The following is a 288,358-nucleotide window of genomic DNA, read 5'->3' on the forward strand; positions in this document are numbered from 1 at the left end:
TAACGTAACAACATTTTGGAAAAAATCAAGGGGTCTGAATACTTTCCGAAGACACTGTATGTGTGCTGTGGCCTGTGTGTATGATTGTTTGTCTATGAGTGGTCTACTCTCCACTTGCCTCTTTCTATGTGTCTGAAACGCTTTGTCTCTCCAGATGCAGTTGCTATTGGACACTGCACGCAGAGGCCCTGGTGGTCATGTTGGAGCCTTCACCCCCGCCTTCGCCCCCGCTCTTTCCCTCTCCAGCCTCCAGCTAGAGCCTGGCCTTGGGGGGGGCGGGGGGGAGCTCCACATCAGCCCACTGAACCAACCTACTCAGCCAGTGCAGGTTTACTGATGCCTGGAAACACACACACACACACACACACACACACACACACACACACACACACACACACACACACACACACACACACACACACACACACACACACACACACACACACACACACACACACACACACACACACACAGAACAGAAATACAGACACATGTGTACACATGGACAGGCACACGCAGAGAACAGACACACAGAACAGGCACACACACAGAATGCACTTGCACGCACACACAGCCCTTGGACCAGGGGAGCCCCCCCAAGCTAGCAGATGTCCTGTCTCTCTCTCTCTCGCTCTCTGTTTCTCTTTTCCCTCTCTTTCTGATTTTTTTTCTCTTTTTTATTTTTTCACCTCTTGATTCCTCTATCTCTCACTGTTTTGTTCTTATCCCATTCTCTCTCTCTCTTTCTGCTCCGATGTCACTCACTTTTCCTCCTCTTCTCTTCCCCTCTCTGTATTTTTTCTTTCTTTCTCTGCAGGTCTTTGCCTTGCCTCCCTCTCTCTCCCTTTTTACTTACTGAAAACAAATTACATCGTCAGAACATAAGTAGAAGATTGGTCAAATCACGTAGCATTCAGGTCTTGTGTTTAAATTGCAAGGACATTTCAAGTACGTCTTTCAATATTCCTTGGGAGAAATATTGAAGTGGTATGGACTAAAAGAAGGTATGTATGCATACACTGAGTGTACATAACATTAAGAACACCTGCTCTTTCCATGACATAGACTGACCAAGTGAATCCAAGTTAAAGCTATGATCCCTTATTGATGTCACTTGTTAAATCAACTTCAATCAGTGTAGATGAAGGGGAGTAGACAGGCAATAGAAGGATTTTTAAGCCTTGAGACAATTGAGACATGGATTGTGTACGTGTGTCATTCAGAGGGTGAATGGACAAGACCAAAGATTTAAGTACCCTTGAACGGGGTATGGGAGTAGGCGCACTGGTTTGTTTCAAGAACTGCAACACTGCTGAGTTTTTCATGCTCAACAGTTTCCTGTGTGTACTGAATCAAGAATGGTCCACCACCCAAAGGACAACCAGCCAACTTGACACAACTGTGGGAAGCATTGCAGTTAACATGGGCCAGCATCCCTGTGGAACGCTTGTGAAACCTTGTAGAGTCCATGCCCTGACGAATTGAGGCTGGTCTGAGGGCAAAAGGGGCAGGTGCAAATCAATATTAGGAAGGTGTCCTCAATGTTTTGTACACTCAGCGTATATGATTACTATAGGCAATAACAGATGTACATACAGAAATAAATATACCTATACTTACACTCTAACAACTCACTAGGTAGAGCACTACCGTTCAAAAGTTTGGGGTCACTTAGAAATGTCCATGTTTTTGAAAGAAAAGCATATTTTTTGTCCATTACAATAACATCAAATTGATCAGAAATACAGTGTAGACATTGTGAATGTTGTAAATGACTATTGTAGCTGGAAACGACAGATCGTTTATGGAATATCCACATAGGCGTACAGAGGTCCATTATCAGCAACCATCAGCGCTGTCCAGTGTCTTGTGTTCTTTTGCCCATCTTTTATTTTTATTGGCCAGTCTGAGATATGGCTTTTTCTTTGCAACTCTGCCTTGAAGGCCAGAATGCCGGAGTTGCCTCTTCACTGTTGACGTTGAGACTGGTGCTTTACGGGTACTGTCACGTTCCTGACCTGTTTTCTCTTGTTTTGTATGTCTTTATTGGTCAGGGCGTGAGTGTTGGGTGGGCAGTCTATGTTTTCTATTTCTATGTTGGGTTTTGTGTTCGGCCTGGTATGATTCTCAATTAGAGACAGGTGTGTATCGTTTGTCTCTGATTGAGAGTCATACTAAGGCAGCCAGGGTTTCACTGGTGTTTTGTGGGTGTTTGTTTCCTGTGTTAGCGTTTGGGCCACACAGGACTGTTGCAGGTTAGTCACGTTTGTTGTTTTGTTAAATTGTTAGTGTTTGTTGGTTTGTCATTAAAATCATGAATACCTCCTACTCCGCATCTTGGTCCGATCCATGCTCCTCCTCGTCTGAGGAGGAGAACGACATTGACAGCCGTTACAGAAACACCCACCAAACCAGGACCAAGCGGATTGGAGAAGGACGGCAAGAACCAAAGCAATGGAGAGAAGAGGAATGGACTTGGGAGGAGATCCTAGACGGTAAAGGACCCTGGGCACAGCCAGTGGAGTGTCGCCGCCCCAAAGCGGAGCTGGAGGCAGCGAAAGCGGAGAGGCGGCATTATGAGGCGCTTGCAAGGCAGAGTGGCTGGAAACCCGAGAGGCTCACCCAAAAATTTCTTGGGGGGGGGGCTAAAGGGGAGTGTGGCGAAGCCGGGTTGGATACCTGAGCCAACTCCCCGGGCTTACCGTGGAGTGAGAGGGCGTCGTACTGGTCAGACACCGTGTTATGCGGTAAAGCGCACGGTGTCCCCAGTACGCGTGCTTAGCCCAGTGCGGGCTATTCCACCTTGCCGCACTGGGAGGGCTAGGTTGGGCATCGAGCCGGATGTCATGAAGCCGGCCCAACGTATCTGGCCTCCAGTACGTCTCCTCGGGCCGGCGTACATGGCACCAGCCTTACAGGTGGTGTCCCCGGTTCGCCTGCATAGCCCAGTGCGGGCTATTCCACCTCGCCGCACTGGCAGGGCTACGGGGACCATTCAACCTGGTAAGGTTGGAGAGGCTCGGTGCTCAAGAGCGCGTGTCCTCCTTCACGGTCCGGCATATCCGGCGCCACCTTCCCGCCCCAGCCCAGTACCACCAGTGCCTACACCACGCACCAGGCTTCCAGTGCATCTCCAGAGCCCTGTTCCTCCTCCCCGCACTCGCCCTGAGGTGCGTGCCCTCAGCCCGGTACCTCCAGTTCCGGCACCACGCATCAGGCCTATTGTGCGTCTCAGCCGGCCAGAGTCTGCCGTCTGCCCAGCGGTGCCTGAACTGCCCGTCTGCCCAGCGGTGCCTGAACTGCCCGTCTGCCCAGCGGTGCCTGAACTGCCCGGCTGCCCAACGCCGTCTGAGCCATCTGTCTGCCCAGCGCCGTCTGAGCCATCTGTCTGCCCAGCGCCGTCTGAGCCATCTGTCTGCCCAGCGCCGTCTGAGCCATCTGTCTGCCCAGCGCCGTCTGAGCCATCTGTCTGCCCAGCGCCGTCTGAGCCATCCGTCTGGCCAGCGCCGTCTGAGCCATCCGTCTGCCCAACGCCGTCTGAGCCATCCGTCTGCCCAACGCCGTCTGAGCCATCCGTCTGCCCAACGCCGTCTGAGCCATCCGTCTGCCCAACGCCGTCTGAGCCATCCGTCTGCCCAACGCCGTCTGAGCCATCCGTCTGCCCAACGCCGTCTGAGCCATCCGTCTGCCCAACGCCGTCTGAGCCATCCGTCTGCCCAACGCCGTCTGAGCCATCCGTCTGCCCAACGCCGTCTGAGCCATCCGTCTGCCCAACGCCGTCTGAGCCATCCGTCTGCCCAGCGCCGTCTGAGCCATCCGTCTGCCCAGCGCCGTCTGAGCCATCCGTCTGCCCAGCGCCGTCTGAGCCATCCGTCTGCCAAGCGCCATCTGAGCCGTCCGTCTGCCACGAGCCATTAGAGCCGCCCGTCTGTCCCGAGCCGTTAGAGCCGTCCGTCAGTCAGGAGCCGCTAGAGCCGTCCGTCAGTCAGGAGCTGCCAGAGCCGCCAGCCAGTCAGGAGCTGCCAGAGACGCCAGCCAGTCAGGAGCTGCCAGAGACGCCAGCCAGGAGCTGCCAGAGACGCCAGACAGTCATGAGCTGCCCTCCAGTCATGAGCTGCCCTCCAGTCATGAGCTGCCCTCCAGTCATGAGCTGCCCTCCAGTCATGAGCTGCCCTCCAGTCATGAGCTGCCCTACAGTCATGAGCTGCCCTCCAGTCATGAGCTGCCCTCCAGTCATGAGCTGCCCTCCAGTCATGAGCTGCCCTACAGTCATGAGCTGCCCTACAGTCATGAGCTGCCCTACAGTCATGAGCTGCCCTACAGTCCGGAGCTGCCCCTCAGTCCGGAGCTGCCCCTCAGTCCGGAGCTGCCACTCAGTCCGGAGCTGCCACTCAGTCCGGAGCTGCCACTCAGTCCGGAGCTGCCGCCCCTTATCCCGGAGCTGCCGCCCCTTATCCCGGAGCTGCCGCCCCTTATCCCGGAGCTGCCGCCCCTTATCCCGGAGCTGCCGCCCCTTATCCCGGAGCTGCCGCCCCTTATCCCGGTGCTGGCCCTTCATTTAGGTGGGTTGAGTTGGAGGGTGGTCATTGGGAGGGGGATACGGAAGCGGGGAGTGACTATGGTGGGGTGGGGACCTCGCCCAGAGCCTGAGCCACCACCGTGGTCAGATGCCCACCCAGACCCTCCCCTAGACTTTGTGCTGGTGCGCCCGGAGTTCGCACCTTAAGGGGGGGGTTATGTCACGTTCCTTACCTGTTTTCTCTTGTTTTGTATGTCTTTATTGGTCAGGGCGTGAGTGTTGGGTGGGCAGTCTATGTTTTCTATTTCTATGTTGGGTTTTGTGTTCGGCCTGGTATGATTCTCAATTAGAGACAGGTGTGTATCGTTTGTCTCTGATTGAGAGTCATACTAAGGCAGCCAGGGTTTCACTGGTGTTTTGTGGGTGTTTGTTTCCTGTGTTAGCGTTTGGGCCACACAGGACTGTTGCAGGTTAGTCACGTTTGTTGTTTTGTTAAATTGTTAGTGTTTGTTGGTTTGTCATTAAAATCATGAATACCTCCTACTCCGCATCTTGGTCTGATCCATGCTCCTCCTCGTCTGAGGAGGAGAACGACATTGACAGCCGTTACAGGTACTATTTAATAAAGCTGCCAGTTGAGGACTTGTGAGGCGAGGCGTCGGTTTCTCAAACTAGACACTCTAATGTACTTGTCCTCTTGCTCAGTTGTGCACCGGGGCCTCCCACTCCTCTTTGTATTCTGGTTAGGGCCAGTTTGCGCTGTTCTGTGAAGGGAATAGTACGCAGCGTTGTACGAGATCTTCAGTTTCTTGGCAATTCTCACATGGAATAGCCTCAATTTCTCAGAACAAGAATAGACTGACGAGTGTCAGTAGAAAGTTCTTTGTTTGTAGCCATTTTGAGCCTGTAATCGAACCCACAAATGCTGATGCTCCAGATACTCAACTTGTCTAAAGAAAGCCAGTTGAATTGCTTCTTTCATCAGAACAACAGTTTTCAGCTATACTAACATAATTGCAAAAACATTTTCTAATTATCAATTATCCTTTTAAAATTATAAACTTGGATTAGCTAACATAATGTGCCATTGGGACACATGAGTGATGGTTGTTGATGCTGTACGCCTATGTAGATATTCCATTAAAAATCAGCTGTTTCCAGCTACAATAGTCATTTATAACATTAACAATGTCTACACTGTATTTCTGATCAAGTTTATGTTTTTTTAAGGGACAAAAAATGTGCTTTTCTTTCAAAAACAAGTACATTTCTAAATGACCCCAAACTTTTGAACGGTAGTGTACATCTGATAACCTGCCTAAAATATGTAATTATAGTCCCAATAGAGTTATAGACACAAACCTTGAATAAGGAACGACATAGGGATACAACCAGCATAGAGCCAGATGATTCACTCATCTTAGGCCTGGACCAATCAATGAGCCTCAAGTACATAAATCTGGTCCATTGAAGTTCCAGACACAAACCTTGGATAAGTAATGGGTGTAAACAAAGAAGAGCCCTCCAGAAGGTGTACCAAAAATTGAAGGGCCATTTTCTCAAAAGTGGGGTTTCAAGTTAATTAACTTTCAAAGCAGAATTACTTTCCATCTGCAGTGTATGATATATTATTTTCTAGCTTTACCTTTCTAAACTTTTATCCAATGTAAAAAACACAATTTAAAATGTTGCTAAATAAGACTGAATCGAGGTGGCTCACATATGATTTCGTAAATCTTTGAAACAATTTCGACGACAGTTGCTACATTAGGGCACGGACATGAAGAACATGACAACCGAGACAAGATATTACTCAACATTTTTTATTTAAATGTAATAGATCCACTGAGTAATAGGGTGATTATTTAGTTAAAATTCATCATATCTTTACACAAAACAATGCTGATAAATGTTGTAGCCTCACACAGTTTTGGTGAGCCTCAACCATGTAAAGTATATATTCTATTTCTCTTTAGTTGAAGCTGATCCTGTGGAATGATTCTTTATATGATGCAATGATCTCAAATTCTAACCAATGAAATATATTTCACATGAGCATTTAGGGGGATCAATATAGAGAATGATGACCCTCTCTGGAGTGTAGAGAAGACCCGAGGAAGTCCCCTGAGTTAATTAAGGGATATGACTGGCCAGGGATGTGCTAATCATTTCACTCCATGCTGAGTGTATCTCTATGTGGTTACCTTCTTACGGCTGAGATCCCGTTAACGGGATCGATATGACAACAGCCAGTGAAAGTGCAGGGCGCCAAATTCAAAACAACAGAAATCTCATAATTAAAATTCCTCAGACATACAAGTATTTTACACCATTTTAAAGATACACTTCTTGTTAATCCCACCACAGTGTCTGATTTCAAATAGGCTTTTTGGCGAAAGCACCACAAACGATTATGTTAGGTCAGCACCTATTCACAGAAAAACACAGCCATTTTTCCAGCCAAAGAGAGGAGTCACAAAAATCAGAAATAGAGATAGAATTAATCGCTAACCTTTGATGATCTTCATCAGATGACACTCATAGGACTTCATGTTACACAATACATGTATGTTTTGTTCGGTAAAGTTCATATTTATATAAAATAATCTCAGTTTACTTTGGCGCGTTATGTTCAGTAATGTTTTGCCTCCAAAACATCCGGTGATTTTGCAGAGAGCCACATCAATTTACAGAAATACTCATAATAAACATTGATAAAAGATACAAGTATAAACATGGAACTTTAGATAAACTTCTCCTTAATGCAACTGCTGTGTCAGATTTCAAAAAAACTTTATCGGAAAAAGCACACCATGCAATAATCTGAGTACAGCGCTCAGAGCCCAAATAAGCCATAAAGATATCCGCCATATTTGGAGTCAACAGAAGTTTTTTTTATTTTTTTATTTCACCTTTATTTAACCAGGTAGGCTAGTTGAGAACAAGTTCTCATTTGCAACTGCGACCTGGCCAAGATAAAGCATAGCAGTGTGAACAGACAACAACACAGTTACACATGGAGTAAACAATAAACAAGTCAATAACATGGTAGAAAAAAAGAGAATCTATATACAATGTGTGCAAAAGGCATGAGGAGGTAGGCAATAAATCGAATAATTACAATTTAGCAGATTAACACTGGAGTGATAAATCATCAGATGATCATGTGCAAGTAGAGATACTGGTGTGCAAAAGAGCAGAAAAGTAAATAAATAAAAGCAGTATGGGGGGTGAGGTAGGTAAATTGGGTGAGCTATATACCGATGGACTATGTACAGCTGCAGCGATCGGTTAGCTGCTCGGATAGCAGATGTTTAACTTCTTCTGGCTGCAAGCCCGACGCCGGTACACTTATGACAACAGCCAGCTCAAGTGCAGGGCGCGAAATTCAAAATATATTTTTTCGAAATATTTAACTTTCACACATTAACAAGTCCAATACAGCATTTGAAAGATAAACATCTTGTGAATCCAGCCAACATGTCCGATTTTTTAAATGTTTTACAGCGAAAACACCACGTATATTTATGTTAGCTCACCACCAAATACAAAAAAGGACAGACATTTTTCACAGCACAGGTAGCATGCACAAAACCAACATAACTAACCAAGATCCAACCAAACTAACCAAGAAACAACTTCATCAGATGACAGTCCTATAACATGTTACACAATAAATCTATGTTTTGTTCGAAAAATTTGCATATTTGAGCTGTAAATCAGTTTTACATTGCTGCTACCATCACAGCTACCGTCAGAAATAGCACCGAAGCAGCCAGAGTAATTACAGACACCAACGTGAAATACCTAAATACTCATCATAAAACATTTCTGAAAAATACATGGTGTACAGCAAATGAAAGACAGGCATCTTGTGATTCCAGCCAATATTTCCGATTTCTTAAGTGTTTTACAGCGAAAACACAATATAGAATTATATTAGCTTACCACAATAGCCAGAAACACAAGCCATTTCCCAGCAGCAAAAGTTAGCGATCGTAACAAACCAGCAAAAGATATATAATTTTTGACTAACCTTGATAAGCTTCATCAGATGACAGTCATATAACATCAGGTTATACATACACTTATGTTTTGTTCGAAAATGTGCATATTTAGAGCTGAAATCAGTGGTTATACATTGTGCTAACGTAGCATCTTTTTCCCACAACGTTCGGATATTTATCTGACACTCACATATTCTGACCAAATAACTATTTATAAACATGACTAAAAAATACATGTTGTATAGGAAATGATAGATACAGTAGTTCTTAATGCAATCGCAGTGTTAGAATTCTAAAAATAACTTCATTACGATATAAGGCTTATGTTATGGCGAGATAGTGCCCAAAACCTGGGCGCAAAACTAATAGTACACAGTTCGACAGATATATGAAATAGCATCATAAAATGGGTTCTACTTTTGATGAGCTTCCATCAGAATGTTGTACAAGGGGTCCTTTGTCCAGAACAATCGTTGTTTGGATTTAGAACGTTCTCTTCTCCAGTCAATTAGCACAGAAAGCTAGCAAAGTGGCGCGAAGCTCTCCTTCCTGAACATACGCAGACAAAGCAACACGCCTAACGTCCCGAAAAAAATTCAATAATCTAATAAAACTATATTGAAAAAACATACTTTACGATGATATTGTCACATGTATCAAATAAAATCAAAGCCGGAGATAGTAGTCGCCTATCCGGATCGCATGAAATACAATAGATGGCCGTAATCACCCCAAGACACACCTGTCTAACTTGATGGGTCTTGTAATCATCTGGTGAAGTATAGTCTTTTGTTTAGACATGTAGAAGTAACCTAATGTTGCTATAAAGACAACCGAGAACTCGGACAAATACAAGTTTACGACACTTTGATATCTGTAACTTGCAGCTGTTTAGGCTATGTCTAGCACAAATTAGATTGAGCAATGAAGCCCCACTTGTGGTTTTCTTAAATTTTTTCGTTTTTGATAGTATGGTACACATTACCATGGAAGGATTTAGAAGGGAAGAACTCCCTCAGACTTGTATTCCAGAGTCTGGGATCCGCACTATATTCAGCTGTTGCAACAGCTAATTTTTCAATGGCTGTCCGCTGGTCACAAATACAAAAGGCAGCTTAAACATCTTCAATTAAACCGTTACTGCGTTAAAGTACACATATACATTTGTGAACAACCACAATCCGTAAGGGTCAAATATACAATGAGAGAGCATCAGTGTGATTCACATCAATGCGCTATGTAGATACTGTATCAATAATAAGTGATATCCATATCACCTGTAGGCTACACCAATGCTGTCGTCCTTACCTCCAAGTGTTTATTCCAGTCGAATAATCTTTGGATGCCGCCAGCAGTCGCACCATTGGAAGAAATACGTAGCTTGGCGTACAAAAGCCTATTCCTGCGATCAATCAAATCAAAACACTTGGTCAATGACTTGTGGTCAGACTCACTCAGACAGAACACATTTAAACTTGTGCCGAATGCCATTGAGAAAACAGAAAGATGTCAAATCATTTTTGCACAATTTTAAAGTAATTCTAGAAGTGTTCATCTAATCACAACATTTTTGCTGGTAACAACAGATCACAGTTGCAGATGTTTTTGTAATCAGTTAAATGTAATAGATGAAATCCCTTACTCCCCAACCCTGATTGGTACAGTAGATTTGATGTTGTAAACGAGGAAATACTTTATTTATATTATATGGAATGCTTGTGAAATAGACTAATCGCCCTTAGTCTGGTCATAAAGGACTAAATTGTTCCGATGATAATACCAACCAGAAGGCGAACATATCTTGAAAGACTGGTTGCAAGCATCACTAAGGTAACACCGACATCATCTTTTAGGGGGCAGTAATGAGGCGACCAATAATGGCTGCAATTGAGTTTGGCTGTGCGGTTGAATTTAGTACTTATTGATGGTTTAATGAGACATCAACTGGTGATAATCTAGTGCCATCGATGGTCGCAATAGGGTCTGAAAGGTTTGGCCTAGAAAACTACTATGACCCCTTTATGGAAAGATTAGACTCTCATAAACACTATAGTTTTCTCAGTTTGTTTTGCTTTACGACCACCACATGCGTCTTTGGACTCGTCTGAAGTTGGTAAAGCCGATCTGCCAACTTATGTCTGTAGCGTCCAATGGCAGTCAATTAGTTGTTTAAAACCTGAAAAATAAGAGACATTTAGGTTAATTGCTAAGCACTACTAGTCACTTATTCATCTTCATGTAATATCTAATCATTAGGTGTAGTCATTACTCTTGTCACCGTCTCCATGTATTTGAAGTGTTGTTGTAGGATACATGTTGTAGGCTACATTTATCCAAGCAGCCCATGCAGCAGTAAATGCCTGTAAATATAACCCATTACAATTAACATGACTCACAGAAAGCATCCTACCATCCCCTCTCCCTCCGTCTGTCACCTCCTTCTATCCATCCCTTGACATCTCTCCTTGCAACTCTATCCATCCATCTATAAATCTCTTCCCTCTTTCAATCCATCCAGCGTTTCCCTCCATCCAGCCTCATCCTTTCATCCATCCCCCATCCCTCCTTTTCAGCCATTATTCCCCTCCTTCCATTCGCTGTATCCATCCATTCCCTCTATTCATGTGGAGATCATTATTCCATGACGAAGAGAGTGTTAAGTGAAAAGACCAGATATCTACAGTAAAACAGGGGGGATATTAAATACGGAGCAGGTGGGCCAAGCTCACTACACTACTACATTACAATCATCTCTCTCTCTCACTACAGTGTATAATAATCTGTGTGTGTATGTGTGTGTGTGTGTGTGCAAGTGTATTTGTGAATCAGTGTGTGTGTATGAGTGTGTCTGTGTGTCTATGTTTGTGTCTGTGTGCGTGTTTGTGAATCATCAGGGTAGTCTGTGATCCTATAGTGCTAGCTAGCTCCAGGGTCTATCAGCCATGCAAATGAGCCCTGGTTCCTTTACCTTAATTAACAGTCCCAGGGGACAGTGTGGTGAATAACATGAGCTCTCCTCTCCTCCGCTCTCCACTTTCCAGTCTCCAGTGAAAGGCATTGCAGAGCACAACACAACACAATGTTTCATTAAGACTGACAATTGTGGGGAGAAAACAGAGATGGGTATGTGGTGGTGGTTTTTGATAGTGGGTACCGATATGCAGGGATGTGGATCAGCGGATGGGCCAAATAACATTATGAGCATCAGAAAAATAATAAAAAATAAATAAAAATACAAGGAAATACAATGATGTGTATTGGGTTAATTACTCCTGCAAATTTTCACAAAAATATCATCAGTATCCTACAACTACCTGTTATTGGTAGCTCGGGAGCATAATTTCTACTTTGATTAATGAATTTTATTCCACATTTCCTGTAATATATCTCTTTTTGAATTTTGCCTATTCTCTTTTCCTTTTGAATGGGGTAGGAGGTCTCCAGTGTTCTTCCCCAACCATGAGAGGCAGAGAGAGAGAGAGAGAGAGAGAGAGAGAAACAAATAAACCAAAATAAAAGCAAAGTCTTCTCATGCTTTGCTGATAAAAACAAAGCTTTGACTCAATTTGTTATCAGGGTCTGCTATATAAATTTATGAAAGCACCAGAACAGTCTGCAGCACCTGGTCTCACCCTACTAAAATCTGAAGTCAAATGTCTACTGTTTGCTGATGATCTGGTGCTTCTGTCCCCAACCAAGGTAGGCATATAGCAGCACCTATATCTTCTGCACAGATTCTGTCAGACCTGGGCCCTGACAGTGAAACTCAGTGAAACAAAAATAATCCAAAAAAGGTCCAGCTGCAAGGACCACAAATACAAATTCCATGTAGACTCTGTTGCTCAAGAGCACACAACAAACTATACCTACCTCGGCCTAAGGATCAGCACCACAGGTAACTTCCACAAAGCTGTGAACAATATGAGAGACAAAGCAAGAAGGGCCTTCTATGCCATCAAAAATGCCATCAAAAGGAACATAAAATTCGACATCCCAATTAGGATCTGGCTAAAAATACTTGAATTAGTTATAGAACCCTATGGTTGTGGTCTGGGGTCCGCTCACCAACCAAGAATTCACACCAAATTGAGACTCTACATGCAGAATTTTGCAAAAACATCCTCCGTGTACAACGTAAAACACGAAATAATGCATGCAGAGACGAATTAGGACGACACCCGCTAATGATCAAAATCCAGGAAAGAGCCATTAAATTCTACAACCACCTAAAATGAAGTGATTCCTAAACTTTCCATAACAAAGTCATCAGCTACAGAGCAATGAGCCTAGAGAAGAGTCCCCTCAGTAATGGGGCTCTGTTCACAAACACAATCAGACTCCACAGAGCCCCAGGACAGCAACACTGTTAGATCAAACCGAATCATGAGGGGAAAAAAAGATAATTACTTGACACATTTGAAAGAATTAACCTAAAATACTGAGCAAACTGGAATGCTATTTGACCCTTAACAGAGGGTACACAATGGCAGAATAGCTGACCACTGTGACTGACAGAAAAAAAACTTTGACTTTGAGTATGAGTATGTCGAGACTCAGTGAGCATAGCCTTGCTATGAATAGAGGCCGCTGTAGGCAGACCTGACACTCGACAGAAAACAGGATATGTGCACACTGCCCACAAAATAAGGTGGTAACTGAGCTGCACTTCCTAACCCCGAGCCAAATGTATGACCATAATAGAGACACATACAGTGTATTCAGAAAGTATTCAGACCCCTTGAATTTTTGTTACGTTACAGCCTTAAGTCTAAAATGTATTTTTTTTTACTCATCAATCTACACACAATACCCCATAATGACAACGCAAAAACAAGTTTTTATACATTTTTGCAAATGTATAAAAAAATAAATGTTAAAATCACATTTACATAAGTATTCTGACCGTTTACTCAGTACTTTGTTGAAGCACTTTTGGCAGCGATTACAGCCTTGAGTTTTCTTTGGTTTGACGCTACAAGCTTGGCATACCTGTATTTGGGGAGTTTCTCCCATTCTTCTCTTCAGATCCTCTCAAGCTCTGTCAGGTTGGATGGGGAGCGTTGCTGCACAGCTTTTTTCAAGTGGGCTATCATGTGCCTTTTACTGGGGAGTGGCTTCCGTCTAGCATAAAGGCCTGATTGGTGGAGTGCTGCAGAGATGGTTGTCCTTCTGGAAGGTTCTCCCATCTCCACAGAGAAACTATGGAGCTCTGTTAGAGTGACCATCGATTTCTTAGTCACCTCCATGACCAAGGCCCTTCTCCCCCAATTGCTCAGTTTGGCTGGGCAGCCAGCTCTAGGAAGAGTTTTGGTGGTTCCAAACTTTTTCCATTTAAGAATGATGGAGGCCACTGTGTTCTTGGGCACTTTCAATGCTGCAGAAATGTTTAGGTACCCTTCCCCAGATCTGTACCTCGACACAATCCTGTCTCAGAGCTCTATGGACAATTCCGTCGATCTAATGGCTTGGTTTTTGCTCTGACACCCACTGTCAACTGTGGGACCTTATATAGACATATATGTCCAATCAATTGAATATACCAAAGTTGGACTCCAATCAAGTTGTATAAACATCTCAAGGATGATCAATGGAAACCGGATGCACCTGAGCTTAATTTTATACTCATAGCAAAGGGTCTGAATTACATAAATAAGCTATTTCTGATTTTTATTTGTAATACATTTGCAAAAATGTCTTAAAACCTGCTTTCATTTTTTCATTTTGGGATATTGTGTGTAGCTGTGATGAGGAAAACAATTCCTTTAATCCATTTTAGAATAACAAAATGTGGAAAAAGCGAAGGGGTCAGAATACTTTCTGAATGCACTGTTTCCTCAGATTACACAGACCCACAAAGAATTTGAAAACAAATCCAATTTTGATAAACTCCCATATCTATTAGGTGACATCCCACAGTGTGCCATCACATTACCAAGATGTGTGACCTGTTGCAACAAGAAAAGGACAACCAGTGAAGCACAAACGCCATTGTAAATACAAACCATATTTATTATTTATTCATTTTCCCTTTTGTACTTCAACTATTTGCACATTTTTACAACACTGTCCATAGCCATAATATCAACCAACTCTCACTGCAGAATTCATCAATGTTCTCCAAATGTCAAATTTCAAAGTGTTTTTGTTGCTCCTGCTGTTCTGTATGGTTCATCCTACTGCACTTTCACATTCTATTTCTCTAAACGTCAAATTGAGAAAGTTAAGAGTTACATTTAGACAATCATTCCAAAAGGTAAAGCTTAAAGTTTGGGAAAGGGTTAAAATATTACGTTTAGTCACTCATTCCGAATGGTTAAGGTATGGGTTAAGTTTGGGGATAGGGTTAAAACACTAAGTTTAGACACTCATTCCAAATGGTTAAGGTTTGGGATAGGGTTACAACAAAAAATACAAAACCAGTGTCCACGACTGGGATTGAAAACACAACCTTCTGATCCAGAGTCATGGGATTACCCAAGCCTACTTGATGGTAAAAGCACTCCCTGTTTCCCCTAGTGGCAGGTTTTTGAAGACATTTCCCGATGTCCTCTGGACATCAATAGATGTCCAATTCCGACGTCAATCTTGAACGATCTCCCTGATTAATATAACATTTGAATTGTCTCTATTCTTTTGAAACGTTTGTGAGTGTACTGTGTAATTATAATTTCTGATAGTTTATTTCACATTTCTTTAGTATCTATTTCACTTGCTTTGGAAATGTAAACATATGTTTCCAATGCCAATAAAGCCATTTCAATGGCATTAAATTGAGAGAGAGAACGCTGCCTGCCTGGCTGCCTGAGTGGACCACGGAAGCGTTGGAAACCTCCCACGAGGGGCCTTGTGTAATTCGATGCATGCTGTTCAAGCTTAGAGTATATTGTCTTCCCATTGCTTATGAAGCCTCCACCCACTGGCCCACCCTACATTTAGCTGATCACGTGACATGGGCGGGCAGGCTAAGTCATTTGCAAGTACAACAGTTCTCTGTGCAGCTCCCCATTCATTTCCTGAGAACTGCGAGAGCTCAGCAGCTGAGCGACAGAAGGGGAGGGAGCTGTGCACACAGAGAGGGAGAGAGAGAGAGAGAGAGAGAGAGAGAGAGAGAGAGAGAGAGAGAGAGAGAGAGAGAGAGAGAGAGAGAGAGAGAGAGAGAGAGAGAGAGAGAGAGAGAGAGAGAGAGAGAGAGAGAGAGAGAGAGAGAGAGAGAGAGAGAGAGGGGAACGAGAGAGCGAGAGAGAGGACTGGAGAAGAGAACTGTTTCCTACGGCTCTGCAGCTTCTGACAAGGTCTGTGCAAATTTTTCCTCCTGTTCTTCTCATGCTGTGGTTCTCATTTGTCATGTTTGTGGGATTGTGCCTAAGTGTGCGTGTGTGTGGGGGGGTGTGTGTGTGTGTGTGTGTCTGGTTCAGCTGTCATAGCTGAACCACGTATGACAACTCCTTGTTACCTAGGTACCTACCGCACACTGGCTGGCTGGCAGACCATGCATGCCATTGTGTCGGGTTGCTGTCAGAAGGAAACTGAATCAGTGTAGCACTGGACTCACTGCTCGGGACTGGACTTGTAACACCTATTTTCGATGTGAACGCACAAGCGGTGAGATGATTTTAATGAGGAGTGACTGTAGACATCACTATAGCCATAGGTTGTGATGCCTTTAAATCCTGCTTCCACCTCTGTCATGTGTTCTTGGCAGTGCTTTAGCTTGTTTTAACGCAGGAGTGGTGTATAGTTTGAAGTCATTGTTTTTTCTTCTGTGTTTGAGAAACAGTTTTTACTAAATTAGCTGGTGAAGATTTGGGTGAGAGTACAGTATAGTAGGAGTCTGTCAGGAGAAATAGTGCAGGATCCAAACTCCTTAGGAATTGCAGAAAAAGTTTGCTGGTTGTCACAGCTGTTTGTGCATGTGATAGCTGCTTGTGTGTTTCTGTGAGTAAGTGTGTTTGTGTGTGTGTATGACAGCCTTGTTTGCCTCCTGTAAAGAAGCAGCAGAACCACAGAGAGAGACAGGGCTGTTAGCAATGGGTTAAACATTCAGAAGCTCGGGTAGCAGAGGAAGGACATTGAGGGGGAGGTGTGTGTGTGCGTTTAGTATGTGTGTGTGTGTGTACGTGTGTGTGTATATGCGTTGGGCGGGTGTTGCATGGCTGGTGTCTTGGATGTCATCGGCAGTGGCTCTGACTTCTAGAGGGGTAATAATCATTGGTATTGATGGGTGTCTGTCACTGGGCTCAGAGGCTCAACTCAATCCAGGCAGGGGTATGGGAGGGTGGCTGAGTGGGGGCTGTGTGGTGGGGTGGCTGGGGGCTGGCCCTGGCCTGTTTTTTTCAATTACAGAGGACTGTGCCAGAGCTGTCAGCAAAGGCATTTGTACACTGGGGGTTGGGGGTCGGGGAGAGGCAAGGAGGGGAGGGGCCCCCCAGGGGACTGGGGAGAGAGGGAGTTGGAGACTCTGGCCCCTGTTCCTGGGTCTGATGTGGAAACTGAGTACTGACCTGCGTGACTTTACCCCTGTGCTGGAGAGAGACCCCGTCCCTGCCTTCAACACTGTGACAGCCACGGGGTGTGTGTGTGTATGTGTGTGCTGCTCAAGGGTATTCATGGAGCCAGATTAGTGCTCATTTCAACTCTCACTTTAAATCCATTTACCATGGGCCCCTTTCACTCAGCAATGTACTTCACATAGGTTACTGAATTTTATGGAACAAAGACATACTGTAGATCACGTTCAATGATTTGGAGAAAACATAATAGAATACAAATTGAAGATGATGAGAATAGGTTGAAATTAGGTTTCTGACCATTTGACCAAGCGTGTAATCCCGCCACCGCTATCAAACTATTACTTTCAGTATATTTCGATTTCCTTTCTAGGCTGCTATTCGTAGTTCCACACCAAATAGATATATATAGAGATCAGCCTAGATAGTCAATTAAAAATGACCAATCCGCAAGAAACACAGTCTATCTGTCCAATCACCAGTGGACCTAGTCTATCTGTCTAATCAATTAAAAAGCACCTATCAGCAATTGACACAGCCACATCTAATCAATCAGCAGTCTACTTGTCCAATCAGTAACAGACATTTCTGAGTTCACGTGCTATCAGAGTTATCGAAAGCTCTTACTTCCCAGTGGGACAATTTACTACAATGACCCTCCAAAGTCAGAATTACAAGTGGGAAACTCTTGAGTACATTTTGATACCCAAATTGCAGAGTTGGAATGTTTCACCACTGACCTTTCACATTTTAAATATTTTTTTAAATGACAACCTTATCAATATGGATAACGTAGCGAGTCTGTTCGTATTGTCAACGTTAAGCAAGCTAGCTAACGTTATAATTAACAATGTTAGCATGCTTATCGAGCTAGCTAAAAATGTTATTGGTTGAAGAATTGTTCCAACTTCAAAAGCACTTGAACACAATCATATCAGACTTACCAGTTCCCAGTGTCCTGTGTCCCACTAGCACACGAAGCCAGCAACCGTGTACCGGTCTACAGGGTTCATCCCAGTCCAATTATAATTGCTCTACAGGATCCTGCCACCTATGGCATCATCTGCCTGACACAGTGTAATAACAGTGACACAAATTGGAACCGTTGTTGACAGATGTAATCTTATGGAATGCTACACGTACAGTATTCTAAGACAACACACTCTGAAATAAAATAAAAACATCACAAGTAAAGTGTTGGTCACATGTTTCATGAGCTGAAATATAAGATCATAGAAATTTTACATACGCACACAACACTTATTGCTCTGAAATGTTGTGCACAAATTTGCTTACATCCCTGTTAGCCAGCATTTCTCCTTTGCCAAGAAAATCCGTCCACCTGACAGGTGTGGCATATCAAGAAGCTGATACAATGCCACAGATGTCTCAAGTTTTGAGGGAGCATGCAATTGACATGCTGACTGCAGGAATATCCTCCATGTTGCCAGACAACTGAATTTTCATTTCTCTACCATAAGCTGCCTCCAACATTGTTTTAGAGCATTTGGCATTACGTCCAACCGGCCACACAACCACAGACCATGTGTAACCACGTCAGCCCAGGACCTCCACATTCGGCTTCTTCGCCTGCGGGATCATCTGAGACCAGCCTGCTAAAACTGTGGGTTGGCACCACCAAATTATTTCTGAACAAACTGTCAGAAACTGTCTCAGGGAAGCGTATCTACGTGCTCGTCATCCTCACCAGGGTCTTCACCTGACTGCAGTTTGGCATCGTAACCGACTTTAGTGGGCAAAATGCTCACCTTCGATGGCCACTAGCACGCTGGAGAACTGTGCTCTTCATGGATGAATCCTGGTTTCAACTGTACTGGGCAGATGACAGTGTGTATGGAGTCGTGTGGGCATGGGGTTTTGCTGATGTCAACTTTGTAAACAGAGTGCCCCATGGTGATGGTGGGGTTATGGTATGGGCAGGCATAAGCTACGGACAAAAAAAACAAAAACAATTTATTTTTATCGATGTCAATTTGAATGCACAGAGATACCGTGATGGGATCCTGAGAACCATTGTCGTGCCATTCATCTGCCACCATCACCTCATGTTCCAGCATGATAATGCACAGCCCCATGTCGCAAGGATCTGTACACAATTCCTGGAAGCTGAAAATGTCCCAGTTCTTCCAGGGCCTGCATACTCACCACATATGTCACCCATTGAGCATGTGTGGGATGCTCTGGATTGACGTGTAAGATAACGTGTTTCAGTTCCCGCCAATATCCAGCAACTTCGCACAGCCATTGAAGAGGAGTGGGAAAATATTCCACAGGCCACAATCAACAGTCTGATCAACTCTACGCAAAGGAGATGTGTCGCGCTGCATGAGGCAAATGGTGGTCACACCAGATATTGACTGTTTTTTGTATCCTACGCCCCTACTTTTTTTTAAGGTAAATATTTGACCAAGTCATGTAAAATACATAAATAAGGGCCTAATGAATGTAATTCAATATACTGATTTCCTTATATGAACTGTACCTCAGTAAAATGTTTGACATTGTTGCATGTTGCATTTATATTATTGTTCTGTGTACATTGTCATAATAGGTTGGACAGATTAAGTTTTTAACAAAGCTTTTTTCTGATAAATAACTTCATTGCATCCGCCATGGAGTTCTGTTTTATAATAGTGACATGTGTTCCAGCTGCTTGCCGTAGTTTTGAAGTAATAGTGTAAAAACAGGCCTTATTTTAGGCAGTTTTCACCCTGTGGGCTCCTATTAGTTCTATTGAGCACCTTCTCTCCTTCCGAACGTTCTATTCCCAGCCCATTGTTCTGTATCACAATGCAAGCTTCACTGGTGTTAGCAATGAGCTAGCGTTACCTCAGGTAACTTGATATTAACAAGGTTATGGCTACTTGGTGAGCACCTCCTATGTGCGTGCACGCTTGTGGGGTCACAATTTGTTTTAATGGGTGTAATAGTAAAGACCATAGGCAGCTCGTGAGTTTCAAGTTTGGGGAAGCTTACAGTTTAACATACAATTTAAACTGATATGCATGCCAGTTATGCTTATTTTTGCACATTTTCATGGAACAGATTCATTTCAATAATAACATTTATGTTTTTCAAAAACATTATTTTGTTCTTTCTAAATGGCTGCTGGGTATTTTGATACATGTGACCTCTGTTCATTTTGTATGCTATGAACTGAGCATATGTTGCACAGGTTCACTGAGTTGCAAACCACATAAATGGGTCTAGCTCATTGCTTAGCAGCTAATGGTGATTTGTAGATCTGACGCAGTTGCTATCCCAGATTATGAGCCCAGCAAGGTATGTAGTACCCACAGATGGCCACAGCGAGGCTTAAAAGGGCAGGAGAGCTATAAACCTACTCCTGAGGTTTATAGCTCCTGAATAGACAGTAAAAGGGGTTAACTAACCTCATCCAATAGCAGACACCTGTCAATGAATGTAATCTGGATTAATTCATGTTTGTATACTGTTTGTATACTGTAGAGCACAGTATGTCGTAGATTATCTCATCTGGTGGATGCAAGAATCCGGCTACGTTGAGCGAAGGGCAGAGGCGTAAGGGGAGAGGCAAGAGGGGAGTGCTCCCCCCTCACGTAGTGTGCATTGTGGGATGGCCCTGGCCTGTTTCCATCTGTGTATGTGATGGCCCCTGAGCACAGAGGGCGTTGTATGTGTCTAAAATATACTTATGTACCAAAAGTTAAAGTTAAAGTATAAATAATTTCAAATTCCTTGTATTAAGCAAAGCAGGCGGCACCATTTTCTTGTTTAAAAGATTTATGGATAGCCAGGGGCACACTCCAACACTCAGACATCATTTACAAAAGATAATTTGTGTTTAGTGAGTCCACTAGATCAGAGGCAGAAGGGATGACAATGTGTTGTCTTGATAAGTGTGTGAATTGGATAATTTTCCTGCCCTGCTAAGTATTCAAATTGTAACCAGTACTTTTGGGGTGTCATGTAACATGTATGGAATAAAAAGTAAAAACAATTCTTTAGGAATGTAGTAAAGTAAAAGTTGTCAAACATATACATAATCAAGTGAAGTACAGATACCCTAAAACCTACTTACGTAGTACTTTAAAGTATTTTTACTTAAGTACTTTACACCACTGTGTGTGTGTGTGTGTGTGGGGGGGGGGGGGTGTAGTAGAGGAAGGGGAGAAAGTAGAGGGCCTGGCTATATTTGTTGACACAGGCAGAAACATTAGCGTCATCCTCAGATTCTCTTGTCAAATAAGTGTGAAATCCTCTAATTTTCTGGGCCAGTGTGGTTAGCTATGGACTGGACTGAGGAAGAGTGAGAGTGCTAGCCCACTTTTTGTGCAATCAGACATAGACAAGCCTGTCTTTCTTGAGGAAAGACAGAAAATGCATTTTGGGACTCTGCAACAGATAGCAGCAAAGTGACAAGCAAGGACAAACAACAGAGCATACATTGAGCGACAGTGCAAACATTGTTACGTCACAGTCTAGCCATGGTGCATGGAATAAAAAGAAAACAACTTCTACAAAAGATACTCAGCCACCCTCTGAGAAAAACTGAATGACATTAAAAAAGGACTGAGGAACTATATAAAACAACATATTTACACATCAAAAAAACTGGGTGAAAAACATTACGTTCTCATTAATTCCCCCAAAATCCTCATTGTTTGGGTTTAAAAGTTAGGGGCTTACTGGTTAATACGATCCTCGGCCTGGCTTGGGCCCAGTTTCCCAACACGTTTTCCCAAATTTAGCCTGAAGATGCTTTTGGGAAACCTGTCCCTGAGTGATAACATGAGGTGACTCACTAGAAATGATGACACCCACAGTTCCTATACTGTGGAAGTAATCACAGATCTGACATGACTATATTGGTCAAAATTATATTAATGGATCTCTTCCTTTTTTCCCATATTTCATGATATCCAATTATGATCTTGTCTCATCGCTGCAACTCCCCAAAGGGCTCAGGAGAGGCAAAGGTCAATTCACCAGCCCGCCAGTTACACAAATGTGTCAGAGGAAACACCATTCAGCCTGCAGGCGCCCAGCCCGCCACAGGGTAGAGCACGATGAGCCAAGTAAAGCCCCCTCGGCCAAACCCGGATGATGCTGCTACAATTGTTCGCCACCCTATGGGACTCCCAGTCACAGCCAGTTGTGACACAGCCTGGGATCGAACCCCAGGCTGTAGTGACGCTACAACACTGCGATGCATTGCCTTAGACCGCTGAACCACTTGGGAGGCCACGACTTCCCTTTACTAATCAGACTCTGTAAAACTGACGATTAAGTGAGGAAGTTAGGGAGGGAGGAAGGAAGGAAGGGGAAGAAAGGAAAAAGAAAGAAAGAGAGCAAGAGAAAGAGAGATAGAAAAATAAAGAATGAGAGAGAGAAAAAGAGAGAAAGAAAGAAAGACACCATTTTGAAGATTAATCAAACAGGTCCAAGGTGTTACCTGCCTAGTTATCCATGTTCATTCTACGAGACTGCTTGTCACTCTGTTGAATATTTCAGAAAACCAGCTACGTACATACTGCAGGATGCCGTACAGATCAGTGAGAACTTTCATTCCAGTTGTAGGTCAAGTGTTACGGGGGGGGAATTATGCAAACAACATGTGGAATCCATTTGAAGAGCCTTTGGCATTCCAGAGCTTGTGTACATCCCAAATGGTACCCTATTCCCTATATGGTGCACTGTAACATGTAGTGCACTATAAAGGGAATAGGGTACCATTGGGACGTAGCCCTGGTTTAGTTTTAACAAGGCCACAGCCATGTTAATGTATGTTCACGTTATGGACCATAACTCCTTCAATTAAGTCGCTAAACCACAGAGACCGTATTAGCTGAAAATGAAATGAGAATAACAGCGGTTTAAGAGAAACTGTGCATGTGTGTTGTGTGTGGAGGGACGAGGGAGAGAGGGAATAGGGCTTTACTTGGCGAGCGAGCGAGAAAGAGAGAGTGATATAATGAGAGAGAGAAAGAGTACATAAGTAACTGAAGTAAACACAGCTGCTAGTTTTCTTAAGTGAAGTATGATTACTGGAATGAGTCAAACTTAGGGGAAGTGATTTTCCCCCCTTTTTAAAAATAGGCATAGTAAGATTTCATATAATGAGAGTCAGTGATTAGGAATGTTTTCCTTGGTACGGTATTGTCTGTTTTCATGCAGTCAGTCAGTGTGTGTGTGTGTTTGTGTGTGTGTGTGTGTGTGTGTGTTGGAGTGAATGTGCTAACTTGAGTAAGCGTTTGAGTGTATAAGTCTGGTGGCATGTGTGTATACAGTACCAGTCAAAACTTTGGACAAAACCTACTCATTCAAGGTTTTTCTTTATTTTTACTATTTTCTACATTGTAGTGAAGACATCAAAACAATGAAATAACACATATGGAATAATGTAGTAACCAAAAAAGTGTCAAACAAATCCAAATAAATGTTATATTTGAGATTCTTCAAAGTAGCCACCCTTTGCCTTGATGACAGCTTTGCACACTCTTGCCATTCTCTCAACCAGCTTCATGAGGTAGTCACCTGGAATGTATTTCAATTAAAAGGTGTGCCTTGTTAAGTTTATTTGTGGAATTTTATCCTTCTTAATGTGTTTGTGTTGTGACAAAGTAGGGGTGGTATACAGAAGATAACCCTATTTGGTAAAAGACGCCCAAAGCCTCCTTCGCACCAAAGCCTCCTTCGCTCATGCTGCCAAACATACCTTCGTAAAACTGACTATCCTACCGATCCTTGACTTTGGCGATGTCATTTACAAAATAGCCTCCAACACTCTACTCAGCAAATTGTATGATAGTCTATCACAGTGCCATCCGTTTTGTCACCAAAGCCCCATATACTACCCGCCACTGCGATCTGTATGCTCTCGTTGGCTGGCCCTCGCTACATATTCATCGCCAAACCCACTGGCTCCAGGTCATCTACAAGTCTCTGCTAGGTAAAGCCCCGCCTTATCTCAGCTCACTGATCACCATATCAACACTCACCCATAGCACTCGCTCCAGCAGGTATATTTCACTTGTGATCCCCAAAGCCAACACCTTCTTTGGCCGCCTTTCCTTCCAATTCTCTGCTGCCAATGACTGGAACGAATTGCAAAAATCACTCTAGCTGGAGACTTATCTCCCTCACTAAATGTAAGCATCAGCTGTCAGAGCAGCTTACCGATCACTGCACCGTACACAGCCCATCTGTATATAGCCCACCCAACTCCCTCATCCCTATATTGTTATTTGTTTTTCTTGCTCTTTTGCACCCCAGTATCTATACTTGCACATCATCATCTGCACATCTATCACTCCAGTGTTAATGCTAAATTGTAATTTTTTCTCCACTATGGCCTATTTATTGCCTTATCTCCCTAATCGAACTACATTTGCACACACTGTATATATATTTGTATTTTGTGTTATTGACTGTACGTTTGTCTATCCCATGTGTAACTGTGTTGTTGTTTTTGTCGCACTGCTTTGCTTTATCTTGGCCATGTTGCAGTTTTAAATTAGAACTTGTTCTTGCCTGGCCTAACTGGTTAAATCAAGGTGAAAAAAAATAAAAATAAGTGACCAGGCCTACCACTGTTGTGTCATCGGCAAACTTGATGATGGTGTTGGAGTCGTGCCTGGCCATGCAGTCATGAGTGAACAGGGAGTAGAGGAGGGGACTGAGCATGCACGTGAGGGGCCCCCCATGTTGATGACCAGCGTGTCGGATGTGTTGTTTCCTACCCTCACCACCTGGGGGCGGCCTGTCAGGAAGTCCAGGATCCAGTTGCAGAGGGAGATGGTCAGTCCCAGGTTACTGATCTTAGTGATGAGCTTGGAGGGCACTAAGATGTTGAGCTAAAGTAAATGAACAGCATTCTCATGAAGGTGTTCATCTTGTCCAGGTGGGAGAAGGCAGTTTTTGGAGTGCAATTGCATAATCTGTTTGTGTGGTCGGCAAATTGGAGTGGGTCCAGGACCAGCCTTTCAAACCATTTCATGGCTGTTTCCTGTAATCCATGGCTTCTGTGGGGACAAAACAGTCTCACTTCATCGGACCACTTCCGTATTGAACACGTCACCAGTACTTCCTGTTTGAGTTGTTGCATGTAAGCAGGAATCATGAGGATAGAGTTATGGTCAGATTTGCCAAATTGAGGGCAAAATTGAGAGCTTTGTATGCGTTTCTGTGTGTGGAGTAAAGGTGATCAGAGTTTTGGTTACTCTAGCTGCACAGGTGACATGCTGGTAGAAATGAGTTAAGACGGAGTTCAGTTGCCCTGCATTAAAATCACCGGCCACTAGTAGTGCCGCCTCTAGGTGAGCATTTTCTTGTTTCCTTATGGCCCAGTACCCTAAGTGTCAGGTAGCCTAGCAGTTAAAAGCTTTGGGTCGGTAACTGAAAAATCGCTAGTTCGAATCCCCGAGCCGACTAGGTGAAAAATCTGAGGATGGCTCATAATAATGGCTAGAATGGAGCCAATGGAATGGCATCAAGCACATGGATACCATTCCACTAATTCCGCTCCAGCCCTTACCACGAGCCCATTCTCCCCAGTTGAACTGCCACCAACCTCAGTTTTCTTCACAATCGTGTTAAATAGTATGTTCCACAGCTTATCATGAGGTATACTAACTCAGGTGAGCAGAACCTCGAGACTTCCTTAACATTAGAGATCACGCACCAGCTGTTGTTAATTAACAAAGAAACACACCTCCTCCCTTGATCTTACCCGACGCTGCCGTTTGACCCTGCCGATGGGTAGATAAATCAGCTAGATGTATATTATCCTTGTTCGGCCACGTCTCCATGAAACATATAATATTACAATCCTTCAGGCCCCGTTGATAGGTTAGTTTCAGATGATGCTCGTCCAGTTTGTTCTCCAGTGATTGTATGTTCCCCAATGTAACGGAGAGTAGAGGCGGATTATTTGTTCTGATTATTTTATCGGCCTCTCTTGCGCAGTCTTTAACTTTTAGTAGTCTCTGGGATTAGGGCCTGATCCGGGGTGAGCAGTATGTCCTGCGTCACCGACTCGTTGAAGTAGAAATCTTCATCCAAATTGAGGTTAGTGATCGCTGTTCTGATGTCCAGAAGCTCTTTTCGGTCATAGGAAATCTACAGAAAAAGTTGAGATCAGCACAAAAAACACACAAAATAGCAATAGAGACAGGACGCCATTGGAAAACATGGAAGGTCAGAGAAGAAAGTCTATGTAAGCACTGTGGGTCGGGTGAAGTAGAGAATGAGCAACACTTCCTACTACTAATTTTAAGAAAGAATTGCATTATGTGGAGAGAAAATCTTCATTTTATTAGCAGAAAACCTACAGAAAGTAGATATTGCTGCAGATGATGTCCTGGCCTACCGTAATATAAGAGAGACAATAGCTCCCGCCATGTCATACACGTGAGTACATTTAGATGTCATTTCTCAATTGTTGCTGTTTGTTTACTTTTTTGTGTCTTATTTTCCATGTATCCTTGTTTTTGTTGATATATATAATTGTTGCTCAAACATATTGTTCATTTATATAATACTTCATATACATTGCTTTGGCAACAGTGGCAACCACTCATTCGTGCCAATAAAGCATTTTTTGAATTGAAGAGAGAGAGAGACAGAGAGCAACTGAGTAATTTTTTTATAGATTTTTTTAACACAGCTGCTGACACCACTGCACGTTTATGTGGGGGGAAGGGTGTGTGCCTGTGTGTGTGTGTGTGTGTGTATGTGTGTGTGTGTGTGTGTGTGTGTGTGTGTGTGTGTGTGTGTGTGTGTGTGTGTGTGTGTGTGTGTGTGTGTGTGTGTGTGTGTGTGTGTGTGTGTGTGTGTGTGTGTGTGTGTGTGTGTGTGTGTGTGTGTGTCTGCGTGTCTGTGTTGGGGGGTTCCACAGAGGCCATCCTATTCTGTTTTTCAACATGTCCGACCATTCAGTCGTGGTTAAGGATTGAAACGGAACTCCATGCTTTCTATGGAACTGAAACCTGTGAGCTGTGCACATCTCATCTACAATCATGACAACTCAAATCGGTAGTCTTTCAAAATCACTTCAATACTTCTTTGACTGCGTCTGTGAATCTTACGTATGCTTTTTCCAATGGTGAACACTTAAAACGGCACTGCCATGAGCACAGTTTGTTTTGCCTCCAGATCTGAGGCACATGATGCAATCAGACATCAGGCTGCAACCTCTTTCAGGAGTGCTGTGTGTGTGTGTCTGTGTGTTGAGAGTATTCACTTAGTGGTTTAAACAGGGGTTTCCCTTGGTGCTACTTGGTGTGTGTGTGTGTACAGCATATGTGCGTGTGTGTGTATGTGTGTGTTAAGTGTAGTGTACATTGTTCTACTCACCCAGGGAACTCTGATGTCTAGAGACAGCAGCATGCATGTATGTGTATGAGTGCAGCGCAGCACAGGGCAGGGTGGGTGCAGGCAGAGGTCACAGGAGTGTGTGTATACTGTAGCAGACAGATTTAGACGGGGAACTGAAGAGTGGGGCCCAGGAAGCCAGACTGACTTAACAAGAAGTGGGTAAACCTACAACACATACATCTAGATGTGACAGCAAACGCACGCACGCGCACGCACGCGCACGCACACACACACACACACACACACACACACACACACACACACACACACACACACACACACACACACACACACACACACACACACACACACACACACACACACACACACACACACACACACACACACACACACACACACAGGACAGAAAAACACTTGACTCCTACTTTCACTCTGACTTTGTTGGGTTGTTCTATGAAATAGGTGCCCTTTGATATTCTAAGTAGTCTAAGTTATGAACCAATATTTATTTTAAAAGCCTGTTATATTAAATGAAGTGCACTTTCATATATACCACATGGAGCATCAATAAATCAGATTTTTAATATGAATAAAGGCTTGCTAAAGTGCCAAAATTCAGCATTTTGTCTTGTCCCTCCATCAACCCCATGTCACTTCTAGGAAGATTTCAACCCACTTAAAAAAAAGAATCTAAGTTTCACCATCATTGTGAAGGCCTAGTTATTTTGCTGCATTTATTATTTATATTCATGTGATTAGTGAGACATTTAAATCTGTCCCTCATGTTAAGGTCACCTCTTGGCGCACAGATCCCTTTAGCGGGATAATTTTCGTAAACATCCGCTGAATTGCAGAGCGCCAAATTCCCCAAAAATTACAAAAAATATTTAATTTCATGAAATCACAAGTGCAATATACCAAAACACAGCTTAGCTTGTTGTTAATCCACCTGTCGTGTCAGATTTTGATAATATGCTTTACAGCGAAAGCAATCCAAGCGTTTGTGAGTTTATCGATCACTAGACAAAACATTACGAACAGCTAGCAGCAATGTAGATTTGTCACGAAAGTCAGAAAAGCAATAAAATTAATCGCTTACCTTTGATGATCTTCGGATATTTGCACTCACCAGACTCCCAGTTACACAATAAATGTTCCTTTTGTTCGATAAAGATAATTTTTATATCCAAAAACCTCCTTTTCGTTGGCGCGTTATGTTCAGAAATCCACACGCTCGAGTGGTCATGAAGGGCAGATGAAAATTACAAATAGTATCCGTAAAGTTCGTAGAAACATGTCAAACATTCTTTATAATCAATCCCCAGGTTGTTTTTAACATAAATAATCGATAATATTTCAACCGGACGGTAAACTATTCAATACAAGAGATAAAGAAAATGTCGAGCTACCACTTTCGCTCGCAGGAACTAATCAAAGGACATCTGGCTATCCACTGACGCGATTTGATAAATCTCGCTCAATTTTCAGAATAAAAGCTTGAAACTATGTCTAAAGACTGTTCACAACCTGTGGAAGTAGAATCTGGTTGATATACATTTAAATGGAGGAAAGGCAGGCAATGGAACAGGGATTTTTCAAAATAAGAGGCACTTCCGAGATGGATTTCCTCAGGTTTTCGCCTGCAAAATCAGTTCTGTTATACTCACAGACAATATTTTGACAGTTTTGGAAACTTTAGAGAGTTTTCTATCCTAATCTGTCAATTATATGCATATTCTAGCATCTGGGCCTGAGAAATAGGCAGCTTACATTGGGAAGCTGTTTTTCCAAACAAAAAAATTCTGCCCCCTAGCTTCAAGAGGTTTTAAGGTCAACCCTGTTATGCAAACAATTTACCTCTTTCAAATGAATGTACCATTCCCCAAGTTAAATGATTCACGGCAGGTGACATTGTTTGGGTCTTTTGCAAATCTTTAACTGAGGTTGTTGAGCTCGACACGTCATCCCTGTTCGCTCAATTCATCTTAGGAACACTTGAATTTGATTAAACTTTCATTATGTGTGGAACTAATTATGTATAATTCCTAATTTCATGAACACCATGTGGTCCAATGCTCTTCACCACATGAGGAGTAATGGCCGATCTTCACTTAAAACCTCAACCCTGTTAGCGTCAACCGTGTTAGAGGCCCAATGGGCCCAAACTTGATCTGTTTGATATTATACAGTATGTGTGTTTATTTGTACAAGGGATACTTAAACAACGAGAAAATGTTGTATTTTTCTCAAACATGCTTTTAAATAACAGTTACGAATGGTTAACCCTAACCCTAACCTTAACCCTAAACATATCCTCCATGCAATTGAATGTTGAAAGTCGATTTCTCCAAAAGTTTGCATGTCCAAAAGGCATTCATTTCGTGGAACGACCCTGTTACCCTCAAATCTGAAGAGGAGTTCTCTAATTCCAACCGTCTAACAAGACATGAGAGGCAGAGGTGGTTAGATATCCATAGGCTGTTGTAAAGGCTGCACTGCTACTAAACAGTCTGACCTTTGAAAGTGAAAGAGAATTGGTGTTATTCTATTCTTACCAGGCACGTAAGCGTTTTGATGCATGGATACCTTATGTTGCAGACAGTAAAGGACAGAATATGGCTGAAAATACAGCGGCTGTTTGTGGTGTTGTGAGTAGTAGCATACAATGAAAAGGCAATCAACATTTAAAAACAGCTAGATAATGCGTTGTTACATTGTGATGACAACGTTACTACACTTGTATAACAATGGCAACAGCAGACCCTTGGCTTGAATTTACAGTATGTGAGTTATGTTTAGAAGCATGTGTATGTGTGTGTGCTTGTGTGTGCCTGCATGTGTGTGGTTGTGTGTCTGTCTGTATGAACACTCATTTGACTTGAGCTGCATCCGGCGACCTCATCAACCCCATCCTGGCAGCATTACTGACACAGGATCCCCTTTGCAGAAATAGACCAGGCACTAAGGAGCGTTGAGGACATGAGTTTCTCACTGTGTGTGTGTGTGTGTGTGTGTGTGTGTGTGTGTGTGTGTGTGTGTGTGTGTGTGTGTGTGTGTGTGTGTGTGTGTGTGTGTGTGTGTGTGTGTGTGTGTGTGTGTGTGTGTGTGTGTGTGTGTGTGTGTGTGTGAGAGCACATGTTTTTAGCATGCATATGTGTATGTCTGTCTCTGTGTGTGTGTGTGTGTGCATGTGTTTTTGTATGTACAGTACCAGTCAAAAGGTTGGACACACCTACTCATTGAAGGGTTTTTCTTTATTCGTGACCGACTGGTTCAAATCATTCTTATGTAGCAAACATTTTAAATTGTGTTTTTTACATTTGATAAAAGTAAAGACTCAGAGCTACAAAATGGTATACCATACACTACAGTTGAAGAACAATGGGAAAGTTATTTTGCTTTGAAAGTTGATTAACTTTTAAACTTTGAATGTTTTGGTAGTACTGGAGAGCAATCACAATTCCAGTGGGTCAGAAGTTTACATACACTAAGTTGACTGTGGCTTTAAACAGCTTGGAAAATTCCAGAAAATGATCATGGCTTTTGAAGTTTCTGATAGGCTAATAGACATTTTTTGAGTCAATTGGAGGTGTACCTGTGGATGTATTTCAAGGCCTACCTTCAAACTCAGTGCCTCTTTGCTTGATATCATGGGAAAATCAAAAGAAATCAGCCAAGACCTCAGAAAAACAATTGTGTAGACTTCCAACAAAAATGTAGACCTCCACAAGTCTGGTCCATCCTTGGGAGCAATTTCCAAACACCTGAAGGTACCACGTACATCTGTACAAACAATAGTATGCAAGTATAAACACCATGGGACCACGCAGCCATCATACCGCTCAGGAAGGAGACGCATTCTGTCTCCTAGAGATGAACATACTTTGGTGCGAGAAGTGAAAATCTAAATTCAAAATGACCTTTTACTTGCCTTTCTAAGATGATGGTCTCTCAATAAAAAAATATCCTGGTTGTTTTTTCTTTGGATTTTCTCCTACCATATCTATTGTGTTATATTCTCCTACATTATCTTAACATTTCTACAAACGTCAATGTGTTTTCTTTCCAATGTTACCAATTATATGCATATCCTGGCTTCAAGGCCTGAGCAACAGGCAGTTTACTTTGGGCATTTCATTCAGGCGGAAATTGAGAAAAAAGGAGCCTTAAATAAAGGTTAAATAAAAATGAATAAATACAAATAATGTTCTAGACACGTTTCATGGGATGTTGCAAGAACATTAATTTGTCCAGTATTCTGCGGATTTGGAGAATAATCCATCAACGTCACACCAAACATAGACAGAACATGGTTGCCATGTTCTCAGAATATTAGATATTAATGTTCTAGACGCCTTTCATTGTCAGAATTTCTGTTTCCAAGAATGTTTAAAACATGTCATGGTCTCCTGGAGGTTGTTGTGTAGCTTGTTCCGGGATGTCCCTAAAGACGTTTTTAGGATGTCTGCTGATGATCCTAAATAAACGTTCTCCAAAAAACTAAAACTTGTTTCATTACACATCACACGTTGTTACTGTTGCCAAGCCCATCAAGGCCTTAATCGATGAACCACTGATCCATTCACAGCTCTTTGTGTTGGCAAAGTTAGGGACACCCACACACAGTGCTTTAAACTTATATATCTGACACACTTTGACATACATTATTACATTGTGCGTGTTCATTTATACAGTAATATTATTAAATCTGACCTCCCTCACAACCTCTTGGTTTATGGCATTCCTATCTTGTCGCTACACCACCATGTCTGTGGCAGCGTAGGGCTGTGGCAGTCATGACATTTTGTCAGACGGTTATTGTCATCTTTTTTTCCGGTCTCATGGTAATTGAATGGTAATTAACATAAACGTGTTTAGCATCTCCAGGTCTCCACAAAAACAATCTGCTGATGTGTGCCTTGGAACATTTAAATTTTAAAAGTCACACATCTATTTAATATACACCATCACAATGAATTAATGATGTAATTTAGTCAGGTCTAAAGAAATATTATGATATGAAGAAAATGTATTTCGGAAGAACAGAATATGAGTTAGCCTACTGTATCTGGCTATCTGGCTATGCTCCATGCCATAGGCTGTATGCTTGTTCATTTAGCTGACAATATATGCTTATAAGTCCCGTGCCATTATTTTATAGTGAGAAGATTATAACTGAACTTAGCTGAATAAATTAGAGAGGATATTTTTCCCATTCCGGAGCGAGTGTGCATATGAAGTGACTAGGTTAATGTGCTGTACTTTCACTTCAAGTGTCATCCTGACTTACCCAGCCTCCAATCAGCAAAGAAGCATATCAGAAACATTCTTCACACCTATGTCCTCCTCTGGTATGTGAGAGAGCTTTTACCAATAATGAACAACAACTCAGGTAAAGCAGACACTTGGACCAAGGGGAGACATAAAGGCCAATGGTGAGAGTAGTGGCGGCCGCTGATTGGCTAAAACCCAGGGGCGTAAGGTGGTTGGAGTTGTCAACAAAAGCAGCATGTAGTTTGAGAGGATATATAAAGGGATGTGCACATTTGAATGTCAGCATAAATACACCTTTCACTTTTGCGTGTCAAAAAACCGAATGACCACCGCTGCACATGCTGCCACTGTTTTGAACAGATTAGATTATACCATTGAGAATAAACAGCCAGCTCACAAATCAGAGTGAGAGAACTATCTAACTGGGGATACCTAGCTAATATAATGTCATGAAGCATGATGTGATAGCCAGTTGACTTTCATTCTGAAATAACTTAATATTTCCGTGTTAGTCAGAATGACTTGAAATTGGCATGGGAGTTAACTTGCTGGCAAGCTACCAGCTAGCTATAGCTACAGTAGATAGCTGCTTATCAAAGGTAGATAACTGGTTAATTTGACCCAAAAAATCGACCAAATAATTTCTCAATGTTTCTTCATCCTTTTTTGTACTACCTGATCCGCGATGAGAAGGTTGTAGCTAGTGTATCCCTCTTGTTGGATGTAGACATCCGGTTTATCAGATCCCAGGCTCTCATAACTGTTATGATAATTTATTTACTAGTTAATTACAATTTGCCTTTTGCTCTAGCACAATCTGTACCTGATAGAGTAGACCTAGTCTCACATGCAGAAGTAAGCCAGCCGTATGGCGAGAGAGACATATTGGGAGGGAGACTAGAGCAAACCCAGAAGTTCTAACTGAATGCACATTTGAGTGCCCCAGGTTGGTTATTTTCCTATGTGCTGTTATTATGTATGCTATGAAATCACTGAGATTTCATTGGGGCAGTTCCCCTCATAGCAAATAGCTGGCAAAACAATCAAAGCAATGTTCCCATGGCCTATGCGCCCGTGGAGGCAGAGCTGCTGCCAGTCAATGAGGGGCAGAGTAGTAAGTAACTGAACAGCTTGTTTAAAAATATATATTTTTTGACAGGATCATTTACAAATTTACCACACTTTTATGAGCATTTAAAACATAACTCATTAATTTTATAATATCTTTTATTTGTGTAATATTATGTTTTTGTAGACATCACAAGTGTTTTTTTTACCAATCTAAAGTGGGTCCTAATGGGTGAGAGGAACAAACATTAACATACAGTATAGCTCAATACTCAGTCTCCATTTGAAGCCTGTGACGATCACTTTTATTGTTTTACTCAGTGTACAATTCCACAAATGATAACCAGCCAATTGTGATATCATCTATTGAAAGACGTACACTAGGAGAGAAAATATGTCATGTATTGATACCTGGTGATCCATAACAGTTGTAAGTACTATGTGTATACCATTATTGTATTATGTATCGTGGATGTTATTCAATTCATTACTATGGAATAAGAACTATGCATTGTAAATTGGGACTGTTGTTTTCTGCTCCTGACAATTGCTTTCATAGCATCAAGAAAAATGCTGCTTGTGCTCCTGAAATGGTAAAAAAATCGAATAAATGCTGCTGGGCATTGAGGCAGCAGCACTCTACTTTTTTGAGTCCAGTTCAAAAATGTCCCAGAAGCATCCAAAAGACTTTGCCGGCCGCGCCTGCCAAGGAAAATACGCCTTATGAAATGGAAATTCTGAGGCCATTCACGGAGTGCCAAAAAATATTACCCCCGCCCCCCCCTCCCCCCTACTCCAAAAAAAACTTTTCTTCTGAGTACATCCAGGCCTGAGGAAAGAGTCCACACACACACACACAGGTTGTTGGGAGTTCAGTTTTTTTGCCAGTGTGAGAATGGAAGATAGATAGAGAGAGCTTTTCGACAGCCATTTTTGGTGATGATGTACTCCTGGAATATGATCATCGACAGGGTGCTTGTTAGATGGACACTTTAGGCTGGAATAAGAACCAGGTGGGATTGATTAAGTAATCGCATAGACACAGAACTATGACAGAGGAAGGCTCCAAAAATTGTCACCCAAGTCATAGACTGTTCTCTCTGCTACCGCACGGCTACTATTAGGAGCTCCAAGTCTAGGTCCAAAAGGTTCATTCACAGCTTCTACCCCCAAGCCATAAGAATGCTAAATAATTAATGAAATGGCCACCCGCATTTGTTTTTTACACTTCTTCTACTCGCTGTTTATTATCTATGCATAGTCACTTTACCCCTACCTACATGTACAAATTGCCTCGACTGAACTGTACCCCCGCACATTGACTCGGTACCAGTACCCCTTGTAAATAACCTTGTTGTTGTTCATTTATTGTGTTACTTTTTCTTACATTTTTTTACTTTAGTTTATTTAGTAAATATTTTCTTAACTCTATTTCTTGAACTGAATTGTTGGTTAAGGGCTTGTAAGTAAGAATTTCATGGGAAGGTCTACACCTGTTTTTACATGTGACAAACACGATTTGATTTGAGACAGGACTTGTCTGGATATCCATACTTGCATAGTAAATAGATGAGTTCGCTTTAATTGCAAACCAGTAGACTTCGCTGCAAACTATTGAGAAAGAGAATCATTTTTACAGACCCACGTGTGTTTGTCAACAGCTGATAATCAGGTATGGGGCCGGCTGACCCAAATTGAATGAACGGCTGGGAACAAGCGTGATTGCACATTAGAAGACAGCTTCTCAGAATGGATGAGTCTAGTATGTTGATATTTTTCGCTTAGTGCATATGTTTTTACTAAATAGTATGTTCTAAAAGGTTTGTATTACAATTAGTACAGAGTTGTAGTTTTACAAAGTAGTAGGCAAGCCATTTTTCGGACGTGGCCATACTTCCATTTAACAGGTCTTCCATTTCGTCATACAACTTTATGGTTCGTGTTAGTCAGTTGAAGGGCTAATGTCTTGTCTGGTGGTGGAGTGTCTGACTGTCTGTTTCCTATCTGCCAGTCCGTCCGCCCGTCCGTCACCCATCCGTCCGTATGTCTGTTCCTTCGTCTGTCTGTCTGAGCTTGTGGTGGCTGACTTGTCACACTGGTCTGTTTGAGAAAAGGGAACTAAACGCAGGGTGAAGAACAAACAGCGACATGATAGGAGCAGAGCACAAGAAGCCCTCTATCTCTCTCTACTCACATATCACAATGTGCTACTGTTACATTCTCACATCAGAACACTTTTTTTATATACAGTATATACTTTCTGTTATTTTGTCATGATCACACATCAAATGTGGTTTCAACTCATTTAACACATAAGAATCATTATTTTTGATACAGAAAAATGTATAATCAAGCACAGTTCGGGCCAGGTTTTGCATTTTCATTGGAACTATTAGCTAATGTGCTTCAATTTTCCACTTAGCACTGATTCATAATCAAGCTCATTTGTCTTTTATTTTACACAGTGGATGTAATAGCTGGGGTTTTAAGCATGACACAATAGTAGCTGAAATCTTTTGATACCGTAGATGTTGAAATACTGTTTATGTCGAGTGTGTTATTTTTACTATGGTAGCTGTCTCGTAGCAGTCTCTCTCTTTCCCTCTCTTCCCCCCCTGTGGCTGTGGTGGTGGAGGGTCTATTGGCATGCTTCTTCTCTGTGCTCTGAGCTTGGCTGGCGCATTGGCTTCAATCTACCATCCTCTCTCCTCATTCACCCTCCTCTCTCCTACTCCACTTCTCCACTGTGCTTTCCCAACCACCCCCCTAGCAAACAGCTCTTCTGTTCTTTCCCTTATTCAAACTTCTGTCACCCTCCCTCACCCCCTTGTCTCTCTCTCTCTCTCTCTCTCTCTCTCTCTCTCTCTCTCTCTCTCTCTCTCTCTCTCTCTCTCTCTCTCTCTCTCTCACGGACACACGCATGCGCTCACGCACAAGCACACACACAGTTGCTTTGGGCGCGCTCAACATGGGAACAAAGCATTGGTGATGTTGTTTTTCTTTTTCTTTTTTTTTTCTTTGGCAATATAAACACATGTTTCCCATACCAATGAAGCCACTTTGAATTGAATTGAGAGATAGAGAGAGAGTGAGCAAGCGAGAGAGAGTGTGTGTTTACTCCTCTTCTGAAAATACTGTATAAGCAGATAACCAAAGAGAGCATAGGAGAAAATGTTCCATATCCTTTCTGGTTTAAGATATCATCCTATTCTAGATCCAAAACTACTGAATAGTTGAGGTCCAATATACATCATTCCAGATCTACTAGGTGCCAGAGCTCCCATTGTTCAAGTCTAAGTTGCTACATTTTCCTGTATTGTGATCTTGGAAAATATTTCCAATCGGACTATGATGCACACACATGCACACGCTCACCCACCAGCCAGGTCACCTGTGATACAAGTCTGTATTAAACGTCCATCCATGTGTCATGACTGACCACGATAATCCAAAACCGAAATCTGGGGCACCACGAGAGTGGTTCTTTAAAGTTACCATCTCCCGAAATAAACTCCAGAAAGGTCTTTACCTATCACATCTTTAAACAGTCAACTTATTCATCATAACATTGTATCATATCACCATTCTGAACAGTCGTAACCTCCTTGCATCTGAAAAAAACAGAGCCTTACTTATGGTTCAGTAGTACACAAAATGGTTTAATTATTTATTTAGTAGCTACTTCAATGGGAACACAGGATAAACACAAACACACTCTCCACTGGTTATTGACTGGATACTTAATATACTGAAAACAGGTTACTAGCAAGATGACAACTACATGGATGCTTGTTAATTAGCTAGATATTTTTTTGCATTGGATGCGTCTCAATCTACCGCATCCACCAGTGTCGCACTTCAGCATATGCGGTGAAAGGTGGCAGAATTAGAGTAGTGTTTGTCAGACCATGAGATATCCTGAAAATCGGTCTTCTCAGGTAAACGTCTGTAGCATCTGAATGGCCCACTACTATGACCGCTCTAAGGAAAGGGGAGACACCCTCGAACATGCTGGTGTTCTCCGTTTTGCTCTACGACCCCCACAAGTGTCAGGAGACTTGTCCAAAGTCGGTACTGTCGACGTGCCAAATTCTGTTTTGTAAACGTCTGTTGCGTCCGAATGGTTTGGCTCACTTCTATGACCCCTCTTTGGAAAGGGGAGATTCTCACGAACACAATGGTGTCACGGGACTCGCCTGAAGGTAACCGGTACAGGTTAAAAAAAAACGAATGGAGTAGGAAGGTAGTTTTGCATCTACTCCAAAAAGGGGTTAAATATGTGTAATTTAAAAAAAAAATATTTCCAGAGTTTTTTTAATATCGCCTATATTTAGGGCAGAAACTTCAAATCCTTGTTTCTTAAGAGTTATTTCTATGGGCGTCAATATTTATTTTTATTTCGATATCTAAAGGGGTCCTAAAACTCAAAATCAAATAACTGAATGAATGTGTGACCATTTAAAACAATTCCATATGTCAGCTTAGAACCCCCCCCCCCCCCCCCACACACACTTCCCTAACATGTTAGATTCTAAAGAATTACATACAAAAAAAGAGTTTCAGTTGCACAATGACTGGACTGGACCGGACCGGACCGGACGTGTGTGTGTGTGTGTGTGTGTGTGTGTGTGTGTGTGTGTGTGTGTGTGTGTGTGTGTGTGTGTGTGTGTGTGTGTGTGTGTGTGTGTGTGTGTGTGTGTGTGTGTGTGTGTGTGTGTGTGTGTGTGTGTGTGTGTGTGTGTGTGTGTGAATATGGGGTCACCATGAGTCCCTGAAGTTCAGTGTTTTCTTCGGAGGCCTGTCACTTCCTATTGATCCGTTAGTCATTCTGTCTGGCTGTGCCTGGTTGGGCCTTATCCCTTTACACCAGCTGATTGGCCCAGTCACCATAGAGCTGATAGCCATCAGAGAGTTAGGAGGGGAGATGGAAGATGGAAGGGGAAGAGGAGGAGGGAGGAGGGTGGTGGATGGAAGTTGGACACACACACACAAAATAGTAAAACATACACAGTCATGCAAACATGCACGCATGCACGAGCACACACACACACACACTTTCTCTGTCTGACACACACACACACTCTGACATACATTTGTCCCCACCCCCTTCATTTTTGTAGGGTAGACTTGGCCTTATTCTAGCCTGGTTCCTCTCTGGGGATTAAGTGTGGGTCAGTGGAGGGAGAGAAGGGGGAGGGAGAGAAGGGGGAGGGGGTTGTAAATGCCTCAATACTCCACAGTCCACAGCCCACTTCAACCCCCACCCAGTCTCCCTCACACCTGGGATGATCATTTCATTTTGGAGCAGAGCAAATGGAAAGATGATCTTAATCTCCTCTCCTTTATCTCTCCCTATCTTTCCATCTCTCCCACACACAGAGTTGTATATTGCTGATGGACTACAACAGCACTGGCTTACCTAGTCTGGAGATAGTAGCAAAAGCCATGGCCTGTTTTCCTTGTTTCCATCACTCAGACGGGGGCAGTATAGGAGCATCATGGCAAAAACTGTTAGACTGGCCAATAGCTTCTACCCCCAGACCATTAGGCTGCTGAATAGCCACCACTGCTGCACCACTCAGGGGCTCCTGAGTGGTGCAGCAGTCTAAGGCACTGCATCTCAGTGCTAGAGGCGTCACTACACACCCTGGTTTGATCCCGGGGTGTGCGCGCAATTGACCCAGCATTGTCCGGGTGAGGGGAGGGTTCTGCCCGGGGTAGGCCGTCACTGTAAATAAGAATTTGTTCTTAACTGACTTGCCTAGTTAAATAAAGGTTAAATAAATGTTTTTTTTAAGTAAAAACCTGGCCCCCCCCCCCCCCCCCAGATGCTGCTCCCCCTATGGACATTTCCCCCCCACACTTCAATTGACTTTTTACCCTGCTCCCACCCCGATGGACCTTTATCATTGCCACATTTGTTAATAATATGTGCATATTATTATTTATATTTTTACATTGTCTATTTTTATTATATTTGTATTGTTTTATTTCACATTGTCCTGCAGTTTTTACCCCCAAGCCATAAGACTCCTGAACAGGTACCCGGACTATTTGCATTGTGTGCCCCCCCCCCCCCCCCCCCAACCCCTCTTTTACGCTGCTGCTACTCTCTGTTTATCTTATATGCATAGTCACTTTAACTATACGTTCATGTACATACTACCTCAATTGGCCCGAACAACCAGTGCTCCCGCACATTGGCTAACCGGGCTATCTGCATTGTGTCCCACCACCCGCCAACCCCTCTTTTTACACTACTGCTACTCTCTGTTAATCATATATGCATAGTCACTTTAACCATACCTACATGTACATACTAACTCAATAAGCCTGACTAACCGGTTTCTGTATATTGCCTTGCTACTCTTATTTTCAAATGTCTTTTTACTGTTGTTTTATTTCTTTACTTACCTACACACACACACTTACACATACATTTTTTTTGCACTATTGGTTAGAGCCTGTAAGTAAGCATTTCACTGTTGTATTCGGCGCACGTGACAAATAAACTTTGATTTGATTGTTGGAGCTCGGAGCTCATGAATGCCATTGTACCCTGTAATTACATCTGTAACCCTGTACATGTGACTATTAAACTCTGTAATCTAATTATTTTGTCACATTTTGCGACCCTTCGTTGCATGCTGCAAATTCTAGCTGGTCACTTCAATCCAAACATTCTATTATTGGGTGTGGTTAAAACCATGATTTTTTACCTTGAGGTAAAGTGATATGATAGTTTACGTTTACGTTATGGCAGTCGATATGTTCCATCATCTTATGTTGCATTCTGTCATTCGATCACACATAGGGAAAGCTACAAGTCTTTCAAAAGAAAAGAGCGGAATCAATCAACACAATTAAATCCAGTTAAAGTTTTCCAATGTGACCTCCTTTAGAGAGATAGTCACTTCATTACTCAGTGTTAACTCTCCCTCTCTGCTGTTATCTGGGTGGTCATTACATAGACCACCATTGCCCTGCTCTGCCAATTGATTTCCTATGGGGAAGCTGCTCTCGGACAGTTCATTAAAACTTCTTTGGGATCGGTGTCCCTTCCATGGGACGGTTGAGCTAATCTAGGCTAATGCGATTAACATGAGGTTGTAAGTAACAAGAACATTTCCCAGGACATAGACATTTCTGATATTGGCAGAAAGCTTAAATTCTTGTTAATCTAAACGCACTGTCCAATTTACTGTAGCTATTACAGTGAAATAATACTGTGCTATTGTTTGTGGAGAGTGCACAATTTTGAACATGAAAAGTTATTAATAAACAAATTAGGCACATTTGGTCAGTCTTGATACAACATTTTGAACAGAAATGCAATGGTTCATTGGATCAGTCTAAAGCTTTGCACATACACTGCTACCATCTAGTGGCCAAAATCTAAATTGCACCTGGGCTGGAATAATACATTATGGCCTTTCTCTTGCATTTCAAAGATGATTTTTTTTAAATACAAAAGAACAGTTGTTTTTTTCTTTGTATTATCTTTTACCAGATCTATTGTTATCCTACATTCTTTTCACATTTCCACAAACGTCAAAGTGTTTCCTTTCAAATGGTACCAAGAATATGCATATCCTTGCCTCAGGGCCTGAGCTAAAGGCAGTTAGATTTGGGTGTGTCATTTTAGGCGAAAATTGTTGCTGCTCTGAGTCTACTGGATTAGCTTAATTAAATACTGTCACTGTAAAAAAGCTACTGTAATTCTGGAAAAACTCCAGGGATGGCAAACCAGTGGAGGTACACCAAACTTTGTTTTATATACTCAGAGGGCCGGTATTAGCATGTTTTAACCACTCCTATATAAATTATATATTATCGGATACTCAACAAGAAGATCTGATTTCGTTATTTCTCAAAAAGGATCCAAGTGGTATACAAAAAGGTCCTGTCCATTTAAAAAATTGGAGGCCTCTCACACTTCTAGCTAAATGCTTAGTGCATAGAATTAAAAAGGTTTTGTCATATATTATTCATCCTAATCAGACAGGTTTTTTACATGGACGATACATTGGAATTAACATTAGACAAGTACTGGAAACAATAGAACACTATGACATATCTAGGAAACCAGACCTGGTATTCGTAGCTGACTTTGAAAGGCCTTTGATAAAGTATGACTGTATATAAATACCTGTAATATTTCAATTTTGGAGAATCTCTTATAAAATGGGTTAAAATTATGTATAGTAACCCTAGGTGTAAAATAGTAAATAATGGGCACATCTCAGAAAGTTTTAAATTGTTAAGAGGAATAAAACAAGGTTGTCCACTATCGGCATATCTATTTATTATTGCCATCGAAATGTTAGCTGTTAAAATCATAACCTACAATAGTATTAAGGGATTATAAATCCAGGGATTTAAAACAAAGGTGTCATTGTACGCTGATTCATGTTGTCTTTTAAATCCACAATTAGAATCCCTCCACAGCCTCATAGAGGATATAGATATTTTTTCTAACCTTTCTGGATTAAATCCAAATTATGATAAATACGTATTACGTGTTGGATATTACGTATTGGATCACTCAAAATACAACTTTTACATTACTATGTAGTTTACCAATAAAATGGTTTGACGGTGATGTGGACATACTCGGTATACATATCCCGAAAGAAAGAAATGTCCTCAATCCAATACATTTTAATAGAAAGTTAGGAAAAATTGATTTGATCTTGCTACCATGGAAAGGAATATACCTGTCTATTTGTGGATTTTTTTACCTTTTATTTAACTAGGCAAGTCAGTTAAGAACACATATTTGTTTTCAATGAAGGCCTAGGAACAGTGGGTTAACTGCCTTGTTCAGGGGCAGAATGACAGATTTTTACCTTGTCAGCTCAGATATTTGATCTTGCAACCTTCCGTTACTAGTCCAATGCTCTAGGGTACCTGCCACACTAATTAAATCACCCTTATTATCTCTTTAGTAATATCACAGTTTACCTATTTTCTTATTGTTTTGCCTACACCTAGTGAACTGTTTTATTAAAAATAAAAATAATAATAATAAAATAATTATATTTTATTTGGAATGGCAAGCCAGAGAAATTTTTAAGGGCCTATTTATATAATGAAAATGAATTCGGAGGGCAGAAATTATTAAATATTAAAGCATTAGACATCTCAAAAAAGGCATCCCACCCCATGTTCAAGAATGGCCTTTTTCCCTTTATTCAGATCACAACCGCTCACATTTGGATAATTGAAGGTAAAAATAAAATCTCCAAAATATCGTTATTTTTTAAACAAGCCATAGAAAGTTGGTTGCAATTTCATTTTAATCCACCTGAAAAGACAGAACAAAAAATACAAAAAATATTGTGGTTAAACTCAAATAAACTAATTGATGGTGGGGGAAAAAAATTGACTAAATGTTTTTTAAAAAGTATAGTCTTTGTAAATTATATCATAAATATGACTGGTGGAGTTATGTCACACATGCAGCTAACACAGATATACAGTGCCTTGCAAAAGTATTCATCCCACTTGGCCTTTTTCCTATTTTGTTACATTACAAACTGTAATTGAAATAGATTTTTATTTGGATTTCATCTAAGGGACATACACAGAATAGTCCAAATTGGTGAAGTGAATGAATTTTTTTTTTTTTTTTTTTTTTTTATTAAAAATTAAAAACGGAAAAGTGGTTCGTGCATACAGTGGCTTGCGAAAGTATTCACCCCTCTTGGCATTTTTCCAATTGTGTTGCCTTACAACCTGGAATAAAAATAGATTTTTGGAGGGGTTGTATAATTTGATTTACACAACATGCCTACCACTTTGAAGATGCAAAATATTTTTTGTGAAAAAAAACAAGAAATAAGACAAAACAAACGTGCATAACTATTCAACCCCCCAAAGTAAATACTTTGTAGAGACACCTTTTGCAGCAATTACAGCTGCAAGTCTCTAGGGGTATGTCTCTATAAGCTTGGCACATCTAGCCACTGGGATTTTTGCTTGTTTGATGCTTCTACTGTGAAGAATGAGGGAAGGAGAGCTCTTTGAGTCAGGTGTCTGGCATGAGCTGAACATGTGTGCTCATGTGAGAGCGACCTGCTTTCCATTGCATTCCTGAAGACAAAGGAATTCTCCGGTTGAATCATTATTGAAGATTTATGTTAAAAACATCCTAAAGATTGATTCTATACATCGTTTGACATGTTTCTACGAACTGTAATGGAATTGTTTGTAACGGTTTTCTTCCTGGGATGAAGGAGAGGACCAAAACGCAGCGCGGCTAGTGTTCAACATGTTTAATAAAGAGAATAACGTGAACACAACAAACTACAAAACAATAAATGTGAAAACCGAAAACAGTCCTATCTGGTGCAGAACACAAAGACAGAAAACAATCACCCACAAACCAACAGTGCAAACAGGCTACCTTAATATGGTTCCCAATCAGAGACAATGACAAACACCTGCCTCTGATTGAGAACCATATTAGGCCAAACAACAAACCCAACATAGAAACACAAAACATAGAATGCCCACCCAGCTCACATCCTGACCAACTAAACAAAGACTAAACAAAGGAAATAAGGTCAGGAACGTGACATTGTTTGACTTTTCGTCTGAACTGCGCGTCATGAATTTGGATTACTGGACTGAACGCGTGAACAAAATTGAGATTTTTGGACATAAATGAAGGACTATATCGAACAAACAAACATTTAGAACCTTTGGAACCACTAGAACCTTTGGGCCTCGCGGGACCACTCTTCAAGCTGACGAGGAGTCATTCTGATTGCAACATTCTAATTGTTTAACATTTCTAATAGTTCTAATAGTTTCATCAGCTGAAATAAAAGATCCCAGCAATTTTCCATATGCACAGAAATTATTTCAAATTTAGTGCACATTTGTTTTGAATAAAATAAAAAAATCTCAATATGGACCTCGAGACAATTATTTAGGGGATTCAATTGTTACACTCAGTACATATCTGGTCCTGTATATCTGTTTTATTTTCCATACACACAAAAATTATTTAAAATTTTGTGCACAAATTTGTTTTGAATTTAAAAAAAAAATCTCTATGGACCTCGAGACAATTATTTAGGGGATTCAATTGTTACACTCAGTACATATATATATGTACTGTATATCTGTATATTTGTATATATACAGATATATACCTGTATATCTGTTTTTTTACACATTGCAAAAATATTAATTTGGTGAAGGCCTTGTGTAACAGAATACATTTTTATTTGATTTCAAATTACACAATAGCATTTTCATTAGTTTGTTACTCTAGGTTATATGTAAAAACAAAAATCACCAAAAACAAATATTCAAGTGTTCAATCAAGTTTATTCGTGGGGTGCCTTTGATACAACTATGAAACAGAAAGCATATGTGTTGGAACAAGGTAACAGCTTATTTTTTATGACAAAATACAACCACCAAGATGCATGGTCATCAAGACGCGTGGTCAAATGATAAAAACATTAGAAACCAGTTGACACAAACCTTCGTAACTTTCACTTGCTTGACACACTTTAGCATACCTTTGTTTGGTTGCAGTGCGAAATAGTCTCCAGTTCTCTCTTTATTGGTAAAACACACCAAGAAAGTCGTGAAGAGGGCACGACAACACCTTATCCCCCCCTGGAGAATGAAAAGATTTGGCATGGGTCCCCAGATCCAACATCCTGACGTGTTGCATCTTGACCTCACCGCCTGGTATGGCAACTGCTCAGCATTCGACCGTAAGGCACTACAGAGGGCAGTGAGTACAGCCCAGTACATCACTGGGGCCAAGCTTCCTGTCATCCAGGGCCTAGTGTTGAAGTAGGAAGTTTACATACACCTCAGCCAAATACATTTAAACTCAGTTATTCACAATTCCTGACATTTAATCCTTGTAAAAATTCCCTGTCTTAGGTCAGTTAGGATCACCACTTTATTTTAAGAATGTGAAATATCAGAATAATAGTAGAGAGAATGATATATTTTACAGCTTTTATATCTTTCATCACATTCCCAGTGGGTCAGAAGTTTACATACACTCAAGTCGTATTTGGTAGCATTGCCTTTAAATTGTTTAACTTGGGTTAACGTTTCAGGTAGCCTTCCACAAGCTTCCCACAATAAGTTGGGTGAATTTTGGCACATTCATCCTGACACATCTGGTGTAACTGAGTCAGGTTTGTAGGCCTCCATGCCCACACTGCTTTTTCAGGTCTGCCCACATATTTTCTATGGGATTGAGGTCAGGGCTTTGTGATGGACACTCCAATACCTTGACTTTGTTGTCCTTAAGCCATTTTGCAACAACTTTGAAAGTATGCTCGGGGTCATTGTCCATTTGGAAGGCCCATTTGCGACCAAGCTTTAACTTCCTGACTGATGTCTTGAGATGTTGCTTCAAAATATCCATATATTTTCCATTCCTCATGATGCCATCTATTTTGTGAAGTGCACCAGTCCCTCCTGCAGCAAAGCACCCCCACTACATGATGCTGCCACCCCCTTGCTTCACGGTTGGGATGGTGTTCTTCAGCTTGCAAGCCTCCCTCTTTTTCTCCAAACATAACGATGGTCATTATGGCCAAACAGTTCTATGTTTGTTTCATCATACCAGAGGAAATTTCTCCAAAAAGTACAAGCTTTGTCCCCATGTGCAGTTGCAAACCGTAGTCTGGCTTTTTTATGGCGGTTTTGGAGCAGTGGTTTCCTCCTTGCTGAGCGGCCTTTCAGGTTATGTCGATATAGGACTCGTTTTACTGTAGAAATAGATACCTGTTTCCTCCAGCATCTTCACAAGGTCCTTTGCTGTTGTTCTGGGATTGATTCGCACTTTTCGCACAAAAGTACGTTAATCTCTAGGTGACAGAACGCATCTCCTTCCTGAGCGGTATGACGGCTGCGTGGTCCCATGGTTTTTATATTTGCGTACTTTTGTTTGTACAGATGAACGTGGTACCTTCAGGCATTAGCAAATTTCTCCCAAGAATGAACTAGACTTGTGGAGGTCTACAATATTTTTTCTGAGGTCTTGGATGATTTCTTTTGATTTTCCTACAATGTCAAGCAAAGAGGCACTGAGTTTGAAGGTAGGCCTTGAAATACATCCACAGGTACACCTCCAATTGACTCAAACAAAGCCTATCAGAAGCTTCTAACGCCATGACATCATTTTCTGGATCTTTCCAAGCTGTTTAAAGGCACAGTCAACGTAGTGTATATAAACTTCTGACCCACTGGATTTGTAATACAGTGAATTATAAGTGAAATAATCTGTCTGTAAACAATTGTTGGAAAAATGACTTGTGTCATGCACAAAGTAGATGTCGTAACCCACTTGCCAAAACTATAGTTTGTTATTAATAAGAAATTTGTGGAGTGGTTGAAAAATTTGTTTTAATGACTCCAACCTAAGTGTATGTAAACGTGTGACTTCAACTGTATGTACTAGGCTGTGTCAGAAGAAGGCGCTAAAAATCGTCAAAGACTCCAGTCACCCAAATCATAGACTGTTCTCTCTGCTACAGTACCAGAGTGCCAAGTCTAGGTCCAAAAGGATCCTTAACAGCTCCTACCCCCAAGCCATAAGCCTGCTTGACAATTAATCAAATGGCCACCTGGAAAATTTGCATTGACACCCCCACCCCCCCGCACCCCTCGCACTTTGTTTTTATACTTCTGCTACTCACTGTTTATTATCTATGCAGAGTCACTTTACCCCTACCTACATGTACAAAATTACCTCGACTAACCTGTACCCCCGCACATTGACCCATCTATATAGCCTCATTATTGTTATTTATTTATTTAATATTTAGTAAATATTTTCTTAACTCTATTTTCTTAAAACTGCATTTTTTTGTTCAAGGGCTTGTAAGTAAGCATTTCATGGTAAGGTCTACATCTGTTGCATTCGGCGCATGTAACAGATAGAATTTCATTCGATTTTATCGTGTCCTTGTCATCTTGTCATTCTTCAGAACCGTTGTGGAGTACAACGGCTGTGCAGGTGCCTTATTTTGCGCAGAGGGAGGGATCTCCCGTCTCACTTTGTTCATGGTGCCGGCCAATTACAGTGAAGTGAAGAAATTGTCCGTGGTGACATTTCTCCCCTTGCCATTGTAAGGTTCCACAAGCCTCATTACCACATGTTCTGACACTCGCTCACCTGTTGCCTGATGTGGATATTTTCCCAGATATTGAAAGCCGTTCAGCGGGTACAATTATGCGCACTCAGAGTAGACTGATAAGACTGTTTTGGATTTGGTGGACTGATATAGGGTACATACCATTTTGAGATAATCAATAGAACAGATCAATACAGATCAAAACAGGGCCCGCCCTGTTCTTTAATCACGATCGGTGATTACATAATTATGCATCATTCACTTCCTGTCGCTCATCAACTCAACCATTCACCTACTTTCTCCCCATCATACTTTACTTAATTTATTTACTTATCTGTTGTTATATGTGTCAAATGAATTTCTGTATAGTTAGGTTCAGTTTCGAGGCAGTTATTAGTGTGATTGGGAGGAGGGGGCAGTTATTAGTGTGATTGGGAGGAGGGGGCAGTTATTAGTGTGATTGGGAGGAGGGTGCAACAGGGGAAAACCATTAACAGGGGAAAACCTTCAACTGGTTAGAACTCCAGTTCTGTTTGTGATATTAGGATTCTAACACTGACAGTGTTATATAGACTTATTTAGGAAAAGTCAAGAACGGAGGGGGGCATGACTTTAAAAATGTAGTAATACATGTTTGTTTTATTCATGAGCAGTCAAAATGACTGCTTTAGCAGCTGTAGAGTTAAACATGGTGTATGTCTGTGAGGTGATCAATTGAAAGGAGAGAAAAAACCTCTCTCATGGTACATTTCCACTAGGACAGCCCCTCACACTAGGGTGTCGCCAGTGTTTTATGTTAATGTCAGCTCTAGTGTTATTGTGTTTCCATCAGGATCATTACAGTTCACAGTTGGCCATTGAAACAGTATGTAAATGGAGGCTGAAAAGTACCAGTGGCCTGGGCTTGGCCCCAAGTTAGAGCAGGTCCACCGAAGCCATGGCCCAGTACAGTAGACGGAAACAGAAAAGTCTGAGCCTTTAGGCTATCAGCCTGAATACCCGGATAACCACATGCACGCATGTATGTGCACACACACAAACCACACGGAAACACGCTTCATACGTGATGAGTAACCTTGCATGAGACATGACGACGTGTGTGTGTGTGTGTGTGTGTGTGTGTGTGTGTGTGTGTGTGTGTGTGTGTGTGTGTGTGTGTGTGTGTGTGTGTGTGTGTGTGTGTGTGTGTGTGTGTGTGTGTGTGTGTGTGTGTGTGTGTGTGTGTGTGTGTGTGTGTGTGTGTGTGTGTGTGTGTGTCTGAATCCCCTAAGTAGTCCTGGCTTTGGAGCTATTGTATTGTTGTCCAGGATGTCCTTCGGCTTTAGGTCTTGGGCCTAGATAGCGTTGCTATGGCAATCATGGGTGGAGCCTCACTCCAGCCTCTAGCAATGTGAGGAGGAGGAGAGGGGAGCAAAATAGAGCGCTGATGGCGCATTGCCACAAGCAATTTACCCTGGTGTTTTACACACATGTACACACACACACACACACACACACACACACACACACACACACACACACACACACACACACACACACACACACACACACACACACACACACACACACACACACACAGACACACAGACACACACGTCTCCATACTACAGCTAATGCTGAGGAGCTGCCCACATTATTGGATGAGTGTGCTTTGTGTATCTGTTATTGTGAGAGGTTTCTGTGGGGCAGAGGGATGGCTGATTGGTGATATGGATGTATGGTGTGTGTGTTTGTACTGTATGCTTACGTGACTGTGAAGGATATAGTACGATTCCGATTTAGTAACACATACATAGTACTTTCTTGTTTCAAATATGCTTTAGGGAGTGAACATTATTTATAATAAGGGTTACATGGAGAAAATCAGACCTCTCTGAAATATAAATGGATGGTCCTCCCTTTAGCAAAATATATTTTACCTAAACTCTCCCTGAATGCAAAAATAAAAAATAAAACCCTATGCACAAAAAAGTGGATAGCAGAGAACATGTCTACTGTTTACTCTCACTTCTTGGACAGACCAGAGCCCTTTAAATATGCCGTTTTTAGAAACTGTTCGTCTTGTAAGCATTACATGGTAATGCCAGAATTCTGATAGAGCACAGGACTACGGGCCAGAAGTTTGTGGGTTCGCAGACCACCATGGACAAGAGTAGGGGTGGAAAGATCTCCTTTATGTTAAAAGCATTGCATGAACGTACCATCGTATTTGCATGTCAGAGAAAAAAATTGCCTTTTATAAAAAGCTGATGTGAGTTAGACCTTTAAACAGGTCAACATTCACAAGCCGGCAGGGCCTGACGGACTACCAGGACGTGTACTCTGAGCATGCGCTGACCATCTGCCAATTGTCTTCACTGACATTTTCAACCTGTCCCTGACCGAGGTAACCTGCCTAAATGATTACCAACCCGTAGCACTCACGTCGGTAGCCATGAAGTGCAACGGCTGGTCATGGCTCACATCAACACCATTATCCTAGAAACCCTAGACCCACTCCAATTTGCATACCGAACCAACAGATCCACAGATGATGCAATCTCTATTGCACTGCAGACTGCCCTTTCCCACCTGGACAAAATTAACACCTACGTGAGAATGTTATTCATTGACTACAGCTCAGCGTTCAACACCATAGTGCCGTGAAATATCATCACTAACCTAAGTACCCTGGGACTAAACACCTCCCTCTGCAACTGAATCCTGGACTTCCTGATGGGCCGCCCCCAGGTGGTAAGGGTAGGTAACAACACAACTGCCACGCTGATCCTCAACACAGGGGCCCCTCAGGGGTGCGTGCTCAGTCCCCTCCTGTACTCCGTGGTCACCCATGACTGCACGGCCAAGCACGACTCCAACACCATCATTAAGTATTGCCGACGACACACCAGTGGTATGCCTGATTACCGACAATGATGAGACAGCCTATAGGGAGGAGGTCAGAGACCTGGCAGTGTGGTGCCAGGATACCAACCTCTCCCTCAACGTGACCAAGACAAAGGAGATGATTGTGGACTACAGGAAAGGAGGACCGAGCGAACCCCCAATCTCATCGACAGGGCTGTAGTGGATCAGGTTGAGAGCTTCAAGTTCCTTGGTGTCCACATCACCAACAAACTATCATGGTCCAAACACACCAAGACAGTTGTGAAGAGGGCACGACAAAGCCTATTCCCCCTCAGGAGACTGAAAAGATTTGGCAAGATCCTCAAAAAGACCCCCCTCTTTTACGCTGCTGGTACTCTCTGTGTATTGTCTATGCATAGTCACTTAAACTCCACCTACATGTACATATTACCTCAATTACCTCGACTAACCTGTGCCCCGGCACATTGACTCTGTACCGGTACCCCCTGTATGTAGCCTCGCTATTGTTATTTTACTGCTGCTCTTTAATTTTTTGTTATTTGTTATAAAAAAAAATGTGTTGTCTATTTTTTACTTAACACTTATTTTTCTTAAAACTGCATTGTTGGTTAAGGGCTTGTAAGTAAGCATTTCACTGTAAGCTTGTTACGTTCCCCAGTTTTCTGTGTTGTGGTATGTATTTGAGTGTGTGTTTCAGGAGATAGCTTCCTGAGTTCTCCATGGCTAATTGATAATTGGAGAGCTGACCACGCCCCCTCGTCAAGAAGCAGCTGACACTAATTACCTTTGCCACCTGAGGAATATAAAAGCCAGTGTTCTGTTCAGGAAAAGAGATCATAACTGGGAGATCATTGCTGAGAGAGGAGGCTGAGGGTGATATACTGTATTGGTTGTTCTCAGAGGGAGATGATTAGTGTGACCTGTATTGGTTGATTGGTTATGTCTTTTGTGTGTCAATAGGACGCAGTGTTTTGATTATTGAAATTGTTTGGATTGTTCTGTTTCATTTGTTCCCAGGGGGGAAGGAGAAGGCACTTTGGGAGTGCTTAGGCAAGAGGCCCGCGGGCATACATATACCCGTAGTATATTCATTGTCTAGGCACACTAGGTAAGACCTGGGCGGACCACCCCCTGTATTTTGGTTAGGGCACCAGGTGGTGCTAAGATAGGTAAGTAGTGGGTAGGCAGGTTAGATAGGAAAGGGGGAAGTTTTGATATTTACTTTCTTTGCTTTGGTTCCGTCCAGCCCCTTTTCCCCATATTACCGTAAGGAAATAAATCCTAGTAACGGTAAAATCTGCCTTTGTCGTCCTTACTCACGCCTACAGTCCATACCTCTTGCACTTCACAGAGAGTTGAGTTGTAGCAGGGAGTTGCGTTCCCTCTTCTCAGAGGCGTACGTAACAAAGCTCTACCTGTTGTATTCGACTCATGTGACTCATGTGAAAATGTTGTATTTATTATGGATCCCCAGCTTGGGGTCCAGCAAAATGAAGGTAGTTACATGTATATACAATTAAAAACATTACATTACATTACATTTCACAACACATTAAGTGTGTGCCCTCAGGCCACTACTCTACTACCACATACAACACAAAATCCATGTGTACATGTGTGTATATTGCTTATGTCTGCGCCTGTGTGTACGTCTCTCCACAATCCCTCTTTTGTGTAGGTGTATTTTTATTTATTTAAAAAAATCTGATTTTACTGCTTGCATGAATTACGTAGAGTCCAGACGAATTGAGGATGTTCTGAGGACAAAAGGGCTGCAATTCAATATTAGGAAGGTGTTCCTAATGTTTTGTACACTCACTGTATATTGCTCTAGTCAAAAGTAGTGCACTATTTATGGGATATGGTGTTATTTGGAATGCATTCATATTGTATGGTTGTGCCAATATAAATTAACAGGATCTCCATGGTTGTGCTATTGTGTATGAGTTTTATGGGAATATAGATATGGTCACTATACTGTATGTCTATTACAAATGGATTATTTGTAAACATACCGGAACAATCATGCAGACAAGTGATGTCAGTGAACACAGTAGTTACAAACAGAAAGCTGTGGCTTGTTCAGACAGAGAGAGAGAGTGGACTGTGTCTGTGTTCTTATATGTGACTGTTTCTTTGTATATGTCGCTGTGCTTACGTTTATGTTTGTCAGTGCACATACAGGATGTACAGCACAATGCCTGGCTATTTATCAAATTGTAAGCATTTAAGCCCTAAGCATGTGTACGCGTGCCATTTCCTTTATTTTTACACAGTTTACTGTTCTTTTAGTCAGCACCGTACGTCAGCTCATGCTTTTTACTGTATTTCTATGTGTGTCAAACTAAGATGCTTAGTCATGGTCAAACTCAGCGTCTGTCTTACACCTCCTCCCCCTTCCTCTATTTCTCCACAGACGGCCCGAGAACAGGATGTTAATGCTTGACGGAATGCCTGCAGTCCGAGTCAAAGCCGAGCCCCTGGAATCGGAACAAGGGGTAAGCGAGCAGTTGTTTTCCAGACAATTCCCTTTTTTCCTTTCTCCTTTTCTTTTCTTTCCCCCTCCCTGCAATAGCCCTATAATTACTCTCAGGCTTGAGAGGGAGAGAGAGGGAGAGACAGAGAGGGAGGGAGGGAGAGAGAGAGAGGGAGAGTGAGATTGAGTGACAGAAAGAGGGAGGGAAGTAGAGAAAGAGAACGAGGGGAGGGAGAGAGAAAAAGGGAAGAGAGTGCAAGGACTTGGAGGAGTGGTTGGAGAGTGTGGTGGTGAGGAGGAGAGGGCCAAAGCAGCTGGGGTAGGAATGTATAGAAGACTTGCTGTGAGGTTGCTGTAGCCATCAGGGAGTCCATGTTGGCAGGGGGGCAGAGGGAAGATTTCAATTGCATACTCCTCACGTCTTCTGTCCTCTCTCATCGTCTCTCAAAACCCATTGGATGAGAAGGCCAGACATCCCTCCCCTCTGACCTTCTCCTCCAATGGGTTTTGAGAAGGAGGCAAGGGGAGAGGAGAGAGGACGCAACGAATATGCAATTTAAGATTCTCCCAGAGTCACTGCTTCAGGGAGAGACACAAGGAAAACTCCTAAAACTATGTACATAGTTTTGCTCTCTCTTGCTCTCTCTTTCTCCCTCCAATTGAAAATCAAAACACACACATGCACGCATACACACACACACACCACAGTCTCAGCACTTGTGTACTAAAATCCCTGCAACCCCACATAGCCCACGGGCTCCGGTTGCTGTAAAACTGCAACATTTTCTCTCAGCCTCATGGAAAAATGTGTAGATTAACATGAAACTAGCTTTGAAATTGCCAAACTCTCTCAGCCTCAATGCAAAATGTGTAGAATTGCATGAGATTAGCTATACAACTGCACATTTTCTCTCTGCCCCATGGCAATATGTGTAGAATTGCAGGAAGTTAGCTTTAAAAAAGCAGCATTTTCTCTCAGCCTCTGGCAAAACATGTAGAATAGTATGAGATTAGCTATTAAACTTCACATTTTTCTCTTTGCCTTATGGCAAAACCACAAAACTTCAGTGTGCCACTTGAGTCTGTCTCTCCTTAATTTGCTGTATGCTGGAATATGTATCTTTCTCAGCCCTATGCCTAAAACCAACCAACTGTCTTTCCCCTATACAAACACACTGTCATCCCTCCATCTCTCTGTCCATCTCTCACACGCCTACATACAGTCTCTCTCATCCTTCTTTCTCTCCCACCCTGTCTCTCACTGTACCCCTCAGACAGACCTTCAGTTTCAAACCTCTCTCACTTAAGTTCAATTCAAGTAAATGTCGATATATAGTCAGAACAAATTGCAACAATTGCTTCAACAATTCCGTTATACTGTAAGTACGTAACGATATGAGTCCTAGCAGAATAAGAAGTGAAAAACAAAGAAGACTCTCTCCCTCTCTCTCTGTCTCGATTATCCTAATACACTTCCTGTTACATGATGCTCTTGCCACCTGAGCATACCTTCCCTCCAAACTGTGTGACCACAGTATGCAAAAAATGGACACTTTTCATGGCCGTTAAGTTCGTTTCATCCTTTGCTTTTCCGTTAATTTGCATAATTAGTTACCTTTTTATTTAACCTTTATTTTGTCAGGGAGTCAATGCTGAATCCAAGGTCTCTTTTCCAGATGACACCTGTATAGCACAACAATACACATTAAAGTACAACAAACACATTCAACTACACATTCATGTACACATTAAAATACACATTATTATGCACAACAATATGCGGAAAGCAAAACACAATCATAAAAAAACAGACACATTCTTTAGTAAAAAGGTCCCTAACAACCATCTGAAATGCCCTAGAGGCACCACTTCCTCCAGTTTTAAAGTGCATTGTAGATCATTCCACACGTAAGGTGCTGAAAAACCAAAAGAAGATCTAACATGCCCTTTGACGGGCTGCATGCTGTAGTGCAGTAAGTGAAGTGTAGGTCTTGTGCCATTCCTCTTTGCATCAGGTATAGCAGTTTTGTCATTGCAATTCGCTTTGACCGCTGGGTCAAGTCTTTGTGTACTACTACAGGAGTCCAACGTTATGTTATATTATTGTTTTTGCCCAAACAAAAGTTAAATTCTCTTTTGTCTAAAAATGAGTCCGCTAAAGTAGAGACATGAATTGGTCTTCTGCTGTGCAGAAGCTGTTGCTAGGTTACAACAGGGCTTTGTGTAGTGGTTACAGCTGTGTGTATGTGCATAAGAGTCCGGCCCATGTTTTATTTTTAGTGATGGCTGTCGTCAGTATATCCAGCTATGATTTGTTTTCGTTCATGTGTTGTCAATAACTTGTTGATTCTAATACATTTTGTAATAGCAGACATAATGTCCGTGATAAGCTTGGGGGTCAATTCTGAATTAGGTTGGGAATTGGTCTTTAATTCCAATTCAATTCATGAATTTGAATTGGCCACACCCCACAGGAAGCAGAATTGGAATTGACTTTCAATTCAAGGAAGTAGAAATTGATGAAATGAAATTAATTGACATTCAAATGGCTAATTTATTCCATACATCATCATGCACCTGTCTATGGTTATGTTTAACCTCTACGGGATCGATGTCCCTCCACCGGGAAGGTTGAGCTAACGTGCGCTAATGTGATTAGCATGAAATTGTAAGTAACAAGAACATTTACCCAGACATAGACATGTCTTATATGGGCAGAACGATTAAATTCTTCTGATTCTAACTGCACTGTCCAGTTTACAGTAGCTATTACAGTGAAAAAAGACCATGCTATTGTTTGAGGAGAGTGTGCAAAATCAAAAACTTTTATCACGGCAACTGGTTTGATACATTGACCTCTGAAGATAAATAATGTACTTACATTCAGTAATCTTGCTCTGATTTGTCATCCATCCGTGTCCCAGAGATACATATAGTTTTGTTTGATAAAATACATTTTTATGTTCAAATGTAGGAACTGGGTTCTACAGTTTGAACCCCTGCTGTGTCTGGCTCCACACCCACCCCGCCCAGCCATCTAGATGTGTGAAAGTTAGTGTATAAGCTAATGATCCATCATGTTTGACATTCCTGGCAGTGTGTAAACTTAAATTTTGTATTACCAGATAATATGTTTTCTATAGTTATGTACTTGAAAATGTATCAATTGACCAATCCGCCACATTTGGGCAGACTTGATACAAAATATTGTCCCGTTTTGAAATGCTTCACTCGATCAATCTGAAACGTTGCACACACACTGCTGCCGTCTAGCGGCCAAAATCTAAATTGCGCCTTAACTGCAATAATACATTATGCAGTTATACAAATCCAAAAGATGCATTATGTTTTGTTTGTATTATCTTTTACCCGATCTAATGTGTGATATTCTCCGACATTAATTTCAAGTGTTTCCTTTCAAATGGTATCAAGAAGCTGCATGTCCTTGCTTCAGGTCCTGAGCTACAGGCAGTTAGATTTGGGTATGTCATTTTAGGTGAAAGCTGAAAAAAAGGGTCAGATCCTTCCATGTTTTGAAAATGTTAATTTAAAAAAATGAATCCTCCTAAACATAGTTTTAAATAATGACAGTCGTCTGGAAATACTGCAAGATTATTTCGTATTTTGTCTATAATCATTTATAATTCGCTTACATGTAATTAAATATGATGAAAAAATTTATTTCCCAGAAAGCATTATATCAAACACTCCAGAATGGATGGGAACAACCTAACATATTATGACAAACGTGCACACAAAATACTGTTTGACATATTTGAAATCTTATCTGGATTCGTTAGAAAGATGTGGTGGATGCTTTAGTCAAAAATATTTATCAAAAGAATGAGACTCATGTTTAATGTCTCAGTTGAATTTCTATGAAATGGTTAAATGCTACTTACTTTGATTCAAATTCAATTCAAATTCTGGTGTGGCCAGTGGTGGAAAAAGTAGTGAATTGTCATACATGATTAAAAGTAAAGATACCTTGATAGAAAATGACTCAAGTGAAAGTCACCCAGTAAAATACTACTTGAGTAAAAGTCTAAAAGTATTTGGTTTTAAATGTACTTAAGTATCAAAAGTAAAAGTATAAACCACTTCAAATTCCGTATATTAAGCAAACCAGATGGCACAATTTTCTTATTTCTGGGGGGAGGGACAGATAGCCAGGGGCGCATTCCAACTTTCAGACATAATTTACAAACAAAGCATTTGTGTTTAGTGCGTCCGCCAGATTAGAGGCAGTAGGGATGACCAGGGATGTTCTGTTGATAAGTGTGTGAATTTGACCATTTTCCTGTCAAAATGTAACGAGTTCTTTTGGGTGTCAGGGAAAATGTACATTATTTTCTTTAGGAATGTAGTGAAGTAAAAGTTGGCAAAAATATAAATAGTAAAGTAAATTACAGATACCCCAAAAATCTACTTAAGTGGTACTTTAACTTACTTAAGTACTTTACACCACTGGGCATGGCCAATTGAATTAAATTCAGAAATTCCGAATTGACTCAAACCCTGGTGTGTGATATATAAACTGTAGATTTTAAGGATTACTTCTTAGAAATTTACAGTAAGAAGAAACACGTTTTTATTTACCTGTCTAAAGCATTCTACACTGTGGACTACTCATTAATTATTCAGAGGCTTTCATCAATTGGTCTTTGTCACTCCTGTCATTTGCCAAAGAGAAGGGCCTTTCGGCAATCTTCAAATATGAACATTCTATCATTAATGAGATTGAGGAGATCAGATTATATAATCCTGATTCGATAACCCTCACAGCTATCATCCAATCACAATGTGGATGTAAATTAAACTGATAGGAAAACATTCTAACTTAATTCATGAATTTGATTGGAAACATTCTAACATTGTGCATTTTGACGTGAAACATTTCATTGTAAACATAAACATTGAGTGTGGGAGAACAGGATTTCCGTTTGTATTGCATTTTTATCAGATCACACTAGATAAGCTCTCACCAAACTTCCCCGCCAGTTCCTTGCGAAACCTATAGATTATTTTATATAGTGCATTCAAGAGCAAGCTGCTTCCTTCCTCGAATATATATGCTGAAGAAAAATATAAATTCAACATGCAACAATGGGTGAGTTAGTTAATATAAGGAAATCAGTCAATTGAAATAAATTCATTAGGCCCTAATCTATGGATTTCACATGACAGCGCAAGGGCTCAGCCATGGGTGGGCCTGGGAGGGCATAGGCCCACTCACTGGGAAGCCAGGCCCAGACAATCAGAAAGAGTTTTTCCCCACAAAAGGGTTTTATTACAGACATAAATACTCCTCAGTTTCATCAGCTGTCTGGGTGGCTGGTCTCAGACGATCCCGCAGGTGAAGAAACCAGATGTGGAGGTCCTGGGCTGGTGTGGCTACACGTGGTCTGCGGCTGTGAGGCTGGTTGAACATACTGCCATATTCTCTAAAATGACATTGGAGCTGGAGAGAAATAAACATTAAATTCTCTGGCAACAGCTCTGGTGGACATTCCTGACAACTGCACATTTTAGAGTGGCATTTTGTTGTCCCCAGCACAAGGTGCACCTGTGTAATGACCATGCTCTTTAATCAGCTTCTTGATGTGCCACACCTGTCAGGTGGATGGGTTATCTTGGCAGAGGAGAAATGCTCACTGGCAGGGATGTAAGCAAATTTGTGCACAAAATTGGAGAGAAATAAGCTTTTTGTGCATATGGAACTTTTCTGCGATTTATATTTCACTTCATGAAACATGGGACCAACACTTTACATGTTGTGTTCATATTTTAATTCAGTATATATTTTTAATTGCTCAAAATAAGTGACCAAGCTATATTGCTACTTCTGGGACACACATTGGGCTAGGCTACTGGTTCAAGAGCTATAAGAGGAATACAGAGAGGATGGAAGGGAGAGAGGCCAGTCTAGATTCCAGCAGAGATGCAAGAAGGAAACAGTTGTGCAAGAAGGGAATTGCACAAGAAGGGAACAGTGAAGACAGAGATGTGTGAGTTAGAAGTTAATTAATAGGCTGGGATATTAATCCATAATTCGTATGCTGGCCTATATATTAGGCCTAGCCTACTACAGTGAATTAGGCGACCACTAAGCAAGCCAGAGACAAACCATTTGTTTTGTCTGATGCACATCTTGTGCCAATGAATTGAAGTTGAACATTGCCAAATGGTCAGATGGATTAAATGTGCAACAAAAAAGTATAGAGCCTAGGTCTATTTAATGAAACCTTGGCTGTTGATGTTGGCAACAGATCACAAAGCAGGGAATCCCCGATTCCCCACTGAGGTCCTTCTTGGAAATGGCAAGTTCACTTTATCATCAATAAACGCATATCAAGTGCAAGTGCGCTGTCCAGCAGCTCACAGCAGGATGGGGTTGTCTTTTCAATTAGGAGGGACGCCTAAAGTGGATCGCACAAAACACTATGATCACATTTCCTCAATTTACATTTTAGACCTACCGTACGGGGACACCGATACATTTGGCAGCCAAGCATGAGTGATCATTGTCGCATTTTATCGTCGAGACATGATGTTGAAATACCTTCAATCTTAGTGTGAATGCTAATGCTGTGCATATCTTCCTCTGGAATAAGGCATTTGCTGGGACAATAATTACATAACCAACTTCTCGAGTAATATTATAGCTGTCTCTCTCTCCCCCCCTTTAAACCTTCCTGGTCAATTAATTTGATAGGCTACATTATTTTAGCATTATGCTATAATGTAGCCTAGGCCTACTTTCTGATGGACTACGGCCAAGATTTGAAGGTGTGTCTCAGTTTTAAATAGGAGAAATGTGTTTTGTGTGTGTCTGAGGTGCGGTGGTGGCTTTGATTGATGGGCCTTTTTAGGCTTTGTGTGTGTGTTGGTGTTTGTGTGTGTGTTTGTGTGTGTGAGAGAGTTTGCTTATTCTCTATGTCCATGCAGAAAGTTTCCTAAAGTAGCCTGTCTGGACTCCATCCCTTAAAACTCCTTAAGAGTCTATTGAAGCACCTGTGCGTCAATCTAAATAACGTGATAAAAAAACTATCCCAATCTACATCCATCAGTTTATAGCGGCGTCTCAATCCACCACATCTGCCTATGTCTTCTGCATCTGCGGTGGAAAGTGGCAGAGCTACAGTGCTGTTTGTCAGACCAGGAGACATCCGAAAATCCTTATTCTCACGAAAATGTCTGTAGAATCCTAACAGTTTGGCCAACTAACCACTCAATGGAAAGGGGATACTCTCAAAAACAGGATGGTGTTATACGTTTTGCTTTACGACCCCCGCAAGTGTCACGGGACGTGTCTGAAGCTAACCAATACAAATGTATGTAAGTATCGAGGTAGTTTTGTGCCAACAAAAAAAGGGGTTAAATGTGTCCAAAAAACACATATTTCTTGAGCTTTCTTATATCTCCTAGATATAGGACAGACGCATCAAAAACGTATTCCTTATGAAGTATTATTTGACTGTCTTTTTTTGCCATTCATGAATGTGTTATTCAGTGCATATCTGTGGGATAAAAAGTAAAGGCCAAATATGAAACTATTAGAGATTAATAAGAGAGGATGGACAAATAATATAACTGAAATGTAAATGTAAAAATGTAAGCAAGACATGACGATCAGCATGTGTGTAAGGAATTACGACAGGTGGCCGTTTTGCTTTTCTTTCCTCTCCTTACTTGGATGCAACTGAAACAAACTCAATTGAATCTTGTAGGCTAATATTTTCCACATCATTATTTCTCTCATTATAGAGTCCTCTCTACCCACTTTGAACAATATGATCTTGCATTGACATTGCCTTTTCACAAGGAAATTACCGCAACAGGTCCTAACTGTATTGTTTGTTTTTGTTCTTATAATTCTGTATTGAACCAAATTTGCAAAAACACACCATGTTCCATAAAGTTGTCATGGAAAATATGAATGTTTTTCCAAATACCATTCAGCAACTGAGCAGTAAATCCGGCTGCATATTGAACGTTGAGATTGCCCGAAAGACCAGTCTCTTTGGCAAATGACAGGAGTGGCAAGGAGTGGAATGCTAGCCAAAAAGGCATGTACTCAGACTATGCTGCGTGTAGCTGGTTTAAAAAATCTGGAAAAAACAAAAGGTGTCCCACAGGGATCGATTCTTGATCTGGTTCTTTTCCCTATTTACATGAACAACATTGGTTTTCCTTTAAAAAATATTAACTTATCGATGCATTGCACTATTTTTGTAAAATAAGCCCTCTTGCATAAACTTCCATCTTACCTCATTGTTAACCTTCATATGTATAAGTTACCAGACCTGGACTCAGGGATGGCTAACCCTGGAGATCCCTTCAATCTCTAAAACTCCTTAAATTTGGTAGAGTTGGTATCACCAGGCCTTTTTAATGGAGAATGTGTTTCATATGTTTGTGTTTTGCTTTTCCTGTTTTGTGTTTGCTTTTCATGTATTGTGTGATTGATGTCTATATAGATATGTATAGTGTAGTTGTTGTTTGTTGATGTGTTCTGCAAAATAAACCATGGTCTCAGGATGACCCCCTGGCTAAATAAAGGTTAAATAAAAACAATTGAAAAAATGAGCATAGCTAAAATATTGTCCCAACATAACCTCCAATCCCCTATAGCCATTGTGGCTTTATATAGATCTGAACAGATTCGATAAGTGAGGCGAACAATCCAGCTAGCCAGGATGTGAAGTGAAGCTATAACCATAGTTGCATACACCTGTCCAGTCCATCACAATTGAGAGGAAATACATAAAGGAAAGGGCTTTAGTAGAGGCTTTGGGAAGATCTCAATGTAATAGTCCTCACGTCCTCTCTCCTCTCCCCACACATTGGATGAGAAATCCAGAGATCCCTCCCTTCTGACCTTCTCCTCCAATGGGATTTGAGAAGGAGACGAGAGAGGAGAGAGGATGTGAGGAATATGCAATTGTGACTCAGATCACTTGGTTTTACCTAAGTGATCTGAGTGAGTTACAGTGCATTTGGAAAGTTTTCAGACCCCTTCCCTTTTTCCACATTTTGTTACTTTACAGCCATATTCTAAAGTGAAATAATCAATTTTCCTCATTAATCTAAACACAATACCCCATAATGACAAAGCGAAAACAGGTACAAAAATAACTTTTGTTCATAAGTATACAGACCCTTTGTTATTAGACTCAAAATTGAGCTCAGGTGCATCCTGTTTCCATTGATCATCCTTGTTTTGTTTCTACAACTTGATTGGAGTCCACCTGTGGTAAATTCAATTGATTGGACTTGATTTGGAAAGGCACACACCTGTCTATTTAAGGTCCCACAGTTGACAGTGCATATCAGAGCAAAAAACCAGGGATGTGAACAACCCACACTGGCTTTGAAATGTTCTGATATCTCGCCCTAACTGACTGAGCTTCCCTTTTAACACACAAACTCAATCATTCAGGCATATGCATACAAGGCCGCACGCACACATGTAAACACACACACACAATCCAACACAGGCAGACAGGCAGGCAGGCAGGCAGGCAGGCAGATCATTTAGACTGCAGAAACATGGTCTTGATTTGGGTGGCGTGGGGCCAAGGCTTTGCTGGAAATGGTCTGCCTCGTCAGAGAATTCACCCGCAAGGGGCAGGAAAATCAGCCCAGCCTAACCAGTATCCCCCATAAAGACAATGAGATTAGGACAGAGCAGGTGGGTCCTGGAGGAGTCTTTTTGTGTGTGTGTGTGTGTGTGTGTGTGTGTGTGTGTGTGTGTGTGTGTGTGTGTGTGTGTGTGTGTGTGTGCGTGTGCGTGTGTACGCATGCATGCGTTTGTGTGTGCGTGCGTGTGCGACTATGCGTGCGTGTGTTGAACGATGTGTGTTTTTGTGAGAGAAACTGGGGGTGGCTGAGGTTTTCAAACATTTTCCATCTCAGATGGGTTGGGTTGAGATCCATACAAAAGCCTACATCAATATTTCAGTTTCTGTTTTTCACTTCTGTGAAACCTTATCCACTCTGTTATTTTGACCTTTTAAACCACAGCAATGTTTCCCCTTCTCTGAGTAATAATGAAGGAACCCCTGTCATTGCCTTTTGACTGTAGCAACTATTGGTTTTCAGAACTCCAATGCAGACCTGGCTTCAAATACTATTTACAATCTTTTAAATTCTTTCAGCGTTTGATTTAGTCTGCCTGGATTGACAGATTTGGTTTGCAGTTTTGCAAATATTCTATAGGTTCTATCCATTGTGCCAGGCAACCTCAATCAATCCCATCTAAAGTAATGATTTTAAATAGTATTTCAACCCAGATCTGATTTTCAGTGCTCCAATGTGTATAAAGTACATTGTTCTGAAAGTAGTAAAGTACATTGCTTTGACAGTTTAATGATAATGATTATTCAAACCAAAACACGTCCTATTCATTTGAAATAGAATATCTTTGGCTATCTCACATTTTCATTTTGTCCGGCCACTCGTAGGAAATATGGTAATATTGAAAGGAACAAATGCTTACAGTAGCCATCCAAAGCTGAATTAGCTTGCATTGGGAAAGAGAGGAGAGACAAGATTTCAAGGTCCGATGCCTCAGGGTACTTTGGCGCTTCTGTCATTCAGAAAACACACAACAATAGCCCGAGGGGCTATACAGTGCATTTGGAAGGGGGGGTTACTTGGATGGGATCCGTCTCCATCCACTGAATCTGCTTATACCTGCTATAAGCTGCTGCGGTGAAAGGAGGTTGAGGTACAGTGTTTTTTTTAAGACGAGGAAGAATTTTTTGAGCACTTGTTCTTATGAATTTGGCTATAAAGTCTGAATGGTGTGCGCTGAAAGCTATTATGACCCCATTTAGAAAAGCTAAGTCTCTCCTGAACACGCACAATTCCCTGTTTCCCTCACAGGCCGTGCAGGACTCGTTAGAAGGGAAGGTTGGCACCGGGCTCAAATTTGCACAAGGTGGCTGTCTGATAAAATTAATGGAACGCAATAGAAAAAATTAGACACAATTATTGCCTAATGTTCAGGGAAACACAAGGAAGGATCCTCTCAATACCTTTCTAAAGCATTTCATACTTCAAACCAAAAGTACTTCAAATTGAAATGTAGTCTACCTGATTTGCAGAATTTGTGTGTTATTTAGTGTGTAGATGTCACGATCGTTATAAGGAGTGGACCAAGATGCAGCGTGGTATGTTTCCATCCTTTTATTTTGGAAGAGAAACTCAAAGAAAAAACATTAAAGAGGAAAAAATCGAAACGTGAAGCTCAAAGTAGTGTTCGCAAGCAACTATACCTAGACAAGATCCCACAAAGCACAATGGGGAAATGGCTGCCTAAATATGATCCCCAATCAGAGACAACGATAAACAGCTGCCTCTGATTGGGAACCATACCAGGCCAACATAGATAATGAATCACCTAGATAACTCACCCTAGTCACTGTCACGCCCCAACCAACATAGAGAATAAACAGCTCTCTATGGTCAGAGCGTGACAGTTAAGTTTGGCATTAACCTGTTATGGCTGCAGCCCGTCGCCGGTACACCTATGACAACATCCAGCTCAAGTGCAGGGCGCGAAATTCAAAATCTATTTTTTTTTAAATATTTAACTTTCACACATTAACAAGTCCAATACAGCATTTGAAAGATAAACATCTTGTCAATCCAGCCAACATGTCCGATTTTTTTAATGTTTTACAGAGAAAACACCACATATATTTATGTTAGCTCACCACCAAATAAAAAAGGAGGACAGACATTTTTCACAGCACAAGTAGGATGCAAGTAGCATGCACAAGCCAACCTAACTAACCTAGAACCAACCTAAATAACCTAGAAAAAACTACCTCAGATGACAGTCCTATAACATGTTACACAATAAATCTATGTTTTGTTCAAAAAATGTGCATATTTTAGCTATAAATCAGTTTTACATTACTGCTACCATCATAGCTACAGTCAGAAATCGCACGGGAGTAGCCAGAGAAAATACAGACACCAACGTCAACTACTAATTACAGATCATAAAACATTTCAGAACAATATATGGTGGATAGCTAATGAAAGACAAAGATCTTGTGAATAGAGCCAATATTTCCGATTTTTGAAGTGTTTTACAGCGAAAACACAATATATTGTTATATTAGCTTACTACAATAGCTAGCACACAGCAGCATTGATTCTAGTCAAACGGTAGCATAGCACAGTTCGACAGATATATGAAAAAGCATCCCAAATTGGGTCCTTATCTTTGTTGATCTTCCATCAGAATGTTCTCCAAGGGGTCCTTTGTTCAGAAACGTCTTTATTTCGATCCAGAACGAACGATTTCCCTCTTGAATTAGCAAGCACACTGGCAGTGCGGCGCTAACCTCTCCATCTTGACAAAATTCTTGCGTCGCATCACGTCTAAAGTCCAGAATAAATTTCAATAATATAATTAAACTATATTGAAAAAACATACTTTAGGATGATATTGTGACATGTATCAAATAAAATCGAAGCCAGAGATCATATTCACCTTTAACGAGTGTTTTCCAGGAGCCGAGTCCAGGTCCTACTTCGCGCCCAGAAAAAGAAATAAAGTGCGCACGTCTCACTCCAAGAGGTTGTGTTCAATCCCAGGACGAGATAATCAAGTCATTTCTGCTCTCACTTCCGCATGACACCCAGAGGAAGGCGTATGACATGTTTCTACAGTCCTAAGTGACATGCCCTTTTATAGACAAGGTCTTGAAGAGCGACATCGATTTTGGAAATCTCACTTCCGGATAGGAAATGGGCTGTAAAAATAGTTCTGTTCCACTTAGAGAAATAATTAAAACGGTTTTAGAAACTAGAGACTGTTTTCTATCCAATAGTAATAATAATATGCATATTGTAAGAGCAAAAATTGATTAAGAGGCCGTTTGAAAATTGGCACATATTTTCCAGTTTTTCAATACGCCCCCTGCAGCCATAACAAGTTTTAAGGCCAAATTCAAAGGTTTCAGTTTAATTTCAAAGTTTCAGAAAATACTAAATTTCTCAGAGGCCTTCAAAAAAAGAAGCCAAACAACTGAAATTGTTAGTAGAAATATAATTGGCTATTCTAGGCACTAAGGTTAAAAAATTGCATATGAATATTGTTTCCAGAGAAAAGTGATATTGTCAAGGCACAAGGCGAGACCCAATTACAGACACAGGAGACAGATGGTTGGAGTCTTACCATGTTTATTAATCCAAAGGGGTAGGCAAGAGAATGGTCATGGACAGGCAAAAAGGTCAAAACCAGATCAGAGTCCAGGAGGTACAAAGTTGCAGACAGGCTCGTGGTCAAGGCAGGCAGAATGGTCAGGCAGGCAGGTAAAAGTCCAGAAACAGGCAAGGGTCAAAACCGGGAGGACTAGAAAAAGGAGAATGCAAAATGCAGGAGAACGGGAAAAACGCTGGTTGAAACACAGGGATAAATACACTGGGGAAAATGTCTACTTCCTGTCAGGTGAACTGTTGTGTCCTCACCTTTGATCTGATCATTTCACAATTTCTTCTGTTAGGGCCAAATTTGAATGTTTCTATGTGGCCAATTTTCACAAGTGTAAAGGGTTAAAAAGCCATATACACTACCTGTCAAATCTTTTAGAACACCTACTAATTTGAGGGTTTTTCTTCATGTTTACTTTAGAATAATAGCGAAGACATCAAAACTATGATATAACACATATGGAATCATGTAGTAACCAAAAAAGTGTTAAACAAATCTAAATATATCTGGAGGTGTGTTGGGTCATTGTCCTTTTGAAAAACAAATGATAGTCCCACTAAGCGCAAACCAGATGGGATGGCGTATCGCTGCAGAATGCTGTGGGAGCCATGCTGGTTTAGTGTGCCTTCAATTCTAAATACATCACTGACAGTATCAACAGCAAAGCACCCCCACACCATCATACCTCCTCCTCCATGCTTTACGGTGGGAACCACACATGAGGAGATCATCGGTACATCTTCTCTGCATCTCACAAAGACACGGAGTTTGGAACCAAATATCTCAAATTTAGACTCAACAGACCATAGGACAGATTTCCATTGCTCCTGTTTCTTGGCCCAAGCAAGTCTGTTCTTCTTATTGGTTTCCTTCAGTAGTGGTTTCTTTGCAGAACTTTGAGCATGAAGGCCTTATTCACACAGTCTCCTATGAATAGTTGATGTTGAGATGTGCCTGTTACTTGAACTCTGTGAAGCATTTATTTGGGCTGCAATTTCTGAGGCTGGTAACTCTAATAAATGTATTCTCTGCAGCAGAGGTAACTCTGGGTCTTCCTTTCCTGTGGTGGTCTTCATGAGAGCCAGTTTCATCATTGCGCTTGATGTTTTTGCAACTGCACTTGAAGAAACTTGAAACGTTCTTGAAATGTTCCGGACTGACTGACCTTCATGTCTTAAAGTAATGATGGACTGTTGTGTTTCTTTGCTTATTTGACCTGTTCTTGCCATAACTTGGACTTGGTCTTTTACCAAATAGGGCTATCTTCTGTATACCACCCCTACCTTGTCACAACACAACTAATTAGCTAAAACGCATTAAGAAGGAAAGAAATTCCACAAATTAACATTTAACAAGGCACACCTGTTAATTGAAATGCATTCCAGGTGACTATCTCATCAAGCTTGTTGAGAGAATGCCAAGAGTGTGCAAAGATATCATCAAGGTAAATGGTGGCTACTTTGAACAATCTAAAATCTAAAATATATATTTTTTTGTTTAACACTTTTTTGGTTACTACATGTTTCCATATGTGTTATTACATAGTTTTGATGTATTCGCTATTACTCTACAATGAAATAGTAAAAATAAAGAAAAACCCTGGAATGAGTAGGTGTGTCTGTGTATATATATATATATATATATATATATATATATATATATATATATATATATATATAGTGCTTTCGGAAAGTATTCAGACCCCTTGACTTTTTCCAGATTTTGTGACATTTCAGCCTTATTCAAAAAAGGATTTAAATAATTCCCTCACCAGCTTACACACAATACCCCATAATGACAAAGTGAAAACAGGTGTTTAGAAATTTTTGCAAATGTATTAAAAATTAAAAACAGAAATACCTTATTTACATAATTATTCAGACCCTTTGTTATGAGACTCGAAATTTAGCTCAAGTGCATCCTGTTTCCATTGATTGGAGTCCACCTGTGGTAAATTCAATTGACTGGACATGCTTTGGAAAGGCACACACCTGTCTGTATATTTTCCCCCAGTTGACAATGGATGTCAGAGCAAAAACCAAGCCATGAGCTTGAAGGAAATGTCCGTAGAGCTCCGAAACAGGATTGTGTCAAGGCACAGATCTGGGGAAGCATACCAAAACATTTCTGCAGCATTGAAGGTCCCCAAGAACACAGTGGCCTCGATCATTCTGAAATGGGATAAGTTTCGAACCACCAAGACTCTTCCTAGAGTTTGCCGCCCGGCCAAACTGAGCAATCAGGGGACAAGGGTCTTGGTCAGGGAGGTGAGAGTTCCTCTGTAGAGATGGGAAAACCTTTCAGAAGGACAACCATCTCTGCAGCACTCCACCAAACAGGCCTTTATGGTAGAGTGGCCAGAAGTAAGCCACTCCTTAGTAAAAAGCACAGGAAGAGCCACTGGGAGTTTGCTAAAATGCACCTGAAGACTATCAAAGCATGAGAAACAAGATTCTCTGGTCTGATGAAACCAAGATTGAACTCTTGGCCTGAATGAAAAAGCGTCAAGTCTGGAGGAAACCTGGCACCATCCCTACAGTGAAGCATGGTGGTGGCAGCATCATGCTGTGGGACTGGGAGACTAGTCAATATTGAGGGAAAGATGAACAGAGCAAAGTACAGAGAGATCATTGATAAAAGCCTGCTCCAGAGCACTCAGGATCTTACACTGTGGCGATGGTTCACCTTCCAACAGGACAATGACCCTAAGCACACAGCCAAGACAATGCAGTAGTAGCTTCGGGACAAGTCTCTGAATGTCCTTGAGTGGCCCAGCAAGAAGCCCGGACTTGAACCTGATCGAACATCTCTGGAGAGACCTGAAAATAACTGTTCTGCGACGCTCCCCATCCAACCTGTCAGAGCTTGAGAGGATCTGCAGAGAAGTATGGGAGAAACTCCCCAAAAACAGGCGTGCCAAGCTTTCTCTCGTACCACCAGTTCTGGTTATACCGCACGTGCACAGACCCATAGAGATGTATAGAGGTCAATAACTTGTTACTAGATGGTGAAGCCCTCTATTGGCTTCGCTACCACAGAAGCGTTCAATGGCAGAGATCAGTGGTGCGCCCTCTAACCATTTTTATGGACAGCAGCTGTCATGACATTTCTCTAAACAGCCTTTCTCTGCTCACTCGACAACTAAATGAGGAGACAAGTCGAGATTGGATCGTGGAAACAGGCGCCCGGTAGAGACATGATTCTGAAAGTAACGCGCGCGTTACTTGACAAAGTAACTATATATTACATTAAATTACCCAGTTTTAAAAAGTAATGTGTTATATTACTAATTACTCATGAAAAGTTATCTGATTGTGTAACACGTTACTTTTGTAACTCGTTACCCCCCGCACTACATAGGAGGCAATGAGGAAAATTTGAATTTATTTGGAATTTCTGTTTACTTTCTGAATTGACTGAATTTAAAAGGAATTGACCCCAACCCTGATGGCTGTATTAGATATACCTGTATTTTTTATTCTATCAAGGAAGAGAAAGGTGAGCCTAATGTTCCACAGTCATCAGTTTAATTCATGTTTGACCCGCAGATATCTTTTTGTTATCCTCGTAATCATATTCATAGAGTAAGATAATTTGTCAACTATAATCATAGTTAACTCCCTCTGTTAATTGGAAATTGCAATACATCGACTTTGTCTTGTGGTGTAGGCAATATTCATGTCATGATTCACGCAAGGTCAAGAACTTCCTGATATGAATTGATGCATCGACGTCAGTACGTGATGTAATGCATTGTTTACAACTGGTTATCGACGTTAAACTGTCATGCTCCCTATTACACATGGACGTACACATTCCTTTCCGAGTTGCTTGGTAGACGTTATGGTAATACACCAATACGTGTAGTCATCTGGCCCTGAACAGTTGAACTCTGACCTTACACTCCTGACCCCCAGCTGACCCCTGCCAGAGTTGAGAGGTCAGAGGTCAGTGTATCTCATGGCTCGGGGGAGGGCTGCTGTCTGACCCCAAGCTGAGTTCCACGTGGAGAAGCTCCTCTCTGCTGCTGATTTACTAGGTTGTAACATTTCCTGTCGGGCTGGAAATGATTGTACTTAGTCTGGATTAAAAACATTACCACCTCCCCTCCCAACAGTAATTCACTATAGATCCACAACATTACAGGTAGTGAAAGAAGTGCAGCGCAGAGGAGCAACTCTTCCCTCAGACTTAATGATCTGTTTCTTCATGATTAGTAGAGCGTGTCCAGCAGTTCCCTCTCCCCCTGATGGATTGGCTGAGTCCCAGCCAGAGACTCCTGAACACGATACAATTAGCTACCAGAGAGACTGGCTCTGTTGTTGTGTATACTATATAGGACTCTGGTTGGTGTGTATGTTGCATAGACAAGCTACAGTATACTTACACACTACAGTAACACTATACATAAGTACTGTATTTAAGTATACAATACAAGTTTAATCATAACTGTCATGAATATGCATTAATGCACAACAAATTATATGAATTATAATACAGGTCATTAACCCATTTAATCCAATCGGTCACAAAAGTGAAAAAGAATTTATGTTGTACTTTGTATTAGTATTTTTTAGGCATCCTGCCAAAGCAGCAGCTACTATTCCAGGGGTCCAAACATATTAAAGCACTTACATTACATATAAAACAAAAGATAAAACAGTGCATCATATAACATTAACATTATTACACCACTACTGTACATATCTACATTACAAAATGTTTACAAAGCCTTGCAAAAGTATTCGTCCCCCTTGGTGTTTTTCTTTTTTGTTGCATTACCACCTGTAATTTAAATGTATTTTATTTTGGGATTTCATGTAATGGACAAATTGGTGAAGTGAAATAACTTGTTTCCCAAAAAATGTAAACGGAAAAGTGGTGCGTGCATTTGTATTCACCCCCTTTGCTATGAAGCCCCTAAATAAGATCTGGTGCAACCAATTACCTTCAGAAGTCACATAATTAGTTAAATAAAGTCCAACTGTGTGCAATGTAAGTGTCACATGATCTGTCACATGATCTCAGTGTATACCTGTTCTGAAAGGCCCAAGAGTCTGCAACACCACAAAGCAAGGGGCACCACCAAGCAAGCGGCACCATGAGACCAAGGAGCTCTCCAAACAGGTCAGGTACAACGTTGTAGAGAAGTACAGATCAGGGTTGGGTTATAAAAAAATATCTGAAACTTTGAACATCCCACAGAGCACCATTAAATCCATTATAAAAAAAGTCAAAGAATATGGCACCACAGCAAACCTGCCAAGAGAGGGCCGCTCACCAAAACTCATGGACCAGGCAAGGAGGGCATTAATCAGAGAGGCAACATATGTTGTAAGGCAACAAAATAGGAAAAATGCCAAGGGGGGTGAATACAATTTTTATTTATTTTGTATCAATATTGGCTTAGACTTGCAGGTGTACACCTGGTCTGTAAGAATATTTCGCTGAAGTACAAGTGTAGCTGAAGCACAAACCTGGTTTGTCTGAATTCTGAGGCTTGGGCACTGGGATTGTTTTATATGAGTATGGTCATGGATTTACCTTGGTTAAATGAGTAATGGAGAGTGGGTGCACAAGACTCATACAGGTAAAAGGGTCCTAGATGGATGTATATTGCCAATTAAATTCCTTCCTGGCAAGTTTGTGGTAGGAACAAAAATGAATGGGTCTGGGGCACATGTGTTATACTACTGTACTATGAGTTTATCTATGAAAGTATTAGTGTACACAGGCCAGAGGTCACAGGACTAAGATAAGCAATTAACAGGGTTGGGGTGTGCAGCGAATAGCTGGAAATAGGATACTGTTGGTGACTTGAGGGATACAGGACTAAGGAAATCAGGACTGAGATAGGCAAGGAACTTGGATGAGGTCTATTGGCAAAGGAATAGGGGATTTAGGGTTAGGATATGAGTGCACTGGTTCTTCGTTTTATCAATATTAGGGTGTGGGTGTTAAGGTTAGGGCATGGGGGTAACAGGGCTGGGGTATGTGGGTAATTGGGTGTACATGTGTAAGTGGGCACATAGATATTGGGGCTGAGGAATAGGAATGTCTGTTAATTTTATTATAGGCAGAGCACTGTATGCTCACCGGTCACAATTGTGACTGTAAATAAAACATACTTTTTTACATAATCTTTTATATTTTTTAAAAAGTAATAGGGATTACATGTTAGGGTTACTAATGGCATGAGATTTGCATAGTGGCATGTCCGGGAAAAATTCCGTGAACAAATTGATTAATTATGAACATAATGAAATAGCATTTATAATAGCTTGTTCATTAAAGTTATTATACAGTGTAACCAAGTATACTTCTATACCAGTGTATGTTATCCACACAAAGCCTAATTTATGAGGTCATTTTTTACTGTTGGTGTCCTATGTTTGCATTCATAAAGCCTTTTTAACACCTGCATAATTTGCCGTTGATCATAATTATTAATAACTTTAAATGACGAATGTTATAATGTGTTATATAGCTGTTATAAAGGTTCTATGAATGCTTAAGGGAAAGGGGTCAGTTGAACATCTGAATGCCTTCAACTGAAATGTGTCTCACGCATTTAACCCAACTTCTCTGAATCAGAGAGGTGCGGGAGGCTGCCTTAATCGACATCCACGTCAGCTCGGGGATTCAATCCAGCAACGTTTTGGTTACTGTTACAGTAAAGTGTAACCTTATTGGTAACAGGTGACTGATAATTACAATGGATATTGTAATTATCAAAATTATCCATGCACATGTTTTTTTGGTAGATTTACTTTTCTACAAGTTATGGATCCAAGAGTGCCTTTCATGCAGCCAAGTTCAGAGAGTCTTGTCTATTGACAGCAGCAGGCGACAGTGGAGATGGATAGTTACGTTAAGATAAACAGTGTTATGAAATGCTTCTGGACCAACAGAACAGCCTGGGATGTGTTAAGTATGGGGTGCGTGGAGGGACACACTGAACCATTGGCCTTAAGAGGGCTGGGACAGAGGGAAAGAGGGAGAGCGAGAGCAGGAAATTAGGCCCATATGTTGTTTTTCCACCATCACAAAAGGAGCTTTAGGAGAGATATGATAGGAACTAATAGAGCTGTGTTGCTGTGGGAGGTATAGAAACCAGGAGGGAGAGAGACAAATGCTAGGTGAGAGGGAAAGGTGGAGGAAGAGGGGGAGAGAATGGGGGGTTGGAAATAGTCAGGAGAAAGAGGGTCCAGAAGAACGAATGAGAGATAATCACAATAAGAGACGATAAGAGCCAGGGCAGAGAGAGAAAGTAACAAATGCCAGTAAAGAGAGAGAAGAGACATCTCTGTCTATGACATCATATTTACGGCAAATTAATCATTTGGGGAGTTGACGGCTTCCATGAGCCAGAGGATATTACTATGTTAATAGCGGATCTATAGCGGACAACTTCCGGTGAAATTACAGAGCGCCAAATTCTAATTAAATTACTATAAATATTAAACTTTCATGAAATTACAAGTGCAATACATCAAAATAAAGCATAACTTGTTGTTAATCCAGACGCCATGTCAGATTTCAAGAAGGATTTACGGCGAAAGCAAACCATGCGATTTATCTGAGGACAGCGCCCAGCACACAAATGCATAACAAATCATTTTCAACCAGGGAGTTGCGACACGAAAGTCAGAAATAGTGTTATAATATATGCCTTACCTTTGAAGATCTTCTTCTGTTGGCACTCCAAAAGGTCCCAGTTACATTACAAATGGTCCTTTTGTTCGATAATGTCCTTCTTTATATCCATAAAAACTCAGTTTAGCTGGCGCGCTTCAGTCAATAATCCACTCGATTTCCCTCCTTCAAAATGCATACAAAATGAATCCCAGACGTTACCAATAAACTTATCCAAACAAGTCAATCAACATTTATAATCAAACCTTAGGTACCCTAATACGCAAATTTAAGACGGAGAATCGTTATTGTCTTTACCGGAGAAAAATACCAAAGAACGCGCTCTCATTCACGCGCTTGGAAACACTACAGCCAAAATGGGAGCCACCTAGAAAAACTACAATTTCTGGCTCATTTTTCCAAAAACCAGCCTCTTTCTAAAGACTGTTGACATCTAGTGGAAGCCCTAGGAACTGCAATCGGGCACGATTTCGCCCTATTATAAAAGTGCCAGCCATTGAAATCAGAGGAAGGATGAAAAAAACATTTTTTGGGATGGTTTGTCCCCAAGGTTTTGCCTGCCATTTCAGTTAGGTTTTATCCACAGACATTATTTTAACAGTTTTAGAAACTGTAGAGTGTTTGCTATCCAAATTTACCAATTATATTCAAATCCTAGCTTCTGAGCCTGAGTAGCAGGCAGTTTACAATGGGCACGCTTTTCATCCGGATGTCAAAATACCGCCCCCAATCCCAAAGAAGTTAACAAACTATAGTTTGGGCAAGTCGGTTAGGACATCTACTTTGTGCATGACACAAGTAATTTTTCCAACAATTGTTTATAGACAGATTATTTCACTTATGATTCACTGTATCACAATTCCAGTGGGTCAGAAGTTTACATACACTAAGTTGACTCTGCCTTTAAACAGCTTGGAAAATTCCAGAAAATGATGTCTAGGCTTTAGAAGCTTCTGATAGGCTAATTGACATAATTTGAGTCAATTGGAGGTGTACCTGTGGATGTATTTCAAGGCCTACCTTCAAAATCAGTGCCTCTTTGCTTGACATCATGGGAAAATCAAAATAAATCAGCTAAGACCTCAGAAAAAAATGGTAGACCTCCACAAGCCTGGTTCATCCTTGGGAGCAATTTCCAAATGCCTGAAGGTACCACGCTCATCTGTACAAGCAATAGTACGCATGTGTAAACACCATGGGACCACGCAGCCGTCATACCGCTCAGGAAGGATACGAGTTCTGTCTCCTAGAGATGAACGTACTTTGGTGCGAAAAGGGCAAATCAATCCCAGAACAACAGCAAAGGACCTTGTGAAGATACTGGAGGAAACAGATACAAAAGTATCTATACCCACAGTAAAACAAGTTCTATATCGACATAACCTGAAAGGCCACTCAGCAAGGAAGAAGGCACTGCTCCAAAACCGCCATAAAAAAGCCCGACTACAGTTTGCAACTGCATATGGGGACAAAGATCATACGTTTTGGAGAAATGTCCTCTTGTCTGATGAAACAAAAATAGAACTGTTTGGCCATAATGACTATCGTTATGTTTGGAGGAAAAAGGGTGAGGTGTCACGCCCTGACCTTAGTATTCTTTGTTTTCTTTATTTATTTTGGTTAGGTCAGTGTGTGACATGGGTGATTTATATGTTTTTATCCTGTCTAGGGTTTTTGTATGTTTATGGGGTTGTTACCAGTCTTGGGGTTTTGTATGTCTATGGTTGCCTAGATTGGTTCTCAATTAGAGGCAGATGTTTATCGTTGTCTCTGATTGGGAACCTTATTTAGGCAGCCATATTCCTTGAGTATTTCGTGGGTGATTATCTATGTCTATGTTTAGTTGCTTGTGACAGCACTATGATTATATAGCTTCACGTTCGTTTTGTTGTTTTTGTATTGTTCATTCCGTGTTCTTTCTTTATTAAAAGAAGATGCATTCAAATCACGCTGCGCTTTGGTCTCATCGCTATAACGAACGTGACAGGAGGCTTGCATCCCAACCGTGAAGCACTGTAGTGGAAGCATCATTTTGTGGGGGTGCTTTGCTGCAGGAGGGACTGGTGTACTATGTTAGTCACATTACACCTAACCTCATTTCCAGACACTTCTGCCCAAATATGCTGATAGTCTGGTGGCCCAACGCATCAAACTTGGCCTTCATTAGTTAGGGTTAGGTTTCAAATGACATTTGAAGAAGATACATTTTGAAAATGGTTAGGGGTTATCCATAATTATGACTTTTTCGCTGTGTTAAGTAGTGATGATGACAAATACTTTACTCTGTAAGGTCCCTCCTATAGACTATATGGTCACTCCCACTAAGGCCAACTTGAATGGTTGATATCCCAGGCTTATACGTATGTACTGTGAGTGCAATAGCCTAAGGACGACGTTACGCCAAGAAACACTTACCTTGATGAAAGACCCCAACCAAAAGATATTGAAAGTGTATTTTTTCTGGAACCAAGTTACATGTTCCTCAGAACACAAACACGAATACAACAAAAACTAGCCTTACCGCGCGGTGCTCTGCCCAGTCAGGTCTTTGACACATTCACCCACTCCATCGCTGAAAGATCAAGAAAAATGATGGCACCATTGTAACAGGTTGTAATCAAGCCCTGGTCTCCAGCATGGAAACAGAAGAGGAATACCTGGTGCGGTAGTCTCAGGTTGGACTACTCCAAATCAACTTGATTCTGACCCACACGCACGCACGCACGCACACGCACACGCACACGCGCGCACACACACACACACACACACACACGCACACGCACACGCACACGCACACGCACACGCACACACACGCACACACACAAAAGCAAGCTTTGCAGGTCCATCAATCCATTTAAATACCTCGCACACCCTACAGTAACCTGCGAATCATGAGAGAACCTTCATCAATCAACAGGTTATTAACGTTCTATGTATTGACACTTCATGTAGTGTCCTGTAATATTAAGTTTGATGTGAGACACTTTCGGTCATTCATAACACATCCATAAAGACTTTATATCACATGACGCTGTACTTAATTTAAAGTCAGACCCCTTTGGTCATTTAAAATAAAATGTTATTAGTCGCATACACAAACTCAGCAAAAAAAGAAACGTCCTCTCACTGTCAACTGCATTTATGTTCAGCAAACTTAATATCTGTAAGTATTTGTATGAACAGAACATGAACATAACAAGATTCAACAACTGATACATAAACTGAACAAGTTCCACAGACATGTGACTAACAGAAATGGAATAATGTGTCTCTGAACAAAGGGGGGGTCAAAATTAAAAGTAACAGTCAGTATCTGGTGTGGCCACCAGCTGCATTAATTACTGCAGTGCATCTCCTCGTGGACTGCACCAGATTTGCCAGTTCTTGCTGTGAAATGTTACCCCACTCTTCCACCAAGGCACCTGCAAGTTCCCGGACATTTCTGGGGGGAATGACCCTAGCTCTCATCCTCCAATCCAATAGGTTCCAGACATGCTCAATGGGATTTAGATCCGGGCTCTTCGCTGGCCACGGCAGAACGGCAGAACATTCCTGCCTTGCAGGAAATCACGCACAGAACGAGCAGTATGGCTGGTGGCATTGTCATGCTGGAGGGTCATGTCAGGATGAGTCTGCAGTAAGGGTACCACATGAAGGAGGAGGATGTCTTCCCTGTAATGCACAACATTGAGATTGCCTGCAATGACAACAAGCTCAATAAGGTGATGCTGTGACACACCGCCCCAGACCATGACGGACCCTCCACCTCCAAATCAATCCCGCTCCAGAGTACAGGCGTCGGTGTAACGCTCATTCCTTCGACGATAAACGCGAATCCGACCATCACCCCTGGTGAGACAAAACCGCGACTCGTCAGTGAAGAGCACTTTTTGCCAGTCCTGTCTGGCCCAGCGATGGTGGGTTTGTGCCCATAGGCGGTGTTGTTGCCGGTGATGTCTGGTGAGGACCTGCCTCACAACAGGCCCTCAGTCCAGCTTCTCTCAGCCTATTGCGGACAGTCTGAGTGCTGATGGAGGGATTGTGCGTTCATGTAACTCGGGCAGTTGTTGTTCCCATCCTGTACCTGTCCCGCAGGTGTGATGTTCGGATGTTCCGATCCCATGCAGGTGTTTTTACACGTGGTCTGCCACTGCGAGGACAATCAGCTGTCCGTCCTGTCTCCCTGTAGCGCTGTCTTAGGCGTCTCATAGTACGGACATTGCAATTTATTGCCCTGGCCACATCTGCAGTCCTCATGCCTCCTTGCAGCATGCCTAAGGCACATTCACGCAGATGAGCAGGGACCCTGGGCATCTTTCTTTTGGTGTTTTTCAGAGTCAGTAGAAAGGCCTCTAGTGTCCTAAGTTTTCATAATTGTGACCTTAATTGCCTACCGTCTGTAAGCTGTTAGTGTCTTAACGACCGTTCCACAGGTGCATGTTCATTAATTGTCTATGGTTCATTGAACAAGCATGGGAAACAGGGTTTAAACCCTTTTCAATGAAGATCAGTGAAGTAATTTGGATTTTTACGAAATATCTTTGAAAGACAGCATCCTGAAAAAGGGACGTCTCTTTTGTTGCTGAGTTTATTTAGGAGATGTTGTTGCGGGTGTAGCGAACTGCTTGTAACACATACACTATATACGTATAAAAGTGTTTGTGGACACTGCTATTTCAGCCACACCCGTTGCTGACAGTTGTATAAAATCAAGCGCACAGCCAGGCGATCTCCATAGCCAAACATTGACAGTAGAATGGTCTTACCGAAGAGCTCAGTGACTTCCAACAGGGAAACATCATAGGATGCCACCTTTCCAATAAGTCAGTCCGTAAAGTTTCTGACCTGCTAGAGTTGCCCCGGTCAACTGTAAGTGCTGTTATTGTGAAGTGGAACCATCTAGGAGCAACAACGGCTGAGACAAGAAGCAGTAGGCCACACAAGCTCACAGAACGGGACCACCGAGTTCTGGAGCGCAAAAGGGGTAGAAATCGTCTGTCCTCAGTTTCATCACTCACTAAGAGTTCCAAACTGCCTCTGGAAGCAATGTCAGCACAATAACTGTTCATTGGGAGCATGGGTTCCATGGCCGAGCAGCAGCACACAAGCCTAAGATCACCATGCGGAATGCCAAGCGTCGGCTGGAGTGGTGTAAATCTCACCGCCATTGGACTCTGGAGCAGTGGAAACGCATTCTCTGGAGTGATGAATCACGCTTCACAATTTTGCAGTCCGACGGACGAATCTGGGTTTGGCGGGCCTAATCGCCCAACATCACTGCCCGACCTCACTAATGCTCTTGTGGCTGAATGGAGCAAACCCCAAAGCAATGTCCCAACATCTAGTGGAAAGCTCAGAAGAGTGGAACTTGTTATAGCAGGAAAGGGGGGACCAACACCATATGTGACCGACCGCCTTGATTTGGTCTTATGTAGAAACATCTGCAATTATATTTTTTTACTTTGGATAAAAGCAGACACAAAGAGTTACAAAATAGTATATCATATGCTGCATTTGAGGAAGAAAAGGAAAGTAATTCTGCTTTGAAAGTTGATCAACTTGTAACATCACTTTTGAGAAAAGGGCCTTTGAATGTTTTGGTACCTACTGGAGAGCTCTTCTTTCTCTACACCCATTCAGCATCATTCACACACACTTAAGCTTTAGCCCCCACCTAAACTCTGACCATTTTACTCACCCTAGCAGAGCTGGTTAGGCAGTTTTCATGTTATCCAGGGCATTGGTGACTGAAACTGTGCTGCTAGCAACAATTGAATTACTATTTTTTACTGACACTGGCCATATTCAACGGGTGTTGAGCGTTCATAAGTTCATCCATTGTTCTGCGCTCCGGCACACTCAGGCAAGAGTGCTCTGAAATCGGAGTAGATGGCCAGATTGAATTTACGAACACACCCCAAATGGTTACTTGCATAGTGGAGTCTTTTGTTAACTTCTCTGCGCTACGGATCCCTTTTACGGGATCATTTTCCTAAACAACCGCTGAATTGCAGGGCGCAAAATATTATTACAAATATTTATAATCAAGCAATCACAAGTGAAATATATCAAAACACAGCTTAGCTTGTTGTTAATCCACCTATTGTGTCAGATTTTGAAAATATGCTTTACAGCGAAAGAAATCCCACATTTTGTGAGTGTATCAATCAATGCTAGAACAGCTAGCCCCAAATTAGCATGGTCACGAAAGTCAGAAAAGCAATAAAATTAATCGCTTACCTTTGATAATCTTCGGATGTTTGCACTCACGAGACTCCCAGTTACACAACAAATGTTATTTTTGTTCGATAAATATTACTTTTATAACAAAAAACGCCATTTGGGTTGCGCGTTATGTTCAGAAAACCAAGCATCGTTCCGTTCGACGAAAATTCCAAAAATATCCGTAATGGTCGTAGAAACATGTCAAATGTGTTTTATAATCAATCCTCAGGTTGTTTTTAACAAACATAATCGATAATATTTCAACCGGACCGTAACCTATTCAATAAGAGAGAAAAAGAAAATGGAGAGCTACCTCTCTCGCGCGCAGGAATTAATCAGAGGACACCTGACTAGTTTTGAAAAATCTCGCTCATTTTTCAAAATAAAAGCCTGAAACTATGTCTAAAGCCTGGTCACAGCCTGAGGAAGCCATTGGAAAAGGAATCTGGTTGATACCCCTTTAAATGGAAGAAAGACGGGCCAGGAAACACAGATACAAAAAATTTAAAATCACTTAGATTTTCTCAGGTTTTCGCCTGCAGAATCAGTTTTGTTATACTCAGACAATATTTTGACAGTTTTGGAAACTTTGAAGTGTTTTCTATCCCAATCTGTAAATTATATGCATATTCTACGATCTGGACCTGAGAAATAGTCTGTTTACCTTGGGAACGTTATTTAAAAAAAAAAAAGCGTCAAGAGGTTAAAACATATTGAACCCGGGTTCACAATGAACCATTATCCCAACTCATGATGTTACTACCCTGCATGAATCTGCAGGTAGCTAACCAACCAGGTTCAATATTAGCTAGCTAACATTAGGCCATAGCTAGCCAAGCAAATGGCTCTGATATACAAATAATAAGATCAGACACGTAACGTTAGCTAGCGAGCCAACCAGCTAACGTTAGCTAGCTACCAGTACACTTTCACTTGAAATGAAACCACTTTCTGTCAAAATTAGAAACGTGTCATGTCTGAAAATGTAGCTAGATAGATTATCTTACCCTATACATCATAGATGCACGCGTCTCCTGTTACGGATGCCATGGTTGCCCTTAGTTTGAAGATGTAATCCGGAGACAGGTGTTTTCTCCATCTCCTTAGCTATCGTACTTGAATTCTACTTATTTCAAAACTTGGTCCTCTACTGGAAAGCAACATGTGTGCAGTTTTACTACACAATACATTAAAAAAGCAGCATTAGACAGGATTACCTACACATACTGACCAGCTACACATTCTGACCAACTTAAAAAAAAGTTTACATTCAAACTTCTCCTGTGAAGTAGTGACCCACGACATACGCCTAGTTTCCTGAAATGGGTCACATATTAATGTCCATGAGTTTAAAATGAGATGTTCAATGAGCAGGTTTTTTTATTTTTATTTATCTATCTTTAAAAAATATATATATTTAACCTTTATTTAACCAGGTAGGCCAGTTGAGAACAAGTTCTCATTTACAACTGTGACCTGACCAAGATAAAGCAAAGCAGTGTGACAAAAACAACAACACAGAATTACACATAAACAAACATACAATAATGTCAATAATATAGTAGAAAAAGTCTATATACAGTGTGTGCAAATGAGGTAGGATAAGGGAGGTAAGGCAATAAATATGCCAGGGTGGCGAAGTAATTGCAATATGGCAATTTAACACAGGAATGGTAGATGTGCAGAATATGAATATGCAAGTAGAGATACTGGTGTGCAAAGGAGCAAGATAAATTAATAAATACAGTATAGGGATGAGGTAATTGGATGGGCTATTTACAGATGGGCTATGTACAGGTCCAGTGATCTGTGAGCTGCTGTGACAGCTGGTGCTTAAAGCTAGTGAAGGAGATATGAGTCTCCAGCTTCAGTGATTTTTGAAGTTCGTTCCAGTCATTGGCAGCAGAGAACTGGAAGGAAATGCGGCCAAACGAAGAATTGGCTTTGGGGGTGACCAGTGAGATATACCTGCTTGAGCGCGTGCTACGGGTGGGTGCTGCTATGGTGACCAGTGAGCTGAGATAAGGCGGGGCTTTACCTAGCAGAGACTTGTAGATGACCTGGAGCCAGTGGGTTTGGCGACTCTCGACATCGTCGAAGTAGAGGATCGGTAGGATAGTCAGTTTTACGAGGGTATATTTGGCAGCATGAGTGAAGGAGGCTTTGTTGCGAAATAGGAAGCCGATTCTAGATTTCATTTTGGATTGAAGATGTTTAATGTGAGTCTGGAAGGAGAATTTACAGTCTAACCAGACAGTTGTCCACATATTCTAATTCAGAACCGTCCAGAGTAGTGATGGACGGGCGGGAGGGTGCAGGCAGCGATCTGTTGATGAGCATGAATTTAGTTTTACTTGCATTTAGAGCAATTGGAGGCCATGGAAGGAGAGTTGTATGGCATTGAAGCTCGTCTGGAGGTTTGTTAACACAGTGTTCAAAGAAGGGCCAGAGGTATACAGAATGGTGCCGTCTGCGTAGAGGTGGATCAGAGAATCACCAGCAGCAAGAGCAACATCACTGATGAATACAGAGAAGAGAGTCGACCCGAGAATTGAACCCTGTGGCACCCCCATAGAGACCGCCAGAGGTCCGGACAACAGGCCCTCCGATTTGACACACTGAACTCTGTCAGAGAAGTAGTTGGTGAACCAGGCGAGGCAATCATTTGAGAAACCAAGGCTGTTTATTCTGCCGATAAGAATGTGGTGATTGACAGAGTCGAAAGCCTTGGCCAGGTCGATGAATATGGCTGCACAGTAATGTCTCTTATCGATGGCGGTTATGATATCGTTTAGGACCTTGAGCGCTGCTCGGGTGCACCCATGACCAGCTCTGAAACCAGATTGCATAGCGGAGAAGGTACAGTGGGATTAAAAATGTTCAGTAATCTGTTAATTAACTTTGTTTTCGAAGACCTTAGAAAGGCAGGGTAGGATAGATATAGGTCTGTAGCAGTTTGGGTCTAGAGTGTCTCCCCCTTTGAAGAGGGGGATGACCGCGGCAGCTTTCCAATCTTTGGGGATCTCAGATAATACGAAAGAGGTTGAACAAGCTAGTAATAGGGGTTGCAACAATTTCGGCAGATATTTTTAGAAAGAGAGGGATCCAGATTGTCTTGCCAGGCTGATTTGTAGGGGTCCAGATGTTGCAGCTCTTTCAGAACATCATCTATCTGGATTTGGGTGAAGGAAAAATGGGTGAGGCATGGGTGAGTTGCTGTGGGGAGTGCAGGTCTGTTGATCGGGGTAGTGGTAGCCAGGTGGAAAGCATGGCCAGACGTAGAAAAATGCTTATTGAAATTCTCAATTATAGTGGATTTATCGGTGGTGACAGTGTTTCCTAGCCTCAGTGCAGTGGGCAGCTGGGAGGAGGTGCTCTTATTCTCCATGGACTTTACAGTGTCCCAGAACCTTTTTGAGTTTGTGTTACAGGATGCAAATTTCTGCTTGAAAAAGCTAGCCTTAGCTTTCCTAGCTGCCTCTGTATATTGGTTCCTAACGTCCCTGAAAAGTTGCATATCATGGAGGCTATTCGATGCTAATGCAGAATGCTACAGGATGTTTTTGGTCTGGTCAAGGGCAGTCAGGTCTGGTGAGAACCAAGGGCTATATCTGCTCCTGGTTCATTTTTTTTGAATGGGGCATGCTTCTTTAAGATGGTGAGGAAGGCACTTTTAAAGAATAACCAGGCATCCTCTACTGACGGGATGAGGTCAATATCCTTCCAGGATACCCAGGCCAGGTCGATTAGAAAGGCCTGCTCGCTGAAGTGGTCCTTTGACCGCAGACCCATTACGGATGCAGGAAATGAGGCAGTGATCACTGAGATATTGGTTGAAAACAGCAGAGGTGTATTTGGAGAGCAAGTTGGTTAGGATGATATCTATGAGGGTGCCCGTGTTTACGGATTTGGGGTTGTACCTGGTGGGTTCATTGATAATTTGTGTGAGATTGAGGGCATCAAGCTTAGATTGTAGGATGGCCGGGGTGTTAAGCATATCCCAGTTTAGGTCACCTAGCAGCACGAGCTCTGAAGATAGATGGGGGGGCAATCATTTCACATATGATGTCCAAGGCACAGCTGGGGCATAGGATGGTTTATAGCAAGCGGCAACGGTGAGAGACTTGTTTCTGGAAAGGTGTATTTTTTAAAGTAGAAGCTCGAATTGTTTGAGTACAGACCTGCATAGTAAGACAGAACTCTGCAGGCTATCTCTGCAGTAGATTGCAACACCGCCCCATTTGGCAGTTCTATCTTGTCATAAAATGTTGTAGTTAGGAATGGAAATGTCAGGGTTTTTGGTGGTCTTCCTAAGCCAGGATTCAGACACAGCTAGGACATCCGGGTTGGCAGAGTGTGCTAAAGCAGTGAATAAAACAAACTTAGGGAATTTGGCTAAGATGTATGTAAACTTCTGACTTCAACTGTAGGTACACACAGGGCCTGAGTTCGAGGCTGGGGCTGACAGATTAACAAAAAGAGGTGCAGTGTTAATGAACAGTCCAGCAGGCATCAGCTGTGTAGGCGAGGGATCATAGGGCCCAATGAGCAGCAATAGGTGAGTGAGGGAGCCGTTTTGTAGTTGCTACTACACTAGGCCAGCGGGAGAGATGGACCTTCGTCGTCATTGCAACGGAAAGGCCTATTGAAACCACATCGTACGATTATGTCGGACGATTACATCGGACAATGACATCCCTCAGAAACACACAACTCTAGTAGACCAGACTCAAGCTCCTAACATGGCAATGATGAGCTGGCTCTGCTAACAAAATTGCTGGGTAAGAAATCATCACAACATGTAAAGAGGGTCCTCTCAGTGCACCTCAACGACCCAAGTGCAGCCCTGAAAAAGGCCTGGGACAGAGTGAAGCAGTGTTATGGCTCATCAGTATTCATAAAAATGGCACTCTTCAAGAAGTTGGAAAGCCTCTCCAGAATTTCTAGCAAAGACTATTCTAGCAAAGACTACAAGCTAATAGAATGCCTGCAAAAGAAGATGGAGACTTACCTGCTCTAACTTACCTGGACACCGCACATGATATTAGCTCTCTTCAGGATAGATGGATTTCCCATGGTTCAAGGTACAAAAATGAAAACAACCAGTGTATTCCTCCATTCTTCTTCTTCACATAGTTCATATGCGATGAAGCAGGAACTATAAACGACCCGAGCTTTGCCCTTTCTAATAGTGGTGGCAGTGGATCTGTGAGAAGCGAATACCCAGCCATGAGGAACACGAGAACCTCTATATCGACCAGAGCAACCGCTCATTGGCAATATCAGACTTCTTCAATCTGCTCAGTATTCTGGGTAACCCATCTACCAAATCTCAGAGGACCTACGCTGGAGTCATGGAAACTGCAGGAAGAAAGGCGGGCGGCTTCCAGATCGAGGCAGTGAATGAAGGCGCAAGCCTTTCTTTCACTCATCGAATGCAATGAGATCCTCAATAACAGATCAGAAATACCAACCCCAGAGGCAGCCCTTCACCACCCCCACCTCAAATTCTGTGGCCACCCACATTCCAGAGCTTGATCAAAGTGCCCAGATCCTTCTTTTGCTTGGGAGAGACATCGTCAGAGATGACAAATCAATGGACTCGACTCGACTGGGTCCTAGTGGGTGAATACGCCTGGGAAACGCACACAAGCCAATCGTGAACAGCTTCAAAATGAATGTGTTGGAGAACAGACGGCCCTCACTCTGTGTCAGAGCTACATTCATCTAAAAGAAAAGGTGAGCTACATTGAAGATCAACAGGATGGTTTCTCCCATACATTCAAGAAAAGCCCTATTCATAAAGCATCTGAAGACAAACTTTGACTCACAGTGTTTGACAGGACAGAGAAATACATTGAGGACACAGTCTTTTTAAAGACTATGGACAAAGAGTTATACAAATACAAGACTCACAGCTGGGTAGCTCGTCTCCCGTTCAGAGTACCCAGGCCACCTCTCTCGAACAACCCCACACAGGCGCTCACCCGTCTCACCTCTGTACGCCATAGCCTGGAAAAGAAGCCATAGATGAAAGAGCAGTTTGTCACCTTCATGGAGAAGATATTCGTAAACAACCATGCAGAGTCAGCACCTCCACTGAAAGGGGTCTACCATCCACAAAAGACAGGTCAGATCATGGTGGTTTTCGACTTCAGTGCGCAGCAGTATGGTCTCTCCCTCAACAACGTGTTGCTCACAGGCCCAGAACTAAACATCAGTCCTCTGGGAGTTCTCATCCACTTTAGAATAGAAGCTGTAGCAATAATGGCAGATATCCAACAGATGATTCATTGTTTCGTTGTGAGTGAAGATCACAGAATCTACCTGAGATTATATGGTACAGAGACAATGACGTCACAAAATACGTAATCGTTACAGGATGAAGCTCCACATCTTCGGCAACATCCCCGTCTTCGGCAACATTCCATCTCCTGCCGTCGCCATCTACAGGCTCAGGTGAGCTGCTCAAGAAGGTGAGCAAGACCACGTAGAAGACACTCGACAGTTCGTGGAGAGACATTTCTATGTGGATGATGGGCTCAAGTCTCTGCCCATCGACTTGCTACGGAGAACACAAGCATCACTCACGTAGTCAAACCTACAACTGCACAACATTTTATCAAACAGTGTGACTGTAATGGAGGCATTTCCCCCAGAAGACCACGCCAAGGGCGTAAAATATTTAGGCCTCGGAGGAGAAACCACACCCTTGCAACGCAGTCTTGATTTATGCTGGGAAATAGCAATAGACACCTTCACATTTGAGGTATCAGTGAGCAACAAACCATTCACACAGCGTGGAGTCCTGTCAAAGGTAAACAGCCTCTTCGACCCTCTCGGCCTGGGCAGGGCAAAGCCATACTGCGGGAACTCTCCTCAGACACTTGTGATTTGGATTCCCCAAAGAAAAGCTGAAAGAATGGGAAGCATGGAGGGACTCACTACAGGATCTGAAGCAGCATTTTCCACGCACCTACACTAAGAACTCCCTCTCAATGTGCGTGTTTTCAGATCCAACAAAGCCATCGGTGTAGTGGCGTACATCAGAGCCGCTGATGAAGATGTACAAAGTGAAGTGGAATTTGTTTTGGGAAAAGCCAAGTTAACCCCTCAATCTGAGCACCCTAATCCGCCTCTAACTATGTGGAGAAGTGTTGGCAGAGCTCATCCTCGAAGAAATAGACCTCTAACCAAACATTGTTAACTTCTGCGACAGTAAATTAGTCTTGGGATACAGATACAATGAGACTAAACACTTCTATGTGTATGTGCACAACATAGTCTGTCAATCAACACACCCGGAGCAGTGGCACTACATGCCCACAGAATACAATCCCACCGACCACGCCTCACCAGTACATCATGGTTCACGGGAGCAGCGTTCCTGGACAGAGCTAACCTAGCTCACCAGAGACACAAGTTTCCCTCAAGCTGGTCAGTCCAGACTTGGATGTTGAAATCCGCCCCCAGGTGTCATGCTACATCACTCAAGTCAAAGACAAACCACTCACCTCAGAGCCCTTCAAGCTCTTCTCCACCTGGAAATCCCTACTGAGAGCTGTTGCATTCTTCATTCATGTTGCTCGCTCTCTCAAGCCAGACACGATGGGCCAGCTGAACAAATGCAGAGGTTGGCATCAGTTCAGGTGCGCAAAGTGGAACTCAAGATTACTGCTCAGGGGACCACCAAGAAGTTCCTGAGATCCGTCTCAGAGGTCATACTCCTTTTAGCCAAAGAAGACTGGGGGTTTGCTAGGCTTTGAGTTATGTGTGTAACGTTCATCAATAGTGGCCTCTTTCCGACGCCAGACGGGGAGAATTCTGCCTTCTGGTGACATACAGTGGCTGTTTTGTGTGGCTGCAGCTAACGTGTGCTATGCTGTGCTACTGCTTTGCTGGTGGTAAAACAGGAAATTATGCAGTTCAGTCTTCTTTGTTGGAAACCTCTTGTTAAGCCTTCGTAAAGCATTGCCTGTAAGTACAAATCATTTCTAAGATGTTCATCTTTTAGTATTGTAAGTCTTTTCTGCAGGTCATGTTTTTCATGTTCCCTCGCTAGCCTAGCCTGCCTGTTAAGTGCTGTTTTGGAGCTAGCTTCTCTCTACATGTGATTTCTCTTCACACTTAAGTTAGCGTACATGTTATTTCGATACTAATCCTGTTTGGATCTATATTCAAGCAGGATACGTATGTTTTCTATGTACAGTGTTGGTCAGGTATTGTATTGTTCACTATGTGACTATGAAACATTGGTTAAGTTGTGCATTTATATTGCCTTTCAGTCTGTGCTGCTCCAATAATTTCATTTTTCTGTATTGTTACAGTTTTACACCATTTCAACTATGAACTGGAGATTTATGGAAAGCATATCCCTGACTCTGGTTCTTGATTGGAGTTTGGCTGGCTGTCAAATTATGGGTTCACACACCGTAAGGAGTGTTTTACCTTCAAATAATGAGGCATGTCTTACCTTGCTTTGAAGTAGTCTTGCGAAAATCTATCTGTAGAGACATGGAGGCAATTATTTGATAAAACTTCCTCATGCCATTAACCAGCATTTCTCTCCTGTTCTATTGGTTTTCATATCAACTTTCTTTTGTTGTCCGCAAGCCAAATGCACAATCTTCATTATAGTCGCCACCCATCATAGTTGTTGGTATTAGATTCCCCCTCTTTCTAAATTTCGAACAGAGATTTCTAATCTTTGTCACAGCTGCTCGCATTAGGTTTATAATGGTGTTTTCCGCGAATTGCATTTCGGCGAATGTTTGAAAATTATGTTTTATTAGCTGCTTCATATCAGGAGTAGCATGTTCAATAATAGGCTGTAGACTTTAGAACTGTAAGACGATAGGCGTGCTATTGTTGCAGGTTTCCATTAAGCGCTTCATGAAAAATGTCCGGTGCATGCATTGTATCAGAGAGGAGTAGGCAAAGCGAGAGGTTTCACTCTCACCAAAATCTGTCCAAAATGAGCTCAATACATTTCTATGGGCATATTGTGGGACTAAGCTTGCCTCCTGCCTTCCTGCCTTGGGCGGGCAGAAAAATAAGCATTGTGACATTATATACAGATCTCTAATAGTATTTTCTGTTGGCCACTTCATTTTACTGTTTGGAAAAGATGTAACCATTTGTTGACCGGTAAATGAGGGTTGGTTTCATCGGGAGCAAAATTTACTGAAATGTGCGTTCCTAAACACAACAAAATGCGGAATAAGTCCGTGGGGATGAATACCTTCTGAAGGCAGTGTATTGCTGCATATACAAATCCAAATAATGATATGTATATCATAGAGAACATGGATGTTTTGACAGGTTTCTTTTCCTCCTTCAATCCCCCAAAGATCAAAAGTGTGTCTCTTGGCAGAGTTTTATGGTATGCACGCCAAAGACAAGGACATCACCTGACTAATATAGACGTTGAATAATTGATCTGATTTGTGTCTCTCTTCTCCTCTCTAGTCCCCCAAAGTACACCGCTACCCCACGATGGACGCCGTCCCCCTCCTCCTGAGCAAAGTCAAATCTGAACCTCCTGAGGACCTGCTCTCCCACGACCCCCACTTCCAGACGCAGACCGAGCCCGTCGACCTGTCAATCAACAAGCCGCGCCCCTCCCCCCCGTCCGTCACCTCCACCGCTTCTCCTGTCACTTCCGCTTTCTCTCCGTCCTCCATGTCTTCTTTATCATCATCCTCCTCCTCTCCGTCTGTCATCACATCTGCCTCATCTGTGCTCACACCCGGGCCCCTGGTGGCCCCTGGAGCCGGTGTCCAGGGTCATCATCATCATCATCATCATCATCATCAGCAGCAGTTTTTGCACATCCTGCACCCTGTGCCGCCGCCACCCTCCAGCCCCTTGAACCTGGGAGGGGTACAGGGCATAGGAGGAGGAGTAGGGGGAAAGATGGGGGGCCACCACCTGCATCGTATCCCTGTAGTGGTACAGTCACTGCCCCTTATGTACACCACGGCCGTGCGCTCACCCTCCAGCCTCCACAACAATGCCATCATGCTACCTCTGCTGGACAATCATAAGAGCCACCATAGCAAAGGTGAGACAAAAAGCAGGCTGCGTCTGTCTGTGTCTTTTCCTCTTTTCTCTCTCTCTCTTTATATACTGCATACACTGAACACAATTATGAACGCAACATGCAAAAATGTCAAAGACTACTGAGTTACAGTTCCTATAAGGAAATCAGTCAATTGAAATGAATTCATTAGGCCCTAATCTATGGATATCACATGGCTGGGAATGTAGATATGCATCTGTTGCTCACAGATTACTTTTTTTTTAAAGTAGGGGCGTGAATAAAAAAAAGCAGCCAGTATCTGTTGTGACCACCATTTGCCTCATGCAACGCGGCACATCTCCTTCACAAAGAGTTGATCAGGCTGTTGATTGTGGCCTTTGGAATGTTCTCCCACACCTCTTCAATGGCTGTGTGAAAGTTGCTGGATATTGTCGGGAACTGCATCACGATGTTGTACACATCCAGAGCATTCCAAACATGCTCAATGGGTGACATGTCTGGTGAGTATGCAGGCCATGGGAAAACTGGCATATTTTCAGCTTTCAGGACTTGTGTATAGATCCATGGGACATGGGGCCGTGCATTATCATGCTGAAACATGAGGTGATGGCGGCGGATGAATGGCACGACAATGGGCCTCAGGACCTCGTCACGGTATCTCTGTGCATTCAAATTGCAATTGATAAAATGCAATTGTGTTCGTTGTCCGTAGCTTATGCCTGCCCATACAATAAACCCACCACCACTATGGGTCACTGTTCACAACGTTGACATCAGCAAACAGCCATACACGCTGTGCCAGTGACCATCGGAGGTGAGCATTTGCCAACTGAAGTGGGTTACGACGCTGAACAGCAGTCAGGTCAAGACCCTGGTGAGGATGACGAGCACTTCTCAAAGATGGTTTCTGAGAGTTTGTGCAGAAATTCTTTAGGTTGTGCAAACCAAAGAATGGTGGCTGGTCTCACACCACCCAGCAGGTGAAGAAGACGGATATGGAGGTCCTTGCCTGGCGTGGTTACACGGGGTCTACGGTTGTGAGCCCGGTTGGACGTACTGCCAAATTCTCTAAAACAACGTTGGAGGCAGCTTATTGTAGAGCAAGTAACATGCAATTCTCTGACAACAGCTCTGGTGGACATTCCTGCAGTCAGCATGCATATTGCATGCTCCCTCAAAACTTGAGATATCTGTGGCATTGTGTTTTTGAGTGTCAGCTTCTTGAGCTTCTTGATATGCCACACCTGTCAGGTGGATGAATTATCTTGGCAAAGGAGAAATGCTCACTAACAGGGATGTAATCAAATGTGTGCACAGAATTTGAGGGAAATGAGCTTCTTGTGCATATGGACAATTCCTGGGATATTTTATTTCTGCTAATGAAACATGGGACCAACACTTTAGATGTTGCGTTTATATTTTTGTTCAGTGATGAAAAATCCAAATACAGTACCAGTCAAAAGTTTGGACACACCTACTCATTCAAGGGTTCTTGTTTATTTTTTACTCTTTTCTACATTGTAGAATACTAGTGAAGACATCAAAACAATACATATGGAGTCATGTAGTAACCAAGAAAGTGTTAAACAAATCAACATATGTTTTAGATTCTTCAATGTAGCCACTCTTTCCACGATTGTGGAGGCCAGGTCATCTAATGCAGCACTCAATCACTCTCCTTCTTGGATAATTAGCCCTAACACAGCATGGAGGTGTTTTGGGTCATTGTTCTGTTGAAAAACAAATGATAGTCCCACTAAGCCCAAACCAGATGGGATGGCATATCGTTGTAGAAGCCATGCTGGTTAAGTGTGCCTTAAATTCGGGTTAAGTGTGCCTTGAGTCACCAGAAAAGCACCTCCCCGCCATCACACTTCCTCCTCCATGCTTCAGGGTGGGAACTACACATACAGCAATCATCCGTTCACCTACTCTGCGTCTCACAAAGACACGGCGGATGGAAAAAAAATCTCACATTTGGACTCATCAGACCAAAGGACAGATTTCCGCCAGTCTAATGCCCATTGCTCGTGTTTCTTGCAAAGCTGTCATCAAAGCAAAGGGTGGCTACTTTTAAGAATCTCAAAAATAAAATATATTTTGATTTGTTTAACACTTTTTTAGTAACTACATGATTCCGTCTGTTATTTCATAGTTTTGATAGTAAAATAGTAAAAATAAAGAGATCCCTTGAATGAGTAGGTGTGTCCAAAAGTTTGACTGGCACCCTATATATACTTGTGAATATAAACATATAAACATATATAAACATATATATATGTCAAGAGGTCTGAATACTTTCCGAAGGCACTGTATATATATATATATATATATACAGTATATATACACATATATACAGTGCCTTCGGTAAGGATTCAGACCTCTTGACTTTTTCCACTTTTTATTACATTACACCCTTATTCTAAAATGGATTATATCGTTTTTCCCCCCTGATCAATCTACACACAATACCCCATATTAAATATTTTAGCAAATGTATAAAGAAAACTACAGAAATATCACATTTACATAAGTATTCAGACCCTTTACTCAGTACTTTGTTGAAGCACCTTTGGCAGCGATTACAGCCTCGAGTCTTCATGGGTATGACGCTAGAAGCTTGGTACACCTGTATTTGGGGAATTTGTCCCATTCCTCTCTGCAGATCCTTTCATGCTCTGTCAGATTGAATGGGGAGCGTTGCTGCACAGATGTTTTCAGGTCTCTCCAGAGATGTTTGATCAGGTTCAAGTCCAGGCTCTGGCTGGGCCACTCAAGAACATTCAGAGACTTGTCCCGAAGCCACTCCTGCGTTGTCTTGACTGTGTACTTAGGGTCGTTGACCTGTTGGAAGATGAGACTTCACCCCAGTCTGAGGTCCTGAGTGTTCTTGGCAGGTTTTCATCAAGGATCTCTCTGTACTTTGCTCTGTTAATCTTTGCCTCGATCCTGACTATTATCCCAGTCCCTGCCTCTGAAAAACATCAGATGCTGCCACCACCATGCTTCACCGTAGGGATGGTGCCAGGTTTCCTACAGACGTGTAGCTTGGCATTCAGAGAGTTCAATCTTGGTTTCATCAGACCAGATAATCTTGTTTCTCATGGTCTGAGTCCTTTAGGTGCCTTTTGGCAAATTCCAAGCAGGCTGTCATGTGCCTTTTACTGAGGGGTGGCTTCCTTCTGGCCACTCTACCATAAAGGCTTGATTATTGGAGTGATGCAGAGATGGTTGTCCTTCTTCAAGGTTCTCCCATCTCCACAGAAGAACTATAGAGCTCTGTCAGAGTGACCATCGGGTTCTTGGTCACCTCCCTGATCAAGGCCCTTCTCCCCCCATTGCTCAGTTTGGCCCGGGTGGCCAGCTGGTTCCAAGACTGCCAAATGCCTATGTAGACCCAATCCAATACTCTTCAAAATAAGTTAATAAATATAGTCCAGTTTGTAACATTCTTCATGAAATTGGCTTTTAAAATAAGTGTAATTTAAATTAATGTAGGCTTTGAAATTATGTATGTCCATTTTAAAGTGGTTAAGTTTTACACGTTTATGTTTACTTTTTTTAAATTGCTAATTTTAATGAGCAAAAATACCAACAAATCTCGGAATGTATAGGTAGATGCAAAAATATGATTTTGGCCTTAAGAGCACATGAGTTATGGGCTATGGGAGTGATACCCAGAGAGAGAAACAGGATATACAATGTAATAGTACGGGACAGAAGGAAAATAAATGAGACCAAGGTTTACATATTCCTTACACTAGGATTCCCCTCTTAGTACTAAGAACAGCTACACCACAAATGGCGACGAGGATTTTGTGGATTTAGTTTGAACCCTTACATTGTTTTTCATGAGTTTATTCTGACAAATTATGGAAATGTCAGTTTGCCACAAACTTTTCCAGCTAGCTATCAAGCTAATAACATATTAGCCACAAACTGGGAGAAGTGGCTGAAACATTAAGAAAATGTCCTGTTAGCATTGAACATCAAATAAAATGCATGGGAACGTGCCATGCTACTCCGCTATTGTGGGGAGCAACTTTTCTATATTTGTTCTACACTTCCAGACACAGGAGATGATAAGTCTGACAAATCTAAAACTGTGCTGACTCAATGTTTTTCACCAATGATACATTTATATTTTTAGGTCTACAAATTCAGACAAACTGTTCAATCCAAGACTGAAATTATTGGTGAATGACTCAGAAATTAGAAGGCAGATTGTTCAAAGTTTCTAATCCAACAAACTGAGGAGACATGCTCTCACAGACCATAAAATTACTCTCACAAAGCTCCTGGAAATAGCTTGAATAAATGAAGTATCGGAAATACAAGCACCGGAAATGGAAAAACATCCTGGTACTACCCAGAATAGATCGCAAGGGCCAGCAAGCTCAACAATCCAGGGCTGCACCCACTACTGCACGTCGGTGCACATGTATTTAACTGTGGCGGTTCATTCCCTCACCAAGGAGAGTGGCCTGCAAATGGCCACACATGCTACAACTGTGTAAAAAATTTTTTTTTTGCAAAAGTAGATCGCACCACAGACAAACTGCACATTCACTTGTGCCTGAAGATACCAAGAACCCTGATGATGAAAGCCCAACTATCTATTTACACTGGTGGATCCAACCAGTGCTACTCCTACTGCAGAACCCGGGCAAACCATCCAGGTAAATGGATCACTGTCGGATGTCTTGGAAGACACAGGCGCCTCTGTGAATGTCATGGACCTTTGCACATTTTAGCCTTTGCCAGGGCCACCAGTTATACAAAATGCATCAATCAAGATCTTTACCTATGTCTCAAACACAGATTTGCCCATGCGTGGACAGTTTCACTCACAAATCTGCTTCAGAGGCAAGACACTCACAAATACTTTCTATGTTGTTGACAAGACAGCAGTTCCTGTCATAAATTGCCAGGCTGCAATTGTGTCTGACTTAGTACTCCTGGTCAACAGTGTAGATAGACACTTCTATGACACATACCCTGATGTTTTACATGGCATTGGATGGTTAAAGGGTCACAAAGGTAAGCTCCACGTTGAAAGTCTGTGCAACTTATAGCGCAGCAACACAGACGCGTCCCATTCCACATTAGAAAACTAGTGGAGAAGGAACTGGAGGAGCTCAAAAGAGTGGACATCAAATGGGTTGAAGGTACCATGCCCTAGGTCTCACCCATAGTTGTACTTCCCAAACCAAAGCATCCTGGCAAAATGAGAGTGTGTGTGGATATGAGACGTCCAAATGAGGCTGTCAAACGTGCGAGGCACCTCACGCCAATGGTTAACGACATGATAGCAGACTTAAATTGTGCAAAAGTCTCCTCAAAACTCGACCTGACAGTGGGGTACCACCAACTTGACCTGCATCTGCTACATCACCACTTTCACAACTCATGGTGGGCTGTGGCGCTACTAACACCTCAACTTCGGGATATCCTCGGTTGCGGAAATATTTCAAAACATGATCTCAGGTGTCCTGAACGTTAGCGATGACATGCTGGTTTTTGTCTCAACTAGAACATGATGAGCGTTTGGAGAAAGTCCTCACATGGCTACGGGACTGCAACTTGACTGTCAATGCTGCCACCACTGATATGGTGGTGGATGCCAGCCCAGTGGGTCTTGGCGCAGTCTTAACCCAAATTGGCTCGGGTGGAAAAATGCACATATGTGGAGCAACGATATTCACAGATGGATAGGGAGGCACTGGTAATAATCTGGGGTTGCCTTCATTTTCAGCTCTACATAGTCGGACACACCTTCACTGTGAATACTGACAACAAACAGCTTGTGCGTATCTTTCAAAAAACCCTCGTCCTCCCCTCCACCAAAAATAGAAATATTGTTGCTGAAACTTCAAAACTTCACGTTCTCTGTTGTCTACAAGGCTGGATCTGGCAACCCAGCTGATATCTTCTCCAGACACTCAGTCCCAGAACAGGGGCCCAACGACATTCATGCCTCAGAGCTAGCAGAAGCTCATGTTCGCTATGTGGTCAATCACAATGTTCCACGTGCTATGACACTGGCTGAAATCCAAGCAGCAACACAGTCTGAACCATGTCTACTCAGAGTAATCAATGGTGTTAGAACAGAACAATGGCACACCCTTCTGGAACACACAGCTGACCTACAGTTGAAGTTGGAAGTTTACATACACTTAGGTTGGAGTCATTATAACTCGTTTTTCAACCACTCCACACATTTCTTGTTAACAAACTATAGTTTTGGCAAGTCGGTTAGGACATCTATTTTGGGCATGACACCAGTCATTTTTCTAACAAGTGTTTACAGACTGATTATTTCACTTATAATTCACTGTATCACAATTCCAGTGGGTCACATACACTAAGTTGACTGTGCCTTTAAACACCTTGGAAAATTCCAGAAAATGATGTCATGGCTTTAGAAGCTTCTGATAGGCAAATTGCAATAATTTGAGTCAATTCGAGGTGTACCTGTGGATTTATTTCAAGGCCTACCTTCAAACTCAGTACCTCTTTGCTTGACATCATGGGAAAATCAAAAGAAATCAGCCAAGACCTCAGAAAAAAAATTGTAGACCTCCACAAGCCTGGTTCATCCTTGGGAGCAATTTCCAAACACCTGAAGGTACTACGTTCATCTGTACAAACAATAGTACGCACGTATAAACACCAAGGGACCACGCAGCCGTCATACTGCTCAGGAAGGAGACGCGTTCTGTCTCCTGGAGATTAACGTACTCTGTTGTGAAAAGTGCAAATCAATCCCAGAACAACAGAAAAGGACCTTGTGAAGATCCTGGAGGAAAAAGGTACAAAAGTATCTATATCCACAGTAAAACGAGTCCTATATCAACATAACCTGAAAGGCCGCTGAGCAAGGAAGAAGACACTGCTCCAAAACCGCCATAAAAAAGCCAGACTACGGTTTGCAACTGCACATGGGGACAAAGATTGTACGTTTTGGAGAAATGTCCTCTTGTCTGATGAAACAAAAATAGAACTGTTTGGCCATAATGACCATCATTATGTTTGGAGGAAAAAGGGGGAGGCTTGCAAGCCGAAGAACACCATCCCAACCGAGAAGCACGGGGGAGGCAGCATCATGTTATGGGGATGCTTTGCTGCAGGAGGGACTGGTGCACTTCACAAAACTAGATGGCATCATGAGGGAGGAAATGATGTGGATATATTGAAGCAACATTTCAAGACATCAGTCAGGAAGTCAGGAACATCTGCTATGGCAGTCATTCCAAAGCTGGAGAAGTACTTATCTTCCTTGACAACCCTGCAGTTGTTAAGAGTAACAATGGACCACCTTTCAATTCCCAGGGTTTTTCCTCTTTCCCTACCTACCTGGGATTCAATCACAGAAGAATAACACGACATTGGCCACAGGCCAACGCAGAAGTGGAACGATTCATGCAGACTCTGAAAAAGACCCTTTGCATTGCTACGCTGCAACACAAAGACATTCAGCAAGAGCAAAGACATTCTGTAAGAGCCTACAGAGCGACCCCACAGTGCTCCACTGGAAAACCTCCCGTTACACTCATGTTCAATCAACAAATTCAGCCTTCCTTCCATGGACCCTAACCTGCTGAGAGCCACAGACACACAGGTAAAGCTAACAATGAAAGAGCATCATGAAAGATGCTTCTGTCATGCCTCGCCACTTGACATTGGAGACTTCGTGCTCTTCAGACAGCTGCGACCAGCCAACAAATTCCAGTCACCTTTCCATCCAGACCCACACCAAGTCACTGCAATCAAAGTCACCATGATCACAGCACAACGTGGACAGCACATGGTGACAAGGAACATCTCCCACTTTAAGCAAGTCTCCCAACCACTCACTCAACCTGGTCCATCCTCTGCTGACCAGAGTGGCACCATACCGGGTCGGACTGAACCCATAGCTGGTCTAAGTAGCCCCACCAACCCCACCTTGGCCACCCCCATCCCAAAGGTCCAATGCTACCCGCGACATGCTATTGGTCCCGTGCGGTTCAGTTGGTTGAGCATGGCACTTGCTACACCAGGATGGTGGGGTCCCCACGGGGGACCAGTGCGAGAAAATATGATAATGTATGCCCTCACTACTGTAAGTTGCTCTGGATAAGATCGTCTGTTGAATGACTGTAATCCTGTGTAATCCTGTGCTAATCACCTGCTGGACGTAATGAAAAAACGAAACGTTTATACCTTGCAACTGTTACTGCTGTTTAACAAATGTGGTCTTCTAATTGTTTTGTTTAGGAGGGAGAAAGAGGCAGGAGAGATGTGTTCAGGTTAAATGGGGGAAAGAGAGCAAGAGGGAGAGAGCATTTGCGTGTTATTTATGTTCATGGGTGGGTGCATGCGTGCATGTATGCCTGTGTGCATGCTTGTATGTGTGTGGTTGGCTGGCGTGGCCCTGCCTGAACCTTCTGTTTTGAAGCAGGCAGGCTTGCTACAGGGTGTGATTTTACAGTCAGCGTGTTTAAACCACTAGTGACTTTGGGTGTTTCTGTCAAGTGGACTGGAGCTGTATACCGGGGAGCAGTTTTTTGTCAAAGAACCTTGTTGATCTGAGGTTGCTGTCTCTCACTCCCTCTCGGATTGGTGCACGCACGCACCCACACACACACACGCACACACACACACACACACACAGACGTTTTAAACACTGGGTGTCTGCTCTCTGGAAGAGGAGAGAGGACGAATGAGAGTAAAAACAAGGCTTGCGTAATAGGGTGGAGACCGATATTGAAAATGGCTGGCAGTGTACATTGAGAACACACGCACACACAGCAACATCAACAGCTCCACCCAGTGTGTGAGAAGAGATCAGTGGAATCGGGGTCAGCTTTGGGTGGGGCAGACTCTGTAGTGATACAGCCAAAACATGAGGCACACAGAGCATTGCATTGTACTGTGTGTGTGTGTGTGTGTGTGTGTGTGTGTGTGTGTGTGTGTGTGTGTGTGTGTGTGTGTGTGTGTGTGTGTGTGTGTGTGTGTGTGTGTGTGTGTGTGTGTGTGTGTGTGTGTGTGTGTGTGTGTTTTATGCGTGGTACAGACAGAACACAGCACTGTAATGTAGAGTCATTGGGTTTGGTAGTACTTATGCAATAGTATCTAAACAAACAGTTTTTCTGATTTGAAAAGCAATGCAGAGCAAGCCAAAGTACTGTACTATCCTTTCACTTCAGGCACACTATCATATAGTGGAATGCACACACATGTACAGTTGAAGTCGGAAGTTTGCGTACACCTTAGCCAAATACATTTAAATGCAGTTTTTCACAATTCCTGACATTTAATCACAGTATAAATTCCCTGTTTTAGGTCAGTAGGATCACCACTTTATTTTAAGAATGTGAAATGTCAGAATAATAGTAGAGAGAATGATTTATTTCAGCTGTTATTTCTTTCATCACATTCCCAGTGGGTCAGAAGTTTACATACACTCAATTATTATTTGGTAGGATTGCCTTTAAATTGTTTAACTTGGGTCAAACATTTTGGGTTGCCTTCCACAAGCTTCCCACAATAAGTTGGGTGAGTTCTGGCACATTCATCCTGACAGAGCTGGTGTAACTGAGTCAGGTTTGTAGGCCTCCTTGCTCGCACATGCTTTTTCAGTTCTGCCCACATATTTTCTATAGGATTGAGGTCAGGGCTTTGTGATGGCCACTCCAATTTGTTGTCCTTAAGCCATTTTGCAACAACTTTGGAGGTATGCTTGGGGTCATTGTCCATTTGGAAGACCCATTTGTGACCAAGTTTTAACTTCCTGATTGATATCTTGATATACGTTAATCTCCAGGAGACAGAACGCGTCTCCTTCCTGAGCAGTATGACGGCTGCGTGGTCCCTTGGTGTTTATACTTGCGTACTATTGTTTGTACAGATGAACGTAGTATCTTCAGGTGTTTGGAAATTGCTCCTAAGGATGAACCAGACTTGTGCAATTCTAAAAAAAAACATTTTTTTTTCTGAGGTCTTGGCTGATTTCTTTAGATTTTCCCATGATGTCAAGCAAAGAGGCACTGAGTTTGAAGGTAGGCCTTGAAATACATCTACAGGTACACCTCCAATTGACTCAAATGTTGTCAATTAGCCTATCAGAGGCTTCTAAAGCCATGACATCATTTTCTGGAATTTTCCAAGGTGTTTAAAGGCATTGTCAACTTAGTGTATGTAAACTTCTGACCCACCGGAATTGTGATACAGTGAGTTATAAGTGAAATAATCTGTCTGAAAACAATTTTGGAAAAATTACTTGTGTCATGCACAAAGTAGATGTCCTAACCGACTTGCCAAAACTATAGTTTTTTCACAAGGAATTTGTGGAGTGGTTGAAAAACGAGTTTGAATGACTCCAACCTAAGTGTATGTAAACTTCCGACTACAACTGTAATTATTCGTAGGATTACACAACCTGCAACCCTTAATAGGCTCATTATTGTTCTTCTTTTGTCATGGAGAGTCACAGTCCTTTTGTATTTTTTATGCTTTGCTGACAGACAGATTAAAAACAGTGGGGGATAGATGAGGAAGAGACACAGCGCAAATGTAGATTGAACACCAGTCTCCTGCAGGGGTCACACATGTGCATAGAGCCTGGAGTGTTACCACTGGACAACAGCTCCACACTTTTGTGCTTCTTTGTAGAATGTGACATTTATTCTTTATGTATCAATACTGTGTTGCAGAGACATAAAAGTACCTAAGTGTTACTGTATTAGGTGAAATGTGTTTAATTCATTATTAGTTTTGATCTTATTTGTGTACTTGTTGGTTACTTGGTTTAGTTAGGCTCTTCAAGTTCGTAGATGGATGGGCTCAGGAAGTCTTCTTCATAATGTCTCTTTGGGATCTATTCCTGTATACATTATCTGTACTACACTGTCTTGAAGGGTAGGATCAGGAGAATGATGGGAGATCTCTCTCTCTCTCTCTCTCTCTCTCTCTCTCTCTCTCTCTCTCTCTCTCTCTCTCTCTCTCTCTCTCTCATATATTCACACACTCAGGTTGGCCATTCTCTTTCTGTTGCACTCCTGCACTGTCTCCAGCAGGAGGTTGCCATGGAAACAAAAGGCGAAACACGCTGGGGCTCTGCCCACCTCTCCACCATGCACTCCTCTTTTGTGTCCCCTTCCCTTGCTCAAAATACACATTTTCAAACTAACGTCTCTACTAATCACCCTGTGCAATTAGGGGCTTGCTGAAAATGTAGATTATCAGCCTTGGGGGAAGGAAGACCCTATAAAGGAGAGACAGAGTTGTAGTTTTAGTATTGGATGTGTTTTCTTCCTGCTGTAATAGTCAGACCTGGTTTCAAATAGTGACTGAAATCTTACAAAATACTATGAGTGTTTACTTGAGTCTGTCTGGAGTTTCAATGGGAGTGCCAGATGGGTGGGGTTTGGCACTTTGGTAGACTATGTCATTGATTTAATTGTGCCAAGCAAGCTCAATTAATTACAGTTAAAGGGATACTGGGACCTTTTTAGATCTAGGTCATTTTTCAACTTACCCAGTGTCAGATATTCTAGTTTCATATATACTTATAAACATTATATTATAGAAATTGTAGGCACGGCGATAGGTACGTACACACACACATGTGGCATTTGCATCCTTTGCAACCATGAAAAACACTTTAATATGACAAATAGTTACACATCATACATCCACTGGCCTCTCATTGAAAGTGGTGTTTCTCCCTCATTTTTCAGAGTAAATGCCTGAAACAATGCCTAAATACTGGCCACATGTAGTGGAAGCCGTGAACTGCGTCATAAGTCTTTGTATGGTGGATAGGCTTTCAATGGAAAAACAGCCATTTCAAAATAATAGCACTTCCTGGATAGATTTTCCTCAGGTTTTCGCCTGCCATATCAGTTCTGAGTGTTTTCTATCCAAATCTACCAATTATATGCATATCCTAGCTTCTAGGCCTGAGTAGCAGGCAGTTTACTTTGGGCACCTCAGTCATCCAAACTTCCGTAGGCACGGCGATAGGTACGTACACACACACATGTGGCATTTGCATCCTTTGCAACCATGAAAAACACTTTAATATGACAAATAGTTACACATCATACATCCACTGGCCTCTCATTGAAAGTGGTGTTTCTCCCTCATTTTTCAGAGTAAATGCCTGAAACAATGCCTAAATACTGGCCACATGTAGTGGAAGCCGTGAACTGCGTCATAAGTCTTTGTATGGTGGATAGGCTTTCAATGGAAAAACAGCCATTTCAAAATAATAGCACTTCCTGGATAGATTTTCCTCAGGTTTTCGCCTGCCATATCAGTTCTGAGTGTTTTCTATCCAAATCTACCAATTATATGCATATCCTAGCTTCTAGGCCTGAGTAGCAGGCAGTTTACTTTGGGCACCTCAGTCATCCAAACTTCCGAATACTGCCCCCTATCCACCGTCAAGTCCTAGCTGATGGAGCTCAGATACACCCGTTTCCCCTGAAACACACACACGCTGGTCCCCCGTTGTGATAATTTTCCTAAGCGTCTCTGTGCAGTGAGACCTTTGATTATTTTGTGCCACCAGGGCCACAATAATTTGCCCCCTCTCTTTGTCCGAGTGTGACCCCCTCCCCAGTGCCAGCACTCCCACCACCTGGGTGGGGGCACCCCACCAGAATCCCCACTGGCTACGTACAAGGTCGTCAAGGTTCTCATTAGCAGCTTTGAGAAATTCCTTGTATATTGTGCTTAACCATCCGGGGGCTTTGGCTTTGTAAGACCAACCCTGCCAGGCAGGCTCAGAATCTTGATTGGGTGGTGCTGCTTTAGTGGGTCTCTAATTGCATTTATCTTTATGTCTTGGCTGTGTATAGGCTACTTGCAGTAGGCCTATAAAAAAGATAAGGACTTCTCCTTAGTGTATGGGTCACTCAGATGGGTGTCTAGGGTATAGAGTTGTGGGACCGTTCCATCATGATAGGACAATAAATAAACAATATTTTTCATTTAAAAATAAATGATATGTCCCATATATGAATGTTCTCTCTGTCACAACTCCTGCTCGCAGACACATGGGCTCTGGTATTTGCAACCATTTTCCTTTTTCACTCACTTTACTCCACGCTTTTCCAAACACAAAAACACACCCTACCTTCCATCACAATACACCCACACAAATCCACATACTGTGCCTTCTATGTCCTCTGTTTGCTGTGTTTTTATCCCTACCATGTTGATTCCTACCTCATTTCAGGCTTTTGAGTACTTTTTTGTTCCAGTTTCTTATACTTGAAGATATAGTATTTCAATAATGATCCCTTCTTCTAATGCTGTCTTGTCTAATTGTACTGTAATTACTATAAATAGAAAGTCGAATACTAATTATTTTACAACATACCCTATCTTGAATGGAATAGTGTATTTGCAGTTTATTTCTTTAGCAATTATTATATTATATTGATTTCTAATTTTTTTCTTCATTACAACCCCTACCCTGTGTAGTATTGGGTGTTCCGTTATTCGACTCCTTTATGGGCACTTTATACTTTTTAGAATAGCCATGGTGTTTCTGAACAATTGCTTTTCAATTTAGTCCAGTTTACAGTTTATCGACGGCAAGAGCTACACGTTACACTTTTCATGGATACCGAACTTTGCGCCATTCTGCAATTTCCTTCGGGAACTGATCATTCAGTACAGATCATCCGCCATAGGGCGGCGCACAATTGGCCCAGCATCGTCCGGGTTAGGGTTTGGCCGGGGTAAATAGGAATTTGTTCTTAACTGACTTGCCTAGTTAAATAAAGGTTAAATAAAAAATTAAAATCATCCCTATTTTTCATGCCAGCGAGACTTTTACCCAGGCTTTTAACTCAAGAAAGATTTATACGTTTTCTTCAATTATCAATATACAGTATATAATATATATACGTATATATATATTTAAATGGTGTACCATTTAAGAAGATTAAATTACTTTAGGAACTGTCCAAATGAAAGCTATGTGATTTATCTTTAAAAAATTAGAATTTGGCAACGATTGGGCGCTCATATCTATGTGCTCTCTGTCCGTAACAGTGTACACCGAGTTTGATTTTGTCTACAGTATCGTCTGGGATCTGTAGTGCTGTAAGAAATAATTCTTTCAACACACTTTCAGGATCTTTTTCTTTGATACCAGTAAGTTGCAGATTTTCTCTCATAGATTTAGTCTGTATTTCAAGAAAGGCTTCTCTCAGAAACATGTTCTCCTTTTTAAGTTCTTTAACGTCCATTTCAATCGTATTGACTGTACCTTTAAGCTTGTTTGTTTCTTTTTCCATTGTCAGCTTTTTCGTCACTTAACTCGAGGCTCGCCTTCAACTTCTACGTCTTTACTGACTATTTCAAGTATGCCCAGTTTATCATTTATCGATTTTGGCAAGTCAGTATCCACACTTACTATTCCCAGTGGTGAAATGCATAAATCGTCTGTGTCCGTCGAGGAGTCGCGGAACTGTCTTGTTGGAAAAGTGGCATCCTATGACTGTGCCATGTTGAAAGTCACTGAGCTCTTCAGTAAGGCCATTCAACTGTGAATGTTTGTCTATGAAAATGGCATGGCTGTGTGCTAAAGCTTTCACACCTGTCAGCAACGGGTGTGGCTGAAATAGTCTACATACTTTTGCATATATAGTGCACTTTAGAAACAATAAGGAATGCAATTAGTACAATGCAATTCTTAAGATTGAGTAATGACTTACATTGCTAAATTCTATTAAACAGCTTCAGAAGAAGCAAAGGTAGCAGCAGGTACAGTAGCCTAGCAGTTAGAGCGTTGGGCCAGTAACCAAAAGGTTACTTTTTAAAAAATCCATAAGCCGACAAGGTGAAACATCTGTCGATATGCCCTTGAGCAAGGCACATAACCTTAATTGCTACAGGGTTGCCATTAATAATGTCAGACCCTGGCTGTGACCCTGCTCTCCGAGGGTGTCTCAGGGAGAGTTGGGACATGCAAAAACACATTTTCAATTCACACACAAGTACACCTGTGTATTAATACTTGTGTGTGAATTGAAAAGGAAATAGGACAAATTTAAGCATTTTTTATTTATTACAAATATAAACTATTAATATCTGCATATAGTGAGAAAGCATGCCAACCTATAGACCCTGCAAAACCCCGATGCAATAAAAACTACACAATGTCCGGGCTAGTAGATTTTTGGCCAACTGACCCGGTCTTGCCTGTGAAAAAAGTTAGCGTTGGACCCTGTCATAGCCTACAAATAGGATCCAGAGTTTTACCTGACCAGGTCATGAGATCAGGAAAAACTCCAGGCCCCAAGATAAACGCGTTCAAATTTGACACACCATTTTTGAACCTGTGGTGCCGCCTCTGCTTTAAAACTTATTTGGGATAGGGGGAAGTATTTTCGTGTCCGGATAAAAAGCGTGCCCAAAGTAAACTGCCTGTTACTATGCCCAGAAGCTAAGATATGCATATGCATGGTAGTATTGGATAGAAAACACTCTAACGTTTCTAAACTGTTAAAATAATGTCTGTGAGTATAACAGAACTGATTTGGCAGGCGAAACCCCGGGCACAATCCATCAAGGGGAAAAAATGTTTGAGGTCATTGTGTATTCCAATGCTTTTCTATGGGAAACCTGATTTATTAGGGCCCAGATGGCAGTTCCTATGGCTTCCACTAGATGTCAACAGGCTTTAGAAATTGTGCGATGTTTTTCTTTTGAGAAATGAAGAAGTAGTCCTATTCATTCCATGTGTCATTCAGAAGGTCTCTAGTCTTTTGGTGCGTGTGAACAAGCGCCTGCGCCGTGTTGTTTTTCTTCGGTATTAGAAACTGTTTATCCCGTCTTAAATTTTAGCGATTATTTACATTTTAGGGTACCTGAGGTTGGATTAAAAATATTGTTTGAAATGTTTGGACCAAGTTTACAGGTAACTTATTAGATACTTTGTAGTCATGTTGGGCGAGTTGGAACCGGTGTATTTCTGAATCAAACGCGCCAAATAAATTGACATTTTGGGGATATAAAGAAGGAATATATCGAACAAAACGACCATTCATTGTGTCACTGAGACATTTGGGATTGTAAAAAGATGAAGATCTTCAAAGGTAAGGCATTTATTATATCATTATTTCTGACTTTTGTGTCGCACCTGCCTGGTTGAAAAATTATTTTCATGTTTTTGTATGCGGAGCGCTGTCCTCAGATAATCGCATGGTATGTTTTCACTGTAAAGCCTTTTTGAAATCTGACAGAGCGGTTGGATTAACAAGAAGTTAAGCTTTATTTTGATGTATTACACTTATATTTTCGTGAATGTTGAATATTTATATTTCTGTAGTTTGAATTTGGCGCTCTGAAATTTCACCGGATGTTGTCAAATCTATCCCGCTAACGGGATTGGCGCTTTAAGGGATCCCTAAGAGGTTTTTTAAACACTATCATTTATAAATGTTTCAAGAGCATAGCGTAACTGTCTTACCCTATCATAACCCAAATTATAATGTTGCATTACTCCATTGTTCATAACCGGAACAAAAACTATGTATAGCTTCAAAATATGTTCAAAAGCTGTCAACAACCTTGTCCATTTCCCATCTGATTAGGCTTATGTGTTAGCCTCGGTCAAATGTAGGGGTAAGGAGCAGTTTTGAGGACACAAATTACACATAGTGCTGGACCAGAAATAATTTTGTCTGGAGATTTTCCATTGACCTTGCTTTTTAGTCCAGGACTAGGATTAATCCATGTCTGGGGAAACCTGAACATAATGTTTGAATGAAATGGTAAACCTACTCTAAGAGTATGTATTAGGCTGTTTGAGAGAAGGTTTGAATCCTAATCAAACCATCCAATGTAAGTATATCTGTTGTTGAAGGACAGTTGATAAATAAAGTTACAGTTCTCTAACAATAGTCAAGCTGCTTATGCTGAAAAGCCTTTAGTATATATGTCAAAATAGCTTTTGAATTTCCAGTCTTTGTCAGTTTAAGTCAAAAGCCAATATTTCACTTAACAACCTCTTTGGGATCTGTGTGCGTAAACCGGGACGGTTGTTGCTAACATGTCCTAATGTGACTGGAATTACGTTATATACAACAGGCAATTTTCTGGGACATAGACATGTCTTATATGGGCAGAAAGCTTACATTATTGTTAATCTAACTGTGGTGTCCAATTAACTGTATCTATTACAGTGAAAAAAATACCATGCTACTGTTTGAGGAGAGTGCTCAACAACAAACATTTATCACGGCACCTCTGAAGATAAATAATGTACTTACATTCAGTAATCTTGCTCTGATTTGCCATCATGAGGGTCCCAGAGATCAAATGTAGCATAGTTTTGTTTGATAAAATACATTTTTATGTTCAAATGTAGGAACTGGGGTCTACAGTTTGACCCCACTGGTGTCTCTGGCTCCGCACTCATCCCGCCCACCATTTCGAAATGTGAAAGTTAGTGTATGAGCTAATGATTACAATTACAATTAAGTCATTTAGCAGACGCTCTTATCCAGAGCGACTTACAAATTGGTGCATTCACCTTATGATATCCAGTGGAACAACCACTTTACAATAGTGCATCTAACTCTTTTAAGGGGGGGGGGGGGGTTAGAAGGATTACTTTATCCTATCCTAGGTATTCCTTAAAGAGGTGGGGTTTCAGGTGTCTCCGGAAGATGGTGATTGACTCCGCTGACCTGGCGTCGTGAGGGAGTTTGTTCCACCATTGGGGTGCCAGAGCAGCGAACAGTTTTGACTGGGCTGAGCGGGAACTGTACTTCCTCAGAGGTAGGGAGGCGAGCAGGCCAGAGGTGGATGAACGCAGTGCCCTTGTTTGGGTGTAGGGCCTGATCAGAGCCTGAAGGTACGGAGGTGCCGTTCCCCTCACAGCTCCGTAGGCAAGCACCATGGTCTTGTAGCGGATGCGAGCTTCAACTGGAAGCCAGTGGAGAGAGCGGAGGAGCGGGGTGACGTGAGAGAACTTGGGAAGGTTGAACACCAGACGGGCTGCGGCGTTCTGGATGAGTTGTAGGGGTTTAATGGCACAGGCAGGGAGCCCAGCCAACAGCGAGTTGCAGTAATCCAGACGGGAGATGACAAGTGCCTGGATTAGGACCTGCGCCGCTTCCTGTGTGAGGCAGGGTCTTACTCTGCGAATGTTGTAGAGCATGAACCTACAGGAACGGGTCACCACCTTGATGTTAGTTGAGAACGACAGGGTGTTGTCCAGGATCACGCCAAGGTTCTTAGCACTCTGGGAGGAGGACACAATGGAGTTGTCAACCGTGATGGCGAGATCATGGAACGGGCAGTCCTTCCCCGGGAGGAAGAGCAGCTCCGTCTTGCCGAGGTTCAGCTTGAGGTGGTGATCCGTCATCCACACTGATATGTCTGCCAGACATGCAGAGATGCGATTCGCCACCTGGTTATCAGAGGGGGGAAAGGAGAAGATTAATTGTGTGTCGTCTGCATAGCAATGATAGGAGAGACCATGTGAGGATATGACAGAGCAAAGTGACTTGGTGTATAGCGAGAATAGAAGAGGGCCTAGAACAGAGCCCTGGGGGACACCAGTGGTGAGAGCACGTGGTGCGGAGACAGATTCTCGCCACGCCACCTGGTAGGAGCGACCTGTCAGGTAGGACGCAATCCAAGCGTGGGCCGCGCCGGAGATGCCCAACTCGGAGAGGGTGGAGAGGAGGATCTGATGGTTCACAGTATCAAAGGCAGCCGATAGGTCTAGAAGGATGAGAGCAGAGGAGAGAGAGTTAGCTTTCGCAGTGCGGAGCGCCTCCGTGACACAGAGAAGAGCAGTCTCAGTTGAATGACTAGTCTTGAAACCTGACTGATTTGGATCAAGAAGGTCATTCTGAGAGAGATGGCAGGAGAGCTGGCCAAGGACGGCACGTTCAAGAGTTTTGGAGAGAAAAGAAAGAAGGGATACTGGTCTGTAGTTGTTGACATCGGAGGGATCGAGTGTAGGTTTTTTCAGAAGGGGTGCAACTCTCGCTCTCTTGAAGACGGAAGGGACGTAGCCAGCGGTCAAGGATGAGTTGATGAGCAAGGTGAGGTAAGGGAGAAGGTCTCCGGAAATGGTCTGGAGAAGAGAGGAGGGGATAGGGTCAAGCGGGCAGGTTGTTGGGCGGCCGGGCCGTCACAAGACGCAAGATTTCATCTGGAGAGAGAGGGGAGAAAGAGGTCAAAGCACAGGGTAGGGCAGTGTGAGCAGAACCAGCGGTGTCGTTTGACTTAGCAAACGAGGATCGGATGTCGTCGACCTTCTTTTCAAAATGGTTGACGAAGTCATCCGCAGAGAGGGAGGAGGGGGGAGGAGGGGGAGGAGGATTCAGGAGGGAGGAGAAGGTGGCAAAGAGCTTCCTAGGGTTAGAGGCAGATGCTTGGAATTTAGAGTGGTAGAAAGTGGCTTTAGCAGCAGAGACAGAAGAGGAGAATGTAGAGAGGAGGGAGTGAAAGGATGCCAGATCCATCATGTAAGAAATTCCTGGAGTATGTAAACTTAATTTTTTTATTACCATAGCATTTTTGTATGTTCTCTATAGTTATGTACTTGAAAATGTATCAATTGACCAATTCGGCACATTTAGGCAAACTCCTGGCAGACCTGATACAAAATAGTGTGCAGTAATGTAATTCTTCACTGGATCAGTCTGAAACTTTTCACACACACTGCTGCCATCTGGTGGCCAGAAAATAGAAAAAGCATGTTTTTTTGTTTGTATTATCTTTTCCCAGATCTAACGTGTAATATTCTCCATCATTAATTTCACATTTCCACAAACTTCAAAGTTTTTACTTTCAGATAGTATCAGAGTATGCATATCCTTGCTTTGGGTTCTGAGCTACAGGCAGTGAGATTTGGGTATGTCATTTTAGGTGAAAATATTAAAAAAATGGTACGATCCTTAATTAAAACATAGTTTTTTGTATCAATAGAGTACAAAGTGCTAAGCACCCCGCTTTGTAACAGTTAGAATGTCCAGTTCTCTGCTTTTGAGAGGAACTGGCATTTGTAGCTGGAGACTTCCATAAATTGCGCTACGCTAACGATATGCTAACTTATTTTCAACAATTATCTCCAAACTGCAAGCCAAGACATAACATTTTTATCCATGAGTTAATCTGACTCTGGGTAAGTAGAACAACTCTTGCAGTATTCTGTTGAAGTATTTGAAATGGTTTGACTAATATTTTTTCCCAGTTCTGTCTCCTCCCTCCAGACCTGTGTTATTAGAGACCATTATGGCCACTGTCTGATATGCTCTGAGAGCTGCTGAGCTAGTATATGAAGTAGAGAGAGTAGCATCAAGATACAGCACAATTAGAAAGTATTCAGACCCCTTGACTTTTTCCACATTTTGTCACTGGACAAAACATAAATTCCTTATTTATGTAACTATTCAGAACTTTTGCAATGAGACTCGAAATTGAGATCAGGTGCATCCTGTTTCCATTGATCATCCTTGAGATGTTTTTACAACATGATTGGAGTCCACCTGTGGTAAATTCAATTGATTAGACATGATTTGGAAAGGCACACACCTGTCAATATAAGGTCCCACAGTTGACAGTGCATGTCAGAGCAAAAGCCAAGCCATGAAGTCGAAGGAATTGTTTGTAAAGCTCCGAGACAGCAGATCTGGGGAAGGCCAACCATCATGTCTGGAGGAAAGCTGACACCATCCCTAATGTGAAGCATGATTGTGGCAGTATCATGCTGTGGGGATGTTTTTCAGCTGCAGGGACTGGGAGACTAGTCAGGATCGAGGGAAAGATGAACAGAGCAAAGTACAGAGAGATCCTTGATGAAAACCTGCTCCAGAGCGCTCAGGACCTCAGACTGGAGAGAAGGTTCATCTTCCAACAGGACAACGACCCTAAGCACACAGCCAAGACAACACAGGAGTGGCTTCGCGACAAGTCTTTGAGTGGCCCAGCCAGAGCCCGGAGAGACCTGAAAATAGCTGTGCAGCGATGCTCCCCATCCAACCTGGGAGAGCTTGAGAGGATCTGCAGAGAAGAATGGGAGAAAGTCCCCAAATACAGGTTTGCCATGCATGTAGCGTCATACCCAAGAAGACTCGAGGCTGTAATCGCTGTCAAAAGTGCTGCAACAAAGTACTGAGTAAAGCATCTGAGAGCTTATGTAAATATGATATTTAAGTTTTGCATTTACAAAAATGTCGAAACCTGTTTTTTCTTTTTCTTTATGGGGTACTTTGTGTAGATTGATTAGAGTGGAAAAAACTATTTAATCCATTTTAGAGTAAGGATATAACGTAACAAAATGTGGAAAATGTCAAGGGGTCTATGGTACTAGTAAGCGAGCAGGAGAATGCTTAGCTAGAGATTGGCTGAAGGCCCTGGTCATATGTCCAATGAGTTGCCTATTGTAGAAGTTGACAAAACTTCAGTAGAAGATGTGACACTAGCAATGGAAAATTAGCAGCAAGAGGGCATTAGTCCCATTGGCTGGATGTCAAGGGTCACATTTGACCAGGCCAATGAAAATTGATGTCACATAGAATTGAGAAAAATTTAACTGTGCATGATCAGGGATGGTCAACTTCATTCCTATTGCAGGGAGTGCAGGCCTTTGTTCCAGCCCAGCGCCTAAAACAACTAACCGTGGTCTAGAATGAAGAACATGCACACACTGTGTTCCCTCTTACACACCACAGGATTACACAGTGAGAAAAGCACAGGTTTTCAAAAGTAAGCCTGTTTTTAATATAAGAAAGAACCCAGGTCCGTGTTCTTTTGTTAAATGGCAGAAAACAAATAATTCAGCCAAAATTCATCCTGGTTATTGACGATGGCAATATCATTTATAGGAATGCACGCAGTTTATTATAACGCGTTGCACTTTATTGCGGGTGATCGGTTCAGTACATAACATTGCATTTTGTGTCAGGAAGTAGGCTGTCCGTCTTTGAAGTCTCGTAGATTGATACATTGCACTCTTTTTTGTCTATAAAGGCCTCTTGGTAAAACTTCGGCCATACCTTACCTCATTGTTAACCTTCAGACATAGAAGTTACCAGACCCGAACTCGGGTATGGCTAACCCTGGAGATCCCTCCAATCTTCACAGAGTTAGGTATATATGCTTTGTTTTTTTTGCTCCTCTCATGTGGAATTATCTTTAAAAAACTCCTTAAAGTTGATGAAGTCGGTCCCTCTTGGGCAATTCAGGGGGATGTCAGAGGGCCTTTTTTTTACTGAAGAATGTGTTTGTTTGATATGATTGCGTTTTGCTTTATGTGTTTTTATGTTTGCTTTTCATGTGTAATTGATGAGTGTACGTTGCCCTCAGAACAGCCTCATTTCATCGGTGCATGGACTCTACAAGCTGTCGAAAAGATTCCACAGGGATGCTGGCCCATGTTGACTCTAATGCTTACCACAGTTGTGTCAATTTCGCTGGATGCCCTTTGGGTGGTGGACCATTCTTGATACACATGGGAAACTGTTGAGCATTAAAAACCGATGGAAAGAGCATCTGTTCTTAATGTTTTGTATACTCAGTGTAGCTATGTATAGTGTCATTGTTGTTTATTGATGTGTTCATGCAGGGCTTATCTGCAAAGAGACCGTAGTCTCAACATGAGAGATGCCTGCTGTCGGAGAGATGTGCTTTGAAACAAATAGACAGTGTTTTTTTATGTAAAGCTCAACCCACATGGACTGTGTGCATGTACCGTAGACACACCATAGAGATAGATGGAGGACTCAACTTGGATGTAACCTGTATTAGCATGGAAATTGTTATTGAGGGCTTCCACCATTTTAAAGTAAACTGGGTGTGATTCCTATGGGTTGGGACAGAAAGGAAGAGGTGAAGTGAGAGGATTTACTCCAGCCAAAATCTGTCTGCGAGAGAGAAGCCCTTTTTTGTATGGAGGTCTATGAGACAATATGGAATTACACAAGGCTTATTTGATCGAATATACGTTTAGTAATATTTAGGGCTGTTACAAATTTACTTATATAAGTGGATGCACGTGGCATTCCGGCAACTTTGAGAAAAACAACTTAGTTGTGCCTGTTATGCACACACGTATCTGCCTTCTCATTGGCTAGAATGATCTAACTTGCCTTCACTCATTGAGGACATGTATTTCCATTGTTAGAACGTCAGCCAGCCTGCAGAAACATTGGTGGGAAAACAGCTCCTTTCCTGCAATTTTACACATTTTGCCATGGGGCAAAGAGAAAGTATTGCCATTTTAAAGCAGATTTCCTGCAAATCTACACATTTTGCCATGGGGCAGAGAGAAAAATGTGCAATTTGATAGCTCATCTCATGCTATTCTACACATCTTGCCATGAGGCTGAAAGAAAATTTCGGATTTTTAAAGCTAATTAAAGCTAAAATATAGATGTGTGATAATGGCACTGGATTATAAACTGTCTTTTTAGCTAAATGAAATTGGCAATGGCATGGTGCATATAGCCATAGAAGCACAGTGACATATGCCTCAATGAAGTCATATTCCTGACATATTGGGCGTGTGGCTTTCAGTTAGTTGTTTTTGGCAATTCCAGTTTATCTGTAATGTTATCATTCCAGTTTATCTGTAATGTTATATTTCTAGTGATGGGCACTCCGGCTCTTTTCAGTGAGCCGGCTCGTTCGGCTCAGCTCACCAAAAATAGCCGGCTCTTTTGGCTGCCAATCGGGCTCTTTAAAAAAATATGTTTCGTATTTTTTCAAGTCAAACAGTTTGCGATAGTGTGTCTATGATTGGTGTTAAAACAATTCTAATTAAATGATTAAATGAAATCATACTCTACCTTAACCACAATGTATTTAAAAATGCCTTGGTTTGTTATGAAAAAGAACGCTATTAAACATTTGCATTTCAAGTATAACTTTTTAATGTATATAAACTGTCACGTTCCTGACCTGTTTTCTGTTGTTTTGTATGTGTTTGACGGTCAGGGCGTGAGTTTGGGTGGGTAGTCTTTGTTATGTGTTTCTGTGTTGGTTTAAGGGTGACCTGATATGGCTCTCAATTAGAGGCAGGTGGTTTTCATTTCCTCTGATTGAGAGCCATATTAAGGTAGGTGTTTTCACACTGTTTGTTTGTGGGTGGTTGTCTCCTGTGTCAGTGTCTGTATGTTACGCCACACGGGACTGTTTTCGGTTTTGTTTGTTCATTCGTTTTATGTAGTCAGTTTTCCTGTTATTGCGTTCTTCGTGTTACATGTAAGTTCGTCGCACCAGGTCTGTCTACTTCGTTTGTTGTTTTGTAGTTTGTTTAAGAGTATTTCGTTTCGTCTTTTGTCTTGTTAAATAAATATTATGTCATCATACCTAGCTGCGTATTGGTCCTCCGATCCTTCTCTCCTCTCCTCGTCTGAGGAGGAGGAAGATCTAGAAAACCGTTACATAAACAAAGTGCATATAATTCTAACCATTCAAAACGAATACAGTCTGAACAGCATAAAAGAATATTGCACCATATCAAAGAAAAATAAATAACAATGTGCAAAACTGCAGCATCCCACTTTAAACATTAAACTGGCCCTCTTTTCTCTCTTCTTTATTGCCATGTTATAACCAGCAGCACACAGCAATGCTGACCATATTTTGCTTTGAGAGATTTACATTCAGAAATGCAAGCTCCCTCACTTACGAGGGGCTGATGCAGTTTCTTCTCTCAGTAATTATTTGTCCCGTTTTCGAGAAGACCCTCTCAGAGGTAACGGATGTGGCCACTATGCCGAGTCTCCCTGTCATGACTTTGTCTACCCATGGCTTACTAGAGGCCTTATTCTTACACCAGCTCAGCCTCAGCATTTAGGCCTATATTATTTTATTTATTTTTTCATTCTTTGAATTAGTTCATTATATTTATTTAAATTTATTTAAAAATATTTTTTATAAATAGATTCGGTTCTTCTGATATGCGAGCCGACTCCCAACGTTCACCTACAAGAGCTGGCTCTTAGAGCCGACTCGTTCGCGAACGACCCATCACTATATATTTCATCAAATCTGACTAACCCAGTCCACTGCTTGCTATGAATTCTATTCGATGGTGTTTACATGTTTAGGTAAAAAGACAAATAATGCCCATTCAGAACACTGACAAGTAATAGAAATGAAGGTTCATGATTGTTCGAGGTCCTCTTTTTCAAATTTAGGTGTTATGGTTTGTAAATGGCTTGAACACTGCCATCTAGTGGCCACAATAACTGAGTGACACAAAATTTGGTTCAGGACTCCAGCACTGCAGGTGGCTGGAAATAACCATCATAAGCTTTACACTTTTTTTAAACTCAAAAGAAGAAGAAAATTGACTACTTTAAAATGGAGAATAGCACTGCCAATGCTGTCACAGACACCATAATATCACAGATACAATGATGAGACCTCTATCCATCTCTATAATATGCAGACATATCACAGGAGGTTGATGGCACCTTAATTGGGGAAGACGGGCATATGGTAATAACTGGAGCGGTAAGGTATCAACAACATAAATCAAATGGTTTCCATATTTTTAACCTTTATTTAACTAGTCAAGTCAGTTAAGAACAAATTCTTATTTTACAATGACGGCCTACCCCGGCCAAACCGTCCCTTAACCCGGACGACACTGGGCGAATTGTGCGCCGTCCTATGGGACTCCTGATCACGGCTGGTTGTGATACAGCCCAGGATCAAACCAGGGTCTGTAGTGACGTCTCTAGTACTGAGATGCAGTGCCTTTGACCACTGCGCCACTCAGGAGCCCTGTTTGATGCCATTCCATTCGCTCCGTTCCAGCAATTATTATGAGCCGTCCACCCCTGAGCAGCCTCCACTGACACACACACACACACACACACTTGACGGGTATCATTATCAAGACATGCCCCACCCACCGCTCAGAGACAACAACAATGCCAAAATACACTGCACCACCCAGCTTCTTATCTACAGGGCGAGGGCGATAGTGGCTGATTAGGTGTGTGTGTGTGTGTGTGTGTGTGTGTGTGTGTGTGTGTGTGTGTGTGTGTGTGTGTGTCTCTGGGGTGGGCCCATCCTCACTGTAGACCGAAAAGGAGCTTCCTGTCAGGAGCTGTCAATCAAACGGACAACTGGCCTGAGGGCAAGACAGCCTGTAGCATGGCATGAGCAGTGTCGCTTGGGTTGAATGAAGTCCATAAATATTAATTATTTGTGCAATTCATATCTACAGGCTACACTGAGGTTTTTCTTTCATTATTTGTATCTGGCGTTAGTGCATAGCCTAAGCTTTAGGGCCTGATCCACTGAGGCAAAAAGGACAATGTCGGAGTTTAATTCAATAAGAGAAAAGTTGTGAAATGGAGAGTTGAAAATAAATAGAAGGAAGGGCCAGAACAGTAGTCTAATGTCTGGAAAGGATTTGGTGAAGTTGTAAAAGAGGACGAGGATGTTATGTGTGATGACTGTGAGGCACTATACAATTTTGACACTCACAAGACAGGGACTTCAAAATGGCACGTCATGGGAACTGTACTGTTCAGATGGGTTAAATGGAATAGTAGCCTAACTGAAATCTGGACACTAACTGTAGTTCTATAACCTTTCACATAGCCTAATATAATACTTACTCCTGCAGAATTTAAGCATTTCTTGCAGTAAAATTATATTTTGTTCATTTCCCGAGCCAAATTTTGACTCGGGAACAGGACTGGAGAAATAGGATTTATTTATTTTAGCATCTTGAGAGAATTAATGTGTGTTTAGGGACCGTCTATAAAGGTGCAAGCTTTATCAAAATCATGAAAGTTGATAGTACGTAAACCACATAAAATATCCATCCAAGGCAAACTGGAATCTTATCAAAACCATCTTGGTTCATTTTAAGCAGCTTTTAATTTCACTCTGATGTCATTTGGACATTTTTCATGGAAAATCTTTCCAGTAAATTATTTGTTGTTGCATGTTCTCCCCGTCTTTACATTTACGATTTAGCAATGTCTGTGCGAGAGAGGCAGAGATTAGGAAAGAGAAAACAAACTCTACCGATGTCAAATAGATTGAGGCATTCAGTCCTTTTGATTTACGACATTATAAGTGTTCCTTTAGTCTCTTGGTCACAGATACCTTAAAACAAATGTGGGGTGTGGATCAGAAAACCAGTCAGTATCTGGTGTGACCACCATTTGCCTCATGCAGCGTGACACATCTCCACTGCATAGAGTTGATCAGGCTGTTGATTGTGGCCTGAGGAATGTTGTCCCACTCTGCTTCAATGGCTGTGCGAATTTGCTGGATATTGGCGGAGACTGGAGCAAGCTGTTGTACATGTCGATCCAGGGCACCCCAAACATGCTCAATGGGGGACATGTCGAGTGAGTATGCAGGCCATGGAAGAACTAGGGACACTTTCAGCTTCCAGGAATTGTGTACAGATCCTTGCGACATGGGGCCATTCATTATCATGCTGAATCATGAGGTGAAGGCGGCGGATGAATGGCACGACAATGGGCCTCAGGATCTCATCACGGTATCTCTGTGCATTCAAATTGCCATCGATAAAATGTAATTGTGTTCATTGTCCGTAGCTTATGTCTGCCCATACCATAACCTCACCACCACATTGGGGCACTCTGTTCAAAATGTTAACATCAGAATACCGCACACTCACATGACACCAAACACGCTATCTACCATCTGCCAGGTACAGTTAAAACTGGAATTTATCTGTGAAGAGAACACTTTTCCAGCGTGCCAGTGGCCATCGAAGGTGAGCATTTACCCACTGAAGTTGGTTATAATGCCAAACTGCAGTCAGGTCAAGACCCTGGTGAGGATGACAAGCATGCAGATAAGCATCCTTGAGACGGTTTCTGACAGTTTGTGTAGAAATGTTTTTAATTAAATTTAAATTAAATTCTTGCCTCTGGTGGACATTCCTGCTGTCAACATTCCATTTGCACGCTCCCTCAACTTGAGACATCTGTGGCATTGTGTTGTGTGACAAAACTGTACATTTTAGAGTGGCCTTTTATTGGCCCCTGCACAACATGCACCTGGGTAATGATCATGCTGTTTAATCAGCTTCTTGACCTGTCAGGTGGATGGATTATCTTGGAAAATAAGAAATGCTCAATAACAGGGATGTAAACAACTTTGTGCATAGAATTTTAGAGAAATAATTTTTCGGGTTATTAACTGGGTTATTAACAACTGCGGGCAGGTGCGGGTGAACAAACAACTGACCCGCGCATAGCTACCAAACACACACACACACACACATACGCACGGAAATATGCATGTACACAGACACACACACACACACATAGGGGTTCACACAGTGTCTACCCTACAGGATGTACTGGGTATTTCCAGAATCTATTGTGGTCTGCAGACAGGGTGGAGGGCAAGAGGGCTGCAGCTTTGATTGCTGTTAGATGCAGTATTCAGACTCTGAAAAACATTTATCACATTTTCTATGAGTGAAGTGATGTGGCATTCAGCTAGCTTTCATTTATATGAAATTCAATGAATGGAATTGAATGTATTGAATATGAGTATGAATGAAATTCAAATAAAGTACAGTGGAGTCTGAAATTATTGACACCCTTGATAAAGATGAGCAAAAATTACTGTATAAAAAAATATAATTCAAATACTGTGGTATATTGTATGCTTAAAAAAATGGGACATTGATATTATTTTACACTAATACAATTGCCCAGAGAAGGAGATTTTGTTTAACAAGTAATATTTTTTTTTCTTAAAAAGGTATGAGTCAAAATTATTGACACCCTTAAAGATTCTTATAAATAAAGTAGTCAAAAGTTTAGTATTTGGTCCCATATTCCTAGCACGCAATGACTACATCAAGTTTGTGACTCTATAAACTTGTTGGATGCATTTGCAGTTTATTTTGGTTGTGTTTCAGATTTTTTTGTAACCAAAGTCAATTAATGGTAAATTATCCAATCAATTCAGATTGTATTTGTCACGTGCGCCGGATACAACAGGTGTTACAGTTAAATGCTTACTTACAAGCCCTTAACCAACAATGCAGTCTCAAGAAAATACCTAAAAAAAGTAAGAGATAAAAGTAACAAATAATTAAAGAGCAGCAGTAAAATAACAAGAGTCAATCTGCGGCGGCACCCGTGTCGAGGTAATTGAGGTAATATGTACATGTAGGTAGACTTATTAAATTGACTATGCATAGATGATAACAGAGAGTAGCAGCAGCGTAGAAGAGGGGGGTGGGGCAATGCAAATAGTCTGGGTAGCAATTTGATTAGATGTTCAGGGGTCTTATGGCTTGGGGGTAGAAGTTGTTTAGAAGCCTCTTGGATCTAGACTTGGCGTTCCGGTACCGCTTGCCGTGCGGTAGCAGAGAGAACAGTCTATGACTAGAGTGGCTGGAGTCTTGACAATTTTTAGGGTCTTCCTCTGACACCGCCTGGTATAGAGGTCCTGGATGGCAGGAATGTGATGTACTGGGCCGTAAACACTACCCTCTGTAGTGCCTTGCAGTCGGAGGCCGAGCAGTTGCCATACCATGCAGTGATGCAACCCGTCAGGATGCCCCTGATGGTGCAGCTGTAAAACCTTTTGAGGATCTGAGGACCCATGCCAAATCTTTTCATTCTCCTGAAGGGAAAAAGATTTTGTCGTGCCCTCTTCATGACTGTGTCACGCCCTGACCTTAGAGATCCTTTTAATTCTCTATTTGGTAGGTCAGGGTGTGACTAGGGTGGGAAATCTATGTTTATATTTCTTGGTTGGCCGAGTATGGTTCCCAATCAGAGGCAGCTGTCTGTCGTTGTCTCTGATTGGTGATCATACTTACGCAGCCCTTTTTTCCAACTTCAGTTGTGGGATCTTGTGTTGCAGGTGTTGCACTCCTAGCTTTACGTTCATTGAGTTGTTTATTGTTTTTGGTGGAACATTTATATTAAAGAAAATGTACGCCTACCACGCTGCACCTTGGTCTTCATTTAACGACGGACGTAACAGACTGTCTTGGTGTGCTTGGACCATGTTAGCTCTCAACCTGCTCCACTACAGCCCCATCGATGAGAATGGCGGCGTTCTCGGCCCTTCTTTTCCTGTAGTCCACAATCATCTCTTTTGTCTTAATCACGTTGAGGGAGAGGTAGTTACCCTGGCACCACACGGTCAGGTCTCTGACCTCCTCCCTATAGGCTGTCTCATTGTTGTTGGTGATCAGGCCTACCACTGATCGGCAAACTTAATGATGGTGTTGGAGTCGTGCCTGGCCGTGCAGTCATAAGTGAACAGGGAGTACAGGAGGGGACTGAGCAGGAAATTTTAGGGGCCCCTGTGTTGAGGATCAATGTGGCGGATGTGTTGTTACCTACCCTTACCACCTGTGGTGGCCCGTCCAGATTCCAGTTGCAGAGGGAGGTGTTTAGCTTATTGATGAGCTTTGAGGGTACTACGGTGTTGAACTCTGAGCTGTAGTCAATGAATAGCATTCTCACATAGGTGTTCCTTTTGTCCAGGTGTGAAAGGGCATGTGTCATTTTGGAGTCACTTTTATTGTAAATAAGAATAAAATACGTTTCTAAATACTTCTACATTATTGTGGATGTTACCATGATTACGGATAACCCTGAATGAATCGTGAATAATGATGAGTGAGAGAGACATTCTAACCTCTCACCAGAATCAGTAACAGGGGATCTTTGATCATTTTTACCCCTACCTTTTCAAGAAAAAAAACGTATTACTTGTTAAAACACAATCTCTTTCTCTGAGCAGTTGTATTCTAAAATAATATAATTTCCCAATTTCTTTGAGCATACAATATAGATCATTGTTTTAATTATTTTACAGTCATTATTGCTCATCTTTATCAAGGGTGTCAATCATTTCAACCCCACGTTATGTCATATCAATAAGACTAGGACTGAGACATCGGTCTCAGAGAGGTTAGGTGGTTTGAGGAACTTGGTGAATAAAGGGCTACAGCTGATGAGAGGCGCCAGTGTTCTGTGAAGCCATATTATTTGAATAATACCAAAATAGCAACATCTTTTTTTTCTCCCCCCAGTAACTGGAAACCATGTACAGTAAGAACACATTCTAATAGAGAAAACAAAGAGATTCTGTCTGATATGTTGGACTGTTGTTAGATAATGTACATACTGTAGAATCATATGATATTTAGCATGATTTTTTTTTTTTTTTAAGGAGTGGTTGTTGATACACAAAAAATTGTATCATGAAGCTTTTTGGCTTGTGTGGTGCATTGGCTTGTCTGTATGGTACAGTATACAATGTAATATGGGACTTCTGTCTTTGTCTTCTGTGTTTGTGTCTAATGGCAGCACACATAAACCTTATCATATGTCTATTTCATGTAACCGTACAACAGTATCACATGTTACAGTATAGAATATAGAATACGGGACTAACTCTTCTCTGTCTGTCTCCATGGCAGCATACACAGACCACAACAGCTTGTCGCCGCGGCACATCAAGAGTGACAGTGACGATGATGACCTGCCCAATGTCACCCTGGACAGTGTCATCGAGACCGGATCTACCGCTCTGTCTATAGCACGCGCCGTACAGGAGTAAGTACTAGTGTGTGTGTGTGTGTGTGTGTGTGTCTGTGTGATCTACCACTCTATCTTTAACACATGCCGTACAGAAGTAAGTACCAGCGTGTGTGTTGTGTGTTCTCTGTGTGTGCATGTTTGTTTTGTGTGTTCTGTGTGTGTGCGTTTGTGTGTGTGTGTGTTTAAGTATTATGTATCCTTCTGTATAGCCTTATACCACCCTATTCATGTTTCTAGTCCATCTGCGTATAATAAGATGAGTCAGGGCTTCCCCATCCATCCTAGACCAGTCTTATAATCAGAATCAGGGTTTCAGTATGCTCTCCTCACCGCTAACCCTAGAAACATCCAGACCCAGTACTCATACTTTAACCACCAGACTCAACACATCCTACACACACACACACACACACACACACACACACACACACACACACACACACACACACACACACACACACACACACACACACACACACACACACACACACACAAACGTTCCCTTACTTCGAATGCATCCCAAAAAAGAGTATGTGAGCGGAGTGGAGCTGGAGCGGAGCGAGGAGCAGAGTGTGCCTAATTTGAACGGAGCAAGGAGCGACCTTCCCAAAGGCTGGATTGTCGGCCTTCTCCCTCGCTCCAATTTCGCTCCAGTAGCGCCCACTTCATGAGCTCAGGGCATGCCCAGCCCAGCATGCATTTGTAGCCTAGGAACTAGTTGGGTAGATAGCTCAGTGTGTTATTGTAGCAAAGTATTTATAAACAAAAAATATGATCTCTTAAAAGTTTCATTCATTTTTGTTCTATTATCATTTAGTCCATATTTGATTTTGGCCTAAATGATAATAGGCCTGGCTTAGTCTCACTTTCAAGGAGGTTTTGTTTAGCATCCCCAGTGGCTCGGCAAGCGCGGAGAGGATGGCCTGCTCTCCAGGCACCATAGCATGAGCCTGAAGCAACAGACTGGCCAAACTTGTGTTTCTAGCAATGAATTCAAAGGCACTGTAGACTGAGCCTAATGAGGCATTTTTCATTTAATTTGGTATTTAATTCTAAGTAAGTCACAGCCTATATGCGCAACTTATAGACTATAATGATTCAATACAACAAAATGTTGTTTAAATGCTGAGAGCTTTATGTCCCTACCAGCCTATTTTGACACATCAACCAGGATCGAGGGGCAGGGCAATTTGTGACTTGTTTTGGTGATCAGTGGCTGTATTGTGGGAGGGGGGGTTACCTCTCCTAGGCAATCAGCAATAAGTACAGGGAGGTGTGCTGTCCACCTCTGCTAGGCAATTAGCAATTATTGTTAGTTCTTCAGTCTCCCCTGGTTTCTGAGCAGCAGCTATAAGCGGCGGTCATGTCAGTAGCGGTTTTGTCGCAAGATTAAAAACCGTCGCTGAAACAAAGTCCATCACAATTGCGGTGTCTCCTAACCAGCCTTGGGCCCCCAGTTGGTCCAAAGGTTATCTTAAGAGCAGGTGAGGTGGCGATGACAGGACTGGCTTCCTCTCTCACAACAAAACATACCTGCAGATGAGAAACAGATGGATAGAGAGAGAGCATGATTAAGGCCTGTTTTTTTTATTATATCATGGTCAGTCATCCAAAACATCAGGAGGTGAAATGCAAAACTGACCTTGGATCGTTAACTCTGGGACTACTACATCTCTGTCTGTATTTTAATGTAAAGCATATCTTTAATTAATACTTTGTGTTGACCCAACCAAATGACCTCTCACCTGTGATCATGCTGTGCCCTCTGTGTCAGCCAGTTCAGATGCGGGAGGGGTTCACCAAAATGGCTGATATAACCTAGAGGATTTAGGGAGAAGGGGGAGAGGGATGAAGTGAAGAAGAGAGACTGTTAGTGTGTGTGTGTGGTCTCACCTGGTATCCACACTAAGTGGCTACAGAGTACTTTATGCTGAAAAACAGACACATGAGGACAAACAATAGAAGATACTGTATGTGACGCAGACACCTATCGGAGTGTACCTGAAACATTTAAATAAAGAGGGCTATGTGTCTCACCACTTGGTTATTGCAAGGCTAACCCCCAGAGAAATAATGACTTTGCAGCAACAGATAGCAACAGATAGCAGCAGATAGTCCAGTGAAAATGGCTGTGTTTATGTGGTGTAAATTTGAAAATTAGCAGCTGACATTTTAATTAATGCATGTGAGACAGATTCCATGTACAACAAGACAGGCAGAGAGGAAGAGAGAAAAATAACACAGAACAGTTTAACCTCTCTTGGGCACGTGAGACGGTAGCGTCCCACCTCTTCAACAGCCAGTGAAACTGCTGGTTGCCAAATTCAAATACAGAAATATTCATTATAAAATTCAGAAAACAAAACATATTTTACATAGGTTTAAAGATTAATTCTTGTGAATCCAACCACGGTGTCAGAATTAAAAAATGCTTACGGCGAAAGCATACCTTACAATTATTTGAGAACGTAGCCCACTAGACAAATCATTACAAACAGTAGCCAGCCAAGTAGAACAGTTACACATGTCAGAAATAGAGATAAAATTAATCCCTTACCTTTGATGATCTTCATATGGTTGCACTCAGCAGACATTAATTTACTCAATAAATGTTCCTTTTGTTCGATAAAGTCTCTTTATATCGAAGAACCTCCGTTTTGTTCGCGCGTTTTCTTCAGTAATCCACAGGCTCAAACGCAGTCAAAACAGGAAGACAAAAAAATCAACATTTTATGCGTCAAGTTCATAGAAACATGTCAAACGATGTTTATATTCAAACCTCAGGTTGTTTTTAGCCTAAATAATCGATAATATTTCAACCGGACAATAATGTCGTCAATTTAAAAGGTAAACAAGAAACGCACTCTCTCGGTCGCGCGCATGAAAAAGCTCTGTGACACTTTAGGGTCCACTCATTCAGACTGCTCTTACTTCTTCATTTTTCAGAATACAAGCCTGAAACAATTTCTAAAGACTGTTGACATCTAGTGGAAGGCATAGAAACTACAATTTGAGTCCTAAGTCAATGGATACTGTAATGGCATTGAATAATTAAAAAACTCCTGAAGTGATTTTTCTCCGGTTTTCGCCTGCCAAATCAGTTCTGTTATACTCACAGACACTATTTTAACAGTTTTGGAAACTTTAGAGTCTTTTCCATCCAAATTTACCAGTTACATGCATATCATATCTTCTGGGCCCGAGAAGCAGGCAGTTTAATTTGGGCATGCATTTCATCCAAAATTCTGAATGCTGCCCCCTACCCTAGTGAAGTTAATTACCTCTGGTTATGGACACTTTTGCCAGCAATAAAGCTTCCACAGCCTGTTCCACGGCCTGAACATCTGGCAATATCTACATTTTCAACCCCTTGATCAGCTCACTCTCTGAAAGTAAAGAAAATAGCTTATTTTTTGTAGGTATGAAAACAATTACTGAGATATGACCGTTCAATCTAAAGCATCAGATGTCATTTTCAGGATACGTCAACACAGCACAGAAAGCTTAACACCAGACTGGTATTGTGGTTGTTCATTAGGTGATGGGAAATACACAATGATACCTGCACCATCTACACGCTGCAAAGACTCCCTAACTCTTCGTGACAGACATATTGTGTTCTTTCTAACCGTTACACTGTCATGAAAAATGATTATATATCGACTATGGAACAAATATGACATGGCCTGCTTATGAGTTGCCATGAAAGAAAGTTAGATTAATTCAACTGAAAATGGCGAGAACGCTAAATGCTTTTGGTTAGCTTGAGAATAATAATTGCAGGATTTATCATTCTGCGGTATGTATGTATGTAACATTGTAGAATGTTATGAACTTACACTGAATCATAGGAGCTAACTACTAGCTATGTAAAAGTTGGACGGAAGAACGAACAAGTCCAGTGATGCTTACCTGAGATGCCATCATCACACAGTCCTTCTTCGTAGGTGTCCGCTATGACTTCCTTTGTGTTGGAAAAATTTTGCTTTCAGAACAATTATTATTGATTAAAATAAAAAAAGTTTTGCTCTCGACAAAAAACACAAATGTACCTCCATAGCGTTTAACAATTTGCCTCTGAATAACCACACCTTCATAGAAACGTGCTACTGTATGCAGAATTCTTGACGCACAACCGAAGATGCTGCCATGTCCTGCCAGCATGCCCACAAGCGAGCCACTCAGGCGCAGAATGATGACACGTGGAAGAGGGAAAGGAATGAGATGGGAACAACAACAATTTGTTGCAAGTTGGGGAGGGGGGCTAATAGCTGAACAATAGACTATTCAACTTTTACTAAAGAATATTCTAATAGCCGAGCTAGGTGTGAAAACCCCCCTCTCCTATCACAGACCAGATTTGCCCTAACAACCAAGGGGTAGCTTGCTACTCAATGTAATAAAGTAATGACTTTTCAAATAAGTTACCTTATACATTATGTTGGCTGACAATTTGTTAGCTACGCTGTCCTTACGAACCACATAGCATATCATTACAGCAGTACGTACCGGAATGTTAGTTAGCTACCTAACGTTAGTAGTTATACATCAATCTTGCCAGTATATTAACTATAGGCTATCTAACTACCCAACGTTTTTTGACTTGATTATTCCTGTCATTCTTAGCTTAGCTAAGCTATAGCTTAGCTATAGTCGTTGTGCGTTCTCAGTGGACATTCGGGTGCTTTCGTAAATTTGCTCTGGCTATCTATAGGCTGGACAATAGAACAAGTCAAAATTCACCCAAGGCTGAAAAACGACTTAAGAACGTTGGCTAAGCTGGAACACTAGTGCGAGCCCATAGCAAATTAATGGAATCGAACATTCGCAGAGCCTGTTTTGACTGGAGTGATGCTTAGAATTCCCTCTAGCCTACATGGCAAAAAAAAATTATACCTTTTTATTTTACCACTACAATCTGTTCGTTGGACGAAACTGGAAAAAAAACCACTTGTGTAGAAAGTAAACATCCGCACCTCGATGGTGTCAACTGTGAACTTAAATTCTCTGGTAATGCCAATACTGAATACTATCAAATGCTTCTCAAAGATGCCCTCTGGTGGTCAATCTAGCAATAACTTGCAGTAACAGAAAAAATGGTTGAGAAATAAATGATGTGCCACAGAATGCTGCAGCAGCACGCAAGGTGTGCCGCAGTATGACACAGCTTTTAAAGGAAGAACCACTGTACTCCCTCCTTAAATAAAGGTCAAATAAAATAAATAAAAATTAAAGTTCACTGTGAAATACCATGACAACATTGATGTACTCACCAAAACACAACATAATGATATTATAAATTACACTATACATATCTATATACATCTATATACATCAATTACACAATACATGAAAGATGCCTTCAAACAAAATTCATGCACAATAGAACATTTTGAATATGAGACTTGTTGAGTAACACGTGTAAACAGTTTGGAGTTTTTAGTACTAAGCATTTAGAAAAATCACCACTTCCTTGTGAAAAGAGCATCAAAGCAGTTACAAAACGGTAATGCCAGTGGATGTTCGAGTAGTTGTAGATGTGACCAACTGGATTAAACCCGGGTTGTATTTGAGACTCTATTACTCTAAGGCAATATTACTCATCACTAGTGATGAGCATCGATATGGAAAATCTGGTTAAAAATGTTCTAATTGATATCGGTTTGAGAGTATTACATTGCAACTGAATGGATAACATTGCAAAAGTTCCAACAGCTGCTTGCTGATTGCCCATTGGGCCAGTTTGAATACAATGGAAAGCCCATTGTTGGCCCATCAGCAGGCAGTTAAGTATGATCTGTTTAGAGCCTGTACGAGGGTTTTGTGCCTTCAAGAACAATCATGTATGGTATTTTATATAAACCGATTTCACGACATACCTTGCTCATATCAACATCAAACGACATCGGCATCATATTGAATTATCGATACCGGTGCCCACCACTACTCGTCACACAAGCAAGTTTACTTCTATTACAAAAGCACATCCTTTAATACATCTGCATTTTTACTGACTAAATATAGTATGAAGACATTTATACCATTACTACTACTCTACCCCTACACGTATCATAGTATTATAAACGTATTTGTGGAAGTAGTATTAATAATAGATGAAGCAATAATATCTCCTGAGAGCCGTGGCAGAGCGGCAGCCTTACACCCGGTGTAACCCTGCCGCCACTGCCTGTGTGAAAGATTCCGTGTTTGTCTTTCCCAAACCAACACACTGAAAGAGAGGAAACTTTTACAACTGAGATCTGTTTCAACTCTCTGCTCTCCTGATTTTGTTCCTTTGTTTCTTCTTTTCCCTTCGCCCTAATCTGTCCGTATGTACGTGTGTGGGGCTTGTGGGTGAGGGGAGGGGGATGTGTGTGTGTGTGTGTGTGTTTGTGCATTCCTGTGTGTGTGTGTGTGTCACCTGTAACAGGGGCTTTCTGCGGAACACTCTCTGTGCAGGACAGAGGCTGTGCATTCGTCTGGTTCTGAATCTCTCAGAGGAAACGGGACCATAACAACAAGATACAGAAAACAAACAACAAGCCCTCATGTGGAATGGAGGCATAGGAGGCGTAGAAACGCATACACACACACACACACACACACACACACACACACACACACACACACACACACACACACACACACACACACACACACACACACACACACACACACACACACACACACACACACACACACACACACACACACACACACACACACACACACACACACACACACACACACACACACACAATGTAGTGAGGACTTCCAAAAGCACAAGGGGCATCTCTGTGCCTGCGTACGGACACACACACACCGTCTCCCCGCGCACACACTTCCCCGCTCTCCCTTCACCTGCTCTGCGGCCTCAGGCCCTCAGGGACCGGTCAGAAATCACTAGAGCATTGCAACCTCCCCTCCCTTCCACCCTCTCTCCCCTTCTCCCTTATATTCCACCTCCTTCTTTCCCTCTGTCCATCTCTCTCTCATTCTCTCTTTCCAACAATAGCCCATCCACCATTTCCCCAAGGAAACACATGAATATAGAGGAGGCTGGCCAAGAAGCCCATTACTTAACCATGCTCGCTCTCCATTTCATCCCCCCCCCCATTCTTCCTCTTTCCCTCCCTCTAGTCCTCTTTATTTATCTCTCTTAATTTCTCTCTCTCTCTCATGTATTTATGTTGAAACACGGCCCTCTGCTCAACTGCAGGCTCTCCCCTCTCACTGACACTCTCTCTCCCCCATCCTTCACCTCTACTGTTGGTACTCACACACTGAACGGTATGGCTCGAACAAGCCATATAATGCTTCATACATCTATACTGTATACAGAATAGGCCACCAGATTACAGCCTGTATAGTAAATCCACTATCAACAATAATAATCCACTTTTTTCAACGAGACATTTCCCATTAAAATACCTTAAGGCGATTCCACAGCAGTGGGAGTGGAAAATATTTGATGGTATCTCAGATTGTTCCAGCAATTCTCACATAGGAACTTCACTGGGAGGAAGGATGTTTAACATCTTTTTTCGCATTTGTATCACAAAGCATTTTTTTTTTAAATCCCAATGAAATTGGCAAATTTGCCAGGTCAGATGACCAGGGATGTTCTCTTGATAAGTGTGTGAATTGGACCATTTTCCTGTTAAAATGTAAAGAGTCCTTTTGGGTGTCAGGGAAAACGTATGGAGTAAAAAGTACATTATTTTCATTAGGAATGTAGTGAAGTAAAAGTAAAAGCTGGCAAAGATCTAAATTATGAAGTAAAGTACAGATAACCCCCCAAAAACAACTTAAGTAGTACTTTACAGTAGTTTTACTTAATTTAGGCCCTTTCTAGATGTATACATGCCTCGTGTAGGATACTATGATCTGTGAACCGTACATGATACAGACAAAATATTTTTGTTATTATACTCCTGATAGTGTTCTCTCAAATATGGAGTATGTCTGTACTCTGAAATACAAATTTACAAATGTATTTATTCAACATAAGACAGATATGAAAAGATCAGGAAACATTTGTTATTTGTTTTACAAGTATTTAACCCCTTATTTTTGCTACTATTCTCCATATATACGTCCATTCATTTTTTCAACTGGTACCGGGTGACATTCAGATGAGTCTTGTGAGGCCTGTGAGTGTCCTAGAGCAAAACAACCAACATGTACGTGTTCTCGAGAGTCATATTACTGTGTAGCCCAAACTGTTTGGACACTACAGACAGAAGTTGGCAGATCCAGCTGTAAAATGTACACATTTATTTATTCAACATGTTATTCATATTAATATCTCAAAACTACCCACTTCAAACACGTCAGATTTCAGGAGTGGGATCTCCAGTACTTTTAATGACATGATGTCATAGGTCATTAACCAATCACAGCCCTCCTTTAGGATTGCACATTCAGCAAGTCACCAGCAGAGGGAGTTCCCTTTGTGAAACCATTTTCCCATTCATTGTGTTCGAGGTGCTCATAAAATTGATCATACCTTCAGAATTAGCAGAGCCCACTGGAAATTTGATGTGTCTGTAGAATATATTGATCAAAACATCGTCTTAAAATCAACTAAATCAAAAAAGGGTAGTTTTAAGATACTAGTCTGAATTAATTCATTAAGTTAAATCATGTGCGGCAACCTCAGCTTGGCTGGCAACAACCGGAGGCATCCGGTTTTCAGGGCAAATGGAAGAGACTTGCGCTTTTGGACATTAACAAGGCTACACTCCATGTTAACTACTCCTACCCATTTAATGGATTGGTTAAACAGTGCAGAAGAGAACCTCCCCCAGAAGTTTTTTAATTCTCTTGTCAGTCCCAGAAAGAAAGAAATGAAGCTATTCATGCCTGCTATGTTAGGTTAGTGTGTGAGTGTGTGTCTGTGTCTGCTACAGGCTAGCCTAATCGTAAAAATGTAACAAACCTAATTTAACTAGATCTTTGCCAATATTGTACATGATATAGCACTGGTGACTATTAAAACCTACCCTAACCAGAAACCGTGATAGCGCAAAACTGAAAGCGCGACCCACCGCATTTAACCATGGAAGATGACTGGGAATATGGCCGAATATAAACAGTGTATTTATTCCCGCAGCAAAGGCAATCAAACAAGCCAAATGTCCATATTGGGACAAAGTGGAGTCGCAATTCAACAGCTCAGACCCGAGACGTATGTGGCAGGGTCTACAGGCAATTACGGACTACAAAAAGAAAAACAGCCACATCATGGACACTGACGTCTTGCTTCTAGACAACCCTTCTTTGCCCGCTTAGAGGTTAATACAGTGCCACCAACGTGGCCCGCTACCAAGGACTGTGGGCCCCCCCTCTCCTTCTCTGTGGCCGACGTGAGTAAGACGTTTAAACGTGTTAACCCTCGCAAGGCTGGCGGCCCGCAGACCAGCTGGCTGGTGTGTTTAAGGACATATTCAACCACTCCCAATCCCAGTCTGCTGTCCACACATGCTTCAAGATGGCCACCATTGTTCCTGTACCCAAGAAGGCAAAGAACTAAATGACTAGCGCACCGTAGCACTCACTTCTGTCATCATGAAGTGCTAAGAGAAACTAGTCAGGGATCATATCACATCCACCCTAGACCCACTTCAGTTTGCATACCGCCCCAACAGGTACACAGACGATGCAATCTCCATCACAATGCACACTGCCCTATCCCATCTGGACAAGTGGAATACCTATGTAAGAATGCTGTTCTTTGACTACAGCTCAGCATTCAAAACCATAGGACCCTCCAAGCTCATCATTAAGATTGAGGCCCCAGGTCTCAACCCCGCCCTGTGCAATTGGGTTCTGGACTTTCTGACGGGCTGCCCCCAGGTGATGCAGGTAAAAAAAGAACACCTCCATTTCTCTGATCCTCAACACTGGGGCCCCACAAGGGTGCGTTCTCAGCCCTCTCCTGTACTCCCTGTTCACCCATGACTGCGTGGCCACGCACGCCTCCAACTCAATTATCAAGTTTGCAGACCACACTACAGTGGTAGGCTTTATTAGCAACAACGACGAGACGGCCTACAGGGAGGAGGTGAGGGCCCTCGGAGTGTGGTGTCAGGAAAATAACCTCACAATTAACGTCAACAAAACAAAGGAGATTATCGTGGACTTCAGGAAACAGCAGAGGGAGCACCCCCCTATCCACATCGACGGGACAGTAGTGGAGAGGGTAGAAAGTTTTAAGTTCCTCTGCGTACACATCACAGACAAACTGAAATGGTCCACCCACACAGACAGCGTGGTGAAGAAGGCGCAGCAGCGCCTCTTCAACCTCAGGAGGCTGAAGAAATTTGGCTTGTCACCAAAAACACTCACAAACTTTTACAGATGCACAATCGAGAGCATCCTGTCGGGCTGTATCACCGCCTGGTACGGCAACTGCTCCGCCCATAACCGTAAGGCTCTCCAGAGGGTAGTGAGGTCTGCACAACGCATCACTGGGGGCAAACTACATGCCCTCCAGGACACCTACACCACCCGATGTCACAGGAAGGCCAAAAAGATCATCAAGGACAACAACCACCCGAGCCACTGCCTGTTCACCCCGCTATCATCCAGAAGGCGAGGTCAGTACAGGTGTATCAAAGCAGGGACCGAGAGACTGAAAAACAGCTTCTGTCTCAAGGCCATCAGACTGTTAAACAGCCATCACTAACATTGAGTGGCTGCTGCCAACATACTGACTCAACTCCAGCCACTTTAATAATGGAAAAATTGATTTAATAAATGTATCACTAGCCACTTTTTACAATGCCACTTCATATAATGTTTGCATACCGTACATTACTCATCTCATATGTATATACTGTACTCTATACCATCTACTGCATCTTGCCATCTTGATGTAATGTATAACTAGCCAATTTAAACAATGGCACTTTTATATGTTTACATACCCTACATTACTCATCTCATATGTGTATATACTGTACTCTATACCATACCATCCACTGCATCTTGTCTATGCCGTTCGGCCATCACTCATTCATATATTTTTTGATGTACATATTCTTATTCATTCCTTTACACTTGTGTGTATACGGTAATTGTTGTGAAATTGTTAGGTTAGATTACTCGTTGGTATAACGTCTGGAGAGTGATGGGTGTGGAGTCAGACGCAGAGAGCAGAAGGCTGACGGGAAAAATGCTTTAATGTCCTTTCGTAAAGTAACCAGTTACAAACATGGGTGAAGCCCAAAACACAGGTGCAACAAACCCAAAACCATAGTTACTAAAAATACCGGACAGCGAAAACCCAAAAGAACACAAACACCACCTACGTCAAATAACAAGCCCGCACAAACACCAGCGGGCTAAACGAACTTAAATAACACCCATCCCAAAACCCCAACAAGGAACAGGTGAAAACAATTAGACAAAAACAAACGAAAAGGAATAAGGGATCGGTGGCAGCTAGTAGACCGGCGACGACGACCGCCGAGCGCCACCCGAACAGGAAGGGGAGCCACCTTCGGTGGTATTCATGACAGTTGGATATTACTGCATTGTCGGAACTAGAAGCACAAGCATTTCGCTACACTCGCATTAACATCTGCTAACTATGTGTACGTGACAAATAAAATTTGATTAGATTTGTTTTTGAACTATCGTGTTCTGGAGCTGCATAAGTGATGCTCTCCACTTTCTGGAGGATCAAGTTTTGAAATCAGTGCAATCAGTGCAACTAGAGTATGATAGGTTAAAGGAGGAACCACTGTAATGCTGAGACGATGGTCTCTTCTGCAGATGAGCCCTGCATGAACAAAATGTTGTTATTTTCTCAATGTAGTTATTTTAACAACCAGTTATTAATCCAATATCAAAAATTGTTAGATACATGTTTCAAAATTGCCCTTTGAATGTGATATGCTCCAGCTCTGTAAATCACACTGTTTTCATAGTAGGTAATACACTTGCACTACCCATTAAAATGTACTGAACATTACATTTCTATAATTTCTATCCCATGTGTGATCAATGGTGTGATCGTTGAAGACATCTTTCGCAATCATTGATGAAAAAATTATGGAGTGGCTCCTAATCCGTGACTGGATCTTTTATTTCTGAGTGCACACATTCTCTGAGTATCTCGCAGGAATTTGGGACTTCACTAATTTTATCATGCCGGAACCAGATTAAATACATACCGGTAGTTAAATCAGAGTTGAATTCCAAAGGGATGAAATTCACAATGTCACTGAGCATAGAAAACTAAAACAAAAAACATAAATAGCTACCACAATGTTGAAATATGATTTTGTCGTACATTCAGTATCATTTGCTTGATTTTGCGAACCCAAGACTATGGGGTATCAACATTAGCAAGCTAACATTAGCATGCTAGCAACGCTAGTCAGCACATGCTAATACATGATCATCAGCTTGTGTTCGCTAGCTAGTGTTAGCTACATATATAGCCAGCCTAGCTAGCTCTAGTCCAATAGAAACCGATGCAACCCTGCTGGCTACGTGGCTATCTAGATGACCAGTGTTGACAGTGTGGTCCCTATGAGATTCAAGGCTTTAATAAGTGACATAGTGCAGAGATAATACATAAATATTGGTTGATGAGCTAGCTAAGTTAAAATGGAACACTAATGGAACAATATTGGAACACCAGTCACTTTAATAATGTATACGTACTGCTTTACTCATTTCATATGCAAATACTATATTCTATTCTACTGTATTTTAGTCAATGCCACTCCAACATTGCCCGTCCTAACATTTATATATTTCTTAACTCTATTCCTTTACTTTAGATTTCTGTTTATTGTTATGAATTTTTAGATATTAGTGCACTGTTGGAGCTAGGAACACAACCATTTTGCTACACCCGCAATAACATCTTCTAAATATGTGTGACAATTAAATTTGATTTGAATCAATTAAATCTCTTTGCATTGTATGCTAATGCGTAAAATATCTAGTTGAGTTTTTTTTGCATAGGAAAGGGGACCCAACATCAAGCTTGAAAACTGGGGATACACATTCATGATAGCTAGCAACTGAGGATGAAAATCCCAGTGATCACTAGATGTTCTCGTATACCCAGACCTGGCGCAAGGATAAAGTGACTAAGTAGGCAGTTGAAATCGGCCAGGGGGCAAAACAATTTGCAGTTCTTGCATTGGAACTATTTGGAATTACGCTTACATAATCACGCTATACCACAATAAATATAAAGTTTAAATGCCCGAGACTCTGAGATCATTGAGTGGTTTTGAAATCTGTAGCCTATCTCTGCTGCGCTGTATCAGCACAATGGACAGTGCCCTGCAGCTAGGCCGCAATTCACCTATTACAAACAGCCTCTGTGAATGCAGGCGTACACACAGCCCCTACCAAAATAATGCAAATGAAATGCTGAAAGTAGTAGCCTAGTTATTCATGCATGCAAACAAAAACGTTGAATAGCAGTTTGGCTTAGAATACCGACACAACTGCGAATGCGAACGAATGTGAACAGAACCAAACAGCAGTACCAAGTAGTAGGCCTAGTAAACAAAATATTAGATTAATAAATGCATGATGCAATCTATATTTAGGCTAGCTACATTAACAGTAAACAAATTTAGTGAACAAAAGGGAAATGGAGATCCAAATAACCAAACACATACCCTACAGCCTACTACAGTGAGATGCAGCCATGCACATGCTGTCTTGCCAAATAAATAGGCCTGTACAGGCCTGCTTCAAGCATGACAAATCATGACGTTCGCTCATGAGTTCAGCAACAAGTTGTTATACGGCACAATACACTTATGTGAATCAAATTCAACCCAAATAATCAATTATGCAATGCCAGCCGACCATAAACATGTTTCCAATACTTACAGTTCCATTTACAGCAATGGAAACCTATAGGCTACCAAGAAAACCATAATAGAATGTAGCCTATCTATTTCTATGATGAAACATACTGATATGTAGCTGTACACCCAGGGGAAACATTTGCGGTCTTGCATTGGATTTATATTGAATTCTTCTTATATCACACTATACCAAATAAACATAAAAGTTCAAAAAATTAATTTGACCAAGAAGTGACAGGTTCAAAAAGTGGCACAAAATCTCACCACGCTCTGTCACCACTATGGACAGCGGCCTACACACTAAAGCAATATTTTGATAAAAACCAACTAGCTAGATCTTACCTTTTCAAAAGCATTGCAGCTTCCTTGATGCTCTGTGGAACTTCCTGAGTAATCGATAATTCCATTGTACCCGAAATTGTAAGATCCCACTCAAATACCAGTTGGATTAGTTGAGCGTTCCTCGGGTGTAGCGTGCTTCTTCTGTGCTGACTGAACACGTTTGTCAAAGTGGAAAGTTAGTTCTCGCATGTAGATGTGGCGTGCGACACTAAACTCAGCTTCCATCAAATCTGTTTTGCTTAGATCCAGCAGTGGTTTCACCTTCTTGACATATTGAAAGTCATAGCTCTCTGGGCCAAGAGCACACAGGGCCTCCACCAATCGTCTTGACCTTTCACCAATGACAGCATCCAACGTGCTGAAGAACAGTCATTTACACTTAGTCTGTTCTCCTCTGTCCTGCTGGCCTACTGTACTGTCCACCACGTATTGCTGGACAGCAATTGCTGAACAGTGGTCCACAATTGCTGGACAGTGGTACTTACATGGTGGTGCATCAGTGCCACTGGGTCTGCACTGTGCCCAAATGGCTTCGAAATCGATGTCACACCTCAGCTTCTCGATGCACTCCAACGCACTGTGGACCACTTTGACTCCAGTGTAACGATCCATTGCTTTTGCCTGGTGTCATTTGCTGTGAGTATCAAGACAACTGAGGATCCTTTGCACCAGGGTGGCTGTAAACTTAAAGCCGGGTTCCATCCATCATAGCCCTGTAGCTTTAAATCGTACTTCTGTTTTGTAGGACAGCATGCATTCGATGTCAGAGAGGAACTTCACAGTGCTGTCACAACTTTTAACAACCACTGACACAGTAGGCAGGTGTCTGGTCCACCTTTGATCCAGTGACCTTTTCCAATGGTGTAAAGTACTTAAAACTACTTTAAAGTACTACTTAAGTAGGTTTTGGGGGTTATCTGTAATTTACTTTTTAATTCATATCTTTGCCAGCTTTTACTTTTACTTCACTACATTCCTAAAGAAAAGAATGTACTTTTTACTCCATACATTTTCCCTGACACCCAAAAGTACTCTTTACATTTTGACAGGAAAATGGTCCAATTCACACACTTATCAAGAGAACATCCCTGGTCATCCCTACTGCCTCTGATCTGGCAGACTCATTAAAAACAAATGCTTTGTTTGTAAATTATGTCTGAGTGTTGGAGTGTGCCCCTGGCTATCCGTCAATGAAAATGTAAATAAAATTGTGCCATTATGGTTTGTTTAATATAAGGAATATGAAATGATTTCTACATGTACTTTTAATACTTAACTACATTTGAGCAATTTCATCTAATTTGATAACCAAATACTTTTAGACTTTTACTCACATATTTTTTACTGGGTGACTTTCACTTTAAACTTGAGTCATTTTCTATTAAAGTATCTTTACTTTTACTCAAGTATGACAATTGAGTACTTTTTCCACCACTGGACTTTTCAAGGTTTCTCCAGTGTACAGGGCAGCCACTGTTGTTTTTTTAAAGAACTTGTAGAGTGAGTCACCGACATTAATACAAGTCCTCAAGCGCATTGTCAGACCACATGGTTGGGTTTATGCGGAAGACACATATCAGTTGAAGGCATTCAGTTGTACAACTGACCAGGTATCCCCCTTTCCCTTTCCTCATTGCATGAAACATTGAACATATGCCAATTCTCTATTTACTTTGTCCTGCAATATTTTCTGCACGCCCCCCTTTTCACCTGACATGACACTAGCACCATCATAACATTGATTAAGTATCCTTTCTGTGCCAAAGCCAACATTTGTTAGCTCGTTAAGAACTAGTTTTGTCAATGATAAACATGATAAAGCATCAGAGTATATTGTGGTTTCCATTGGCAGCAAACACTCATACACATTATTGTTTCATCCAGGTAACAAGTGACAATGGATATATTTTCACATCCAGTAGGATCCTTGGTCCTGTCTACATTCAGTGTGTACCAAGATTCTCCCTGATTTCTTTCACTATTTCCTCAGTAACAATCTCACCCATGAGCGTTATGATTACATTTGGAATACATGTGACGTGTACAGTATGTGGCATTGTGGGGTATGGTGTTAAGCACCATGGCACGTTCCTTTTCTGTTATATTATATAGACAGAAAGAGTCCACTGCCCTTCTCTCCTCTTGACTCTACCGAGTACAATGTCCCCCTCAGTGGTTGCTGGTTTTAAACAAGGAACTCAATAATGTCCACAATCGCTGACAAATACCTGCGATTTCTTGCCAGCTGCCCATCATTAACAACTGTTGACACTGATGTTCCCAAAGCACTTCGAAATAGTTTTTCTTTCCACAGTGCAGTGCATTTCAAATACTCTTTGCATGAATACCTAGCGAATCCTTTGGTACTATCAATATCATTCTTCCAGTTAGAATACCCAGCTTGGGTGAAGGCCTTGTCTGCGTTAGCATTGGACCCAACACAGCACTTTAGATATGGGAAGCAAAATGCAGCATCTAGAGTATTCCAACCACTCTCTTCCTATGAACCAGTTGCTATTTTCCAGAAACACTACGGCTAGGCTAGGATTCTAGGCTAACCTGGGCTGGCTCAGCTGTTCGCTGTGGAGCCATTATCCTGGCAGCGCTTGTGGAAGGGTGGGTAGGCTCTGCACACGGAGCTAGCTGGAGATCGGCAGCATCATCGCTGTCGAGCTTGGCGGCGGCCTCGGTTGTTTGATGCTGCTGCTCATCACTCTCCTTTTCCAATGTTTGGGTACTTTGGCAAAGCCAATTTCTGATATCCATCGTGGCAGATTAGCTGGTTCGATCGAGCTAAATAGGCTGAAGCTAATAACAAACTTTTTTTAACAGCTATCTAGCTAAGAGTAAAGCAGCTTTACCTGTAAACTTTGAAATCAAAATCAAATACTACAAGGGGAGGCATATCGCGTTATTCACTTAGACTACGACAGAGATGAGAAGTGTTTTTCCTGCTTTTTATGGAAACCCAAAGGAGCCAAACCTAACCACCCAGTGGCTTTCCATAGCCCCCCTACACACGTGTGCCCTGTCCAGCGCAGAGGAGATAGATTTTTTTTGTGCCAACCAATCATTTAAAATGTTTAGCTAAGGTCATAAAAATAAAACCGAGCGGGCTAAAGTTTGAGCCCCCTTTAGCCCCGTAGTGGAGCCGGGCCCGCGTATACCCATATTTAGATAAAATGCACTTGATTTTTCATCAGTACTGTGTGAATGACTAAACTGCTTGGAGTAACCCTGGATTGTAAACTGTCATGGATGAAACACAGTGATGCAACAGTAGCTAAAATGAGGTCTGCTCATAATAAAGTGTTGCTCTGCCTTCTTAACAAAGCCATCAACCAGGCAGATCTTACAGGCCCTAGTTTGGTCAGGTGCCACAAAGAGGGACTTAGGTAAAATACAATTGGCCAAGAATAGGGCAGCACAGCTGGCCCTTAAATGTACACGGAGAGCTGACATTAGTAATATGCATCCCGATCTCTCCTGGCCCAAAGTAGAGGAGAGATTGACTTGTTTTTGTAAGAAGTACTGACAAGCTGAATGCACCGAGCTGTCTGTTTAAACGACTAGCACACCACTCGGCCACCCATGCATACCCCACAAGACATGCCACCAGAGGTCTCTTCACAGCCCCCACATCCAGAACAGACTATGGGAGGCGCACTACTACATAGTTCCATGACTACGTGGAACTTTATTCCACATTAGGTAACTAATGCAAGCAGTAGAATTAGATTGAGTAGACACGCACAGGCACAGATACATGCATACACACGATAAAATACACACTCTACACACAAGTACACATGGATTTTGTGTTGTAGATATATGGTAGTAGAGTAGACTAAAAGTATTTGAAGGGAACATACTTTTTGTGTTTTGCGAAATCTGTTGTGAAATGTATTGTATTGTTTTGAAATTGTATAACTGATTAATTATGCTGCATCCCAGATAAAATAACATCGCCATTCAATATATTTCGGGGTATCTGTAATAATCATACTTTTTTATACTAGGGGCCTAAGTACTTCAGATCATTTATCTTCATGAATGGTTTCATGTGAGATTGGTTGCATGCCCCATCTTAAAGTGTAAGAAGACATTTGATATCACAAAGTACGCTGTATTTCCAGTTTTCCATTTCTCATTCCAATAGCCCAACCTCACCCCAGAAATGCGAATCGGTTGTCGAATCAGTTTACAGAGAAAATACATAGATGTATGTATGTATGTATGTATGTATGTATGTATGTATGTATGTATGTATGTATGTATGTATGTATATATCTAACAGTGGAGGCTGGTGACTTGAAACATGGAGGAGGATGGGAGACCCACGGTATAGGCACGGAGACGTGTGTATAGGCACGGAGACGCCCAAAGTGTGTTTCAAAAACGTCAAAGACAAATTATTTTAACCTAAAACATTTAATAAAGACATTTATAGTACAATGTTATGGGGAATGGGAATGAGAGAGCTACTTACAGTGTTGGGAAGGGATCACAGCAGTGATTGAATGAGGTTATGAGCCATGAGTTGAGGTGTTCAGAGGCATGACTTCAGTGCAGGACAGAATTTGACTGGGAAGACAAAAAACAATAACACAACACACTACACAGTTAGTAAAATCCTTGATGTGTAATAATGTGATTGTTTTTTTTTGTGTGTGATTGACTCTACATACAGTAATGAGAGAAAATGTATAGGGGTACTGCTTGGAGAGGAAACATTCAATGTGCCAGTGGATGAGCGGTTACATGATACGTGGCTTCAGTTCATGTCAGGAGAGAGTTGACAAACTGCAGCAACCTTATACTTGTTTATATGAATTATATTTAGACATGATTAGGAGGGGATTTCCTCTACCCAGACACAGAGACAACAACTCATAGACAATAGAACTCACAGGGCTGAGCTTGCTTTATGCATGTTTGCATCATGCAACTTTAGGCTTTATAAAACATGTACTCACATCTGTCATCACTATTATGTTGATTGATTAATTACAGCTAATACATTTGGATTGAAAATGTATAGCCAGCCTACCCAGCCCAATTTTGAATTTTAACCAAATTTGATCACATTCACATTTTCTCCTGACACACAAATGGACTATGAATACATAATGTTACCAATTAGTTTAGCCTGACCAGATGGACAGGGCACATAGGCTGTATGCGGCTGCTCTTATTGGTAGCCTACAGTTGATCAGACTGAAAAATAGTCTCATTTTCATCCCATACAGCATGTCAGATCTCTCATGTTTAGGTGTAGCCTAGGCTGCTGCAACATTTATGCAATTCGTTTTTGCTTGGGTCTGTCTGGAGTGATTTTGTGTTATCATCTTTGCTAAATAAATACAGGAGGAGTGGAAAGTGGAAAGCCTACTTGAGTGCGCGCGCGAAACAATATGGTGCGTCAACCTCTCTCTTTAATCTAACTTTTAATGGATGACGCGATGGAAGCTATCAAATCATTCTGAATTGATTTTGACATTCCCAGAAAAGACAGTTGAAAATTCCATATGTTCAGCAAGTAAAGCATCGTAACATGCAATTATCGCTGCGAGCTCCTTGTAGTTTCCCTTCTTAGCGGAACTTCCCTCTCGTCACGTCCTCTAAAAGCTCATTCTTGCATGAACCAAAACCCAGTGGTGTTCATAAGCCGCTTGAGAACATCCAGGTTTCGTCTTACTTTCTCGTTGTGTTGCATAGTTTGAATACGCAGACCTTCGTCATGATCGATGCAGCTTTTTTCCAGAAGCTTGAATCTGATGTGGGCATTCATATGCTCCCTGCTTTTGTTTTGTCGGTCACCATGTCGGTCACTGTAATCAGACTTTTCAAAAAGCAGGCAAGGCCAGCAATACAGGCGGCTTGATTAAAGGCTCCCTGTTAACCAGCTCTACTTTTGATACCAATTGGTTTTGAACACCCTCACCTTTTCATCCTTCTTCATGAAAATGATCTCAGACAGAGGTCGACCCTCGGTTTTATTTCGCACATTTTCCACATATCCCAGAGAATGGGGTTCTTCAACAAAAATTCAACAACATTATCGGTAGCATTTACGGTTAAAACTACACACTCGAGCTGGTAGCTAGCTAGCTCGCTACTGCTACTTGCTACTGAATTTAGCAAGGCAAATTTAAATAAAATGGACTAACTGGACATAAAAATAAATAAAGCTCTAAAACCAGGAAAACTATTTACCTCCTCCGTCTCCAGTAAATTTATTAAACTAATTTTAATTGAATAATATCCCAAAAATGCTCAACTATCACTTTTCAATCTCGATCCAATAATGTCACCAACTCATCAAGCTTCTCAATACAACACACTGTGTTCATTCTCTGATTATAATCCTATGATTGGACAACATGTCAGTTCATACTGCAAAAGCTTTGACTGGTTGGAGGTCATCCTCCGGAAGTGGTCATAATTACCATGTAGGTCTATGAAAGGGGGTGAGGCCTACGAGCCTAGGTTTTGTATTGAAGTCAATGTACCCAGAGGAGGACAGAAGCTAGCTGTCCTCCGGCTACAACATGGTGCTACCTCAGAGAAGGCTGTTGAAGTTACTAATGACCTTCATTGTAAAACAGTGTGTTTTAATCAATTAGTTGGTGACATGAATATATTTTGTATACTTTCATCTAAAAATGATAACTTTTTTAGTGTTTACTATTTTTTTACTGAAATTTTACAGAGGAGGATGGTCCTCCCCTTCCTCCTCTGAGGACCCTCCACTGGTGTCTAACAAATCCATGTTTTCTCCAAAATGTCCCAGATATGTTAATATACAAATAATATGCAATAGTGTTATTTTACAACAGTGAAGCAAGCTAGTGGACTTCATCACGTACTGTGGAAATCAATTTGATCTGTGGGTATACGATGACACCTAGTGGTCATATGGTTGATTTCGCCCTAACCATCATTTTTTGTCTCCCCCTTGCTGTTCACAGTTTTTTGTGATCTGGTAGGTCCTTGAAAACGGTCTCCACCTCTTTCCTGTGCAAGAACCATGAGTCAAATGTTAGAGAAATTGTCGACTAAGAGATATGTATTAAGAGATATTTTGATGTACGCATTTTTTTTATGCAATAGCAAGATTATCGAGACACATCTAGCTAGCTACTTGACAGTTAACAACATGCTCGCCCATAGAGGAGAGCTCCATCTGTGTATGTGACAGCGTTTTTTCATCCAATTTGACAGTCCATCCTGGTTGTAATGTTGACATCACCAGAGACGGTCTACCAGCTTTGACAACACTGGTACTGCCACGCATGAAAAGCTAGCTAGTATCCTATTTGATAACTGGTATAACTTTCTAGCTAACTCCGCATGGACTCCACAACGTGTCGAAAGCCATCCACAGGGATGTTGGCCCATGTTAACTCCAAAGCTTCCCACAAATCAAATCAAATCAAGTTTATTTTATATAGCCCTTCGTACATCAGCTAATATCTCGAAGTGCTGTACAGACACCCAGCCTAAAACCCCAAACAGCAAGCAATGCAGGTGTAGAAGCACGGTGGCTAGGAAAAACTCCCTAGAAAGGCCAAAACCTAGGAAGAAACCTAGAGAGGAACCAGGCTATGAGGGGTGGCCAGTTCTCTTCTGGCTGTGCTGGGTGGAGATTATAACAGAACTATGCCAAGATGTTCAAAATGTTCATAAGTGACAAGCATGGTCAAATAATAATCATGAATAATTTTCACAGTTGTGTCAAGTTGGCTGGATGTCCTTTGGGTGGTGGACCATTATAGATACACATGGGAAACTTGATACAGCAGCGTTGCAGTTTTTGACACAAACCAGTGCACCTGGCACCTACTACCATACCACGTTCATAGGCACTTAAATATTTTGTCTTGCCCATTCACCCTCTGAATGGCATACATCCACAATCCATGTCTCAATTGTCTCAGGGCTTAAAAATAATTATTTAACCTGTCTCATCCCCTTCATCTACACTGATTGAAGTTGATTTAGCAAATGACATAAATAAGGTATCATAGCTTTCACCTGGATTCACCCGGTCAGTCTATGTCATGGAAAGAGCAGGCATTCCTAATGTTTAGTATACTCAGTGTACATCATTTTGAGTAGGTTAATCAGTTTCGACTGAGTATGTGTTGACTATGTTTATGTACTGTACAGTTTATATATTGTACAGTATGTTTGCCAATAAGTCTCAACCTTATTTGTGCCAATAGTTGCGCTGTTGTTTGCTACACTGAGTCTCCTCTTTGCTCAGAGGAAGTGCACATTTGGGGGAGAAAGAAAGAGGGTGAGGAACTAAAGTGAGAAATAGAGAGGGGAAGTTAGTTTGAGCTTCTGTGGCTGAGAGAGAATGAGAAAGAAGGGTGCAGAGAGAGAGAGAGAGAGAGAGAGAGAGAGAGAGAGAGAGAGAGAGCAGAGCTGGAGTTCAGTCTCATATCTGACCCATGCTCTCATTTCCTGTTCAGCCCCACGGCCCCAGCATGGCAGCTAGCCAAGAGCAACAGGTGATCCCTGTGTGTGTGCGAGCGAGCGTGTGGGTGGATCAGCGAGACAGGAAGTGGGAGGCGGGTGGTTGAGACAGTTCACCGGAGGGCCTCTCTGGCCACGCCTCCTCTCTCCTCCACCACCCAAAAACACCTACCCCGGTCCCCAGCAGCCACGACTGCTGCTCCCCTCTCTCCTCCCCTCTCTCTTCTGTCTGCAACCCGTAACCTCTTCTCATTTCCAACCTCGAAAGAGCCCTGTTATGCACCCCTCCAGAAAAAAAACAGATCCCACTGAGACTGCTCTTCTTGTTCCTTTTCTCCTTCCTTTTCCTAGCCCCCAAATAGACTTTGGCTGCTCCTCGTTCTCCTGTATCCCCCCCCCCCCACCGTGTACTACTAATTTGAAACGAAATGTCATGACCAGTTATATTGATACAATATAAACAACTCAACAGAAATTATGTTCATTGAACTGCATGGAAGAAAAAAAAATATGACATTGCCTTCTGATGATTGATAAATCAATGGGAACGGTAAAAATAACAGTCTTACCTCATCCAGTTTCCTGTGCCTTGTAGGGGTTTCTACCAAGGTGCTAGAGCACCATCTAAAGGCCATTGAAATTCTTTCACGATATCTCAGAATGAACATGTCATAAAATGTGAAATTTGATCTATTTCCTAGTATTTCTAGTGAAGAACTTGGAGCTTGGGGGATGTTGAAATATTTCATACGTTACATAATTACATTACATAAAAGTACAATGCTGTTGTAGTATAAGTGTACATGACAAAGCCTACAAGAGAAAGAAGAGCTTGAAGGGAAAAATCTAAATATTATTTTAGTGATTTTCATACTTCAAAAGATGGTTGAGTCCACATTCTCCACAAAATGTTGAGTATATACTCCTATATGTATTATAAGGAATATTAATATACATGAAAGACACCATTGGTGGAATTACAATAGTCAATGCATACACAGTCTCATGTTGGGTTTTGCTCATTAAGAATGGACCATACAGTTGTTGATATCCAAACTAATAATGTAAATGAAAGATGCTGAAAATGCTAAGGATGCTAAATTCTAATGAGCCACCTCTTCCTCTCCTGTTGCAGTTCCATGTCACCATTCAGTATTGAGAGCATACGGCGCCCTCAGAGGTCAGAGTCGCCCGACTCCAAGAAGAGACGCATCCACAGGTGTGACTTTGAGGGCTGCAATAAGGTCTACACCAAGAGCTCCCATCTAAAAGCACACCGGAGGACGCACACAGGTCAGTGTGTGTGTGTGTGTGTGTGTGCGCACGCGCATGTGTGTGGCTTCACCAACTCATTACAGTTGTCTTCATCAATTAAAGTCTATGTCTCACTATCTTCCTGAATAAAATGATTTCCCTCGCTCTAATACGCATGGAAAGTGAATACACATGTAAGGCTCTTCACAATCAACAAGATCTCACGGTCTGACTGCATTATTCACGTTTGTCGGTAAACTTTGAATTTGACTGTTAAATTTAAGCATCAGTTCTGAATAGTTAAGGTAGGGTTAAGGTTTGGGATAGGGTTAAAACAAAAATAACAAAAATGAGTGCCTAGCACTGGGGTTGAACCTGTGATTCTCTGAGCTGGAGCTTATACCCATCTACCATCCCTATCCACTACGTCATATCAAGCCGCGAGCCTACTTGATGGTAATAGCGCTCACCATTGCCTCTAGTGACCAATATTGAAGCCATCTCCCGACATCCAGGGGACCTAGACAAACGTTGAATATTGCCTTAGATCTAGTGTGACTTTGCTGGTCACAATAGCACATTTTTTGAGACATGTTATTGACACGGCAGCACAAACTCTATTCACACACTCACACCCACTTACAATGTTACTCTTGCGCACACACACACATATTCATACACACACACGTTGACCCCACACATACATAAAACAAACCATCACACATGCACAAACACATTTAACTATACACGATGCTGCTACCTATTGTTATTCTATAAATTCACAAAAAAAAAATCTTAACTTAGTTAAATAACTGAAGCACAGATTGGTAACGTTTTTACTAATTTGGCACACAGAAACTAGATGCCATGAGTATCTAGCATCATCTATTATCATCTCCCGTCTGGATTACTGCAACTCGCTGTTGGCTGGGCTCCCTGCCTGTGCCATTAAACCCCTACAACTCATCCAGAACGCCGCAGCCCGTCTGGTGTTCAACTTTCCCAAGTTCTCTCACGTCACCCCGCTCCTCCGCTCTCTCCACTGGCTTCCAGTTGAAGCTCGCATCCGTTACAAGACCATGGTGCTTGCCTACGGAGCTGTGAGGGGAACGGCACCTCCGTACCTTCAGGCTCTGATCAGGCCCTACACCCAAACAAGGGCACTGCGTTCATCCACCTCTGGCCTGCTCGCCTCCCTACCTCTGAGGAAGTACAGTTCCCGCTCAGCCCAGTCAAAACTGTTCGCTGCTCTGGCACCCCAATGGTGGAACAAACTCCCTCACGACGCCAGGTCAGCGGAGTCAATCACCACCTTCCGGAGACACCTGAAACCCCACCTCTTTAAGGAATACCTAGGATAGGATAAAGTAATCCTTCTAACCCCCCCCCCCCTTAAAAGAGTTAGATGCACTATTGTAAAGTGGTTGTTCCACTGGATATCATAAGGTGAATGCACCAATTTGTAAGTCGCTCTGGATAAGAGCGTCTGCTAAATGACTTAAATGTAAAATGTAAATGTAATGAGTAACTTGGTCAAAAAGAATGGCACAGATTGTCCTAGAAGACTTAAGTGAGACTGTTGTTATAAGCAGTCTTACTTAAACCCTCATATTTGTCGCCCCGTTTGACCTAGAGACTTGTGTCTTTCCTCATGATGAACAAATTTGCCTCAAGGACCCATAAAGGACCCATAAATCCATCACGATAGATTTTCCATAATTTTGGACATTTTGGAAAAGCTTTGAAAAATGTATTTTGACATTTTCAATCATAGTCTGCTGCTGGAAAAAACGTATTCTGGCTTAATACCCCTGATATATTGTGAATAAAGAGAATACAGAGGGGCAGCTGGGCAGCTGGGCAGCTGTCTAGGCCTTTTACTTTTTAAAATCTATACTAATTACCTGCCACTGGGTAAAGCCAGTGTGTCTATGTATGCAGATGACTCAACACCATACATGTAAACTTGTACAGCGAGAGAAATCACTGCAAAACTTCTTAAGGCTAGGGGACACTATTTTCACATCCGGATGAAAAGTGTGCCCAAAGTAAACTGCCTGCTACTCAGGCCCAGAAGTTAGGAAATGCAAATGCATATGGTAGATTTGGATAGACAACACTCTAAAGTTTCTAAAACTGTTAGAATTATGTCTGTGAGTATAACAGAACATATTTGGCAGGCGAAACCCCGAGGACAAACCATCCAGGAATGTTTTTTTTTGAGGTCACTCTCTTTTCAATGGGGTTTCTATGTGGATCTAGATTTCTAAGGCACTTGCTTGCAATTCCTATCGCTTCCACTAGATGTCAACAGTCTTTAGAAATTGGTTGATGTTTTTCCTTTTGAGAAATGAAGTGGCCATTTCCTCTCTGGGTGGATAGGCAAGTGTACTGTTGTGGTTGGGGCGCGACCTGGAAGCTCACTCCACTTTGTTTTCGTCCGGTATTGAACAAGGTTTATTCCGTCTTAAATTTAATTGATTATTTACGTTTAAAAAATACTAAAGTTGGATTAGGAAAGTTGTTTGAAATGTTTGGAGCAAGTTTACAGGTAACATATTAGATACTTTGTAGTCATGTTGCGCGATTTGTAACCGGTGTATTTTCGGAATCAAACGCGCCAAATAAATGGACATTTTGGGTATATAACGACAGAATTTATCGAACACAAGGACAATTTGTGATGTTTAATGGACAAATTGGAGTGCCAACAGAAGCAGATCTTCAAAGGTAAGGCATGAATTATATCGTTATTTCTGACTTTTGTGTCGCGCCTGGTGGGTTGAATTATGATTTTCATGTGTTTGTTTGACGGGGTGCTGTCCTCAGATAATAGCATGGTTTGCTTTCGCCATAAAGCCTTTTTGAAATCTGACACTGTGGCTGGATTAACAAGAAGTTAATCTTTAAACCCATGTATAACACTTATTGTGAGTATTTCTGGTTTTGAATTTGGCGCGCTGCTATTTCACTGGGTGTTGTCAAATCAATCCCGTTAACGGGAATGGCGCGCGAAGGGATCACTAAGAAGTTTTAACAAAGAGCTGCAGTCAGTTTCAGAATAGGTGGCAATAAATAAATGTGTCCTAAATATTTCAAAAACTAAACGCATTGTATTTGGGACAAATCATTCATTAAACCTGTAACGTAAACGCTGGGAGTCGAGAAGCAGGGGTAGCGTCTTGACATGAAACACATGAACAATGCTGCATGGGGAATGAACCTAAGGGAGTGCCAGATAAAAGGGAATTACCGAGTGAAGTAATGGAGTCCAGGTGTGCCTCATGATGAAGCGCAGGTGCACAAAATAATTGATGCCAGGTGCACATAATGATGGTTGCCATGACAAATTGTTAGTAAACTGGCGCCGTCGAACGCCGAATCAAACATCTCTCTGGTAAGAAGAAGGGCGGGGTTGTATGCCTTATGATTAACGAGTTGTGGTGTGATCATAACAGCATACAGGAACTCTAGTCCTTTTGTTCACTTGACCTACAATTCCTCACAATCAAATGTTGACCGCATTATCTACCAAGAGAATTCTCTTCGATTATAATCACAGCCGTGTATATCCTCCCCAAGCAGACACCTCGACAGCCCTGAAATAACTTCATTGGACTCTATGTTAACTGGAAACCACATATCCTGGGGAAGCATTTATTGTAGCTGGGGATATTAAAAAGGCTAATCTGAAAACCCAACATTTTAACAGCATATTGAATGCGCGACCCGGGCTGGAAAAATTCTGGATCACTGCTACTCTAACTTCCATGATGCCCTCCCTCGCCCTCCTTTCGGCAAATCAGACCACGACTCCATTTTGTTGCTCCCAGCCTATAGACAGAAACTAAAACAGGAAAGGCCTGTGCTCAGGTCTGTTCAATGCTGGTCTGACCAATCTGATTCCACGCTTCAAGATTGCTTCGATCATGTGGACTGGGATATGTTCCGGATAGCATCAGACAACACTGATGTACGTATATGCTGATTCGGTGAGCGGGTTTATTAGCAAGTGCATCGGTGATGTTGTACCCAAGGTGACAATTAAAACCTTCCCCAAATAGAAACCGTGGATTGATGGCAGCATTTGCGCAAAACTGAAAGCGCAAACCACTTCTTTTAATCATGGCAAGGTGACCGGAAACATGACCGAATACAAACAGTGTAGCTATTCCCTCCGCAAGGCAATCAAACAAGCTAAGCGTCAGTATAGAGCAAAAGTAGAGTCGCAATTCAACGGCTCAGACACGAGACGTATGTGGCAGGGTGTAGAGTCAATCACGGATTTCAAAAAGAAACCAGCTCTGTCGCGGACACCGACGTCTTGCTCCCATACAAACTAAACAACTTCTTTGCTCTCTATGAGGACAATACAGTGCCACTGGCACGCTACCAAAACCTGTGGGCTCTCCTTCACCGCAGCCAACGTGAGGAAAACATTTAAACGTGTTAACCCTCGCAAGGCTGCTAGCCCAGACGGCATCCCTAGCCAAATCCTCAGAGCATGCGCAGACCAGCTGGCTGGTGTGTTTACGGACATATTCAATCAATCCCTATCCCAGTCTGCTGTTCCCACATGCTTTAAGAGGGCCACCGTTGTTCCTGTTCCCAAGAAAGCTAAGGTAACTGAGCTAAATGACTATCACCCCGTAGCACTCACTTCCGTCATCATGAAGTGCTTTGAGAGACTAGTCAAGGATCATATCACCTCCACCCTACCTGGCACCCTAGACCCACTCCAATTTGCTTACCGCCCCAATAGGTCCAAAGGCGATGCATTCGCCATCACACTGCACACTTCCCTAACCCATCTGGACAAGAGGAATACCTATGTAAGAATGCTGTTCATCGATTACAGCTCAGAATTTAACACCATAGTACCCTCCAAACTCGTCATTAACCTCTAACGAGCCTCTACCCCGGGTCCGGGATCACCCCCCATCCCCCCACACACTGATTAGCATAGCTAGCATAGCTTCACAAGTAGATAGTAGCATCTAAATATCATTAAATCACAAGTCCAAGACACCAGATGAAAGATACAGATCTTGTGAATAAAGCCACCATTTCAGATTTTTAAAATGTTTTACAGGGAAGACAAAATATGTAAATCTATTAGCTAAACACGTTAGCAAAATACACCACTATTCTAACTCCATCAGTTTCTTACTCCTTCAGGTGCTATCACCAATTCGGCTCAACTAAGATATTGATATCCACTAACCAAGAAAAAACCTCTTCAGATGACAGTCTGATAACATATTCATGGTATAGGATAGTTTTTGTTAGAAAAAAGTGCATATTTCAGGTAGAAATCACAGTTTACAATTGCACCGACCATCACAAATCGACTAGAATTACTAGATAGAGCAACGTGTATGACCAATTTACTCATCATAAAACATTTCATAAAAATAGACAAAGCATAGCAATGGAAAGACCCAGTTCTTGTGATTTCAGACCATATTTCAGATTTTCTAAGCGTTTTTCAGCGAAAACACAATAAATCGATAAGTTAGCATACCACATGTGCAAACGTTACCAGAGCATCGATTCCAGCCAAAGAGCGCTATAACGTAATCACCGCCAAAATATATTAATTTTTTCACTAACCTTCTCAGAATTCTTCCGATGACACTCCTGTAACATCATTTTACAATATACATATACAGTTTGTTCGAAAAGGTGCATATTTAGCCATACAAAACCGTGGTTACACAATAAAAATACTAGGAAATCAAGCCTCAATATGTCTGACGTCATCTATCAGAGTGATCTAGTTTAATTGAAAGCTAATCATATACTTGACTAAAAAATACAGGGTTGACAGCAATCGAAAGACAAATTAGTTCTTAATGCAACCGCTGATTTACATTTTTAAAATTATCCTTACTTTTCAATACAGGGTTGGCCAAGTGAAGCTATACCAAACAAAATGGCGAAATATGCGTTTAAAATATTTCGACAGAAACACGATTTATCATATTAAATATTGCTTACTTTGAGCTGTTCTTCCATCAGATTCTTGGGCAATGTATCCTTTCTATGTTATAAACGTCTTTTGGTCGATAGATGTCCTCTGTCCTTCGAAATATCCACTAACGATCGAACGGGACCCCAAAACGTGTCCAAACTTTCAGAGTGCACAACAAAGAAATTCCTCAAAATCGCACTAAACGGATATAAATTGCTATAAAACGGTTCAAATTAACTACATTATGATGTTTTTAACAACTATAACGACTGAAAACATGACCGGAGAAATATTGCTGGTTAGACAACGATTTGGAACGAGGCAAGTCCGATGGCCTTCACGCTTCAGGCGCACGACGAGAAAGGGCGGTCCCTAAACATTTTGTGGTTTTATAATGGCTGGGATTGTGCAATAGATTTCATTCAAAACGTGATGACGTACAGACACCCAGAGGAAGACGTAGGCAGTGTCGGTTTCTTCATAGCATTCACTGTCGCCTTAAAAACAGACCCCAGATCAGGGGTAAAAATTTCTGAAATCTGAACCCTGTCATGAAAAGTGCTGTAGAAATTGTTCTGTACCACTCAGAGACAAAATTCCAACTTCTATAGAAACTAGAAGGTGTTTTCTATCCAATAATAACAATAATATGCATATTGTACGATCAAGAATTTAGCACGAGGCAGTTTAATTTGGAGACCCAAATATGCTAATGCGGAACAGCACCCCCTATAGTTGCAAGAAGTTAAGCTTGAGACCCTTGGTCTCAACCCCGCCCTGTGCAACTGGGTCCTGGACTTTCTGACGGGCCGCCCCCAGGTTGTGAGGGTAGGAAACAACGTCTCCGCTGATCCTCAACACTGTGGCCCCACAAGGGTGCGTTCTCAGCCCTCTCCTGTACTCCCTGTTAAGCCAAGACTGCGTGGCAATGCACGCCTCCAACTCAATCATCATGTTTGCATACAAGACTACAGTGGTAGGCTTGATTATCAACAACGATGTAATGGCCTACAGGGAGGAGGAGAGGGCCCTCGGAGTGTGGTGTCTGGAAAATAATCTCACACTCAACGTCAACAAAACAAAGGAGATGATCATGGACTTCAGGAAACAGCAGAGGGCGCACCCCCCTATCCACATCGACGGGACAGTAGTGGAGAAGGTTAAATAGCCACAAACTCAAAATTGGGTATATAGTACAAATTAATGAAAACAAAAATTAGCTTTTTGGTCTGAAATTTAAGTTTAGGGTTAGGCTAAGTGAGAGGTAGGTTTAAAATCAGATTTTAAGAAGATCAAATTAAGATCATATTATAATAATCCATTGGATAATTTGTAAAGTTTTACTTATTTTGGAGCTAGTGTGCATATATATATATATACACTGCTCAAAAAAATAAAGGGAACACTTAAACAACACAATGTAACTCCAAGTCAATCACACTTCTATGAAATCAAACTGTCCACTTAGGAAGCAACACTGATTGACAATACATTTCACATGCTGTTGTGCAAATGGAATAGACAAAAGGTGGAAATTATAGGCAATTAGCAAGACACCCCCCAAAAAGGAGTGATTCTGCAGGTGGTGACCACAGACCACTTCTCAGTTCCTATGCTTCCTGGCTGATGTTTTGGTCACTTTTGAATGCTGGCGGTGCTCTCACTCTAGTGGTAGCATGAAACGGAGTCTACAACCCACACAAGTGGCTCAGGTAGTGCAGTTCATCCAGGATGGCACATCAATGCGAGCTGTGGCAAAAAGGTTTGCTGTGTCTGTCAGCGTAGTGTCCAGAGCATGGAAGCGCTACCAGGAGACAGGCCAGTACATCAGGAGACGTGGAGGAGGCCGTAGGAGGGCAACAACCCAGCAGCAGGACCGCTACCTCCGCCTTTGTGCAAGGAGGTGCACTGCCAGAGCCCTGCAAAATGACCTCCAGCAGGCTACAAATGTGCATGTGTCAGCATATGGTCTCACAAGGGGTCTGAGGATCTCATCTCGGTACCTAATGGCAGTCAGGCTACCTCTGGCGAGCACATGGAGGGCTGTGCGGCCCCACAAAGAAATGCCACCCCACACCATGACTGACCCACCGCCAAACCGGTCATGCTGGAGGATGTTGCAGGCAGCAGAACATTCTCCACGGCGTCTCCAGACTCTGTCACGTCTGTCACATGTGCTCATGTGCTCAGTGTGAACCTGCTTTCATCTGTGAAGAGCACAGGGCGCCAGTGGCGAATTTGCCAATCTTGGTGTTCTCTGGCAAATGCCAAATGTCCTGCACGGTGCTGGGCTGTAAGCATAACCCCCACCTGTGGACGTCGGGCCCTCATACCACCCTCATGGAGTCTGTTTCTGACCGTTTGAGCAGACACATGCACATTTGTGGCCTGCTGGAGGTCATTTTGCAGGGCTCTGGCAGTGCACCTCCTTGCACAAAGGCGGAGGTAGCGGTCCTGCTGCTGGGTTGTTGCCCTCCTACGGCCTCCTCCACGTCTCCTGATGTACTGGCCTGTCTCCTGGTAGCGCTTCCATGCTCTGGACACTACGCTGACAGACACAGCAAACCTTTTTGCCACAGCTCGCATTGATGTGCCATCCTGGATGAACTGCACTACCTGAGCCACTTGTGTGGGTTGTAGACTCCGTCTCATGCTACCACTAGAGTGAGAGCACCGCCAGCATTCAAAAGTGACCAAAACATCAGCCAGGAAGCATAGGAACTGAGAAGTGGTCTGTGGTCACCACCTGCAGAACCACTCCTTTATTGGGGATGTCTTGCTAATTGCCTATAATTTACACCTTTTGTCTATTCCATTTGCACAACAGCATGTGAAATTTATTGTCAATCAGTGTTGCTTCCTAAGTGGACAGTTTGATTTCACAGAAGTGTGATTGACTTGGAGTTACATTGTGTTGTTTAAGTGTTCCATTTATTTTTTTGAGCAGTGTATATATATATATATATATTTTATACATGTTGATATTTCATGATATGATTGCATTTTAGAACCATTCCATTGATCCTAAAGAAAATCTCCACACACACAGGGCACCGGGCAATGCAAAACAAACTCGGCCATCATTTCAATACATGCTCCAAACGTTTAAAAGCTATGCTATCCACATTACCGCAGCGTATATTCTTTCTATTTCTACGGCAGATTCACTGCCACGATTTAGATAATGCATTGATATATATACTGTAGCTAGCTAGCATGCTGAAAGTGTACATGTCCAAAATTGAATGGCGTCTGGAATCAAATAGAATAATCAAACAGCAAGAATCAGACAAATGTCAACCCTCAACATGTCAACAACTTGTATGGCAACGGTTTAGCTGAGACTAATTTCTTGACATGTAGGCTGGTAGTCTTTTTCTGAAATAATTATTTTCACCTGACATACACTATCTTAACAGGAAGGGTGCATACATAACTGTCATTAGCTAGCTAAAGTTAGCATGCTAGCTAGTTACACTGACAGCTTGTCCGTCAGTTCCCTATTTGTTGTTGTTTCTCTGCTGCATGTGGAAATCACCACAACGTCCCCACCCCCAATTCCTGAATATGTATTAGCAGCCTGCAGTCTTCGAAGTGGAACCTAAACGAGAATTTCCAAATTACTCAATATCGGTGCGGCAACTTCCTCTGAGGTGGGAAGTTGTCCAGTGATTGCCTTATATGGTGAGTTTCCATCAATGATGTATACAAACCTTGGATTGCTGATGCAATGTATAGGCCATTGAGAGGCTTTGAAGCCACTGGTCGACCATATTGCCACTCTCCAGTAAGAGAAGTAATCCATAGGAATGAATGGAATTCCACAGTATTTTAATGAAACGTTTCAAGAACAGCATTATATGTATTTAAGCATTTTTTTGGTTGTAGTGGGAAAAATAACATTAGTACAAAAAATATATACTGTAAGGAAAATGCTTTCATTTACTATTTGTATGTTTAGCTAACATAATATAATTTAAACGTATGCATTAAGTGGTCTGTAATAGAATAAATGTGTCAAAACCAAATCTAGACATTCATAAATGCATTTCTACAGCTTCCAAAATCTCTTTTTACAATGGAGGAGAAGTAACAAGATGGCTGTGCGGTGGCTTCATTACAGCTCCCCCTGTTAGTCATCCAGGGTTTATGCACATCACTGATTTACGTTGAACTGTCTTGTGTGGATAAAAACAGCTGGAAGTAGGGAGGTCACACCTAAAAAAAAGAATCACTAGAAGATTAAGGGATTGACGTTTTTCCATTATCAGTTTAGAAAAATTGTGCGACAGCCTATAGGCCTTTGCTCCTACCATGTACCAGGGAGGTAGCCCCCAGAAGCCAGCATGGATAGAATGCAAGTATTTACTTATATTTGCTATATTCTAAACATGTTCACATGTCAGTGTATCACCATGGTCATTTTTATGGTGAAACTTGCACTCCTGTATATCTGAAATAATTGGATGGTGAAAAGTTCATCAAGCCAACCAGAAAAGCAAAGCATAGCAATTCAGGCATTCTTGAAAATCAGGACAATCCTTATCCTGCAAAGACATAGATTTTTAGCAAGAAGATGCATTTAGAATTAGGTTTATTTACACGATGACATACACCTTAAAAATTATTCAGAAAGTATCATTTATTTGAAAAACACAATTTCCGTCATGATTTGTCACGAAGAAGAAAGATAGACAAAAGAAAAATCCACCCCTGTCCAGCAGATATAATTGTTGTCAATTGTTAGAACATTTCTCCCATAGCTGCCATTTCCATTACTTCTTTCAATGTTTATTTTTAAATTTTTTAAAAACTTTTGTTGAATAAACCTGGGTCAATGGAAACCTGCCAACTGTCTCCAAAATGGTTTACTTTTTGATGCTTGTGATGTCTACACTTTCCAAGCATATTATAAGACCTAAGTAGAAAATGGGGAAATACTTAGCCAATACACTAGCGAATGCACACAAATTGTATGTTGTGAAAGTCACTGTTTCACCCAGTCTCTGTTTCTGTCTGTTTCTGTTGACCTGTCCAGGTGAGAAGCCATACAAATGCACCTGGGATGGCTGCACGTGGAAGTTCGCCCGCTCTGACGAGCTGACTCGCCACTACCGGAAACACACAGGCATCAAGCCCTTCAAGTGTGCAGACTGTGACCGCAGCTTCTCCCGTTCGGACCACCTGGCTCTGCATCGACGGAGACACATGCTGGTGTGAGACAGTTTCAGGGTGATGATGTCATCAGACGAAGCAGAAGCACACATTTACACACACACACACATCGCCGCAGGGGGGAGCGGGGTCTCTCCCTCAATGTGGTTCAGCTGGACTGGACACACACTGTTGTCTGTCCGTGAGGCAGTGGGAAGAGAGAGCGAAAAGCACAGAATGGTGTCTGTCTGTCCACAGAGCAAAAAAAAAACAGGGTCGGTTCTGGATCCTCACTGACTGAGGAGGGATGGAACCGGAGAAGGCTCTTTTGTTGTCATTTTGGAGTTTGGAGTTTTTACGACAATCTGTCTTTTTTCCTAGCACTGTTCTTAAATGGTTTCACTTCTGAGTTTTTTTGGAGGGATGTTCTTCGTTCATTTGGAAGGAAACTTGAATCGCAACCGTTTTGTTCTTGTTGTCTTTGTTTTGGTTATATTGTTCAAAATGGCTGCTTTTCTAGCGTCTATAATGTGAAAGAACTCTATGGATTGGATGGCTGGATGAATGGATGGAAGGGCTGTATGCATGTGTTTTGAAGTATAGGGCCTTGGATTGGACAATGGAATAAAAAGACACAGATTCCAATTTGCCTATGGAAAGTATTGTTGCACAGTTCCCGCCGTACAGCAGCTTCCTGAATCTCTGTGTTTCAGGACAACCCGGCACCAGAGGGTGCCATCCACACATAGATTGTACCTATAAAAACTGGTTTGAGTGTTCTAGAATCAGTATTGTAGAATAAGTTCTAGTACCAGTGTTCTAGATTAAGAAGCATCCGGAGCATCGCAATGGACCAGTGATGTAGATGCAGAGTTGTTTTTGCTATTTGTTTTGTTTTTCATTCAATGGATCTTGTTAACACACGAGATTGACTCAACCACATTGAGGCTCATCACCTTGAGCCTCTTCTAAACTTTTTCTTTAAAAAAAAAACTTGATTGGTGCATTTTGTGCAGTGATTAGCAATCAGTAAAGTGCAATCTCATTGGGTAAATAGAGTTTTAATATGGAGACTTTTATTGTTTCTAGTTTATTGTATCTTGCTGTGTATGCCTGTTTTTGATACATTTTCACAAAGAAACATCAATCCGCACCCCCAATGTACAATGAAAAATCGAATGAACATATCCGGTATGTGAAAACAACTTTGAAGCACCTTACAGATTCACACATATGATGATTCCATAATATTCAAGGATTTTGTTTCATATCCCTGGTATTTTCAGTGGAAGGGATTGGCATTGTGATCATTTGTGTGTTAATAGTCTATAGGTAAAGCATATTGGCTTCAGTTCATAGGGCTAACCCGGGAACTCAGTTGCTCTAGTTCAATTGGAAAGCAATACATTCAGAACAGGGAAATGTGTTCTTGTATCCTTGTTCTGGTTGCTGATACCCAAAATGACCCTAAATCCCTCTGTTACAGATATATTTCTACCAGTGCCACTTCGTACTCTATACTACACATTTCTATATTTCTACTGGGTTTGTAGCTACAGCACAAGGGTCTAGGCAAGCTCACTGTAAACAGTTTGGAAAATGTCACATTAATGATGGGTGGTTGAGGAGGAACAGGTTTTTTCAAAATGTATTCATGAACAGACCTACATGTTTGTCGAACTTGGAACAAAATCTCCCCTTCTCTTTTCTACATCGTAGTACACGATGCACACAGACAGTTGGCCCTGTAGCTTTGTCTGGCGGTTTGCGAGAGAGCGGTGTCTTTTTTAGTCATGCATACACCAAACATGATGTGAGGTCTTCAGATTCAGCTTCAGGTCTACCTTTTCTTGCAATTTGTCTTGCATGTCCCTCAATGACAGATATACATCCTGCGGTTTTTACTGTCTCATCTATCATATCTCAGAGTAAAGGGTTATTCAACACAGTAAAACCACATGTTGATCAGTCTCTGCACATGGATCAAAAAGAGATCTACGGCAATATAGAGATGTTTTTACAGCTATAGGCTGCCTTACAAAAATATTCAGACCCCTTGGATCTTTTTCAAATTTATTGTGTTACAAAGTGGAATTAAATTGTAATTTTTTTGTCAACCATGTACATACAAAACTCTGTAATGTCTTTTTTTTTATTAATAAAATAAAATATAGTCATTGCATAAGTATTCAGCCCCATTTGTTTAGGCAAGCCTAAATTAGTTCAGGAGTAAAGTTTGGCTTAACAAATCCCACAAATCACATGTACATGGACTCACTCTCTGTGAAATAATAGGGTTTGACATGATTTCTAAAGGACTAACCCTTCCTCTGTCCCTCATACAACATCTGTAAGGTCCCTCAGACAAGTATTGTATTTAAAGCACATATTCAACTACAAAGTCCAGGGAGATTTTCGGAAGCCTCATTTGTAGGTGGGTAATAATAACAAATCAGACATGGACTATCTCTTTAAGCATGGTCTAGTTAATAATTATGCTGTGCATCATGTATTAAACCACCTAGGCACCTCAAAGAAACAGTCGTTCTTCTGAACTGAGCAGCAGGACGGGAATGAAACTACTCAGGTATCTAACCATCAGACCATTGAGGATTTTAAACCAGCTACGGAGTTTAATGGCTGTGATGGGAGAGAACTGAGGATGGATCAAATCCAATTGTATTGGTCACATACACATATTTAGCAGATGACCAACAACATTGTAGTGACTCCAAAAGAATGACCTAAATGATAGAGTCAAAAGAATAACACAAATATACAAAATAATATAACACTGCAAAAAAACATGGCAAATGAATACACTTTTTGGCCTAAATGCAAAGCCCTATTTTGGGGCAAATCCAACACAACACATCACTGAGTAACTGTCTCCTTATTTTCAAGCTTGGTGGTGGCTGAATCATGGATGCTTGACATCATCAAATACTGGGGAGTTTTTCAGGATAAAAAGAAATGGGATAGGGCTATACACAGTCAAAATCCTGGAGCAAAACCTTCTTCAGTCTGCTTTACACCAGACACTGGAATTCATCTTTCGCAGGACAAAAACCTACAACACAAGGCCAAATCTACACTGGAGTTGCTTACCAAGAAAACAGTGTTTGTTCCTAAGTGGCCAAGTTACAGTTTTGACTTTAATCTGCTTGAAATAGTAAGGCATGACTTGAAAATTGCTGACTAGCATTTTGAACATAATAATTGGCAAATATTGCACAATCCCAGGTGTGCAAAGCTCTTAGAGACTTACCCAAGAAGACTCACAGCTGTAATGGCGGTCAAATGTGTTTTTTAACATGTATGGACTCAGGGAGCTATATTTCCTTTATTTCTTTTGAATACAGAGTATTTTGTGTAGATTGTTGAGAAAATAAATACAATACAAATCCCACTTTGTAACACAATAAAATGTGAAGAAATCCAAGGCATCTCAATACTTTTGAAAGGTACTGTAACGGGGGTATTCTAAAAATAATAATATGGCTCAACTTCCATTTAGTCTTAGCTATGACATCAACCACTTATGTTTTGCAGGTTGTTTGACATCAACTTTAAATTTCCAATTTATCCAGCCGGTTGGAAATAGATGCCTATGGACATACAAATAACACTACATAAATCTTTCTGAGACACATGAAAGCAATATTGTCAGCTTTTCCTATCAGCGAAGTTATCAGATTTCACTTTTTTGCAATTATGTGACACAGATCTGATGGTGTTAATCATTATCAAAGCCGTTCATAACAGAATCCCACATGTATGATAACTGTATTTGTTCAAAGTATTTTTACAACTTGCATTTTATATACAGAGGTTTTCGCTGCTTACAGTTTCAGGAGCACATTTCAGAAGGCCAGCATATGCTCAGTGACTTTAATAACACACACAGACACACCAGCGTAGTGGTCCTGTACTAGAATTCAAAACCACATCATTACCTGAAACAAAACTATATTTTGCAGAAACATGCCCAATTTGTCTCTTTCCCTTTTGGTATTATGAAGTATTATAATATATGTCATATTATGTTGCTACAGTATATGTTTGTGTACATGTGAATATTTCCAATTGTATTGCCTTTTTTGGCTCAAGCATATCATCAGCACCTTGTTTGTTATGAAGTATAGTTTTTAAATGAATTCATTTGAAATGTTAAATCCATTGATACATATTAATAATTATCAACATATTTTATTATTCATATACTGTACTTTTCTGAAATGAGGGGCACTTCATCTTGCATATAACAATTTTCTGTAAAAAATATATATATTTTGAAATGTTGTAAAATATGTGATAGTGGAAATAAATAAAAAGTATTACTCAGTTCTACAGTCTGTATATACATAAAAAAAAATAGGCCTTTTAATTATTAGACAACAGGAAATACATTTATACATGTAAAGTCTTTTTCAGAGACACTCATTTATCTGATTTGATATACAGTACAATGGAGCTATTGATAATAAACAATTTGTTATCTAAAATACTCATATAAATGATCAAATGTGATGTCAGAAATTTGCCATTTAGCATTTTGGTTTGTGATTGTCTTCTTTCTCAAAACAAGAGAAGGTTTCCATATAAATATTGTCAAACATTTTATCAGATAATTGCTGTATAGATCAAACGCAAATACGTTATTCTCCACCCAGCCATGTTCAATTGAACAATCTTACAACTATAAGTGCAGATTCATATCAACATTATATCAAACTATTTTATTCAGGGTTTCATTCACAATAGCATCGTTATTTAATTTTTTAAACTTCACTTGAAAGTTAACTAATATTTTGAATGTGTACACATAGGCTTATTGTATGCATGCATTACCATTCCCCTTTAGCATTATGAAAACTTTTTACAAGCATCCTTTTGTAATGGTAAGCAGGGTCAAACTTATGCAATAATGAATAGTGCCTCCTATCACAGCAAATCTCTGAAAAGCATCCACTTAAACTATTTCACAACTAACATGTATCACATTAATTCAAAATAATAGACTTTTGAATTGATACTCAGCCAGAGAAGTATTCGTAAAAAAATAAAAGCACATCAACTCTGAAACCATTATGCAAACAGGCCACCTCCCATTTTTCAGTTTATATTCAATGCACTGAGCCTTACCACATTGTTTCAATACAGTATCCTCATACCAGCCTTTTACATGCTGTATGAATCCCCCATGGAAGCTGAATATGATTTGCATGGATGTATTTTGCTGAAAACTTCGCTTAAAAGAATATAATTGTTTTATTGTCATCGTATCACTTGGGTTTTGACCTCTCCGATACTGGTTATTTGTGCAAATACTTTCATTTTTCATAATCATATTTCTGCACACAAAAGCACAGAAGAGCCATTTGATATAACTGATTTTACACAGTGTTGAATGTATTGTGGTTCACAGGGAAAGCTCTATTGAATGTGTAAAAGCCAGAATACCAACCCTTGGGGAGCACCCTGTGAAATAAATTTGATTACACTTATATCTGTATCCGTTCAATATTAATTTAATTTCTGTTTTAAATTATGCGTTTCTTTTATCTCTGCTTTTGAATAATTATTTAGTGATGCGAATGCCTTTGTTTCAAGCTTACTGCTATTATGTACAGTAATTGTTGTTCCTGTATTTATGTATAGTGCCTGTATTGTACATTTATTCAGAGCTTTTCATTCTTACAGTAAAGTTGTGATATTGCCCCACAATGTTTCAAAGGGAGACCCTAGCTCAAGGAATTCTACGAACAGATTCGGAAACCCAATGTTTTTCAAAGGTAGAAATAACAAGTGTTTACCTCATTTCTTTTTCTTTCTTCTGTTTTATTATTTTCTGTTCTTCAAAAGTTGTCTAAATATTCTGTCAATAGTCTTCATATGGACGGAGCTGTGAAATGAAACCGAGTTCAAACATAATGTTTATTAATATGAATGGAGGCATGAAGGTTAATAAAGTTACATTTTGTATGTAACACGGTCGTATCAGAACTCATTTAGACGTGAGGCTGTGTTGTGGTTAGCGTGTGGTGTTGATTTCACTAGGACATTTGAGTGCGCTACTCACCTTTGCTGGCATTCAGAAACCTAAGTTCAGTATTAGGAGAGTCATTCCCGAATGATAGCTATAAAAAGTTGTGCACAGCTATCAGAGCTAATTTTATCGGCAAAATTGTAATACAGTATGTCCTTGAATGTAATGATAAAATGGGCCATGATCTTTGTTGGGCATTCAATCATCTGTCCAAGTGTCCATATAGGCAGTTGTATTCAAAGTCGGGGTCGGGTTCGAGGCAGGATTGCAGTGGGAATGCCAAATATATAAAAATATATATATATATTTTTTAAATTATAGAAATATTTTACAGTACAGATTATTGTATGGGACAATATACAAATGTTTTGGAGAGAGATAATTTAAATGAGAGAAGTAAATTTCCATGAAGAATAGAATAATACGTGAAAGTTGGTTTGGGGTCTCTATCTTGAACAGTGGTGAACTGTAGTGGCGTGGATCAGAAAACCAGTCACTATCTGGTGTGACCACCATTTGCCTAATGCAGCACAAAACATCTCCTTCACATAGAGTTGAACAGGTTGTTGATTGTGGCCTGTGGAATGTTGTCCCACTCCTCTTTGATGGCTGTGCAAAGTTGCTCAATATTGGCGGGAACTGGAACACACTGTTGTACACGTCGATCCAGAGCATCCCAAACATGCTCAATGGGTGACATGTCTGGTGTGTATGTAGGCCATGGAAGAACTGGGACATTTTCAGTTTCCAGGAATTGTGTAAATAAATGGCACGAATGGCACAACAATGGGCCTCAGGATCTCGTGAAGGTATTGCTGTGCATTCAAATTGCCATCGATAAAATGCAATTGTGTTCGTTGTCCGTAGCTTATGCATAACAATGCCATAACCCCACGAAGGCCAAATTGCAGTCAGGTCAAGACCATGGTGAGGATAACGAGCACGCAGATGAGCTGAGACGGTTTCTGACAGTTTGTGCAGAAATTCTTCAGTTTTGCAAACCCACAGTTTCATCAGCTGTCCGGGTGGCTAGTTTCTTAGACGATCCCACATGTGAAGAACCCCGATGTCGAGGTCCTGGGCTGATATGGTTACACGTGGTCTGCGGTTGTGAGGCCAGTTGGACGATTTCCTTATTTGAACTCTAAAACGACATGTTAGAGAAATGAACATTCAATTCTCTGGCAACAGTTGTGGTGGACATTCCCGCAGTCAGCATGCCAACTGCACACTCCCTAAAAACTATATTGTGTTTTGTGACAGCACAAGGTGTACCTGTGTATTGATCATGCTGTTTAATTAATCAGCTTCTTGATATGCCACACCTGTCAGGGGGATGGATTATCTTGGCAAAGGAGAAATGCTCACTAACAGGGATGTAAACAAATCTGTGCACACAATTTGAGAGAAATATGCTTTTTGTGCATATGGAACTCTGGAATCTTTAATTTCAACTCATGAAATTACATGTTACGTTCATATTTTTGTTCAGTGTAACTGATAAACACTTTTAAGAATTGGAAGTTTTGAAGATACGTTTTTTTATGCAAATATATATAGTTATGGATAGCCTGAACTTGTTTGGTGTCTAGCTTGAACGGTTTAAGAATTACTATTGGTAGATTATTCTATGCAAGTGTATGCAAATATATAGAGGTGTTTTTTTTATTGGAAGCTAAAATAGTCTGAACATGTAAAAGTTGTCTCTAGCTTGAACGAATCAAGAGCTACTATGGGTTGGTTATTTTATGCAAATGTGTGCACATTTATATAATGATATTTCATTTATATAATTATAGTTGCTAAAGGTTTAAGAATTTGGAGGTTAGGATAGCCTGAATGTTTTAAAGTTGGTCTGATCGCTTAATTGGCCAAGGAGTAGGATCATTTTCAATATCTACCACTGAATTCCTATGTATATACTTCAAACCCATGTTAATTTATGCACATTTAAAATGGTTATAATTTTGAAATCATAAATATTATCCAAATTTTGAACGCAAGCTATCTAAATTGGATCAGTCTAAACATCTGTAACGGTTCGATAACTACAGACACTGAGAGACGATAAGCAAATACAGGGTGAGGGTTTAATAATAAATAGACATGAAACTAAACAAGAACAGTGTCTGGACAAGAGAAACAAAACAACATCAATGCAGACACGGGAATGAAACTGAGGAAGTGACAGATATAGGGGAGGCAATCAATGACGTGATGGAGTCCAGGTGAGTCCGATGAAGCACTGGTGCGCATAACAATGGTGACAGGTGTGAGTAATGATGAGCAGCCGGGCGACCTCGAGTTCCAGAGTGGGGAAGCAGGAGCAGACGTGACAGTTACCCCCCCCTCCTCCTAGGGGCGCCACCTGTCAGGGCAGACAGAATGGTCAAAACCGTAAGAAGTAGAGAACAGGGACTAAAGAGAACAGGAGTATGGCAAAACACGCTGGTAGGCTTGACGAGACAAGCACAAGACAGGTGAAACAGATTAGGGCCTAATGAATTTATTTAAATTGACTGATTTCCTTATTTGAACTGTAAAATCATTGAAATTGTTGCATATTGCACTTATATTTTTGTTCAGTATAGTTATAGTTGAGAGAGATCTTAAAGAATTTGAAGTTAGCCTGAATGGTTTTGTAGCTTACATGGAGCGGGAACATTTTAAATAGCTACCACTGTATTACTGTGGTTCTAATTCAAACCCATGTTAATTTCTGCACATTTTAAATGCTTATAGTTTAAAATATATATACAGTGCATTCGGAAAATATTCAGACCCCTTGACTTTTTCCAAATGTTGTTAGGTTACAGCCTTATTCTAAAATGGATTCAATAGTTTTTTTCCCTCATCAATCTACACACAATAACTCCATAATGATAAAGCAAAAACAAGTGTTATTATATTTTTGCTAATTTATGAAAAAATGTAAACGGAACAACATTTACATAAGTATTCAGACCCTTTACTCAGTACTATGTTGAAGCACCTTTGGCAGCGATTACAGCCTCGAGTCTTCTTGGGTATGATGCTACAAGCTTGGCTGTAGTCAATGAACAGCATTCTTACATAGGTGTTCCTCTTGTCCAGATGGGATAGGGCAGTGTGCAGTGTGATGGTGATTGCATCGTCAGTGGACTTATAGGGGCGGTAAGCAAATTGGAGTGGGTCTAGGGTATCAGGTAGGGTGAAGGTGATATACTCCTTGACTAGTCTCTCAAAGCACTTCATGATGACAGAAGTGAGTGCAACAGGGCGATAGTCATTTAGTTCAGTTACCTTAGCTTTCTTGGGAACAGGAACAATGGTGGCCATCTTGAAGAATGTGGGGGCAAGAGACTGGGAATAGGATTGATTGAATATGTCCGTAAATACACCAGCCAGCTGGTCTGCGCATGCTCTGAGGACGCGGCTAGGGATGCCGTCTGGGCCGGCAGACTTGCGAGGGTTAACACATTTAAATGTTTTACTCACTTTGGCCACGGAGAAGGAGAGCCCACAGGCTTTGGTAGCGGGCCATGTCAGTGGCACTGTATTGTCCTCAAAGCGAGCAAAGAAGTAGTTTAATTTGTCTGGGAGCAAGACATCGTTGTTTCAAGTTGCCTTGCCATGATTAAAAAAGGTGGTTCACACTTTTAGTTTTACGCGAATGCTGCCATTTCTGGTAAGGAAATGTTTTAATAGTCACAGTTGGTATGACTGTGGGGCGGCAGGTAGCCTAGTGGTTAGAGCGTTGGACTTGTAACCAAAAGGTTGCAAGATCGAATCCCCGAGCTGCCGTCATTAAAAATAAGAATTTGTTCTTAACTGAGTTGCCTAGTTAAATAAAGGTCAAAAATGTATAAATCTCTGATGCACTTGCTAATAAACTTGCTCACTGAGTCAGTGTATACATCAATGTTGTTGTCTGAGGCTATCTGGAATATATCCTGGTCCATGCATTCCTGTTGGTAAGTTGTCAACGCTTTTATATCCAATGGTTCATCTTCCTGTATCGTGGAATCTGATTGGTCAGACCAGCATTGGACAGACCTGAGCATGGGTGTTTCCTGTATTTGTTTATAGGATGGGAGAAACAAAATGGAGTCATGGTCAGATTTGGCGGGGGAGGGAAGTTAGAGTAGCAATGATCCAGAATGCCAGCAGCCCGTGTCGTGCATTCGATATGGTAATAGAATTTAGGAAGTCTCATTCTCAGGTTAGCTTTATCCCGAGTGAGTCATGTTTCCGTGAAACAGAGAATGTTACAATCTCTGATGTCTCTCTGAGTGGCAACTCGTTCCCTAATTTCGTCCACCTTGTTATCGAGAGATTGGACATTGGCGAGTAATATGCTCGGAAGCGGTGGATGGTGTGCTCGCGTTCTGACTCTGACCAGTAGGCCGCTCCGTCTACCTCTTTTGCGGCGACCGCGTTGTTTTGGATCGGATGTCCAGGGTGGAGGTCCGTACAAAGGATCCGCTTCGGGAAAGACGTATTCCTGATCGTAATGTTGGTAAGTTGTCATCGCTTTTATATCCAATAGATATTCGTGGCTGTATGTATTTCCTGGGCTAACAATGTGAGAAATAATACTAAAAAACAATACATAAAAAAACAAATATATGCATAGTTTCCTAAGGACCTGAAGCGAGGCGACCATCTCTGTCGGTGCCATCTTGCATCTTCCGTCTTGATTGTGTGCTTAGGGTCGTTGTCCTGTTGGAAGTTCATCTTTCCCTTGATCCTGACTAGTCACCCAGTCCCTGCCACTGACAAACATCCCCTAGCATGATGCAGCCACCACTATGCTTTACCGTAGGGATGGTGCAAGGTTTCTTACAGACGTGAAGCTTGGCATTCAGGCCAAATAATTCATTCCTGGTTTCACCATACCAGCGAATCTTGTTTCTCATGGTCTGAGATTCCTTTATGCCTTTTGGCATACTCCAAGCGGGCTGTCAAGTGCCTTTTACTGAGGAGTGGCTTCCGTCTGGCCACCCAAATGGGTTCTCCCGTTTCCACAGAGGAACTCTGGAGCTCTGTCAGAGTGACCATCGGGTTCTTGTTCACCTCCTTGACCAAGCCCCTTCTCCCCTGATTGCTCAGTCTGGCCGGGCGAGCCAGCTCTAGGAAGAGTCTTCGTGGTTCCAAACTTCTTCCATTTAAGAATGATGGAGGCCACTGTCTTTTTGGGGACCTTAAATGCTGCAGACATTTTTTGATATCCTTCCCCAGATCTGTGCCTCGACACAATCCTATCTTGGAGCTCTACGGACAATTCCTTCAACCTCATGGCTTGGTTTTTGCTCTGCCATGCACTATCAACTGTGGGACCTTATATAGACAGGTGTTTGCCTTTCCAAATAACGTCCAAATAATTGAATTTACCCCAGGTGGACTCCAATCAAGTTGTAGAAACATCTCAAGGATGATCAATGGAAACAGGTTGCACCTGAGCACAATTTCGAGCCTCATAGCAAAGGGTCTGAATACTTATGTAAATGAGGTATTTCTGTTTTTATTTTTTAAACATTTGCAAAAAATGTTATTGTCATTATGGGGAACAGGATGCACCTGTGTGTAGATTGATGAGGAAAATATTTTATTTAATCAATTTTAGAATAAGGCTGTATTGTAAGAAAATGTGTGAAAAGGGAAGGGGTCTAAATACTTTCCGAATGCACGGTATTGTAACAAACATGTAAATGCAAGCAATCTAGGTTGGGTCAGTCTGAACATCTCGATGTTAGTTTGGCATTGATTGCTTAAACGGTTTAATAGCAGTTGTGAATCCAAATATTTCCCATTCAAACCTATGGAGCATTTATAAACATTTAAAATGGTCATAGTTCAAAAAGTATAAATGTTATCAAAATTCCGAATGCAATCAATCTAAGTTGGGTCAGTCTGAACATCTAAACATTGGTTTGGAGTTGATACCTTAAAAATGCACTGTGCAGAAATCGTTCCGCCATATCCTGGATGCTAAAATTCGAACAGTTTGCCCAATTTCAGTTTACGTAACAAAACAAGCAGTCATTCTGTTGAAAGTCATTGTACCATCTGAACCGCTCTGAAAAATATTTTCCACAACCCAAAATACTGTATATTCAGCTGTTTGAAGCTGGTGTACAAAACAGAAAGTAAATGATACCAAAACAAAACTTCAGAACGGAAGGCATAGAAATAGCACACATAGAACAGATCTACTGCTTCTTAGCCTTGCATTCAACTTTAAGGAAAGATATATTAGGGAAAGGGAAAAGGGGATACCTAGTCAGTTGTCCAACTGAATGTATTCAACTGAAATGTGTCTTCCGCATTTACCCAACCCCTCTGAATCAGAGAGCTGCCTTAATTGACATCCACGTCTTCGGCGCCTGGGGAACAGCGGGTTAACTGCCCTGCTCAGGGGCAGAACGACAGATTTGTACCTTGTCAGCTTGGGGATTCGATTCAGCAACCTTCCGGTTACTGGCCCAAAACCTTTTATGTGAATTTGATTGAGTCGCCCAAAAAGTTACATACTGTAGCTTTAAACAGTGAAGTAGGAGATAGGTATAGAATGGACCATTTTTCCCAAATTAAATTAATGGGGGGCTCTAGTGGGAAATGTAGTATTGTTTAGAAAAGAGATGCATGTCAGCTAAGCTAACAGCAGCTAAATTCTTTATGATGGCAGCCATTTTGTTTATGTTTGACAAGCAAAAACTCCCTAATCCCAGAATGCCATTCACTGTAAGACCCAAATAAACAAACTAAAAGTCACAGATAGCTGCACCCCCATTGCACAAAAAATATTAACTTTTAGTTGGTACTCATCCCGGATCCGGGAGCACCCCCCACAGTAAAAAAGCTGACTAGCATAGCCTAGCATAGCGTCACAAGTAAATACAAGCATCTAAATATCATTAAATCACAAGTCCAAGACACCAGATGAAAGATACAGATCTTGTGAATCCAGCCATCATTTCTGATTTTTAAAATGTTTTACAGGGAAGACACAATATGTAAATCTATTAGCTAACCACGATAGCAAAAGACACAACTTTTTTTTCTCCACCATTTTTTTCCTGCATGGGCAGCTATCACAATTTCGACTAAATAAAGATATATATAGCCACTAACCAAGAAACAACTTCATAAGATGACAGTCTGATAACATATTTATGGTATAGGATAAGTTTTTTTAGAAAAAATTGCATTTTTCAGGTATAAATCACATTTCTACACTGCAGCTGCAATCTGAAATAGCGTTGGAAGCAGCCGGAATAATTACAGAGACCGACGTCAATTACCAAAATACTCATCCTAAAACATTTCTGAAAAATACACAGCATACAGCAATCGAAAGACACAGATCTTGTGAATCCAGACAATGTTTCAGATTTTCTAAGTGTTTTACAGGGAAGACACAATATGTAAATCTATTAGCTAACCACGATAGCAAAAGACACCACTTTTTTTCTCCACCATTTTTTTCCTGCATCAGTAGCTATCACTAATTCGACTAAATAAAGATATATATAGCCACTAACCAAGAAACAACTTCATAAGATGACAGTCTGATAACATATTCATGGTATAGGATAGTTTTTTTTTGAAAAATGTGCATATTTCAGGTATAAATCACATTTCTACATTGCAGCTGCAATCTGAAATAGCGTTTGAAGCAGCCGGAATAATTACAGAGACCGACGTCAATTAACAAAATACTCATCCTAAAACATTTCAGAAAAATACACAGCATACAGCAATCGAAAGACACAGATCTTGTGAATCCAGACAATGTTTCAGATTTTCTAAGTGTTTTACAGTGAAAACACAATATATCGTTATATTAGCATAACACATGAGCTAACATCACCCAGCATTGAATCAAGCCAAAAGGGTCGATAACGTTATCGCCACCAAAATATATACATTTTTTCACTAACCTTCTCAGAATTCTTCAGATGACAGTCCTGTAACATCATATTACACAATGCATATAGAGTTTGTTCGAAAATGTGCATATTTAGCATCAAAAATCTTGGTTATGCAATGTAATCTGTCAAAACATGGCATGCATTCGGGTCGGCGCCATCTTGGAAAGGCACCTATGATTACGATTATTTATCGATTAGATTGACTAAAAAAAATACAGGTTGGACAGCTAATGAAAGATGCATTGGTTATTAATGCAACCGCTGATTTAGATTTTTAAAATTAACGTTACAAGACATACATTGTGAGTTACAGCCAGACTAGTGCCGCAAAAAATGGCCGACAACTGCGTTTAAATTTTTCCACATAAATACGGAATAAAATCATAAATAACTCTTACTTTTGGACGAGCTTCCATCAGTATCTTGGGCAATGTGTCCTTTGTCCAAAAGTATCGTTGCTTTGTTGTAAAACGACCTCCTCAACTTCAGAACTAGCAGCTAACGATAGCTTCACGGCACACACATGCCCAAATCGTCAAACGCAATACTAAGGAAATTCAGAAAAATAGCAATATACTCGCATGAACTGATATAAATCGGTTTCAAATAACTTCGTTATGATGTTTCTAACACCTATATCGAACTAAATCACAGACGGATAGATCTTTGATCAATAACGAGAGCTTTTGAGCATGCGATTCTGATGTCCTCCCTTGCGTCCTGGCGAGCGTCAAAAGGAAGGGTCATCTCACTCCACTCCCTTTTATAAACTCTGACAAACACGTAGAGACACCATTCCACTTCTCATTGGTTACTGACATCCAGGGGAAGGCGGGTGCAGTTCATGTCAAGCCATAGGGCACACACAGAGTTTTCAACTGATCCGAGATCAGAGACTATTTTTCAGAGCTTCGCATGTCCTGTCATGAGTTTCGCTGTAGAAAGAGTTATGGTTCACCCACAGACATAATTCAAACGGTTTTAGAAACTAGAGATTGTTTTCTATCCAATAGTAATAATAATATGCATATTGTACGAGCAAGAATTGAGTATGAGGCAGTTTAATTTGGAGACGATAAATGCTAACGTTGAAACAGCACCCCCTATATTGAGAAAAGGTTTAACTTAGTTTTGCCACTTTTCAGCATATTACAACTCTTCGATGTACTTGTTACAGTGTATACAAGAACTGGAACACATGACTTGACAAGTCGTCTACAGTTTTTGACTAATCACAAAGCATATAAAATGTTATCACCTCACAGATACTGCTGTAGAGTAATAGCTAGTAGAGTTAAAGCTAGTCAGTTTTGTTTGAAACCATTTTATGGGGATTTTGGGGGGGTTCATTTAATTTGTGGGGGATTTCAAGTCCAAGGGGGATAGAAATGGGGGAAGGTATCGTGGGGGGATACGATGCAGGTAATATTACTATGATGGGGGATTTATCAATAGATTGGGGGAAAAGATAGGAGAAGTTTCTGAGTTAACTAAAAATAAAACCCACGGAAAGGGGGGGTTCTGAGCTGGCAACACTGAGTAACAATAGTTACAATCTAAGTCAGTTGAGTGAACCATCCCTTCACCTTGTTTTGTTGTAACAGACGTTTACGTGACAACCAGAATGCATTGTATGATGTTAACAAACATTTCGCCACATATAGCTAGCATTTAGCTTAGCAGTAGCTCATGATAATCAGTACAACCTTCAAAAAAGTGTTTTACACACATCATATGTGTCCATTACAATCTATACAAGAATCGGAATGCATGATTTGTCATTGTCATTAAAAACGTGAATATAACAGTAAATACATTATGCTCCATACATATTGTGTGCTACAGTAGAAACAACGACACAATATACAGAAACTTACTTTGATTGGAATGCACACGTCTAAAGTTATTATTATTAAGGTGAACAATAAAAAAAATTGTGCAGGTTCTGTTCTGACTGGAGATGCACAAATGTCTGTATATTTGATCGATCCAAATCAAATTGTATTTGCCACATGCGCTGAATACAACAGGTGTAGTAGACCTTACCATGAAATGCTTACTTATAAGCCCTAAACCAACAATGCAGTTTTTAGAAAAAAAAAGAGTTGAGAAAATATTAGCAACATAAACTAAAGTTTTCAAAAAGTAACACAATGAAATAACAATAACAAGGCTATATACTAGCAGGTACCAAGACAATGTGCATGGGTAGTCGAGGTAATTGAGGTAATATGTACAAGTCTGTAGGGGTAAAGTGACTATGCATATATAATAAACAGCAAGTAGCAGCAGTGTAAAAACAATGGGTGGGTCAATGCAAATAGTCCTGGTAGCCATTTGATTAACTGTTCAGCAGTCTTATGAATAGTGGGTAGAAGCTGTTAAAGAGCCTTTTGGTCCTACACTTGGCACTCCAGTAGCGCTTGTCATGCGGTTGCAGAGAGAACAGTCTATGACTAGGGTGGCTGGAGTCTTTGACAATATGTAGGGCCTTCCTCTGACAGCAGCTGGTATAGAGATCCTGGATGGCAGAAATCTTGGCCCCAAGACACACTACCCTCTGTAGCTCCTTGCGGTGGAATGCCAAGCAGTTGCCTACCAGGCGGTGATGCAACCAGTCAGGATGCTCTTGATGGTGCAGCTGTATAATATCCTTTTGAGGATCTGAGGACCAATGCAAAATATGTTCAGTCTCCTGAGGGGGAATAGGCATTGCCATGCCCTCTTCACGACTGTCTTAGTGTGTTTGGACCATGACAGTTTGTTGGTGATGTGGAGACCAAGGAACTTGAAGCTCTCGACCGGCTCCACTACAGCCCCATCGATGTGAATGGTGGCGTGCTCAGCCCTCCTTTTCCTGAACAGGGAGTACATGAGGGGACTAAGCATGCACCCCTGAGGGGCCTTGAGGATCGAGGATGACAGATGTGTTGTTGCCGACCCTTACCACCTGGGGGCGGCCGGTCACGAAGTCCAGGATGCAGTTGCAGAGGGAGGTGATTAGTCCTTAGCTTAGTGATGAGCTTTGAGGGCACTATGCTGTTCAACACTGAGCTGCAGTCATTGAACAGCCTTCTCATGTAGGTGCTCCTTTTTTCCAGGTGCGAAAGGGCAGTGTGGAGTGAAATCGACATTGCGTCCTCTGTGGATCTGTTGCGGTGGTATGCGAATTGGAGTGGGTCTAGGGTTTCTGGGATGATGGCGTTGATGTGAGCCATGCCAGCATTTCAAAGCACTTCATGGCTACAGACGTGAGTGCTATGGGTCGGTAGTCATTTAGGCAGGTTACCTTGGCATTCTTGTGCACAGGGACTATGGTGGTCTGCTTGAAACATGTAGCTATTACAGACTCGGTCAGGGACAGGCTGAAAATGTCAGTGAAGACACTTGCCAGTTGGTCAGTGCATACTCTGAGTACATGTCCTGGTAATATATCTGGCCCTGTGGTCTTGTGAATGTTGACCTGTTTAACTTGTCATGCGCTAATTGATTCGGGTGCGACAATATCACTCATCTCTCAAACATTGTTCGATGATCTCAAAAGAGCTTTGAAGCCAACTAAACGTTGGTTAAAAGTGGAACGATGCGATACTACACTTCAAGGGGTCACTCAGACTACCTCGCCTCTCACATTGAGACTCATGCTGAAACTACACTTCAAGGACGTATCGCTCGTCCACCGTGTGTATGTTACCAGCCTCAAAACTGTACCCCTGCTACTTGGAGCAGACTTGATGGATCGGTTACTCCCATTGATGGATTGGAAAACCAACCAGGTATGGTCACAGGCCACAGTGCCTTCTCCACTGACCACACTGTCTTCCTCTAACGCGAGCTGCAATGCAGTCATTCACGAGGGGTATCTGTCGAAAGCACCCCTTGGGAAAAAGACGTTTAGAAACCACTTGTTGCAGAATCCGATCCAAGGAGATATTACGATATCTCGACCCATTCCATCAACCAGTCTGATTGACCATTCTTTCATGATTTCGAGCCAGCTGTCTCTGTGAATGAGCAACTTCCCTCCTCCTTGCAGTCGTGCAATACGGTAGTTGAGATGAACTTCTCTTGCCCTTCGGACGCTTCTGCAAGCACTGCGGCCGTCTCAGCAAGAAAAACATTGATGCGCAGAGTATACTCCGCTTCCGATGATACACCTTCCGCTTTGTGGGGGACTGTCAACCCTTACAATGACACTAATGGCGTCAGTTCAGCAACTGACCCGATGACTCCCACTGGTGAAACACTTTGCGATATCACAGACCGATATCCTCGTCTCAGTTTGCAGGTACTGAAGAGGTTGCCACACGTGGACGCGGTGGTGACTGACAGACCTCGACAGCCACTGAGGGTGTTGAAGCACAAACACCAGGAGATTTGGATGAAAGGTTACAGCCATTCTCATAATAACGCGGCCACTGACAACTCGTACATAGGGTCCGAACTTTTTGTTTGCGCCTCGGATACCAACACCACCCGCTGGTGGAGGGGGTCCTGAGACACAAAAGGGGGGAATAGTAACCCAAACCCATGATGAGCCTTATCGAGGCCGGTGGGGGGGTCGAGACCATAGACAACACCGTACGAGGCCGCCAGAGCATAAATCAAATCTAGTTGTAAACTCCCCTTTGAGAACAGTGAGGAGCAGACAGGCCCCTAGACGGGTATTATCTTAGAACACACCTAAGATAGTACGGAGGTGTACCACACTGGTCGTAAAGGAAGTCCAGTGGACTTGTCCACCTCCAAGACAAATGGCAACAATAATCATTCCTTGCCATGTGTAGTAGCCACTAAAATGCTCTAATCATGTATTCCTGTAGGATAACATTTCAGAATAAATCGGTAGGACAACTGGACCCCTTGAATACCAGTACCAATACCACAGTCAGTCCAGCCACACTCAGTAAGAGGATTAGTAACCTCACAAGTTAAATTGCTATTGATAATAGCAACATAGGAGTCACAGAGTGCAACACAGGGAAGGGAATCTCCATTGCACTCTTCCAATGGTTAACACACGCCACTAATAAATAGAACCCTCCGTTCAGGAGAAAAGTTATTAGAAGTCATGAACCATGATCACACCACGTACGACTGGTCTAATACTTGAAGAGTACTTCCGTCATGAGGTTAGCTCCTCCGTGGATAACATAGCTATGAAGTAGACTTCGTCATACCTACCGCCACTACAATAGTGGAAGACAATGACTGGTAGTAAAACCACTACAGACTCCTTCGACACCAATTCTGACTGACCTCCAGACATTGTCCTGAAAATTACCTGACTACGTCAGACTCATTCTCAACACGTTGTAATCTGCCAGGATACTTGGTTTCCTTCCCTTAACATGTGCGCTTGCGTAAGCATAAACGCACATGCACAAGGAACATCCAATTAGGATTTATGCTCGGATCACTTAATTAAGGGTCCGAGCAAAATACCAGCCTTAGTAAAGTTGAACATATATTATGAGGCCTTAGCTCTACAGCTACAGCACTGACCAGTTTTCTTCTCAAAAGTCCATAGGTCATGCCTGTAGACTGCCCAAAACTAGTGCCTTACAGCTGTAGACTTATCATGTAGTTATCAACATAGGATAGTACCCTAAGCAACACCCCGCAAATTAGGAAAGCCCTAGATATGACATTAGACAATGCCATGATAGGGTCATTTTGCCAAGACCATGGACATAGATAGAATACAGTCCAATTAGATGATTAAGGTGGCATAACTATATTTTGTTTTGTTTATGCTTTCATTGATTTTGTTTCATTTTCTTCGGCACGTAGAAAGTGATAGAGCCATAAACAACTTCTCCATACAACCATCAGTTAAGTGCCACAACACCGCTCATTTGGGAGGATATGTAATGATATATTTCATGAGTGTGTGTGTGTGTTGTTAACATCTGCCTAAGTTACTGCCCAGATCTTCCAGTCTGGACGACCAGACGACGGGTCCGGAACACTGCCCAGCCTTGGGGCGGACTTCTTCATTTGCAGACACCCTAACCGGGTCGACCACCAGAGGGGGGACTGCAACAGGGATCACCAACTGGACATATGCTGCCCAGCCTTGGAGCGGACTTCATTCGCATAAACCCTACCCGGGTCGACCACCAGATGGGGACCCGGGTAGGGTCTATGACCCCCCCATAAATACCTTTCTCCCTTCCCTCTCTCTTGACTCTACAGAGTGACTCTTGAATAGCCTTTGTTAACCTCTAACGAGCCTCTACCCCGGGTCCGGGATCACCCCCCACCCCCCCACACACTGATTAGCATAGCTAGCATAGCTTCACAAGTAGATAGTAGCATCTAAATATCATTAAATCACAAGTCCAAGACACCAGATGAAAGATACAGATCTTGTGAATAAAGCCACCATTTCAGATTTTTAAAATGTTTTACAGGGAAGACAAAATATGTAAATCTATTAGCTAAACACGTTAGCAAAATACACCACTTTTCTAACTCCATCAGTTTCTTACTACTTCAGGTGCTATCACCAATTCGGCTAAACTAAGATATTGATAGCCACTAACCAAGAAAAAACCTCTTCAGATGACAGTCTGATAACATATTTATGGTATAGGATAGGTTTTGTTAGAAAAAAGTGCATATTTCAGGTAGAAATCACAGTTTACAATTGCACCGACCATCACAAGACGACTAGAATTACTATAGAGAGCAACGTGTATGACCAATTTACTCTTAACTTCTTGGAACTATAGGGGGTGCTGTTCCGCATTAGCATATTTGTGTCTCCAAATTAAACTGCCTCGTGCTAAATTCTTGATCGTACAATATGCATATTATTGTTATTATTGGATAGAAAACAGTCTATAGTTTCTATAGGAGTTGAAATGTTGTCTCTGAGTGGTACAGAACAATTTCTACAGCACTTTTCATGACAGGGTTCAGATTTCAGAAATTTTTACCTCTGATCTGGGGTCTGTTTATAAGGCCACAGTGAATGCTATGAAGAAACCGACACTGCCTACGTCTTCCTCTGGGTGTCTGTACGTCATCACGTTTTCAATGAAGTCGATGGGACGTTCACAGCCATTATAAATGACAAAAATGTACAGAGACCCCCCTTTCTCAACGTGCGCCTCAAGCGTGAAGGCCATCGGACCTGCCTCGTTCCAAATCGTTTTCTAACCAGCAGTATTTCTCCGGTCATGTTTTCAGTCGTTATAGTTGTTAAAAACATCATAATGTAGTGAATTTTAACCGTTTTATATCAATTTATATCCGTTTAGTGCGATTTTGAGGAATTTCTTTGTCGTGCACTCTGAAAGTTTGGACACGTTTTAGAGTGTCGGTCGTTGGTGATGGACATTTCGAAGGACAGAGGACATCTATCGACCAAAAGACGTTTATAACATAGAAAGGATACATTGCCCAAGAATATGATGGAAGATCAGCTCAAAGTAAGCAATATTTAATATGATAAACCGTGTTTCTGTCGAAATATTTTAAACGCATATATCGCCATTTTGTTTGGTATAGCTTCACTTGGCCAACCCTGTATTGAAAAGTAAGGATAATTTTAAAAATGTAAATCAGCGGTTGCATTAAGAACTAATTTGTCTTTCGATTCCTGTCAACCCTGTATTTTTTAGTCAAGTATATGATTAGCTTTTAATTAAACTAGATCACTCTGATAGATGACGTCAGACATATTGAGGCTTGATTTCCTAGTATTTTCATTGTGTAACCACGGTTTTGTATGGCTAAATATGCACCTTTTCGAACAAACTGTATATGTATGTTGTAAAATGATGTTACAGGAGTGTCATCGGAAGAATTCTGAGAAGGTTAGTGAAAAAATTAATATCTTTTGGCGGTGGTTACGTTATAGCGCTCTTTGGCTGGAATCGATGCTCTGGTAACGTTGGAACATGTAGTATGCTAACTTATCGATTTATTGTGTTTTCGCTGAAAAACGCTTAGAAAATCTGAAATATGGTCTGAAATCACAAGAACTGGGTCTTTCCATTGCTATGCTTTGTCTATTTTTATGAAATGTTTTATGATGAGTAAATTGGTCATACACGTTGCTCTATCTAGTAATTCTAGTGGATTTGTGATGGTCGGTGCAATTGTAAACTGTGATTTCTACCTGAAATATGCACTTTTTTCTAACAAAAACTATCCTATACCATGAATATGTTATCAGACTGTCATCTGATGGTTTTTTTTATAGGTTATTGGCTATCAATATCTTAGTTGAGCCGAATTGGTGATAGCACCTGAAGGAGTAAGAAACTGATGGAGTTAGAATAGTGGTGTATTTTGCTAACGTGTTTAGCTAATAGATTTACATATTTTGTCTTCCCTGTAAAACATTTTAAAAATCTGAAATGGTGGCTTTATTCACAAGATCTGTATCTTTCATCTGGTGTCTTGGACTTGTGATTTAATGATATTTAGATGCTACTATCTACTTCTGAAGCTATGCTATCTATGCTAATCAGTGTGTGGGGGGTGGGGGGTGCTCCCGGATCCGGGGTTAGTAGCCGTGAAAGGTTAATAAAACATTTCATAAGAATAGACAAAGCATAGCAATGGAAAGACCCAGATCTTGTGATTCCAGACAATATTTCAGATTTTCTAAGCGTTTTACAGCGAAAACACAATAAATCGATAAGTTAGCATACCACATGTGAAAACGTTACCAGAGCATCGATTCCAGCCAAAGAGCGCTATAACGTAATCACCGCCAAAATATATTAATTTTTTCACTAACCTTCTCAGAATTCTTCCGATGACACTCCTGTAACATCATTTTACAACATACATATACAGTTTGTTCGAAAATGTGCATATTTAGCCATACAAAACCGTGGTTATACAATGAAAATAGTAGCAACTCAAGCATCAAAATGAGGGACGTCAGCTTTCAGAGTGATCTAGTTTAATCGAAAGCTAATCATATACTTGACTAAAAAATACAGGGTTGACAGGAATCGAAAGACAAATTAGTTCTTAATGCAACCGCTGACTTACATTTTTAAAATTATCCTTACTTTTCAATACAGGGTTCGCCAAGTGACGCGATAACAAACAAAATGGCGAAATATGCGTTTAAAATATTTCGACAGAACAACGATTTATCATATTAAATATTGCTTACTTTGAGCTGTTCTTCCATCAGATTCTTGGGCAATGTATCCTTTCTATGTTGTAATCTTCTTTTGGTCGATAGATGTCCTCTGTCCTTCGAAATGTCCACTAACAACGACCGAGACCCCGAAACGTTCCCAAAGCTAGAAAGTGCACGACAAAGAAATTCCTCAGAATCGCACTAAACGGATATAAATTGCTATAAAACGGTTCAAATTAACTACATTATGATGTTTTTAACAACTATAACGAGTAAAAACATGACCAGAGAAATATTGCTGGTTAGACAACGATTTGGAATGAGGCAAGTCCGATGTCCTTCACGCTTCAGGCGCGCGACGAGAAAGGGAGGTACCTCTACGTTTTGTTATTTTATAGTGGCTGTGATTGTGCAATCGATTCCATTCAAAACGTGATGACGTACAGACACCCAGAGGAAGACGTAGGCAGTGTCGGTTTCTTCATAGCATTCACTGTCACCTTAAAAACAGACTCCAGATCAGGGGTAAAAATTTCTGAAATCTGACCCCTGTCATGAAAAGTGCTGTAGATATAGCTCTGTACCACTCAGAGACAAAATTCCAACGGCTATAGAAACTAGAAAGTGTTTTCTATCCAATAATAACAATAATATGCATATTGTACGATCAAGAATTTAGCACGAGGCAGTTTAATTTGGAGACCAAAATATGCTAATGCGGAACAGCACCCCCTATAGTTCCAAGAAGTTATTAAACATAGTGAGTCTGGGAACATCAAACAAGTGGAGGGAAAGGAACCATATTTCGGTAATAGAACCAGTTGAAAATATGCGTTGGTACATAATGAATATGATGTCAGTTCGGTTGTCATCTGAGACGTTATGACTGATGACAGGACGACCTAAACTGTATCTGGGAAAGTCTACACATTATAGTTATCAGATTCACATGGAATTGTTGTGCAATTCAAATGTTTATATATAAAATTATTGGCGAAAAGATTAAATGAAATTTTAGCTTCCAAATGAGAGATTTGGGTTTTTATAAGGTTAGGGCTCTGCTCAATCAGTGGCCCGCCCCTGTGAAGATACATGGGTTATAAATAATGAAACACACCCTTCTCCCTCTACTATATAAGCCCTTGACGAAAATGTAACCTCCTGTTCCGGGTAAATTAGGATGACGGTCCGATGTCAGAAGGGTTCAGATAATAACTTCAGAACGAAGCCAACCTCAGCGTGAGCTTTGGTTGCGAATGGTATGAACTTTGAACTCTTATTCGTTACAGAAGTGATACCTCCTAGCCGTTGAGTTAGCAGCGGCCGCTGTAAACGTGGGCTAGGAAAGGACGGACAGAGTATCCCGTCTACCACACAACGACGACACTACAACGTTTCCCGTTCACCATCAGAGACACTCTTCAAAGGACAAAGGACTCTGTCGGGCAACACGGCCATCCATCTACCACCAACCTATTGAAGCGCAGCTCAGAGTAAATATTTATTGCATTTTCCTTTTCCAAATGGACGGTAATTTAGAATGCATAAGATTCTGTATTTACGATAGAGTAGCTGCCTACGGCCCGATAGAGACATCGCTTCTCCCTTTGTTCTTCAGTCTTCCCGCTCTTTCACTCAAACCCAGTCCCCTTTTCTTTGTGTAACCAGCTGTCATATCTGTTCCGTCCGCTAGGGACGTGTTCCTTTATATGACATAATTTCTAATCAAGGTATGATTCAATATGTGTATATGTAATTCTGTGTGATTAGTAAGGTATTTAGTAAATAAATAATTAAACCCAATTTTGTATTGCTGATTCAACTTGTTAGCCAGGGTTCGTGAAGATAACCAAGAATTTGCAACTTTCAGATGAGACTGAAATAAGGTGACGGTTAATATTGACTGCTATTAATGTAAAATATTACTAGGTCATTAAGAGTAAATTCGGAAGATAACTGCTCTATAAATATTCTATCGTGGTGCCCCGACTTTCTAGTTAATTACATTTACATGATTAGCTCAATCAGGTAAATTTAATTACAGAGAAAGTCGGGGCACCACGATTATAGAATAGCATGTCATATCACTTAATCCGGCATAGCCAAAGACACGACAACACCATCCCACCTCCTCCTCCACGCTTCACAGTGGGAACCACACATGCGAAGATCATCCGTTCACCTACTCTGCGTCTCACAAATACACGGTGGTTGGATCCAAAAATGTCAAATTTGGGCTCGGAGAAAGGACAGATTTCCACCAGTCTAATGTCCATTGCTCATTGGTGTCCTTTAGTAGTGGTTTCTTTGCAGCAATTCGACCATGAATGACGTAGTCTCCTCTGAACAGTTGATGTTCATAATGGTCTGTTACTTGAACCCTGTGAAGAATTTATTTGGGCTGCAATCTGAGGTGCAGATAACTCTAATGAACTTATCCTCTGCTGCAGAGTTAACTCTGGGTCTTCCTTTCCTGTGGCGGTCCTCATGAGAGCCAGTTTCAAAGCGCTTGATGATTTTTGCAACTGCACTTGAAGAAACCTTCAAGTTTTACGGATTGAGTGACCTTCATGTCTTAAAGTAATGGACTGTCATTTCTCTTTGCTGATTTGAGCTGTTCTTACCATAGTATAGACTTGGTATTTTACCAAATAGGGTTATCTTCTGTACACCACCCCTACCTTGTCACAACACAACTGATTTTCTCAAATACACCTAATAACAATAAGAAGTATGATTGTAACGATGTGCGCTGAGAGTCTGGATGCAAGTTCAGGGAGTGAGTGTTTTAATAAATAAACATCATAATACAAAACAAGAAACATGAACAACGCACAGACATGACACAGGAACAGAAACAATAACGTCTGGAGAAGGAAGCAAAGGGAGTGACATATATAGGGAAGATAGTCCAGGTGAGTCTGATGGTGCGCATAACGATGGTGACAAGTGTGCGCCATAACGAGCAGCCTGGTGACCTAGAGGCCGGAGAGGTATCACACGTGACAGTACCCCCTCCCCGACGTGCGGCTCCAGCCGAAGGACGCCGACCAAAATGACAATCCCGGGGATCAGGAGCAGAGAGGTTACCTCTACTGAGGCGCAAAAACCTGTCAGTCCTGCTGAGATGCAGGAGCATGGCGACCTAGAGCGCCAGAGAGAGAGCATATGTGACGGTACCCCCTCCCCGGCGCGTTTGGCTCCAGCCACAGGAGGACAACCAAAGGGACGTTCCCGGGGATCAGGAGCGGACCAGTCACCCCTGCTGATGCGCGAGAACCTGTCGCCGGCTGGGGCGCGGGAAACTGACAGACCGGCTGAGGCATGAGAGTCTGACAAGCCTGTGGAAGCAAGGGAGCCTGGCGATCCGGCGAAGGCATGAGAGCCTGACGAACTGGCGAAGGCATGAGAGCCTGACGAACTGGCGAAGGCATGAGAGCCTGACGAACTGGCGAAGGCATGAGAGCCTGACGAACTGGCGAAGGCATGAGACAGGACACAGAAACAATGTTGCCTGGGGAAGGAACCAAAGGGAGTGACATATATAGGACAGGTAATCAAAGAGGTGATGGAGTCCAGGTGAGTGTCATTATGCACTGATGTGCGTAACGATGGTGACAGGTGTGCGCATTAACGAGCAGCCTGGTGACCTAGAGGCCGGACAGGGAGCACACGTGACAAAGATATAAAATATATAAACGTGATGAAGATATAAAGTCAGGACTTTTGCTTCGCAAGTCCGACCTAATAAGAAGTATGTTGAAGTTTTAGAATGGGACATTTGCTTCTCAAGTCCCATTGATAAGTAGTATGATGAATATTTAATTGGGGCGTGTTGGTTCGCAAGCCCCTCAATAACTAGATGGTAATTTTACATGAAGTACAATTGATGGGACCTGCTTTAACTATTTAAAAGTATCTCTGTGGTAGGGGTACAAGTAAAAAGGTTTGACTTTACTATTTAAAGTGATGCAGTTTTAAGTATGTATGGTTTTGGAAAACATTATAGTAGTGGTAGTCTTCAGTAGTTGTGACTGTTTATAGTTGAAAAAGTTGGTAGATAAAAAGATAGTAAAGCCTGAAGATATGACAGTTGGTTTGGTGTATCTAGCTGGAATGGTTAACGAGGTACTGTTGATGAATTATATTATGTAAATGTTTGCACATTCATATAGTGATAGTGGATAAACATTTCTAAGAATTTGACATCCGCAACACGTGAAAGTTAGGTTAATGTCTTTAGCTTGAACAGTTCAATAATTAATGTTGGTGAGTTATTCTATGCAAATGTATATAGATATAGTTAATACAAGTTTTAAATATTTTGAACTTGTGGTTCAGTAGTTGTGGTCAGTAGTTGTGTGGTTGTGGGCAGTAGTTGTGGCCAGTTGGGATCAGAAGTTGTGGAAAACAGTTTCATGGTTGCGGTTAGTAGTTGTGGTGTAGTAGTTGTGGTCAGTTTTGGTTAGTAGTATTGTGGTTGTGATCAGTAGTTGTGGTCAGTAATTCTGTGGTTGTGGACAGTAGTTGTGCGGTTGTGGTTCTTAGTTGCGTGGTTCAGTAGTTGTGTGTTCAGTGGTTATGGTCAGTAGTTGTGTAGGTGTGTTCAGTAGTGGTCAGTAGTTGTGGTAAATAGTATCGTAGTTGAGGTCTATAGTAGCCAGTAGTTGTAGTCAGTAATTTTGTGGTTGTGGACAGTAATTTTGTGGTTGTGGTCAGTAGTTGTGTGGTTGTGGTCAGTAGTTGTGTGGCTGTGGTCATTAGTTATGTGGCTCAGTAGTTTTGTGGTCAGTATTTGTGTGGCTGTGGTCATTAGCTGCATTCAGTATTGTGGTCTGCAGTTGTCAGTAGTTGTGTTCAGTAGTTCTGTGGTTGTGGTCATTAAGTTTGTGGTTCAGTAGCTGTGGTCAGTAGGTTTGTGGTTCAGTAGTTTTGGTCAGTAGTTGAGGTCTATTTTGTTGTTGTGGTCCTTCGTTGTGTGGTTCAGTAGTTTTGTGTTCAGTAGTTGTGTGGTTGTGGTCATTAATTGTGGTCAGTAGTCGTGTGGTGGTTGTCAGTAGTTGTCGTAGTTGTGGTCAATAGTTTTGGGTTTATGGTCATTAATCGTGTGGTTCAGTAGTTGTGTGGTCAGTAGTTGTGGTCAATAGTTTATTGGTTGTTGTCAGTTGCGTGATTAGGGTCAGTAGTTGTGGTCAGGAATTGTGGTCAGAGTTTATTCTCGGTAGTAGTGTTATTGTTGTCAGTAGTTATGTGTTCAGCAGTTGTGTTGTGGTAGTTTTATTAGTTTTGTGGTTGTGCTCAGTAATTGTGGTTTGTAGTTATGCAGTTTAGTCCGGAGTAATGCTCTGTAGTTGTGTTGTTGTTGTCAGTAGTTCAGGTCAGTAGTTGAGGTCTGAAGTGGTCAGTAGGTTTGGTCAGTGGTTGTGGTCAATAGTATTGTGGTTCTGATCAGTAGCTGTGCTCAGTAGTTGTGGTCTATAGTGGTCAGTAGTTGTGGTCAGTAATTCTTTTGATGTGGTTCAGTAGTTTTGTGGTCAGTAGTTGTGTGGCTGTGGTCAGTAGTGGTGTGTTTGTAGTCCGTAGTTGTGTGGTGGTTGTCAATAGTTGTGGTCAGTAGTTGTGGGTATTGGTCATTCATTGTGTGGTTCAGTTGTTGTTTAGTCAGTAGTTGTGTGGTTGTGGTCAGTAATTGTGGTTGGTAGTTGTTCGGTCCAGAGTTATGCTCTATAAATGTGTTGTTGTTGTCAATAGTTCGGGTCAGTAGTTAAGGTCTATATTGGTCAGTAGTTGTGGTCAGTAATTGTGATTGTGGGCAGTAGTTGTGTTGTTGTCTTCCTTAGTTTTGTGGTTCAGTATTTTTGTGGTCAGTAGTTCTGTGGTTGTGGTCAGTAGCTGTATTCAGTATTGTGGGCTGTAGTTGTCAGTAGTTGTGTTCAGTTATTGTGTGGTCGTGGTCAGTATTTGTGTGGTGGTTGTCAACAATTGTCAATAGTGGCCAGTAGTTGTGGGGTTTTGGTCATTAATTGTATGGTTCAGTGATTGTGTGGTCAGTAGTTGTGGTCAGTAGATTATTGGTTGTCAGTAGTTGTGTGATTACGGTCAGTCATTGTGGTCATTAGTTGTGGTCAGTAGATGTGTGCTTATGTTCAGTAGTTGTGGTCAGGATATTTGGTCAGGCGATATTCTCTGTAGTAGTATTGTTGTTGTCACGCCCTGACCATAGAGAGCCCTCGGTTCTCTATGGTGTTTCGGTCAGAGCGTGACTGGGGGGGTTATCTAGTTTATAGATTTCTAGGTTGGTGGTTTGTGTGGTTCCCAATTAGAGGCAGCTGGTAATCGTTGCCTCTAATTGGGGATCATATTTAGGTAGGCTTTTTCCCCACCTGCATTTGTGGGATATTGTTTGTGTTAGTGTGTTTGGGCACTACATCCTCACGGTCTTTGTAAGGTTTGTTATTTTGTTTTTGTTAGTTTCACTTAAATACATATGTGGAACTATACTCACGCTGCGCCTTGGTCCGCTCATTTCCAAGATCGTGACATTTGTTTTCAGTAGTTGTGTTCTCAGTAGTTGTGTTGTTGTTGGTATGTAGTGGTGGTCAGTAATTTTGTGGTTGTGGTCAGTAGTTGTGGGGTTGTGTGGTCCTTAGTTGTGTGGTTCAGTAGTTGTGTGGTCAGTAGTTTTAGTAAGTAGGTGTGTGATTCACTAGTTGTGGTCAGTAGTTTTATTCAGTAGTGGTCAGTAGGTGTGCTCAGTAGCTGAAGTATGTAGTGGTGGTAAGTAATTTTGTGGTTGTGGTCAGTAGTTGTGGGGTTGTGTGGTCCTTAGTTGTGTGGTTCAGTAGTTGTGTGGTTCAGTAGTTGTGGTCAGTAGTTAGTAAGTAGGTGTGTGATTCACTAGTTGTGGTCAGTAGTTTTATTCAGTAGTGGTCAGTAGGTGTGCTCAGTAGCTGAAGTATATAGTGGTCAGTAGTGGTGGTCAGTAATTTTGTGGTTGTGGTCAGTAGTTCTGGGGTTGTGTGGTCCTTAGTTGTGTGGTTCAGTAGTTGTGTGGTCAGTAGTTTTGGTAAGTAGGTGTGTAATTCACTAGTTGTGGTCAGTAGTTGTGTGTCAGTATCGTGGCGAAAATGTCTTGAGCGATTTTGTGAGAAAGGACAAAAGGTTAATTCTGACATCAGCTTTAAGGAGCAGTAATACAGTGGCCAATAATGGTTGCAATTGAAATTAGCTGTGCAGTGATTTTTGTGCATGTTGATGGTTTAACAAGAGATTACCTGGAGATAATACAGCAACCAAAAACGGTTGCAATAGGCCCAAGAAGATCCAAACAAGAACAAACAAACATGGAAGTAAATCGTTTGTTGGGCAAGTGGAGTTTAAATGTTTAAGTGAGCAGTAGGTTTTAATGGCCTTATAATTACCATAGAGCTAGGTGGATTTTTCAAGGGTGTGACACCCTCAGGAGAATTAATTGTACATAATAGGTACATCAATCTTAGAGTTGGCGTTGCTCTATGAGAAACTGACAGATGGCATTACAAACAAAATAGTTCAGGTTCCAAAACATGTTTTTAACCTTTAACTATGAGATGAAATATTATCTGTGAAATTATCTGCACGGATCATTGGTGTTCTTTTATCACAGGGCAGTGTCAACACAGTGGGTGTGAGGTTCAAATTCTTTGTTGCTATGACAGGTGAATACTATATCAATCCACACATACCTTGAATACAATAAAATACATTTTCCCAAGGTATAACATTGTAAACCCAGTTTATTATCATGTTTTGTTGCTCACTTAGCAATCTTGGCACAGATTGGACATTATAGCCTATAAGTATGACATCTCAAAATGCTGAACACTAATATTTTTTTAAGCACTACTTAGTATCATTTAAATTCAGTGTAAACCAGTTTACAGTTTAAAGGAGAAATAAACAAAACATTGACAATAAGATCCGAAATACAGAGGATACAAAATGTTTATATTTGAACACATTCTCGTAATCTGAAATGATAGCTCTTATTATTCAATGAATTTAATCAAATTCAAAAAAAGAAAAATGTACAACACAGTGACTATCTTACATTTTTTTTATAGCCAAAAAATGTAGCAATAGTCAATGGACTCTACTTACTTAGTCTTTAATTCATTAATAAAACATCAAAAGGCACTTAGATACTCAGTACTAATGTGTGATATCATTCTTAAACAAGATTAAAAAAAAAATATTACTTCGACTTCCATTTGTACACGATATACAGGATTTAAATGTAGTCGTAGTCATACTTAGACGTCGATAGCAATACATTAAAATATTTTGCCTTGAAGTACCGATACCAAGTAGAAAAGACAGAGATAACTGTAAATTGAGAACCCCAACTGTTTAACTTTTTCAATCTATAACGATGGAATTTAGGCTTACGAGTGTTTTAACAATGTAATCTTTCCTACAACAGCCGAAGATGTAACATGCGTTTCCCAAAACACCATGCAGAGAGAACGGTCGCTAAGTGCGTCGTTGGAGCATGTGTCGATACTGATAGGATTGAAAGAAAGGGAGTGCTGCTCTCGGATCAACTTTCTCCATTCAAATATTTCGCTAACATTATAATTATTTCACAATACTGACTACGGATCAGCTCCTAGAGAGAAACAGTATTACCACCTACGACTGCAAGTTTTGAGGCGGCTTATTCTAATGCTTACCCAATAAAAATGCACTCAATCACAGATTTGGTACATCATGAAATATATTGAGACAAATGACGGTAGCCTACAAGTAGCAAAATAGAACTAAATGAATTGAACATGAAATGTATTTCAACGGATAAACCATGTGATTCTATGTTTAGCGGATATCTTCTGTGTATGAAGTGAGGGCAAAAACGAATAATGGCACACTTAGTTCTTCTACGAGTGGTCTGAGGCAGGCGTTATATTATGAGTGTTTTCAAGTACAACTTTAATAACGATGGTTTGGGAAACAGCTCTGAGATTTAACGATGCTCCTACGAAGGTTCTAACAATGAACTTAGCCTTAAGATGCTTTTGGGAAACCGGGCCGTCAACTTTACAATCAAATGATTAGTTGAATCAGGTGTGCTAGTACTGGAATAGATCAAATAGGTGAAATGGCTGGGGGTACATGAGCAGAGGTTTGGGAAACACTCCTGTAGATAAATCATAGAGACACTGAAATTAGCTTGTTTCCAACTGTGTGCTCTTATTCAAAAATCAAACCATGGCAGCATTTACTGAAATAGATACATGGAAAAGCTACATCCATATTGCAGTCAGTGTAAGATATATGGGTACAATAAATCAAATCCATGTGTGTTTCAGCAACACATTTATTTCTCAGTAAGGACAGGGAGCCTTATCCTGTGAAACAATTGTCAGCACAACAGATTCAACATAAAGTTTAATTTGACTTTGATCGAATAAAAAAAAGGATATACTGTATGTAGGCTTCTCTAGCTCCGGTGCCTCTTCGTGTGTAGAGCCAGGTGGTCAGACCGGGAGAAACAGCGGTTACACACAACACAGTGGAATGGCTTGGCCCCTGTGTGTTTCCTGAAGTGGCGTGTCAGCTCGTCAGAACGAGCAAAGCGCCACTCGCATCCCTCCCAGGAGCATTGGTACGGCTTCTCTCCTGGAATGCAGCACACAATGACATTATTCAACAGCAGAAACAGGGTTGATCATGTTATGTCACAAATGTACAGTACTAACTAAATACTTAAACATAATATTTGTTTTTATAAGGTCAGTAAAGATATTTAATATTTTACACAACTCTCTTGAATGAAATAGAATCTATATATTTTTAAAAATAATAGATAGACATAAAAACACAAACAAGGCAACATTTGTTTTATTTGTTTAAGGTGTTTAAAACACGTTCGACAACACGCGGCAACATTTGGCGGGCAAGATCTCATTTAGCATTCAGAATGCATCTGCATGCCAAAAGCATTATTTTGCCTGGCAACATAACATACTGGCCCCCCAAAATAAGAGAGGAGTTTCCCATAACAGGACTTTTATAATGTTACCAGTAAAACATTTACCCGTATGTGTCCGCAAATGGGCCTTTAAATGGGAGGACTTGGTGTAGACTTTCTTACATCCTGATGAAAAAGAATGGAACCAAATGCATGTCATTACAACATAACTTGAATTGATTAACAGGAATAACATCCTACATCTGACAGAGTGGTGTTAAATGGTCATGATTGAATTATAAGCCACACAATGCATTCATTTCATGCTTATAAATCAAGTTAGACTTTTATGGAACCGTTTAATGTTCTGTTTGTTTGATCTGTATGATTCAATTCCATGGGTTTCAAGAACATAATCATCTAATCTCCTACTAGTCTTTATTACTCATGAGCAAACCAAAGACTCTCTCCCACTACAGACGTAGGATCTTAATTTGAGCCAGTTTGCTGCAGCTGGAAAATATTCCTGCAGCAACAGAACATTGGAACTATTGAACGGATAATTTTTTATGGATATTTTGATACATTTTTCGTAAGGGAAAGTCAAGTCTGGAACCTCAAGGTGGAAATGACACACTTCAAAAGCCTTTTAAACCTCAAATACACAACTTCGACTACCGAGCTTAGATAGACTTTAGTGCAGGAATAATCAACTAGATTCACCTGCGGGATGTTTTTTTCTTGAGCAGATGGTCAGTGGGCCGAAACGTATTTACAAATAATTTGTAGACTGCAAATTGACCACAAGAAGCCCAAAAAGATACAGTATAATATTTAACTAAAACAATCATTTCAAACCTTCCTTAAATTTGTATACGATCAAAAGTGTCTCTTATGCATGGGAATACATTTCCAACATTTTAATCAATTGGAGCTGATTTCCTGAAGTTGTTCAACAATGAACATTCATACCAAGAAATATATATACAGTGCCAGTCAAAAGTTTGGACTCACCAACTCATTCAAGCGGTTTTCCTTTATTTTCTACATTGTAGAAAAATAGTTAAGACATCAAAACTATGAAATAACACATATGGAATCATGCAGTAACCAAAAAAAGTGTTAAACAAATCAAAATATATTTTAGATCTTTCAAAGAAGGCACCCCTTGCCTTGACAGCTTTGCATACTCTTGGCATTCTCTCAACCAGCTTAACTTGGAATGCTTTTCCAACAGTCTTGAAGGAGTTCCCACATATGCTGAGCACTTGTTGGCTGCTTTTCCTTCACTCTGCGGTCCAACTCATCCTAATCCAGCTCAATTGGGTAGAGGTCGGGTGATTGTGGAAGACAGGTCATCTGATGCAGCACTGCATCACTCTCCTTCTTGGTCAAATAGCCCTTACACAGCCTGGAGATGTGTTGAGTCATTGTCCTGTTGAAAAACAAATGATAGTGGAACTAAGTGTAAACCAGATGGGATGGCGTAACGCTGCAGAATGCTGTGGTAGCCATGCTGGTAAAGTGAACCTTGAACTCTAAACAAATCACAGACAGTGTCACCAGAAAAGCGCCCCCACACCATCACACCTCCATACTTCATGGTGGGTCCCACACATGCGGAGATCACGTAGTCTCCTATGAACTGTTGATGTTGAGATGTGTCTGTTACTTGAACTCTGTGAAGCATTTATTTAGGCTGCAACTCCTGAGGCTGGTAACTCTAATAAACGTATCCTCTGCAGCAGAGGCAACTCTGGGTCTTCCTTTCTTGTGGCGGTCCTCATGAGAGCCAGTTTCAACATAGTGCTTGATTGTTTTCGCTACAGCACTTGAAAAAACTTTTAAAGTTCTTGAACTGTTCAGGATTCACTGACCTTCAGGTCTTAAAGTAATTATGGACTGTTGTTTCACTTTGCTTATTTGAGTTGTTCTTGCCATAATATGGACTTGGTCTTTTACCAAATAGGGTAAAAGACCAAAATCTTCTGTATACCACCCCTACCTTTTCATAACACAACTGATTTGCTCAAACGCATTATCCACAAATGAACTTTCAACAAGGCACACCTGTTAATTGAAATGCAAGAGTGTGAAAAGCTGTCAGCTAGGAAAAAGGGTGGCTACTTTGAAGAATATGAAATATGAACTCACCAAGAAAATAAATGTCCCTTTTTCAGGACCCTGTCTTTCAAAATCCCAATAACTTCTTAGATCTTCATTGTAAAGGGTTTAAACACTGTTTCCCATGCTTGTTCAATGAACCATAAACAATTAATGAACATGCACCTGTGAAACGGTCGTAAAGACACGAACAGCTTACAGATGGTTGACAATTAAGGTCACAGTTATGAAAACTTAGGACACTAAAAGAGGCCTTCTGTAATGCTTCACTATTATTCTACCATGTAGAAAATAAAGAAAAAGCCTTGAATGAGTTAGTGTGTCCAAACCTTTGACTGGTACTGTATATATTTATTTTCTATGCTCAGAAAACATGGGGAGGGCCACATAAAACAACCCACGGGCCAAATTCGGCCCCCGGGCCGCCAGTTTGGGAACCCTGCTTTAGTGAATTGAGACTACCTGTCATGTCTCCTCACCTGGAATGTCACAGTGATGTATCCTCCTCCTCTCCAGGTCAGGGTTATTCCTGTGGTTAAACCTCTCTGGAACTGATTGAGCCAACGTTGGGGACACTGGCCCAACACAAGGGTTCTGGCCTGCTCCAAGACTAGAACTTTGACTTTGAACAAGACATGGACTCTGAACTAATCTAAGACTGGTGCTCGGAACTGGTCCTAGACCAGAGCTTTGGACTGGCCTAAGACCAGGTCTTAGTTTCGAGGCAATACTGGCTGCATAAGATGAAGGCGGAGAACGATTCTGAATCAGCTCTTTCCCTCTGTCTGGGCTCCCTGGCTGAGAGTTAGGCGGGGATGGAGGAAGATAGTCTGGTCGCTGCTGCGAATGGCTTGCGAACTGGGTTGTCAGAGGATTGCCATCTTTTTGTGGGCATCCCATCGATTTGACAACAATCTGGGGGGATGGTATGTGGACGTTGCTGAAAGGGACAGACGAGGACACAGGGACCCCACTGTGGAGGTTGGTGTTCACAGGATGATCGGGCACCAGCTGCTCCAGCTCAGAGTTCAACAGCTGGAACAACGGATTGTCTGGGAAGTCCAGGGAGGACATTTCCTGTTTAATGAACAGACTGCTTCCTGTGTCTGTCGAAGCGCCATAAAGCCCAGAGTGTTCTGGAAGGGTTGTAGGACCAGGGTTGCACTGGCAACTGGGATGGATGAAGGAGTGGGAGAGAGGCTCTGTCTTGATGGGTCTCATAGGCAGACACAGGCTGGGGCACAGGTAGGTAACGTCAGGTAGGAGGAGACTCATGTTGATGCTGTATGGGGAACCAAGGTCCTCCGTGAAAGATGGCTGTCTGGTGTCTGGGATATTCTGAGGAGGTGACAGATATTTGTCCATCTCGGAACTACCCTGCAAGGTAAAAAAAAATATATGGAGTATTTGTGAGTTACATTCAATACTAGGGCTGTGAAAGTTAACACGTGACATGTTAATCGCAGTAACAAAAAAGGTGACACCTTTAATCACATCTCCAATTTCTTCACCGCACGGAAACCTTTTAAGCGCAAGTGTTTCCGCATGGACCCAGAACACAGCTACAGTCAATGCTTGCGCCTTTAAATAGCTGAAGACAGTGTGCCTCTAGCCAAAATCATGTGAAAGTTAGCATATGTTTTTTTTTCTGCCTGGGAAGAACTGAAAAGGAATAGGTTCATTCGCCACAATGAGGTAATCAATATAATAGTCAATAGCATGAGAGCAGGAGTAAATGAGAGAGAATGGGTGTAGACCTATGCGTGTAAAGTTATCTAAACAGTACAGATGGTTACAATGTTTTCATAACATTGCTGGACAAGTTTAAAAGCTCTTTGTATGCATAGGCCAGTTTTTTTCTCCTATAGTCACACTCATTTAAAATGCCTGAAGTTTTAAACGTACTTAAAGCTTTGTTTGTGTCTGTGTGTGAGAGAGAGTATATAATTACAGACATTGACCTTGACCCTTTCTTTCTCAGCTTATTCACCATCAAGCCACTAACACCTGTGTCTGATCACAGCCAAATTGCATTGTTTCTCAAAAGAACAGACATGGAAACAACCACACATTCACAGCCCTGTAAACTGTGATCATTCTACAGTGGTCCCTGCAGCGTATGCTCAAACCGGTGTGATTAGAACACTTATTTAGAACGTCCTGTTTCGATTGACGCAACAATCAGCATTTGAGAAGGCCACACTTTTTTTCACAGAAACATTTTGCAAAAACACAGTCCTTACAAAGTTATGTCCAGAATGTGAGCAGTTTATTTTTGGGATGCAATGTTCAGACATTCACAGAAGTAGCTACAGCATAACACAATCATCCAATCCGGAAAAATGTAGGGTACATTTGTCCTAGCGCTAACTGTGGAAAGACTGACGTAACACAAGCAGTCATATTTTTATAACTCTCGGCTGAGAGAAACTACAATATGAATTAGCTAATAGCAATTACTATTTATAATTAATGAGCTCACCATTGATCAAAATAATTGAGTAAAACACTTTCTAGAAATCGAAAGTAATCCGACAAAGGGTAGTTTGTGCGCGCCTCCATGTTTGTTTTTTCGCATCAACCAAAGATAAGAGGAGACAAGAGGAGTTTGGTCTGTTTATAGTATGCATGTTGAAGGGGGTGTGTCATCTACGATCATTCACTTCCCTTCATACACTTCCAGACGTTTACCCGAAAGATGAGTGAACTATTCATGCACCTCAATATAACATCTTTGGTCTGACAGATTACGTGACACCCAGAATGCATGGTATAATGTCAGCAAACATGGCGCCACACATACACATAGCTGGCAAATAGCTTAGCATTAGCTTAGCTCATTATAAAATCAGCACAACCGTCAAAAAAGTATTTTACACACATCATAGGCATCCATTACGATCTATGCAATAATCGGAATGCATTATTCGTTACCAGCACTTGAAAACATGTGAATACAACTCTAAATTCATTATGCTCCATACATCCAGTTGAAGTCAGAAGTTTACATAAACTGAGTTTAAATGTATTTGGCTAAGGTGTTTCACAATTCCTGATATTTAATCCTAGTAAAAATGACCTGTTTTAGGTCAGTTAGGATCACCACTTTATTTTAAGAATGTGAAATGTCAGAATAAGAGTAGAGAGAATGATTTATTTCAGCTGTTATTTCTTTCATCACATTCCCAGTGGGGCAGAAGTTTACAAACACTCAATTAGTATTTGGTAGCATTGCCTTTAAATTGTTTAACTTGGGTCAATAATTTTGGGTAGCCTTCCCACAATAAATTGGGTGAATTTTTGCTCATTCCTCCTGACAGAGCTGGGGTAACTGAGTCAGGTTTGTAGGCCTCCTTGCTCACACACGCTTTTTCAGTTCTGCCCACACATTTTCTATAGGATTGAGGTCAGGGCTTTGTGATGGCCACTCCAATACCTTGACTTTGTTGTCCTTAAGCAATTTTGCCAAGACTTTGGAAGTATACAACGGGTCATTGTCCATTTGGAAGACCCATTTGCGACCATCTGACCCACTGGAATTATGATACAGTGAATTATAAGTGAAATAATCTGTCTGTAAACAATTGTTGAAAAAATTACTTGTGTCATGCACAAAGTAGATGTCCTAACCGACTTGCCAAAACTATAGTTTGTTAACTTCCTGACTGATGTCTTGAGATTCTGCTTCAATATATCCACATCATTTTCCTCCTCATGATGCCATTGATTTTGTGAAGTGCACCAGTCCCTCCTGCAGCAAAGCACCCGCACAGCATGATGCTGCCACCCCTGTGCTTCATGGTTGGGATGGTGTTCTTTAGCTTGCAAGCCTCCCCATTTTTCCGCCAAACATAACGATGTTCATTATGGCCAAATAGATCTATTTTTGTTTCATCAGACCAGAGGACATGTCTCCAAAAAGTACGATCTTTGTCCCCATGTGCAGTTACAAACCGTAGTCTGGCTTTTTTTAAAATGGTGGTTTTGGAGCAGTGGCTTCTTCCTTGTTGAGCAGCCTTTCAGGTTATGTCGATATAGGACTCGTTTTACTGTGGATATAGATACCTTTGTTCCTATTTCCTCCAGCATCTTCACAAGGCCCTTTGCTGTTGTTCTGGGATTGAGTTGCACTTTTCACACCAAAGTATGTTCATCTCTAGGAGAGAGAACGCGTCTCCTTCCTGAGCGGAATGACGGCTGCATGGTCCCATGGTGTTTATACTTGCTCCCAAGGATGAACCAGACTTGTGGAGGTCTACAATTTTTTCAAATTATATTTGAAATAATCTGTCTGTAAACAATTGTTGGAAAAATGACTTGTGTCATGCAAAGTAGATGTCCTAACCGACTTGCCAAAACTATTGTTTGATTTAACAAGAAATTTATGGAGTGGTTGAAAAATGAGTTAATGACTCCAACCTAAGTGTATGTAAACTTCCGACTTCAACTGTACATACATACTGTATGCACCTACAGTAGAAACGACAACATGATATACAGAAAATAAGGAATTTACTTTGATAGCAACGCACACGTGTCCAAAGTTATTATTTGTAAGTAAACAAGGCAATGCGAGCGCCACCCAGAAATGTTTCCAATTCATGCAAGACTGTGCAAATATCTGCATACTTGATCTGCGTAAAAATTGGTGAAGTGTGTGGGCTCTCCTCAAAGAGAGAAGTTTGTCCGGCGCACTTCAAAACGTAAAATTGTCTGCAACACTGAAATGGGCTACTTATATATGAATTAATGAGGAGGCGGAACACACCTCAATTCAAACTGTTAACTGAAAATCATTGGAAATTGACAAGTTGAAACATAGCCTATAGATAATTAGCAGCATATATTAACTGTCCTGTTGCGCAATAATCATATTTTGGAACAGTGAGCGTATTCTGACATCACGTGCATAAAAAAAAAAACTCACGCTGGGGCGACCGTTAGAGATATTTGGAACTCACGTATGAAGTTAACTTCTTGTCAATATGGGGGCGCTGTTTTCACTTTGTAAAAAAACGTTCCCAAATTAAACTGCCTCATACTCAATTCTTGCTCGTACAATATGCAATATGCATATTATTATTATTACTATTGGTTAGAAAACACTCTCTAGTTTCTAAAACCGTTTGAATTATATCTGTGAGTAAAACAGAACTCAAGTTGGAGCAAACTTCCTGTCAGGAAGTGAGAAATCTGAAATCAGGCACTCTGTTACAGGGTCAGTTAATTAATTTGCAATTATTCTATTGGTCGACATGCACTGTATACGTTTTCCCCTAGATGTCAGTAAGCAGTGAGGATTTGAATGGTGTTGCTAGGTAGATCTGAGGCCGTATAAATGGTCTTGGAACGAGGGGTGCACCCTTTTCAACGTTCGTCATGGCGCAAAGCAGACCTCAGGATGGCATTCTGAAAAGCTCACGTTATCGGCGTTAGATATATCCGGCTCTGATTTTATTCGATATAGGTGTTTGAAACATCATAACGTAGTTATTTTAAACCGAGTTATATCAGTTTATATGAGTATATTGAGATTTTCGGAAATTTCTTAGTGCTGCGTTTTGAAGAGTTGGGCATGTCTGGGCCACATAGCTAATGTTTGCTGCTAATTACATGGTTGAAGATGACATTCTACAGCCGAGCAACGATTATTATGGACAAAGGACAACTTTCCCAAGATTCTGATGGAAGCTCAACAAATAGTAAGAAGTCTTTATGCTGTTAATTTGTATTTATGTTGAAAAATGTTAAACAATAATTCCGCCATTAATTTCGGCACGGTCTCGCAATATGTCATAGTAACGTTAATCTCGCAATATGTCATAGTAACGTTAATTATAAAAATCTAACACAGCGGTTGCATTAAGAACTAGTGTATCTTTCATTTGCTGTCCAACCTGTATTTTTTAGTCAAGTTTATGATTAGATTAGGTGCCTCTCCCAAGATTTCTCCCGACATTTTGTTGGCAGCTTGGCTACTATTCTCATTGTATAACCACGATTTGTGCCGCTAAATATGCACATTTTCGAACAAACAATATATGTATTGTGTAATATGTTATAGGACTGTCATCTGAAGAAGTTTGAGAAGGTTAGTGAAAAAATAAATATCTTTTGCTGGTTTATTCGTTATCGCTATTGTTGGCTTGAATCAATGCTGCTGTGTGGTTGGCTATTGTAGTAAGCTAATATAATGCTAAATTGTGTTTTCGCTGTAAAACACTTAAAGAATCTGAAATATTGGCTGGATTCACAAGATCTTTGTCTTTCATTTGCTGTACGCTGTGTATTTTTCATAAATGTTTTATGATGAGTATTTAGGTAATTCACGTTGCTCTCTGTAGTTATTCTAGTTGCTTTGGTGAGAGTTGTGATGGTGGCTGCAATGTAAAACTAAGATTTATACCTGAAATATGCACATTTTTCGAACAAAACATATGCTATACAATAAATATGTTATCAGACTGTCATCTGATGAAGTTGTTTCTTGGTTAGTGACTATTTATATCTTTATTTGGTTGAATTTGTGATAGCTACCTATGCAGGAAAAAAATGGTGGAGAAAAAAAAGTTGTGTCTTTTGCTATGGTGGTTAGCTAATAGAAATACATATTGTGTCTTCCCTGTAAAACATTTTAAAAATCAGAAATGATGGCTGGATTCACAAGATGTGTATCTTTCATTTGGTGTCTTGGACTTGTGATTTCATGAACATTTTATTATATGATATCCCTGTGGCTTTAGGCTAGGCTATGCTAGTCAGCTTTTTTGATGGGGGGGATCCCGGATCTGGGTTTGTGACTCGTTAGAGGTTAAAACTGTTTCTTTAGTTCCTTGACATCTGGAATCAAGAACTCATAACCTCAATCTTTAAGGATAGAGACAAATTTGACCCTAACAATTACAGAGGCATTTGTTTGAACAGTAACCTGGGCAAGGTTTTCTGCAGTATTATAAATGTAAAAACTTCATCAATAAGCACAATGTCTTGATTAAAAGCCAAATTGGATACAAACCAAAACATCTCAAGATGTACCAAAAAAACTTACAGCCTATACACCCTGATTGATAAACATGTCCACCAAAATAATTCTAAAATGTACGCTTGCTTTATCAACTTCCAAAAGGCATTTGATTCAATTTGGCATACAGGACTGTTCTACAAAGTTATTTAAAGTGGTGTAGAGGGCATCAAAATTGGCAAGAAAAGAACAGAATTCTTTAACCAGGGTCAGGGCCTTCACCAGGGTTGCAATCTGAGCCCTGCACTCTTCAAAATTTACATCAACGAATTGGCAACTATTCTAGAAAAATCCTCAGCCCCTGGTGTTAGTCTCCACAATTCAGAGGTTAAATGTCTGGTCTTCGCAGATGACCTGTGCCTGGTGTCACCCACAGCACATGGCCTACAGCAGAGCCTGGACCTTCTAGAGCAGTACTGCCAGACCTGGGCCCTGGCAGTAAACCCCAAAAATACTAAAATAATCATTTTCCAGAGACAATCCAGATCTCAGGGAAATAGACCACAGTTCTCAATTGGTACAAAACATATAGAGTACTGCACACACTTAATGATGAAGTGAATGAACAGAGAGAAAGCACGCAGGGCATTCTACGCCATTAATAAACCATTTAAAATTGAAATATTTGGATAAAACTAATTGAATGTGTCACTGATCCAATTGCACTTTATGGCAGCGAGATGTGGGATCCACTTGCAAAACAAGATTTCACTCAATGGGACAAACAACCCATTGAAACCCTGCATGCAGAGTTCTGTAAGATTCTTCTACATGTCCAGAGAAACTACAAACAATGCATGCAGGGCAGAATTAGGCCAATATCCACTAATAATAAAAACTCAAAAAAAGAGCAATTAAGTTTTGTAAACATCTAAAATACAGTGACCCCCCTACCATATCATTACCAAACCCTGCAATACCAAAAGAGTTTACTTTCCCCAAATGTGAAACCCTTATTCAAATGCCTCTCTGTTGAGGATATGCTACCCATACTGTTAGGGGAGGACGGAGAAGCTGTAGGTTGGCCACGCAATACATTATATTGCTGCCTGCCCATAAGATGAGGGACAGTGTCTGACGGACCAACCAATCTGCACATGTCCTCTATGCTAATTGTTATTGTTCAATGTATGGTTATTTTGACCCTTGGTTATTGTTGTCCCGTTGACAATATTGATTATTATGTTCATATTTTAAAATCTCCAAAGTAAGCTTTGGCAATATGTACATTGTTACGTCATGCCAATAAAGCAAATTGAATTGAGAGAGATGTGCACAAGTGTTAAAGCAAGCTCATACACACTGGTAGGACAGACAAACAGCAGTCAATCTCTTTTGTGTTGACACAGCAAAGACCTTGGGAGTTGTCATTCACCCGGCCTTGTTAAAATACTCCAAACCAGAGGGTGGCAGTAGCGTTGCTTGGCAATGCATATTTGTGCGTATTGCTTATGGTCTAGATTCCAATGTCACCACTAATGTTGGTATTTTGTAGAAAGCCCTTGTTGATACTATCCAGATGGCCACAGCTAGATAACTACCTAGCAAAATGATGAATAAATAATTGAATTCACTCTCCATAATCCCATACTGCCAGTGCCAGCCCATAACCTAATGTTTAGCTAGGTTGCTAACGTTAGCATATTTGCTAGCTAACAATCCAATCCTTCACTGACATGGCCTATAAAGTACATACATACATGTTCAGTATTCACAGGCCCATCACTGTTACGGAGTCTAGTTGACAGGTAATCGACTAGCTTGGCTGTTCTCTGGACCCCGTATGTAGGGACATGTACAATGCTTGAACAAGGCTATTGAACTTGACATTTGTGTGCCTTTATTCTTTAATCTAATATATCATACAGAAAGTTGTTGTTAGCTGGCTAGCTAGCATCACTACCTACCTCGATGGCTGAAGGCAAAGAGACCTCCTATTGCATCGCTATGGCAGTGAACATTCCACCACCAAAACCCATGGTTATTACAGGGGAGTGGAATATTAATTGGGACAGGGATGAATTCGAGGACTATGTGCTGGCGACAAGTCTACATTAAAAACCCAACGAAGTCCATGCGGAAACTCTGAGGATCTTAATGGGCAGTGAATGCAGGCATATCAACCGGCACAATCTCACCCTCACAGCACAACAACAGGATGATGCAAAGGCCATACTGAATGCATTGGAGAATTACTTCCAACCCGCCAGGAACGTTTTTGGAAGCTGCAAACAGGAAAAGAGTGAGTCAGTACACAACTTTGTAACCTGTCTGAGAGAAAGATCTGCTTCTTGTGAATAAGGGGGATTGAAAGATTAACTGATTTGTGACAAAATAGTACTGGGAATTGCAAATTATGACACGCGCTGGCGTCTACTAAAAGAGAGAGGCTTAACATTAGTAACTGCCACTGAAATGTGCCGCACTGCCGAAGTCACTGACATGAGAATGAGAGCAATGGAAATGGAAACCCCATGCACCGACGCTGATACTGTTCACGCTGTTGCCAAGCAGACATTCAGACAATTAACCACGAATGGTGAACACAAGACAGCCCCATAGCATGCAAATACTGTGGAATTGCAAACACACGAGGCAAAGACCACTGCCCTGCCTACGAAAAACCATGCAGAGCTTGTGGAACTAATAATCACTTTGCAAAAGTGTCTCTCAAAAGCAAAAGAAGGGTGAGTGAGGGCAAGATTCACTGTGTTGATGGTGTCACTCAGTGTTCAGAGCAGAACAGTGAAAGTGACATTTACATGCATGAATCCATTGGGGCTGTACACTCAAGAGGGAAGAAATGGTTTGTGACACTACGATTACACAACAAGCTGCAACAATGTCAACTGGATTCCGGTACTACGTGCCAGAATCCAGTTGTCAACATCTTCTCCTCTCAGACTCTAAATGTAAACGCCTGGGACTGATGCAGTTCACCGTACCAAATGACCTGCACATCGTGGAGCGTGTGCAGCATGGATCTCTGTCCAAAGAACAACTACTCAGCAGATATGACGACGTATTCAATGAGCACATTGAATCAGTACCTGGGGAGGAACACTTTGAATTGGATGAGAGCGTCAGTTCAGTGTGCCTATTGCAATGAAAGTGGCTGTGAAGGCCCAGCTGGACAAATATGAGGTCGATGGCCACATGACATCTGTGACTGAACCAACTGACTGGATCAGCAATATGGTCAGAGGGAATAAGCCAGAGAATTTGAGGGTCTGCATCGACCCAAAGCATCTGAACCAAGCACTAAAACATTCCTACGACATCATGCCGACACTGGAGGATGTCCTCTACAAGCTTCCCAAGGCCAGGATTTTCACCTTGGTGGATGACCGAGATGCATTGCTGCAATGCAAGCTGGACAAAGAGAGCAGCTTCATGACTACCTTCTGGACCCCGTGGATTCAGAAACGCTTGCTCAAGCTCACGTTTTGTGTCTCAGTGGCGCCTGAGGTATACCAACGCAAGCAGGAAGAGTTACTGGCTGGGCTCAAGGGCATTGAACCCATCGCTGATGATGTCCTGATCATAGGCTGTGGTGACACAGACGAAGAAGCAGAACGCGACAACGATGTGAAGCTCATGGCACTGATGGAGCGCCCATGATCAGTTAAGCTTCGTCTTACATTTACATTTACATTTTAGTCATTTAGCAGACGCTCTTATCCAGAGCGACTTACAGTAGAGTGCATACATTTTATTACATTTTTTTTTTACATACTGAGACAAGGATATCCCTACCGGCCAAACCCTCCCTAACCCGGACGACGCTATGCCAATTGTGCGTCGCCCCACGGACCTCCCGGTTGTGGCCGGCTGCGACAGAGCCTGGGCGTGAACCCAGAGACTCTGGTGGCGCAGCTAGCACTGCCTGAAGAAGCTGGCCTCTCTTGGCCTGAAGAAGCTGCAGTTCAAGGTGAAAGACGTCACTTCCATGGCCACATTCTCTCGGCCAAAGGCATGAAGCAGGACCCAGACAAAGTCAGAGCGATCCTCGACATGCCAAACCCGTCTGATGCAAAAGGAGTGCAGTGTCTCATTGGCTTTGCAAACTATTTTGCAAAGTTCATGCCACATCTATCAGTAGTCTGTGAGCCTGTGAGCCTCTGCGCCAGTTGCTGGACAAAGACACACGATGGCACTGGCTACCCAAATATGAGGCCGCAGTGCAGGAGATGAAATCTCTGGTTTCATCCATGCCAGTGTTGCACTACTACAACGTTACGAAGCCTGTCACAATCCAGAGCAACTCCAGCTAAAGTGGACTTGGCTACTGTCTTATGCTGGAAGACCAGGACCAGTGCCTCGAGAGCACCCCCCCAAAGAACAAACCTATGCACAAATTGAGAAAGAGTGCCTCAGCATTATCTTCTCCTCCTGCCAGTGCTTCCATCACTACTTATATAGTCGAGAGCTGGTCACTGCTGAAACTGACCACAAACCACTCATTGACATATTCAGTAAACCGCTCCTCAACGTGCCCAAGAGGTTTCAAAGCATGCTCCTGACTGCAAAACTACAGTGTGAAGGTTGTCTACAAGCCAGGGATGTACATCTGCAACACACTGAGCAGGGCAACAGCACAATGTACAGGTAGAGGCACTGCCTATCAGCAGCATGCCATCTGTTCGCTACAGCAGAAACAAGATGTTCAACAGATCAATCAGGCAGACTACTTAAACGTCACAGATCACCGCCTAGCCCAGATTAGGCAACACACTGACAAGGATGAACACCTACAGTCACTGAAGTCCATGGTTCTCACAGGTTGGCTGTACCTGAAATAAGAGACACCTTTCACAGTGAGAGAATACTGGACCTTTCGAGATGAGATCAGCGTGCAAAATGGCATCTTGTTCAGAGGTCAGAATGTCATTATCCCCAAATCACTATGTCCAGAGATGCTTACCCACATACACTCCAGTCACGTTGGAGGTGACGCATGCTACCGCCAGGCACGTGAAACATTAAAAACTGTCCAAACATGCAAGCAGAAATGAAAGACTTTGTTAGCAGCTGTACCACATGCAACGAGTACACTCATGAACAGCAAAAGGAAACCATGATGTCACACAAACTGCTCACAAGGGCCTGGTAAATCGTCAGCATGGATTTATTCAGCCACCAACAAAAGGACTATCTTCTCATTGTTGATCACTAGTCTGTGTTAACGTGTCCTCTGTTTATATATCATTTAAAAAAAGAAGATGACAACTGAAATTAAAAGAAAATGCATTTTCATTTCTTATAACTTGAATGTTAAGAACTTAATGTTGTGCTGTTATGTTTGCACTTTCTATTGAAAAGGATGATGTTACAGAGTCTAGTTGATAGATAATCGACCAGCTGGGATGTTCCCCATACAGCAACAATCACGGAAATAAACCCTGTGAAGGCTACTGGAATTTGGTGTGGCATAGGCTAATCTAGCCAGGGTTTGGCAGTTTGGATACTGGGCGAATTTGGAGTACATTGGAGTATTGCATCCCTGGATTGAGCTACATGTACCAGCCATAACCCGTGCCAGCTCCGAGCTGCCATTATAAGGAATGGAACTCGCACCAACTCAAATTGAAAAATGTACATAGAGTCGGATCTCTGGCTAAGGCTAATGGCGTCATACACTATCTCACTATTACATTATATTTTTTTGCAGCCATACCAGTGCTCTAGGAAAACGGAGAGAGTGGTGATCACGTTCATATCAACCAGTCAGCAGTAAAGCATTGATCGTGTAGGCTACACTGCTACATCTCCCGTAAAACCATCCATATCCCTTAAAAAGACTAGGCTGACCAACGCAAAACAAGATCACAATGCGCAACGTTGTCACTCTCCATGTGTCAATGCACATATTTTGAAACACATGTAGTCAGGCCTACAGTATTTGAAAAAACGAAACAAATGGAACTAGTGCGCATCGTTTGGCGGTATATTGGGGCTGAAGACTATTAGCACATGAAAGAAATCCCCTCCAAGCAGCGGGGCTTCTGAACTAGTGCTCCTGTCTAGGCGATGGAAATCTACAGCTGAATTTAGACTGTCCAGCTGCTGACTTCATGCATCTCCTTCTATACATTGAGATGGGAAACGTTTAATCTCAGTCCACTATTGATCTGTACATATAGGCTATTTTGCCTGGTAATTAGATGGCAGCATATTAGCCTATACTATAGCCTAAATATCAACGATGCCATACAATCTCCTCGCTCAAACTGTAAACTCGCTTTCTAATTAAATACCGTACCAGATTGTAGTCGTGAAATTAAGAGCTTTCACCGATTGTATACTTCATGTTGTTGAGGACTTGTCCATGACCGTGATATTTTCCTCGCCCTTCTCTCAGCCTGTCCGCTAGTGGTGGTGCAGTTGGTTTTCAGTGTTCGGGTGCGTCCTGCCCCAGAGCGACTCAAACATCATTGGTTAATAAGTCAGTGGCCATAAACGGTGATAATGTTATATCCAGTAGTCCGCGAAAATGTGTGTGGGGGGGGGGGGTAATTTAGCATAGGACTAATTCTGATTTGAACAAATAGCTGAAACCATGCAGTTGTCAGCTGCTTACTCCCTCTTGTTTTGCGCTTGTCAAATTACGCAACTGCGTGATAGCGGTGCGTCTGTCTGTATAGGGAGTGGCTGGACATGTAGAAAAATAGACAAGATATGTTTTCAATTGTAGAATAGACAGAACATAAGACTTAAAGTAATGATTACCTTTGCTTTTACATTCCGTTTCGAGGAGGGAAGACAAGTAAAAAGATACGTGGAAAGGCAGCAACGTGATTTGTGGGAAGATTAACTTCCAAGTGTGAGGGAATCTATTCATTAATTCAGTTACTTGTTCACAGCCTCTTAAAATAACATTGTGACTCACAACAGCTCCTTTCCTCCAGCATTTTATGAGAATGTGTTGGATACCTAAATAAGAATGAATGATTCAGCAGTACAGTACAGCAAGATGTGCTCCTTTGTGACTCCAGGCTTTTTGAGGGACTGTACAGAATCAATCCAACAAGGTCCTCCTCTCTATTCAAGTAATATTCAAACCAGCATCAATGCTTTTTAGTCCCTAGCCTATGAAAACTGCCCATAAAGTGTGAAATGTGATGATGAATGCTTGTATATTTAACAGTTTCAAACTGTTCCTTCTATATGTGAACGGGACACCATCCCTTATTGACATTTAGGTCATTTTGCAGACACTCCTATTTTTATTAGATTTTTTTTTAATGTTACCCATTTATCTACCCAATTGCATGATATCCACTTGGTAGTTACAGTTATGTACCATCGCTGCATCTCTCGTACGGACTCGGGAGAAGCGAAGGTTGAGAGCCTATACGTCCTCCGAAACACGACCCTGCCAAGCCGCACTGCTTCTTGACTCACTGCTCGCTTAACCCGGAAGCCAGCCTCACCAATGTGTCGGAGGAAACACTGTAAAACTGGCGACCAAAGTCAGCGTGCATGCGCCCAGCCCGCCACAAGGAGTTGCTAGAGTGCACTGGGGCAAGGACATCCCGGCCGGCCAAACCCTTCCCTAACCCAGACGAAGCTGGCCAATTGTACGACGCCTCATGGGTATCCCGGTCGCGGCCGGCTGCAACACAGCTTGGGATCGAACCCGGGTCTGTAGTGACACCTTAACCACTGCGATGCAGTACCTTAGACCGCTGCACCACTCGGGAGGCCAGCAGACACTCTTGTCCAGGCTGTATCACAACCGGCCGTAATTGGGAGTCCCATAGGGCGGCGCACTGGCTTTGGCCGGTGTAGGCCGTCATTGTAAATAAGAATTTGTTCTTAGCTGACTTGCCTAGTTAAATTAAAGGTTACACACACACACACACACACACACACACACACACACACATCTACAGTCAGTGCATTCAATTTAAAGTCCTTCTCCTTTTCCGCTCAATGATCACCTGATTTATTTAACAAAAGGCCCACCTCAATATGTGTTCCAGGTATCCTTGTGACATTGCACAAGGGGGAGGGCTTTTGTTCTCTGTTGCTCCTCTATTGCTCCTGCAAGCAAGGGGGAGGCCGATGACCGAGGGCACCACGAGACCAAGTCCTTGAATGGCCTACTCCATGTTTGAACTTGTTTAAAAAAAACAGATTTGTTTACCCTTAAGTGTGTGTACATTACTGTATTTATACGTAGGATATTGTTTTTCAACAGGAAAAGTTCAAAAAATAGCCAGGTCAGAAGAGTACAAATCAGTGTTAGTAAGAAAAGACAAGTGCAGGTGTTAGTGCAAGAAAGGCACGTACAACAGTTAAGTGTTAGGGTTTCTTCTCCCGAAGCTTATACAACAAGTCATAAGATATTTTTCTACATCTTTGGTCATAAGAAAAAAATGATACCCCTGGGACATGTTCAGTAGGCACAAAACAGAATAAAACATTCTGAAATTAACTGAGACAAGGACGTACCATCTGTACTTGTCCATAAATGAATGTGTGTTTTCATTTTCCGGTGTGCACTTAGTGAACACAACCCTGGGCAGTGGAACAACACCGATCCCTGCAATGTCGCTGACTGGTCATTGAGATAGTCATCTGACACACTTCACAGTTTTAATCGAAGCGATCTTCCCGAGGATGAGAACCATAGATGGACCATCGGACTATAGCTGGTAGTCCCTGGTCCAAAAAAGGTTGGGAAACACTGCCTTGTATGTCCTGATGGTCTGGTTGGGTCCCTTGCTAGGCATGTTAAAAATGCCACTGTAGTGCAGCTGTCTTTCAGGACTGCATACTTTATGGCAACATTTTTAGGGCAGCAGTGAAAACTGCAAAGACTCTGGCAGGGGGAGACATTGAGGGGATGTTTGGATGAAAATAGCTCCATATTTAATTCAGAAACACTGTGTGCGGATACATAACATGTATTAAGGAACTGATCTTTATGGTCTGGTATTTCATTTTGAATTTGACGCTAGCTAGCCGTTAGTTGTTTTGTTGGTCACACGTTATTTGGATAGTATGTATAGTCATACTATCAACAAACTATATGTTGATAAGCAACTGCTTGCTAAGGTTAAGGTAAGGGTTAGGTTTAGAATAAGGGTTAGGGTAAGAGTTAAGGTTAGGGGCTAGGGTAAGGGTTAAGTTTAGGGTTAGGATAAGGGTTAAGGTTAGGGCTAGGGTTAGTAGATAGTTGAAATGTTACTGATAGTCTTTAGATAATCTTTAGAGCATCTACCGGTGGACTATCCAAATAATATGTTACTGTTTTTTTTAACTGTCTTGTTTGGTTTGGTTTCGAGATGATACATGTTTACTTGTTGATGGTAAGTAAATATTGGATAATTTGTGGTGTAACTCCAATATTCACTGACTATACCAAACTTTAGGAACAGCTTCTTAGTATTGAGTTGCACCCACCTTTTGCCCCCAGAACAGCCTCAATTCATCCGGGCATAGACTCTACGAGGTGTCGAAAGCATTCCATAGGGATGCTGGCCCATTTTGACTCCAATGCGTCTCACAGCTGTGTCAAGTTGGCTGGATGTCCTTTGGGTGGTGGGCCATTCTTGATACACACGGGAAACTTTTGAGCCTGAAAAACCCAGCAGTGTTGCATTTCTTGACACAAACCGGTGCGCCTGGCATCTACTATCATACCCCGTTCAAAGGCACTAAAATATTTTTTCTTGTCCTTTCACCCTCTGAATGGCGCACACACAATCCAAGTCTCATTGTCTCAAGGCTTATTATTTGACGTCTTTCCTCCCCTTCAGCTACACTGATAGCTGTCTCACTGTTGTGTCGTCGGCAAATGTAATGATGGTGTTGAAGTCGTGCCTGGCCATGTAGTCATGAGTGAACAGGGAGTACATTAGGGGACTAAGCACACACGCTTGAGGGGCCCCCGTGTTGAGGATCAGCGTGGCAGATGTCTTGTTACCTACTCTTACCACCTGGGGGCGGCCCGTCAGGAAGTCCAGGATCCAGTTGCAGCGGGAGGTGTTGAGTTCCAGGGTCCTTAGCTTAGTGATGAGCTTTGAGGGCACTGTTGTCACGCCCTGACCATAGAGAGCCATTGTTTCTCTATGGTGAAGTAGGTCAGGGCGTGACTGGGGGTGACCTAGTTTATTTATTTCTATGTGTTGTTCTAGTTTATTTTCTATGTTGGTGATTTGTATGATTCCCAATTAGAGGCAGCTGGTTATCGTTGTCTCTAATTGTGGATCATATTTAAGTAGCATTTTTCCACCTGTGATTTGTGGGATATTGTTTATGTGTAGCTGCATGTTAGCACTCCATGGTCGTGACACGTATCGTTTAGTCTTTATTGTTTTGCTTAAGTTTCACTTCGAAATAAAGATGTGGAACTCAACCTCCGCTGCGCCTTGGTCCGTCTCTACACACGGTTGTGACAGAATATCCCACCACAACGGGACCAAGCAGCGTGCCCGGGAGGAGTTGGCATCCTGGTCTTTGGTGGAGATCAAGGAGAGAATATCCTGGACTTGGGAGGAAGTCTTGGCAAGACACTAAAGCCTGCTGTGGAAACAGACGACAGGAGAGAAGGGAGGACAGCGACGACGCCGGGGTTCGCGGCCACATAAAAAGCCCCAAAAATAGCCCGAAAATATTTTTTGGGGGGGGGGACAAAGGGTAGTTGGTGAAGCCGAGGAGTGAACCAGAGCCAGTCTGGGAAAAGAGAGAGAAACTGGAGGAGAGTAAATGGAGAGAGTCAGAGACTGTCAGAGAGTGGATGGAGGTATTGGAGGAGAAAGAGGGGAGAGAGTTGTTGAGTTGGTGGAAGATGCACGACATTTGCCCTAAGGAGCGTGCTATTAGTCTGGTGAAATCTGTGCCGGCTCCACGCATCAGGTCTCCAGTACGCATCCACAGCCCAGTAAGTCCTGTGCCAGCTCTCCACACTCGCCTTGAGGAGCGTGTCATTTGTCCGGTGCCATGTGTGCCGGTTCTACGCACCAGGTCTCCAGTGCGCCTCCACAGCCCAGTACGTCCTGTGCCAGCTCCTCACACTCACCGTGCGAAGTGTGTCATAGTTCCGGTACAATTGATGCCGGCTATATGCACCAGGTCTCCAGTGCGCCTTCACAGCCCAGTACGTCCTGTGCCAGCTCCTCTCACTTGCCGTGCGAGGTGTGTCATCGAACTGGTACCATTGATGCCGGCTATACGCACCAGGTCTCCAGTACGTCTCCACAGCCCAGTACGTCCTGTGCCATCTCCACGCACCAGGCCTCCAGTGCGCCTCCCCAGTTCGGTATGTCCTGTGCCGGCTCCACGCACTAGGCTCCCAGTGCGCCTTCCCAGTCCGGTAAGTCCTGTGCCTGCTCCCCGCACTCGCCCTGAAGTGCGTGTCTCCAGTCCGGTACCACCTGGGCCGGCTCCACGCACCAGGCCTCCAGTGCGCTTCCCCAGTCCGGTATGTCCTGTGCCTCCTCCCAACACTCGCCCTGAAGTGTGTGTCACCAGTCTGGTGCCACCTGTATCGGCCCCACGCATCAGGCCTTCAGTGCGCCTTCACAGTCCAGAGCTTCCGGCGACAGTTCCCAGTCCAGAGGTTTCCGGCGACGGTTCACAGTCCAGAGCTTCCGGCGACAGTTCCCAGTCCAGATCTAGCGACGGTCGGCAGTCCGGAGCCTCCGGCGGCGGTCTGCGGTCCAGAGCCTCCTGCGACGATCTGCGGTCCAGAGCCTCCGGCGACGGTCTGCGGTCCAGAGCCTCCGGCGACGGTCTGCGGTCCAGAGCCTCCGGCGACGGTCTGCGGTCCAGAGCCTCCGGCGGGGGTTCCCAGTCCAGAGCCTCCTGCGAGCGTTCCCAGTTCGGAGCCTCCGGCGACGATCTACGGTCCGGAGTCCCCGGCGGCGAACCACGGTCCGGAGTCCCCGGCGACGATCTACGGTCCAGAGTGCCCAGCGATGAACCACGGTCCGGTTCCTCTGGCAACCATCCACGGTCCGGAGTCCCCGGCGATGATCTACGTTCCAGAGTGCCCAACGATGAACCATGGTCCGGTTCCTCTGGCAACGATCCACGGTCCGGAGTCCCCGGCGATGATCTACGGACCAGAGTCCCCGGCGACGAACCATGGTCCGAAGCTTCTGGCGACGATCCACGTTCCGGTGCCTCCGGCGACGATCCATTGTCCAGTTCCTCCGGCGAAGATCCACGGTCTGGAGTCCCCGGCGACGATCTACGGTCCGGTTCCTCTGGCAACGATCCACGGTCCGGAGTCCCCGGCGACGATCTACGGTCCGGTTCCTCCGGCGACAATCCATGGTCCGGAGCCTCCGATGACGTATCCACGAGCGGAGTGGATACTTTGCCCCGCACCGGAGCCGCCCCCGACGGTAGATGCCCACCCGGACCCTCCCCTATTGAGTCAGGTTTTGCGGTGGGAGTCCGCACCTTTGGGGAGGGGGGGTACTGTTTATTCTCTATGTTGGTTAGGTCGGGGTGAGATTGAGGGTGGGTTATCTAGGGGAATTATAGATCTATGTTGGCCTGGTATGGGTCCCATTCAGAGGCAGCTGTTTATCGTTGTCTCTGATTGAGGATCATATTTAGGTAGCCATTTACCCATTGTGCTTTGTGGGATCTTGTCTAGGTATAGTTGCCTGTGAGCACTACTCTGAGCTTCACATTTCGTTTGTTCGCTTTATTGTTTTCTGTTCTTTAAGTTTCTCTTCCAAATAAAAGGATGGAAACATACCACGCTGCATCTTGGTCCACTCCTTATAACGATCGTGACAGTTTGTGTACGTTTTTAAGTTTTAAGTGCATCTGAGGCAACAGCTTTATTCATCATCTGTAGATAATAAAAGTAACATGTTAGATTCAGTTACTACACACTTGACTTGTGGCAGTTGAGTAATGGTGAGCATTAGTGTAACCTGTTGAAACAGGAAACACAGGTATGACCATGTGTTGGCACAGCATTCGAAACTTGAGGTTGAGGGTACAGTTAATTGCACAAAACACCCAAACACACACACAGAGACAAAAATGTGCATGAATTCACACACACGCACGCACGTGCAAAACCCCCCCCCCCCCCACACACACACGTTCTCACTCTCTCCTGTTAAAATAATGCTGTACAGTGTACAAGCATTACTGTAATTACAAGCCAATTTAAAAATATCTACAGTGCACTGTATGTCATAAAGCAACTCTGTAAAGGTGTCATGTTCTGCATGTCCCTGAAGAATTAACAGTATGTAACTACAGTGGCTTGCGAAAGTATTCACCCCCTTGGCATTTTTCATATTTTGTTGCCTTACAACCTGGAATTTAAATGGATTTTTGGGGGGTTTGTATCCTTTGATACACGATATGTTTTATTGTGAAATAAACAAGAAATAAGACAAAAAGACAGAAAACTTGAGCGTGCAAACTATTCACCCACCCAAAGTAAATACTTTGTAGAGACACCTTTTGCAGCAATTACAGCTGCAAGTCTCTTGGGGTATGTCTCTATAAGCTTGGCACATCTAGCCACTGTGTCACGATCGTCTTGACGTGGAAGAGAGGACCAAAACGCAGCGTGTGGAAAATACATCTTCTTTTAATGAAGGGAAAAAACAAACACTTACAAAATGAACAAAACAAACGATCGTGAAGCTAAACCGAACTAAGTGCACACATGCAACATAGAACATAGACAATTACCCACATTAACCTAGTGCCTATGGCTGTCTTAAATATGGCTCCCAATCAGAGACAATTAATGACATCTGTCTCTGATTGAGAACCATTCAGGGCGCACTGTATGCCTGGTGCGTGGTGTCGGCACTGGTGGTACCGGGCTGAAGACACGCATCTCAGGGCTAGTGCGGGGAGAAAGAACAGGGCATACTGGACCCTGGAGACGCACATTAGGCCTAGCGCGTGGTGCCGGAACTGGTGGTACCGGGCTGGGGACATGCATCTCAGGGCTAGTGCGGGAAGCAGGAACAGGGCACACTGGACTCTCGAGGTGCACTATAGGCCTGGTGCGTGGTACCGGCACTGGTGGTACCGGGCTGAGAACACGCACCTCAGGATGAGTGCAAGAAGCAGGAACAGGACACACCGGGTTGTGAAGGTTTACTGGAGACCTGGTGTGTATAGCCGGCATCAAATCTTCCGGAACTTTAACACAAGTTTCAGGCTGAGTACGAGGAACTGACACAGGTGGCATCGGACAGCTAACACGCTCCTCAGGGCGAATGCCGTGCATACTCTGCCAAACCAACAGCTCTCTCTCTTCACTCTCCTCCAATTTCGTCAACAACTCCTCGAATGTCTCAATCTCCCCTCCGTTCACTCTCCTCCAATCTGTCCAATAACTCCTCGACAATCTCAGACTCACCCCTCAACTTCGCCGACTGCTCCAAGTGCCCCCACCCAAGAAATTTCTGGGGCTGCCTCTCTGGCTTCCAGCCGCGCTGCCGTGCTGCCTCCTCATACCGGCGCCTCTCTGCTTTCGCTGCCTCCAGCTCAGCTTTGGGGCTGCGATATTCTCCCGGTTGTGCCCAGGGTCCTCCGCTGTCCAGAATTTCTTCCCAATTCCTGTAATCCTGCGATCGCTGTTGCTTGACACGCTGCTTGGTCCTTGTTTGGTGGGTAATTCTGTCACGATCGTCTTGACGTGGAAGAGAGGACCAAAACGCAGCGTGTGGAAAATACATCTTCTTTTAATGAAGGGAAAAAACAAACACTTACAAAATGAACAAAACAAACGATCGTGAAGCTAAACCGAACTAAGTGCACACATGCAACATAGAACATAGACAATTACCCACATTAACCTAGTGCCTATGGCTGTCTTAAATATGGCTCCCAATCAGAGACAATTAATGACATCTGTCTCTGATTGAGAACCATTCAGGCAACCATAGACACAGCTAGCCACCTACACTAAACACAAACCCATCTACTCTACTTAACCCCCTAAACCATACAACCACCCTAGACAATACAAAAACACATACATTCCCCATGTCACACCCTGACCTAACTAAAATAATAAAGGAAACAAAGAATACTAAGGCCAGGGCGTGACACACTGGGATTTTTGCCCATTCTTCAAGGCAAAATTGCTCCAGCTCCTTCAAGTTGGATGGGTTCCCGCTGGTGTACAGCAATCTTTAAAGTCATACCACAGATTCTCAATTGGTGTCACGCCCTGACCTGAGATATCTCTGTTTACTTTATATTTTGGTTAGGTCAGGGTGTGACTAGGGTGGGTACGTTAGTTTTTGCATTGTCTAGGGTTTTTTGTATGTCTAGGGTTTTGTAGTTCTAGGTGATTTGTATGTCTATGGTGGTCTGATATGGTTCCCAATCAGAGACAGCTGTTTATCGTTGTCTCTGATTGGGGACCATATTTAGGTAGCCATTTTCCCTTTTGTATTCGTGGGTTCTTGTCTATGTGTCTTGTCTTGTCTTGTCTATTTGCTTTTCAGCACTCTTTTGTATAGCTTCACGGTTCGTTTTGTTATTTTGTTAGTTTTGTTCAGTGTTCATTCTTAATAAAGGGTGGTGCAGGTATGTAATGACATAGCACCAGTGTGGGGTCAGGCCCCCTATTTTGTTTTCCTTTGTTCCTCAATCAAATGGGGAGGTCGATGACATCACAAATTCCCATCAGACCAACTACTTGAATATCCTATTCCTTGAATTTTCCTTGAAAACATGATTTTGTTCAACAATTATTTGACCCTTTATTGTGTGTACGTTAATGTATTTATACTTGGGATATCACTTTTCACAGAAAAGTTTTTTTTTTTAACTGGAGAATATATTTAAAGAGTCGATTTTTGATCACAGATTAAGCGTCTTGAATAAATGGAGTCATGCCCATTGAAACAACTATTATGCTGAAAATATGGAAGATATTGTTTCATTTATACGGAATTACTTCAAAGATAAAAAATGTTTTGCCATAAGTGCCCCCTCAAAAAAGTAAATGCATTATGTCTCTGACTAGGATTTCAAGTTGGTTATTGTCATACAGTACAGTATATACATAATGACATACTAATGAATGTATATATATATATACATATATATACTATATATACTGAATGGTACATTCACAACAAACCTTTTATATTTGCCAATAAATAAACAACTCAAAACAGACATCATGCCATTTCAAAGACATATCATCTTGACATATCATATAGCACTGTCTCCTGTATCCCATACCATTTAAATATGCGTGTGCCGCTACTTTTTAACTCTATCCACGCTTGTGGTTGGTCCATATTAGTCCTTGACCACAAGAGAGAGATTGCATTTGGGTGGTTGTGATGCGATGAGCACACGCTGGCATTCTGGCATTTCCTCTGAGCTATGGTCCAGTTGTTAGGCATGTTCTAATGTTTTAACGTTGGGGATCTGCGGGAGGGCTCGGCTGACATTCACCATAGAGGAAGACCCAGGGCCAAGTAAGCCAGTCGGGTCGCTTGGATGCTCCAGGATATAAATGGCACCGGGTAAAGATAACCCTCCGTGACAGTCAAGCAGTCAATTCCTTAACGAGGGGATCAGCATTCATATACATTTGAGATGTCGGTAGCACTTTATCAAAATCATTTTCACGGTTAAGTCATTTCTATAAATGCTTATACATGCTTATAAGTGCTATTATATATTATAAATTAATATCAATACAATATATGCTCATGAGTTGTAATGATTATAAATGTGTACAAATAAATGAACTATTTGTTGATTGTATGTACACTATTTATAAATAGTTAGGATAAAGTGTTACTGTGATTTTGAACTTAAATGAACCATGTTTTTCACCAGTAAAGAAATGTATGGAAATTCATAAATCATAAAGCGTAGATCAATATAAGTCGATATTAGACATCAATGTGGCAGGTGCATAGCATACCCACCAGATGGCACCGGTAAACTGTAGAGTAGAGGCGTCTGTGCATTTTGTACGTCTGGACTAGAGGACGACAGTGTTGTAAGTCGTCAGAAATAAAAGTATGGACACAGATCTGCTCGTATATGATACCACAAATAGAATTACATACCAGAATAACTACCAGTGGAATTACCTATGGAGTATTGTTAATAGACTAATAGTGGTGTACAGTGAGTTATATACTGTGGTAGTGGTTATCCTAGTGGTTAAGAGCATTGAACCAAGTTCAAATCCTCAAGCACACTAAGTGAAAAATCTGTTGATGTGCCCTTGAGCAGGGCACTTAATATAAACCGAATTAATACAAGCTTCTGCTAAATGACTAAAATGTAATAATATATATATATATATATATTTTTTTTTTTTCAATTCTATTTTTCAATTTTCTTGGGAAAGAAATTGTATTGCTATATTAATACAAGTATTTACATAGCTGGAACCCAATCATACATAATGTTTTTCCCCGTTTGTTACTTATACATTGGGAAAGGAATAGGCCTGTAAGTAAATCAAATATTGTTAGATAAAATATGACTTTTGATTGAGTCTGTTATTTTATATTGTATACAAATGCATACTAAACAGTGAATATAGTATTTTATAAACTGTACTGACATTTCCTAAAACCCTTTTTGTACCTTGCTCTAACATGCGTGCTATGCAGATCACACACACACACATCAAGTGCTCTGTGGGAAATCCCATATCTGCAATAGATTGATCAGCCTTTAAGTCTATTCTATTCTTCTTATTTCCACTGAGAATTGGCTGAGAAGTTCTTTAGTATGTATGTAATCTAACACCACTTCATTTGGCTTTAGAAATGACTTCCACACCATTCACACACAGCTTTACTCTAGCTAATGTTTGTAAAACAGCAGATGAGTATAATGCCGTTCTCCAGAGAGAAGTAAAAAATTTGTTATTTAAATGGAATAATTACAATAACTCCAAAAGCATTCATCAATATAAACGTTTCTGGAGACAACCGATCTAATTGAAAATAACTCTGTTTCTAATGTTTGCTAATGTGCCGACTGACACAGTCTTCTTGCCCTACATTTATTCCTCGCTCTGATCATTTTAGCATACCTTTCTCTCTATGGTGCGTTGTGTTTGATGTCCAGCCATACAATTCTTAAATGTCAATCTGGTATGTTCTTGCATAAAGATACACATCAAGGAACATGACACTTCTGTCATGAGATTAGCCTCACACAATTGATGCCTGGAGATAGGCATCGCGGACATGAGACGAAGTAAATACATTGCATTCAATGGGGGAAAGATTAGAGCCACAATAATGATGCAGAGAGATAGGTGTCACAGACACGATGTCAAAGTGAATACATTGCTTGCGATGAGGTTGACGTATCGATATGCATCAAGTAGTTGACACATAAGTCAATTGCATTCATGTCTGTCTGTTTTCACTTTCTCGCTCTCTATTCCCTTTACCCGCCTCCTTCTCTTCTGTCTCCCTCCCCTTTATTTCACCTGCTCCACCCTCCCTCTCTCCTCTCTCTCTCTCTTTGCCTCCTTCTGTCTCTTTCAATTCAATTCAAGGGGCTTTATTGGCATGGGAAACATATGTTAACATTGCCAAAGCAAGTGAAGTAGATAATATACAAAAGTGAAATAAACAATAAATATTTACAGTAAATACTACACTCAAAAAATTTCCAAAAGAATAAAGACATGAAAAATGTCATATTATGTATATATACAGTGTTGTAACGATGTGCAAATGTTTAAAGTACAAAAAGGAAAATAAATAAACATAACTATGGGTTGTATTTACAATGGTGTTTGTTCTTCACTGGTTGCCCTTTTCTTGTGGCAACAGGTCGCAAATCTTGCAGCTGTGATGGCACACTGTGGTATTTCACCCAGTACATATGGGAGTTTGTCAAAATCGGGTTTGTTTTCAAATTCTTTGTGGATCTGTGTAATCTGAGGGAATACGTGTCTCCAATATGGTCATACACTTGGCAGGAGGTTAGGTAGTGCAGCTCAGTTTCCACCTCATTTTGTGGGCAGTGTGCACATAGTCTGTCTTCTCTTGAGAGCCAGGTCTGCCTACGGCGGACTTTCTCAATAGCAAGGCTATGCTCACTGAGTCTGTACATAGTCAAAGCTTTCCTTAAGTTTGGGTCAGTCACAGTGGTCAGGTGTTCTGCCACTGTGAACTCTCTGTCTTTCTCTCCCTACTCTTTATCCACCCTCCTACTCTTCTCTCTCCCGCCCTCTTCTTTCATTTACTTTTACATTTTAGTCATTTAGCAGATGCTCTTTTCCAGAGGGACTTACAGTTAGTGCATTCCTGTAGAGTGGCGCAGTGGTCTAAGACACTGCATCTCAGTCCAAGAGGTGTCACTACAGACCCTGGTTTGATTCCAGGCTGTATCACCACCGGCCGTGATTGGGAGTCCCATAGGGCGACACACAATTGGCCCAGCATCGTCTGGGTTAAGGTTTGGCTGGGGTAGGCCGTCATTGTAAATAAGAATTTTTACTTAACTGACTTGCCTAGTTAAATAATGGTTAAAATAAAGTGCAAGTGCTGTTTTTTTATTCATATAAAACATTTTTTGGAGGGGGGTCGAGGTGAGAAGGAGGATTATTTAAGATACTGTGAAGAGGTAGGGTTTCAGATGTTTTCAGAAGATGGGCAGGGACTCTGTTCTAGCTTCAGGGGGAAGCTGGTACCACCATTGGGGTGCCAGGACAGAGAAGAGCTTGGACTGGGCTGAGCGGGAGCTTCCCTCCTGTCAAGGAGGCTTTCACCCCCTCCCCGCTCTCCCCCCTCTTCCTTCTATCTCTCTCTTTCTGCATCCTCTCGCTCTCCTCTCTCTCCCCCCTCTATCTCTCTATCTATCTAAACTCAAAAAAACTCAAAAAAATAAACGTCCTCTCACTGTCAACTGCGTTTATTTTCAGCAAACTTAACATGTGCAAATATTTGTATGAGCATAACAAGACTCAACAACTGAGACATAAACTGAACAAGTTCCACATACATGTGTCACGCCCTGGCCTTAGTTATCTTTGTTTTCTTTATTATTTTAGTTAGGTCAGGGTGTGACATGGGGGATGTTTGTGTGTTTTTGTCTAGTCTAGGGTGTTTGTATTGTCTAGGGGGGTTTGGTAGAGTTCATGGGGTTGTGTTCAGTGTAGGTGTTTATGTAAGTCTATGGTTGCCTGGATTGGTTCTCAATTAGAGACAGCTGTCTATCGTTGTCTCTGATTGAGAGTCATATTTAGGTAGCCATAGGCATTAGGTAGGTTGTGGGTAATTGTCTATGTCTTGACGTTAGTTGCTTGTGTCTGCACTTTCGTTTTGTAGCTTCACGGTCGTTTGTTGTTTTGTCTAGTTTGTATTAGTGTTCGTGTTCGTTTCATCTTCAAATAAATAGAAGATGTATTTATATCACGCTGCGCCTTGGTCCTCTCTTTCACCTAAAGACGATCGTGACAGAATTACCCACCATACCAGGACCAAGCAGCGTGGTAACAGGCAGCGGCAGCAGGAGCAGCGCAAGGAGGAATGGACATGGGAGCAGAGTCTGGACTACACTACGTGGGAGGAGATCGACAGGTGGGCGATCGACCCAGGGAGAATGCCGGAGCCCGCCTGGGATTCTCTGGATCAGTGTGAGGAGGGATACCGGCGAATGGAGGCAGCACGACGACGTGGTAGGAAGCCCGAGAGTTAAGCCCAAACATTTCTTGGGGGGTGGCTACAAGGGAGTGTGGCGAAGTCGGGTAAGAAACCTGCGCCAACTCCTCGAGCTTACCGTGGAGAGCGAAAGTACGGGCAGACACCGTGTTATGCGGTAAAGCGCACGGTGTCTCCTGTACGTGTGCTTAGCCCGGTGCGGTACATTCCAGCTCCTCGTATCGGCCGGGCTAGATTGAGCATTGAGCCAGGTGCCATGAAGCAGGCTCAACGCGTCTGGTCTCCAGTGCGTCTCCTCGGGCCGGCATACATGGCACCAGCCTTACGCATGGTGTCCCCGGTTCGCCAACACAGCCCAGTGCAGGTTATTCCACCTCCCCGCACTGGTCGGGCTACGGGGAGCATTCAACCAGGTAAGGTTGGGCAGGCTCGGTGCTCAAGGGAGCCAGTACCCCTGCACGGTCCGGTATATCCGGCGCCACCTCCCCGCCCCAGCCCAGTACCACCAGTGCCAACACCATGCACCAGGCTTCCAGTGTGTCTCCAGAGCCCTGTTCCTCCTCCACGCACTCGCCCTGTGGTGTGTGTCCCCAGCCCAGTACCACCAGTGCCAACACCACGCACCAAGCTTCCAGTGTGTCTCCAGAGCCCTGTTCCTTCTCCACGCACTCGCCCTGTGCTGCGTGTCTCCAGCCCAGTACCACCAGTTCCGGCACCACGCACCAAGCCTCCTGTGCGTCTCCAGAGCCCTGTGCGCCCTGTTGCTGCTCCCCGCACTAGCCTTGAGGTGCGTGTCCTTAGCCCGGTACCTCCAGTTCCGGCACCACGTACCAGAACTACTGTGCGCCTCAGCCGGCCAGAGACTGCCGTCTGCCCAGCGCTATCTGAGCTGCCTGCCTGCCCAGAGCCATCTGAGCTGCCTGCCTGCCCAGAGCCATATGAGCTGCCTGCCTGCCCAGCGCCATCTGAGCCATCCGTCTGCCCAGCATCATCTGAGCAATCCTTCTGCCCAGCGCCATCTGAGCCATCCGTCTGCCCAGCGCCGTCAGAGCCGCCCGTCTGTCCCGAGCCGTCAGAGCCGCCCGTCTGTCCCGAGCCGTCAGAGCCGCCCGTCTGTCCCGAGCCGTCAGAGCCGCCAGAGCCGCCCGCCAGTCGGGAGCCGCCAGAGCCGTCCGCCAGTCGGGAGCCGCCAGAGCCGCCCGCCAGTCGGGAGCCGCCAGAGCCACCCGCCAGTCGGGAGCCGCCAGAGCCGCCCGCCAGTCGGGAGCCGCCAGAGCCGCCCGCCAGTCGGGAGCCGCCAGAGCCGTCCGCCAGTCGGGACCCGCCAGAGCCGCCCGCCAGTCGGGACCCGCCAGAGCCGCACGCCAGTCATGAGCCGCCCACTAGTCATGAGCTGCCCGCCAGTCATGAGTTGCCCTCCAGTCATGAGTTGCCCTCCAGTCCGGAGCTGCCCCTCAGTCCGGAGCTGCCCCTCAGTCCGGAGCTGCCCCTCAGTCCGGAGCTGCCCCTCAGTCCGGAGCTGCCCCTCAGTCCGGAGCTGCCCCTCCGTCCAGTGGCGCCCTCTGGGATGGTCTTCAGTCCGGGACTCGCTGCAAGGGTCGCCGTTCCAGAGGCGCCACCAAAGCGGGTATTGACTATGGTGGGGTCCACGTCCCGCACCCGAGCCGCCGCCATAAGAAGGCCCACCCGGACCCTCCCCTTCTGTGTCAGGTTTTGCGGCCTGAGTCCGCACCTTTGGGGGGGGGGGTACTGTCACACCCTGGCCTTAGTTATCCTTGTTTTCTTTATTATTTTAGCTAGGTCAGGGTGTGACATGGGGGATGTTTGTGTGTTTTTGTCTAGTCTAGGGTGTTTGTATTGTCTAGGGGGTTTTGGTAGAGTTCATGGGGTTGTGTTCAGTGTAGGTGTTTATGTAAGTCTATGGTTGCCTGGATTGGTTCTCAATTAGAGACAGCTGTCTATCGTTGTCTCTGATTGAGTGTCATATTTAGGCAGCCATAGGCATTAGGTAGGTTGTGGGTAATTGTCTATGTCTTCACGTTAGTTGCTTGTGTCTGCACTTTCGTTTTGTAGCTTCACGGTCGTTTGTTGTTTTGTCTAGTTTGTATTAGTGTTCGTGTTCGTTTCATCTTCAAATAAATAGAAGATGTATTTATATCACGCTGCGCCTTGGTCCTCTCTTTCACCTAAAGACGATTGTGACAACATGTGACTAACACAAATAGAAAAATGTGTCCCTGAACAAAGGGGGGGTCAAAATCAATAGTAACAGTCAGTATCTGGTGTGGCCACCAGATGCATTAAGTACTGCAATGCATCTCCTCCTCATGGACTGCACCAGATTGGCCACTTCTTGCTGTGAGATGTTACCAAACTCATCCACCAAGGCACCTGCAAGTTCTCGGACATTTCTGGGGAGAATGGCCCTATCCCTCACCCTCCGATCCAACAGGTCCCAGACGTGCTCAATGGGATTGGGATCCGGGCTCTTCGCTGGCCATGGCAGAACACTGATATTCCTGTCTTGCAGGAAATCATGCACAGAACGAGCAGTATGGCTGGTGGCATTGTCATGCTGGAGGGTCATGTCAGGATGAGCCTGCAGGAAGTGTACCACATGAGGGAGGAGGATGTCTTCCCTGTAATGCACAGCGTTGAGATTGCCAGCAATAACAACAAGCTCAGTCCGATGATGCTGTGACACACTGCCCCAGACCATGACAGACCCTCCAACTTGATCCTGCTCCAGAGTACAGGCCTTGGTGTAACGATCATTCTTTCGACGTTAAACGCGATTCTGACCATCACCCCCAGTGAGACAAAACCACGACTCGTTAGTTAATAGCACTTTTTGCCAGTCCTGTCTGGTCCAGCTACGGTGGGTTTGTGCCCATAGGCGACGTTGTTGCCGGTGATGTCTGGTGAGGACCTGCCTTACAACTGGCCTACAAGCCCTCAGTTCAGCCTCTCTCAGCCTATTGCGGACAGTCTGAGCACTGATAGAGGGATTGTGCATTCCTGGTGTAACTCGGACAGTTGCCATCCTGTAACTGTCCCGCAGGTGTTGTGTTCGGATGTACCAATCCTGTGTAGGTGTTGTCACACGTGGTCTGCCACTGCGAGGATGATCAGCTGTCCGTCCTGTCTCCCTGTAGCGCTGTCTTAGGTGTCTCACGGTACGAACATTGCAATTTATTGCCCTGGCCACATCTGCAGTCCTCATGCATAATTGCAGCTTGCATAAGGCACGTTCACGCAGATGAGCAGGGACCCTGGGCATCTTTCTTTTGGTGTTTTTCAGAGTCAGTAGAAAGACCTCTTTAGTGTCCTAAGTTTTCATAACTGTGACCTTAATTGTCTACCGTCTGTAAGCTGTTAGTTTCTTAACGACCGTTTCACAGGTGCAGGTTCATTAATTGTTTATGGTTCATTGAACAAGCATGGGAAACAATGTTTAACCCCTTTAAAATGAAGATCTGTGAAGTTATTGGGATTTTTACGAAATATCTTTGAAAGACAGGGTCCTGAAAAAGGGACATTTCTTTTCTTGCTCAGTTTATCCATCTACAGTCTCCAGACCTGAACCCAATAGAAAATCTTTGGAGGGAGCTGAAAGTCCGTATTGCCCAGCGACAGCCCCGAAACCTGAAGGATCTGGAGAAGATCTGTAGGGAGGAGTGGGCCAAAATCCCTGCTGCAGTGTGTGCAAACCTAGTCAAGAACTACAGGAAACGTATGATCTCTGTAATTGCAAACAAAGGTTTCTGTACCAAATATCACAGTTGTATGCTTTTCTAATGTATCATATACTTATGTCATGTTATTGCATGCACATTAAGTATTTGAAAATCACACAATGTGACTTTCTAGACTTCAGTTATAGAATTCCGGCTCTCACAGACCTGTTAGTGTACCTATGATAAGAATTGCAGACCTCTACATGCTTCTGCCACTCGGATTACCTGTATTAATCGGCACCTGTATTGAATACTCGTTCTCCCCACTGTATATATCTACTGTATCTATTCAATTAAATTCAAATCAATTCAAGGGGCTTTGTTGGCATGGGAAACATTTGTTTACATTGCCAAAGCAATCATACACAATGGCGCAATAACCAGTAGAGCTGAACAGTAAGCGTTACACTCATGGGAGTTCCAAAATAATGTAAGACATTACAAATGTCGTATTATGTGTATATACAGGTGTTTGTTCTTCACTGGTTGCCCTTTTCTTGTGGCAACAGGTCACAAATCTTGCTGCTGTGATGGCACACTGTGGTATTTCACCCAGTAGATATGGGTGTTTATCAAAATTGGATTTGTTTTCGAATTCTTTGTGGATCTGTGTAATCTGAGGGAAATATGTCTCTCTAATATGGTCATACATTGGGCAGGAGGTTAGGAAGTGCAGCTCAGTTTCCACCTCGTTTTGTGGGCAGTGAGCACATAGCCTGTCTTCTCTTGAGAGCCATGTCTGCCTACGGCGGCCTTTCTCAATAGCAAGGCTATGCTCACTGAGTCTGGACCTGGTCAATGACCTGCAGTAGAGCTTGGGTCAGCCACAGTGGTCAGGTATTCTGCCACTGTATACTCTCTGTTTAGGGCCAAACAGCACTACAGCCTGCTCAGTGGTATTATTCAATCCTGCCAATGCGCTACGTCATGATCCCCTTGTTTTCTTATGATTTGGCTGGGTCTAATTTTGTTGCATGTCCTGAGGCCCTGTGGGGCGTGTTTGTGTTTGCGAACAGAGTCCCAGGACCAGCTTGCTTAGGGGACTCTTCTCCAGGTTCATCTCTCTGTAGGTGATGGCTTTGTTATGGAATGGTTTGGGAAGCGCTTCCTTTTAGGTGGTGGTAGAATTGAACGGCTCTTTTCTAGATTTTGATAGTTAGCTTGTATTGGCCTAATTCTGCTCTGCATGCATTATTTAGTGTTTTACGTTGTACACAGAGGATATTTTTGCAGAATTCTGCATGCAGTCTCAATTTGGTGCTTGTCCCATTTTGTGAATTCTTCATTGGTGAGCGGACCCCAGACTTCACAACCGTGAAGGGCATGGAGGTGGAAACATCATTCTTTGGGGATGCTTTTCTGCAAAGGGGACAGGACGACTGCACCGTATTGAGGGGAGGATGGATGGGGCCATGTATCGCGAGATCTTGGCCAACAACCTCCTTCCCTCAGTAAGAGCATTGAAGATGGGTCGTGGCTGGGTCTTCCAGCATGACAACGACACGAAGCACACAGCCATGGCAACTAAGGAGTGGCTCCGTAAGAAGCATCTCAAGGTCCTGGAGTGGCCTAGCCAGTCTCCAGACCTGAACCCAATAGAAAATCTTTGGAGGGAGCTGAAAGTCCGTATTGCCCAGCGACAGCCCCGAAACCTGAAGGATCTGGAGAAGATCTGTAGGGAGGAGTGGGCCAAAATCCCTGCTGCAGTGTGTGCAAACCTAGTCAAGAACTACAGGAAACGTATGATCTCTGTAATTGCAAACAAAGGTTTCTGTACCAAATATTAAGTTCTGCTTTTCTGATGTATCAAATACTTATGTCATGCAATAAAATGCAAATTAATTACTTAAAAATCATACAATGTGATTTTCTGGATTTTTGTTTTAGATTCCGTCTCTCATAGTTGAAGTGTACCTATGATAAAAATTACAGACCTCTACATGCTTTACCCTCTCTGGGGTAGGTGGGACTATATCGTCCCACCTGGCCAATAGCCAGGGAAAATACAGAGCGCCATATTCAAATAAAATTATATAAAAATCAAACTTTCATTAAATCACACATGTAAGATACCAAATTAAAGCTACACTCGTTGTGAATCCAGCCAACATGTCAGATTTCAAAAAGGCTTTTCGGCGAAAGCATAAGATGCTATTATCTGATGATAGCACAACAGAGTGAGTAGCATATTTCAACACTGCAGGCACGACACAAAACGCAGAAATAAAAATATAATTCATGCCTTACCTTTGACAAAATTATTTTGTTGGCACTCCAATATGTCCCATAAACATCACAAATGGTCCTTTTGTTCGATTAATTCCGTTGATATATATCCAAAATGTCAATTTCTTTGGCGCGTTTCATCCAGAAAAACACAGCTTCCAACTTGCGCAACGTCACTACAAAATATATCAAAAGTTACATGTAAACTTTACCAAAACATTTCAAACTACTTTTGTAATACAACGTTAGCTATTTTTAAGCGTTAATAATCGATCAATTTGAAGACGGGATGATCTGTGTTCAATACAAAAAGAAAACAAACTGACACAACTTATTTGGTAATGTGCCTCTCTCAAACAATTTACTTCAAGTGACCCTCCTTTACGATGGCCGTACTTCTTCATTACACAAAGGAATAACCTCAACCAATTTCCAAAGACTGGTGACATCCAGTGGAAGCAGTAGGAACTGCAAACAAGTCCCTTAGAAATCTGGTGTCCCATTGATATATCATTGAAAAGACAGTGACCTCAAAAAAATAAGAATTCTGAATGGTTTGTCCTCTGGGTTTTGCCTGCTACATAAGGTATATTATGCTCACAGACATGATTCAAACAGTTTTAGAAACTTCAGAGTGTTTTCTATCCAAAATCTACTAATAATATGCATATCTTATATTCTGGGGATGAGTAGAAGGAAGTTGAAATTGGGCACGCTATTTATCCAAAAGTGAAAATGCTGCCCCCTACCCCGAAGAAGTTAAGAAGCCCTCGTGTTCTCCACTCATTACCTGTATTAACTGCACCTGTTTGAACTTGTTACCTGTATAAAAGACACATGTCCACACACTCAATCAAACAGACTCCAACCTCTCCACAATGGCCAAGACCAGAGAGCTGTGTAAGGACATCAGGGAGTAAAATTGTAGACCTGCACAAGGCTGGGATGGGCTACAGGACAATAGGCAAGCAGCTTGGTGAGAAGGCAACAACTGTTGGCGCAATTGTGTCAAGTGTCCAATGTTGTTGGTCGTGTGGTTTGTCCTCATGCCAGTAAGTGTGAGCCGAGCCTGCTGAGCATATGGTACATGCCATTGGCTTAGGCTAGTGTAAGAGTGGGGGTTGGGCCTGTTTGCCTGTTCACGGCCTGGGGGTACAGTATGTATGACTTCCATGTTGAGGCCCTCTTTGCGGCAGTGGGGTGCATGGGGTGCGCAGGAAGGGCATAGGTCTGATCTGAGGGGGCCTAAATGGGGTGTGGGCATGGTTGACTTGGGGAGGTGTTGATTGGTTGGGGTTGGGGTGTGGATGTGGCTGGTGGTGCTGTGGTCTGGATGTACAGTGGCAAAAAAAAAGTATGTTAACACTTTGGAATTACCTGGATTTCTGCATAAATTGGTCATCAAATTTAATCTGATCTTCATCTAAGTCACAACAATAGACAAACACAGTACAAAGTATTGTATTTTTCTTGTCTGTACTGAATATATCATTTAAATATTCAAAATGTGGGTTGGAAAAAGTATGTTAACCCCTAGGCTAATGACTTCACCAAAAGCTAATTGGAGTCAAGAGTCAGCTGACTTGGAGTCCAATCAATGAGACGAGATTGGAGATGTTGGTTAGAACTGCCTTGCCCTATAAAAACACTCACAAAATGTGAGTTTTCTATTCACAAGAAGCATTGCCTGATGTGAACCATGCTTCGAACAAAAGAGATCTCAGAAGATCTAAGATTAAGAAGTGTTGACTTGCGTGAAGCTGGAAAGGGTAACAAAAGTATCTCTAAAAGCCTTGATGTTCATCAGTCCACGGTAAGACAAATTGTCCATAAATGGAGAAAGTTCAGCAGTGTTGCTACTCTCCCTAGGAGTGGCTGTCCTGCAAAGATGACTGCAAGAGCACAGCACACAATGCTCAATGTGTCACACCCTGATCTGTTTCACCTGTCCTTGTGCTTGTCTCCACCCCCCGTCAGGTGTCACCCATCTTCCCCATGATCCCCTGGGTACCTATACCTTTGTTTTCTGTTGTCTGGTGCCAGTTCATCTTGTTTGTTCAAGTCAATCAGCATTTAGTCTCTGCTCCTGCTTTTTCCCAGTCTCTCTTTTTCTTACGCTCCTGATTTTGAACCTTGCTTATCCTGACCCTGAGCCCACCTGCCTGACCACTCTGCCTGCCCCATACCTTGAGCCTGCCTGCCGTCCTGTACCTTTGCCTCTACTCTGGATTATCAACCCCTGCCTGCTTTGACCTGTTGTTTGCCTGCCCCTGTTGCTGTAATAAACATTGTTACTTCAACACAGTCTGCATTTGGGTCTTACCTGAAACGTGATACAATGAGGTTAATAAGAATTGTAGAGTGTCAGCTAAAGGCTGACAGAAATCTCTGGAACATGCTAACATCTCTGTTGGCGAGTCTACGATACGTAAACACTAAACAAGAATGGTGTTCATGGGAGGGCACCATGGAAGAAAAAAAAACATTGCTGCACCAGTTTGCAAAAGTGCACCTGGATGTTCCACAGCGCTACTGGCAAAATATTTTGTGGACAGATGAAACTACAGTTGAGTTGTTTGGAAAGGACACACAACACTATGTGTGGAGAAAAAAAGGCACAACACACCAACATCAAAACCTCATCCCAACTGTAAAGTATGTTGGTGGGATCATCATGGTTTGGGGCTACTTTGCTGCCTCAGGGCCTGGACAGCTTGCTATCAGCGACGGAAAAATGAATTTCCAAGTTTATCAAGACATTTTGCAGGAGAATGTTAGGCTATCTGTCCGCCAATTGAAGCTCAACAGAAGTTGGGTGATGCAACAAGACAACGACCCAAAACACCAAAGTAAATAAACAACAGAATGGCTTCAACAGAAGAAAATATGCCTTCTGGAGTGGCCCAGTCAGAGTCCTGACCCTCAAACCGATTGAGATTCTGTGGCATGACCTCAAGAGAGAAGTTCACACCAGACATCCCAAGAATAGTGCTGAACTGAAACAGTTTTGTGAAGAGGAATGGTCCAAAATTCCTCCTGACTGTTGTGCAGGTCTGATCTGCAACTACAGAAAACATTTGGTTGAGGTTATTTCTGCCAAAGGAGGGTCAACCAGTTATTAAATCCACATACTTTTTCTATCCTGCACTGTGAATGTTTAAACAGTGTGTTCAATAAAGACTTGAAAACATATAATTGTTTGTGTGTTATTAGTTTAAGCAAACTGTGTATGTCTATTGTTGTGACCTAGATGAAGATCAGATCAAATTTTATGACCAATTTATGCAGAAATCCAGGTATTTCCAAAGGGTACACATACTTTTTCTTGCCACTGTAGGCCCTCTCGGCATGGGCCCTCTATTTGTAGATCCAGGGGGGTCCCGCAGGTCTGGGAGAGTGTCTTGCTGGTCTGGGCGGGGTGTCTATTGATCTGTTGCTCTGGTGTGAAGGGTTGGGGCTGCGTTTTGAGGGTGATGTCCTTTAGGGTCCGGGCGAAGGTGAGCACTGCTGCCTTGTATAGGTGAACCTGATCGTAAAGGCTGTTCAAGTCCAGGGTGGAGTTGTGGTCCAGGTAAACATTTGGTTTTGGAGCACAGGGCGCGCTGGGTGTTTGGACACCAGAGTTTAGACACTATGTGTTTGTGAATAAGTGTATTTTCTTGTGTATATATTTCCCGTTTGAGTCCCTAAGGAGTGAAATCTGTGGCTTGTGTATGTCCTCAGTGGGTGTTTTGTCAGGAGGGCTATCACGGTGGCTGACAGGGGGGTGCTCAGAGGGGGTTCTTCATTTCTCTGTCATGCTGTGATGTTGACACTATGGTCAGGGTCTGGGGAGGACTGTACTGCTATGGTGTCAATACTTTTTTGGGGAGCTGAGGTGAGCTGTTCTGCTGGCTTCTCTGCGGGGGTGATCACCTCTGTAAAGTCACGATGGGTTTTGTGCAAGGGCTGTTAGCTAGCTCAATCACAGTCCATGGGTACTTCATCGTTAGATAAGGGCTGTAGGTAATGCTTTTTCTATGGAAGAAAGTCCTTGTTCTGTGTGGGATCAAGTTTTCACTGTGAAAAGTTAATTTCACATGGTCAGGTGTAGGCTTGCGTTCATCGGGAGCATCGGCTGAACAATCCCATATGTGAATTGTGTTTTTAGACCATGTAGTGTGGGAAGGGACACATTGTTATGTAACACTTTACTTGATACCTAGCGTCATAACACGTTATGACACGGTCATAACCATGTCATAATATGTCATAACAGCTGACATAACTTGTTATATAACCTGTCATAATATGGTCATAAAACTGTCATTACACATATATTTAGACCTGTTGTGACATATATTGCTTTATTTTATGGCTGGTTATGACACCTACATAACAGTGTCAAAACCCACAAAACCTACTACACAAGGCAAAGCATTCCATTACACTATAGCCTACTTGTCAACAGTATGGTTATGTTAAATAACATTTCTGAAATTGACCATATTCAATTATCATTGTAATTATGCACACATTGACGTCAGACATGCACCTAACCCAATGCACTTTTGCTGATGACTGGGATAAATGCAGGAGCAGATTTCAGGAGCAGGACAAGACCCCCTTTTTTTGACTGATGACTGACATAAGGGCATATACGTGATATGCCTATCTGGCTTATATGATTATGATGGTCATAATGCCTGTTGACAGTGTCATAAAGTATATTTTCTTAGGGTGCGTTTGTGAATACACTCTGGCTATCTACTCAAAGCACTCTTGTCTGAGTGTGCAAGAGCGCAGAATAACTACTGTTGAATATGACCAGTAAACATTGGCTAAAAAAACGTTATTAAATTGTTGCCAGCAGCAACAGTCACCAACACTCTGGATAACAAAAACAGCCTAACCACGTCTGCTACGGCGAGTAGAATGGTCAGAGTGAGCTGTTCTCTCATTGTCTGGAAGTAGCTAGCAAGCTAGCCAACTTGAGCCAGTTAGCGTGGGTGCTTGACTGCCGTTGTGAGGTCAGAATGCTCAGATCAACCCTAATCCTCGGCCAGAGCGTCCAGTGTGCGCTTTGAATGTTCTGAGCGCCAAACGCCCTGAATTTATGACCAGACCGTCTGAAAACGCTCTGTATTTACAAACGACCAGAGGGCACTCTGAGCGCACTCTGGCATTCCAGAGTGAATTTACGAACACACCCTTAGTCCAAGTAAAGTGACACAGGACGGTAATAATGCTTCATGACAGTGTCATAAAGTTTATTTTCTGAAAGTTATTTAAAATATGCTGGGGGAAAAAACATGACTGTAAAGTTTTCATTACAACAACCACAAAGGACTTAAGAAACAAACTTTCAAAGGAAAGGAAACATCTTTGCAGAAAAAAAAACATGTGGGTTTTGACAATATTATGTAGATGTCATAAATATGGCAATATATGTCACAACAGTTGTATATATGGGTCATGACCGTGTTATGACAGGTTATGACACGTTTTGCCAGCTGTTATGACATAATGACATGGATAGGACAGTGTTATAATGTGTTATGACACTGGGTGTCAAGTAAAGTCTTTCCAATTGAGTTTTGTTAATTGGATTAGGATTAGGGTTATGTCTAGGGTTGAGGCCCTAACCATAACCCTAGCTTCATGTCCATGCCCAGCTCAACCCTAACTCTAGCTTCATGTCCACATCCTGGCTCAAACCATACTCTAACTAACCTCAACCCTAAACTTCACCCTAACTCTAGCTGTTGACATCTAGTGGACGGCGTAGGAAGTGCAAACAGATCCATATCCCACTTGGATTTCAATAGGCGATGAGTTGAAAATCGACCATTCTCAGAATTCTCAGTTCCTGTTTGGATTTTTTCTCAGGTTTTTGCCTGCCATATGAGTTCTGTTATACTCACAGACATCATTCAAGCAGTTTTAGAAACTTCAGAGTGTTTTCTATCCAATAGTAATAATAATATGCATATATTAGTATGTGAGACAGAGTAGGAGGCAGTTCACTTTGGGCACGAAATTCATCCAAAAGTTAAAATGCTGCCCCCTATACCAAAGAAGTTAAAGAGCTGCTTCATGTCCTTGGCCCTCCTATGTTGAACATAATAAACGGCTGTCTATCCACCGGATGTGTACCAAACTCACTAAAAGTGGCAGTAATAAAGCCTCTCTTGAAAAAGCCAAACCTTGACCCAGAAAATATAAAAAACTATCGGCCTATATCGAATCTTCCATTCCTCTAAAAAAAAAATGAAAAAGCTGTTGCGCAGCACCTCACTGCCATCCTGAAGACAAACAATGTATACAAAATGCTTCAGTCTGGTTTTAGACCCCATCATAGCACTGAGACTGCACTTGTGAAGGTGGTAAATGACCTTTTAATGGCGTCAGACCGAGGCTCTGCATCTGTCATCGTGCTACTAGACCTTAGTGCTGCCTTTGATACCATCGATCACCACATTCTTTTGGAGAGATTGGAAACCCAAATTGGTCTACACGGACAAGTTCTGGCCTGGTTTAGATCTTATCTGTCGGAAAGATATCAGTTTGTCTCTGTGAATGGTTTGTCCCCTGACAAATCAACTGTACATTTCGGTGTTCCTCAAGGTTCCGTTTTAGGACCACTATTGTTTTCACTATATATTTTACCTCTTGGGGGATGTCATTCGAAAACATAACGTTAACTTTCACTGCTATGCGGATGACACACAGCTGTACATTTCAATGAAACATGGTGAAGCCCCAAAATTGCCCTCGCTAGAAGCCTGTGTTTCAGACATAAGGAAGTGGATGGCTGAAAACGTTCTACTTTTAAACTCGGACAAAACAGAGATGCTTGTTCTAGGTCCCAAGAAACAAAGAGATCTTCTGTTGAATCTGACAATTAATCTTGATGGTTGTACAGTCGTCTCAAATAAAACTGTGAAGGACCTCGGCGTTACTCTGGACCCTGATCTCTCTTTTGACGAACATATCAAGACTGTTTCAAGGACAGCTTTTTTCCATCTACGTAACATTGCAAAAATGACACATTTTCGGTCCAAAAATAATGCAGAAAAATGTATCCATGCTTTTGTTACTTCTAGGTTAGACTACTGCAATGCTCTACTTTTCCGGCTACCCGGATAAAGGACTAAATAAACTTCAGTTAGTGCTAAATACGGCTGCTAGAATCCTGACTAGAACCAAGAAATTTGATCATATTACTCCAGTGCTAGCCTCCCTACATTGGCTTACTGTTAACTTCTTGCCGCACGGATCCCTTTAGCAGGATCATTTTCGTAAACAACCGCTGAATTGCAGAGTGCCAAATTCAAAAGTAATACAAAAAATATTAATAATCATGAAATCACAAGTGAAATATACCAAAACACAGCTTAGCTTGTTGTTAATCCACCTATCGTGTCAGATTTTTAAAATATGCTTTACAGCGAAAGCAATCAAAGTGTTTGTGAGTTTAGCAATCACTACACAAAACAGTAAGAACAGCTAGCCCCAAATTTGCTTGGTCACGAAAGTCAGAAAAGCAATAAAATTAATCGCTTACCTTTGATAATCATCGGATGTTTCCACTCACGAGACTCCCAGTTAAACAATAAATGTTCTTTTTGTTCGATAAAGTTTAGATTTATAACCAAAAACCTCCATTTGGTTTGCGCGTTATGTTCAGAAAACCACAGGCTCGTTCCGGTCCTGAAAGGCAGACAAAAATTCCAAAAAGTATCCTTAATGTTCGTAGAAACATGTCAAACGTTTTTTATAATCAATCCTCAGGTTGTTTTTAACATACATAATCGATAATATTTAAACCGGACGGTAACCTATTCAATACTACAGAGAAAGAAAATCGAGCTTCATCTCTCGCGCGCAGGAACTGGAAAAGAAATCTGGTTGATTTAAATGGCGGAGGAGCAGGCAACGGAACAGGGATTTTTCCAAATAAAAGGCACTTCCGGGTTGGATTTCCTCAGGTTTTCGCCTGCAAAATCAGTTCTGTTATACTCACAGACAATATTCTGACAGTTTTGGAAACTTTAGAGTGTTTTCTATCCTAATCCGTCAATTATATGCATATTCTAGCATCTGGACCTGAGAAATAGTCTGTTTACCTTGGGAACGTTATTTTTCCAAACATAAAAATTCTGCCCCCTAGCTGAAAGAAGTTAAGGCAAGGGCTGATTTCAACGTTTTACTGTTAACCTACAAAGCGTTACATGGGCTTGCTCCTACCTATCTTTCCGAGTTGGTCCTGCCGTACATACCTACACGTACGCTACAGTCACAAGACGCAGGCCTCCTAATTGTCCCTAGAATTTCTAAGCAAACAGCTGGAGGCAGGGCTTTCTCCTATAGATCTCCATTTTTATGGAATGGTCTGCCTACCCATGTGAGAGACGCAGACTCGGTCTCAACTTTTAAGTCTTTACTGAAGACTCATCTCTTCAGTGGGTCATATGATTGAGTGTAGTCTGGCCCAGGAGTGTGAAGGTGAACGGAAAGGCTCTGGAGCAACGAACTGCCCTTGCTGTCTCTGCCTGGCCGGTTCCCCTCTCTCCACTGGGATTCTCTGCCTCTAACCCTATTACAGGGGCTGAGTCACTGGCTTACTGGTGCTCTTTCATGCCGTCCCTAGGAGGGGTGCGTCACTTGAGTGGGTTGAGTCACTGACGTGATCTTCCTGTCTGGGTTGGCGCCCCCCCTTGGCGCAGGAGCGGTAGAGCGGTAGAGATACTCTTAATGATCGGCTATGAAAAGCCAACTGACATTTACTCCTGATTTTTATTTGACCATAATGGTCATTTATGAACATTTGAACATCTTGGCCATGTTCTGTTATAATCTCCACTCGGCACAGCCAGAAGAGGACTGGCCACCCCTCAAAGCCTGGTTCCTCTCTAGGTTTCTTCCTAGGTTTTGGCCTTTCTAGGGAGTTCTTCCTAGCCACCGTGCTTCTACATCCGCATTGCTTGCTGTTTGGGGTTTTAGGCTGCGTTTCTGTACAGCACTTTGAGATATCAGCTGATGTACGAAGGGCTATATAATTAAATTTGATTTGATATGACAGAACTCTGCAGGCTATCTCTGCAGTAGATTGCAACTCCGCCCCCTTTGGCAGTTCTATCTTGCCAGAAAATGTTATAGTTAGGGATGGAAATGTCAGGATTTTTGGTGGCCTTCCTAAGCCAGGATTCAGAGACGGCTACGATATCCGTGTTGGCGGAGTGGGCTAAAGCAGTGAATAAAACAAACTTAGGGAGGAGGCTTCTAATGTTAACATGCATGAAACCAATGCTTGTATGGTTACAGAAATCAACAAAAGACAGCGCCTGGGGAATGGGAGTGACGCTGGGGGCTGCAGGGCCTTGGTTAAGAGGAACAGAGGAGGAGTAGGATAAGAGTATGGCTAAAGGCTAAAAGTTCTGGTCATCTATTGTGTTCAGAACAGAGAGTAAAGGGGCAGGTTTCTGTGCATGGAAGGATAGATTCAAGGCATAATGTACAGACAAGGGTATGGTAGGATGTGAGTACAGTGGAGGTAAGCCTAGGCATTGAGTGACGATGAGAGAGGTTTTGTCTCTAGAAGCACCATTTAAGCCAGGTGCGGTCACCACATGTGTGGGGGTTGGAACAACAGGGCTAGCTAAGGCATATTGAGCAGGGCTGGAGGCTCTACAGTGAAATAAGACCAAAATTACTGACCAAAACAGCAATAGACAAGGCATATTGACACTAGGGAGAGGCATGTGTAGCCGAGTAATCATAGGATCCAGTGAGTAGCTGGGCGAGCTGGAGGTACAGAGTTTCAGACAGCTAGTAGGCTGGGGCTAGCAGCAGGCTAGCGGTGGGAAATCTGAGGTTGGTCGATTTTCAACTCAGCTCCTATTGAAGATACAGTGGGATATTGGTAATGTTGCACTTCCTAAGGCTTCCACTAGATGTCACCAGTCTTTAGAACCTTGTCTGATGCTTCAACTGTGAAGTGGGGCCGAAGGAGAGAGGAATGAGTCAGAGGTCTGCCTGCAGCCACGAGCTGACCATGCACGTTCATGTGAGAGTTTGCTCCCGTTCCATTTGCTTTTCTGAAGACAAAGGAATTCTCCGGTTGGAACATTATTGAAGAATTATGTTAAAAACATCCTAAAGATTAATTCAAAACATCGTTTGACATGTTTCTACTGACTGTTACGGAACTTTTTGACATTTCGTCTGCTTTTAGAGAACGCGCTTCGTGACTTTGGATTTGTTTACCAAACGCGCTAACAAAAGTAACTATTTGGACATAAATGATGGACATTACCGAACAAAACAAACATTTCTTGTGGAAGTGAGAGTCCTGGGAGTGCATTCCGATGAAGATCAGCAAAGGTAAGTTAAGATTTATAATGCTATTTATGATATTTGTTGACTGCATAATATGTCATATATATTTGTGTCTTGATTGGGCTCTGAGCGCCGAATCAGATTATTGCATGGTTTGCTTTTTCAGTAAAGCTTTTTTGAAATCTGACACAGCGGTTGCATTAAGGAAAAGTGCATCTAAAATTCCATGCATAACAGTTGTATCTTTTAGCATTGTTTATTATGAGTATTTCTGTAAATTGATGTGTCTTTCTGCAATTCCACCGGATGTTTTGGAACTTCTGAACGTAAGGCGCCAATAGAAACTCAGATTTTTGGATATAAATATGAACTTTACCAAACAAAACATACATGTATTGTGTAACATGAAGTCCTATGAGTGTCATCTGATGAAGATCAAAGGTTAGTGATTCATTTTATCTATATTTCTGCTTTTTTTTTTCTTTGGGTGGAAAAATGGCTTTGTTATTCTGTGAATAGGCACTCACCTAACATAATCGTTTGGTTTGCTTTCGTCGTAAATAATTTTTGAAAACGGACACTGTGGCTAGATTTACAACAAGTGTATCTTTAAAATGGTGTAAAATACATGTATGTTTGAGGAATTTTTATTGTGGGATTTCTGTTGTTTTGAATTTGGCGCACTGCAGTTTCACTGGCTGTTGAAGAGGTGGGACGCTACCGTCTCACGTACCCTAGAGAGGTTTTAAGACAAGCTGCACGTGTACTGTATCTGTATAATTCGTCAAACCACCCCTGACTTTCATGGGGCCTATTAATTGAGAGCAGAAATCTGTTCCTCTCTTAACATGGCGCTGAAAGCTGGAGAACAGCTGTCCCAGCCCCGGAGAATCATATGGAATCATATTATATTATTGGCCTTGGATGAATATTCCCTCTGATTTGAAATAATCAGGCAGCTATTCAGTTGGTGTGATGGCCAAACACAGACGCCAAAGCACAGATGCGGGGAATAACTAACGCAGGTGTGCTCTATCAAAATAGTGTTGACTTATCAGTAAGATGATAGACTCCTTGCATCCTACTCGCCTGCATGATGGTACCTAGAACCATAAAAGGTTCTTCAGCTATCCCTATAGAAAAAATATTTTTGGTTCCGGGTAGAACCGTAGCCCTTTCCTGCAGTCAAATGACCTAGTGGCCTCGTGGGTGGAATTTCACAATTAATAAACATTATTTAAAAACGCTGAAATTCCGGTGGTTCTATGTCAAACGGTTTTGTCTTCCTTGATGTGCAGTACCAGTCAAAGGTTTGGACACACCTACTCGTTCAAGGGTTTTTCTTTATTTTGACTATTTTCTACATTGTAGAATAATAGTGAAGACATCAAAACTATGAAATTACACATATGGAATCATGTAGTAACCAAAAAAGTGTTAAACAAATCAAAATATATTTTAGATTTTAGATTCTTCAAAGTAGCCACCCTTTGCCTTGACAGCTTTGCATTCTCTCAACCAGCTTAAATAGGAATGCTTTTCCAACAGTCTTGAAAGAGCAATTGTTGGCTGCTTTTCCTTCACTCTGCGGTCCAACTCATCCCAAACTATCTCAACTGGGTTGAGGTCTGGGTAGTTGTGGAGGCTAGGTCATCTGATGCAGCACTCCATCACTCTCCTTCTTGGTCAAATAGCCCTTACACAGCCTGGAGGTGTGTTGGGTCATTGTCCTGTTGAAAAACAAATAATAGTCCCACGAAGCACAAACCAGATGGAATGGTGTATCGCTGCGAATGCTGTTGTAGCCATGCTCGTTAAGTGTGCTTTGAATTCTAATTAAATCACAGGCAGTGTCACCAGCAAAGCACCCCCACACCATCATCCATTCACCTACTCTCCGTCTCACAAAGACACGGCGGTTGGAAACAAAATCTCCAACTTGGACTCATCCGGCCTAAGGACAGATTTCCAACGGTTTAATGTCAATTGCTCATGTTTCTTGGCCCAAGCAAGTCTCTTCTTATTATTTGTGTCCTTTAGTAGTGGTTTCTTTGCAGCAATTTGACCACGAAGGCCTGATTCACGCAGTCATCTTTGAACAGTTGATGTTGAGATGTGTCTGTTCCTTCAACTCTGTGAAGCATTTATTTGGGCTGAAATTTCTGAGGTTGGTAACTCTAATGATCTTATCCTATGCAGCAGAGGTAACTCTGGGTCTTCCTTTATTGTGCCAGTACTCATGAGAGCCAGTTTCACCATATCGCTTCATGGTCTTTGCTACTGCACTTGAAGAAACTTTCAAAGTTCTTTACATTTACCGGATTGACTGACCTTCATGTCTTAAAGTAACGATGGACTGTTGTTTCTCTTTGCTTATGTTTTAAAATATAAATATATTTCACCTTTATTTAACCAGGTAGACTAGTTGAGAACAAGATCTCATTTGCAACTGCAACTACAAAGCAGTTCGACACATACAACAACACAGAGTTACACATGGAATAAACAAACATACAATCAATAATACAGTAGAAAAGTCTATATACAGCATGTGCAAATGAGGTAGGATAAGGAAGGTAAGGCAATAAGTAGGCCATGGTGGCGAAGTAATTACAGTATAGCAATTAACCACTGGAATGGTAGAATGTGCAGAAGATGAATGTGCAAGTAGAGATACTGGGGTGCAAAGGAGCAAGATAAATAAATACAGTATGGGGATGAGGTAGATTGAATGGGCTATGTACAGGTGCAGTGATCTGTGAGCTGCTCTGACAGCTGGTGCTTAAAACTAGTGAGGGAGGTAAGAGTCTCCAGCATTAAGGATTTTTGCAGTTCGTTCCAGTCATTGGAAGCAGAGAAGTGGAAGGAGAGGTGGCCAAAGGAAGAATTGGCTTTGGGGCTGACCAGTGAAATATACCTGCTGGAGCGAATGCTACGGGTGGGTGCTGCTATGGTGACCAGTGAGCTGAGATAAGGCATGTCTTTACCTAGCAGAGACTTGTAGATAACCTGGAGCCAGTGGGTTTGGCGACGAGTATGAAGCGAGGGCCAGCCAACGAGAGCGTACAGGTCACAGTGGTGGGTAGTATATGGGGCTTTGGTGACAAAACGGATGGCACTGTGATAGACTGTATCCAATTTGTTGACTAGTGTTGGAGGCTATTTTGTAAATTACATCACGGAAGTCGAGGATCGGTAGGATGGTCAGTTTTACGAGGGTATGTTTGACAGCATGAGTGAAGGATGCTTTGTTGTGAAATAGGAAGTCGATTCTAGATTTAATTTTGGATTGGAGATGTTTAATGTGAGTCTGGAAGGAGAGTTTACAGTCTGTGAGCTGTTCTTGCAATAATATTGTTACGCCCTGGCCTTAGTTATCTTTGTTTTCTTTATTATTTTAGTTAGGTCAGGGTGTGACATGGGGGAAGTATGTGTTTTGCATTGTCTAGGGTTTTTTGTATGTTTATGGGGCAGTGTTTAGTCTAGGTGTATGTATATCTATGGTTGCCTAGATTGGTTCTCAATTAGAGACAGCTGTCTATCGTTGTCTCTGATTGGGAGCCATATTTAGGCAACCATAGTCATTAGGTAGTTTGTGGGTGATTGTCTATGTCTATGTGTAAGTTGCCTGTGTCTGCACTTGTCATTATATAGCTTCACGTTCGTCGGTTTGTTGTTTTGTTGAGTTTGTAAGTGTTCTTCGTCTTCGTTGATTAAATATGTGTTCATTTCACGCTGCGCCTTGGTCCTCCTCTCTTTCACGTAACGACGATCGTGACAAATATGGACCCGTTTTTTCCCAAATAGGGCTATGTGCTGTATACCACCCCTACCTTGTCACAACACAACTGTTTGGCTCAAACGCATTAAAGAAGGAAATTCCACAAATTAACTTTTAAGAAGGCACACCTGGTTGAGAGAATGCCAAGAGTGTGAACTTTCATCATGGCAAAGGGTGGCTACTTTGAAGAATTGAACATCTAAAATCTATTTGGATTTGTTTAACACTTTTTTTGGTTACTACATGATTCCATGTGTTTTTTCATAGTTTTGATGTCTTCACTATTATTCTACAATGTAGAAAATAGTAAAATAAAGAAAAACCCTTGAATGAGTAGGTGTGTCCAAACTTTTGACTGGTACTGTATGTAAAGTCTAATATTGTTATGCAAACTCAAATTGAATACATTTCAACTATATCTATATAGTACACCTGACATGGTGCAGGGGTATAGATTTTTTGAGGTGTATACTGTTTCAAAGTATATATGTTTAAAACTAACAAGAAACACTTTTTGTGACTCTGATTTAGCCCACTTCAGTAAACCGTTGACACCAAAGGGTTATTTGAGGGTTCTCCGTTGGGTGAAAGAGAGAACCTTCTACCTGTAACCAAAAAAGGGTTATACTTCAGGGACAGCCAAAGAATGCTTTTTGAGTTAGCTTTCCTATTTGCTTCCGTACTTACTCGCTGACTATTTTCTCTCAATTTTTACTGTATTTCCTTCATGTCTTTCTAACGTAAAAGTGATTTGTAGCCTGTATACTTTTGATTTTTTATATTGCACATCACACTGATCACACCAAATTATTAGATATGCGTCCGTCAGAAAGTTCACAGGAGGGGCTGTTTTTAATTGGATTATATGCCATTTTTGCAAATGGATGCATACATGTATGCGGAGTAAGCATGCTATCAGAGCTTTAATGCGGACTGATGTCATTTAATGTGGTACGGCAGGCCTTGTGGACTGAAGGCATTCCTGCTAATTTCATTATCCTAAACGTTGAATACAAAACAAATCACAGCCGCTGACCACCTCAACCCGTGTCTAACGATTGATTGACAATGAAAATTAAGTGTATTCCTAATGTACTGGGTTGCAATAACAGGTATAATTGATCTTAAATTTCCCTGTTATTATGTTAATATAATGTTATTGCTACAATTGTTACTGTGTAGTTAAATAGGTATAAGGGCAACTTAAGGTAAAAGTCTTACTCAAAAATGACCAGTGCTGGTGCCGCTTTACATGAACTACACAGATACTATATTTTACATACATGTTTATAATGCAAATTTTGTGCCACATTAAAACCTCTCTAGGGTACGTGGGATGGTAGCGTCCCACCTCTTCAACAGCCAGAGAAACTGCAGGGCGCCAAATTCAAAGCAACAGAAATCCCATAATAAAAATTCCTCAAACATACATGTATTTTACACCATTTTAAAGATACACTTGTTGTACATCCAGCCACAGTGTCTGATTTCAAAAAGGCTTTACGACGAAAGCAAACCAAACGATTATGTTAGGTGAGTGCCTATTCACAGAATAACACAGCCATTTTTCCAGCCAAAGAGAGGATTCACAAAAAGCAGAAATATAGATAAAATGAATCACTAACCTTTGATGATCTTCATCAGATGACACTCATAGGACTTCATGTTACACAATACATGTATGTTTTGTTCGGTAAAGTTCATATTTATATCCAAAAATCTGAGTTTACATTGGCGCCTTACGTTCAGAAGTTCCAAAACATCCTTTGATTTTGCAGAGAGCCACATCAATTTACAGCAATACTCATAATAAACATGGCTAAAAGATACAACTGTTATGCATGGAATTTTAGATGCACTTCTCCTTAATGCAACCGCTGTGTCAGATTTCAAAAAAGCTTTACTGAAAAAGCAACCCATGTAATAATCTGAGTCAGCGCTCAGAGCCCAATCAAGACACTAATGTATCCGCCATATAATGCAATCAACAAAATTCATAAATAGCATTATAAATCTTCACTTACCTTTGCTGCACTCCCAGGACTCTCACTTCCACAAGAAATGTTAGTTTTGTTCGGTAATGTCCATCATTTATGTCCAAATAGTTACTTTTGTTAGCGCGTTTGGTAAACAAATCCAAAGTCACGAAGCGATTTCACTAAAAGCAGACGAAATGTCAAACAGTTCCGTAACAGTCAGTAGAAACATGTCAAACGATGTTTTGAATCAATCTTTAGGATGTTTTTAACATAATTCTTCAATAATGTTCCAACCGGAGAATTCCTGTCTTCAGAAAAGCAAATGGAACGGAGCTCGCTCTCACATGAACACGCATGGTCAGCTCATGGTAGACCTTACTCAATCCCCTCTCATTCGGCCCCACTTCACAGTACAAGCATCAGACAATGCTCTAAAGACTGTTGACATCTAGTGGAAGCCTTAGGAAGTGCAACATTACCAATATCCCACTGTATCCTCAATAGGAGCTGAGTTGAAAATCGATCAACCTCAGATTTCCCATTTCCTGTTTCTTTTTCTTCTTAGGTTTTTGCCTGCCATATGAGTTCTGTTATACTCACAGACATCATTCAAACAGTTGTAGAAACTTCAGAGTGTTTTCTATCCAAATCTACTAATGATATGCATATTCTAGCTTTTATGGCTGAGTAGCAGGCCGTTTACTCTGGGCACGCTTTTCATCCGGATGTGAAAATACTGCTCCCTACCCCATAGAAGTTTTAACTACAGTAATAACGTATTTGAAATAAAGTGACAAAACAAAGCGAACGCTGACATCTAATGTGCCACAGTTCCCCAAGAGAACCAGTGGTGGGATTGGGCCAGTCCTTCTTAGATCCCAAATTAACTATAGTAATAACTTATTTGAAATAAAGTGACAAAACAAAGTGAATGCTGCCATCTAATGTGCCACAGTACCCCAAGAGAACCAGTTTTGGGATTGGGCAAGCCCTTCTTAGATCCCGGCTAAAGCTTTAGGTAAAGCATCATACAACAGTTTGGGAAACACTGATTTGATATAAACACAGAACCTACAGTCAAACCTCTTACCACCACAGAGTGTATTTTTCACACCTGCTCCTGCTCTCCCTCTCTGGTGCTTAAGGGAGCCAGGCTGCCCTTCATTACACACAACTGTCACCATCATTACGCGCAGCTGAGTAATATTGGACTCACATGGACTCCATTACTTTGTTGATTACCCCCTCTATTTCTGTCTGCTCCTCAGTTTGTTCCCTCTGTTATTTTTCCCCTGTCCAGACGCTGTTGCTGTTCTGTTTTGTGTCCGTGTTTCATTAATTGTACCTGCTTCTCGCCTCCACCGTCATTCCTTACAGTATCTGTAATACCTTTGTTTGACATCTAAGCAACTCTGTATTTCATGTAATTTCTCTGTAGATTCAAATTTATTTTCAAAGGAAAAAACTCCACCCAAAAACATGTTTTGATATTTGTTTCATTTGTCATGAAGATCAAGGAGCAGCTCTCCAAACAGGCCAGGGACAAGTTGTGGAGAAGTACAGATCCGAGGTGGGTTAAAAGAAAATCTGAAACTTTGAAAGTCCCACGGAGCACCATTATATCCATTATTAAAAAATGGAAAGAATATGGCAACACAACAAACCTGCCAGAGAGGGCCCCCCACCAAAACTCACGGACCAGGCAAGGAGGGCATTAATCAAAGAGGCAACAAAGAGACCAAAGATAACCCTGAAGGAGCTGCAAAGTTCCACAGAGGAGATTGGAGTATCTCTCCATAGTACCGCTTTAAGCCGTACACTCCACAAAGCTGGGCTTTATGGAAGAGTGGCCAGAAAAAAAGCCATTACTCAAAGAAGAAAGTAAGCAAACATGTTTGGTGTTCACCAATAGGCATGTGGGAGACTCCCCAAACATATGGAACAAGGTATTCTGGTCAGATGAAACTAAAATCGAGCTTTTTGGCCATCAAGGAAAACGCTATGTCTGGCGCAAACCCAACACCTCTCATCACCCCGAGAACACCATCCCCACAGTGAAGTATGCTGGTGGAAGCATCATGCTGTGGGGATGTTTTTCATTGGCCTGGACTGGGAGCTGGTCAGAATTTAAGGAATAATGGATGGCGCTAAATACAGGGAAATTCTTGAGGAAACTTGTTTCAGTCTTCCAGAGATTTGAGACTGGGACAGAGGTTCACCTTCCAGCAGGACAATGACCCTAAGCATACTGCTAAAGCAACACTCAAGCAGTTTAATAAGGGGAAACATTTAAATGTCTTGGAATGGCCTAGTCAAAGCCCAGACCTCAATCCAATTGAGAATCTGTGGTATGATTTAAAGATTGCGGTACACCAGCAGACCCCATCCAACTTGAAGGAGCTGGAGCAGTTTTGCCTTGAAGAACGGGCAAAAATCCCAGTGGCTAGATGTGCCAAGCTTATAGAGACATAACCCCAAGAGACTTGCAGCTGTAATTGCTGCAAAAGATGGCTCTACAAAGCATTGACTTTGGGGGGTGAATAGTTATGCATGCTTTTTTTGTCTTATTTCTTGTTTGTTTCACAATAACAAATATTTAGCATCTTCAAAGTTGTAGGCATGTTGTGTAAATCAAATTATACAAACCCCACAAAAATCTATTTTAATTCCAGGTTGTAAGGCAACAACATTGGAAAAATGCCAAGAGGGGTGAATACTTTCGCAAGCCACTGTATGGATACATTTTACGTAGTTATGGATAGATTTTTCCCCAGACACAAGCTTAAAGATAGTAGCTCAAATAGATGGGCAAGGGAAATGGATTTCAGTGCCTTCACAGGGACAGATGAATTATTTTTAATAAGAATGGCACTCCACTCTCTCTACCCTATCTGTCAGCTCTGAACACATGATAATCCAATAGCCGCTGCTCACCGATCCAACGCAGTTACACCTTCCGACACCGCCAAAAACACCAGCTATGCGGGTGTCAGTTATCACCGGTTAACGCTTGATCTGATTGAATCTAGGCCTAAATTGCCTGCAAAACTGCTAATCAGCTACAGAGTCACTTTTTTATTGACTTGGACAAGGCCTGATATCTCATCATAACAATATCTTAAAGTTCTATAGAGAACCAATGCAACAGATACATGTGTATTTTGGCTCATCACCAAAAGCTAACTTTTTGAGGGTATTTTTACTGATAATACCCCTGAGATAATGGCTATCTGTAGCAGTACTACGATAATGCTTTGAAATAGCGTGAATGGGAAGAATTACCTGTCAGGAGTTGGGCTGTGCTTGAGTTATTTTTTAAATAAAAGCCTCTTCGATGTTGGCTAAGATAACTTTTGCCCCTTTCCAATTCGGATGCAAGCCATCCCTCTTCTTGAACTGGGGCCTCTCCCAAAAGTGTTGAAAATGTTCAATCTACTCCAAATCCATCAGGAATAGGTTGATGCCCATAGAGGTGATCCTGTTTGTCTGTTTCCTTTAATTTATCTATGAGCACTCTGAAATCAGCTTTTAATTGCTCCAATTTATGAAGATGTATGTCGTTTGTAAAAACATTCGGGTGCTTCTCCATCACAGTAGACCTGGTGAGCTACGCCCTAAACAAGGGCAACAGGGAAGTAATGGGTTCTTATTTCTGCAACCACCACATGCCTAACTATGGAACTCCATAACAACCACAAGTGACCCATAGCAAGAGGCTCGCTGAGAGCCTGTGTGACATGCTATTGTGGTTGATCCAGGGGATGGCTGCCTCAGAAATCCAGGACCAGATCCAGAGGAGCTTGAGCTGGGTGCTCAGGTGGAGTGGGAAGGATGGGGGGAGCGTCGAAGGGCCTTGTCGGAGGGCCACGGTGAAGTCAGGGGGCTCAAAGCTGTAAAACGTTTAGAGAGCCGCAGGTCTGGACGAGAGAGAGGACTGTTCTTCCTCTCCTACCTGTATTTCGATAATACCTTTACTCCTATGTAGAACAAGATGCAGTAGTCCTCCGGTTATTGTCGGTGGGATGTGTTTATACAGGAAAGTGGTCCAATGCAGTATCCAAAGTGGCTACTGCAGAGGAGCCCAATCTCGTAGAGCACCTGTCACACCCTGACTTTAGTTATATTTGCTTTTTTTATTATTTGGTTAGGGCAGGGTGTGACAAGGGGTGGTTTGATTAAGTTTTGCATTGTCTAGGGGTTTTTGTCATGTCTAGGGTTTTTTGTTATCTATGGTGATTTTGTATTGTCTAAGGGTTGTAGGTTTATGATGGCCTGAGTGGGTTCCCAATCAGAGACAGCTGTTTATCGTTGTCTCTGATTGCGGAGCCAATTTAGGGTGCCATTTTCCATGTTGGTTTGGTGGGTAGTTGCCCATGTTTAGTTGCCTGTGAGCACTACGTTGGCGTCACGTTTCGTTTTGTTAAGTGTTCTTCGTTGAATTAAAAGATGTATTCCAATCGCGCTGCACCTTGATCCACTCCTTTAAAACGGCCGTGACAGCACCCTGGATTATCCCCTCAGTCATTTAAAATTGTCTCGTCAAAACAGCATGCAATCCTGAAGTCTCCTTGGCCAGACTACGACATTATTTTAGGACCCTGTTCTCCTTTAATAGTTCAATAATCTGGTATTTTGAAGCAACAAGTTGTCTACACTTTTCACAAGTGTATGTCAGTAAATTGTTCCTCTTACACTACGGTGAACATATGATAGGTCTCACATTTCATAGCTTTAACGTCCATCTCTGGATCGACTCCAAATCAGAGGAATCCGATATGCTTATACTTGAGTAAGAAACAGCGGCTACAAGAGCCAACCCGCGACTTGAGATCAGGTTTGCCGGTGACAGCCAGGTAAACTAGCTAGTCGGAGCTAGCCGGGGCTAGCCTGCTAACGCTAGCTCCAGGAGACGTCAAAATCCAGCCAACATGGTTTGTTAAGAACAGCAGTATCACCATTGTCCTAAACTAAAACACTTAAAACAAATGTTTTAAAGGTGTAAAATGTGTGTGTCTTGAAATTATAAAATATATGTGTTTTAAAAAGTATAAAACTGGCGATATATCGCCACTAACATTTTCTGCATCCTACTTCCTGGATTGAATTCGGCCATTGGGTGAGGTGAAGTACCTACAGAAATATGACTTGACACACGTTATCAACTGTGGAAAGATGAAGATGAAACATCTGCCGGTGCTGTCGTAAGCAATCTGGCCATGATTGAACAAAAGTGTCAGGAAAAAGGCCGCTTGATAGTCTTTCGTTCGCCCCCATTCAGCCTGATGTTATTCTGAGTTGTCAGAGGGATACACAGCTGGGTGATTTATCAATATTTGGTGTGACCTTGCAGCAACGCTGCACTGGCGTGTGTATGTGTACTGTATGTGTGTGTGTGTGCACTCGCAGGCAGCCAAAGAGTGCCCCTGGATTAATAAAATCTTTCCCTATCCTTGTGGGGACAAAACAATTGTTTCCTTTCAAAATCCTGTTTCCCCCCCCACACACACACACACAAAGACACACGCCATTGGGTTGACAAGATCAATGTTCTTCTAAGATACAGTAAGTGGGTTATTCTGACAACACAAGAACAGATTAAAAACAGCACAGCAAGTCCAAAGGAAATGGTCTAAATGTTAACTTTGACAAAAGTATCTCTTGAAACAACCTTTCCACCTCTGCAGAATCTTCCAGGAGCAGTAGACATCAGACATGCACTTTCTTTGAGATGACATGTCAACCTGTTTCTGCTGCGGCTAGTTAAGACGAGCTCTGTTGTGATTAGGCAGATGTTTTATAGCAGTCTGGCACGGTTGTTACTCCCGTAAACCCATCTGTGGAATTACTTTTATGCAAATGTACAAGGAATCTGCATAAATAAAGTTATAATTAATACCTGTCCACAAACCTCCAGTCTCTTTAATTCTAAAGTGTTTGTAATTGTTTGCACGCAGGTAAAAAGTACAATTCTAAACATGAGGTTCTTATGTTTACGAGCGATGGTGATTATGGAGAAGAAGTATGTTCATGATTGTTCAGAAAATGCCTTCTCAGCAATAATTCTTAAGAGCATAATGTAAAAAGCTTTATGCAAAGACAACATTTTCATATATTATGTGCATATGCTAAATCAACTCTGTTTGCATCAAGTTAAATGATTGAGTCACCATTCCTCAATTATTTATTTAATTTAATTTCAAAACCATTTACATACACTGCATTGTTAGCATTTATTGAACCAAAAAAACTCTTTATATCAAGCTAAACATGTATACTGCATGAACTTGAAGTGAGTTTAATTTACAACCCATTGTTGCAACCCACTGATTATGAACTAGTGAAGAGTAAAGTTTCCTTGAGAACATTATGCTACTTTTATAGATCCATTTGTTGTGTGGTTGCCAATGGAGGTTCATTCATTTCCCCAGGTTACTTTACGAGGAGTGTAGAACATGTGGCCACAGATGCCTTTGGAGGACTCCGGTGATTGGCAGGCTCTGCTGTTCAAGGGATGCTGAGCTCTTTAATCGTGAAAGTGCCCCCTTTGTTTAGCCTGATTCCACTTCACAGCCACAGACAAGAGGATTGTAGTGTGTTGTATTAGCTAATATTATATGGAAATCTGAAGCATATCTTTGTTTGTGTACAAATCATGACCGTCCTCATAAAACCACCAACTGTATATTTTCTGGGTACTAGCACCATATTTTTTATTTTTCAAAATAATTTGATAACAGCGATTATCGATTAACAGCTGCCCATACAGTGCCAAGATAAAGTAAGATCAGTACACGTCATTTAGTGTGTACTGATTTATTGATGAACTGATGTTACTGTAAATTGTTAGCTGCCTGATACAGTATTTCCTAGCTACCTAACTAACCATTGGTAATCTTATTCAATGATGCTATACACCCGAAACAAGTATTTATTTATATTTATTTATAGTATTTATTGCTAGACTAGAGATATGCCTCTAGCTATAGTTAGTAGGTGGTTGCACATCAAATTAGCTGGAATAAAGCAAGGGTGTGAATAGTAAACATGTAAATATATCCTTTCACGGTTTACAGCAGGTCTTCAGCTACCCAGAACGGTTTGATCAGCCTGAAAGAGTGCCAAGGGTGTGTCCAGCGTACTCCTTTGCAAAACCATGTGTGTATAGCAATGGAATGAAACCTCCAACCAATGCCTCAAGTCGTGCTGTAGGTCCACCACACACCCTGAGGGTTGTGGAGTCCTGTCCAGAAGCAACCCCTAGCACCTACCTCTAGACACTTATACCACCAAAATACCACCAAGCCTTTCAGAGGGTATGGTGGAGCTCTCACCATGTCACCACCCATCAATCCCTATCAGATTTCCACAAGTGTCTAGACTCTTAGAAATAGGGGCTAGGGGTTGTTTCTTGTCAGGCCATGGGGATTATGGTAGCGCAGTCAGTCAGGAAACTTTTGGCCCACATCATGATGTCATAATGTGATCTGATTATAATAGACCAATAACTGTTCATCTGGGTAAGGGGTGTGCTATAGACCATCCTATCAGCCAATAAGGGCTGTGTATGTAAATATCTTCATATTTGTGATGACTTTAAAATAAAATGACAAAGACTGAGTGATGGTTTAATAGCTGTCAAATTCCTCTGCAATTCCTCTGCATTTCCTTGACTCATCGCATCCCCTTTTCTCATCTCCTTCTCAAAACCCATTGAATGAGAAGGCCAGAGGTTCAATTTCATTATTGCTTATTATTATTATTGTGAATGATTTTGTTGACAGAAACCATCGTATTCTACGAACTATTAAAACCGATAGAAATGCTGTTGATTATCTTTTTCATTCTTCAGGAATGTTAAAGGATTGCTATAAATGATAGAGAAGTTTACGAAAGCACAAAAAGACCTGGCAACTAGGCATGACAAAGAAATGCGGTGTCCGTGTTTCTTGTGACATAGTGAATTACATGTAGATGTATTGTTGTTGCTAGGTGGAGTTATGGTCTCATTGTGCCTACCTAAACTTTTATTCCAGTAACTAAACATGTGAATCTGCAAGAAAATATTATTTAAATCTACATCAAACCATTTTGAAATGCTGACCCTGATGTCACACATTGGCCCCAATTATTCATGGAAAGTTTGCAGAGTGTATATGTTACTGTAGATTGTCCCTTGATTAAAACCCAATTATTTCTCTGAAGGTTTCTCAATAGTGGGTGGTACTGGAAGACAGAACCTAAATCATCTTTAATGGAGTGGATGTTTTGCTTTATGAGGGGCATTTACTAAAGCTAATAGAACCATGAGGAAGGGGCAGCCATTATTAAACATAGGCTAACAGTGAGCCACATTGGCTATGTATCAAACATCATTGCATCATACTTCCCATCATAGTTCTCTGATTGGTTGTTACGAGATTGTAGTTGTTTGAAATAGGCTGTGATCATTTACAGCAATATGGTAATTGTTTAGATTTTATGAAAGTGACAGCACTGTCAACATTGACAGTGATATATTCAGTATTTGCCCTCGTGAGAATTAAACCCACAACCCTGGTATTTGTTCAAATAAAATAAAATAAAATGTTATTTGTCACATGCGCCGAATACAACAGGTGTAGACCTTACAGTGAAATGCTTACTTACAAGCCATTAACCAAAAATGCAGTTTTAGGAAAATACCAAAAAAAAAGTATGAGATAAGAATAACAAATAATTAAAGAGCAGCGGTAAATAACAATAGTGGGGCTATATACAGGGGGTACCGGTACAGAGTCAATGTGTCAATGTGTGGGGGCACCGATGTCGAGGTAATTGAGGTAATTATGTACATGTAGGTAGAGATATTAAAGTGGCTATGCAAAGATAATAACAGAGAGTAGCAGCAGCGTAAGGGTGGGGGGGGGGGGGGGGGGGGGGCAATGCAAATAGTCTGGTAGCCATTTGATTAGCTGTTCAGGAAGTCTTATGGCTTGGGGGTAGAAGCTGTTTAGTCTCTTGGACCTAGACTTGGAGCTCTGGTACCGCTTGCCGTGCGGTAGCAGAGAGAACAGACTATGACTAGGGTGGCAGGAGTCTTTGACAATTTTTAGGGCCTTCCTCTGACACAACCTGGTATAGAGGTCCTGAATGGCAGGAAGCTTTGCCCCGGTGATGTACTGGGCCATACCCACTACCCTCTGTGGTGCCTTGACGTCGGAGGCCGAGCAGTTACAATCAGGTAGTGATGCAACCCAACAGGATGATTGATGGTGCAGCTGTAAAACCTTTTAAAGATCTGAGGACCCAAGCCAAATATTTTTTGTTTCCTGAGTTGGAATAGGTTTGGTCGTGCCCTCTTGACGACTGTCTTGATGTGCTTCAACCATGTTAGTTTGTTGGTGATGTGGAAGCCAAGGAACTTGAAGCTCTCAACCTGCTCCACTGCAGCCCCGTCGATGAGAAAGGGGGCGTGCTCTGTCCTCCTTTTCCTATAGTCCACAATCATCTCCTTTGTCTTGATCACGTTGAGGGAGAGGTAGTTGTCCTTGCACCACATGGTCAGGTCTCTGACCTCCTCCCTATAGGCTGTCTCATCGTTGTCGGTGATCAGGCCTACCACTGTTTTGTCATCAGCAAACTTAATGATGGTGTTGGAGTCATGCCTGGCCGTGCAGTCATGAGTGAACAAGGAGTACAGGAGGGGACTGAGCATGCACCCGAGGGGCCCACGTGTTGAGGATCAGCATGACAGATGTGTTGTTACCTACGCTACCCACCTGGGGGCGGCTCGTCAAGAAGTCCGGGATCCAGTTGCAGTGGGAGGTGTTTAGTCCCAGGGTCCTTAGCTTAGTGATGAGCTTTGAGGACATTCATATGTTGAACACTGAGCTGTAGTCAATAAATAGCATTCTCACATAGGTGTTCCTTTTGTCCAGGTGGGAAAGGGCAGTGTGGAGTGCAATAGAGAATGTATCCTCTGTGGATGTGTTTGGGCGGTATGCAAATTGGAGTGGGTCTAGGGTTTCTGGGATAATGGTGTTGATGTGAGCCATTACCAGCCTTTCAAAGCACTTCATGGCTACGGACGTGAGTGCTACGGGTCTGTAGTCATTTAGGTAAGTTGCCTTTGTGTTCTTGGGCACAGGGACTATGGGGGTCTGCTTGAAGCATGTTGGTATTACAGACTCAATCAGGGACAAGTTGAAAATGTCAGTGAAGACACCTGCCAGTTGGTCAGCACATGCCCGGAGCACACGTCCTGGTAATCCGTCTGGCCCCGCAGCCTTGTGTATGTTGACCTGTTTAAAGGTCTTACTCACGTCGGCTACGGAGAGCGTGATCACACAGTCGTCCGGAACAGCTGATGCTCTCATGCATGCCTCAGTGTTGCTTGCCTCGAAAAGAGCATAGAAGTGATTTAGCTCGTCTGGTAGGCTCGTGTCTCTGGACAGCTCGCAGCTGTGCTTCCCTTAGTAGTCTGTAATAGTTTGCAAGCCCTGCCACGTCCGACGAGCTTCGGAGCCGGTGTAGTATGATTCAATCTTAGCCTTGTATTGATGCTTTGCCTGTTTGATGGTTCGTCGCAGGGCATAGCAGAATTTCCTGTAAGCCTCCGGGTTAGAGTCCCGCACCTTGAAAGCGGTAGCTCTACCCTTTAGCTCAGTGCGAATGTTGCCTGTATTCCATGGCTTCTGGTTGGGGTATGTACGTACAGTCACTGTGGGAACGACGTCCTCAATGTACTTATTGATAAAGCCAGTGACTGATGTGGTGTATTCCTCAATGTCATCGGAAGAATCCCGGAACATGTTCCAGTCTGTGATAGCAAAGCAGTCCTGTAGTTTAGCATTTGCTTCATCTGACCATTTTTTTATAGACCGAGTCACTGGTGCTTCCTGCTTTAATTTTTGATTGTAAGCAGGAATCAGGAGGATAGAGTTGTGGTCTTATTTAGTAGTGTGGCCTGCAATTTATCACAATATACTCTACTTCAGGATAGTTAAATCTAGAGACTTCCTTAGATTTCGTGCACCAGCTGTCATTTACAAATATGCCCAGACCGCCCCCCCTCGTCTTACCGGAGTGTGCTGTTCTCTGCGTCGCTTCCTTTTGCGCATAATTGGGATGTCTGCCCTGTGGGGTGTTTGGAGAATATCGTCTGAGTCCTGCTTGTTGTTGGAAATATCTTTGTCTAATCCGAGGTGAGTGATCGGTGTACTGATATCCAGAAGCTATTTTCTTCCGTAAGATACGGTTGCAGAAACATTATGTACAAAATAATTTACAAATATCGGGGGAAAAAAACACAAAATAGCACATTTGGTTAGGAGACCGTAAAACGGCGGCCATCTCCTCCGGTGCCATTTTCACTTTTTACTTTTCACCTAACCTCTGGATGAGCATTTTCCTGTTTACTTATGGAGGAATGCAGCTCATTGAGTGCCGTTTTAGTGCCAGCCTCTGTCTGTGGTGGAATGTAGACAGCTACAAAAAATACAGATGAAAACTCTCTAGGTAGATAGTGTGGTCTACAGCTCATCATGAGATACTCTACCTCAGGCGAGCAAAACCTTGAGACTTCCTTAGATATCGTGCACCAGCTATTGTTTACAAATATGCATAGGCCCCCGCCCAGATGCTGCTGTTCTGTCCTGCCGATAGAGTGTACAAACCGTCAGCTGCATGTTCTTAATGTCATCGTTCAGCCACGACTCAGTGAAACATAAGATATTACAGTTTTTAATGTCCCGTTGGTAGGATATACGTGCTCCCATATATTTTCCAGCGATTGAACGTTAACGAGCAGAATAGAAGGCAAGGGCAGATTAGCCCGTCGTCGCCTGAACCTTACAAAGCATCCTGATCTCTTTCCGCAAAATCTTTGTTTCCTTTTCCAGTGAATCACCGGGATCTGGGCCTGGTCGGGTGTCTGTAGTATATCCCTCGCGTACGACTCATTGAAGAATAACTCATCGTCCAATTTGAGGTGAGTAATCCCAGTTCTGATGTCCAGAAGCTCTTTTGGGTCATAAGAGACAGTAGCGTCAACATTATGCACAAACAATGCGAAAAAACTAACAAAATAGCATGGTTAGTTAAGAGCTGAAAAGACGGCAGCCCTCCCCTCTGGCGCCATCTTGACATTACCCTGTTCTATGCTTGCCTATAGAGGTAACAAATCTATTTGTTGTAAGTATGTAATATGTATGAAACCTACTTGGATTTGATATCATGCTGCATGGTACAAACACTGAGCCAAGAACATAGGTTGTGCCCTAATGCCCGCCACAAGTGAAGCCTACGTTTGGTTTAATGTGGCTAGTTAAACAAGGTACTATCTTCCCTTTAGCATCACACATGATCAAACAAAGCCCTCCCCCGCCCTGCCTTCGGCAAATCTGACCATGACTCCAATTTGTTGCTTCCAGCCTATAGACAGAAACTTAAACAGGAAACGCCCATGCTCTGGTCTGTCCAACGCTGGTCTGTCCAATTGGATTCCACGCTTCAGGATTGCTCCGATCTCGTAGTCTGTTATATGTTCCCGACAGCCTCAGACAACAACATTGACGTATACGCTGATTCGGTGAGCGAGTTTATTACAAGTGCATCGGAGATGTCGTACCCAATGTTACTATTAAAACATTTCCTATCCAGAATCCGTGGATTGATGGCAGCATTTGCGCAAAACTGAAAGCACGAACAAATGCTTTTAATCATGGCAAGGTGACTGGAAACATGACTGAATACAAACAGTGCAGCTTTTCCCTCCTCAAGGCAATCAAACAAGCAGTATAGAGACAAAGTAGAGTCGCAATTCAACGGCTCCAACACGAGATGTATGTGGCAGGGTCTACAGTTAATCACGGATTACAAAAAGAATACCAGGCACGTCGTGGACATCGAAGTCTTGCTCCCAGACAAATTAAACAACCTCTTTCCTCGCTTTGAGGACAATACAGTGCCACTGACACAGCCCACGACCAAAGCCTGTGGGCTCTCCTTCACTGCAGCCAACATGAGTAAAACATTTAAACGTGTTAACCCTCGCAATGCTGCCGGCCCAGACGGCATCCCAAGCTGCATCCTCAGAGCATGCGCAGACCAGCTGGCTGGTGTGTTTACAGACATATTCAATCAATCCTTATCCCAGTCTGTTGTCCCCACATGCTTCAAGATGTTCCCAAGGTAAAGGTAGCTGAACTAAATGACAATCGCCCGTTGCACTTACTTCTGTCTTCATGAAGTGCTTTGAGAGACTAGTCAAGGAGCATATCACCTCCACCCTTCCTGATACCCTAGACCCACTCCAATTTTCTAACCACCCCACTAAGTCCACTGATGATGCAATCGCCATCACACTGCACACTGCCCTATCCCATCTGGACAAGTGGAATAGCTATGTAAGAATGCTGTTCACTGACTACAGCTCAGCATTTAATACCATAGTACCCTCCAAACGTATCATTAAGCCTGAGACCTTGGGTGTCAACCACACCCTGTGCAACTGGGTCCTGGACTTTCTGACTGGCCGCCCCCAGGTGGTGAAGGTAGGAAACAACATCTCCACCCCGCTGATCCTCAACACTGGGGCCCCACAAGGGTGCGTTCTCAGCACTCTTCTGTAATCCCTGTTCAGCCATGACTGTGTGGCCATGCACACTTCCAACTCAATCATCAAGATTGCAGACGACACTACAGTGGTAGGCTTGATTACCAACAACAATGAGACGGCCTACAGGGAGGAAGTGAGGGCCCTCGGAGTGTGGTGTCAGGAAAATAACCTCTCACTCAACATCAACAAAACAAAGGAGATGGTCATGGAGGGAGGGAGCATCCCCCCATCCACATCGACGGGACTGTAGTGGAGAAGGTTGAAAGTTTTAAGTTCCTCTGCGTACACATCACGGACAAACTGAAATGGTCCATCCACACAGACGGCGTGGTGAAAAAGGCGCAACAGCCCTTCTTCAACCTCAGGAGACTGAAGAAATTTGGCTTGTCACCTAAAACAGTCAAAATTTTACATTTGCACAATCAAGAGCATCCTGATGGGCTGTATCACCGCCTGGTACGGCAACTGCTGTGCCCACAATTGCAAGGCTCTCCAGAGGGTAGTGTGGTATGCATAACGCATCACGGGTTGGCAAACTACTTACTCTCCAGGACACCTACACCACCCGATGTCACAGGAAGGCCAAAAAGATCATCAAGGACAACAACCACTGAAGTCACTGCCTGTTCACCCCACTGTCACCCAGAAGGTGAGGTCAGTACAGGTGCATCAATGCTGGGACCGAGAGACTGAAAAACAGCTTCTATCTCAAGGCCATCAGACTGGTAAACAGTCATCTAATATAGAGTGGCTGTTGTCAACATACAGATTCAAATCTCTGGCCACTTTAATACATGTAATAAATGAATTTAATTAAAAGGTATCACTAGTCACTTTATATAACGCCACTTTAATAATGTATACATATCCTACATTACTCATCACATATGTACATACTGTATTCTATTCCATCTACTGCATCTTGCCTATGCCGCACGGCCATCGCTTATCCATTTATTTATATGTACATATTCTTTTCATCCCTTTTATATTTGTGTGTTTAATTTAGTCATTGTGAATTTGTTAGATTTCTTACTAATATTACTGCACTGTCGGAACTAGAAGAACAAGCATTTCGCTACACCAATAGGGCGCTTCCCCTTTAATTCCCAATTAAATAGTGATTCTCCTTCCAATAGGGCACTTCCCCTTTAATTCCCATTTAAATAGCCAGCATCAGCTGTGCAAAAGTGGGGTTGTGATGGAGACGTGAATGAGGATGTGTTCAACCCTCAGTTCTGAAGCGTCTCTCTTCTGTTTGTTTTGTTGCATTTAAAAGTGTGCTTTTGTAGCCTAATGGCTAGTTTACCCAAGATCGGATCCACTCTTTGCATCCATGGACTACACCTCTCGGTTGTTCTTTGTGGCCTTTCTCCACTGGAGATCTGTTGGCGGATTGGATTGTCTGACTGACCGACTGACTACAACCTTTTTGTATATAGTATTTCATTTGTTTTTGGGTGATGTATACCGTGATGATTTGTAGTTAGTTGTAAGTGAGGATGTATTAGTATTTGATACGCTTTATAGTTGTGTGGTAAAATAATAGTTATTTTGATTGTATGATTTATACTGGGTTTACGCTACACTTGAATGAACGGAAAAACATTGCGTGATATAAGTCACTTGAGTTCCCTGAACTCCTTTACCGGGCTGGACTCTTTTTAGGCCCGAGGTATAGGACATTTCTGGAGGAACCAGAACTCATTGTGTTATATTATTATATGTGTGTGTAATCATTTATGATGGTAATACAACCCACGCAAAATAATACTGTTGTTTTGAAGTTATTTCCAATGTTTTAAGGGTTTATGAAAAGTGTATGTGCATCCTGACTTTTACATGAGTCCTTTGTATTGGTGTAGACTTGATGGACCAGATGGTACTCATTCCCTCCCAAACCAAAAGGAGTAACCAATATTTTCTCTGGTAGGCTCAACCTACCTGGCACCCCTGTAATAAATAACCTCAAGTCAAAACCGTTACATAAAAAATGGCACCCCAGAAGAGTCATTAATGATATGTTGACCCAAGATATAATTGAACATTCTTCCTCTCCCTGGGCTGCTCCTGTTGTCCTCATCCCAAAAAAGGCCGTTGGTCTTAGATTTTGTGTGGACTATAGTAAGACCAACAATGTTTCCCAGACTGATGCCTATCCTCTTCCCACCAACCACGAGATCCTGGAGTCATTGTCTGGCGCTGTTGTGTTCACTACCCTTGACCTCAATAGTGGCTATTGGCAGGTTGAGATCGACCAGGAAAGCAAGGACAAGACTGCTTTTGTCTGTGCTCAGGGCTTGTTTTCCTTTAAGGTGATGCCTTTTGGATTAAAGAATGCACCTGCCACTTTCCAAAGACTCATGGAGATTGCGTTAGGTGAGCTCAAAGGGAAGATCTGTTTCGTCTACCTGGACGATATAATTATCTACTCCCAGAACAGAGAACAACACTTTCAAGATCTTCAAGCAGTGTTGGACAAGCTAAGAGAAGCTGGTCTGACATTGAATATGACGAAGAACAACTTCTGCCAAACCTCCCTGAAGTTCCTTGACCATATTGTGTCTTTTGACGGCATTCATGTGGATCCTGAAAATACGAAGGCTGTACAAGACTTCCCTGTGCCAACCACACTCAAGGCCCTTCAACGGTTACTTGGGATGGCTGGATGGTACCATCGGTTTATGTCGAACTTCTCCCAGGTGGCAGAACCCCTCAACGCGTTGAAGCGAAAAGGAGCAAAATTCCGATGGACGGCAGAGTGCCAGACCTTCTTTGAAACCCTGAAACGACACCTCGTCACACCTCCCATTTTGGTCATCCCAACTTTGATTGCCCTTTTGTTATTTACACTGATGCAAGTGATGTTGGACTTGGTGCTGTCCTAGTCCAACAGACTGGACTTGGCACTGAAGAAGTGCTAGTGTTTGCCAGTCGGACATTGAATGGAGCAGAACGGAACTACTCCACAACCGAGCAAGAGTGCCTTGCAGTTGTCTGGGCTTTGGAAAAGTGGAGGTACTACCTGGAGGTAAGACACTTCACTGTGGTCACTGACCATTCCTCCCTTGTGTGGGTGTTCAAGACCAACAAACCAAGTACCAGACGGGCTCTACGGTTGCAAGAGTTCACCTTTGCAGTAGAATACAGGAAAGGAAAATACAACACTGTTCCAGACGCCTTATCCGGAGCTCCTGCTGGTGGTAATGGTGGCCCTCATCTTACATGTGCTACTGTCCTGTCTAGCAGTCGAGACTCATCCAAAACGGACTTTCCCATCTCTGAGGAGGCCATTTGGAAAGCCCAACAGGATGATCAAGAAGTACAGGCTTTGTACCATACTATCCTGGAAGATGGAGAATAGATGGTCAATCCTACCACAAAGCTGACCATCATTGAAGACAAAGTCTACCAAGTTGTACAACTACCTCACAGAACACTCTACCAAATGTACATACCTGAAACTCTACGCCTTCAACTGCTTCAACATTTCCATGAAGACCCATTAGCTGGTCATTTGGGCAGGTTCAGAAACCTACAAGCGGTTGCAAGCATTACTGTACTGGCCACATCTGAGCATGGATGTGAAGTCACATCCGAAACTGTCAGGTTTGTCAAAATGTACAAACCAGAAGGTAGAAAGCCTGCTGGCAAGTTGCAGCAAACGGTGGTTGCCCGACCTTGGGAAATGTTAAGAGTGGATTTGATGGGTCCATTTCCTAGAAGCTCCAATCAGAATGTGTACATGCTTGTTTTTGTTGATTACTATTCCAAGTGGGTGGAGCTCCTTGCTCTGCGTCAGAACACAGCAAAGACCATCTCTAACATCCTTACGAAAGAGATCCTGACTCGCTGGGGAGTGCCTGATTACATCCTGTCTGATCGAGGTTCCCAATTTGTCTCTGATCTCTTTGAGGAGATCTGCCAAAGATGGAACCTGAGACAGAAGTTGACCACAGCTTATCACCCACAGACCAACCTCACGGAGAGAGTAAATCGAACCTTGAAGACGATGGTTGCTTCCTATGTAGGGACCCAGCGCAAACACTGGGACAAGCACCTTCACGAGTTTTGATTTGCCCTGAATTCTGCTGTGCAAGAGACCACTGGAGTCACACCTGCAGAGGTGAACCTAAGTCGTCCCCTCCGAGGACCCTTGGATATGGTGCCACAGCCCAGGCAGCTTACTCCAGACTCTGCATGCTATGACCAGGTAGTCCATCTCCACGACTTGTCTCAAAGAACATGATCCAGGCTCGACTCAAGCAGAATAAAATTATGATAAGAACAGACGAGACATGCAGTTCGTGATCGGTTGTGGCTTCGCTCTCATCCTTACTCGAAAGCTGAACAATTCTTCTCGGCCAAGCTCTCTCCTAAATGGCAAGGACCATATAAGATTGGGGAGCAGATGGGCCCTTTGAACTACCGAGTGGTGAAAGAGGACAAAGGGGAAGATATGCGTGTTGTCCATGTCTCACGCCTTAAGGCCTGTTACCCCTCGGCTGAGGAATTGGAGGAGATTGAGCGCCGCAATGTCCTGGATATCTTTGAAGAGGAAAGTGAGGAGACTTTTCTCGGATTCCCAGACCCAGAAGTCTCACGCCTTAAGGCCTGTGACCCCTCAGCTGAGGAGCGTGAGCTCCAAAAAGTCATGAATATTTTTGTAGAGGAAAGTGATGAAGAGACCTTTCTCGGTTTCCCCGACCAAGATGTGTCTTCCAGGGCAATGGTCGGCTTTTTCCAAGGGAGGGGGTGTGTGACGGCCCTGCATTTTTCTGAACCGTCTCAGTGCTTCTCCTTCCAATAGGGTGCTTCCCCTTTAATTCCCAATTAAATAGTGGTTCTCCTTCCAATAGGGCGCTTCCCCTTTAATTCCCAAATAAATAGCCAGCATCAGCTGTGCAAAAGTGGGGTTGTGATGGAGACGTGAATGAGGATGTGTTCAACCCTCAGTTCCGAAGCTTCTCTCTTCTGTTTGTTTTGTTGCATTTAAAAGTGTGCTTTTGTAGCCTAATGGCTAGTTTAACCAGGATCGGATCCACTCTTTGCATCCATGGACTACACCTCTCGGTTGTTCTTTGTGGTCTTTCTCTGCTGGAGATCTGTTGGCGGATTGGATTGTCTGACTGACCGACTGACTACAACCTTTTTGTATATAGTATTTCATTTGTTTTTGGGTGATGTATACCGTGATGATTTGTAGTTAGTTGTAAGTGAGGAGGTATTAGTATTTGATACGCTTTATAGTTGTGTGGTAAAATCATTGTTATTTTGATTGTATGATTTATACTGGGTTTACGCTACACTTGAATGAACGGACAAACATTGTGTGACAAAGGTCACTTGAGTTCCCTGAACTCCTTTACCGGACTGGACTCTTTTTAGGCACAAGGTACAGGATATTTATGGAGGAACCAGAACTCATTGTGTCATATTATTATATGTGTGTGTAATCATTTATGTTGGTAATACAACCCACGCAAAATACCGTTGTTTTGAAGTTATTTCCAATGTTTTAAGGGTTTATGAAAAGTGTATGTCCATCCTGACTTTTACATGAGTCCTTTGTATTGGTGTAGACTTGACAGACCAGATGGGACTCATTCCCTCCCAAACCAAAAGGAGAAACCAATATTTTCTCTGGTAGGCACAACCAACATTTACATTTAAGTCATTTAGCAGACGCTCTTATCCAGAGCGACTTACAAATTGGAAAGTTCATACATATTCATCCTGGTCCCCCCGTGGGGAATGAACCCACAACCCTGGCGTTGCAAGCGCCATGCTCTACCAACTGAGCCACACGGGACCTACCTAGCACCCCTGTAAACAATAACCTCAAGTCAAAACCGGTACAACTTGCATTAACATCTGCTAACCATGTGTATGTGACCAATAAAATTGTATTTTATATTCGCTCCTCAAGGCAGTACAAACCTACCGAATTGTGTGGTACGAAGACCAGTAAACCTGCTGAATAATGGAAGATGCTTCCAGTACATCAAGACCAGGACAGCTCACTCCAACTCGATGTTGGCCGAGCTCCCAGGAATGAAGTTAGCAAGCACACAATCACTGCCTAGTCACGGGGACACAGCTGGTGTGGGCATATGCTCTCCACCAAAGGAGGAGGACTTCAGTGAGCCTACCTTGCACAGGTTAACAGATGAATGGCATCTGCTCCTTTGACAGTCTGTCTGTCTCTCTCTCTCTCTCTCTCACTTTCTCTCTCTCTTTTTCCCTGTCTCCTTTTATCCTTGCTCGACAAGATGCACCTCAAAATGAGGTGCAGATTGGAGAAAGATGAGGTTATTTTTGTGAATTCACATAAATGGAAGTAGGTATTATTTGGATATTAAAATGTATAATATTCTGATGCATTGCATCTCTTCTTTCCAATGTGCTAATAGATGTAAAAATAGGCTTTCTGATATAAAATTAATGTAAATTCTTTCCCATTAGATGAGATGTATGAGTTGTCATGGTGTCTCAGTAGGTTGTACGTGCTTGTCGTTTAAACAGTTAATGTTCTTTGTTATATTAAGACAAAAGCTGAGCACACACAACACATTTGTATTACAGCAAGAGCATATTGTGTTCCTAATTATTCACATCATACTATCATAATGGAAAACTGCAGAAAGCGAATGCCCATGTTAGAGTTTTTCAGCTAGGCCATATGTGTAACGACCATCTGAAGACGAAGGTGACCAAAACGCAGTGTGGTAAGTGTTCATTTTAATTTAATAAATAAACTGAACACTGAAACATCAAAAAACAACAGAGTGAACGAAACAAAACAGTCCTCTCTGGTGCAGACACAAAACAGAAAACAACTACCCACAAACCACAGGTGGGAAAAGGCTACCTAAGTATGGTTCTCAATCAGAGACAACAATAGATAGCGGCCTCTGATTGGGAACCATACCAGGCCAAACACATAGAAATGGAAAACATAGAACAAAAACATAGAGTGCCCACCCCAACTCACGCCCTGACCAAACCAAAATGGAACTAAGGTCAGGGCGTGACAATATGACTTTGTTGTCATTTGATAACATTGTAGATTTTTCACGGTCCATTACTCACTAACTTGATCATCCTTGGACTGCAAGAAAATAAAAAAGTGCTGAAATCATCTAAACGATGAGCCCAATGATCTGTGTGGGTTTGTTTCTGCCTGTCCCATGTCTTCTCAAGGCTTTATGAAAGGAGGTGAGTGGGGTTACCTCAATATGCATATCATTTGGGGTTACAGACAGTTAGAGTTTGGGTTTTAAGCTCCTTGATGAAAGACGGTTATGATTAAACATAATCTCTCTCATTTCTGGTCATTTGGAGCCCCAGGATAGGAAAATACTATTTGTTGGCTGCAGGGGCAGTATTGAGTAGCTTGGATGAAAGGTGCCCATTTCAAACGGCCTGCTCCTCAGTCATAGTTCCTAATATTTGCATATTATTATTAGTATTGGATAGAAAACACTCAAGTTTCTAAAACTGTTTGAATTATGTCTGTGAGATTAACAGAACTCATATTGGCAGGCAAAATCCTGAGTTGAAATCAAAACAGGAAGTCAGAAATCTGAGCTTGTCTGTATTCACCAGAGTCCTTTAAGAAATACATTGAGTTATGACTGATGTTGCACTGCCTAGGGGTTCCACTAGATGTCAGCAATCAATAGAAATTCCAATGAGACTTCTATGATGTTGTGGGAGAGAATGAGAGCAGAATCAGTCAGGTGTCCATCAAGGAGCCATGCGCTGCTCATGCCTTTTCTTCATGCACGACACTGACTTTCCATTGCTCACGCAGACAAGAAGGAATACTCCGGTTGGAACTTTATTAAAGCTATATGTTAAAAACATCCTAATGATTGATTCAGTACTTAGTTTGAAATGTTTCTTCGACAGGTAATATCACATTTTGAAGTTTTTGTCCGATATTACGCTGACCAGAATTAGCATTTGGATATGTAAACCAGACGCGCTAACAAAAGAAGGTATTTGGACATAAATAACGGATTTTTCCGAACAAAACAGACATTTATTGTGGACCTGGGATTCCTGGTGTGCTTTCTGATCCTAATCAACAAAGGTAATGGAATATTTATCATGTATTTTATTGTTTATAGTGACGCTATCTTTGCAGCTGTGGTATGCTACTTTGAGCGCCGTCTCAGATTATAGCGTGCAATTATTTTTCCGTTTAGTTTTTTTGAAATCTGACATAGCGGTTGCATTAAGGAGAGGTATATCTGCCAGAGCCCTGCAAAATGACCTCCAGCAGGCCACAAATGTGCATGTGTCAGCATATGGTCTCACAGGGCGCCAGTGGCGAATTTGCCACTCTTGGTGTTCTCTGGCAAATGCCAAACGTCCTGCATGGTGTCGGGCTGTAAGCACAACCCCCACCTGTGGACGTCGGGCCCTCATACCACCCTCATGGAGTCTGTTTCTGACCGTTTGAGCAGACACATGCATATTTGTGGCCTGCTGGAGGTCATTTTGCAGGGCTCTGGCAGTGCTCCTCCTTGCGCAAAGGCGGAGGTAGCGGTCTTGCTGCTGGGTTGTTGCACTCCTACGGCCTCCTCCACGTCTCCTGATGTACTGGCCTGTCTCCTGGTAGCGCCTCCATGCTCTGGACACTACGCTGACAGACACAGCAAACCTTCTTGCCACAGCTCGCATTGATGTGCCATCCTGGATGAGCTGCACTACCTGAGCCACTTGTGTGGGTTGTAGACTCCGTCTCATGCTACCACTAGAGTGAAAGCACCGCCAGCATTCAAAAGTGACCAAAACATCAGCCAGGAAGCATAGGAACTGAGAAGTGGTCTGTGGTCACCACCTGCAGAACCACTCCTTTATTGGGGGTGTCTTGCTAATTGCCTATAATTTCCACCTTTTTTCTATTCCATTTGCACAACAGCATGTGAAATTTATTGTCAATCAGTGTTGCTTCCTAAGTGGACAGTTTGATTTCACAGAAGTGTGATTGACTTGGAGTTACATTGTGTTGTTTAAGTGTTCCCTTTATTTTTTTGAGCAGTGTATATATATATATTTTAATTCTGATTTCTCAGGGGGTGCTGCAACACCATCAGTACCCCTATTTGTTGCGGCTATGGAGAGGTGAACACTGAATACTTTTGCAAAGTAGCTAGAACATTCAAACACAATACTTTGTGTCCCTTTTGTGAAAGATGGTGTGAATTCACAAGAGTTTTCAGTAAGGACTGTGTATCCTGTTTGAACATGACTGTTTTAGCTGCAGGCATCTCTCGCTCTAGCTCTCGCTCTCCCAATGATACTCCAATTACTGTCAGAATTATGAGACCAGTTTTTTATGGCTAATTCATCTCTTCAATGTGCCGAGCATATCAAATGTGATAGGGGGAAAAAAATCAGCCCAATATAATTATAGATCTATAATATTGTATCACAACAAAGACAAGCTGAGCTATTCACTTCATTTTCTACTGTCAAGGACAATACCGGAGAATTGTCAATGTGTTCATTATAGGCTGCATTTGTACTTGCATTTCACAGATGACTGAGTCTTTTTTTTATTACCAGGCAATGCTGTTGGCATTATTAGTTTTGACTATTATTAATTATTATTGTGACTTGTCATACAACAGCAGGCTATTGTAGCGGCAAAGGCATGACATATTCTATAATAATAAACAAATAACGTTCAAACACATTGTTGGAGGTCCTGCTTCACAACTGTAAGTAAGAGTGTGGAATACAATAGAACTACATTAACTGTTGTGACAAGCACAGGAAACTGTAGGGAGTACAAAGTAAATTGCAACGTTGTAGATGTTCAGTGCCTTGACATACCCCTTGACTTATTTCACATTTTGTTGTGTTAGACGGAATTCAAAATGGGATAAATATCTTATTTTTTTCTCACCCGTCTACATTCAATACCCTATAATGATAAAGTGAAAACATGATTTTAGACATGAATGCAAATTTATAAAAAATTTAAACAGATCCCTTACTGAAAAAAGTATTTAGACCCTTTGCTATGAGACTTGAAATTGAGCTCAGGTGCATCCTGTTTCCATTGATCATCTTTGAGTTGATTCTACAACTTAATTGGAGTCCAATTTATAGGACAAATTTTATTTATAGGACATGATTTGAAAAGCCACAAACCTGTCTCTATAAGATCCCACAGTTGACAATGCATGTCACAGCAAAAACCAAGCCATGAGGTCAAAGGAATTACCCGTAGAGCTTCGAGACTGAATTGTGTCGAGACACAGATCTGGGGATGGGTACCAAAAAATGTACGCAGCATTGAAGGGCCCCAAGAACACAGTGGCCTCCATCAGAGGTGACCAAGAACCCGATGGTCACTCTGACAGACCTCTGGAGTTCTGCTGTTGAGATGAACCTTCCAGAAGGCTAAACCATCTCTGCAGCACTCCACCAATCAGGCTTTTATGGTAGAGTGGTCAGACGGAAGCCCCTCCTCAGTAAAAGGCACATGACAGCCCACGTGGAGTTTGCCAAAAGGCACCTAAAGATTCTCAGACCATGAGAAACAAGATTTTCTGATCTGACGAAACCAAGACTGAACTCTTTCGCCTGAATTCCAAGCGTCACGTCTAGAGGAAACCTGGCACAATCCCTACGGTGAAGCATGGTAGAGGCAGCATCATGCTGTGGGGATATTTTTCAGTGGCATGGACTGGGAGACTAGTCCGAATCAAGGAAAAGATTAATGGAGCAAAGTACAGAGAGATCCTTGATGAAAACCTGCTCCAGAGTGCTCAGGACCTCAGACTGGGGCAAAGTTTGACCTTCAAACAGGACATCGACCCTAAGCACACAGCCAAGACAACGCAGGAGTGGCGTCGGGACAAGACTCAGTGTCCTTGAGTGGCCCAGCTAGAGCCCTGACTTGAACCCGATCAAACATCTCTGGAGAGACCTGAAAGTAGCTGTGCAGCAACACTCCCCATGCAACTTGACAGAGCTTGAGAAGATCTGCAGAGAGGAATGGGAGAAACTCCTCAAATACAGGTGTGCAAAACTTGTAGCGTCATACCCAAGAAGACTTCAGACTGTAATTGCTGCCAAAGGTGTTTCAACAAAGTACTGTGAAAAGGGTCTGAATACTTATGTCAATGTGACCCGATTCAGTAAACTAGGCGTATGTTGCAAGTCCTGACTTTGCAGTAGATCCAATTTAAAGTTTGAATATTTTTTATCTAAATGCGTTTTTTGGCAAACATGCCTTCTGGAACATGTGATCTTTCATGTGCCTTAATAACAAATGTGTATGCATTTGTAAATACAAATAAAATTGTTAAATTACGAGCCTTGTTGGTTAAGCCACAGAAAAAGTCGGCAACCTTCCCACTAGCCATGTTTGGCTGAGATAATGAGTGGGCTGGACATGCCGAGAGAGGAGTTTGGAATAGTCTTCTGTCTATTTGAGCTGGTCAGTCTGTGTTGGAAATGCTGTCAAATGCAGCTTTTTTTTAAATGTATCATGTAGTGGAGCTGCATGAGTGATGCTCCTCACTTTCTGGAGGATAGAGTTTTGAAATCGGTGGAATTCGAGAATGATAGCTTTTCACTTTGGAAAAAATCGTGCCCAAATTAAACGGCCTCGTACTCTATTCTAGATCATACAATATGCATATTATTATTACTATTGGATAGAAAACACTGTGAAGTTTCTAAAACTGTTTGAATTATATCTGTGAGTGAAACAGAACTCATTTGGCAGCAAACTTCCTGACAGGAAGAATCTGAAAACGAGGCTCTGTTTCAGGGCCTGCCTATTCAACTGGCTTTTATTTATCGATATGTATGCACTTCATACGCCTTGCACTAGATGTCAACAGGCAGTGGACGGTGGAATGGGGTGTCTAGCTTGATCTGAGGTCGAATAAGAGCTTTTGGAGTGACAGGTCCGGTATTTTCTTTGTCTTCGAAGGCGCGTGGGGGAGCTCGACATTGTCTTCTGAAAAGCGTTCGGTATACACATCGAATATCTCCGGCTCTGATTTTATTTGATACATATGATAATAACATCATAAAGTAGTTTTTTTCAACCGAGTTTTATCAGTTTATTCAACGTTTATTGGGACTTTGAGTTTTCCGTTCTTTGCGCCAAGAGAGGATGGGAATGTTAGCAACCTTGGCTAGCATTGTGGCGCGAATTCGACAGAAGAAATTGACATTCTAAAGCCAAACAACGATTTATTCTGGACCAAGGACTCCTTGTACAACATTCTGATGGAAGCTCAGCAAAAGTAAGAAAACATTTATGATGTTATTTCGTATTTCTGTGTAAAATGTTGACTCCTATTCTCCGCCGTGTTGGTGAGTGCTGTCTCACAATAACGCAAGCTGTATGTTATGGTAAAGTTATTTTTTTTAATCTAACACAGCGGTTGCATTAAGAACCAGTGTATCTTTCATTTGCCATACAACAAGTATTTTTATCTTTGGTCAGATTAGGTTAGTGTCCAAAATATCTCCGGAGATTCTAGTGAATCGTTGCTACGTATTCACAATGTATAACCAGGATTTGTAGCTATAAATATGCACATTTTCGAACAAAACATAAATGTATTGTATAACATGATGTTATAAGACTGTCATCTGATGAAGTTGTCCAAAGGTTAGTGATTCATTTTATATCTTTTGCTGGTTTTTGCGAAAGCTACCTTTGCGGTGAATAAATGCATTTGTGTGTTTGGCTATTGTGGTAAGCTAATATAATGCTATATTGTGTTTTTGCTGTATTTTTTTTGGCCTGGATTCACAAGATGTTTATCTTTCATTTGCTGTACACCATGTATTTTTCATAAATGTTTTATGATGAGTATTTATGTATTTCACGTTGCTCTCTGTAATTATTCTGGCTGCTTTGGTGCTATTTTTGATGGTGGCTGCAATGTAAAACTATGATTTATACCTCAAATATGCACATTTTCGAACAAAACATAAATGTATTGTATAACATGTTATAAGACTGTCATCTGATGAAGTTGTTTCTTGGTTAGTGACTAATTTTCTCTATTTTGTCGGTTTTGTGAAAGCTACCTATGCGGTGGAAACATGGTGAAAATATGCGGTTGTGTGTTTGGCTATTGTGGTTAGCTAATAGAAATACATATTGTGTTTTCACTGTAAAACTTTTTAAAATTGGAAATGATGGCTGGATTCACAAGATGTTTATCTTTCATTTGCTGTATTGGACTTGTGATTTCATGAAAATTATATTATATGATTAAGAGATGGAAAAAACACCTGTCTCCGGATTACATCTTCAAACTAAGGGCAACTGTGGCATGGCATCCGTGACAGGGAGACACGTCCATCATGCATGATGATGTGTATGGGTAAGAAAGTGTAGCGTTAGCTAGCAAAATTTTTAGATATGACGCGTTTCTAATTTTGACAGAAGGTGGTTTCATTTCAAGCTAAATTGTATTGTTAGCTAGCTAGCTAACGTCAGCTGGCTGGCTCCCTAGCTAACGTTACGTGTATGATGTTATTATTCATATCCCATAACCGGTTGCTTTGCTAGTTAGAGCCTAATGTTAGCTAGCTAACATTGCACCTGGTTGGTTAGCTCCCAGCAGATTCATGCAGGGTAGTAACGACGTGATTCGGCACTGTGGTCATTGTTGTTTAACTAGCTAATGTTAGCTGGCTGGCTCGTTAGCTAACGTTACGTGACGTGTGTGATCGTACACATTGTTTACCTAGCAAGGTTCATTGTTTACCTAGCTAGCTAGCTACATGCCTTTAACTAAAGTGTACTGTTAGCTAGCTAACGTTAGCTAACATTACGTGACGTGTGTGATCGTACACATTGTTTACCTAGCAAGGTTCATTGTTTACCTAGCTAGCTAGCTACATGCCTTTAACTAAAGTGTACTGTTAGCTAGCTAACGTTAGCTGGCTGGCTCCCTAGCTGACATTATTATTTGTATCCCAGAGCCGTTTGCTTTGCTAATTAGAGCCTAATGTTAGCTAGCTAACATTGAACCTGGTTAGTTAGCTCCCAGCAGATTTATGCAGGGTAGTAACAACATGATTTGGCACTATGTTCATTGTTGTTTAACTAGCTAACGTTAGCTGGCTGGCTTGTTAGCTAACGTTCCGTGATGCGTGTGATCTTACACATTGTTTACCTAGCTAGGTTCATTGTTTACCTAGCTAGGTTCATCTTTTACCTAGCTAGCTACATATCTTAAGCTAAAGTGTACAAATCTTATTGAATATGGCCGATGTCAGTAAACGTTGGCAAAAAAGGGTAATGAAATTGTTGCCAGCAGAGCTGGTTAGGCTGTTTTCATGTTATACAGAGGTAAACTGAAACGAGATGGGTCGAGCTAAAGCTTAAGAGGGTGTAAACTATGCTGAATGGGTGTAGACAAGGAAGATCTCTTCACTATATACCAAAACATTCAAAGGACATTTTCTCAAAAGTGAGTTTACAAATTATCAACTTCAAAGCAGAATTACTTTCCCATTGTTCCTCAAAAATGCAGTGTATGATATACCCTTTTGTATACCCTTTTGTCTCCACTTTTATATAATGTAAAAAATAATTTCAAATTTTGCTACACAAGACCGAATCCAGGTGGTGCATTACAAATGTAATATAATTTATCTTTTTCTAAAAACCTGTTTTGGATTTGTCGTTAATGGGGTATTGTGTGTAGATTGATGAGGAAAAAAAACTAATTTAATCAATTTTAGAATAAAGCTGTAACGTAACAAAATGTGGAAAAAGTCAAAGGGTCTGAATACTTGCCGAATGCAGTGTAAATATCTAATTTACATAAGTATTCACAACCCTGAGTCAATACCATGTAGAAGCACCTTTGGCAGTGATTACAACTTTCTGGGTCTTTCTGGGTAAGTCTCTAAGAGCTTTCCACACCTGGATTGTGTAACATTTGCCTATTATTTTTTTCAAAATTCTTCAAGCTCTGTCAAATCAGTTGTTGATCATTGCTAGACAACTATTTTCAGGTCTTGCCACAGATTTTCAAGTAAATTTAAGTCAAAAACTGTAACTCGGCCACTCAGGAACATTCACTATCTTTTTGGTTAGCAACTCCAGTGTAGATTTGGCTTTGTGTTTTAGGTTATTGTCTTGCTGAGATGTCAATTAATCTCCCAGTGTCTGGTGGAAATCAGACTGAACCATGTTTTCATTTGCCTGTCCTTAGCTCCATTCCATACATTTTTTTCCTGACACTTCCCAGTCCTTAGAAGCATACCTTTATTACAATGTTGTTAATCCATCCTCAGTTTTCTCCTGTCACAGCATTAAACTCTTTAACTGTTTTAAAATCACCATTGGCCTCATGGTGAAATCCGTGAATGGTTTCCTTCCTCTCTGGGAAAAAGAGTTAGGAAGGACACGTGTATCTTTGTAGTGACTGGATATATTGATACCCAATCCAAAGTGTAATTAATAACTTCACCATGCTCAAAGTCTGCTTTTTTTAACCCATCTCCCAGTAGGCGTCCTTCTGTGCAAGACATTGGAAACCGCCCCTAATCTTTGTAGTTGAATCTCTGTTTGAAATTCACTGCTCGACTGAGGGACCTACAGATGACTGTATGTGTGGGGTACAGAGATGAGGAAGTCGTTCAAAAATCATGTTAAACACACTTTTTTTAGGCTTGCCATAACAAAAGAGTGTGAATACTTATTGACTTAAGACATTTCAGCTTAAAATGTTGTATTAATTTGTAAACATTCCTGAAAACAGAATTCCACTGACATGACGGGGTATTGTGTGTTGGCCAATTACAAAATATCTCAATTTAATCCATTTCAGGCTGTAACAGAACAAAAAGTGGAAAAAGTAAATGGGTGTAAATAGTTTCTAAAGGCACTGTAAAAGTGAGTATGAGTGATGATGACGACATGATGGAGATTTAAAGGGGCAATTTGCAGTTGCTACATACATTTTTGGACTTATAAATGCATTATATGTAGCCATTGATATTAGAAGAATATAACTTCATGCCTCATGAGCTTAGTTCACCTGTCGTACCCCATCAGAACCCAAAATATAAACTTGTTTTATTCCAATGTTTGTAAATAAAGTGAATGTATACAAATTATATAGCTTCAAAACACAGTTGAAACTATAATTTTGATATCATGGATGGTCAGTCCTTGGATGGACTAAGTTGTTAGATTTCTCAGGCCCCGTCTCTCAGCTTTTCACCGAAACATGGGCGGGGAAATGCTTTGTTATTGTTTCAACTGCGGATTGCTGCTTTAAGGGTAAAACAATATTTTGGCAGTCATTTTCCATCGATAAAATTGCCCTCTTGGCAAATCTCAAAAAGCCAACCGTAGGCCTATATCTTTTAAGACAAATAAGACATCTTAGCACATCTTCCCAATTAAGGAACCAGCAAACCTACTGATAGAGTGAAACTCTGTGCTCTCATCGACTCCTCCGTCCTCTCCTTAGCCTCTGACGAGTCCCCAACAACCAGAAGTTCTGGTTTTCAGAGGAAATGGAAAGAGAGCCTGTGACACGACATCCGCTTTTGGACATTAACCAGGCGACCCACTTAATTTAGTATAACAGGCTTTTAAAATGCAATATCGGTGCACAATTTCTACTGAGAATATCAAAGGGACATGTGATGGACTAACTGTTTCCTGTCCAGCCAGAGCAGAGCTCTCCATTGGATAAATTAATATCTCCAGCAATGACTTAAATCAACTTTGAAAAACAACACTAAAGAAGAAAAACCCATAAAATGATTGCGGAACAGAAGACTGGAATATAAAGTATTATCAACAAAAATTAATCAGGTGCATCCTTTCATGAACTCAATTAATAACGTGCAACAAAAGGGCTCTTTTACATTTTTTAGTAGAGGGAAGGTCAGCCATAAAATGCTGACATCACTCATCAGACCGCTGCGGCAGTTTAATTATTTTTCTTCCAGGCCTGACTGATCAGAAATTAATCCCTTACCTGAGCAACATTTAGAAGGGGGAAAAACACTATTTTGTTCAAAGTGCTTTTAATTATACCTGCTATTTGATTAATGCGTTGTAAGCGTTTGAGATCGGCCTCCTTATCAGATTTTTTTGACAAGTTTGCAGGGTATTGTTGTGTGAAAGATGCTTCATTGACTCTAGCCAACTGTTTAGTATCTAATTTGTGCACTTTGCTCGCAATCAAAAAGCTATTTACTGACAAGTGTACTTGTTGATATTAATAAAGATGTTGTAAACTTTGTCAGAGCAGCCTGTATCAATACTTTTTGAGCGAGCTGCCAGTAGGTTAAAGAAGGGTGGTAATTGCAATGAACAGGAAGGGAGACAGAGAGCTGGTTTCAAGTGCAGGGCGCAACAGGTGTATATTTGTAAAGGACCACAAGAGGAGGCATGTAGCTGGGTCCAGGGGCAGACAGAAGGTCATACACAGGGGGTCCAAAAAGGCAACAGTACAGGCAGGGAAAAGGCTAGTAACGTCATCCGGGAGATCAGGCAATAGGTTGATAACAGGAAATCCGGGAATAGGCAATAGGCATCATTAGTGAGGCAGGCAAAAACTATCATACATGGGAGGATTCAACAGGAAAACCAGCGCTTTGAATAGAAGTGTGTCACAAAACAAACAATACCTCACAATGATGGGGTGCAAAGAACTGAACTAAATAGTGTGTGATAATGACATACAGGTGTGTGATTAGAATTCAGGTGATTGGGGTCTGGAGAGTGAGCAGCGTTCAGGGGATCTGTGTTTGAGAGTGTGTCACGCACTGACCTTAGAGAGCCTTTTTATGTCTCTATTTGGTCAGGGTGTGATTTGGGGTGGGCATTCTATGTTTTTGTTTTCTATGATTTTGTATTTCTATGTTTTGGCCGATAGACAACTGACTATCGTTGTCTCTGATTGGGAACCATACTTAGGTAGCCCTTTTCCCTCCTTTCAGTGTGGGAAGATGTCTTTGTTTGTGACACGACGCTGCGCTTTGGTCTACTTCATTCGACGGCCGTGACAGAACTTCCCACCACCAAAGGACCAAGCAGCGTGGTAAGGGGGAGCAGCGAGGACTGGACATGGGAGGACATCCTGGATGGCAAAGAATCCTGGACATTGGAGGAGATCCTGGCCGGAAAGGTTCGCCTGCCATGGGAGCAGGTGGAAGCATAGAGGAAGGCGGAGGCAGCGAGAAAAGGGGCCCAGCATTACGAGGGTACACGGCTAGCGAGGAAGCCCGAGAGGCAGCCCCCAATGGGGGGGAGGGGGGGGTGGCACACGGGGTGTTTGGCTGAGTCAGGTTGGAGACCTGAGCCAACTCCCGTGCTTACCGTGGCGAGCATCATACTGGTCAGGCACCGTGTTATGTGGTGGAGCGCACGGTGTAACCAGTGCGCGTTCACAGCCCGGTGCGCTACATCCCAGCTCCCCGTATCTGCCGGGCTAGGGTGAGCATCCAGCCAGAACGGGTTGTTCCGGCTCAATGCTCGAGACCTCCAGTGCGCCTCCACGGCCCAGTGTATCCGGTGCCTCTGCCAAGGACAAAGCCTCCTGTATGTCTCCCCAGCCTGGTAAGTCCTGTCCCCAGAACTGTGGCAGCTCCACGTACCAGACTGCCCCATACGTCTCCTCACTCCAGTGATGACCCATGGCACGAAGCCTCCAGTGATGATCCATGGCAAGAAGCCTCCAGTGATGATCCATGGCACGAAGCCTCCAGTGATGATCCATGGCACGAAGCCTCCAGTGATGATCCATGGCAAGAAGCCTCCAGCGATGATCCATGGCAAGAAGCCTCCAGCGATGATCCATGGCAAGAAGACTCCAGCGACGGTTTCCAGTCCGGAGCCTCCAGCGATGTCACGCCCTGACCTTAGAGAGCCTTTTTATATCTCTATTTGGTTTGGTCAGGGTGTGATTTGGGGTGGGCATTCTATGTTTTTGTTTTCTATGATTTTGTATTTCTATGTTTTGGCCGGGTATGGTTCTCCATCAGGGACAGCTGTCTATCGTTGTCTCTGATTGGGAACCATACTTAGGTAGCCCTTTTCCCTCCTTTCAGTGTGGGAAGTTGTCTTTGTTTGTGGCACTATAGCCTTAAGGTTCACGGTCGTTTTTGTATTGTTTATTGTTTTTGTCGGTGTCATCCTACTAAAAAAGGAATATGTACGCTCACCATGCTGCGCTTTGGTTTACTTCATTCGACGGACGTGACAGTGTGAGCTGGAAAGTGGGCTGGAAAGTGAGCTGCGTTCAGGGGATCTACGTGTTTGAGTGTGAGTTGGAAGCAGACATTACAGGTAATGAGACCAAAATAAGCCCCTACAGTGTATTACAATTTTTTTATGTGATATTGTTGTATATATGTGACTTGTTCCTTTTAATAGAATAAAAACAGAGCCATAACACGTTACACCACCCACACTTGAAAACCACAACCCACTGACATTCAATGACAGAAAACCACTTGTGGATATTATAATTCACCAAAGAACAATCCACATAACTTTCAAAATGTTGATTTGAAACCTAAACTAGGCTAATTCACATACCTTAGCCTCAGCTGCACACATTGGTTGCTTATACACGGAGTGAGCGAGTGTTGCTTCGAGTTCATCTGGCCCTCTGCAGTTTGCTGCCTTATCGCAAGCCATAATTAACACCATTGAACAGAGTTCACTTCAATCCAACACAATTACCTCTCCTCTGTTTGTAATATCAAAGAAAGGCCACCATAAAGTAACTATTATGGCTCTTTGTAAGATGAGGGAAAGACACTGTAAGCTATCATAAAATCCATATGATGTATGTTGGCCCATAGCTTATGCACACAGGCCTGTAATTGTAGTATCCCTGGGTTAAAATAGTATTTGTTTTCTTTCAAATAGTATTTGTTTGTTTCATTGAGCCTGCCTGGAGTGCCAGATTGCACTTTTTGTTCTAATGCATTTTTTCTACGACACAACCTCAATCAAGTTCAGCTAAAGAATTTGAAAGTACGAACATACTACTTGAGCCCAGGTCTGTAATGTAAACCTTCAGTCACACATACACTGTCTCCACATACTTCTCTCTGCACTGATGGGGGCAGTGTCACCTGAAGTATCTCCAACAACCCTTACTACATCAATTCCCATTACCTGCAAATTAGAGAAGTTCTACTTCTCCAGCATCCGCAGTCAGTTTGATCCAAATAGACTCTAAATGCCATTTCTGTTCCTATTAACCTGCGTATCGGTGTGGCAGATATTTCCCGCAAGGTGGCCCGGGGAGAAAACGCAAGGCTAATGGCTTGCTTGTGACTGGGCTGTTCATGATGATTTATGATTCTGTGTTTAAGTTGATTACTCCACTGCTGACTCTGACTACTATTTCAATTAGTGTGCTGAAGGTCACTCGGTGAAATCCCTCCATAATCTATTCCTATTAACATTAATGCGCCGAGTATCCATATCTGTTCACCCTTGTTGATTCGAATCATTCCTAGTCCTAACAGCCGGCTTGTTTACTGGTTTAGACGTATCCTGGGCTAAGATGGTAATTTTCTCTAAATCCTTGCTGGATCATTAATGTGTGCAGTTTTGAAACATTTCTAGGAGGGACTTCTCAATATGGTGTGTGTGTGTGTGTGTGTGCACATGTGTTTTTAAATGGCTTTTATTATTTCTAATTTGTTTTACCAGTCAAGGTATATTTATGCTGAATTAAATTGATCCTGAAACCCGTAGGCGAGAGTGGTAATGGGGCAAGGTATACAAACAACCTTGTCATCGTGTGAACCAAAATAGCCTTGGCGTGATCACATGGTCTAAATAAATGTTGCATCAGTCGTATTCCTATTTAAAGCCACTCATGCAGAAAAGGAAATATGGTGCTTCAATATAGCTACTGCAACAAGTTCTTCCTGTAGGTAGGCTATTAGTGAATGAGATACGCACTTTGACAAGGTGCATGTTAGATTCATTTGGGATACAATCTGTAATCTGTAATGTGGCTTTTGATCGGATAAGATCTTCTCTTGTAAAGCAAGAGTTGACACAATATTGACATAAAAAAAAATATTCTGCATAGGAGGGTGCTTGATAAGTATTCAAAAGCCATGACAAAACAAAAATCTGCCATTTTACTCTTATAGGGCCTGAAGAGGAGACATTGCCTTTTTGAAGAGAATGATAAAAGTGCTGACATTGTCACAGGTTGATGTGACTCCAAGGGGTGGGTGAAAACACTTTGGCATGGCGACATACATTTTCAACATGATTTAAACCCTTGCTCGCACGTTAAGCGAGAAAAACTCGAGACCCCTGATTTACCTCCCATGACCGCCCACGCGCCCAATCTAAACAATGTTTCCAAGGCTACTAGCGAATGACGAGTGTATAGTCTTCCCCCATTGGCTTGATGGATGGCACAGCGATCCAATAAAAATTGCAATCAAATCAACCCAGCCACTTTATAGGTAGAGGTGCTGTCTGATTGAGTTGTTGGAGGCATGGCTGAGGTTCAGAATGATTATGCTGTGTGGAAAACTGAGAGGGGTCCATTTTTCCCGCGAACCAACAAGGACACCATACATCTGTCCCTCTGGCTCTATGCTGCTTCTCACATTCTCCACTATGAAATGTATCCAAAATAACTGCTTACCTGCCCCTGAACTGCCAGCCTACCCTATGCTGAAGGTTATTTGTCATGTGAAGGACTCCACCTGTCGGTGCACGATGAATACCATGTACACAGACAAGGGGGAGCATCCATTGGGCTAGAGCAGGATTAGTCCGGAAAATCCACTTATCTCTGAATATCCTATAAAAGAGAAACGGCAAACTATTAGCACTGTCGGTTTTGAGGAATGATTAATCAAACTGAACTATCAAGTCACTCAACATAATCATCTCACTTGATTTGTTCACCGAGGCAGGAAGTGGCAGGTCACCAGGCTCAATCCCGGGCATAGTTATTAAATCAGAGCTATCAATTTTCCTTCGATGTTCCTCTTTTGTCTGTCCTTGAGTGAATGAATGAGACACGCCAATGATGTTAAAGGTTAAAATATAAACCTTATGGGTTTGTATTCATATTTGATCACAAGCAATGTTGACAATGCTGAAAGGGGCTACATTGTATAGCCGTTGATATAAAATAAAAGTGAGTATGTGAAAGATGCCTAAAGGGGAAACCTGTCTTTCATGAGGTACAGACCATACCTTCAACACTGAGTATACAAAACATTAGGAACACCTGCTCTCTCCTTAAAAACCTCTCTAGGCTAGATGGAACGCTACCGTCCCACCTGACCAACATTCAGTGACAGTGCAGCGCGCCAAATTCAAACTACAGAATTGTAAATATTTAACATTCTTGAAAATACACATGCAATATATCAAATTAAAGCTTGACTTATTGTTAATCTAGCCACGGTGTCAGATTTCAAAAAGGCTTTACGGTGAAAGCAAACCATGCAATTATCTGAGGACAGCACCCCATCAAACAAACACAGACAATCATATTTCATCCCGCCAGGCGCGACACAAAACTCAGAAATAACGATATAATTCATGCCTTACCTTTTGAAGAGTTTCTTCTGTTGGCACTCCAATATGTCCCATAAACATCACAAATGGTCCTTTTGTTCAGGTAATTCCGTCGTTATATATCCAAAATGTCCATTTATTTGGCAAGTTTGATCCAGAAAAACACAGGTTCCAACTCGCGCAACATGACTACAAAATAGCTAGTAAGTTACCTGTAATCTTTGTCCAAACAACTTTCCTAATACAACTTTACGTATTTTTTAACGTAAATAATCGATACAATTTAAGACGGAATAAACTGCGTTCAATACCGGACAAAAACAAAGCGGAGCATGCTTTCAAGCGCCTCTAACAAACAGTACAGTACACTCGAGCCTCGTTCTGAACTGCCCTACTTCTTCATTACACAAAGGAAAAACATCAACCAATTTCTAAAGACTGTTGACATCCAGTGGAAGCGATAGGAACTGCAAGCAAGTGCCTTAGAGATCTAGATCCCCATAGAAATCTCATTGAAAAGAGAGTGACCTGAAAAAGAAAAATCCTGGATGGTTTGTCCTCTGGGTTTCGCCTGCCAAATAAGTTCTGTTATACTCACAGACATCATTCAAACAGTTTAGAAACTTCAGTGTTTTCTATCCAAATCTACTAATAATATGCATATCCTAGCTTCTGGGCCTGAGTAGCAGGCAGTTTACTTTGGGCACGCTTTTCATCCGGATGTGAAAATACCGCCCCCTAGCCTAGAGAGGTTTTAACATAGACGGCCTGGTGAATCCAGGTAAAAGCTATGATCACTTGTTAAATCCACTTCAATCAGTTTTGGTGTACCGCGGACTAGCCAGCAGGGGGAGACTTGTCGAGGCCTGGTGACAGACGGAGTCTACATCACATGGCGATGGCTCCCTCTGCTGGACGTGCTAGGTCTTGACGGGCCCTCCGGCCAGAACTAATTTGGGCTGATGGAGGCTGGTGAGTAATCAAGGGGCTGATTGCTCACCAACCGTACGAGTCCCATAAAGCTGCCAGAAGGGCTGCACACGGGGGTTCTTTGGGGAGAGAGGTTGCTCCCATATAGTCATACTCATGGTCTGCTAGAACCAAGGGGGCTCGGGTTTTTCCCCAAAGGAGACAGCAATACCCCGGAGCCAAGAAGATGGTAACCTGGAGGAGGTCTCCTGGATTAGACCTATTATTTTCTTTTTCTTTATTGTTTTAATAAACACCCTTGAAACTGAGTTATCACACTTGTGTCTGATCAGTGTAAACGTTGTGATTAAACGCCCTAGTCTGCGTGGTAGAGAACGCGAGCATTTGACAACGTGATCAGATGAGGGTTGACGTTTACACAGCATGGACAAGTGTATAGCTCAGTTCGTCCGGGCCCAACAAGAGCAACAGGCGGTTCAGGAACGAACACTGGAGGAACAGTGCCTACAACATTTCAGGGCTGGTGGAGGAAATCAGGATGCTACGAGGAGGAACGCCTACCGAATCGCATCCAAACCAGTTTTTAATAAAGCGAACGGAGGACGACGACATCAAAAACCTACCTCTACACTTTTGAACGGACAATGCTCTGGGAAGGGTGACCAAAGGCGAATTGGGCAAGACTGCTGGCCCCATTCCTCTCCAGAAACGCCCAAAATGCATATTATGACCTCAATGCCGAACAGACGGATAACTACAATGGTCTCAAACTGGAAATACTCAGCCACTACGGGTACAGCTTGGCCTGTTGGGCCCAACTGGTCCACGACTGGATGTTCGTGGCCGACTCCTCCCCCCAAGCCCAGATGAGCGACCTACTGCGCATCGCCAGGGCATAGCTCCTAACCAACGTATCCACCCTTTCCAGCATAGACAAAGTGGTCATGGATCGCTTCTTACGGGTGTTATCCCATGACATGAAGAGGGCAGCGAGTCTATTTGCACCCCAGACCTTGGAGGACCTCCTGGGAGCAGTGGAGATGCATCAGAACACTGAGCCTGCTATCCCAGCGGACCGTATGTGGTGAGTAGAAGCCTGTCACATTTGTTCACAGCGAAACCAAGTAGTATCTGACAGTGCAGTCCAACATCGTGACGCCACAAGGGAGCTGCTGTGAGATGGTGGGTGCCATACCCGAGTTGCCAGTACCCCTCCTCGTTAACTTCTTTGTGATAGGGGGCAGCATTTTCACTTTTGGATGAACTGCGTGCCCATAGTGAACTGCCTCCTACTCTGTCCCAGATGCTAATATATGCATATTATTAGTATTGGATAGAAAACACTCTGACGTTTCTAAAACTGTTTGAATGATGTCTGTGAGTATAACATAACTCATATGGCAGGCAAAAACCTGAGAATAAATCCAAACAGGAAGTGAGAATTCTGAGGCTGGTCGATGTTCAACTCATCGCCTATTCAATTCCCTGTAAGATATGGATCTGTTTGCACTTCCTACGCCTTCCACTAGATGTCAACACAGTCTGTAGAACGTGGAATGAAGCCTCTACTGTGATGTTGAGCCGGACGGGAGGTGTTTCAGTCATTGGTCTGGCAGAATGCCAGTTCCTGGTCACGCGCGTTCCAAACGATATCGTCTTGCTTTCCATAACTTCTAGAGACACAAAGGAATTCTCCGGTTTGAACGTTATTGGATAGTTATGATAACAACATTGATTGATTCTCTACTTAGTTTGACCAGTTTATTCGACCTGTTATATAACTTTTTGAAGTTTTCGTCCGAGTTCGCCTGCATCTGCGCGAGCGTTTGGACATGTGCACTAAACATGCTAGCAAAAGTAGCTACTTAGACATAAGTAATGGACATTATTGAACAAAACAACAATTTATTGTGGAACTAGGATTCCTAGGACTGCATTCTGATGAAGTTCATCAAAGGTAAGGAAACATTTATCATGTATTTTCTGGTTTCTGTTGACCCCAACATGGCGGCTAATTTGGCTATTGTTCTGCGCTCCGTCTCAGATTATTGCATGATTTGCTTTTTCCGTAAAGTTTTTTTGAAATCTGACACAGCGGTTGCATTAAGCAACTGAGGAATCTTTCAGATTGTAATGAGAACATGGCTAAATCCTGGTTCCTCTCTGCCACAACAAATTAATTCAGACCATGGACTCATTACGGAACAAAATGTCACCAGTAATGCATTTAATCACCATTTTATTTAAGTGGGATCTCTTTGAAAGAACTTCTAATCCTGCTTACAATTATACTGGGCTGGATGCTGATAGGGGAAACTTGCTGAATGATCAGAGAAAGGATAGTCCAAGCTTTTCTTTTACGCTATTTCCAGAAAAAAATATTCCAGTATAGAAGTCTGTAAATCAACTCTTCTGCTGCCACTCCATAAGGGCTGGGATTGTAGGGACCTTAATAATTTCAAGGCTTCCTTGTCTACCTAAGTTTTTTGAATCCTTGGTAAATGTACAACTCTGCTCTTTTTATCTGAGAAATGTATTTTGAATGTAATGAATCAGGGTTTAGGGCATAGCATTATTACAATAACCACTTTAGTTGTTAATGATCTTGTCAATGCTGTAGACACTAAAATGAATATGTGCTGCTTGTTTGTGGACCTATCAAAAGCTTTTGATACAGTTGGTCATGCTATTTTATTGAATAAGTTGTCCTCGATAGGCCTGAGCTCTGACGCCTCTTCAAGGTTTCATGATTATCTTAGTGATAGAACTCAGGCCATCGTGATTGATTGGGTTAAGTCTGAATTTCTTGAATTGCATAAAGGTGTACCACATGGTTAGATTTTGGGACCTATTCTCTTCGCTATTTATATTAACACCATTGGTAAATCTGTTTGTAAACTTCATCTATATGCGGATTATGCTATTACACAGTATATGCTATTGCCCCGACTGTTAATCTGGCTGTCTCAAAACTTCAGTCCGATTTTTTAGCTATGCAGCAATCCTTTGCTGATGTAAAACGTGTGCATAATACGGAAAAGACTAAATACATGTTGTTTTTAAACTCTCGTAATAATGTTTCAGATGACCTACATGTTCACTCCTTAGATGGTTCTCCAATTGAACGTGTTCCCGCATACAAATACTTAGGCAACTGGATTGATATGGATTTGATGTTTCAAAAAACATATCGATGAGCTGGTTAAGATTTAAGATTTAAAGTTGGATTTTTCTACAGAAACAGATCATGCCTTTCTCTAAGCAGTAGGGAGCAGATTATTCAGTCAACCTTTTAATCTGTTCTCCATCATGGAGATATTATTTATCAAAGTGCAGCTGCTACTACTCTTAAACCTTTGGATGCCATCTGCCATAGTGCCCTTTGCTTTGTTACAGGTGACAGTTTTGATACTCATCACTGCATCCTGTATCAAAATGTTGGCTGGACTTCTCTAAAGACCCATAGATCTCTACATTACTCCCTTTTTGTTTACAAGGTCTGACTTCATAAGCTTCCGTCTTATCTAACTTTGCTATTGAGGTATAGACACCTGAGTTGCCTAACCCGTTCAGAGGATTGGTTAACTCTTGAGGTTCCTAGGGTCTCCACCGAGCTAAGTAAATCTACTTTTAGTTTTAAAACACCGTATTGCTCGAACATAATTCTAAACACATTTCAACTTAATGTTCTTGGACTGTTAAAGCAGTTTAGAGTATTGATTTGGTCCCGTGTGGCTCAGTTGGTAGAGCATGGCGCTTGCAACGCCAGGGTTGTGGGTTCATTCCCCACGGGGGGACCAGGATGAATATGTATGAACTTTCCAATTTGTAAGTCGCTCTGGATAAGAGCGTCTGCTAAATGACTTAAATGTAAATGTAAATGATTTGGGACTTACAGTGCGTTTGGAAAGTATTCAGACCCCTGGACTTTTTCCACATTTTGTTATATTACAACCTTATTCTAAAATAGATTAAATCGTTTCCCCCCCCCAATCAGTCTACACACAATACCTTATAATGACAAAGCAAAAACAAGTATCACATTTACATTAGTATTCAGACCCTTTACTCAGTACTTTGTTGAAGCTGTGATTACAGCCTTGAATCTTTTTGGGTATGACGCTACAAGCTTGGCACACCTGTATTTGGGGAGTTTCTCCTATTCCTCTCTGCAGATCCTCTCAAGCTCTAAGATTGGATGGGGAGCATTGCTGCACAACTATTTTCAGGTCTCTCCAGAGATGTTTGATTGGGTTCAAGTCCGGACTCTGGCTGGGCCACTGTCGCGTAGAGTAGGCCAGAAGGCTAAACTGAAAAACCTCTTTCAAATAAAACGATGGCTGAGCGGCAAAAGTACTTCTGTGCAAGGGTGTTTATTTACATATTGATTCCAGAAGAAAAACAGTACTGCCACCAAAGTATAAATTATGGGACAGCTAAAAACAATGCTGCCGATCAACAGTTCAATCAAAATGGTCCCCCCTTTGAATTGAAAGAGAAGCTCCTTTTGTAGGGGAAGCCCCTCCCATCAGAACATACTAAACACTAGTTAACTTATTTTGGATAGGGGGCAGCATTTTCACTTTTGGATGAATAGCGTGCCCATAGTAAACTGCCTCCTACTCAGTCCCAGATGCTAATATATGCATATTATTATTAGTATTGGATAGAAAACACTCTGACGTTTCTAAAACTGTTTGAATGATGTCTGTGAGTATAACAGAACTCATATGGCAGGCAAAAACCAGAAAAAATCCAAACAGGAAGTGGGAAATATGAGGTTTGTCGTTTTTGAACTCAGATCCTATCGAATACACAGTGGGATATGGGTTATTTTGCACTTCCTAAAGCTTCCACTAGATGTCAACCGTTTTTAGAACGTTGTTTCAGGCTTCTACGGTGAAGGGGGGCCGGATGAGAGCTGTTTCACTAAGGGGTCTGGGAGCAGCCTCGTTCTCAGTCATGCGCGTCCACATGAGAGGTAGCTCTCATTCCATGGCTTTTCTATAGACAATGAAATTCTCTGGTTGGAACAATATTGAACATTTATGATAAAAACATCCTAAAGATTGATTCTATACTTAGTTTGACAAGGTTCTTCAACCTGTAATAACTTTTTGAACTTTGTCCGACTGGACCTGAACGGCGTTTAGTAAACAAACGCCCTAACAAATTAAGCTCTTTGGACATAATTGATGGACTTTATGGAACGAATCAAACATTTATTGTCGAACTGGGATTCCTGGGAGTGCATTCTGATGAAGATCAAAGGTAAGTGAATATTTATAATGCTATTTTTTGACTAATGTTGACGGCGCAACATGGCGGATATTTCTTTTGGCTGTTTTGAGCTCTGAGCGCCGTACTCAGATTATGTTTTTTCTGTAAAGTTTTTTGAAATCTGACACAGCGTTTGCATTAAGAAGTTTATCTATATTCTCATGAATAACACATGTATTTTCATCAACATTAATAATGAGTATGTCTGTGAATAGATGTGGTTCTCTGCAAAATCACAGCATGTTTTTGAACTACTGAACTTAACACGCCAATGTAAAATGAAATTTTTGGATATAAATATGAACTTTACCGAACAAAACATACATGTATTGTGTAACATGAAGGCCTAGGAGTGTCATCTGATGAAGATCATCAAAGGTTAGTGATTCATTTTATCTCTATTTGTGCTTTTTGTGACTCCTCTCTTTGGCGGAAAAAATGGCTGGGTTTTTCTGTGACTTGGTGGTGACCTGTTACGGATACAAGTGTTCTGTCTGTATCCTGTGTGTATTTCTTTTCTCTCCTTCTCCCCTACTCACAGGTGACAATCATCATTCCCCAATCAGTCATCAATCAGTCGCTAATCGGAAGACACTTGCTCCTTTTTCCTTACCCAATCACAGTCCCTTTCCCTTGGTTTAAAACCCCTGTCAGTTGTTTTCTCCCCAGCTCAATCTCTCTGTCAATGTCATATGTCTGTAGATCTCTTGTTTGTTTTGCATCTACATGTCACTTTGTCCCCACCTGTGAGTATTGTTTTGGTTATGGTGTTTGAGTGTTTGTTTAACTTCTTGTCAATATTGGGGTGCTGTTTCCACTTTGGAAAAAATCGTGCCCAAATTAAACTGCCTCGTACTCTATTCTAGATCGTACAATATGCATATTATTATTACTATTGGATAGAAAACACTCAAGTTTCTAAAACTGTTTGAATTATATCTGTGTAAAACAGAACTCATTTTGCAGCAAACTTCCAGACAGGAAGTGAAAAATCTGAAAACGATTCTCTGTTCCAGGGCCTGCCTATTGAATTGCCTTATATTTATGGATATGCATGCACTGCATACGCCTTCCACTAGATGTCAACAGGCAGTGGAAGGTGGAATGGGGTGTCTAGCTTGATCTGAGGTCGAACAAGAGCTCTTGGAATGACGTGTCCAGAATTTCCTTCCTCTACCTAGGCGCGGGAAGCACCTCCCTATTGTCTTATGATAAGCGTTCGGTATACACGGCTAATATCTCCGGCTTTGTTTTTATTTGATACATATTAGAAAAACATCATAAAGTAGGTTTTCAACCGAGTTTCATCAGTTTATTCAACGTTTAATGGGACTTTTGGAGTTTTCCGTTCTCTGCGTCGAGAGAAATTGGGAACGTCATCAACATTGGCTAGTCTTGTGGAGCGAATTCGACAGGAGAGAAGGACATTCTAAACCAAACAACGATTTATTCTGGACCTAGGACTCCTTGTACAAGATTCTGATGGAAGCTCAGCAAAAGTAAGAACAATTTATGATGTTATTTCTGTGAAATGTTTAGTCCTATCCGCCCTTTTTGCGGGCGCTGTCTCGCTATAACGTAAGCTGTTTGTTATGGTAAAGTTATTTTTTTTAAATCTAACACGGCGGTTGCATTAAGAACTAGTTTATCTTTCATTTGCTGTCCAACATGTATTTTTTAGTAAAGTTTATGATGAGTTCTTTGGTCAGATTAGGTGAGTGTCCAAACTAGCTCCGGACAATTTGGTGAATCGATGCTACATATTCACAATGTATAACCACGGTTTGCAGCTCAAAATATGCACATTTTCGAACAAAACATAAGTGTATTGTATAACCTAATGTTATAAGACTGTCACCTGATGAAGTTGGTCAAGGTTAGTGATTAATTTTATATCTTTTGCTGGTTTTTGCGATCGCTACCTTTTGCTGCTGATAAATGCATTTGGCTATTGTGGTAAGCTAATATAATGCTATATTGTGTTTTCGCTGTAAAACACTTAAAAAATCTGAAATATTGGCTGGATTCACAAGATGTTTATCTTTCATTTGCTGTACACCATGTATTTTTCATAAATGTTTTATGATGAGTATTTAGGTATTTCACGTTGCTCTCTGTAATTATTCCGGCTGCTTTGGTGATATTTTTGATGGTAGCGGCAATGTAAAACTATGATTTATACCTCAAATATGCACATTTTCGAACAAAACATACATTTATTGTATAACATGTTATAAGACTCATCTGATGAAGTTGTTTCTTGGTTAGTGACTAATTATATCTCTATTTGGTCGGTTTTGTGATAGCTACCTATGCGGTAAAAAAATTGTGTAAATATGCGGTTGAGTCTTTTGCTATTGTGGTTAGCTAATAGAAATACATATTGTGTTTTCGTTATAAAACATTTTAAAAATCGGAAATGATGGCTGGATTCACAAGATGTTTATCTTTCATTTGCTGTATTGGACTTGTGATTTCATGAAAATTATATGATATCCCTGTCGCGTTAGGCTAGGCTATGCTAGTCAGCTTTTTTGATGAGGATGCTCCCGGATCCGGGATGGGTAGCAATGAAAGGTTAATGGTGGGAAAAGGGGGTAACCAGAAGTCGCCCATGGGCATACATTACCCGTAGGTAAACGTTGTTAAAAACACTAGTTAGAACTGGGCGGACCACCCCCTGTATTTATTGGTTAGTTAGTGGTTGTTGCAATAGGCTAGTCTATCTTAGGGGTGTTTTTGGATTATTATTGTTTCATTCCTTGGGTCCAGCTCAGCCCCTTTTCCTGCTCCCCCATTACCGTGTGTTTATAAATAAACCTTGAGTGTTTGACGGTAGTGCTTAGTAGTTGTGGTTATTTCGTTTTTCACTTACGTTTTCACTATAATTTGCATGAGTTATGTTACGGGTCCCATTACCATCACCCCTAGACTGTCGGGCCAAAGGGATTCGTAACATGACCTAACAATCGTTTGTGGATGTAACGTCCTGACCAGAGTTCTTATGTGTTTTGCTTGTTTAGTGTTGGTCAGGACGTGAGCTGGGTGGGAATTCTATGTTGTGTGTCTAGTTTGTCTGTTTCTGTGTCCAGCCTAATATGGTTCTCAATCAGAGGCAGCTGTCAATCGTTGTCCCTGATTGAGAATCATATATAGGAGGCTTGTTTTGTGTTGGGATTTTGTGGGTGATTGTTTCCTGTCTCTGTGTTGTCTGCACCAGATGGGGCTGTCTCGGTTTTCACATTTGTTATTTTGTTACTTGTAGTAGTGTTACCGTTTATTCGTCTATTAAACATGTTGAACACTAGCCGCGCTGCATTTTGGTCCTCTCCTTCATCCCAGGAAGAAAACCGTGAGTGGAGCTTTCGCTGTAAAGCGTTTTTTTAAATCAGACACTGTGGCTGAATTAACGAGAATGTTATCTTTAAAATGGTGCCTAATACTTGTATGTTTGAGAAATGTGATTTATGAGATTTCCTTTGATTTGTATTTGGCGCCCTGCAATTTCATTTGCTCTTGGCGAGGGGTTCCGCTAGCGGAACGGGGTGCAGGAACCCCAGTCCTAGACAGGTTAATTAAGCAATTACCAACATCCAAGCCTACATTTTTCACTCAGCTAAACATATGAGTTATATACATTGCACCTTTGCAATCCGTTTATCATGATACAATATAACACAAAATAACACAAAATATCACATTTACAAAATCCCATCATTACTGACATGTTGTCTTCCAATGTGCCCATTACCATGAACGAGCCATTCGGTACAGGTACGACAAAGCCAGCCCGATTGCCGTAGCTCTGGTCCTTATCCCAGCATACCCGGAAGCTACAGAGACGAGAGAGAAACAGAAACAAACAAACAGCACACTCATCCATAACATTGATAAGTACAATAAATGTTGCTTAAATTAAACATTAACGTTTGTCTGTATATTCTTTATACCATAACAAACTGTTATTGACAGGAGGTAATAATAAAGTGTGTAATGTACGTACTAAGATAGCGAAGTTAACGTGTGTGTCGACCCACACTTCTACGTCACAGCCACTCAAGGACATTCAGAGACTTGTCCTGAAGCCACTCCTGCGTTGTCTTGGCTGTGTGCCAACATAATGTTGTCTCGTTGGAAGGTGAACCTTTGCCCCAGTCTGAGGTAGTGAGCGGTTTTCCTCAAGGATTTATCTGTACTTTGCTCCTTTCATTTTTCC

General features: G+C 42.0%; 2 protein-coding genes across 2 annotated transcripts; one reads left to right on the plus strand and one right to left on the minus strand.

Annotated features, from left to right (window-relative positions):
* The first annotated feature begins 15,530 nt into the window (after nucleotides 1-15,530).
* LOC139547063 (Krueppel-like factor 12) lies at nucleotides 15,531-157,222 on the plus strand. Its single transcript, XM_071356121.1, has 6 exons — nucleotides 15,531-15,818; nucleotides 53,121-53,202; nucleotides 89,764-90,358; nucleotides 121,773-121,908; nucleotides 145,705-145,862; nucleotides 156,836-157,222. The coding sequence occupies exons 2-6, from the start codon at nucleotides 53,137-53,139 to the stop codon at nucleotides 157,015-157,017; spliced, it is 1,137 nt and encodes a 378-aa protein (XP_071212222.1). The 5' UTR covers nucleotides 15,531-15,818; nucleotides 53,121-53,136; the 3' UTR covers nucleotides 157,018-157,222.
* A 30,563-nt stretch (nucleotides 157,223-187,785) lies between these two features.
* On the minus strand, nucleotides 187,786-205,731 carry LOC139547062 (Krueppel-like factor 5). Its single transcript, XM_071356119.1, has 4 exons — nucleotides 205,385-205,731; nucleotides 192,581-193,478; nucleotides 190,104-190,163; nucleotides 187,786-189,685 (listed from the first exon to the last, which is right to left on the minus strand). Exons 2-4 carry the CDS (start codon nucleotides 193,464-193,466, stop codon nucleotides 189,507-189,509), a joined length of 1,125 nt encoding a protein of 374 aa, XP_071212220.1. The 5' UTR covers nucleotides 193,467-193,478; nucleotides 205,385-205,731; the 3' UTR covers nucleotides 187,786-189,506.
* Between the last annotated feature and the right edge of the window lie 82,627 nt (nucleotides 205,732-288,358).

Source organism: Salvelinus alpinus, chromosome 20, assembly GCF_045679555.1.
Source record: "Salvelinus alpinus chromosome 20, SLU_Salpinus.1, whole genome shotgun sequence".
Lineage (NCBI taxonomy): Eukaryota > Metazoa > Chordata > Actinopteri > Salmoniformes > Salmonidae > Salvelinus > Salvelinus alpinus.

Excerpts from the sequence above, each read along its gene's own strand:
- LOC139547063 (XM_071356121.1), top strand. The coding sequence starts at position 53,137 with ATGTTAATGCTTGACGGAATGCCTGCAGTCCGAGTCAAAGCCGAGCCC. Across the intron at positions 53,203-89,763 it reads CCCTGGAATCGGAACAAGGG|TCCCCCAAAGTACACCGCTA; the intron begins GTAAGCGAGCAG and ends TCTCCTCTCTAG. Across the intron at positions 121,909-145,704 it reads ATAGCACGCGCCGTACAGGA|TTCCATGTCACCATTCAGTA; the intron begins GTAAGTACTAGT and ends CTCCTGTTGCAG.
- LOC139547062 (XM_071356119.1), bottom strand. The coding sequence starts at position 193,466 with ATGGACAAATATCTGTCACCTCCTCAGAATATCCCAGACACCAGACAG. Across the intron at positions 190,164-192,580 it reads ACATCACTGTGACATTCCAG|GATGTAAGAAAGTCTACACC; the intron begins GTGAGGAGACAT and ends CTTTTTCATCAG. Across the intron at positions 189,686-190,103 it reads CCATTTGCGGACACATACGG|GAGAGAAGCCGTACCAATGC; the intron begins GTAAATGTTTTA and ends GCTGCATTCCAG.